At 36.7% G+C, this 216,938-nt stretch overlaps 20 protein-coding genes and 2 long non-coding RNA genes across 28 annotated transcripts; 7 read left to right on the top strand and 15 right to left on the bottom strand.

The window, feature by feature from the left end:
• The first annotated feature begins 1,418 nt into the window (after positions 1–1,418).
• LOC137573390 (uncharacterized) lies at positions 1,419–59,335 on the top strand. Of its 5 annotated transcripts, none has more exons than XR_011031867.1 (4): positions 1,419–1,436; positions 44,169–44,554; positions 53,241–53,328; positions 58,779–59,335. It is a non-coding gene; the product is annotated as an uncharacterized lncRNA (long non-coding RNA). The 5 variants fall into 5 exon arrangements; XR_011031865.1 differs by lacking the exon at positions 1,419–1,436 and adding an exon at positions 43,277–43,394; XR_011031868.1 differs by lacking the exon at positions 1,419–1,436 and adding an exon at positions 43,284–43,394 and having other exon boundaries at positions 44,201–44,554.
• Positions 13,835–16,960, top strand: LOC137573391 (putative uncharacterized protein DDB_G0268364). Its single transcript, XM_068285326.1, has 2 exons — positions 13,835–14,475; positions 14,536–16,960. The coding sequence occupies exons 1-2, from the start codon at positions 14,334–14,336 to the stop codon at positions 16,677–16,679; spliced, it is 2,286 nt and encodes a 761-aa protein (XP_068141427.1). The 5' UTR covers positions 13,835–14,333; the 3' UTR covers positions 16,680–16,960.
• Positions 25,406–27,148, top strand: Rpt6 (26S proteasome regulatory subunit Rpt6). Its single transcript, XM_068285065.1, has 3 exons — positions 25,406–25,567; positions 25,632–25,776; positions 25,839–27,148. Exons 1-3 carry the CDS (start codon positions 25,550–25,552, stop codon positions 26,891–26,893), a joined length of 1,218 nt encoding a protein of 405 aa, XP_068141166.1. The 5' UTR covers positions 25,406–25,549; the 3' UTR covers positions 26,894–27,148.
• On the bottom strand, positions 27,227–28,143 carry anox (anorexia). Its single transcript, XM_068285066.1, has one exon. It carries the CDS (start codon positions 28,113–28,115, stop codon positions 27,324–27,326), a length of 792 nt encoding a protein of 263 aa, XP_068141167.1. The 5' UTR covers positions 28,116–28,143; the 3' UTR covers positions 27,227–27,323.
• On the bottom strand, positions 28,275–28,769 carry SLIRP1 (SRA stem-loop interacting RNA binding protein 1). Its single transcript, XM_068285067.1, has 2 exons — positions 28,638–28,769; positions 28,275–28,570 (listed from the first exon to the last, which is right to left on the bottom strand). Exon 2 carries the CDS (start codon positions 28,544–28,546, stop codon positions 28,280–28,282), a length of 267 nt encoding a protein of 88 aa, XP_068141168.1. The 5' UTR covers positions 28,547–28,570; positions 28,638–28,769; the 3' UTR covers positions 28,275–28,279.
• Dd (CTD nuclear envelope phosphatase 1-like protein dullard) lies at positions 31,285–35,330 on the bottom strand. 2 transcript variants are annotated; one of them, XM_068285314.1, is made up of 4 exons: positions 34,287–35,330; positions 33,137–33,394; positions 32,446–32,628; positions 31,285–32,305 (listed from the first exon to the last, which is right to left on the bottom strand). In XM_068285314.1, exons 1-4 carry the CDS (start codon positions 34,383–34,385, stop codon positions 32,114–32,116), a joined length of 732 nt encoding a protein of 243 aa, XP_068141415.1. In that variant the 5' UTR covers positions 34,386–35,330; the 3' UTR covers positions 31,285–32,113. The 2 variants fall into 2 exon arrangements, with proteins under 2 accessions (XP_068141415.1, XP_068141416.1); XM_068285315.1 differs by having other exon boundaries at positions 33,137–33,385.
• On the top strand, positions 35,477–39,863 carry LOC137573380 (basic proline-rich protein). Of its 2 annotated transcripts, none has more exons than XM_068285311.1 (3): positions 35,477–36,549; positions 36,946–37,570; positions 37,629–39,863. In XM_068285311.1, exons 1-3 carry the CDS (start codon positions 35,983–35,985, stop codon positions 39,392–39,394), a joined length of 2,958 nt encoding a protein of 985 aa, XP_068141412.1. In that variant the 5' UTR covers positions 35,477–35,982; the 3' UTR covers positions 39,395–39,863. The 2 variants fall into 2 exon arrangements, with proteins under 2 accessions (XP_068141412.1, XP_068141413.1); XM_068285312.1 differs by having other exon boundaries at positions 35,479–36,549; positions 36,946–37,564.
• Positions 40,690–42,781, bottom strand: PIG-T (phosphatidylinositol glycan anchor biosynthesis class T). Its single transcript, XM_068285313.1, has 2 exons — positions 42,480–42,781; positions 40,690–42,410 (listed from the first exon to the last, which is right to left on the bottom strand). The coding sequence occupies exons 1-2, from the start codon at positions 42,670–42,672 to the stop codon at positions 40,729–40,731; spliced, it is 1,875 nt and encodes a 624-aa protein (XP_068141414.1). The 5' UTR covers positions 42,673–42,781; the 3' UTR covers positions 40,690–40,728.
• LOC137573343 (uncharacterized) lies at positions 57,406–58,544 on the bottom strand. Its single transcript, XR_011031851.1, has 2 exons — positions 58,289–58,544; positions 57,406–58,230 (listed from the first exon to the last, which is right to left on the bottom strand). It is a non-coding gene; the product is annotated as an uncharacterized lncRNA (long non-coding RNA).
• Positions 59,336–59,601: 266 nt separating the features above from the next.
• Trf2 (TATA box binding protein-related factor 2) lies at positions 59,602–66,224 on the top strand. The gene is given in 8 exon segments (XM_068285325.1): positions 59,602–60,175; positions 60,249–60,397; positions 60,785–61,288; positions 61,362–62,109; positions 62,111–62,693; positions 62,768–63,020; positions 63,089–64,634; positions 64,907–66,224. Coding segments are annotated over 4 exon segments (2,196 nt in total). The 5' UTR covers positions 59,602–60,175; positions 60,249–60,397; positions 60,785–61,288; positions 61,362–61,726; the 3' UTR covers positions 64,066–64,634; positions 64,907–66,224.
• Positions 66,225–71,738: 5,514 nt separating this feature from the next.
• Drak (Death-associated protein kinase related) lies at positions 71,739–126,983 on the bottom strand. Its single transcript, XM_068285108.1, is given in 7 exon segments — positions 71,739–75,104; positions 75,171–75,397; positions 75,399–75,490; positions 75,568–75,743; positions 75,933–76,145; positions 125,999–126,239; positions 126,873–126,983. Coding segments are annotated over 6 exon segments (2,043 nt in total). The 5' UTR covers positions 126,130–126,239; positions 126,873–126,983; the 3' UTR covers positions 71,739–73,900.
• A 1,554-nt stretch (positions 126,984–128,537) lies between these two features.
• Positions 128,538–130,263, bottom strand: betaTub65B (beta-Tubulin at 65B). The gene has a single exon (XM_068285139.1). It carries the CDS (start codon positions 129,992–129,994, stop codon positions 128,624–128,626), a length of 1,371 nt encoding a protein of 456 aa, XP_068141240.1. The 5' UTR covers positions 129,995–130,263; the 3' UTR covers positions 128,538–128,623.
• Positions 130,264–130,591: 328 nt separating this feature from the next.
• On the bottom strand, positions 130,592–131,731 carry LOC137573404 (ATP-dependent RNA helicase WM6-like). The gene has a single exon (XM_068285340.1). The coding sequence runs from the start codon at positions 131,729–131,731 to the stop codon at positions 130,592–130,594; it is 1,140 nt and encodes a 379-aa protein (XP_068141441.1).
• A 688-nt stretch (positions 131,732–132,419) lies between these two features.
• On the bottom strand, positions 132,420–133,619 carry Spase25 (Signal peptidase complex subunit Spase25). Its single transcript, XM_068285178.1, has 2 exons — positions 133,454–133,619; positions 132,420–133,178 (listed from the first exon to the last, which is right to left on the bottom strand). Exons 1-2 carry the CDS (start codon positions 133,490–133,492, stop codon positions 132,648–132,650), a joined length of 570 nt encoding a protein of 189 aa, XP_068141279.1. The 5' UTR covers positions 133,493–133,619; the 3' UTR covers positions 132,420–132,647.
• A 114-nt stretch (positions 133,620–133,733) lies between these two features.
• Positions 133,734–135,324, bottom strand: Uba5 (Ubiquitin-like activating enzyme 5). The gene is made up of 2 exons (XM_068285177.1): positions 134,967–135,324; positions 133,734–134,893 (listed from the first exon to the last, which is right to left on the bottom strand). Exons 1-2 carry the CDS (start codon positions 135,242–135,244, stop codon positions 133,951–133,953), a joined length of 1,221 nt encoding a protein of 406 aa, XP_068141278.1. The 5' UTR covers positions 135,245–135,324; the 3' UTR covers positions 133,734–133,950.
• Positions 135,325–135,463: 139 nt separating this feature from the next.
• Positions 135,464–137,861, top strand: Miga (mitoguardin). The gene is made up of 3 exons (XM_068285271.1): positions 135,464–135,985; positions 136,043–137,269; positions 137,353–137,861. The coding sequence occupies exons 1-3, from the start codon at positions 135,914–135,916 to the stop codon at positions 137,659–137,661; spliced, it is 1,608 nt and encodes a 535-aa protein (XP_068141372.1). The 5' UTR covers positions 135,464–135,913; the 3' UTR covers positions 137,662–137,861.
• Positions 137,862–138,086: 225 nt separating this feature from the next.
• Positions 138,087–139,082, top strand: LOC137573345 (uncharacterized). The gene is made up of 3 exons (XM_068285272.1): positions 138,087–138,193; positions 138,262–138,552; positions 138,617–139,082. Exons 1-3 carry the CDS (start codon positions 138,143–138,145, stop codon positions 138,824–138,826), a joined length of 552 nt encoding a protein of 183 aa, XP_068141373.1. The 5' UTR covers positions 138,087–138,142; the 3' UTR covers positions 138,827–139,082.
• A 1,188-nt stretch (positions 139,083–140,270) lies between these two features.
• Positions 140,271–144,038, bottom strand: LOC137573276 (uncharacterized). Its single transcript, XM_068285168.1, has 4 exons — positions 143,744–144,038; positions 140,981–141,134; positions 140,724–140,912; positions 140,271–140,646 (listed from the first exon to the last, which is right to left on the bottom strand). The coding sequence occupies exons 2-4, from the start codon at positions 141,095–141,097 to the stop codon at positions 140,467–140,469; spliced, it is 486 nt and encodes a 161-aa protein (XP_068141269.1). The 5' UTR covers positions 141,098–141,134; positions 143,744–144,038; the 3' UTR covers positions 140,271–140,466.
• Positions 144,039–148,101: 4,063 nt separating this feature from the next.
• LOC137573277 (hsc70-interacting protein 1-like) lies at positions 148,102–150,449 on the bottom strand. The gene is made up of 3 exons (XM_068285169.1): positions 150,200–150,449; positions 149,996–150,138; positions 148,102–149,708 (listed from the first exon to the last, which is right to left on the bottom strand). The coding sequence occupies exons 1-3, from the start codon at positions 150,376–150,378 to the stop codon at positions 148,732–148,734; spliced, it is 1,299 nt and encodes a 432-aa protein (XP_068141270.1). The 5' UTR covers positions 150,379–150,449; the 3' UTR covers positions 148,102–148,731.
• A 5,012-nt stretch (positions 150,450–155,461) lies between these two features.
• Positions 155,462–155,911, bottom strand: LOC137573403 (uncharacterized). Its single transcript, XM_068285339.1, has one exon. It carries the CDS (start codon positions 155,909–155,911, stop codon positions 155,462–155,464), a length of 450 nt encoding a protein of 149 aa, XP_068141440.1.
• Positions 155,847–202,094, bottom strand: Tlk (Tousled-like kinase). Its single transcript, XM_068285122.1, has 8 exons — positions 201,875–202,094; positions 158,791–160,842; positions 157,995–158,723; positions 157,741–157,919; positions 157,038–157,230; positions 156,740–156,945; positions 156,442–156,661; positions 155,847–156,319 (listed from the first exon to the last, which is right to left on the bottom strand). Exons 2-8 carry the CDS (start codon positions 160,840–160,842, stop codon positions 156,059–156,061), a joined length of 3,840 nt encoding a protein of 1,279 aa, XP_068141223.1. The 5' UTR covers positions 201,875–202,094; the 3' UTR covers positions 155,847–156,058.
• LOC137573402 (serum response factor homolog A-like) lies at positions 199,939–202,225 on the bottom strand. The gene is made up of 2 exons (XM_068285338.1): positions 201,875–202,225; positions 199,939–200,034 (listed from the first exon to the last, which is right to left on the bottom strand). The coding sequence occupies exons 1-2, from the start codon at positions 202,223–202,225 to the stop codon at positions 199,939–199,941; spliced, it is 447 nt and encodes a 148-aa protein (XP_068141439.1).
• Positions 202,226–216,938: the final 14,713 nt, after the last annotated feature.

Below are 216,938 nucleotides of genomic sequence, written 5' to 3'. Positions count from 1 at the left end.
AACCATACTGCCACATCCCTTGCTTCCTTTTCTGCCATCATGCCACGTGTTTGACAAGGCAACGAGCATGCATGCAACCTAATTGAGTTTCGAGTTTTACACTCCTCCCGGGTTTGACCCCGCCTAAAATACGAAGCGAAACTAGGCTGTGGTATGAAAATGCCCTATAGAGTACCTTAAGACATCGATTTTCAAATACCCTACAATCCACTCCACTCCACAACGATATAATAAAATATTCTAAAACTTCTTAATAAGAATAAATCCTTTAAGGTAAGTATGGAATATTTTAACAAACACATTTCCAAGAATCAAATTGAGGATATGCCGCGCTATATAGAGCATGCGTAAAATGAAATATTTTTATAATACGGATAAGCGCGCCTACCCTACACACTCACCTCGACAACCTTAAAAAAAATTAAATGTTTGGTTAATTAAAAAATATACACCCTAAACGGAAGCCATTTAACCTTTCTGACTTTGACTAATCGACAATCATTATACGAAACTGAAAAGTCGAAACTGTGGGCATCATTTCAAAAATTGTAGCCAAAATTTTTCGATATAATACAAAGGTAAATACTCCCACATATTCAGAAAGACGTACACATTAGATATACATACAACATAAGTAAAGAATGTGAGAATATCTAAAGATTCTTAAAAGAATAAATACTAATTAAAATTAAGCTTTAAAAACAAAAAAAAATTTCATAGATTATCAGTTTCAAGACCGTATTAAATTGAACATCTTTTAGAGCTCATTATAACAAGGACAATTTTTAGAATATTCATAAAATTTTCAATACTTTTGTTAGCAAACCGAAGATGAGCTGAGATATTTTTATCTATAACTCCTTTAACAATATTTTCGCAATTGTTGTAAAGTTGCGAATATGTAAATTTTTGATCAGACCAAAGTTGATTATGAATTTTTTTATATTTTTTCAAATACATCGTGTACCACTGTGTTTTGATTGCATTTTTGTTATTTCTTCTTGTCGTTAACATAAGCATAAAATTGGCTCATAAACTGATTTTAAAATAAAAAATTCACATGGTCATAAACAAACATACAAAAAAAAAAAAAAAAAAAAGGAAGAAGCATATTTTCAAGCTTATCAGCAAGAAAAAGAGACCATAAAAAAATATATAGAAATTTGTTGCGGTTTCTTTTAGCGTTTTTCTTTTTCTGTCCTAATTAAAAGCTGCAAATCGACAGCATAAAAATTTATAATGAAAAGCTAAACGGCAACCGAAGGTGGAGTACACGCGATGTGTGAGGGAGGGAAGATGGATTGATCGACTTAAATGGCTGTCATTTGTTGTCATAGTCGGTTTTTGATTGCGTACAGCTCCGTTGTGAGGAGAGAAAGTAGAAAGCAGGCAGCACCACATCATTAAATGGAGTTGTTTTTTTTTTTTTTTTGAAGGTAAAGGAAACTTTTCAAAATCATCAGAACGATGGTGTAGGGCCACCTCTCCTATGTGATCAATGACAAAAACTGTCTAAAAGCAATAAAAAAAATTGTTTGCCATACACCAAATAAATAAGAAGTTAGTCGTCAAGAGAGTAAGAGTGAGGGTGAGAGTGGGAGTGGCTGTGGCTGTGGCAATGGCAGTGAAAGTGGGTTTAGGTGTAGAAATGTCAGTGTATGAATGAATGAATTGAGAAGGCAGGAGGTGGTGACGAGACAAAAGAGAAGCATTGAATGCGAAGCAGAAAGAAAAGAAGAAAAGGCAAGTCAAAAGTCAGCCTGGCGGCAAATCGAAGTGAAAGTTTCTTTCACAAACATGCAAACTGCCATTAAAAGTGGCGAAAAATTACAAATGAAGTGCGACGAGGTACAGTTGGCAACAAAGTTTCATTCGCATCCTCCTGTTAATCAAGTACTGACAATGTTGCCACAGCACAATGACTGAGGGAGCTGTAGCAATTGGTTTAGGTACCAAAAAGGTAGGTATGTTGGATAGAGGGAAGTGGAACCTGTTGCAGTCCCCCGCCAACCCATCGATGACAGTTAACCAGCGGAAAAAAGACCTACAGAATAATTGGCGCCCAACGTGAGCGAATGGCGACAGGAAATTGCGCGACAAGCCCGCAACTTTCTTGCCAAAAATAAACATAACAAGAAGGACAGTGTAACCACTTGTGCGAATATCCAGAAGTTTTTATTCCCTTGCCAGCCATTAGACAGATATGCCATCGAATTCACCCGATCGTTCTTATAGTCGATTTGATCCATTTGATAGCAGTCCGAACATAAAGCCTGCAAGGGTTAAACAGATTGATGATTTCATTGTTATTAACTAAGTGAATATACCCTACATGCAGGGCTCGAAAGAGAGAAGCAGAGACCGACAGATTTTAACAATTAAAATTTTTACGACTTTCACTTGTGAATGACATATTTTTTCAGCCCCCCTGAAGTGACTTCAATTGATTTTGACAGACAGGGATATTAAAGGAAAAATTGCCATAGGAAAAAAATAGAAATTCTGATAATTGAGGGCTTGAAATTGAATTGAATTGTTGCTATCATTTATTAACTTTTTTTGGTTGAATTTTTATACTAAGGACATGGACATAATTTGTAATCTCAATATAACTTTTATTGTATAAAAATATATAGTATAAAATACTAAAATAAATGAAGATGTAAAGCAACCGCCCACTAAATCCAAACAGAAATTTATAGAAGTACATTTCAAGCACACAAGCTTTTCATTCCCCTTTCATTTTTCCATTTTTTTTGACACCTGGCAATGGAAATGCAATTCTCAACAACAACAGCAATAAGAGAAAAAAGAGTGCAAAAAAAAAAGGATCAATTGCAGGCGGCAGCCAAGTGGCGTCCACATGCTCATCTACATCGTTGTCGCCGCCATCATCATCATCATCGCCATCGTAGCTAACATTCTGGCCTCACCTACGGGCGTGTCATAACTTTGTCAAGTGCCACTCAGCACACACATATGTACATACACCCACACATGCACACACTCAGACAGCCATAAAGAAAGGAAGAAAGAAAGAAAGAAAGCAAAAGAAGAGCCACCCCAAAGTGAAATCAAAGCAGCGAAAGGCCAAAGCAAAGAATAAAAAATAAAAAAGCATCACACAAATTCGCGACCAATTCAAAAAAATAAAGAAAGAAAAAACCAAAACCAAAAATAATAAAAAAAAAGCATACTCACTAACACACACACACACACACACTTACACAGAGAGAGTAAAAATAAAAGCAGAAAAATAAAAGGGGTAAAAATACAGCAAACTGAGCAACCAGGGCCATGTCATGTGGAGCAGCTACTACTACACGACAAACAGATGGAGAGGAGGAAAGCACCACATGAGGTGGGGCGGCCCCAGACCCAGACCCAATTTCAGAACCAAAACCAGGCCCAGGCCCAGGCAGCCAGCAGACAAAGGCAGCGAAAAACAATATTGAGGTTGACACATCTCGAAATATAAACATCGAACTTGGAACACACTCAAAAATAGAAATAAACATTTATTTAAACTTTATGGAATATTAATATTTTATTACATTATTGCTATTCTTCCCTTTTTAACACTAAAAAAAACACAATTCGAGTTATGATTAGGGATACAAATGAAACCTTTGAGGTCTTACATTCAATGCTGACGTCAAACACAGGTGAACACAGTTTTTTGTAATTTTTCCTTCAAAACAATTTCAGTTCATTTTTCATTTTCAATAGGCAACAGAACAAACAAAACAATTGAATTTAAATACTGGAAATACTCTTTCGTTTCATTCAATAAATAAATAAATCAAAGGCATTTAATTTCATTTTAAAGGCAAAAGAGGTGTGGCTATGCCATCTTTTAGTGCGTGACACACGCGGCGTATGCGTAATCTGGCAAAGCATAAACTAAACTATATGTATGTATGTATGTATGTATATACAGAAGAGTGGCGTTGGAAAAAGAGCGAGAAAGAAAGTCATCCTAAGGGGCAACTTCACTTTAACGCCTTTGTCAATTTGTTCACTGTTGTCGATGCGAAAAGGCAAAGGCGAACGCTATGGGATAAGGAGAAGGAGCAGTAGGTGGTAGGTAGAGTAGGAAAGTGGAAAGGCAATTGTATTTGGCGGTGCCCTTCATACAAAGTCAACAGCTGGAAGGACATGTGTATCTGTGTGTGTGTGTGTGTGCGTGAGGTGCGTACGTGCCGCGTGCCTCTTGGAGGTCCTTTTCTGATACCCTTTTGGCCGCCTTGTTGATTTTTCTATCAGGTGGCAATTTATTTAACTACATTTGCATTTGAAATGCGCACAAAACAAAAACCAAAAAGAAAGGAAACAACAAAAAAATTGCCAAAACAAAGCTTCTTAAATTACCCAAAAAACTGAGATTGCCTAAGGTGCATTAACTGATGATGAAAAATTCGAAATCACTCAACAGCATTTAACTTAAACGAAAAACCAAACGAGGCCCAAAACATTGCAGCCTTCAGAGAAAAGGATTTCCACTTATTTATTAATTCATTCATGAAAATAGTTGCTTATGTATTTGTATCATTGACTATTACCAATAGATTTGATTTATATACATACATATATATCTGTAAACTTTAAGTATATTCTTCTTCTATTCGTTGCTCACTTTTTTTTTCGTATACAAAACAGCTAATAGATTACATATTTAAAAGCTTGGATTATAATTACAAATATAATTTTTAGCTTACTTACTCTGTAGAGTATGTCGTTTTAGCTCCGATATTTTTTTGTTTTCATATTTTCTATATATATTTGATATCCTATTTTTCTCAAAACGGGCCTGCCAAGAAAATATTTTCCTTTATTCTTACTTAGTTTTTGCCACAATGCCACACAAAGACTGAAATAGCACTCAATTCGATTTTCAGTAAGTACATAGTTAAAACTATTTTGCCCAAAAAAAGATTTTCTAAAGACATACCAAACATATTTTATACATACATACATAAAAATTTTAAAAATTACAATAATAAAACTTTAATTTTGTTTTGTTAAATTCATTTTTATTGACCACAAACTTTTGGGCAAGGATGCCTTACCACATATTGTGGCCAGTAAGAATTAAAACAGAAACCAAATTTGATTTGTTAGTCTTGAATTTTGGAATACACTGAGAATAGTTGAAATGGAAATTGGAAATTTTGCCCTGCTAGATATTTTTGGACAAAGGTTAGTCGACCGAACCTTTGAAAATAATTACATCTTACACTTTGACTATGAAAGGAAACTTTAGGATTTATTCATCACTGACAATTACGAAGGGTTTCTCTTTTGAAAACTATAAAAAATGATTGGTAATGGTTAATTTGTTTTTAAGCTTAATATGTGACGACTAGATCATAAGGCATATAATCCTGATCTTAGTCTAAGAAAACATCCTACAAATTTCTATTTACTTTATTCTATATGTTGAGAGACGACAGTTTAGGCATTCGCAATATGTTTTTCCATTGGTTTTTGAAATATTTATTCACGAAAAGAAAAATACATATGTGAATCTAATCACTCAAGGGAAAGCAAAACCATTGGGAATTTGTTTCATCATCTAATTGTAAGTGGCTGTTGACCGAATCTTTCTTTACTTAGAATTTCGCAACATTTTGTTGTGGTATGTGGTGTCTGTCGGTGTGAATACTTTGCTGGGAGTTTGGATGTGGAGGGGAAGGGGAATAAATTTTACCGAAACTGTATAAAAACCAGCTTGTTAATGCCAATTGCTAACTTTTGCTCACGCACTCCGGCTTCTTCTGCCCATCCAACAGGATGCCTTCAGCGTTGCCTGTTTATTTGACTGAGTGACAGGAGACGAGAAGGAAGAAACGAGATATGAAAAGAAACTCATATGCACGTATGTATCAATGTATTTGTATTTGTGTGTGTGTGTGTTTTCTGTGTGACTTCTTTGACTTCTGACATCTCCCGCCAACCGTTTCACTTCAGTCCTATTACCCTCTACCTCGCAGTCAGCCAACCAGCCAACCATCCAGCCAGCCAGCCAGCACTCTCAGGGGTTCATGACAAATGCCTGGGACATTTCGGCACACTTGTCAGTCAGCTCCAAAAAGCAAAGAAGATGGAACAGAAGAAGAAAAAAAACCAAAAAAAAAGAGTCTCAAAAGCCAATCTCCCCGGCACATGACGAAAAAATGTCGAAAACACGAGCCAAAGAGTTCTCACATTTCTTTTGCCTTCCCCCTTTGTCTCTGTCACTCTCACCCTCTTCTTTTTATATACATATATAAATATATATTTTTTTTGTTTCATTTTTTGCTGTCTTTTCTTTTTTTCAGATTTTAACATTCCGTTTGATTGCCCCGAAAAACCCCTTAAAACCGTTCCCCAAATAGAAGTCATAAGGGTCAATGTCTTGTCCAAGGTCTGAATGGCAGCAAACAAAAAAAGAAAAGAAAATTACTAAAAAATTTATATTCAAAAAAAGTTTTTTTTAATTTGTTTTTGGTTTTTCTGTTGTTGTCATTTTAAAAGGCTTTAATAATTGACAAGAGTATTATTGTGAAAGGTAAGGTTAAAAGCAAAAACCATTCTTTGTTGGTCCATTCATAAGAAACTGTTTAAGTTTTCAACTTAATAAATAAACAATTCTTTAGCCTTTTTTTCATTACTCGGAAATTTCATTATAATCAAATTGATCATTCACCAAATATAAAGTAAACATATCGATTGCCTCATAAGAACTATAAGTTTTATAGCTTTAAGTTCGTTTAGCCTTATAAAGTTAAAATGTAGACAAAACAAACTTATAGATAAATAGTTATTTGAATTAACTTAAAAAGTTTTCATCCAAAAACTAGAAACTTTGGGATTGTTTGATATAAAATCTATATCGATAGTTGGGATTTTTACCCGTATATATGTATGTATGTATATACTAATCAATGCATTTGTTGGTTATCGATTTAAACCTAGTATAATAATCTAGAATTGATGGAAACGGTAATTTCTAGACGTAAAACTATTATTACGATAATTGTCGATAATTGTCTTGCTTTGTCATGAACTTTCTTTAACAATTTTTGAGCAACTCTTATAATATTTTATTATTATTATTATTATTATTTTCTGCTCGTCATTTGGGTCATCATTAGCCTCATTAGAAGTTGGCCTTACAATGCTTACATCGCTGGTGACCCCATCACCCCACTACTTACCCTGCCTGAACCCTCGCATAGCAAATGTCCCTTTTGTCACTCTCTCATTATGTATAAGCCTGCTGCCCTCATGACGCTGCAAGCTGGAGGAGTCATTAGCTAGGAAATATTGATGGCAGCCATTGACATAGTCATATATCACAAATTGCACTCTCAATAGACGATGGGCGGTGGCTGGTGTGCGGTGGATAGTGGGGGCCAGAGACTGGTGATTGGCATTGGGAGGGTCGATTGGTTGGTTGTCGGGCTTAAGGTGGTCAATGGAGCAAAGAGCAAGTTTTAAACATCGCGAAGGACAAGGAAAAGGCTAATTATTCAACGTCAATTGACATAAATAATGCAGAGCATAGCCTGGACAGGATTGTTTATCCTCTTTGCAAGCAGGCAGTGTGACATAATTGCACAAAGATAATAGAACGACAGGTGATAGGCAGGTGTTCCAGTGGGCCAATGGGCAGAAAGTTTTCATATTGGGTTAGGGTTACCAAGTGTAATAATATGTATGTACATACATATGTACATACATACATACACTTACATGTATATCTGTTTATTGGGCGTGGCTTAAATATGTATGCAGCACAAAATGTGTGCGTAATTGATGTCTAAAGGTCCACATCATCGTCAAGGATGCCGAAACAAAATGATGATGATGATGATGATTACGTTGATGATAGTCTTTTGCATATTTCAGTTGAGTTGCAGCTGCATCAAAGTTTTTGGGAAACTAAACTCTGGGGGTTGAGTCCAGGCAAGGACAGCGTCAAGTTGATGGACGCTCGCCCTTCCATTCCTCTGCATCTTTTTTTTTTTTTACCTCATCCTTCACCTCATGGGGAGTTTAAACGTCGACGCACTTAGCGACCGCCTCGGCGAGTTGTTAAAAATTTTATTTTCTAAAGTGCTGGAAAATTGGCGAGCGCCCACTTCAAGAGAGACAGCGACAAAAAGAGAAAGAGAAAGAGAGAGAGAGAGAGAAAGAAAAAGAGATACAGATCCTACCGGGAATTCAGTGCCTAACCACTTTTGGCAAACGTAGCCAAGAAGGAGGCAGTAAAGGCAGATAGAGAGAGAAACTCTTTGCGGCAATCAACTGTGTGGCATGGTCGATGGGTCCTAGCCGGGTCCGGGTTCAGGGGTCTCGGGTCTCGGGTCTGACTCTGGGTCTGGGTCGTGGGATACGGACTCAAGCTGATGCAGACGTCAGAAACAGTTTTGCCTGCGCTTGACTTTCCAAAGCACCAAAAACTTCGGTTTGCCTGATGACGACCGCAACGGGAGGTTTGGGCATATTGATTTGTTTTATAATTGCCAATTGAAAATTGATATAATGTAGAAACTCAACATTTAAATACACTAATTAATCAATTAGGCATTGGGAAATTGTTTTTCTTATACCTAATAAACAAATTAGCTTGTGAATATTTAATAAATAAAATGTTAAGTAAGAATTTTTGATGCAAATTTCCAAAGACGAGTTAAGACTTCTTCTTGGATCAAAGACTTGATTAAGATCAAACTTTTTAAAAATATTCTCAAATAAAACTCAAAGATTAAACTTGATTTAATACGTGTGCCAATTGTAAAAATATCTTTTATACATATACAATTATTTTATAATTTATTTAAGATTTATTTTTTTTGTTGTGTAAAAGCCAGGTAAGCCAGGTAATCGTTTAGGTCGATCTACATTTTAAAGAAACTGTGCCGGAAGGGCAACCCTTATGCATTTCTCTGGTTTTACTAACAGTTTACAACAGTTTTGAGTGCTGGGTACGTTCGTTCATATTCATTTATCATTGATAAGAAACATAATCAAGGAAATGAATGAATGCCTGACTGAGCAAATGAATGAATGAGCGATTCACACACACACACACAGCCAAACCTTTCCATGCCATCGCCATGCCGTCTCGCCCAATCCCTGTGCCACGGCCACTAAGAGAGTGCAGCAGCAGCCGCTACTAAGCACAGTTGACTTGCATTTGTGAGCTTGACTAACGCCATGTGGCAACTGTTTCTAAAGCCCCCGCACATCATTCATCTCCATTTCGTCGTTTTGCGCTTTTTTTAGTATTTTTTCTTTTGCTTTTCGTTTTTTTTTTTTCACTCGCTCTTCTCGCGCTAGTCTTGTGGCTTACACGGTCTTGGTCAGATGGTGATGCAGCTTATAGACCGTGTGTGTAAAGTTTCACCAAAAATTTTCTCAAAAAAAAAATAGAAAAGCACAGTTGATTGATCTGTATCACAGTTTTTCACTTAAGCCTGGATTTTATCGAGTACCTATCGCAAAATCTAAGCAATTCATTCAACGATTGAAAGCAGAGAAAAAAAAAACTACAAAGGACTCAATTTCACCTTGTCGAAGTTTCTACACCCTTGCGAATTCCAACAAATTTTAAGGTATGTAAACATATAAGGGTAGTTAAGTTAAGTAATCTATATCCGTAAGTAGAACGGTTATATCGCATACAAAATTGCTGAGGATAAGACAATATAAATACAATAATCTTATTAATATAAAACTTGTAATTGTAAGAAAATAATAATTTCTGGGCTCATTTACACAGAGAGGAAGAGTTCATGTGATTCGAAATCTTTGCAATTAATCGATAAAACAATAACGGTTCATTTGAATTGAACCCAAATTGACCAAAAACGCCCACGGCAATTAAACCACAAATACTCCGACTCCCACTCACACCCACACACACACAATATATTAATGCATTGCGAAACGTATAAAAGGTGTAACGTGAAGCTCTAAGGTTAAAGGACATTATTTTTACGAAATAGTTAAATTCGGGCCACGGTAAACTGGTTAAAACTCAATTAGTCTAATTAGCCCCAAAATGCAATGAATATGCCAATTTTCAATGGGGCCAGTGCACATGGATACAAAAAGCACATGGATATGGAATGGCAGCCGGAACAGAAACAGAAGCAGAAATTTATGTTCCGTCAGTGGGGACAAGTTTTCATCATCATTTTCACTCAAAATCATAACAAACAACATCAACAACAGCAATAAACATAAAAAGCAGCAAAACACAAAACAAAAAAAAAAAAAAAAAAAAGAGAAAGCCTTAAGAAGAACAAGACGAAGATGAAACAGAAGAAGCAACAAAGCAAAAAACAAAACAACAACAACAACAAAAAAGGACACTCGTAAACTTTGCACCTCACTTGCTAATGTGGCATAGCTTAGAACGAATGTAGAGGCAGGGGCAGGTCGGAGCAAAGGCAAATGCTTTTCAACAGCAGGCGACGTTTTTACAATTTTTCCTACTCACCCACACGCACGCACACACACACGAGCATGGCGAGGGAAAGAGAGAGAGAAAAAGATGCACATACACACTCACACACAATTTGAAAAGGAAACGGAAAGGAATTTTCATACTGTTTGTCTCTCACCCACAATTAAGAAGGTCCGAAGGAGGTCTGCATGTCGAGTGAGAAAAAAAGGACGAAGTAGAAGGGGTAAGTGACAGGGTTGGCTGTAAGGGAATGATGTGCCAATTAATTAAGTTAATTTAGGTAAAGTTTTAAGTAGGGATTTGCAGAAGAAGAAAAAAAAAAATTCTCCAAGTAGAAGAGTAAAGCAAAAAAAAAACCATAAGAACTTTTTACTCTACCTTCTTTCTCTGGCTCTCGCTTTTTCGCTTTGCCCTTTCTTTGATCTCATACTTTGCGAAAGTTATTGTAGCGAAACATAACGAAAGGTTACTTAAGCAGTTCAACCACTGCTTATTACATTTCATTTCATTTAAAAGCAGTTCAGTCTTTCATCTGTAATTTGCTTATCCAGACTTAAATCGCTTTTCCTTTATTCATTTAATTTGTAAGTGCTTTACACAGTTTACTTTTCCCACTTTCCCATTGCATTTCATATAAATTCATTAGAACGAATTAAATTATTTCTAATATCATTATTTCTATATTTTCTAATAAATATATTTAATGTTTAAAGCATTTTTGAAGCATTTTTCTAACCGACTTCAAAAGCTAAGACCTATAAGACTATTTTTCAAAATATCGAAAGAAAATATTTGTAACATTCTTTTCTAAGCTCACATAAATAGGAGCCTAGAGAAATATGAAATTAAAATAAAAGGATTTGGTATAACTTGTCCTTTCGACTTGACTGTGAAACAACATTTCCAAAATATTGTTTGAAATAATTTCGAAACTCAGCCGACTTAAATATAATTATATTCAAGTTCTGTCTCTAAAAAGATATACCTTCGAAATTGACAAATTATTGAACCATAATTTTTTGAATTGATGCCAACTGAAAGTAGTTAAAATTTAAATGTCAATAAAAAGTTTCTCTTCTCCATTGAAATTAAAAGTTTTTGTAAGTCAAAGTCCTGCGAAATGAAGATTGATGGAGTTGCATAAAGTTTATAGTGAATGTTGATAATTCCTTCGCCATGCAACAATGAAACATTTCTAAAAAAAAATACTTATGATATGCAGGTATGTACGTACGTAGATATCACGACACGCACACTACAATCTCTAAAAGGCGTTATGCCTGGAACCAGCATATACCTATGATTTTTGTTTATACAGTGGAGTGCGGGAAGCATCCACTGATGCCAGGAGGTGATTAGACTAGTTGGGTGGCTGAATGAATAGCGGGGTGTGATAGGTGCGGTGCTCTTAGCAATGCATAAATTACGCACTGTAATTGAATTAAAACCAATTTTCGGATGCCCATACAAACACACACACACACAACCTGCAGAGTAGGATCAGGTGCAACTGCTTCTGATTTTACTCGTTCCCTTTGAAACTTTGTCTCACTCACTCGCGTACGCGCCCTCGTTGCTTTTTGTGCATATAGCCAACTTTTGCTAGGGTTTTGGTTTTGTATGGTTGGGACGATAAGAGAGACAGAGAGAGAGAGAGAGAGAGAGGGACAAGCAAACAACATCATCATCATCATCATCAGTGACTGGTCAACCTCTGCAGGAAATGAGCGAAGGTACCACCTATCCACCATATCATCTACTTTCATTTCGTGGTGGTTGGTGGGAAAGTCGGGCGAAACTTTGACAAATTGCTGTGAAAAAAAACTGAAAATCTAGTTTCTGATGGCTGTGTAGCTTAGGGAGTGAGATAGAAATAGACATATACAATATATATATATGTATATATATAAGTATATAAAAATACACATACACATATGTAATTTGCCATGTCATGATTTTTAGGGGAAATGTTGCCTAAGGCCCAACTTGACCTGCAGATCATCGCTTCACCAATGTGGCTAATTATTACATTTTTACCTTGACCACGCCACGGACAAATGGACAGACGCTGGCTGGACTGGTTGGTCCGTTCTGGTCTGGAATGGAATAGAATGGCATGAGATGGGATGAGCAAATAAAGCCACTTGACAGCTGCTGATAAATCAATGTCAGTAGTGAGTACACTAATGGTACGGAGGTGAAATGCAGGGAGATGCGCACATACATATATATGTATGTATGTGTAGGTGGAATATATATACTTACACATATGGATGGGTTTTTGGTAATGAAAGAGTACAAGTGAATAATTGACAAACAGTAATGTTGTTGTATTGAAAAAGCCATCCAAATACACAAAGAAAGTCAGCCTGATGCCCCCTGTAGTCGACATTGGCCACAATGTTTCGCTCACTTTTGGGGCATTGGGGTTATTTCTTGATAATAGGGTCGAGAGTCGACATTGCATCAACACAATGGTTAACAAAAATATCAATTAGAAATAAGTAGATAAGGGTGAAACTTCATTTTCCCAAATGTGAATGATTCATAAAGTTTTTAAACTGACTTATGTATAATTAAGCCACCCATCATTGCGATGATTGTTTTATAAGAAATCACTATAATGGTTCTCTTTTAAACTCCACAGTTGATTTAAATAAGAAGTTTGTATACCCTTGCAGTCCTTGGTAATAATAATTTTACATGTTCAAAATTTGTTTTTTGCAACTCAATTCATCAATATACAAACAAAACAATTTTACTCTCATATATGTAAATTTCATAGCATACTCGATTTTTATGAAAATGTTTCTTCTAGTTCTTCTATTATATAGTGGTCCGATCCTTATGGTTTTCATACTTTATTTTTGCCGGGTAATAAAAACCCGCTATCAGCCCGATAGCTCTTAAGACGGCTGAGTAAAACGCGTACGCACAGACGGACGGACAGACGGACAGACGGACATGGCTATATCAGCTTCTCACGCTGATCAAGAATATTTATACTTTATGGGGTCGGAAACGTCTCCTTCTGTGCGTTACAAACATCTGATCAATTTTATAATACCCTCTGCAAGGGTATAAAAATTTGATATATTTAATGTACAGTAACAATATGTAACGTTAAAGCTGTATATTTGGCTCTAAAAGGAGTCGAAACTGTTAAAAGTGGAATCATACATATATGTACAACCCATCAAGAGAAAACTGATTCGTATATGATCAGAAGTTGTTTTGAAATGTTAGTTTTAGTACTTCTACCTCTACCTCTAAATCTTTGCCAATTTATGAACAATCTAGTCGGCCATTTGTCTCACTTCAAGAACATGAATTCCGATTCATTCTCTACATCTAGATGTGTATCATAATTTTCAACACAACACATACGGATTTTCCTCTATCGACATGTTTTAGTAATCAAAGTCATAGGGATTATTTTGTTTTATTTATTTTTTTTTTGTGCGGGAACGGTTTTACACATATTTATTTTCCACGTAAACTCGTTCTTTGTGTAAAACAATTTTTTGAATAACAATAACAAAGTGATCCGTTTCGGTTGAGGCAGGCAAAAGTTTTTGAAAAAAAAAACCATACAACAAAATTATTTCAGTTTAGGAGTACGACAATTATCAAAATTCTTCGAGTTAAATTGGCAAGCGTTCAATGTAAGCCATAATATATTTAGCGAAATCTTTATCTTTCGAAATAATCAGAACACAAAATCGGAAAGCGAAAAGGGGTCATCCAAGGGTGTTCAAGTCGCGACGCGGCTAGTCGAGCTGACGCCAAATCGAGAAGAGCTGATCCGTAGAAGTCTAAAAACTAACGCAAGTGGACAAGGTGGAGGACGAAGGCGACGGCGCAGAAATTGATCATGAAACCCGAGCAGCTTAATCGTTTAATGCGGGTCAATAAGTGCATGCAGCCCTGGTTTCTGCGCAGCACCAACGAGCTATACGAGAATGCAGTGAGAACCTATTACGCACGCAGCTCTTCGGTGCTGCCCTACAATCCGGGTAAGAAAGTTCTAACACGACACGTTCTGTTCATCTTCTCTAAGTCTGTAAATTTTGTAGACTCCCGCGACACTAAGGGCCGCCAGGAGAATCCAGGACCTGTGCGCATACTTAAGACCGCCGAACGGGAACGATGCGGCCAAATTGGCGGCACCTATCCACGGACCCACAAACAGATGGCCGATCAGGCTTCTGTTGCCAATTCGAGCAATCTGATTGAGACTGTCATGCAGGCCAGTCGCCGTCGTTCCATGTCATTTAGCATGGGCGCTGCCCGCAATTATAATATCTATGGAGATTCGCTGCAAAGTGCCAGCAGCTCAAGTTATTCCAGCGGCATGGGCAGCGTTGCAAACCACCTCAGACCCAAATCAAATGATAATGATGATGGCGACATGACATTGTTTAGTGGTCGCTCAATGAGTTTGCCACCAAGGCCACCGCAATCGGCGCTAAAACTGGGAATGGTCGGTTTTGTTAAACAGAATCCGCCCAGTCGTCTGCATCATATGAATGCATTGGAGAAATCCACAAAAGTGGCCGCAAAAGCAACAGCGGCTGCACGTCGCAACAGCAATAATGTTGCCGAAGCGGAACGTCTTATGGTAATTGATAAGGCATTAAAGCAACGCCTTGCCGTACGTTTTGACCAAGACAATAGGGACGAGAGCGATGCCAATACGGGGGAGCGCCGCTTTCGATTTGGCCTCGGTCTCGACCTCAATACTAAGAAGCAGCATGCCATGGGTGAGATGAGAGACCCGTCGACACGTTTCCAAAAGCTCGGACTGGGTGAGCGTATTAAACGATTCGAGCGCATACAATTTTCCGATGGTCCAGTTACCAATTATGCGTTCAATCGGCATACTGGGGATATTAAGCCATATCATAGTGCACAGTATGCGCAAAGGAGGCAATTGGGCTTTAAGAACGTTCTTTATACAAATCATCGGCAACGAAATAACTGCAATTATTCAACAATAACATCAATGTCCAGAGAGCTAATTATATCGCCGCCGCCGCTGAAGCCGCTGGCGCCGATGACAATACGGCGAACGCAGCATCAGCAGCGAAGCCTCACGGATGGCCAACAAAATAATGAGGAGCCAGAAGGACAGCAAAAACAAAAGAAGGAAAAACGTAAGAAGCAAGAAAACTCTGAGACGGCAACAACATCCAAATCGAAAACGAAAGTGAAGAATATGTCAACTAGTTTCGATGCCTATCAAAATGCAATAGACAAAAATAAGATGAGTCGCATCTGTCATCAATCCTATATACAGGATAAATCGCTAAGACCTTGCCCTCTGCCCGCTCTATTGATGAAACGGGCTAGGAAACAGCAGCAACAGCGGGAGCAACAACAACATCAGCACGAAAATCAGACACCGTCGGCACCTTTGAAATTAGGTAATCAGACGCTTGTGGCAAGTGCCTCACAGGTATCAGCATTCAAGCCTTCCTTTAGGAGTCAACATCAAACGATAAGAGAGCAATCTTTGAAACATTATGAAGAGCAACAAGCGAAACTTATTGCTGAACAACCATTCGGCAAAGCTGGTAGCAACAGCAACGCACATAGACGCAAGTTAGCAACTGCAAGCAAAATGACATTAAAAGGACCACTAATTGTAATGGCCACTGATGCGGCAACTGCTGTTAAACGGACATGTAATCGCCCAGGCATATTATCGACAGCTAGAAAATATTTTCCAACAACAAATACAAATCTGCCTATGGCTGTTACAGCAACACCAACATTAGCAACAGCAATACCAACACCAGCAGCAGGAGCAGCGATAACAGCTTCATGCCCAGGCAATGCCAAGAAAAACCATCATCAACATAGCCGTCATGAGCAACAGCAAATCAATGCAGATTCATCGAAAAAGCATCAAAATCTAAGTACAGCAACAGCAAGTGTAGCGGCAACAGTATCGCCTGCAACCATTTACAAACCTGATTCGGCCAGTCGTATGCTTACCACACCGTATCATCCTCAAAAGCGTGATCCGGTTAAAGGTGCTCATATGGAAGTGCAACAGCAGCACCAGCAGAAACAACATTACCATCACGAATATCATGAGCAACAGCAGCAACGTAAACAGCAGCAGCAGCTATACCAATTGCATCAACAACAGCAACATATTCAAAACCAGCGTCGACAATTTCATTATCAATGCCCCTGGCGACCCAGCTACTAAATCCCAGCCCCCAACCCCCTTCAAAAAAAGAGATGAACAAAATCCCCAGTAATAGGAAAAAAATTCAAGTCGAATCGTAAACTACTTTCAGTGTGTGTGCTTTCCCTCTCCGGCCGGCCGACCCTTGCACAATCCAAGCCCGTGATTAGGACGTAATGTTTTTTATATATATGTATATGTATATATATGAATATTCAGCTTTTTTTACCATCGTACGGTTTCTCCTTGGGCAATACAATTTTGCCTCTGAAAAATAAAATATCACCGGTAAAAAAGACAAATATATGACAACAAGTGCGTTGAAAACTGGGGCACAATGGGTAATTGGGATTGGATGGTGATGGGGTGGTTGGTAATGGGGATGGTAATGGTGCTGGTACTGGTGGTGGTGTTCTACTTGTATTTTGGACATTGGCTAATTTCAATATCCCCAAATGCGGCAGCAGCGGCAACAACATGGCATTAATTTTTCATGCAGATTTAACTGTTACATGACAGCAGCAACAACAACAACAACTACAAATCCTCATTGGGCACAGTGTCCGACAAAAGTCGATACCAACACAATAAAAATTTTTGTTTCTTTATTCAAGAACTCACAATCAGAAGTCAAGAAACACATGACTTACACATGAAAGTCCTTTTGCCATTTTAGTCACTTTTCTTCTCTTTCTCTATATCGAGTTCCTCGTTGTAAGTTACTGTTTCCTCATAGTATAAACTAGTATTATTCAGCTTCAAGCTCAATTCGTATCCAAGAAAAGATATTGTTCAACACTCTCGCGTTTGGTAATTCCTAATGAATTTGGCAAGTAACTCTGATTGATCAATAAGAAAACTGTTTGGCATGTCCAACATTAGAAACACATCTCTAGATCCGGCTTATTTGCGTTTAATAGAGGCTTTTCACCACTATGCAGCTGTTGTTAGTAGCTCGTCAATGTCACAGTGGCAAAAAGATAAGCCTCCGCAGAAAACAAACGCAAAAAAAAAAAAAGCGAAAGAAAGAAAATAGAACCCAAACCGAAATATTCAGTAGTCAAGAAAAGCGGCGACGTATTTTTGGTTGAACTTCTTTCCCTTTTCTTTTCTATTTTCATTTATATTTTCTTTCTTCTTTTTGACTATTTTGTGTTTTTTTTTGTTTTGTTTTGGTTTTTGGTTTTGTTTTCTTGTTGGATTTGATAAATGATGATGCGTGCTACATGACTGGCCATATAAACGGACTTGAGCTGAATGCTTTCTTCTGCCATGTTGGCAGACGCAGACAAATAGGCTCAGGACACAGTTGAATAGCTGACTGACTGACTCACTAACTGACTGACAGACTGACTGAGTGACTGACTGACTGCCTGACTAGACTGATGAATTGGCAGGACAAGAACTACAACAATAGAGCATCAAATGCGGAATGTTAAAAACTTATCAAATTTTTTTCTTTCATTTCGGTTTCTATTTTCATTTCAAAAATTCTAGCCAACCAAAGTGCAAGCAGCAGCACCAGCAAAAGCCTTTAGTGCATGAGACAATATTGACTAAAGTTTCCCCCATTGGCATAAATAAATAAAAATCAAATTAAATTAATTCCAATACGCACACGCACCCACACAAAAAGCCAATAAAATTAAATCAAATGAAATGAAATGAAATGAAATGCGCATAGTACATAAATACATATAGATGTAGGATGCAGGTCCGCGACCAAAAGGACTTGCCAAATAAACAGAATGGACACAGCTCTCAAAAACAATTCACTACCAAACCATATGAAAAATTAATAATGTTAAGCCTTTGTGGAATGCTTAATAACAGTTTCTAAAGTGTGCATTTTTAAAATATTTAAAGAAATAGATCACTCAGTATATATAAAATTTATCACAATCTTAGATATCAGTTTCTGTTGAAAGCAATTAGAAACCAATCAGTTATAGTAAAAAAAAACCTTGACAAAGAAACTTCCTATTTTAAAATCCTTAAAAGCTAAATCCTAAATGTTTGATTGACAGATGCCAGACATCTAACCATATAACCAAGTTCCCCCTTCATGTTTGCTAAGTCCGGCCCAGCATATGAATAAATAGATATAGAAAGGGGGTTAAAACAGAGAGCAGACGGGCGTAAGAGGAAAAGAGAGGAAACTAGTGAAAGGGAGAAGCGAAAGGATTAAATAGAAACCGGAACCAAAACCGCATAAAAGGCATCTCAAAAGCGAGTCGAACAAGTTACGGAGGGTCTTGTCTTTGCCTCTTATTTGGTGCGTTTTTGTGTGTGTATGTGTTTTTTTTTTTTCGTTGGTGTTTTTTTTTTTTTTTTTTTTTTTTTATTTTACAGAGCCGGGAGCAATAAAATAAATCCACCGCAAAGCCGCTGCGGGTAGATTGCCCCAAAAAGCAAAAAGCAGAAAAAAAAAGAAAAACATGTAGATAGAAATACTAAAACTCTGTTTTGTAAAAACTCTACAATTGTGGAGTGAGTCCTTGGCTAATTCAGCATTTTGTATTTTCCTTTCTTTCATTTGTACCATTTTTTTTTTTTTTTTTTGTGCTTCTTTTGCACTAATGTTCCCCACTAACTTTTGCTGCAGTTCAAGCATCCAAAAGGCAAAAGCATTCCAGAACATTGTCGCATCATGTCCAAGTGGCCATTTCCTGTCCGCCCTTCACATGCCACTTCCACCCACACCCGCTCGTCTGTCCCACTGTCTGTCACTTTCTCTCTCAGTGTCTGTCGTTCCTGTGGTCATTTCACTTTTTCATTTCATTTGCCATAAAAAGGAAATTGGTTTCGTTTGGCCACCTCTTCTCTTACCATCCCGCTCCCCCCACACATTTTGCCGTTTGACCATTTCTATGCCCTGTCTAGCTAGCTAGCTTGCTAGGCCATCTCTATAGAATAGGGTGACTTCACCTGAAGTGTAAACGAATTGACAGTGTAATGCCCAAGAAAGAGGCATTCGTATTGTTAGGTTTGCATATTGTTTACTTGGCTTAAGTTGAGTCGAGGATAACAAACAAAATATAAGTATGAAAGTTGGCAAATTCTTACAATAACCCGACTGCCTGCCAGAAAGTATGCTTTAGAAAATATTATTTGATGTAAGGGAATTGTAATACAGTCCCCCATTCACTTTCAACACCCACACCCACACCCTCATCCATTCTATTACATTACATTGCCTTAGCATTATGTGTGACAGGACAAAAATTAGGAACAATAGTACGTACGTGAAATGAACTTGATATAAACGCAAGTGGACAACATAAAGGATAATAAAACTCTAGTTGACAACAATTGGCCCAAAAGGAATGCAATAAATATTAACATAATCAACTAAAACTACCATTTCATCATAAATATATATCGCTCAAAGTTAGTTTCAAATGATCGACATGTTTGGATATGGGAATATATTAGTCAGTGGTAAGTCCATCAAATTTTTAAGGACATAATATACTTATAATAGTGTCAGTTGTCACCAACTCGGCAAGTTTGAAAGATTTTCAAAGAAGAAACGTTTAAGGATCACAAATTTAAGCTCTTTCTTTTAGCCACACAGTTGTCTAACTATACGAAAGGTGAATTTACATGGAAGGATCTAATAAATATTTTCGGTGGGAATCCCAACTCACCACCTGAAACCCTTCATAATAGTTCATAATTATACATACCCTAGCAGGTTCAGGGCATAATTTTTAATAAATCCTGACAGTTTTTTAATGCACAGATGATCTTTAGGTGTTTTTGTGTGACAAAATTTAAAAAATTAACATAATTAATATGTTTTTTCTTTGGGTTTTTTTTTCAGATAATGCAACATGCACACAACATATATGTAAATTGTATGTATAGAATGAAACCCACAAAAGAATATGCACGTAATTTAAATTTCTCAAGTGAAGATAGAAATCTTTTTTAATTTCAAATAAAATACGAGTATTACAATCGATGGAAAAGGAACATTTGTTGCCTTTTTTTGTGCAAAGATAAAACGTCTTTGGTATGAAAAAAAGGTTGTCTAACGTGATGAAAGCGAAAAAAGAAGAAGAAACAAAACTTTAAAGTTATTTTTATCACTAGTTCCGTCAATTTACTTCATTTTGCCAAACAACTCTTAAAAAAAAAACAAGTGCCGAAAATTATTTGAATACAATTTTTCAAACTGCCATCAAGTCGCTCTAACCTAAATGATTCAAGATAATGTTTGATGCTTCTATTATAAAAATTGAATTAAAGAGTATCGAAATGTTGACATAATCGGAAGTTAGCTTAACGCTCTGGTTAGTGCTGAATTTAGGTCAGGGTTGCCAAGAGGCCGCAATGACGATGATGATGATTGCTACGCGCCACTACCAACAGCAACAACAATATAGGCAGACATACACCCACCCATACACATACACATACATAAATATACACATGTGTAGAAACGCACAGTGCAAATTGAAGTAATTCAAAAGCAAACACAAAAAAATGCCACATCAAAATGGGATTACAAAATAAAAATAAAAATATATAACATATATAGAATTGAGTATATAGAAAAAACATGACACGCCACTTAAATGCTTTACTCTATGGATATATGTATACATTTATAATGTGAAAAAAACTTAATGATTAATAACTTTAACTAACCAAAAAAATAGTTTTAATGGCAATTTAATATTGCAAATAAATTTGAATAAATCATCAAAAGAATCGCAATGAGCAACAAAAAAAATTGTCAAATTGAAATTTTTATCAATTAATAATGAGGGCAAAAATGTACATCAAAGCGAGGTGAGTTCTAACATAAACGTAAACTGTATTTAACACGAAAATCCACTTTTAAATTGGCTGTGATTGAATTTAATCGTATTTGAATTTCATTTAAACATCTCCAGGTTAACTTTTGTGATTTGTTATGTCTTCCTTATTTATTGAACTGCCCTCTAAAATCCATCATCTGGATGATAAATAGGAATTTATAGTGCGAATGAAACTACATTTGGCGTTATTTATTATCGTTTAACCTTTCGACCCAATCAAAATGAAGACAATCATTAAAAGCAAGGACAACCCGTATCAGTTAATCTAGTTTTTACTTATATTTTCTTTTTTTTGGTTTTTGTCACCTAGCTTTAATGTAAAAATAAATAAACAATGTAGTATAAATTAGTTTTTGGTGCTCTGTTTAATTTTTACAAAAGCTCTAATTATAAGTACGGCGGTGCCGAGTACTTCTGGCACCCGAGGCAAAGCAAATAATTTTCGGCTTATCCTTTTTTTTCGCTGATAAAGAAACTTGGACTGCACCCGAGGCGACCTCGAGCAAGGAGATTTTTTTAGCATAAGCTTCAATTTCTTGGTTTTAGAAATACACAAAAAAATTATGTGGAATATGTTCTTTGTTCCTTCTACACTAGTAGGGATAGCCGCAGCTTATCTAGTGAATTGCATCTTATTGGACTGCAAATATATTGTCTTAAAATTGAAAAATTTACTGTAAATGCTAGTTTTTTAAACAAAATTATTTTATTTTTATTTTCGATAATTTATTAAATGAGTCTCTTTCCAAAAATAATTGCTATTATTCTTTCAAATACTGGAATAAATTTGAATTTGGAATAATTTTAAACTAGCAAAAAGTAAATCAAGATGTGACGCAAAGCATTACCTGCGTTTGCCCAAAAAAGTATGCTATACTTTTTTAATGTTAACCATAACACGTACACGCAGTTTGTGCCATCCACAGTACAAAAATTCAGATTTATGTTGTAAGAATTATAACACCTATAATGTTTATAATAACAAAAATTGAAAATGTTTATAATTTAAAGTTAGTCAGTTATTATCAGAATTAGTCAAAAATATTTAATTTAAGGGCAGTGGAACAAAAGGGTCAAACATTAACAGCCCAATGTACATACATATGTACATATGTACATACTTGTTATAGACATATTATATGTATATTTGTATATCCCTAAGGTAAGCCCCATATGATATTAGCCAATTTCTCCGAGGTTAACTAAAATCAACTAGTTTAATGTGTCCGGTCCACAACAAACACTTTTGATATGTACATACAGATGTACATACGTATGCATACACATACATTTTAAATACATACATATACATACATATATGTAGGTATATATGTATGAACATTTACAAAAAACGTCTCAGTAGCTCTTACAGTAACTTTTTGTTGTTTTTTTTTAATGCATGTTTGTGCATGCAAAAATCGTTCTGGGCTTTTCATGTTTTTCCTTTGGTTCTTCTTTTCTAAATTCACACAAACATACTCATGGATGTAAATACAAATGTACATCTATGTATGTGTATATGTACATACATATGTATGGCACATACCTTGTAAGTAAAGGCTATATTAAGATATCCGAACAGCAAAGTTAAAACTTTTATGATGTATAACTAAGTCCAGTTATCCCCTCTCGTGTTTACAAACATATATGGACCTTTATTTACATTTGTATCTATGTATTTATGATGTACACATGTAGAATCTGTACAAATGTGACTTTCATTTATGTTCGGTAAGTTCATGTGACGGCACTTCAAGAATCTTAGGTTTTACCAAAAGATAGGGTAACTTAGAGTCGACTAGGTCACTTTGAGTGGCGGGTTTTTAGCATTTCAGCTTGCTGCCAAGTCAACTTGAACAGATTTACTGTCAATGGCCCAAAGCAACATACAGACCAAAACTCATGGTGAGCCGCTATCTCCTCTTTTGCCATCCCTTTACCCTTTCAAGCCATTCCCATTCAGAGAGAGAGAGAAAAAAAAAACCATAGATAGGAAAAAAGAATCATTCAAAGCTTTTTGGCTACTGTCTGTTTGAAGTTTTTTTCTCCCCCTCTTTTTAAGTGGCAACTATGTACTTTGCACCTCTGGTTGTTTCACACGCACCACATTCACACGCACACCCCTCCACACACACACACACACTTATGCACACGCTCACACATACCTGTCTGGATCATGCTATCTCTTTCATAACAAGTGTTACGGCCTTGAGCCTTTTTTTTGCACCTTGCCATTTGTGAGTGGGCATGTATTTCTATGTGAGTGAGAGGGAGAGAACAAGAGAGAAAGACAGAGATAGCGGTATACCGTCACCAACGCCCTACGGACCCAACTCTTGTCTAACCATTTATTACAAAAAACCCGCATTTATGCAATTATTTACAGACATGCAAAATTTCTATAAATTATGGCATAAAATTAAATTTTGCGGCTTTTTAATCAACAGAAAATCAAGAACTTATGATTTATTTAAAGGGGGGATGGGCTATGCAGCGGGCGGTGTAGGGAGTGGACTGTAGAAATAGGCGAGGCTTGTTCTGTTCCTGTGGTTTCGGAAATTGATGCATGTGTGCAGAAGCAGGAGCACGTTCCGGCGGCTGCCACTAAATCCCCCTAGGACAACAGACAAGAGAGAGAGAGAGGGGAAGCACAGGGTGGGTGGTCAGAGGGGATTGAGGTTACGATTAAGGGTGGTTGTGATGGTGCTGGTGATGCCGCATGTTGGCTGAATGAGTATAGGTGCAGGGTTTATTTGAAAAAGCTGCATCGATATGTTATTTGCATGTGTCCAACAGGGTTTAAGGGGTCCCTATGGTGTGGGAGAGAGGGGGTAAGCCACCATCAAATCCCATGGCAACTTTTTGCATCGCGAAACTTTCTCAGGCAAGTTTATGCATGAATAAAGTGAAAATCTACAGGCATACATACATAGTATATGTACATATATATGTACATATATGCAAAGCAGGGCAAACACAGTAAAATAAAAAAGTAAGAAACAAGCAAGTAAACAACAAAACAAAAAGTCATTTCATGTTTTACGCTTTCGCATAATCCACCATAAGAGAAGAGAAGACGAAAAGTTGCATTTTATTTACTACCAAAAACATTGGCAAACACAAGTTCATACATACATACATAAGTACATATGTATGTACATACGTTCATACCCACCTACTACTTATGCATACATAATATGTATGTATGTATGTATATATGTACATACATTAAAATATATGTTTGTACATAAGCCGAAAATTGCAAATTCGCATTAGCCCAGGCACGTCGTAGAGCCAAAAACTCAAGGCCTCTTATTCCTTAAGACGTCTTACGAAGCTCACAAAATTTTAAATTTTAACTACAACCGATTCATTTCCGTTAAGATATACTGCATTACTCACCACATTTGTCGCAGTGGAATAAAACCACATTAGCGAACATATTATTGCCACTAATTGGGTAATTAAATGATCTAGACAAGAGCAAACCCGATTTAAAACGGAACGAAAAGTAATACAGAAATACAAACACGTTTCTTTAATGAAGAAACCGAGCGAAACGTTATGGTAAAAAAGTTTACAGCTCAACCGATCTTGCAACTGACCAAGTAAATTATAGGGTGACCATACAAACAGAGAATAAATTAATTAGCCAACACTTAAATAATAATTTCAAATACAATTGTTTTATTCACAAAAATTGGGTTGTTCAATCAAAATACAAATTGATAAAGTAGTTTCTATTTTTTTTTTTTTTTTTTTCGTGCAAATAGCCAATTATATTTTTTTTATATAATACAATTCAAATTTCCCACGCGGTATCACACAAATCGGATTACAGTGTCATCACTAGCAAAACAACACACACATTCAACGGTGTATCGATATCGATATCAGCGTTGTCGGTACTTGCGAATCTACTTATCTGGCAACACTAGCCAACAACAAACGCCGAGTCATAGCCGTCACACAATATATTTCTTCCCGTGCAAACAACAAAAAAATATCCAACGAACATTTCAGTGACTACAATAGAAGAAGGAAGAGAAATTGTCGAACAAAATGACTGTGGCGAATCGAGTAGGTGTTAATAGATATACCATTAAAATATATTGAAAATTAAAATGAAATACGCAATTTGCAGATGGAGATTGAGTCCGTCTATCAAAAGGGCGAAGGCTTCAGGTCGTACTACATACAAAAGATCGAGGAATTGCAATTGATTGTTGCGGAAAAGAGTCAGAATTTGCGTCGTTTACAGGCCCAGCGAAATGAGCTTAATGCCAAGGGTAAGTCGCGGACATACGACAGAAATGCCGCCATTATTTTCACATTTCGATTTTCTTTGCAGTGCGGATGTTGCGTGAGGAGTTGCAATTGCTGCAAGAGCAGGGCAGCTATGTGGGCGAGGTAGTGAAGCCAATGGACAAAAAGAAGGTTCTAGTGAAAGTGCACCCAGAGGGAAAATTCGTTGTCGATTTGGATAAGAATATTGATATCAATGATGTGGCCCCCAATTGCCGTGTGGCTCTGCGAAATGAGAGCTATACACTGCATAAAATCCTACCGAATAAAGTGGATCCCCTTGTGTCATTGATGATGGTTGAAAAAGTGCCAGATTCGACATACGAAATGGTCGGTGGATTGGATAAACAGATCAAAGAAATCAAGGAGGTGATTGAATTGCCAGTTAAACATCCGGAATTGTTCGATGCTTTGGGTATTGCGCAACCAAAGGGAGTTTTGCTGTATGGTCCACCAGGTACAGGGAAAACACTACTTGCCCGTGCTGTGGCTCATCATACTGAATGCACATTCATTCGCGTTTCGGGCTCCGAACTGGTCCAAAAATTCATTGGCGAGGGATCGCGAATGGTGCGTGAACTCTTTGTGATGGCCAGGGAGCATGCACCATCAATTATTTTCATGGATGAAATCGATTCAATTGGCTCGTCGCGTATCGAATCCGGTTCCGGTGGTGATTCTGAAGTGCAGCGCACAATGTTGGAGCTATTGAATCAATTGGATGGATTCGAAGCAACGAAAAATATCAAAGTCATCATGGCAACCAATCGTATTGACATTCTAGATCCGGCACTGCTTCGTCCTGGACGTATTGATCGTAAAATTGAGTTCCCACCACCAAATGAGGAGGCCCGTCTGGATATTCTTAAGATTCATTCGCGTAAAATGAATTTGACGCGCGGCATTAATTTGCGAAAGATTGCCGAACTTATGCCAGGAGCATCTGGTGCGGAGGTTAAGGGCGTTTGCACTGAGGCGGGCATGTATGCGCTGCGTGAACGTCGTGTTCATGTTACCCAGGAGGATTTCGAAATGGCAGTGGCCAAGGTTATGCAAAAGGATTCGGAGAAGAACATGTCCATTAAGAAATTGTGGAAATAGATTATTAAGCTGAAACATCTATGTAGTTTCCATCTCCTCACTCATCCCACTCCCTTCCCCTCTTCATTTTAATCCTTTGTGTGTGTGCGTAAAAAAAAAAAAAAAATTAATATTTTTTTCCGCCCCGAAATTCTGTTAAAACAAAGTGAGGAAGTATAACTTGAAATCAATGATAATATACCTTTAAAAATGAATAAAACTGGAGTGAATGTATCTGCATAATAATTATGTATGATGTATGTATAATTAGATAAATATTTTGACTATTCAATGACAAGAATATTAAAACGTGGTGTAGTTTAGGTAAAGCCGATTAAAAAACAAAGGAACAAATCATTTTTACATACATATATGGTATTTTTTATATTTGTCCAACATTTATGAAAGAAATTATAACTTATAATTTAGTATGCGTGTGTGGAGGTTGTCCTTAGGAGGTTGCACCAGACGCCTTGCGCAGTTTCTTCTCATCCTTGAGCAGACCACATATCTTCTCATCATCGGCCACATCCATGCAGGTCTGTCCTTCAGCATCACACAGAGCCATGTCCGCATTGAGGGCTAACAAATAACGCACAGCCTCCACATGTCCACAGCTGGCAGCATAATGCAATGGTGTCTGTTGCTCGGCATCTCGCTGATTCACATTGGCGCCACGGACAACCAGATACTCGAGAATATTGACCGCATTACGATCGGTAGCCCAATGGATTAGTGACATTCCATGCTCATCCTGAAGCAACAAATCATCTGGTTTCAATTGCTCTCGCAAACGCTCCAAATTATTTTCCTTCACAAAATCGAACATGGTCTTCTCGTGATCGGGCTTTAATTCCTCCGCAGGCATGGCCTCAATGGAGTGCACCACCCATTGGCCGCCACCATGTCCATGAATCGATGATTGGCGCGCACTTTTTGTTTCATCCAGCCATTTGGGTTCCAATTTCGATAGCTTATTGATATAGGCCCGTCGGGCATCGATGCGTGTCATGTCACCCAGATCATGCCATGCATTCCATTTGCTGCGCGCCTTCACCTGTAGAATTGGCGGCCGTTCATGATTGCATCTTCCCTCGGTGACCTGTTTATAATATGCATAAAACTCCAGCAAATCGTTGGCACTATAAATGTTCGATTTGCGCATCACTTGGGCGGTTGCTATCGAGAATAGATCCTCCTCCTCATCTTCCTCATCTGTTAAATCCAAATCACTGTTAGACATAATCTCTTACAAAATATAAATCAACTGAACCAAAAAAAAAAAAATGTAATAAGTGTAACAAAAAGTGTGAATGGAAAAATTCTTAGAACTAAAATTTGCCGCCTGCTACTCCTCTCTCTCTCTCTCCCGCACCGACTTCTCAAAGTTTTTGGTATGAGAAGTGTCTATGATTTCTGTATATTCAAGTAATTTCCCTCTAGGATGTGCTTCTGTTCGTTCTCAATCTTCTCCAGCGCCGTCAGGCTATTAAAGCTGACAAAGCCGTAACCCTTGGAGCAGCCGGTCTTCTTATCGAATATAACGTTGGCTGATAAGACACGTCCAAATTCTTTAAAATAGCCGCGTAATTCCTGATGACCCACCGTCCAGGGTAAGTTGCCCACAAAGATGCGGTGAACTGATTTACTAACTTTAGCTACTACGGTTGCCATGTGTACGACTGCTGCACGAATCCTCTGGAAATTTATTTTCGAAAAATGATCAATTTAACACAATTCAACAACTGGTCCAATTTCCCCCTACCTGCTGCTCGCCTGCGTTGCGTAAATGCTATCAAGGGGGAAATTCTTATTGTGTTTTGTCAATTTGGAGCTGCGGCAAAATCTAACCTTAAAATGGCTTAGTCACACACACACAGTAACAGCACAAACAACATCATAACGGCACTGTTAAATGCACTTCAAGGTCGTAGTCGACTTGTCATCGTGTTTGTTAACCTCCAAAATATGAAATTGAATTCCAACTAGATTTTTTTAACAAGACAAAATCGTAAAGGGATTCCTTGATAGAGGTAAAGATTTATTTAAATTCATCAGTTAAATTAAATGGCACCCATATCTATTTTAATTTTGAAATACAAAACATGTATACATATGTATTTATGAATTTTAAAATCACTAAACTTGCTTCCGAATAAGTCAACAATATGTAATTGAATATTCAAAATTAAAATTAAAAAATTTAACTTAAGAAATTCGTTTATAGCAATAATGAAAGTAGTAATTTGTTTTGGTTTAACGCGTTACAAACGTCCACTAAGACCTATAGCATGTTCTAGAAGAGTATCATTACATGCATTTAACATGCGTCTAACAGCACACGAACTTCGATTCTAGAAACCATTTAAATTTATTTAAATTAAAACCGCGAAAAACGGTGGTTATCATGGATATCAGGCTTAATGATTAAAAATCTGAATTAGCCGACGTCTGTTTACATTTTTGAATCGGCTTAGTTGTTAAGTTTGTTTCGTAGTTATAAATACTAAATCTAAGAGATTTTAATACGTTTGGTCCTTTTATTCCAATTGGCATAAACCAGATTTCAAATCTGTTTTAAATAATTTCACCACGGCTTTGGTTAGAGTTTTATTTCAATTGGAATGGGAAATCCGTTATGCTGTGGAATTCGAATCCCTGTAGAGAATTCCACACAGTTCCATTAGCTGAAAAAGTAAAGCTAACATCCAAAAGATCGACTTTGTCTCCAAATCTGTGAGACAGGCAAAAAAGTTTTGAATAAACGAGTGTTAAAAAGTTTAATTCAAAGTGGATTTTTATTGATTTTATTTTTATTCGTGTCTGTTGTATTTTGTTGTTTTCGGTTTTATTTTTCAAGGTTTTTCTTTATTCTGATTTTTAATTTTCTTTATGTGTTCCCGTTTTTCTTTTTGAAATTTTTTGTCTTTTTTTTTTTTGTTTTCGTTTTTTTCAATCATTTTTATTCCATTTGACGCTTTGCCGTTTTTAACAAATTTGCTACAAACTACTTAAAATTAACAACATCTTCGCGCACACACGCATTTTGTATTTATTTTTATTTAAAAATAAATAAACAAATTTACAATTTATGACAAAATGAAAATGGTATAACGAAAATATTTGTCTTCTTGGGGTATTATTATTTCTGTTTTTTTTTTTTTTTTTTTTGCATTTAACACACATTTAACTATGGAAGCATTTCATTTTATTCATTCTTTTTTTTCGTTTAGATTTTTCAATTTAAATGTTTTATACTCTGTGATGTTTACACAATTCAATTTTCTAGTTTTATGTGCCATTTGTCTCAATTGTCAGACTAAATTTTTCAAATATTATTTGGCCTGCCATTTGCCTCCAAGTTGTTTTCTTTCATATAACATAAAGTATTGTTTCATATATGGGAAAAAAGCCTGCAATTTGGCTTTTCAATTCTTAATTCAACACACACATTTGCGTAACAGGTTGTTCCTGAAATTCCAAAAACAAAACATATAAAAACCACACCAAGATCATTACAAATCGATTTTGGTGCACAAACCAAATATTTTTTTCAATACTTAATACTTTAGACAAAGTATTTAAAGAGTTTCGCTCTATCGCTTTTTTCTTTTGAGACTATAGAATTTCATTTTAGATTTCAATCCAAAAATTAACCATATTGAACAACCTGTAGTCAATTATTAACTTTTTCGGCAAACTATACAAAACTTTAGCTTTCTTTTGGTTTGAATAATTATATATATATATGTATATATCATAATGTCCAGGAAATGTTGTAATCAACTTAATTAAATCTATCATTATTCTTTATATATGTATATATACATAAATATGTGTTTGTATAAACAATTTGTATTTTTTTAATAATTTTTTTTTTTTTTGTGTTATTTTGAAATGTTGATTTCCAGTACAAGCCAAAAATTATCCACATGAAAATCGTAATTAAATATAAGCAGGGCTGCAAAATGCACTGCTTTATAGTTTTGGAACCCCTCAAAAACGGTTTTGTACTTGTAATTTTTTGACATGTTCTTATGTATGTTGGAACTGCTTAATTTCATATGGGGGGCTCTGCCCAGTAATCGTCAACAGTATGTTTGTTTATATTGAGCGCTATAGCAATTATTGATCGATCTTTGCAGCCCCGATACATTTAGGATGCAATTTAAAGCCAAAAATAACACAAAACGAGTGAAACATACAGCCCCTAGAGAGATATGCGATAGAAATAACCGATATGAAACTGCTGCATCTGGCAAGCAGTGCACATTTACAGATCTGAGTATAGAACAGAACAATATATGTATGTATATGTTTATAAACAAACTGAATGTTGCGCTACTATTGTTGTTCTTCGATCTTAAATTTAAATGTATATATTATTATATATATATATATATATGTGTGTGTGTGTTTGTGTATATATAACTTTTAATATTGTTGCTTTTATTTTAAAATTATCTGTTCATCATTTTGAATTTTCAAATTCACTTGTCTCGCATACTTTATTCCAAGAGTATGACTTTTAAAATTAATTAGCAAGAAAAAAAAAAAGAGAAGGATGCATATAACATATATGTATGTATGCATGTATGTGTATATATATAGCTATATATAAATGTATACAGAAACATACAATTAACTTAAAATTAGTGGTCATAATTATAATAATAGTTTTCTTTTGCCCTTTTCCAACGCTTTCGCACAACAAATTTACAAAGAAAATAAAGTATAAGAACACAAAAAATCATAATAATAATCAAAGAAAAAAAAAATTTCAAATTAAACCAATTATTATAATTGTTTATATGGATAACTACAATTTCTCACTTTTTGTTTTGTTTTGTGTAATACATTTTATAGGAGATGAAGAAAAGAAGCCAGAAACGATTGAGTTAGCCAGCATCTGATCTCATTTTCTCTATATTTTATTTGCTTTTGTTGTGTTTTCCTTTGCATGCTTTTGTTTATTATCTTTAGCTTCTCTTGTCGCCTTCTGATTTCTTTTCTTTCTTTTTTTTTTTTTTTTTTTTGTTGTATAAACATAATAATTAATATAATGAAAAAATTCGTTTATGTGTCACAGCACCACAATTTGTTGTTGTTGTTGTTGTTACTTTTGATAATAGTTGTGTTAATGTGTGAAAGGGTTGACTTCTTCTTAATTGGTATTTCCTAATTAAGGTTTTAGGCTTAGGTGGCTAGCACTAGCTGCCCACTACCCACTACTATCCGCTACTACCACAGGCGATGCAGATGCAAATTACGTGACAACACCGAACGGACATCGTTGGTGAAACGTAATGCATCTAGCATGGGAAGCAGAGATAACAGCGCCGTATCCATTGGATCGGAGAACCAACTCCTAATGGGTATTGCATTGTTTGGAAAACAACGATATGCGCCGGGTGAATTGTCAATTATAAATATCTGCAAGATGAAACACAAAATAGAAGAAAAATAAAATCCAAACATTAAAACATTACACAAAAAGAAATAATCCACAGGCGAATGTGAATCTTGAGACACAAATAAAAACAATACTTTCGTTATATGTACATATATCTTACCCTATTCAGATCACTGCATATGGCAGACAAGTCTTTGGTATACGAGCCATAATCGGGCGTACAATGTTGTCTATAATAACGACGCCTTAATATATTTCGACCATTGTCCAGTTTATCGGCCACAGCAGCTCCATATATCTCCATACTGGCTGTGAATACAACCAGATCGTACCATTGTGATACCTGCAAAAGTAAGATTTAATAAATGGCATAATATTCAACATTTTCTATGAGTTACAGTAGATGCCGGCTATAACGATACTCAAGAAGAATATGGTAGGAAGTGGAATATGCTTGTTATAAACAACTTTTCATTGATTCAATATTTTTTGAGATTTTTCATCCGGCATTACATAAGTTGTGAATTGTGCGCAAATAATCAACATACATAGATAGGCCGAAGTCAATACGAAGTATTTTTGAGAGCGTCATAACGAAATTATTTGTATCACTCTCGCTGCTGTAGCTCTAATTTTTGTCTTCGTTCTTACTGATCGTCACTTTTGTCTATCGTTATAACCAACTAAAGCCTTTCTGAGTGCGTCGTTAAAACCATAATCTACAATTCTATTAATCTATCAATGCTTTCTTTCGGGGATTTTAAAACTAGCTTTACTAGGATAACTACACATATATACACACATACATACATACATATGTACATATGTGGGATCAGGAATATTTAGCTTACCACATCTAAGAAGTAGTCGACATGTGGTCGTTTGTGTACAAAGAAACGCACTGGATTCCTATCGATTGTCACTTTAACGGTAAAATCATGCGGTGTACCGGGTTTAACTGTATTCCTTGGCATTGCATTGTGATGCGAATGTATTAGAGTCTCATCCAGATCAAGAACCAATGTTTTTCGCTGCACTAGACTCAAACGGTGTCGGGAGACGGGCGACAGCGGGAACAATTCATATTTAACCGGCTGATACTGGAAACACTAAAGCAGTTAATATATCAAACAAATTTTTTGTTTTATAGTTTAGATTAATTAGCTGAATGAAATCGAATAAAAAATTATAACTAAGCCCTTAGACAAGTACAACGAAAAGAAATTTAAGTGTGTATGCAAAAAGAAGGCAAAAAAAAAAAAACAGTAAACTAGATAGAGATAAGATAGTTAGATAGATTTGACATGTTTAAGTTGAGTGTTTTGATCGGTAACGGTAAATGATGTTATCATGATCAAAATACTGAAAGAGATGGCAAGTCTGTTTATTAAAATTTTTATCAAGGAGGTTGAAAAAAAAGCGACTGCTTACGAAACGGAAAAGTCATTTGATTAACAAAACAAAATGCCGGACGATATGATCCGTAAAGATCAGAAGATACAAACTGAAGATGCATAGCGAAAATCAATAAAGGAACTGCATGGTCATGATGTTTAGTCAAAAAGGCTAAGAAAATACATGCATAGAAGATGATAAGAGAGACAGGGAAAAGGCGCTAACTGCGCGGCTGGCTAACTTGTAGTAGTCGCCCGTCGTTGTAGTCGTCTGATGAAACAAGCCAATTAGAAATGTCACAAAAAACAACACAAAATACAGGCGGCAACAAAATCAAAAGAATTATTGATAAAGGGTTATTATACATAAGTATGTATGTACATATAGAGAGTGTGCGGTGGGGGGTGGCCGAGGCCAGAAGGTTGAACTGTGTCTTATCAAGCGTTTGCAATATTATTTCATCATGGCAAGAAAGCACAAAATGTTAGAAATAAGGTGTAAGAGTAGTAAGAAGGACTAGAATGTAAATTACTAATTTCTTTTCGTTGTTGTTGTTTTTTTTTTTTTCAATATTTGCATTTTTGTTTGTGTTTGTTTGTTACTTACAGCTCGCACTTGGCGATTGAACATAAAGCAAATACATGTCCAGACTTTTGATAGCAATAACAAAAGCGCCTGAAATTTCATTTGCAGCAGGGAAATCATTTGGTAAGAGAAGCTCGAGTTCGAGATCTTCTTACCAAATAAATTTCGATAAATATTTGCGAGCAAAATTTCAGGCGGCAGCGGCGTCGGCGTTGGTGTTGGCGTTGACGTTCGCGTCGGCGGAGAGTTCCTCTTAAGTTTACTTCTTCTTCTCCTACTACTCCTAGCTCTCTTCGTGCCTTTCAGCCTCCTTTTTTTCCTTTTTGCTAGTTTTTACACACACTTTGTGGGAGCCGGCGGGCTTTTATTTTGTTACTGTTTTTGATTGTTGCTGCTGCTGCCGCTGCTGTTGTTGTTGTTGTTTCTGATAACACGCTGAATGTTGTGTTGTTGTTTACTCTCTCACCAGCGCGCACACACACGACACACACATGCAAAAGGAACCAAAAATCGATAACAACCAGCAACACTTCTTCTGCTACTGCTTCTTCTTCTTCGTGCGTTGTCTTTTTTTAAGGATTTTTCTCTTCCACTTTTTTTTTCTTTTTATTTTTGTTGTCTATACCGTTTTTGTTGTAATTGTACGTTTTGCGCGCTTTTTTGCTGTTGTAGGAGGAAATTTCGCCTTGTCCCTTTTGGTATTTTGTTTTGTTGCTTTCTTTTAGCTGTATTATATTAATAATAATTTATTTTTTTTATAAAGAAATTTAAAAAACGAATTAAAGAAAATTTGAAAAAGTAACCAACTAAACTTTTTGAATATTGCACTTGTTTGAATTCGTTTTATTGTGATTTTCCTATCTCGTCAACCACAAATTCATGGTCAATGAATTATTATATAAATATTATTTTCTCCGTGTGTTTTCCTTTTCTCGTTTTTGTTTAATAAATTCTCACATTTATACACACACACACACATACATACATACTGAAATGCCTCTTTTCGTTTTTGTTTTTTCTTTTTGGTTTCTTTCCTGCTTTTTGCTTTTTTTTTTTTTTTTGGCTAGAAGCCGCATTTCACCACTGACACATTTCACCTCGGTACTTATCGATTGATTTCGATATTTGACTCGTAGTTGGATACGTATAGAAATAGGGGAGTCTGATCAAAATAGGGGGCGCCAGGCAGTAATCGATAACAGCAAACGGTCACATTAATCGTTTCAAGCGCGTCGTCAAAAAAAGTGTCAATGTAAAAGACAAAAAGTTATTTTGCAAAAACGAGAAAATTATGCAGACTTTGCTTAAATCATTTTGCCAATTACACGACTGAAACAGTTTATAGACGAAATGTTTGGTTGAGTTTGAAAATTTACACTTGGCCCCAGTTTTCCCCATATACTTTTCTTGTGTATGTGCATTTGTGTGCGTGTGTGTGTGTGTTTGCAAGTTTGTGTATGTGAAAAAAGCCGCACACTGCAAAAAAAGACAAACTTCAAGAGAGAAAATTAAGTCTTTAATTTAATTTTTTTTTTTGCATACAGAACGGAACGGGAAACGTCAAGGCATAGTTGGAATTCAGCCGCCAGTTTTTCCCCCCGTTCGCTTAGTTAAGTTTCCATAATTTTTTTCGCCCAACCGGTAAATAATAACCGCTAAAATTGTGGAAAAACAGGAGAAAACTCCCAAGCGGAAGAAGAAGACTGCAGCCAGTAAAATGTCTGCAGTTTATTCACCGCAACCACCGCAGCAGCAGCAACCGCCACCCCCCAATCAGCAGCAGCTACCGGGAGGAGGACCTCCAACCAATTCTGTGGTCCAACAGCCGCCGGGTGGAGGCTTGCCACCTGGCGTCTTACCTATGAGCATGCAACAACAACAACAACAAAGAGGTGTTCCCGGCGGCCTTGGTGGACCACCTATGGGCATTGGTGGTCCACCTGGTGGTGTTATCTCAGGCATGGGCACAGGACCTGGCGGCCTACCCTCCATGATGGGTCAACCACCACCAAATGCCCAACGTGTCGGTGGTGGGGGCGGTGGCGGCGGAGGTGGTGGTGGTGGTCCCGGCGGCGGCGGTGTTGGCAATTTACCACCACAAGTTAATTCTGCACAGATACAAAAGATGCTTGACGAGAACTGTGGCCTCATTCAGACCATACAGGACTTTCAGAATATGGGTAAAGCGCAAGAGTGCCTAAGCTATCATGTTGCACTCCATCGGAATCTTGTCTATTTGGCTCAATTGGCCGATCCCGCCATGAATATCTCTCAGATATTGCCGGTAATTATCGCTAGTCCTTAAGATCAAAAGACACATGTAATGTTCATACTACAATATACATACATATATACCTACACGACACGCTCCTTTAAATCATTATCTTACTGCCGTTATTCTTTAATGATTTTAAAATTTTAAAAATTTTTTCCAATCGATTTCATTGAATTTATTGTCTGCCTTCGATTTATGTTGATTTCATAAAGAAATATATAAATTTCAATATTCGAATCAAATCGATACGGTTTATAATTTGCCAAACATTGAGTTTTTATTCTTTTAATACATATTACAATTCTTAAAAAGAACTGAAAGATAAATGCCATATAAAAAAGTTGATCCTCGCTATATCACTTTTCTTTATTTAAATTATTTCTAATTATTATTTTTGTTTTTTAGCCGCCGCACATTCTCCAAACGCAGGCCATGCAGCAAGGTGGCCAACAGACACCACCAACTGGACCACATGGCATGATGGGTGGTCCTCCGCCGCCACAACAACAGCAGCAGCAACAACAACAACAGCAGCAGCAACAACAACAGCCACAGCAACAGCAGCAACCTGGTCCTGGTCCTGGTCCACCGCAACAGCAGCAGCAAGGACAACAGCAGCAACAAGGCGGGCCACCGCCACCACCACAAATGCATGGAGGAGATAGTGGGCCACCAGTACAAATGCCACCCTACGGCCAGCAGCAACAACAACAACAGCCGCCCCAGCATCCTGGCATGCCGCCCAATGCCCAACAGCAATCTCAACAGCAGCAACAACAACAGCAAGCGGCTGCAGCAGCAGCGGCGGCAGCGGCTGCTGCAGCAGCAGCAGCTGGACAACAGCCACCACAAGTTAACCAAACGGTTGTCCCAGGTCAGCAGCCCCAACAGCAGCAACAACAACAACAGCAGCAGCAACAACAACAGCATCCATCAGCAGCATATCGATCCAATGCACAGGGAGGACCCGGTCAGGGAGGACCACAGGGACCTCAGGGATCTGTGAATCCAAGTGCAGCGCCTAGTAAGTGTATGAAAAGGAAACGAACTTCTCCTTTGTTTACTGGTCTTAATCAATCAATTTACAGATCAACAGCGACCGAACAATGGACCTCTGCCGCCTGGACAAAATCAACAGCAGCAGCCTCCGCAGCAACAACAACAACCGCAGCAACAACAGCCACCAAATCAACAGCAGCAGCAGCAACAACAACAACCCCAGCAACAGGGTGGACCCCAACAGCAACAGGGCGTGCCTGGTGGCGTACCACCACCGCAGGCTCAATATCGTGTTAGTTATCAGCAGGCCCAACAACATGGCCATTACCCCGGCTATCCACCTCAAACGCAACCGCAGTATCAGCCACAGGGTGCCTATCCGTATGGTCCACCCACCCAGGGCTATGGGCCACCACCACCGCCCAATTCTGGTCAGCCCAGTGGCTATCATCATGGCGGTCCAGGGGGTCCCGGCTATCAGCCAAATACAGCGGCCGGCCAGCAAGGTCCGCCGCCGCCGGGAGCGTATCCACCGCCACCGGGCAGCCAACAGGGTCCGCCAGGAGTGCCAGGACAGCAGCCGCCGCCACCGCCGCCTGGCCAAATGTATGGTCCACCGCCGCCAACATCTGGAGGTCAGCCAGGAGTGGGTGTAGGTGTCGGAGTGACTGGACCACCGGGACCACCACAGAGTGTTAATCAATATGGTCCACCGCCACAGAATCCACCTGGCGGTCCACCACCTCCACCAATGGGCTATGCCGGATATCCGCCCAATCCCAATCAATATGGCCAATCGGCAGGAAGTGCAGGTGGTGGTGGTGGAGGTCCGCCGGGTAACTATGGACCACCGCCGGGACCACCCACAAGCAATGCTCAATCGCCGTACCAGGCATATCAGCAGCAGCAGCAACAACAACAACAACAGCAACAGCAGCAACAACAAGCCGCCGGAGCTGGCGGAGCACCGCCACCCAGTTCTGTTGGCTATCCTGGCGTACCGCCTACCAGTGTGGCAGGAGGACCACCACCACCGGGTAGCTATAACACCACAGCGGCACCCAGTCAGACTCCTCCACCGCAGCAGCAGCAATCCGGTGGAGCTGGCAATCCGAATGGACCGAATGCTCAGCAATCCACACCGCCACCGCCCACTCAAGGCGGTGTCGCAAATCCATCCGCCAGTGCAGCGGTAGGCGGCGGTGCTGCTGGTGGCACCGGTGTACCACCGACCAATCAGCAACAGCAGCAGGCGCAATATGCCCCGCCACCACCGCAACAGCAGCAGCAGCCTGGACCGGGTGGACCTGTTGTTGTCTCCGGAGTCTCACCGTTGCCAACCCAGGTTCAATCCACATATTCGACGGCTGCGGGTGTTGCTGGCTACGGTCCGCCACCGACCCAGCAACAACAACAACAACAACAACAGCAGCAACAACAACCTGGTGGAGGTCCTCCTCCGGGACAGCAACAACAACCTCCTCCACCTGGAGGCCCAGCCAATCCTCAAGCCAATGCTCAACAACAACAACAGCAGCAACCGCCTCCGAACGGGGCTACGCCTCCAATGCCACCCAATCAATATCAGCCTCAAGCACCACCCGGCAGCGGTGGTCCTGGTCAACCATATGGCGGTCCTCCACCACCGCCACAAGGCTATGGACCTCCACCAGGAAGCGCCTATCCTGGCCATGCTTATCATCAGCCACCACAAGCTGGCTATCCCCAATATCCGCCCACGCAAGGCTATCAGGCTTATCGCCCGGCCGGAGCACAAATGCCACCACCGGGAGCACCCCAAGGACCGCCGCCAACTGGTGCCTATGGTTACTACGGCAATCAACCGCCACAATAGAAACGAGCTGCCAATTGGAGCAAGGATTTAACAAAGAGAGTAAACCAGAGTTAGAGCCCCGAATATTGGGCGTTCACTGGGCATACAACGCAAGAGACAACGAGAAAGAGATAACACGATGGATAGATAGAGAGAGAGGGAGATATGAAGAAAACTATGTAGAATGAGATAGAGACGATATGACCAAGTCATCATCATCATTATTAACTTTGAACAAACGGATAAGTCGAGCAAAAATACTTTTTCCCACAATATTTCCCAATTCTTCTCTTTGACAGTTTCTCGATCTCTATTTCTCGTCGTCACGTCGTAAATTTTTAACCGATCGATTTCTATATAGCGCAGAACCGCAAAGTTAATGAAATGATGGGCAAACTCTTTCTAATAGTAATTCCTTCTAAAACAAAAAACAAAAAATAAAATTGATTTAACAAACGATCAGAAATATAATTATAATCGTGAATAAGCATTTAGTAATTGTAATTGTAATTGATTCGAAAGTAATGCGAAATGCTTCTCTATATGTAATTATGATAATTAATTTTAAATAGCTCAACTAGCTGCGCTATTAACTAACTAATAACTTAACTTGCAAAATATGTTTGTTTAATGTAGCCCCCACTTTTTGGCTCCTCCCTTTTCATTTCACATCCCTTTACAACTTTATTTTTATTTTGAATCAATTCAATTTTTATTTCTATTATTATTATTAAAACTATTTTGGTATACTTTGTTTGTTTCTTTGTGTGTGCATGTGTTTTTTTTTTTTTCATTTTTTTCATGTGTATTTGATGCAGCAAAATTGTAAACTCATTTTTAAATATTTATACAATATATTTAAATTTACTATTTAAAGTAAAACAACAAAAAAATGCATGAATAAACTTTATATTAAAAAAAAACACAAAAAAATTGAAAGAAAATAGAAAATAAATGCATTTTAAATAAATAATAGATTTCCGTCTAATTTGTAATTGGCCTTGAAGTTGTTCCAATAGATTCCCTATAAAGAAAGGGCAGTCCTGGACTGACCAGTTGATCAGTTGACCAGTTTTTGGCTCAAAACTCGAAGAAATGTAGCTAAAAATAATATATTCGAGCCCTGGCGTTTGCCCATCCTCTTCTTTTTGGGTTGTTTGTCACAGAGAGAAATGAAGATCTTTTCGCGTTTTTGGATTGTGCAGAACTTTATGGGAACAGAGTGAGCAAATTTGAAAAAAGAAAGAGAAGCAAAATTATCTTTACCCTAAGAAGCAGCATATCTTTCATAATATATGTAAATAAAATACCAGTAATTTTTAGTTGATAACATTTATTTTTGGAATATCTAATGATCACGATACGCGTTGATCTGTGGGACCAATGTCTGTTTCCGTTCCATCAATGGCTTTATGCTCTTCAGTCTGTTGCTCTTGTTGTTGGGAATTACTTCTCTTCTTTGTTAGCATGAAAACGATTTTCTTCAAGAAATTCTTTGGAGCCGCCGACTGACGCTCTACAATGATCAGTTTGGTGGCCACACTGTGAATTGGACCAAATGCTAGGGCCACTACAGTGCAGGCCAAGCAAATGACATTGTATGGCATACTGAAATCCGGTGTGGGCAACGATACAATTAATGCTTCGGTATGAAGACTCAATACATAGGATGGTCGCGTGGCATTAAACGAATGCTCAAAGAGATGGCCATCGATGGGAATAGCCGTATAGTTGCGAGCAATTGGTAATAGGGTGGTCAATATAGCCGAACCGATATAATGCCCATGATTGGCATCTGGTGGATATTCCAGCCACTTCAATAGCAAATAATCCACTTCAATTGTAATGAGGGCCGCACTATTGGGTGGCAGCTCAAATGCAATCTCCAGATGAGTGGGCAACTCCCGCTGCTTGCCGGGGGCATAGTGCAGCACTTGGAATTGCAAATCCTTCTTGCTGTTGGTGTACTCATGCCTTTGCAAATTTCTCGAACGTATGCGGAGTGTATGCAGATAGGCATGGACATACCAGGGTATTAGCTCCTGCAACAGAATGGGCAACGGCTCATAATGATTGTTGGTCAACTCGGTGGCAATGCGACCACGCTCCTGGCCCTGACCCAACAAATAGCGATGAACATTTAAAGGCGGTGGGATGAGAAATTGATGCTGGCCACCGCCTACACGCTGCTTGCGGTCACCCTTGGGCGTCACCCAAGCGATGTTGAAAAGACGTTCGCCCTGACCTTCGAATTGCTTTTGCATATCATAGACACCGTAGATCACGGTGTGACCGCCACGTGTCGTCTTAATCTCCTTTATTGGCTCTGGTACCAATTGATATCTCTGACCCTGCTCGTTAAGTTGAACATATATCTGACTGCTGCTAGCCAACTCGCAATATCCATTTAGACCCATACCAAATAAACGACGCAATGAAAAATCTCCAGTTGATTGCTCCAACAGCCTTAAATCGTAAACCAAATTCGCCGTCTGTGTTAATTCCAGGACACAATTCTCGGGATGCTCACATAGCGTACGCACAGTAAGGCCCAATGAATGGAATTTAGTATTGTGGACATAGGCAGAATTTAGAAGTGAAGCGAAACCGGAGGCACTACCACATGGTAATAATTTTTTCCAAGGCGTTAAATTCTCTGTACAAACAATCTCCCTAGGCAAACTAGAATAACGTATGAATTTCGACTGTTTCTCTTCGCCACTTCCACTCATGAATTGCGGGCGTAGCAAATATTTGGGTGCTATGCTGTTGGTTTGATCCACAAAGTTCAGCGAAGCGCACAGAACACCGGAAAAGACATTTGCCAATTGTGTCCATTGACGATTAACCTCCTGGTCGGTGAGATTCGGGCCATTGAACCAGGCCCACATTTCGGCACCGCCAGTTGTCTCTACCACAGGATAGCCCCAGGTCTCGTAACGCCACAAGCCCTGGGTAAGGCCAATGTGTAGCTCCTTCACATCGAATTGCTGCAATAGCTCGGCAATCACACGCGGCGTCAGTTGTGTGTGAAATACTACAATGGAGATGGAGGGGGCGAGAAATGTAATCTTATTATTCGATCGAATTGTTGGTCTGCACTTACGACTCTCATTTTCTCCATAATGCCATCGGGTTGTAAACTGGAAATATGTGTTGACATGATCCCCGGCCAAAGGACGTACCACCAGCTCCTCGTGAAATTGTTCATTGCTATCGATGTTTATTTGGGCATGGACAGCACCGACAATTAACAATATGCCTAAAAGGTAGCCAAACGCCATCTCACATCCCTTCATATTCTGCAAAAAACGAATCTTCCCCCTCCTAAATCTAGTAATTGGCCATTGGAAAATAATTGCAAGGAGATAGCGGCAAATAAATAGATGCGGCAGCAGAGTTGATTTGTCATTTAGTAACACTGTTGACCAACACTAACATTGTTCATCTATCGGATGTGCGATTCATTTTATTTAATTAAAAAACCTCTCTTTGCTGACTTTTCAATCAACACCATTAAAAAAAAAAAAAAGAAAAACAACATTCGTATACGGTTTATTTTTATTGCCATTTTTAATTTTGTTGTAAAATATAAAAATTAATTAGAATTGAGGTACAACTCTGCAACGATAATAATTTTGTAACCTTAATTAACACTATGCTTGATTGACATAATGCAAGGCTCAATTGCAGCTCTATAATATCTCCATGAAAGATAAATTCATATAGTCAATAATTGTTTTATTTTCTCAAATTTTTTTATTAGGTCTATAAACGCATGCAACATTATATTACAAATTAAAAATATGCGGTTCATTAGGGTTGTATTCGATAGATTTGTAGCGTTGACCAACACTCCAACATCGATATTGACTTCAAAGTGCCGTTTTTTTTTCAGTGTTGTTTTTGTTTTGAAGGTAAGCGGTTGTGCGGCCGGTTGTCGCTCGTCGGAAGTTCCGCTTTTGTGCTCTCAGAATTTATTTTTGGTCAACAATATATATTTTTTTGTTTTTAACTTCTGGTATATAAATAATAACAATAATAAATTACAAATGATAAAATACATAAACAAACGAAAACGAAATCACCACCCACAACAAAATCTCTACGAAAGAGAAATTGATTATCAAATCATAAATTAACGCAACTCGATGACAAACAGCAACAGAAAGCAAAGAATGAAAAATTTACACAGTTCATACACGCACATTTTTTTTGCCCCCTTCTCTCCCTCTCTCTCTCCTCCCTTGACATCAAATCAAACTTGTCTTTTTTTGCATTAACTTTGCCACTTAGAATTTCGAATAACAAAAAACGCATTGCTCAGAGTCCCCATTCAATTGAGGCAGAGGCAGCAGTAGCAACAACAACAACAACAATGACGACCGAAAAAAAAAAAATTGAAAAAAGAAATTCGCGGAAGACGACACGACGACGAAGGAAAGATTTTTACTCGCTTCGCGGTATACTTCAACTGTTTTTGAACTTTTATTGCGTTGCTCTTCTTGCAGCAAGCAGCAGCAACAGCAGCAGGGGCGAGAGAGAGAGCATGCGCTAGAAGTTCTCAATTTGTGGTTGATGGCTGTTGCCTGTGCGTGTGTAGTGTGCCTGTGCTGTGTAATCATATATGTGTTTCTTGGCAGTGTGTGAGATTAATGAAGAGAGAGAGAGAGAGAGCGGCCAAATTTTGCCGCTTTGTAGCGGCTGTCATTATATATAAATATCATGTGTGAACATAGGTGTGTATGAATGTAACAAAAAAATTTAATATTTTTTTGCTTGCTGTTGCGTTTAGATATAAAACTAAACATTTGCAAATAAAAAAAGGAAGAAGCGAAAAAACAATAACAACCGCAACAACAACAACAAAAGAAAAAACGAAGTGTGTTTCTTAAACAATAATTGTAAAGTAACGGCAAATTCGTCAAAAGAGCGCAGCGAGCAGCAGCCGTTGTCATCGTCATCCAGCCATCAGCAAGCAGCGGAGCCCCAAAAGCTCGTCACCGACATTGAGAGCGAGAAAGAAGCTCCGCTGCCAGCAAAGGGAGCAGGCTTGCCTGCACATCACAATAACCACCACCCTGTCCCCCTCTACATAACTTTGGAGCGTAGTAAAAAAAAAAAAACGCAATTAAACACATTACGACGCGACCTACTAAAGAAAAAACTATATTTAAAAAGGTGATATTTTAATTAACTCTGTAATGTAGTTTAGTTTTTTAAGCAAAAGTTTGTGCTGGGACAAAGACGAGACAGAAGGAAAGTCATCAACAGCCAAAGGAATAACTACTGCCCCCCTTCCCACCCCACAACCGTCACCACCCACCCATTCCAAAAATTCTCATTCTATCCATCTATCTCTTTCTCTCACATTTAGCTAATTACCCGATGAATTTCATAACAAGAAAAAAAAATGAAATAAGTTTTTTAATTCATATTCGTACACACACATATTTTTTGTCTGCCATTTTTCTTTTTCTGTAGCTTTGTGGCTCTTTCATTGAAACGCAAAAAAATAAAGAGCAAGAGAGCACCGTTAACAGTGAGCTGTTAGCCTATAACAGAGTTTCTTGTCAGTACATACAAAAACAAAAAAAGATGAATAAACATATTAACCAAAAAAAAGGAAGTTTACAACAAACAAAAAACAAAAACCAAAGTCTGCTATTCTATTTTTTGGGTTCGAAGTGGGTTTCTACAGTTTCATATCTCCAAATGTATTCTTTCTTTCTCTCTCTCTCTCTCTCTCTCGTATCCTGGGGTTTTCGCTGAAATATTTTTCCCTTCAGCTATTTTTAATCGGTTTTCTCTCTAGCTGCTGTTGTATGTGGTTGTGTGACTGTCGGCTCTATGTGTCGTCAGTTGTCGCATTCCTCAAATAATTTCGCATTCTATAATAATGGAAAATAGCCAAAAAAAAAATGCGCTACACACACAACAAACAAATATCTATCTAGACAAAGAGAGAGCGAACGAGATAGAGAAAGAAAGACAGGGAAGCACATGCACGTGCATAACAGAGATAGCTAGAGTCTAACTCGAACGAAATGCGCTCGTTCGCACACACTCGCTCTAACGGTGCAGAGCCGTAGCCGCCGCCACACAAAGGCAGACCACCTTGTTGACCCAGCTTATTTTCCAACTGGGGGCCCACGGTGCTTGCTCTTGGCGGCTGCTCTGCCGCATTTTTCGAGCTAAACGCTCGGGCCGTGCTGGCGGCAGACTGAACGTTTCCATACATTCAAAATTTCAACGAACTGTTGTCGTCCGCGTCTCGTGGTCGGTCGGTGTCGTCGTCGTACGCCCGAATGGTGTTGGCGCTAGCGTCGCACAGTGGTTTATGTTTTTTCGTTTACCTTACAATATCTTTCTTTTTTTTTTTTCGTATGTATTGACATGTTTGCCAATAGAGTTAGGTCTAATTTTTAACGAAGAAAAAAACAACTTAAATTTTGTAGGGACAAATATCAAACAATGCTTAAATGCACATGAGGATAAACAATGTTTACGATTTAGCTCGTATAAATGTTCTATGTGCATTAAAATAGGCATTGAACATTAAAAACAAAAATTAAAACTTTTCATTATTCATTTTTATTGCTGCCATAGCACAACTTTAACTTAATTTTCCACTCAAATATATATAATTTGCAACCACTGTACACCTGTCTGTCCGTCGTCTTCGTCTGGTTTCCTATCATTTGCATTACAATTCGCCGCAAAAGCGGCGAAATCTGCTCAAGCACACATAGATATATATACACACAAACACATGCATACGAAAGACAGCTCTCAGTTTCTGCTCATGCTCTTATCGCTTGGGGTCTCTCTCTCTCTCTCAATTGTAGCTTTGTAGCCATGTAGCTCAAACAATACTCGCACATTTATTTCCTTGGTTATAAATTTTTGTATTTTTACTTCACTGCAGAAGTTTCTAGCAATTGTTGTTGTCGTTGCTATTACTGTTACCTTTTCTTTCCACCTAAAATTTATCAAAATTAGGTGATGAAAATTCTTGCATATTTTCACAAACAAAGAAGCAGAAATCGAAAATTTTTAATTTTTAAATCTCTCACCCACACGTGCTTGAGACTATTTATGTATGTATGTACATACATACATATGTATGTACATGTTCATAAATACATACATACATACATACATACATACATATGTACATATGTTCATTTGTATTTCCTTATGTAAATGAGCTGTTTGCATATGTACACATGTATGTACATATACATTTTTGCTTTTGTCAATTTTCCAAGTGATGTAATAGATTTTTGTTGTTTGTACAAATTTGTTTTTTTTTTTTTAGGTGCGGCTTCTTCTCAGTAGTTCTCTCTGTGTGTGCTGAGTATATTCTGCTGTCCCCACTTTATTTTTCATACATTCAAACGAGGTCAGGCCCACACACAAACACATTTATATGTACATGATGTACACATACATGTGTACATATGTATGTATGGATGCATGTACATATACATACATATATGTAGATACATACATACATAGAAAGGCAGACAGTGTGTTGCGGTGCACCCTAAATAAAATCGCAGTCGTTAGCTCATTGCCTTCGGTTTTTTTCTCTACCCTAGCCACTACCGGCCCCGTACACACAACCACCCACCCTACCTATCCATTGCCTTGAGACTGCTTAACGTTTGGCTGTTGCTACCTGTCGTCTTCGTTGTCGTTGATCGCTTATGCCAGGTCCTGCATCTGCTACAAGAATATGCTTGTTTTTTTTTTTTTTTTTTGTTCTTTTGCCTACTTCTGTATCTACATACATACATCCATTCTGTATTTACATCAATAACTTGTATGTGTGTGTATGTACATACATAAGTATGTATGTATGTAACTTCCGCCCGCATGTTCACATGTACATATGAATACATACTGTTGTATGTTTGATGATTCTCGTTGTGTGCATGTATGTATGTACAGTTGCGAACTTAATAATAGCACCACTTGCTGAGGTAATGTGTTCAAAGGATTCCTAGACTTATTTTAAGGTTCAAGGAACATGTGAATATGTTTTTGAACGTAGAATATTTCCTACTAATAGATGCCAAAAAAAAATTCTATCAAAATCCAACGTTTTCAAAGATTTTTACAAAAATCCTTGATATACTCAAAAAATACCCGAAACTAAAAATAGCACCACTTTTCAAATATTTACTCAAAATTAAAAAATAACAGAAAAAAACCAAATTCATGAACAAGTTATGATTAGATATTAAAAATAGTATTAAATAATAAACTTAATACTTTGTTGCATTGCCATTATTGGCAATAACCGCTGCACAACGTCTTGGCATTGAGTCAACCAGGTCTTGACAGCGTTTGACCGGAATTTTCCTCCAGGACTCCTGGATTACTTTCCAAAGCGCCTCATTGTTGGTTGGTTTTGCAACAGCAACTGCCTTTTTGATGTCAGACCACAGATTTTCAATGGGGTTTAGGTCTGGTGACTGTGCCGGCCACTCCATTACATTAACAGAATTCGTTGAGAACCACTGCTTGGCTTTCTTACTGGTGTGCTTAGGGTCGTTGTCCTGTTGAAAGACCCATATTAGCGGCATATTGTCCTCAGCGTATGGTAGCATCACCGTCTCCAAGATATTCACATAAACATGCTGATCCATAATCGTTCTCACCCAGTATATTGGACCGACACCATAATAGGAGAAACAGCCCCATACCATGACACTGGATCCGCCATGTTTTACAGTCTTTAGGGTGTATTTGGAGTTGAATTCCGAGTTTGGTGGACGCCGGACGTATGCTCTAGAGCCTTTTCCACCATACATGACAACCTTACTTTCGTCAGTCCACAGTACGTTTCTCCACTTTTGGGAAGGCCAATTTTCATGCTCTTTCGCAAACTTTAGACGTTTAGCAATGTGTCTGGCGTTTAAAAGTGGAACCTTTCTGGGGCTGCAAGCTTTTAGATTGTTCTTCCGAAGGTATTTTCGAACTGTTTGGACACTGGTTGACACATTGATGTCCTTTTTCAAATCAGTTGCAGCCTTAAAAGGATCCTTATTACTCTCTCGGATTAAACGACGGACTTCATGCTGAGTCAGTTTTGGCTTTCGTCCGCGAGTTTCGGGCTTGGGTTTGAACTTTATGGCATTACGGATCATTTTGTTGGAACATCCGACCAAATTTCCAACTTCGCGATAAGATTTTCCCTCCAAAATCAGGGTTTGGATAAGTTTTCGCTTTTCAACAGAACAGTGTTTACCGCGACCCATTATTCTTAAATATTTTGGATTTTTTTTTTTCTAAAAGTGCTTTTAAAATTGACTTTGATCCAGGGTCGATTGAACAAGTGTTTTTTACAATGCTACCCTGGTAAATAATACGGTATTTCGCGAAATACTGCAAGTGGTGCTATTTTTAGTTTCGGGTATTTTTTGAGTATATCAAGTTTTTTTGTAAAAATCTTTGAAAACGTTGGATTTTGACAGAATTTTTTTTCTGCTTCCATTAGTACAAAGTATTTTACGTTCAAAAACGTATTCACATGTTCCTAGAACCTTAAAATAAGCCTAGGGAATCCTTTGAATACATTACCTCAGCAAGTGGTGCTATTTTTAAGTTCGCAGCTGTATGTATGTACATATACATATATGTACATATGTGTCATGTTATCGCTATTTTCTGTGGATTGTATTATTGAGAGTTTTTATATTATTAAGTTTGACAACTATTATATGTACATATGTAAATCAAAAATATATATGTATATATATATATATATATATATATGTATGTATGTATGTATGTACATACATGTCGCTGCAAGTGTATGTATATGTACACACATACACAGATGTGCACATGTATTCAAATGAGGAAGAACTTTTTAAAAACAATTAACGCGAAACCTTTTGCCCTTTGAGAAGTTTGTCGAAAATACGGTAATGTACATTTTATTTTCTTATTATTCGTTTTGTGAATATACATATGTACATACATACATATGTACATCGTAAAAACGTACCTTCAACCAGAATCAAGTGATCATTATTGAGCACTAAAAATGAAAAAAAATATTTTTGTTACAAAATGCAAGTTCTTTTTATTGATGATGATATTATTAAATAAATCAAATATTTAAACTTACTTTAGAACGAGCAGTCATAATGATTACAGGAAGGGAGGGGATATCAGAGGAATTCCTCATGTCTGAATCATTGGGCGAATGTTTCTTTCCATTCTGTTTTATAGATCGCTTTGTTCAAATTGTGGTTACACAAAAGAAGAAAAATAATGTAAATATATACATATACATATGTATGTATATACATACATAGTTGTTGGAGTGCTTAAATTTGAATACTACGATTAAATATCATCTTTAATTTTATCAATTTTTCTTAAGGCTCCAAAGGTGTAAAAGTGTCTGTCTGACCATTATGTAAAGAATTATGTAAGGAATTTGGAACATAATAATATGCAACAAACTGATATACATAGATTGTTGTATGTTGTACATACATACATATATGTATGTATGTATGTATATGTAAAAAAAAATACGTACTACTCATTTGGGGCGTCGACATTTTTATAAAAAAAGTAATTGACATTTGTCTGCGTACATATGTATGTATGTGTACATAATACGTAAATGATTGATGTAACCATTGTGTATGTACTTATGTATTTTTGTACATACATATCTACATACATTTGTCTAAGAGCGCTTCCTTTGTCTTTTAAATTAAGCCCCATTAAAATTAATTAAGATATTGACCCAGTTTGTTAGGGGGAAAAAATGAAACGGGTAAATAGACAAATTGCTTCAAGTGTGCTTTTTGCTTTTTCATTTTTCCATTTTCATTTATGAACATTTTACAACAACGTGTGAATTTTTATGCTTTGCTTCAAAAAAAAAAAAAGTTGGAATTGGACTCAACACTATTTGTTTTTGTTTCGTTTTACTTAACTAGAGCACGTCACCGTTTTAAAGAAGAGCCAAAGCGAGAGAGAGAGAGAGAGAAAGATGCAAATCTAGTGGGGAAAAATGGTTGCAAGCAAAAGAATAGTGAGAGCAATCGATCGATGTTGGCGTTCTGACTAACTTGGCAACAACAAATACTATAGGTGTTTTTGTTGTCGGTGGGTTTGGTTCGAGAGGGGTGGAAATTCAAATGATTGTTTATTAGCCAGCGTTGACGTCGACGTCGCGATGTCGTCGATGCTACTGCTGTTGCTTTACAGCTGTTTAACAGCTGGAACTTGTCCTCTTTCTGACAGAGAGGGAGAGAGAGAGAGAGAACAAGATTGTTGCTTATCGTTAAATACATTTACATATGTATGTGTGTATATGTGTATATTTACTTGTTGTTTGTCAATTACGTTTTTAATTATATTTAAATACTAACTTGTAAACATTTCTATTTGTGTTAACCCTGAAATTGTGGATTCCCTAGGAAAAAATCTCTTCTTCTGTCTCACAATAGAATAAAAAGAAAGACACAAAAACGCAAATTTCATTGATTTCAACTTTTACTTTCTTTGCTGCCATCCATTTCTTTGCCCACACACAATACGCACACACTCAAATATGTAAACAGATTCTTAAAAAAAGTCTTCGCTCAGCGGTATATACATGCACATGTATGTATGATGTACATATACATAAACATATAGATACATATATGTATGTACATAAATAAAAGATGAAATGAAATTTGATTTAATTTTTGGAGTTATAATCGAGTTAGCCCTAACGTACAAATATTTTGTACAAAGACATAATTGCTTGACTTTGTACACACACACGCACACACACATTTGTATTTGCATCTATGGAAACGTCTTTATCTGTATACATACATATGTATATATATACATATATGTATATGTATGTGTATGTGTTTGTGTGTGTGTGTGTGTGTGTACATAACTGTTCTGTATTTTTATGATTTCTGCTTTGATCGGCACTTTCTTTGTTTTCATAAGCTAAAAGAATCTTCCTTATTTTTCGTTTTTGTCTTTTTCTTTGCGTGTGACCTCGTTTTCTTGTTCTACCAACAAATAATGTTGTTGTTTTTTTTTTTTGCATGTCATCCCAAAAGCACATTTAACCTTATTTTTATTTTGTATATTATGGTTTTTCCATGAAATCAGGCGTCAATGCCTGTTGCTGCTTCTGTGACTGAGTTCCTTCAGTCTCATTGGAGCTGACTGGTTTGGCCTGGTTAAATTCCGCACCCTTCTTCCACCCCCTTCTCCCACCAAGGCTGCATTTTCATGGGTGTAGTAACTCCAACTAAGTATATATGTACATATGTACTTATTTGTTTACTTATTGTTAGTTTATTGGTTTAATTGATTATCGCACTAAAGAAATCGAAATGTATACCAGCAAAAAATATAAAAAGAAAATCGCGTGTAGGTAATAAAACTTTACCCTGTGACTAAACTATTCAAGGTAACATACATATGTATGTATGTACATAGTATTTAGTACATACAAATATATTTTACATATCAAATCGGACTGATTCTGACGATAATTCTTAAAATAAATTAAGCTTCAAATTGATGAGTCACTCCATATTTAAAGAAAGAGCAGAAAGACTAAATAAAAATAACTTTACTTTACTGCGAAAGATTAGCATTTAACGAATGTCCTTTTATATATGTACTTTACCTCCATTAACATTGTTATCGAAAAATATAATTAAAGTAATCAAATTCGACATATGTATGTACATATGTATGTACATACATACATCAAGAACATACATACATATGTTTTTGTTAGTTCAATCACCTAAGCAGGGTCAAGGTCTCAGCAGACGCGCCGGTTCATGCGTATATCCTTTTCGTCTGGCTTTTGTCTGTGTCTGTTGTGTTCCATGCTCACAAAAACGTGAGCTGAAACAGAGGAGACGTCGCTCTTTCCCCATCCCCCGGGCAGGGCCCCTTCTCTCTCTTCATTTGAGATGACTTCTTTTCGAGAGGTCTAAGTTTCAGGAGGGGGTTGCGGGGTATTGCCCTATGTGGTTGGCATCCCACAATCGCACACAATTCATTACCATCTTCTTTCTTATTCCATAACGGTTAATCAGCAGCTGCCCGCTTGTGCCGGACTGGACGTACATATACATACATACATATGCGTGAGTAGGACCTCAAGATGTCAACGACTTTTCTTTTTAAGCCAGCGGGCCCAGTCGCCGACGCCGCCGCCAAGTTCATTGACATCTCAAAAAAGGGGCGAGACCTTTTTGGGGGTTGTAACGAACGAATATCGTCACCGTTGTCGTGTCGTCTTATCATCATATTTTTCAACACTGGCCCCCATACTAGCAGCATCCAACATATCAGATTTTTAGTACTGTCTCTTATGAAAAGGTTAGGGAAGTGGGGGAAAGAAAAAAAAATGCTCGTGTGTGTGTGTGCACACGAGTTTGTTGAGGCATTTCCGTTTTGTATCTTTATTGTGCGCCGGTTGGTGGACACCTGGACACAAATAATGATGTTGTTGTTGTTTGATTGTGCTGCTCTGGACCCTTTTTATTTGTTTTTATATGTTCATATGGATGTACATGTTTGTGCAAAAAAGATTATTCATCTCACACGACGCAGCACCATATGGTCAAAGCAAAATGATCGTTTTGATAATCGTAAAGGAAAAAAAACCTGTTAGCTGCTGCTTTATTGACAATATGAAATTTGATATTCCGATCAACCCCTTTATAACCTACTTATGTTACGTACTGCTTACTCACCGATGTATCGCTATCTGTCTCTCTTTTTGATGCAGGATCTCTTGCAATAAAAAAAAAAAAAAACTTTTAATAATCAGTTTCTATTTTGTGCTTATTTGCAGGCTCTCCTTGGTCGAGATTTCCCAATCAAATTAATAATATAATTAATTATATAAAACAAAACAAAAACTAATTAAGGACTATTAAGAGGTAAGTGCATATCCCGTATACAGTATACATATGGATGTACATACATACATACATACATATGTATGTATGTATGTACATTTATCGATTTTGTTTGAGGGTTTTGCTAAGGTATTATTATCATACGGCGGCCATGGTCAAGTGCAGCAATGACACACGATAGTGCATGCAAGCAGCGCAGCAAAAGAACACGTGCCTCTGTCTTTGCGCTTGCTTATGCATTTCAGCGCTCCAAATTCGCTGTCGCTGGTGACGCACCTACTCTTTTACTCACTCACTCTCTTTCTGCCCGTTTCTCATGTTATTTGGTTGGGGTCTCTCTCCACGACCACTCGCCGATCTCTCTCTCTCTTTCTTTAATTGTGTGCGTATTTGTAAGCCGATGCCGGGTCGACTAGCTATGTATGTAGCTTTTTGCCTCTATCCCTCTCTCTCTCTCGCACGCTTTTCTGCATCTATGTATGTATTTAAAACATAAACCTGTATTTCTTGCACTTATCTTTTTTTTGTTTGTAGTTTTGTGCTATTCGGCTTTTATGTGCAATAACAAAACTGCATCGTGACTTTGAAATTGAAATTATTGAGTTTGATGATGACGATGATGAGATCAGAGACCTAAATGAGTCCTTTTTATGATTCACCCCTGACATGAGTCAAATGCATAACTTGCAGATGCTGTCTTTAAATGAAGATGGCATCACAGATGTAAGCTCTCTGACGTTAACAACTTGGAGATGGCATTTTACAGATGTTAACTCTGACGTTAACAACTGTTATCCCCCCAAATATTGAATGGAAATGCGTAGGCAGTATTTGCTACAATAAATCGATATATTTGTTATATATTTTATTAGGCAACAAGCACACAGGTATTTTATATCAACACACGATTTTCAAAATTTTAAAAATTTACCTTTAAAGCCACTTTCAGGCAAATGTTTATTGTGTGATGTGTTTAGGAGAGTATATGTACATACATATGTATGTATGTGCATACATACTTATTAGAAATTGATTGACTTTTCCATCTACCAAAGAAGAAGCAACGGCTCTTGTTGAAAGGGGAGTTGAAAATTTAGCACTGTTCACATTTAACATAACCCCAACGCACCTGTTGATGAGAGCATGTGTGTGAGTGTGCTTCATTTCATTTCCATGCATTCCTATCAGTAAAACTATGACGTCAAATGATGAAATTCCTCGTGAATCATGGGGCTACAGTTACGGGGGATTGAGTTTAATGCATAAGTGTCTCATAGTGATAGGCTCTCTGACCAGCTTATACATATTTCCGACGGATGATAATTAAGAAACTTGCAGTTTTCTACAATTTACATACATATACATACACATACATACTTACATATCTACATACATATCTACACTTACACAAACGAACACATAGGGAATGAGATAGCAATATTGCATTGTTATTTGCTTTTAAATAACGCTATGCAGTTTTTAACATGCATGCACACATACTGTCTTTCTCTCTCTCTCTCTCTCTCTCTTTTTCTGTCCCTTCCCTATTCCAAATATCCCTTGCTGCATAGAACAAAAATGAAAATAACAATAACAAAAAAAAAAATAGGGAGCTGATGATATTGTTCTTCTTTGTGTTTGTTGTAAATGGAACGGAAGTGATACATATACACACACACGCATGCACGCATACTAATATAACATACATATCTAGTTCGTGGTATGTTGAAAACGAAACCGGATCGTCCGCCCTCTTACTCTCCCCGTCTATTCTTAACATCCAAATTTATTTTATTCCTGTCAAAACCAAACACGATAGAATATTGTGTAAGGTTTCTTGTTTCCAACGGGCTAACATTACCACCTTCCTTCTATACATTGACACATACATACATACATACATACATGCATGTACATATACGTAAGTTGTGTGACAACACAACACTCTCTCAGAACCACTTATTCATTGAACAACAAAGAATCAGCGAAACTGCTTTAAAAACTTATATCACACTCTCACTTCTTTGGGCGCTTGACATAAAGGATATACAATCTGTCTGAATAGATCTCTCAAATCTTTCTTAATATCGAGATAACTTTTAATTGAATGCTAAAGACAATGACCTTACGTCCATTTTCAGCACCTCTTCAGGTGTTGTAATGAAAACGACTTTTTTTGCCGTTCAATATAGTGTTGGATAACACTTTAGAGTTCATTGATCAGACGTTTCGATGTTACGATAGAAAAAAGTTTGCGCTAAACACCTGACCGATCGATCGTCAAAAGACCACAAATTTTACAAGGCACACACACTTCTGTGGATTTTGTCATGCCGATTAGTAATATGTATCTGTGTCATACATACATATGTATGTATATAGAGTACATAAATTCATATTTTTGAGTACGTGAACGGCTAGCAAACAATTGTCAATTGGCCTTGAACCTGAATTTTGTAGTTCATTTGCGCTCTCATTTTGTTGTTGTGTGATTTTTGCCTTTTTTAGCTGTTGCGTTATTTGTTATTAATATTAGTATAATGCCTTTTGTTTTTATCATATGTGTGTGTATATATATTTAAATGACTGTGCAAGGTGCACAGGAGAATCTGCTAATACATATATATACAAATAAGTATATGCCGATATATGTTATATGTGTGGGCTTGTTCACACATTTCTGTGCATTGGACTCTCTTTTTCATTCTTTTCGTTCTCTTCGTGTGTTTTTTTTTTTTGGTTTTTGTTTTTTGGGTTAATGAACTGAATTCCCCAATATATTGTATTTTGGCCACAACGAATACAAATACATTTGTATCTAGGGGCCTTAGGGTTCGTTTTTTACGCCTTTGCGTAAAATTTTACAAAATGGCCAACAATTTCAATTTCATTTTTAAGTTTGCATGGAAAATGCGCAGAAAAACAACTTTTGTTGCTACTTTTTGTTGAATACGTTCGATTTTAATAAATGTTTTTGCGTTTTCCTCGATTAAAATTCAAACAATAGGACGTAGTAAATTAAGTACGTTTATGCATTATTTGATCAGTTTATTGCTTCCTATTTACATATGTACATATAGACGTATACGATCGTCAGTCAATATCTACGTCACACAGGTACGCACGCCTTTACCATGTACATACATACATCATTTGTACATCCATATACGGTTTTATAGACGCATGTTGTAGTTGCATATAAATTAGCGTGCAAAATTGTACTAGAAAACAAAAAACAACAAAAACCGTACATAGGTCGGTACACATACATATGTACATACAATATCAGGAAATGTATTGAAAATAGCGTAGATAAATGAAAAGAATTCGCTATAATTTAGAATGCATTCTCGGAGTCACAAGTCAACCTTACGAGATTCTTAAAAAAGATTACTTATGGACTTTAAAAATATGATTTCAAAACAATATATTACAAAATCAAAAGTTATTTTGGGGCTAACTCCCGTCGAGTCGTACTAAGGAGAAGGCGCCAAAAACCGTGGCGGGACTCATATAAACGAAGCATCAATATATACTACATACATATGTACGTACATATATGTACATACATACATACATAGCAAACAAAAATACTAACTAGCAATAAGCTATCTTTTTAAAAATAGAACAAGAAATAAAATGTGAACAAAGAAAATCATTTCAGACTTGTCCAAGAGGTCAAGCGAGCGTCGTGTCCATATCATATAGTAAAGCTACAAATGTATGTACATACATATGTAAATGTACATACTATGTATCTATATATATGCATATATGTAAATATATTTAATTCAACTACGCACAATCTTTGGAAAAGTTTGGACCCGAGAGTTTTACGTTTTAGGTCAGATTCTCCGTCCACCACTGCTTGTCCCACGCCCTCGCCACACATATCACTGTTTCACTTTCACTTGTTCCAACCGCCTGCAAGTGCAGTCCAGTGGTAAACTGCCGCTTATTTTTTTTTCTTTCTTCTGTACTTACATACATAAATGATTCATCATAAATCACATCGAGTACATAACATCCGGTGAGACAACTCGAAGCCCCTCTTATCCAAAAGATAATGCAAATTAAGCAAATAACAAAATAATAAAATGGGAAAATTTAAGTGAGAAACTGTAATAAAAATTAATTGGAATCACAAAGAAAAACAAAAAAATACGGTTTTCAAAATGCAGTGAAAGAGATACACATATGTATGTATGTATGTATGTATATTCAATAAATTTCATAAATTAGGTTATCACTGTACGTCCAAGTATGCAAATATGCATAAATATGTACATACATATGTATGTGTGTCTGTGTCTATGTGTTACTCTTCTAATTTATGGCAATTTGCTAATTTAGAATAACAATTTTTCATTTGCACATTGTGCCGAAAATAGAACAAGCTGCAGCATGCAGATCAGCTGCATCAGAGTTAGGGAGAGCAACAGAGAGAGTGAGAGCAAAAGAGAGAATGCCTGTGCGTATGCTTTGTATGTGTGTATATAAGAGCAAGCGAGGCCGTCGCTGTCGTTGTCGTTGCTGTTTGCCGTGCTGCGCTCTGCTATGTTGTTGCAATTTGTTTTAGAAGCTACCGCTTGCTGCTGCTGCCATCGATGTCGACAACGTTAACGGCGACGTCGACGTTGTGCTCAATTGACAGTGTTCCACTTTTTTCACAATTGTGTCCTTGACCCAAAATGTTGTAATACGTTTGCCGTGTGCGCCGCCAGGCAGGATATACAAAGTTGCCAAATGAGGGTCACCCACAAATAAATAGATACAATTCGTTGCCATCCACAAAAAACAAAAATTATATATCCACACACATCCATACATATTCTTTTCCCATGTTCTATGACAATTCATGGGAGACTAAAGATCGCCTAATGCCTATCGAAATTTAGATGTTGCCGGGAAACTAAAAAGAAACTAAATAAAAAAAAAAGGTAGAAAAAGTTCGTCTAAAGGGCTTTAAATACATACATACATATGTATAATTCCTATGGTTGGTCAATCCTCAGACTGACTCATGTTGTTGTGAGGTTCCTTTTGCCTCTATACAGTCTCAAATAATTTGATATTTTGATTCTTCTAGAACAATCTAGAATTAGTCATAAATTCTTATTCTCAAATTGTTTTGTGTGTCGAGAAAAAAAGAGTCACAAAATCGATTCGGTACGTTGTTTTTTTTTTTGGTCGATCGATGAATGGACGACGACCACGAGGACGGGATGATGCGATAATTGTATGTGGTCGCTGACTGTTTTTCCCATTTCGATGATTGTAATCGATTATTTACCTTAACAGTTGTTGGACTCATTGTAATTAGCCGAATGACTTTGTCACATTGATTGCCATTGAATGGAATGCTGTTAATATTATGGTTAACATAATTTGTTTCTTCAATTAAATTTTTATTTTTCTGTTCGATTCTAATGTTAATCAGCTGTTTTTCTAAACTCTTCGTATTTTTGCAGACTGCTAAAAAGGAACAACAACAACAAACAAACAAACAAAAATTATAACTACAAAAGCTTATTAATTAAGGAGAAAAGAGACGGAAGACTAGACCGCTAAAATAATAATATAAACCAAAATAATTTAAAAAAAAAAAAATCATAATAAAAGAAAAAGAAAAGCAAAAAAAAGAAACACAAGTAAAATAAACAAGAAATTTATAAACAAATAGCAAAAAAAAAAAAAAGCACACAAAATTTAAAGAGCAAAGTATTTGGTTTGATTTTTGTTTATTTTTTTATTTTGTCGCCAAAAAGAAAAAATAACAAAGAATAAAAAAAAAAACAAAAACCAACAACACTTAACAAGAATCACTTTTAGCCTTATATACAACAAGAACAACAACAACAACAACAACAACAAAAGAAGCAAACTCTAGTATTTAGTTTAGAAGAAGAATAAGAATACGCAAGAAATCGCAGAAGAAGAAGAAGACGAAGACGAAGAAGAACTGAAGAATAGAAAGAGAGCAAGCAACAAAAGAGAAGCTAAAAGAAAGCAGCGTCAAGAGCAAAAATCAAGAAATACGAAAGCGAAGCTAAAATATTTAATGTGCAGAAAGTAATAAACAAAAAAAGAATTTAAGAAATAAAAATGGCTGATCTGTAAGTAGGTCCAAAACTACGAGTATATCTATCAACCGACCTACCTATCAATATATATATCTACACACACTCACATACACAAAAAACACATACAGACACACACGCGCAAAAGTAAAGCTTATTACAACAAAAACTACAAAAGCCAACTACTATAAAATTTATAACCGAATCTAAAAGATAAATCAACAATATCCTGCTCCCAGCACCACTACAAAAGCCACAGCAACAGCAACAACAACAACTGACATAGAGGACAACAGCTGCAAGAAACAAACAACGACCAAGAAGAAGGAGGAGGAGGAGAAGAAGGAGGAAGTAGAGGAGAAGGAGGAAGTGGAAGAGAGGGAGATTAAAGAAGTTATTCAAGGAGCAACCACAACACCACCCACCGTTAATGTTCATAGTACCGATATCAAAGAAGTTGTCCCTGTCGTTGAGGAAAATACAATATTCGATCGATCTGCATATATAGCAAGAGGCTACGATAATAAAATTCATGAAAAACCGAATAGGGTCAGCGATTGTAACCGATATAGGTCTCATATCACCGCTAACCATCCCAATACAAAGCAGCATCAGCATCAGGAGGACCAAGTCAAGGCAAAGAAAATTGAAACAAATCCAAAGAGTAAACTAGACGAACAAAAGATCCAAATAGGCAAAGAAGCAGAATCAATAAAAAGGAAATTATTCCAAAAGTATCAAGCAGCCGTGTTAAAGAATAAAGAAAATAGATATATCACACGTTACGAGTAAGTTTTTCTTGTTTTATTTTTCTTATTTTCGTTTTCATTTTAATTTAAATTTTTTATTTATTCATTTTAGATCGATTCCCATATCGCCCAACATCGAACTGCAGAGTCAAAGTCAGCCAAAGTCGTCCGATAATAACGCAGATAATAATAATCAGTCAGTCACTCAAAAGAACCGAATCATCGTCAAGTGCACGAAACCCGAAAATAATTTATTCAAAAGTAAGATCCTTTATTAGTTGTATAACACATTTGGAAGAGTGTTTGAAAACACAAACATAAATGCATGCGTAAAAAATAAAATTCACCTCCTGTCGATTCTAAACTAAGAGAACTGTTGTAGGATTTAATTTTTAATAGTAGTAATTGTAGAAATTGTTTAAGATTCCTTTTATGATGAAAAAAGATGATCCTTTAGTTTCGAGCGATAGATTCTCCAGTAGAATATCATTTATAAGGTTCTCAAATAATACATTTTACCTATAAATACCTGATCCGAAAGTATTGAAGAGAATTGGCTTTTCGGATGCAATTTTTTTAATTGTTACCTAATTTATGTTTTCGTTTTTTTTTTTTATTTTGTTAATTTCTATAAAAAAAACTTTACAGTTCCGCGCATTCCAGACCCCCTTAAAAGAGTTGAGGTATTAAAAAAGGCTCAAAAGATCATAGCCAGAAGACATCAGCTCGAAGAAGAAGAAGAAAAAGAAAAAAAAAAAGAAAAAGAAAAAGAAAACGAAAAAGAAAAAGAAGAAGTAAAAAGACCACAGTTGCCATTAGCCATTATATATCCGCGACCTGAGGCAGTGAAAAGAGCTGCGGAAATTGAGGAAGCAGCTAAAAAAAAAGCAGCAGAAGCAGCAAAACCTGTGAAATTCTATAACGCGATATTTTATCCACCAGGAAGACCACCAACACCACCTCCAAGACCACGAACGCCGCCAAGGAACTTGGCCATTGCGATATCCTTTTCAGCTGAGAAACTTGGTTTTCCTGAAGTGAAGCCAGCAAACGGAGTACCAACGAGCGATCATCAGGATACAAAAAACGATATCCCATTGGCGATATATTACACATCAGAGGAGGAAGTCCGTCAAGCGGCACAACTGCGCGGTAGGTGATAAAGATTGCATTGCCATCATACACACGGATGTATATACTAATGTGATTTCTTATATATATACAGCTGACGTGGAACATCAGACAAAAGTTCAGGAATTGGCAGAAGAGCAATTTAAAGCCCGCCAAGCGGCAAATTCACGTAACGCTACAGGAGTCCCGCCGTTTAATCAGCGTTTTAGTCGTGGTGTTTACTTTAACGATTCTTCTTCTGTGAGTCCTGCGGCATCGGAGAGCAATGATACAGTAGAATTGGATCCTGATTTCGACGATTCTTTAATACCCCCTGAGTTTCAGGACTTTATAAATCGGTATCTTGTGGATGATAACAAACAAGAAGATTCATTAGAGCCGCCATTGGAGCAAAACAACAACGACACAACGGCTAGCAGTAAATCCCAGTCACAGTCCTACCCCCTAACCGGTGGGCTAATGCAAAACGATATGGTTAGCATACCAGCGGCCAATTTAAATGGCGGCCTTAAGGCGGCTTCTTCCAATGCGGGAGCCGGAACCGGCGGCGTCTCATCGTCGGTGTTGGCCAATGCTCCACGTGTCTATCTGACGTCTGCCTCATCATTTATGGCCAATAGACAGTCAATGGCTGTTACTGGCGGCACAGCGGCGGTGGTTGGCAAAGTTCCATTACCAAATATGGTTAGCAATTTTAGCACCACAACAGCATCAGCAACGGGAGTTGCCGCTGCAATTGGGAGCACCACAACGGCCGCCGCCTCTGCCACCGGTACAGCGGTGCGTTATTTCTCGCAATTTAGTAAACCATCCCCCCGTCTCAACAATGAATGGTGGTACCACTGTGCCCATGCCAATAGCCATGCCCGTGAAATTACTCAACGGTGTCCTGGCAAATGGCAATAAACAAATGATATTTTCCAACGCCACTGCCGCCGAGAAGCAAGCAGTAGCTGTAACGGGGACAGGAACGACTGTTCTCAATGGCGGTAATCGATTTATGGTTACCAAAATGGAACATCCAGATACTAATGAGATGCAGCCGCCAACAAGAACAACGCCAACAGCGATAAACAGCACCGGCAACGGAGACGGTGAAGCAGGGACTGTGATCAAAGAAGAACCATTATCATCCGATAAGCAGCCGCAGCAGCTGCAAAGTTCTCCATTAGAGCTAACGGCGGGTGCCAAACCAACCGAAGAAACCGAGGCTGAGCCCGAACTTGACATAGTTATCAATAATGTTGTCTGCTCGTTTAGTGTGCGTTGCCATCTCAAGTTGCGGGAGATTGCCCTCCATGGAGCAAATGTGGAATATCGTCGGGAAAATGGTATGGTTACCATGAAACTGCGTCATCCATATACGACAGCATCCATTTGGTCATCTGGCCGTATAACCTGCACCGGAGCCACATCAGAGATAATGGTAAGAACAAATTGTCTTTCATTTGTTGTTGTTGTTGTGGTTTTCTCATTTTCGGTTTTTCTTTGACAATACAGGCTAGAGTGGCAGCCCGGCGATATGCCCGGTGCCTGGGCAAGCTTGGTTTTCCCACACGTTTTCAGAATTTTCGCATTGTAAATGTTTTGGGTACCTGCAGTATGCCATGGGCCATCAAAATTGTCAATTTCTCGGAAAGGCATCGTGAAAATGCCAGCTATGAGCCTGAATTGCATCCAGGTGTTACATACAAAATGCGTGATCCCAAAGCCACTCTGAAAATCTTCTCAACCGGCAGTATAACAGTTACTGGTAAGCATCTTGAGATGATTAGCAAAAGGATTTCAGTTTAAAATTGTTTTATTTTTGCTTTTTTTTAGCCGCTAGTGTGAATGATGTGGAAGCTGCCATACAGCATATTTACCCGCTGGCCTATGAGTTCCGTAAGCAACGTTCAGCCGAGGAGATGCAACATATGAGGGCAAAGCAAAAGCAATACAACAACAACAGCGCCGATCCCAGTGAAGTGGAAGAGATGATTGCCAGCCAGGCTAAAATGGATGGCAAGAATGATATCTTTGTGAATACAACCGCTGCCCATACAAATGCAGCGACAGGAGCTCCTGCTGGCGGCGATGGCAGCATTTTGGCCACGACATCGGTTAATAACATGCAGCGTTTAAAGCAGTTTGAATCATATCGTCAGATGATGAACCAAACGCAGGACGAACGACGTCATGTACCCTTTACGGGTACAAATAATGCGTCAACAGCAACGTCTGTCGCCGCCTCATCATCGACGGGAGAAAGCATTTGTGCCAATGCCCGACGTCGAGCCACTGAATGTTGGGCAACCAAATTTCAAAATAAACGACCGCGTTACAATGATCCAGGATCACAAGATACGGCAAATGCCGGCAGTTTGGCACGCAAATTTGGCAATACCACTCCAGGAACTGGTGGTGGTGGCGGTGGTGGTGGTGCTGGAGTAGTCGGTGGTGTAAAGCCGCAACAGCAGGCACTTAAAGCGCCGCTGACGGGAACAATAACAAAACTACCATCAACAACGATAGCAGCATCAGCGATGGGAACATTGCGTAGCATAAACAGCAGCACTATCATCAGCACCTCCAATAATAGTAAATCTTCCATTGCCGCCGCCTCCTGCTCTACAATTCCCATGGATGTTCTTCTTAAGCAACAGAATAGCTCTCGAGTACGCAATGTGGTTCAGTTTAATAATAAACAGCATCAACAACAGCAACAACAACAACATTTGGAAAGTTTCTCGCCAAGTGATTTCCATGTCGATGACCTAATCGAAGAAGATGACGAAATGGAAATGATGCACTATTGAAGATAAAACATTGAAATTTCATTTAAATGAATTTTGATTCATCGCGAGTGAAACGAAACGAAAAAAACAACAAAACAAAACAAAGCAAAACAAAAAACAAACCGTTGCCTATGCCAAATGATTTAGGAATTAGACATACACACACACACACACACACACACACACCCAGCAATTAAAAACACACATCAAGCATACACTCAAAGTAGGTGTATCTTTTGTTTTGTTTTGACATTGTGTTATATACTATTTTTGATTTGTGTTCCGTACGGCGAATAAATTCCAGAGAGAAAAGAAAAACGCATTTAACCGAAACCTAAACGAAATGGAGCAACACACTAAAATCAAACTAAGGAGTCGTCATCCTCAACAACCCATCATTGCATCGCAGTGAATGAAAGGGTCTGTAGTCAGTGGTGTGCCAAGTGGTGGAAAAACAACAACAACAACAAAGAAACAAACTAACAAACAAAAACAACAAACAATCCAAATCAAATATCTTCTAACTATTAAAAACTATTAATCACAAACAAACAAACAACAAAACCAAGAGCCAAATATTTACATTTAAGGTAAGAAACTGCCATAATCTTGTCATTATCTTTCAAAGATCAATTCGAAATCACCCAACACAAGTTGTGAATACAACAAGAAACCATTCAAAAATGTTCTTTGAAAATGTAAGATTATGTGGAATAATTGACTGTTGATTGACAATTTGAGCTGGGTCTTGATCAATGATGGAAATACATAAATATATAGATAATATTTTATCATAAATTGAACTAAATATTATTAGATTATACTAATCAAGTCTTTCTTTACTATTTTGTTCTCTTTATAGATTATGTTTAAAACAAAGTGTATGAAAGAAGCGAAACATTTGTACTTTAAGTCAGCACCCAACAAGCAAAGTACCAACTAACTAACAACAGCAAACAGCAGCAGACATGCAACATGCAACATTATGTTTAATTCATGAACCTGTCCGTTGCAACAGACACGCAAAACAAACAACAACAAACAGAGCCAGCGAAAATGTACCATTGGCATTATATAGACTTTATTATTACTAAATACATATAGGCATATACATATACATACAAGATATGAAAATGAAAAGAAAAGGACAAACACAAAACAACATTAAAGCCATCAGTCATTAAAACTCAAAGCCCCACTCGCCTTCACCCTCCTTAACCACTTGCCTTCTGCCCCCAGCATTAGCATCAGCTTCGTTAGAATTATAGCAACTAGATCGATTCCCGCAGCAGCTCCCCTGAGCCCAATAAATGAATGGCTAGACAGAGGGAGATAGATGGTGAGGTTTCTTATCATGCATTCATTATATATAATCACTAAAGTATATAGATTATTATTATTATTAATCTTATTATATTACAATTATCTTTTCGACTTTCTTGAAACCTTTTTTTTTTTTTTTGTTTATTTTTTATATGTATATGTGAGCAAAACCACCGCCTAATGAATACTGTAAGAACAACATATTAAACAATTTGTTATATTACACACACACATTTATACGTATATATATATGTATATACGATATGTATGTTTAAACCAATTAAGTTACAAATTGAATTTTATAATTGAAACAAGGTGCAGCATATGATTATAGCTAATTAGCTGATACATCAAAAGAAGTATGTATAAGTAGTATATGCAAGGTTGGACACTGCTTTGTTTTAGTAAAGTTAAAGCAGTTTGATTAGCTGATAATAATGAAGCAGTGGCCTACAAGCAGTGCCGTGCACTTTAGCTCACAGTAATGCAGTTTGTCTTGTTCTGTCTTATTTTTGATTACACTTGCTTGCTTGCTTTTCATTCATTGAACATAGCTTTACCAAACTGAGCTCGGATCAGTTGGCTATATAAATATTCTCCTCTCATTTTTTTTTTAATGCATCATACACAAGAAAGAAAAAAATAAAAAACAAACAAACTATAGAAGGTCCCGCCCCTGTTTTTTTTTTTTATTATTTTATTATTAATTTAAGTTTGCACTAGAAAAGAAACAAATGTATATTAGCATACATATTTCGAAATATGTATATGTGTATGTGTCTATATATACTATATATATACAGACACCAAATTTCTGGTCACTTGTAAACCAATAATAAAAATATTATGCAACATTATTTAGTTTAACGTTTATGAAAAAAATGTATAAATTTAATTTAATAATATACTTTATACATTGCATATTCACACATACATCCAAACAAACAAACAAACATACATATATATACAACTAACAGAAAAGCGAAAAATATTTAATTTTAAGAAAAAAACATTTTTTTTTTCTGCAAACAAACAAAACAAATATGAGAAATATAAGAAGAAAATTTAATTGTAGTAGAGTTACAAACTTTGTTCCTGTGTTGTTAAAATGCAATTAATTAATAGAAGCAAAAAGTAAATTTAGTTTAAACAACAAAACAAATGCGAAAACAAAAAACAAAAATTCACCGCAAGCAAGAAAAATGAAAAAACAAAAAAAAAAAAAAACAAATCATAAGCAATACAAGAAAAAATAATTTTCATTTAAACTGTCCAACAAAAGCAAAGATGAATAAAATGTAAAAAAGAAAAAGAAAACCGCAAGGAAATACTCGATCAATCGATCATATAGACGATATAGACGAGACATCCTATATCTACACACACACACACACACATACACACTACATTTAGCCATATGGATAAACCGGGCCAAATAAATCTAACAACATTTGGCATGCGGAAATATTATTGCCTGATTTGAAATCAAACTTGAACACACACACACACACATACATATATAATCTCTAAATTGTATAACCAAACTTTATTCTCTATTTTTTGGCCATTTATCATTAATGTAGAACCTTTTTTTATGAATGTTATGTTTTATCACATGTTTTGCATGCTCCATGCTCCATGTCCTGTCTATGTCACAGTCATAAACCACATAAAAATCGTCATCCATCCATATAGAGCCAGCCATCCAATCATCTTCCATTACCCCAGTCTCTGTCTTCCATTCTTAAGGCTCTCTCAACAAATTTCAAACTTCAATAGACCATGGAAAAGGGAAACTGTAGAAAAAGAAAGTAAACTACTAAACAAGACTTGTTGACTTCATTCGAAAAGATTTTTAAATTTTAATTCGCATACACCCAAACGCACACACACACACACACACACACACACACACACACACACACACACACACACACACACTGACATAATCACACCTTTGAGACCTTAAACATATGAGAAATAACTAAAGAGTAAAAACTAAAAACAAAATCTTGCATATGTATTATTTTCTCTCTCTCTCTCTCATATATATATATATATATATACGCATATGTTCATATCGCGATTCTTGAAAATGAAAACATAATCAGCATTTGTTAAATATATTTTTATATTTTATTTTGTTTATTGTATCAACATTTTGTACCCTTGCAAAAAACAAAACAAAACAAAAAAACCAATAATTCTCATTCAGTTTAAAAAATTGTCAAATTTTTCTATCAATTCAAACAAAATTTAAGTCCTTTGAAAAGATTGGATAGTTTTATTAGATGATAACATTATGGATTATCCCTTTTAAGGTGTTTTTTTTTTGGATTTTTAAGCTTGTTAAGTTTCTAAAGTGATTCGTTTTGACAATTTGCAAGGGTTTTTCTTCATTCATTGACCCAAAATCCTTGTCTATCCATCAGTTGAGTTTTTATTTTACTTTTCTTTAGTTGAAATTAACACAACAATCACAAACAAACAAAAATTAGATTTATAAGACAACAAAAAGCAAAGAGTAAAACGTAAAATCGTTTAGTAATATTAGTAATAATAAAGCAAAATGCCTTTAGGGAACAAGAGAAAAATGTGAAACAATTTCAACTATAAAGTGTTTGTTTTTTTTTTTTGTATCGCATTCGTGAAAAAAAGAAAAAAAGAAACTAAATTGAAACAAAAGAAAATATAATTATTTGTTTAATGAACGAAACAAACTGTTGAAAGCTGGATAGAGAGAGAGCAACAGAGAGAAGAAAATCAAAAGAGATGAGCAAATTGAAACAGAAGGCAAAGATAAAGAAAAAAACAAAAAAAAAAAAAAACATACATAATTAGATCTTAAGTTGAAAATACTACATAAATTTGTAAGCCAAAATGCAATTAGCAATCTAAAGAACAACAAATCTACATACATACCCCCACGCCCCTTGCCCATGTCATCTCCCTTGAAATAAAACCAAACTATGACAAAAATAAAAATCTAAATTTAAAAAAACAAAACTTTGCAATGTTGAGATTGAACTTAAAGTGCATGTAAACAAAAAAAAAAAAAAAAAAAAAAAAAAAAAAATTGTCATCTTCACTTTGAACTGCCTTCAAGAAAAACAAAAACAAAAAAGATACTAAAAACGAGCGATAAATGAATTATTAATTAAGAAAACTTTCCTCTCCCAAAGCCCCCCAACAAAAAGCTTAATTCTTAATACATATAAATTATATATGTGTATGTATATAGAATATATATGTAGATATCTGTAACGATCTATTTGGATTGAGTTCATTTGTTTCTCAACAGCAAACAAAACAAATGCAAAATGCCTAAATAAATGTGTATTTGGTTTCAATAAACTTTAAAAACAAACAAACAAACAACAACAAAATTGACAACAACTGAATATTTATACATAAAACACACACATACATACATACATACACACAATGAAATATAGTATATAAATATATTTTTTTTTATTAATTATTAAACGAAAGCAACAAAAAATGATAAAAAAAAAAAACAAAACAAAATCGAGAAAATGAAATGGAAAAAAATAATGAAAGAAAGAAAATCAAATAGCATAATTTTGTTTTTTGTTTTGCCGTAAAGACTGCATTATACCAACAATTAAATATATACATACTCATATATATATATAGATGTATGTATATATATATATGAAAACTATAATAATGATACTAACTAATACACACACAAACAATACATACACACACATGCATATTATTACATACAGATTTATTTATTAGCACTTAAGCCAAGCAATGAAAATTGTTCATTTGTTCCACAAAGGAGATCGACTCCTAGAGGATCACAAGGATCCAACGATTCTCACTAGAAAGAGAGAGAGAGAGAGAGAGAGAGAGAGAGAGAGAGAGAGAGAGAGAGAGAGAGAGAGAGAGAGAGAGAGAGAGAGAGAGAGAGAGGAGAGAAAGAGAGAAGGGAATAGGAAGAAGAGAGCCAGCACCTAAAAGGCCTGCAATAAATACGAAAAGCAAGATGAAATTACCTTACCAAAATGTGCTACCATCGTGGGCCATTGGACAACAAAATATGAAAAATATGAAAACACACAAAAGTTTAAAATTAAAAAACGAAAGCAAACCACAAAATTTGTAACTAAAAATTATTTAAGTACTACTATGTAATGCATTAAGTATAAGAGCCTAATAGTGAATCAATTACAACTAAATGGGTAAATAAAAACAAAATGAAAAAAAAGGAAAAATCTATATATATATACATATATACACACATACATACATACTTATATAAAACATAAAAGAGCAAGATAATGCGTTTAGTTTGTATCATTTTGTTATCTTTCGATTTTTGTTTGTTTTTTTCTTTTGCCAAAAAAAAAAAAAAAAGAGCCGCCTACTCCAAAAACCGACACCTTACTTCAATCCCTTACACCCACTCCTCCTCCTTCCCCCCCAAACACAATTAGTTATAAGTCAACTAAGAACAGCAACAAAAACAACAACTAAAAGTTAGTTAAACATTTGTTCGATCAACAATAAAAAAAACCGAAGCAAATATGAATGAAACGAAGAAAAAACAATGGCAACCTAAAAAGCTAACAACTAAACAAATGTGTCTCAGTTTTTGATTTGCAATACAGCCAACAACACATACTAACAAAAAAAAAAAAAAAAAAAACACATACAAATGTATATGTATTTGAAACAATTAAATCTACATGATATACATTTATATGATACATAATGTGAACTCATTTAACTAATTTGTTGAAACTTAAGCCTCTAGTTTGGATATTTTCAATTGAGGAAATTCAAATTCAACAAACAACAAACATCCAACAACAAACCACAATTTAATTAAAAAAACAAAACAAAACAACAAACTACAACCAAATGAATGAAAGCAAAAATTGTTTGAATAAAAATCAAATTACATAAAGCAAATCACTTAAATTGTTGTTTATCTTTAAATTTTTTTTTTAATTTTTAACTTTTCAGATGTTCTAAGCTTTTTTCTACGACTGCTGACTGAATTCCCATTTTTTTCAGGCAATTTTCTCTAGATTTAAAAAGATTCAATACATCTGGTTTTTTTTTAAGCCCAAAAGCAAAGAGTTTTGAGTTTTGATTTTAAGAGCTAAAAAGCCTAGACAATTCTTATCATCTTAGATGGCTTAAGGATACTAATAATTATAATCCTAGATTTATATTTAGCTGTCACCACTCTCGTCCTGATCCTTCAAACAACTCGCAAGATAATTGTAATTTTTGCTGAAATCTGACCAAAACGCATCCTGCAAATCAGACAACCACAAAAGTATGCTTTACATTTTGAAAAACTTTAGACAATCCACCTACTATATATTTCTGTTGGCTTGGTACTTCAGAAATTTTCCAGTACAAATTTCGTTGTAATTTTTCCTGTAAATCAGACAACCCCAAAAGTATGCTTTACATTTTGAAAAACTTTAGACAATCCACCTACTATACATATATTTCTGTTGGCCTGGTACTTTACAAATTTTTCAGTACAAATTTCGTTGTAATTTTTCATGCAAATCTGACAACCCCAAAAAGTATGCTTTACATTTTAAAAAAATTTAGACATTCCACCTACTATATATTTCTGTTGGCCTGGTACTTCAGAAATTCTCCAGTACAAAATTTCGTTGTAATTTTTCCTGTAAATCAGACAACCCCAAAAGTATGCTTTACATTTTGAAAAACTTTAGACAATCCACCTACTATATATTTCTGTTGGCCTGGTACTTCAGAAATTCTCCAGTACAAAATTTCGTTGTAATTTTTCCTGCAAATCAGACAACCCCAAAAAGTATGCTTTACATTTTGAAAAACTTTAGACATTCCACCTACTATATATTTCTGTTGGCCTGGTCAGTACAAATTTCGTTGTTGAAAGTGCCTTGCCGTTGGACTTTTCAGGATATGTAGTGTCAGTTGAAGCGGGAAATCCTGATTGTCTCTGAAATGACCGAATTTTAAGGACATTTGTGGGTTTTTTGTGACTTTTTGAGATTTTTCTGACCTTGCAAAAATTTGAGTAATATTAGGGAAAATAAAATGAATGAATTCGCCATTGATATTCTGAAAATATAGTTTTCAAATCCCCAAAAATACGATTTATATTGAAATTTTCCAAGTGATTTTTATATAGTTTTATTGAATATATTTTAAATTAGTTATCTAAAAAATAATCACTATATAATATATAATATTTAATAGAACTTTCCTCCTTGTTATGTGTTTTTGCTTTTTTCACTCAAATTTGAAATTTTCTAAGGACAAAAACAAAAAAAAAAAATATTGAAAAAATTCAATTGAAATTACTAACAATAAGTAGTGAAACATAAGTTTTATTCTCTTTTTCCTTTATTATAAACTTATTTAATGTTTGTTTTTATCCATTCATTTTCTTTAACTACTAATTTACAAAAGACGCAAAAAATAATGATTATTATATTAGGTTATTGTTTTTAAAAAAAAAAAAAAACCGAAAAACGAAAAAAAAGAATCAGAGAATAAGAATGGGTTTCAGCCCCAAATGGTGAAAAGAAGAAACGATAAATTAAACATTTCTCTTTAACAATTAACTGGCCAACGTTTTTATAATTCTTCATCTTTATCTTTACCACCTTTCAACTGTATCTATTTCTCCATCTTCATCTTCATCTCCATCTTTTTCCTAATAAATACAATGGATGCCTTAATTAACACTCGCATTAGATGATAAAAAATATTATAATAATAATCTTTATAGGTATTTATTAAGAATGGAAATATATACAAAAACCCGACTGGTTTCAAACTAAATATAAAAAGGAAAAGGGATTACAGCACAAAAAAAAAAAACAAAAAAAAAGAAATCGGGAGGGGAAGGATCTTGGTAGCTAAAGTAAAATAATTATCTCGTTAAATTTGATATATATGTATATATATACATATATTTGTTTATCATATCGTATATGTGGGGGATATATGTATGCGTATATGATTTATCCAACAAACGACGAACACACACATATACACATTTGACATACATAAATAACAATTCAATTTTGTTTTGTAACATTTCTCTCTCTATCTTTTCCTCTTTCTATATATCTTTATACCGACTACTGATGCGATCAACATTCTATATGATTGTTTGATAATACATGTTTTGTTTTCTTTATATAATTAATTTAAGTATTTTTAGCAAGTGAACCCTACACATAACATAAACATACATATATATATATATATATATATTCACCGATTTGGGTGGCCAATTATATAACCAACTTCATTTTGTATTCCATACTATATTGCATACCTACATATATGCATTTCGAAAGAACTTTCTCTTTTTCATTTGTATTTGTATTTCGTTAATTTGTCTTCAGCTTCATTTTTCTCATCTGCTTGTTGATTTTTTATATTCTGTTTGTTTTTTTTTTTTTTTGGTATCTGTATATAATGTATGTATATTGTATATGATTTGTATAATTTATGCTAAGCAGATGCATCCACAATTGACATTTAGATAGATTCGTTGAAACAAACGTCCTTTCTCAATTAGCGTTCTTTTTCTTTTTCTACTTCATTTCTAGTTACATATAACAACACTTGAATGATATGTCAACTTTTTTTTTTTTTTTTTTTTTTTTTTTTTTTTGCTATCTTCTTTCCTTCTTTCTTTTTGTCTTTTCACAAATTTAATCAGCTCTCTTTCATTATGCTCATACTTCACAATTTTCTTTGTTTAGTGTTTTATTTTGCCAATCTAATTGCCGGCCGCCATGCAATGCTCTGCCCAATTGCCAAAAGTCTAACTACAAAATAAAAAGAAAGCAAAAAGACGACAAAAGAAATATATCTTTTACGATTTAGCTAAAAAGTAAACAATTCTCACACAGGATCACAACATAAACAGCAACATTAAGGACGAATCGGACTCTTTGTACATATTTGTCTTTTGTTGGGATGACGACGCTTCCCAAAAATAACATATAGAATCTGATTCGTGATAGAGTTGTAATTCTTTGATCATCTGTGCCCCTTATCAACAATATACATTCAATTTCCGTTTCGTGCTCTCGAATCCTCTTTTCCTTTTTTATCGTCTAAGCATAGGACCAGGGGGTGTGTGGGGGTTAGTAGACTAATTTCTTTAGGTTTCTTTTTTGCCCGTTTTTAATGGATTTTCTTGTTGTTTTTGTTGTTGTTGCAGATCAAACTAGTAATTAAAAATGATTAAACTAAGAAAAAAAAAAAAAAAAAAAAACTAAATTGAAAAACGAAGAAACGCAAATACAACATATATGTATGTATATATGTGTATGTGTGTATAGTAATCCTTGTGTTCTTCTGCTCCCATCGGTTTATGCTATATCGGTTGCTCCTTGGCTGCGTCCTCCACTGTGTTGTCGCCTAGTAGACCAGCTAGGACCGTTTGCCATGTGGGTTACATGCAGCAGAGGAAGCGATGAAAGAAACTTTTGGCATTGCGGCTCGCACGGCTGGCCCTTAGCTAACAGATGATACCCTGATCCAAGCTCAGGTTGTTGGTGGCTGCCACAGCGGCAGCATTCTTCGCAGCAATCACCACATGATGATGGTGATGGTGATGATGATGCATATGATGATGCGGCAGATGTTGATGGTTGGCAGTATTTGTTGAGTTGCTGGCGCTGGCATTGCTGTTGCTGTTGCTGGTTGACGTTGATGCTGATGCTGCTGCTGCTGCTGACGGTAGACGGCTATTCATTAGAAGATTGGCAGTGCTGCTCGCACTGGGGCTGGGGCTTGAGGGTGTTGAACTGCAACTGGAGCTGTTGCTGGAGCAATTTAATTGCTGTTTCTTATGCACAGCCGTCAGCGGTTCAGACGATCGACATGTACTGCTTGACGCCGCTCCGCTGCAGCTTCTACGGATGTTGCTGCTGCCGCTGCTGCTGCTGATGTTTGTGTTGCTGGTGCAATTGCTGTTGCTTGTTAAGCTGGCTGCTACGTTAGCACCAGCCGGTTGATCTTCCAATTGAAACTTCTTGACCAAAGCCTTAACCGATGTGGATGGTGAGTTTGCCTCTCCTGTTGGTGTCTTGCGGATCACTTTCGGTGTTGTTGGAGCATCGGGAAAGAGGGTTAGTGTCGCCACAACTGTGCTGCCGGAGTCATCTAGGCTGGTGCTGGTATTGCCGCCGTTGCTATGGCCCAATTGAATAATGGCCAGCGATGGCTTCCTCACAAATGTGGCCGTGTATGTGTTCTCCTTATCCGAGTCGGACGCCCGTCGCGTTGGTGTCACAATCTGTGTGGGTTTCGGCAAGCAGCTATTGCCCATACCATTGGTAAGCGTGTGTATCACCGTTGTGGTTTCTGTGCTGGGACTGGATATGGGGCTGGCAATCAGCTTGCTCGTGGCAATGGGAATTTTTGAGGTTGAGCTGCTGCTGCTGCTGCCATTGCTGTGTTTATGCTGTTGCGGCTGCTTCTGTTGAGGCTGTGACGGCTGTGGTTCTTGTTCTTGTGGTTTATCTTCTTTCTGTTGCTGCTGCTGTTCATTTGCAAATACATCCTCTTCATCATCGTCGTCATCATCATCATCATCATCATCATCTACATCATCCTCTTCTTCGGCATCACTCTGCGCTTGCAAATAGATTTGTCTATCCAATGAGCACTCATCCTTTAACCAGACATGCTCCAGGCAGCCAGCCACATCCATGCGATCACTTAAACAATTAATAAAACAAATCAATTAGTTAGTCATGGTCAAGTTAGGGCAGTGTTAAACTCACTTTGGCTTAATTCGCAATGCGCGACGTATGAAATCAATGGCCGCCTGTGAAACACCACCAAATAGATTATCCGGAAAAGTCAATGCACATTGCGAGATATTGAGGAAAGTCTCCTGTTTGGTATCACCGCCAAATGGCGAGAATCCTGACAATAATACATAGGTCAATACACCCACAGACCAAATGTCGGTTAGCAGGGACAATGGCTCGTATTGAAGCACCTCGGGGGGCCACATAGTCCGGTGTTCCGGCCATTTCCCTTACATTGATACCCTCGCAGACAACACGCGATATGCCAAAGTCACATAATTTGAGGCCATCTATACATTGGGGGGAGGGAGAGAATATTGCAGTTAAATATCGATCTCCTCTCAAATCATTTGTCAACTCAACTTACCTTCAATACGATCGCCTGTGAGCAATATGTTCTGCGGTTTCAAGTCCAAATGCGCTATGGAACGATCATGTAGAAATTTTAATGCTTTCAATACCTCACGCATACAATGACGGGCCTGGGCCTCAGTCAGGCATTCCTCATTATCCAAAATAGTTTGCAATTCACCTCCAGTTGCCCTTAAAAGAGGAAGAATTTTAGTTAGCATTATCTCTTGCGTTTCTTGATACCAACTACAGTGTAGGACGTTTTGTCACTTTCAGTTAGTTGGCTTACAACTTGGCGAATCCTAACCTACCAACAGGTGGTTCTAGACATGTGGAACACACTGTTAATAGGGTGGACTACAACTACTACATGATACTTACAACTCCAGCAAAAGTGCTGTATCTGAGCGGGTCTCGTGCACAGCATTCAAATTGACAATATTCTCCTCGCCCTCGCATAGCATTAGGACGGCAATTTCATGTTTGATCTCCTTATCGCTGCTCTGTGCGCGTCGGCGTCGTTTTAAGAATTTCGCCGCAAAATGCGAGCCGGTATTCTTGTGTATGGCCCTGCGAACAGCAGCGAATTTGCCTCTGCAAAAAAAAAAAAAAAAAAAAGAAGGAAAAGATTAAATCAAATGACAACATATAGACACACAGCCCACACACATTGCTTTCAAAGTTTTTCATTCATTCGTTCATTCATTCAAGTTGTGGTTGTTGTTGTTGTTGTTGTTGTTGATGATGATAACCACCAAATCCCCCTTGTGTCTTAACTCCTTTAGAAATCAAATGAAAATGACTCACAAACACACATCAAGCTAACAACCAAAAACGCCTTTGACAAAGTACGTGCCATAATGAAGCAATTGCGCTTCCGGCAACAATCAACAACAAGAGAGAGAGAGAGAGAGAGAGAATAATATTGATATTGGTGACAAAGATGGCATACCAAATAGTTAACCATTTGCTGCTCTTGCCTCCTTTTCCTCCTTCTCCTACTATTACTACTACTACTACTACTCCTCCTTTGACAATGACAACGACAACGACGTGGCGCATCACGCCACTACCTAGTAGACAGACAGACAATGACAACGAACCGACCAACCGACCAAACGAAGACGAACGAGAATCGAAATAGTGTTTAATGATTGCAAGAAGAACAAAAGCTTCAAAATCGAATACGAATTGCATATACTCTAAGACAACAATTCTAATCTCTTAAATACTAATTACATTTCATTTAGTTCATTCCCTAAAATATAGTAATTAACTCAAAATACTTTGTACCCAAATGAATCCCCTATAAACCCCATCAGTTAATAGGTTTTTAAACTACAATTTCTGTTAAAACAGTCCTCAGAATGCTGGATGGGTTCTCTCTTCTCTTCTATTCATCATGTGGACCTTCTTTGGAGTGTAGCAAAAGAAGTTGCTGCCGTTGGCATGCTACGGCCTGTCGTCGCCTTTAGAGTGGCAGAGCGGACTGGTTTGGTTTCCTAATTGACCCACCACCCCCCCTTGCGAATCCACCCGACGACATTGCTCCATTCTTTTCTCCTCCTGTCAAGACTGTCGTTCGGTGTCTGTGCCTGGTTTTCGTTCCGGCAGCCGCAACAGTACTTCTTCTTCTTCCACTGTCTACACTGGTATTGACACTGCAGACGGACCAAAGGACGTACTTGTTGTTGTTCAGCTCCTGTCGTCCAGTCTTTCTTCCCCAATGGTGTGTACAGAATCTAGTCAGTTGTTGGTCTGGTCATCGAGTTACTACTACCGCAGCAACAAATTGCCCTGACCAAAGTTGAAATGTTCGGTGTTCAGGGCCAGGTTTAGGTCCAGGAAGTAAATTAGATAATGAAGACTTAACTCTTATGCTAGTTTTCACTAAATACTTAAGATCTATTAAAAATTCATATGAGAACTGTGCAGAAGTTCATGTTTTGCTTGGACTTTTCAATGAATTTTCTAAACAATTAACGAAAACTAAATTGCAATATTTCAACTAAATTGCAGTTAATTGTTTTTTTGTTTGTTTGTTTTGTTTTTAGTCTGTGGTAGTTTGTTTTTTAATTGTGTGTTGTTATTGTTGCATTAACATAAATTTTAATTAAATTACAATTTTTGCACTCAACATCGGCAACATCGCCTAATTGGGCAAGGTCTTTTTCAGATCGTAATAAAGTTATTGGCCTGTCGCTCTCCTCCTCTTCCCTTCCCTCTCCAGACGACTCTTATCGCCCCTTCTCTTTCTCTGAGGCTCTCTCTGTCTCTGTCTCTTTTTGCTACGTTACGTAACCGACTGTTAAAGTGCTATTGGCATGGCACGACTTGAACCTTTTTGTTTACTGTATGTTTTTGTATTATTATTATTTTATTTTTTGGTTTCCAGTTTTTTTTTTTTTTTTGGTTTTTTTTGGTATTTTTTTCTGTTTTGTTCATTTTTGGTTTTGTTTTTTTGGGATGACAACGCACCAAAAACTTGAGAAGAGAAAAAAAGAAGGGCGTGGGCGTGGAATTCTTAGCAAAAACTTACAGCAACGGCAAATAAACTGTCCAACGTTGGATTGGTTACTGAACTTTTAAAGGTTAAGACAACGCACAACCAACCGCAACAACAACAACAACAACATCAACAACACAGCGCATAGGAAAGAGGGTGAATGAAGGGAGGATGGGATTGGTCTTAGGTTCATGGCTGGATCAGTAGTAGCCACTCGTCATTCACAATCAAAATGTTAACCACACCCACAACAACAGCAGCTACGAAAATTTGCCCTTTTTCAGTTTTTTCTTTAATACCCTATAAAAAGGTTGTAAGGTTTGGCTTTTTCATTCGCTCTTTCATGTCTCTGCTTTACTTATTTTTAATGCTCAACTAGTTTTAGCTTTGTTATCATGCTTTTCACACCATTTGTGCTTAATTTTCATGCAATTCTCAACTAGTTTAAGCTTTGTTAGATTCTCTCGTCTGTTTTTATATAATTTAGTTGTAATTCTCAAATTTCAGGATGAAGGATTTCCCGTTTCTAGGGTATTTTACAGTCGTTGCCCTTGCTAAATAGTTTCCTTTTGGTGCTCGTAGCTTTCTGCTTGAAATCAGTACCAAATTCGTGTATTGAGTTTATTGATTTCTTTTAGGCGAAGATTCTAAACTTGGTCAGCTTTGGCAATTTACAATGATCTGTGTGTGTTTTTGTTCGCTCGATCGGCAATCGCATCTACATACTCTGTACAAGGCAATGCCTTTGGCTTTCTGTGATCTTTTGACGCGCACATGGCATATACATACATATATATGTTTTTTTTTTGTTCGTTTGTTCCGATCCGATCATCATCCATTCCATTCGCCCCAAATATGGAGGCGTTTAAATCGCGCTAAAAGCCAAAACCAACGAAAAAAGTGTTTGCACGTGTTCAAGTTACTTCATTTTCGAGCATCACTTTTCATCATCAAAAGTGGAAATATCTACATCTCCTAGTCGATGATATGCCCGAGTTTTCAATAGGAATAGGAAGCTACTCCAACGATTCCCACATTGAGGTAAGGCGCAATAATCGGTAAAGAGTGCAAAAATATTTCAAGTGCCCACTCCTACTTCTCCTCCTCCTCTTCCGTTTGCTTTGTTGTTGCTCCGCGACTCAATTAATAGATCACCAGCACTATCCTCCCCCCCTCTTTCTCTCTCTCTCTCTCATGCCAATTCATTAGATCTCAGATCTTCCAGCATTTATATACACATGTAGATTGCAAATCTTTAGGCTTCATCTTTTGTTTTTTGGAATGTTTATGGTCTTTTAATTGTTTCGTATTCGTTTTTATTTGTTTACTCGTAGTCTCCGTTTTCTCTTTCCGCCCTTTCCTTTCTGCGGGTGTTGTGGGTCAATACTCGGGGGGGATCGATCGTTAGAATTGCCCCAGATCAGGCAAACAATTTGTGTAAACAAACAAACAAACAGACAACCAAGCAAACAACATCAAAGGGGTGCGGGTGTCTATCTAGTAGGAGGATTTTGAAGGCGATTGGCAAATCTCAGCGCCCACCCAGCTGGAACAACAACAACAACAAACCAACAAAATGAAACGAAACAATGTCACACATTTTTATGCAAATCCGTTAACAAGGTGCAAATTGGTTAGGCGGGTGTACCAAAGGTTAGCCAGCTAACCAAATCGGGTAAAATATATTACAACGAAATTAACATTGAAACTATTTGTTTTTTTGTGCTTTATTGTTTTTGTTTACTAATTGTAAGTAATTTGATGTTGCATTTTTGTTTTCAATAAGAGTATGAAGTTCGGGAAAACATGTCTATGTATGCTTTGATCAGTTAACAGAACAAACTTGGTAGTAAAACGTAATCCAGATACATGATGTTGTTAAATTTTGGATGTTACTGAAAGAAACCTCTTTTAGAAAGCAAATTTTCTTTATATGCAGTTTAGAATTTCCATATTGAACATTCGGAAAATGAAAAGTGTCTACAGAATCTTTGGGGATTCCTGTAAATGCACCCGGAAGTTTAAGTTTGGATAAGCTTAGGGGCATTTAAAAGTCCATTGTATCTTTGAAAGGGAATAAGCTTCTAGCAATACTGGATTATACAACCAACCCACAAACATACATACATATGCATGTATGTATAAGTGAGTGTTTATGCGTTATATATGTACATGTCTCTTATCCTACCCGTTTGCACTTTAACATAGGCTGTGGAATTTTTTTTTTTTTTTTATTTTTTCGTTCTTTCTTTGTTGTTACCTTTTGATGGCTGTGCCTAAAGTGCAGTTGAAGTGAGCCAGCGCCTTGTTATATGCTTTTAGCGGACACTGTACAGTGCATTGAACCTAGTGTATGCCCCGATGAAGACGGCGGCGGCGGTGGAGTAGGGAGTCATTATCATCATCATCATCATCCACATTCAAGTCAAGCCAACTAATAGTTTTTGACTGAGTGACTGAATAAGTGAGTGAGTGAGTGCTGGAAAGCCTCCTAAAAGTGACTAACTAGACAAGAGACATGGACATGGACAAAACAGTTCCAAACAGTCATGGGGCCTAATGTGACAATTAAATTTCCCAGGCCCAAGCTCTCAGATCTCAGAAGGAGAGGACAATGCCTAAAGGCACATGCCATGTACATACATACATACATACATACAAACATAGGAGGAGGAGGAACAGAATGGGACAATGCGTCATTTGCTTCTCCTCATCTGCTCTTGTTATGCAAATAGCTTCAAAAGGGAGGCGAGTAGGCAGGGTATGTCAACAAACTACAACTCGAGACAAGGGCAGGGGTAGAGGAAAGAGACCAAGACCAAGACCAAGAGCATGTCAAGTGTTTTGATTTTGTATTATATATACCTACACTTACATATGAGAAGAATCTTGAGAAGTCGGTTAAGGCGACCATCAACAGGGAGAAATCGAAGGACTTTTGGTCAATACTTTATTCAGAAAGGTCATCTCACACAGACAAAAGATCCATGGAGAACGATCACTTAAAATGATCGCTTAATCAGACAGGCAGGTAATCAACTTTCCAATTTCATCAATATACATATAATAATTTCCGTTAAATATGCCAATTGTTAATGCGTCTTATTATGAGTAAAAAAAAAAAGTGTTCAAAAACTTTGACGTTTTTTTGTTTTGCTTATGCTGCTGCCGCCTTTTTTGGTCAGCTTAAAAAACGCTCAAATATCGCGTGGGCGTTTGCGCGCATTTGTTTTTAATTGTGGACAAATTTGGTCAGCAAAAAGTAAAAACAAAAAGAAAAAAAAAAAAAAAAGTAGTGACGAATTTCATTTCATTATATGAACATATAGAGTTTGGATTCTAAGATACCTATTAGTCAAGTTAAGGGAGAGCTCCCAATAATCGAGAAATGTTTTTATCCTAACCATTTCATATTTATGTACATTGAGATCTATGTGTCCATTTTAAAGCCACCTAGTCTAATATGCACAGCATTATACCCTATACGTTGCATAGAGTATTAATGGCTTTAATATATTTAATTACATTGCGTTTGTTTTTTGTGCGAGAATTAATTTCTGTTTGCACACAAATCCATCCATTCCATTCAGAGAAGGAATGTTTTCTTGTCGCTTTCTGTTGTTGGTTGAAATTTTTTAATTAAGCCCGTGTCAAAGCCCTCCCAAAAGGGTAAAGCGACAGGTTCAATATTTGTGCAGCACAAAAAAAAAAAGATGCATAAACGAATATGTAAAGATATATATATAGGTACATATGTATATTCTCGTGTATTCTCCTCTGAACTGACAGCAGAGGTTTTCTTTAGCATTTGACGTTGGGTTTTTGATGTAAACGGGAAAGTGGAGAAGGAGAAGGAGACGGAGACGTAACCCGAGAAGAAAGAAGAGAGATTTTGCCGCCCTCGCTTAAAGTACTTGACATTATTACGGAGAAGAAGCAAAGAAGCTCATGCACATATTTGCATGCAGAATCACTCACATGAAAGATAAAAAAAAAAATATCAGGAAAGAAAAAAAAAACAGAACTCCAGAGAGGCCAAGTCAGAGAGGCGATTGGGAAGCTGGAAGCATGGCATTTGCCTAACCATTGCTTCCTACAGTGGTTCAAATATGTATATAGAAAATAGAGTGTTTCAATCAACAATCAATTTGCTTACATGTAAATGTCAAGTTATTCAGCATGGTTAATGGAAATATTTATGTGCCTATTTTGAAGGGAATTTCATTTAGCTTGGTAGCATACATTTTGCACATACTGTGCAACTCATTTGCAGTTAACCCAATCTACTAACGACCTGCTCAACCGACGCGACACTCACTTGAATTTGTGTCAAAGGCCGTGCGGTACTTGGTTCTTATTCCATTCCCATTCCCTCTTCGTCCTTCATTTGAGCTTTGCGTTTGTGTGAGATTCATTTCCTTTTCATTTTCCTTATCCTGAATGACTTCCTTTCTGTTTCGCATAGACTTAAATATGTATATATTTAAATATATATGTTTTTTTGTATGATTTTGACATATATTTTTTGTGAATGTTTTTGGTTTTTTTCTTTAAGCGGCTTTAATTATGATAAATTGGCTTAGCATTTGGCAGCTGCCTCTGGGGATTTGGCTCAGCTGGAGCTAAAGTTTTCTTTTTGCTGCCGTTGCTGTGGCCTGTTATCCTTGAACTGCCAGTTGGCAGTTGCTGTCTGATTGGCTGGCCATTGATAAGACGCATTCCTTAAGTTCTTTGGAGCCTGAGAGAGCTGCGAGATCGAGCTGAGAGACACATGTGAGACATGTTTTGCGATTGTTGGCAACTGTCGTCGCCAGATTGGATTGCCAGAGCCACAGAGCGAAACAAAACTTTGGCCAACTGCTACCACTACTACTACTACTACTACTGCTATGGATATAATGTTCGGGGTACTCTCGCTGGGCACATAAGACACAAATGAATTTATTGGCAGCTGGAAAAACAACAGCAAATAAAAAAAAGAAATTTGTTATGGCTAAAATCAAAGTCAACCTTGAGACTCTGACTTTAGATAAAAGAATAAAAACATCTACATTCTACATACGAAGGAAGGCGGCAACGCATGTGGCTGAGTAAGAACATATTGTACGTGTCATCAGAGCATAATCAAGGTCTTTTAGCAGCAGCAACAACAACAACAATATCACTACAAACGACAACTCTTTGTGGCCCCATGCCGGAAACAATATGTCGATAATCCGAACTTAAAATACCCTTTGGTGATCAAATTTAAGAGCTACTAAAAGTTATTGATCTTAACTAAATTTCAGTCTGAATTTGTCTGTGGTTTATCAAGAATATATACTTATATAGACCTAATCATATTGCTAGGAATTTATATACATACGAGCATACCATTCATTTAAGGGCAGGCAGCACTCTGGCAAATAAAGTAAACTAAAAAAGGTTTATGGATGTGTTTTACGATTATGCTTGCTGTCAGCTCTTCTGCTGATAAAGCGGATATGCAATGAAATAATGATGATGATGATGAAGAAGAAAACGACAAAGCAGTAGAAGAAGAAAAAACTCTTTTGGGGTAACAGCTGCCACTGCAACTGCAGCAGAGACTGCTTTGCATGCAACTCAGCTCACAGTCAGAGTCTGACTTCTTAGGAAATCAAAAAGGCGAGCAAGACATAACAACAAAAAAACATATACATATGTATGCACATATAACATATGTATATGTATTCACATATTTACCATAAAAGAGTGAGAGGGTGAAGCAGAGAGAGAAGAATGTAAAGAGATTGGTGGAGTGGGTCAGAGGGGGGTCTAGCTTTGCCTTAATTGTATTTCTGCTGGGTCGTCGTGAAATACAAGTGAAGGTCAGTCAGCTCTTCTCCTGCTTGCTCCTCCTTTACTCCTCCTCCACCTTTTCTTGTTTTTCTTCCGCCTTTATCAGCTTGAGGTTTTTGGGTTTTAAGCTACTTATGCTGGGGTGGCTGGTTACATAACTTGAAATTTAACTAATATTCATATCGACAAAAGCGTTCAAAGTTTCTGTTTCTGTGTCAACTGCTTAGGATTTCTAATAGCACTGCTTTGCCGACTGATGATCGTCGAGATCTATCGACTTTTGTGACTCCAATAAAATTCATTTTGTCATCTTATTTGAGTGTGTATGTAGATATATTCTTGGTTTAAGTTGATCGTTTCTTTCTTCGTTTTGTGCAACTTTTTGCATGCAATATTTTTATTTTCAATACCAAAAAAGAGACAACAATATCATTACACCAAATTCCAACTGTGTGTTGGCCTGATCCAAACCGATCCGAACCATTGCAATGCGCTGACTCAGCAGCAGCAGAAGTTGACGCTGTCGACGCAGGTGACGCGCAATCAGCGACGCGATGCAGTAGACGAGCGATGACGACAATAACAACAACAACGCGGAGTAAGGCTCTCTGTTCATCTTTCTCTTTCTCTCTCTGGCATTGTCAGTGAAAAGTGAAATAAGAAGAAGTTAAACAAGAAAAAAAAACACGGATGCTTGCTATCGTTATGTGTGTGTCGTCTGACTGTCTGTCGGTCGGTCTGTCTGTTTCCCTCTGTCTTATAAGAATTCAATGCTTCCCAACTGTTGAATGAATCATCGCAACGAATCTTCAACAACTTTGGGCTAACTGTTAATCTTGCCAACCATTTGGTGGCCTGACAGCATCTTCCAAGAATCAACAGATGAGGTTGCCTGTTTCTTAATACCCATTATCGATTAAGTGGGGCTAAAAAGGGGTATATCAGTGACCCATCCCTTTTCCTTTGAGAAATAGGTGAAAATTTGTCCCTTAATGTATGCAATATATAGTCAAAGAATCAAATGAACTCTTTGAATAGTCCTGAGGGTATAGAAAAGTGGTTCTCGTTGTTAAGTTTTTTATTTCCTTTTTCCATATTGCATACTTTAGGGAGTAAATTTGAGTCATTTCGCATATCTAGATATGCCTTGGGCTCCCTCTATAACGTTTTTCGAACCTTGTTTGAAAAACGAACGAAGGAATTCATAAATTTAGCTACAGGGTATTTCCCGGTCCGTTTCTTTCATTTGACTTTGTGATTTCTTCTTACTTATGTATGATGTAATCGTAGAGGATTTTGATTTGCTTCAAAAATTTGCTGTTGGAGGCCGCCTGCCGCAGTTGCAGTTACTGTCAGTTGGCCTAAAGTCAAAACCAAGGTATGTGCATATGTATGTAACTCCCTCCCCCATTTTTCTCCCTCCATGTCTTGTGTCTATCTCTGTCTATCTTCTTGCTTTTTTAGTTTGCTGTTTCTCTTTTTGTCATCGTTGTAATTCAACGCTTTGAACTTTAACGCTTCGTTGAGTTTCACGCATGCAGATTTCAAACGTATGTGGAGTGTTGTTCTTGCTGTTGCCTCTGATTTTGTTGTTGTTGCCTGTCCCAATTCTGTCAATCAACTCGTTTTTTGTGGGTGCCAAAGCGTTTTGTTTGGATAATGTTAAACCACAAAAGGCCAAAGTCAAAGTATTAATAACAACAACAGCAAAAGCTAAAGCTAAAAACCTAAAGAGTCAACCAGAAGATAGGAAAGGGGGACTAAGACAGGGGTGTGGGAGGGCAGTGGAAGCAAGCGAAAGGGAAATTCCCCCTTCGAAAAATGCATCAAATTGCAGTTGTTTCAAGTGTTTGTTGTATGTATATATCTTATATGTATGAAGTTTATCCAAGTGTCCGAAAACCAAATTGAGTTGAGGTCAAGGGCTAAAGAGGCTTTGCTTTTACAAAGACCCCCAAAAGACCGTAAATGAATCATGAATTCAAAATATAAGTTGGTAATAATAAAAGTAATAAAAAACAAAAACCAGTTATGATCAAAGGCCAATAGCCCAGTCATCAAAGTGAAATGTTATCCCACTCGACTTGAGATCAGTTTGGGGTTAACTGAACCACTTTGATTGTGGCTGACTGGACAAAGAAGTTACAAGTTAGAATCCTTTAAAAGAAGCGAAGATTGCTAGTTATTATATTTTTTTGCACCCAAAATTGTGGAGAATTGACAACTTTGCCTAAGTTCTATTGATTAGGAATTTATTGTCCCTTCTTCGAAATAGATCGATCAGAGAAGTTTAAATTCAATTTGTAGTTGGACAAATTTGAGTTTAACTGAATTTTATTTTCTACCAAATGAAAAATGATTTTCTTTTCGAGTCAATTATGCTAATTTAGACTTTCTGAGTTCCTTTCCACACTCCGCTCTCACACACTCTGGGGTCGGTGTCTCTGGTGGAAAAAAGGTGGAAATGTTTTCACACATGAATGCGAATGCATTTTGTGCTTCTTTGCCCCCTTTGCAGTCGTTTGCAACTGACTGACTGACGATTTGTTGTTGGCCTGTCCCTCCCCAACGGTTTAGTTTGGTTTGGCTTAACTTTGAGATGGTGGAAACAAGTTTCATGGTTGTTGCGGAAAATGTGGGAAATTCATGGAAACAATTTTTCGTTGTTAAAGGTTTTTTAAACGTCGACGGGGCACACACAACGATTGCATTCAAGTTTAGAATGATTGGGGAAGGAGATATGGCATAGCGTAATGAAATGAAATGCAGCGCTCGATTTATAGAGTAAAGAGATTCCGACTTCGTCTCCGACGACTTTGAATTTTACTCGAACTTGGACTCTTACAACTCAAACTGGGAAATTGTTAGGATGAGGAGGAGGATGCCGGTAGACGGGGAGGGGTTTGATATGGTTGTTAATTGCTTAGCCATGGGGCCACAGCAAAGGTTCTCACGTCCGTCGACTTAGTTGAGCCATTAGCGCATCGGGCACTGCACGGTCTGGCTGACTGACTGTCTGACTGACAAACTGAATGGAATGAAATGAGCGAGAGCCCAGAAAGAAAACTGAAACTGGGAAACTGTATTGTATTTTTAAGAATACAACAACATAAACTATCTGTACATTCTTATGTGAGATGGTTGATGCATTAAATTGTTGTTAAAAGGGGAAAACCCTCAATGAAATTGTGCAAAATGTTTTCCATGTAAACCACTTAAAAGGATATAAGGGAATAGGATAGAACTATGGAAAGGTTTATTTCAACTGGATTGGATTTGAAACTAAAAGATGTTGCACATTCATACGTACATATGTATGTATGTATGAATGTATGTAATTTGTGTGTTTCACATCCGACTGTCTCCGGCTGTCATATATCTTGAATCTCCAGCAATATGCAAAGGCAAATGCATTTAAAACAAGATATAATATATACTCATACATACACATATCTTGGTATAGACATATTTCCCCTTTGGGGGTATTTCAAATCTTTTTTTTCGCTAATTAACTCCACACACTCGAAATACACGAACGAACGAATGAACAATTATCGTTTTATCTTTGCACATAAATCAAATGCTTATTTGCCAACTCTCATACACACACACACACACACATACACACAGCCGGGCTGCTGCTACTCGTATAATAATATGATAATAATCATGTTGAAAAATGTTAATGATAATCATTGAAAATGCACTTGGCACTACTGGCCGTCATAATAAAATGGAAATGAAAAGCGAGCAGTAAGTAGTTTTAGCAGCAGCAGCAGCAGAAAATAAATAAAAAATATATATAAATTGTGCTCACATTAGAAAATAAATAATAATAAGCAATAATAATGCAACAAGCATTTTAAGCACGCAACATCAAAGTCAAAGTCTAGTCATAGTATCTAGAGAATAAATAAGAAAGGAAAACAAAAAAAAACCGAAGTCTATATGCCCTTTTCAAAGGCAATTTAAATCAATTCATTAATCGACAACTAGCAAATGGGCAAAAGAGAGAGAGAGAGAAACTAAAGATACATATAGTAATAATAAGGGGGGATCCAAACCGAGAACGAACGAAGAGAACTTGCTGATGGTAGGACAAACAAGTTTGACATTTAGCCAGTTAGACATGCACACACCGGGTCTTGGCCAAGTGAAAGAAAGAGTTGCGCCGCTGCCACATGCTGCCTCATGTGGCATGTGGCATGCGGCATGCATGCATGGTGATGCATGCCAACTAATCTATCCATCCAACAAACTATTCAAACTATTGCAACAAAAGGAAGGAAATGCAAATTTACTTTCAGCATATCGATAAAACTTGCAAAAACAAAAACAAAAACCAAACCTAACAATTAATTCTAATGACATTGATCGTTGAAAGTATGTATATTCTACTATATACAAGTTGAAACCATTCAAGAATGCATTCTTCTTCTTTTCGTTTATGTTTATCCGCTAATGATATTCGCATAGATCTTGTTGGTTCCGGAAAAAAAGGTAAAGTGAATGTATGAATTCCTATTCAGAGTGTAAGATGATAAATGAACAACTAGTCATAGAAATCATTCAAAAAATTTGTGTTTAATGGGTTGTTTTTTTTTTTTTTTTTTTGTTTACCCACAACCTTAACCTCAACATATGCCATTGATCTCTTCCCTCTGGCTGCTGCTGGACATTGAAAGGTTCAGAGATCTCCCTCTCTGTAGAGAGATCTCATAAAATGCCATCCGATACAACGGCCACGCCTGTGTCCATGTGAATATACTTGTTTATAAATAAATGTTTTTAAATTGTTGTGTGTGTGTGTGACTTTAATTGTTAATTAATTATTTTTATTATATGTAGTAACTCAAAAAATGCAAAACGAAAAGGAAGTTAATTCGACTCTCAGTCAGATCAACAGATCTGATTTTCAAATTGTCTTGGATGATCTCTCAATCGTTTTGCTGTCCGTTCTCTTAATAAATGGGTCAAACATGTGCCATCTACCAGGCCAAGATCAGTGTTTTGGAGCAGCTTTTACTTTACAGGTTTCCAGCAGCAGCAGCAGCAGTCAACAGCCAACAGCACGAAGAAATAAAACCAAAAAACAAAAGCAAAGAAAAGAAGAGGTAAAAAATGAGGAAAAATTGGCAAAGTTGCAGTCCATTCGATGACTTGCGCCATAGTTTTTATCTCTCTTTCTCTCGCCATCGCTATCTCTCTCTCTCTCTTTCTTCTTTTTTTTCGTTTTTGCACGCTAACCGGCTAACCCATCAAACTAAACTAGGAGTGGGAGACCACAAGCTACAAGGAGAGGTCCAATGGACAGGGGAGGAATGAGTAGGGGGAGGGGGCGGGCCGCATAAGGCGATAGGAGGATGGTTGTCTGGTCGATAAGTAAAAGTGAAGTTTCATTTTCGCTTGCGAAAACTTTCCTCCAGTTGATACGATGAATAGAGGTGAATGTTTGGGTGGGTGGGAGTTAGTTTTGGGAATCTTTTTCTTCTTGGCTACTTCTTTTCTGCTCAATATCGAGTGGAAAAGCCATTAAAAACCAAAAACAAAAATTTAAAGATAAACAAAGGGAACAGCAAAAATGTTCGATCGAACTATCGATTAATGCATTTTTCCTGCCACGCCATCATCCCGAGAGATAGAGAGAACTCTTTCAAGCGGAGGTGAGGAGGGGTAGGGGACAACGACGACAACTATCAGTCGACGCAATGTTGCATTAATGCACGGCACGTAGAACGACACTATACTCGCTGTTATTGTTGTTGTTGTTGGCCGCCGTCCACACCGAATCACGATCCCTGAAACCAATCAATGGCAACGCCAACGGAAGAACGGGAATGAATGGGGTGGTGGTGGTGGCAGGCAGGCAGATCGGTAGGGTAAGAGGGAGACGACGGGGTAATGCAGTTGGAGACAGGGTGCCCAGCCAGTTGTTGTTGTTGTTGTTGCTGCTGCTGCTGCTGATGGTGGCATGAGGCGTTGCATTTTTATGCTTCTTTTATAAATACATTTTTGTTTGCCGTTGAGCGGCGGCGCACAACACAAATTGAGGCAAAATCATGCGTAAAGCAGCATATGAATGGGTGTGTATCTGTTTGTTATGTATGTGTGTGTGTGTTTGTGTTTGTGTGGGTGGGTGCGTATGTGTGCAGCCAGCAGCACGCGTTGCTATTTCCGTTCTGGACAACCTACCCAAGAGTATATAACAACATCCAGATATATAGGTACATACATATGTATGTAAGTATGTAGAGTAACAACCCACCTAATGCAACATTACATACATACAATGCAGCTGTCCTCCCCCCCCCCCTTTCTTCTTCCTTCCGCACCACAAATGGGTCAAGCGAGTTAAGACCAGGATTTCAAGTATAAGTATAAGAAGACAAAGCAATAAAAAGTATATACCTTGAATATGTACATATGTACAGTTATTTGTATGAATGAATCTCAAAATCTACTCATATTTTTGACAAATTTTTGGCTTTAAATTAATTTCAAATCTTAAAAAGGCAATAAAATGTTAGTTAACTTTATTATTAATCTGTGTTTTATACTAAACTAAGGTGTGAACATATATTGCTTGAAATTAAATACATATCACATCGAAAATGCATATCAATTACATTCACAATACCCATAAATATGTAAAATTTGTATGCACTTTCCCAATTATGAGTTGAAAATAGCGAAAAAAAGCCAGGAAGTCATTTAATATCTTTTTCGATTGAATGACAGGCATTTGATCATGAACATGTGAGACAACACACACACACTCACACACTTATAGAGATGTTGTTGGTGGGGGACCAGGAGAAAATAAATTTCCATATGAATTTTCTAATTGTGCAAAGTCTTTTCTTTTTGTTCTCAGTAAGGTTTTCTTGAATACTGACCAAAACTCTTTATTAGCCCTGCCAATGATTTCAAAGTTCTCTTTTTTGGGTTAATGGCTCCGGGAAGACAGATAGACCCAAAGCAAAACAGATGTCTGTCTGGTTGTAACTACTAATCGGATCGTCTTTTGTCTTTGTCTGATCAGGAGTAGGGAGGAGTATGCCTCTTGCAGATGTACATGGAAATGCTTTCTTTTGTATCTCTTAACATGGAACATCTGGTAGGGAATATAGGTATATATAGTAATCACACTTCATTCACGACCTGCCTGGGGTGTGTGTGTGTGTGTGTGTATGTATTACAGTTTCAATTGCGGACAATGTGTATTCATACGTTGCATTCATTCATTAATCTTGCATATACATAAAACCCACACACACATATAGATGATATTCTTAGTTCTCTTTGGATCTCTCTCTCTCTCTGTATGTCTCTCTTTCTCACTTCATCATTCATGCGTGCGATTTGTGAATGAACATTCATTCATGTGCACCACACACATACACACACACACACACACACACTAGAAAGCTCAAGTATGGAATGCTCTAGGAATAAACATTCCCCGTCGTCTAGGTTACTTTTATTTCCTTTGGCCGCAATTCATGTGCATGAATTTTCACAGTAAAACAAGGAAAATCAAAATCATAAAGTTTTTCATTCTCCTAGCACTTTTAGCCCAATTAGTTGACCTTCTTTTTGTGGGGATGGCAGAACCTAGTCCTCAAAGAGCATACTTTTGATAATTTTCGCTTTTACCAGAAAGTAAAGGATAGAAAGGAATAATCTCAAAAGGACACTGCTTGGAGAGTAACTGAAGGTCGCAAGGAAATTATCCTGCCCAGAGAGGTATTCGTTATATTCGACTGAATAGTCATGAGTAGTTGGGGTCAAAGTTTTAACATTTTCATCAGCGTTAAGTGAAAGTCGTAAGGGCTAAAAAGGATCGCCATATAGGAAATGAACAGAGAGGGAGCGAGTATATACATATGTCTGTGAGAGAAAGAGAGAGAGAGAGAGACAGATGGGAAGACTCCACTTTAGTTGCAATTTTTTCTATTGCTTTTGTTTTGTTGTGTTTTTTTTCTTTTTCCACATACATATTTTCCCAAAAGGAAAAAGTTAGTTAGTTTTGCTTTTGCATAGTTGTTGTTACATATTATCCAAAAGGGAGAAGAGGTAGAGAGAGAGAGAGACAGAGGGGAGGGAGAGAGAAACAGAGGCAGAGACGCAAAGCGCAATTCAAAATAGACAATGGAATGTTGTGGCCCAAAATAGAGTTGGCTAACAGCAGCAACAACAACAAGCCAACACTTTTGCTGTGCAATTGTCTTCTTTTTTTTCTGGCTCTCTCTTTCTCTCTTTTTCACTCAATCTATCTCTATTTTTTCGCGGTTTTGATGCGACTTTCGCAGGCGGCACCAAACAGTGTCCGCATTTTTCTTCGCATCTCTTTCTCTTTTTTTGCAAGAGCCATTCAGTGGATTGAAAGGGGTGGGGACGACGAGGTGCCATATAAATATGGCGTTAGGGACAGGGACAGCGGGTACAGAGAGAAGTCTCTCAAGCTTCCATTGGCAAATAAGAAATGTTGCATAATTTATGAGGAAAAATTGTTATAGTTTATTTATTATTTGTTTCGTTGCTGCTGTTGATTTTCTTTTTGTCTAGGTTTTTATCTTGCGAGAAAACTAAAAACTTGATTTTGAATTTTTCAAATCAAAATCAATTCGTTTCGTTTCGTTTCAGTTTCGGTTTTTGGGTTTTGGTATGTCAGTTGTTGCTGTTCAGTGTCTTTGCTCTTGCATGCCATTCTAATTGTTGTTGTTGCTGTTGCTGCTGCTGCACACAATTTGCATACCCAGTGTGTTTGGATGAAAGGGTATATCCAATTATTGTAGTCCTTCATTCGTCGAACATTTTAATTGCATTTTTTCAAAGTCGAAAGGTCCAAAAGTTAAAGCGAAATTTGTATTTTCATTTTATCCCAAAATCAAAAATTTGAAAATTTTGTGTATTAAACTTTTCACAAGACATGAAAAATGTTCGAGAGTATGTTTTTAATTTACTTGTTCTGAATTAGGAACTTTCCCACCTAGGGAAAACAAATGTGGAAAAATTATATGACAAAATTTTAATTAAATTCAAATTTCAATCGAATTTCAATTTAATAACTAATATATCAGAAATCCAATGATTTGAGGTCCATTTTTTGCGCAATTAGTAAAAAGTTTCCTAAAAATTATTTGGGAATCAGAAAAAGATACAAAAAGCACACACAAAATCTGTTATTTATCCATAATGTTTGTTTTAATAGCTTGAAATTCCGACCGTTTGCAGGGTGTATACAAGTCGGTGGGCTGTTGGGCTTATGAATTCCGCAATTACAACATCGACTAACAGAATTGTGAACTGAAATACAATATGTGACAGATTTTTGCCAAGGCACCGAACAAAAAAAATGCGAAAATTTTTGCTTTTCTAGCCTGTCCTTCAGGTATGTCTGTAAGTATGTGTTTGTGTGTCGTTGCCCGCTCTCTTTAATACACACACACACACACACACACACTCCATCCTCCTCCTCCTTCACCTCCTCGACGACTCTTCTAGCTGAAGCAAAAGCAGCTGCCGTCAGATTAATTATTTTGCATCGTAAATAAATTGTGCATGCGGCAATTTAGTTAACAAATTATATGCTAAGATTTAAAAGAAGCTGGCGCCATCGCCATGGCATAGTCACCAGCACACCACCACCATCACAACCACCACACGATCATGATGTGGATGGGATGTGGTTGACGCGAAAGACGCCAACGCAAAAACCAAAAGCGTTTAATATAGCCTTCGGCTTGGCGTTTCTATTGCCTATTCTTAGGAGAATATCTACATCTATTTGAATCTATTGTCTAATTAGTGTTTACCTAATCCAAATATTACAATTCATATGATAGAAAATATAAAGTGTTTAAAGTCGTAAACTAATTTGACAAAGATTTAACTTTTCATTTCAAAAAGTGTAAGAAATTGTTTCAGAAATAATTTTAATTTGTTTTTCTTTTGGCATTCTTCAAATTCCATTGCGATAATTTGTTGGTTTTTTGGGGTAGAAAACAAAAAAGATTGCATAAAAATTGTTAAACGGTATTTTCTTTCTGTCTGTATTATCTAATGGGCGGCGGTTTAGTTCAACACACACACACACACACACACTCATAAGATGGACGAAGCCGCCGACGACTTACAATGACTACAAATTGCAAAAAAATAACATGAAAACATTTCATGGTTCAATGCCAAAGCAGCAACTACAAAAGCAACAACAACAATACTAACAACAACAGGCCAAACCCAATCGAAAAGGAAACGTTGCGTTGTTGACTACTGACCAACCGAGTTACCAAGTCACCAAGTTTGTAGTCTCTCTGTGTGCCAAGCTCTTGACGATTAGCCATTTGACGGTTGAGCAACTTGTCCGGGATCTCAATATTCTCTCTCTCTCTCTCTGTCATTCTCGCGCTGTGATTGGGGCGGGGGGCTGGCTGGGGAGGGGTACCGTTTTGTTGTCGCCAAGTTGCGGTAATTATTATGTCAGCCCATTGAGACAGACGGGGCACAGAACAGTGCGGCCAGTGACGCCTGCGGCATTTGCAATTAGCCAAACGATTTGCATTAGAAGTGGTTAGGTAGGCTTACAGGAAGAGGAGGAGCAGGCGAATGGAGAGGCGGGCTATATAGTAACAATAGCAAATAACAACAAAAGTGAATTTAATACATTTGCATAATAGATAACAGATAAAATAATGTAACACATATATAAAGTTGGCTAAAAGGAAGACCAGAAATGACAGACAGCAGACAACAATTTTGTCTTGGTTCCTGGTTTATAGTAGTCCAGGAATAGGTATTCAAACAGATGGATAATCGTCATCTTCCAAATCATAATCATTACAACAATCCTAAAGAACAGTTTTATATTAGTTTTATTATAGTTTAGGATAATTCAAATAGCCTCAGTCTTGCAATTGAAAGTACTAGGCAGAAAGTTAAGTTTTACTTATAAGCAGGATCATCAGTTGACAGAGAAGATATACCGGCGAGACCGGCAGACAGGGCTGCCAACTCAATTGAAAGTTGCTTCTTCAGTTAATTTCCTGATATCAAACAGAAAGTTACTTCTACACACAGCTTTTCTACTTTCTTTTTCGAGTTTAGTTTCTTCTACATGCAGTTCTCTCAATCGCTCTCTCTCTCTCTGTCTGTCTCTCGCTTTTTGTCTTCTCCTCATTTTTGTCTCAATCGTTTCCCCCTCGATGAGTGTGTGTAAATTTTTCGCGCTTTTCATTTCTGAAATGCTGCTGTCTTTTCTTTCGTGGTTGATTGCTTGCTTTTACTTGAATGAGAGAGACCCCATAAAAGCGCAAGCAACTTGTCAATTATTTTATAATAAAGAGTATGAAAAAATAAACAAAAAAAGAGGGGCAAACAGATGAGGAGGGCCTGAAAAAATTCGGCCAAGAACGAAAGAAACAGCCGGCACAAGTCAAGTAAAAAGGTTTTTTTTTTCCTGCGTTTCGTTGACAGAAACGACGATTGGGCCATTGCTCAAAAAGACACGAAGATGAAAGAAGAAAAAAAATAACAACAACCAAAAACCCAAAACTAAATAGCTGGTAAGTGAAAAGCGGTTTTGTCGACCGACCAGGTTTTGTGACGACGACGACGAAGCAGCCGTCGCTAATTGGTTAACTGCAATTGGCAGTCAACTTTTCAATGGCTGACCCACAAAAACACAAAAAACGTAGAAACGACGAAAATGTTGGCCAAAAGTGTAAACATTTTGCGCAACCAAAATGTAAAGTGGCAAAAGGTAGGCGGTCGGGCGGTCGGTTAGAAGGAAAGAGAGAAACTGCTGCTGCAGGAGGAGGCGTGCAGCCGACCGTCCAAGTCCAATAGACCACCAACAAAACGTGACCACAAATGGCAGGCAAATTGGCAGCAGCAGACAAAATTCAATTAACACAATTTTCCAGTGCAGCAGAAGCTAATGGAGTTGGTTAGAGCATCGGCTAAGAGCAAGTGAGGCTAAATGCGCTTAGGTATCTGTCTGTGTGTGTGTGTGTGTGTAACTTGGAGAAAAAAAGTGTTTCCACATAAATAAAGCCATTAAAATCATGAAATGCTTTTTTAAATGAGTTAACATCACCAAAGAAGTTACTAACTTTTGTTTTTTATCATAAATTCTAACCTGATAACCTCAAGTTATTAATTATCCTTTCGGTCTCTATGGCTTACCTGTAAATAAACAGAGAGAGAGAGAGAGAGAGAAAAGTTATTAATATGATTATTGTATATTTTTGACATATTTTTAAACATTTCCCCATGTAATTGTTCGTACTCTTCTCCAAAATATTTCAAATCATTTCATCTTTGTTTTTTTTTTTGTCAGTTTCTTATCAACTTTATAAGCAATAGTAGCAACAACAACAACAATAAAGCCCGCATTGCGTGTAATTGTTGTTGTTGCTACTGATATCGTTGTTGTTGATTCTCTGTCCTCAATTTGCGCTAAAATGGCACAAGAAAATAAATTAAAATGCAGCAACAGTCGCTAGTAGCTAGCTCGCTGCCTTTTGGAGGAGTCTCAAAGTCTCAATGTCCCAAGTCGCATGTTTTCTTCTCATATCACACACACACACACACACACACAGAGAGAGAGAGACGCACTCACGCAATTGTAAGCACAAGTGGGCCTAACGCGGGCGCATTTTGAGTGAGTGGGTGGTTTGGGGGGGGTGGTGGTGGAAATAAGTGACGATAACACAAAAACAATAACAGCAACAACAATGCTGTCGGTAATTGTGTTTGTCTCTTATCGGCAATGGGAAAGCAACTACAGCAAATATACATAAATATATGTATATATACGATGCATATATCTTTAGTGAGACAAGTGAGTGAGTCTATATAAGTCTATACGAATTACTATACACTTTAAAGTCAAATAATTAAACATGATCGATAAGATTCAATACTTTTTGAGCAAACATCATTTCAGCATTTTGATTAGTTTAACGAAATAAATTTATCGATATTCAAAAGAGATATCTTTATGAATCTGTTGTATCCATTTTGCCGAATATCAGTTCTTGAATCGATATCTGTATGAATGATCGATATTTATAAAAGATTTCAAACTTTTAAGCAGTTTTGATAGTCTTTACTTTGAATATATGATACCTATTTTGAAAAATAACTACATATTCGATTTGAAAACGACATTTAAAACCACCAATCGAATCATAAACTGATCCATTCATTCAAATTCAATCTTTTAGTTGAATTTATATGAAAGCGAAAGTCACTTGTGTTTACAGAGAAATACTCGAATACAATTTCTTTGCTTACCATTATTTAAGTTGTGTTTTATTCCTACTACTACTGTTCTATTAGGTTTTTGCATCTAGACATTTAATTTGCATTTGCCATCAGCTGAACCAATGAAGCAACAACTACAACTACAACACAACAAAAACAAATGTCCCTCTCGTTATGGCAGCGGCAAAAGTTCAAAGACGTTATGTGTTTTTTTTTTTTTTTAGTTTTTTGCGTTGTTGCTTTTTTCTTCATTTGCTTATAGGTTTGTTCGTTTTGTTTTTTAATTTAAATAAAAAAAAAAAAAAACAGTGCACAGCAAAAGAACAAGGAAAATAAAACCAAAAGTCTAGCGGTACTTTATTGACACAATAAGAAAACTTTACACTTGACAAAAACGAAAGCAAAAAAAACTCTGTAAATTCTAGAATTAATTAAGTTTTATGTTCTATTCATGCTTTGCGGCTGGAAATTAACAAATAAATTGAATATTTCTCTAAATACTTATGACTAACTGTGAGAGAGGCAATAGTGTGAGTCAGAGATTGACTAAACAACAACAATTTTTTCGAGTGTATGGAGGGATGCAAATTGTGGAGCCCCGCACGACTTTGGTGGTAGCAACAGCCGCCCATAAAAATAGAATTAAATGCCACGCCCAGTTGCACGTGGCAAGCAAGCAAGAGAGAGAGAGAGAGAGAGATAGGGAGAAACACATCAAATAGATTGGCCACCCGCAAAATTTCAATTTTTTCAATTCGGCCAAAACGCAGCGTGAGATGGCGGCGTCGGCGGCGATTGCAAAAAACAGAAGAAACAAAAAAAATAAGCTATATGTACATATAGTAAAAACTCGATCCAGACATCAAAAATTATTACACAACTGATCGATCGATCGATCAATCGGTTTTGTTTTGAGTGCAAAAGAGTAAGTAAGCATACAGATGAAGGTGAAAGGGAGGGGGATGCTGCCGCCGCCGCCGTTGAGAGGCGGAAGATGGAAGGCATGGAGGAAACCCTCTTAAGGTCAGAGTCAACAGCTTCCGCAATACAGTGTGGGTGCCCAGGCAGTTGGTTGGATAAATAGTTAGATAGACACAGATAGATATAGTTGGAGATGGAGGTTACACCGACTGCGCCATATAGTGTAGTATGGAGTGGAGGGGAGGTGTAGGTGCAGGCCTGTGTGGTGGCAAAAATATTATTAATGGCACCACTTTAATGCAATTATTGCATAAATATATTGTTAAGACAATAAATATTGGCTGCACATTAATCGTATTGTGTGTTGTGTCGGCAAATTAACAAAGGCCAAAACGCTATAAACCCCCCACCTTCCACCCGCCATCGCAAGTAGCACTAATTATGGAAAAATAACTTAAACAACTGTTTAAGCAAATATCAAATTAGAATTGTCATTTGAATTGCAAACGTTTCTTCTCTCTGAATCAATTTTTCTCTTATACTTACTTATTTAGTTCTACATATTTACTTAACTAGTCATTTTAGAGACGATAGGGTTTTTTTTCATTTAAGTTTTATATTTTATATTGGGGTCACCTTATTCATTAATCCTGCCTCCTTCTATCGTTAGGAGTACTGACTGGAGGGTCAGGTAATGACTGCTTTCAACGCGTGTGAAAATTCAATTTGCCTAGATCCGTTAACCAGTTGTTGTTAAGGAGAAAACTATTTCGACGTGAAAATTTGTTCGTTATTTGCCCATGGCCAAAAAAAAAAAAAAAAAAAAACAAAACAAGGCAAGTTCCGCCTGGAAAAAATACAACAAATTTCAGTCCTAATTTTCATGGAGACCAAATCCGAATGCTCCAAGTGAGAATGAATATACAATAGATTACAAGCATGTAATTCTCAGGCTCTCATTGCTCCTGATCGGTCAGTTAGTTAGTTAGTTAGTTAGTCAGCTTAGTCAGCCGAGGCTGAGTGGTGGGTGAGTTGCTGACTCACTCACTCCACTTCCTCGTTTTTCTAATATTTGTTGCTTTTGCATGCATAAATCAATTGCTAGATTAGCCGACCTCTCCCTCTCTCTCACTCTTTCACTATCTATCTCTCCAACATTATCTCTTCTCTCGCTTCCACTATCTCCCCCCCGCTCCAGTCCTCCTCTCATCTTTGTCTGTTTCTCTCCTGCGGCGGAACTTGTTTTTCGTTGTCTGTGGAATTTTCTAGCCGTGAGTTGTTGGTATTTGCTGTTAATTTGCCAACAGCATAGATCGTGGAATTAGGGGAGAGTGGGGAGCGGTGGGATGGGGCCAACAGGGTTGTTGTTGTGAGCGAGGGGTGGATTACAATTTATTGAGCATTTAAGTTTATGAGCAGCAAAACAGAAAAAAAATAGCAGCCAAGCTAATTGAAGTTTGACGTTGCAACCAAACAACGTTCACCCCCGTCGCCCGCCTGCAATCATCATAGAAGCGATTTTTGTCGCTAGATCGTTCATGTTGTTGTTGTTTTCAGCGGCGCCAATTTTGTTGCCCAGTTTTGGTGGCGGGGGCAACGCAGCAGCAAAACACGGAAAAGGCAAAGTCTCCCTGCCTTGTATGTGGTGGCAGCAGCTCTATCTCCATTTTGGAATCTTTTTTGACGTCGTCGCCGTCGTCGTCGTCGTCGTCTTTGATGGCGTTTGCCGCGTGCGATCATTTTGTGCGGGTGGTGCGGCTTGAAGACGCGCCAAAAATACAAAAACAATAACAAAACCAAACGTTTACGTTTACAAGAATGGAAATTACAATTTCAATTTCATTTCCAACGTTTTTTTTTTTAAATACATTTATTGTTTCACAATTTATTCATTTGATTGCTCGCTTATTAATGTTATTAGTGTATTTGCCCGCCCCTTCTCCTGATGCCAACAACCACCTGTCTCTCTCTATATCTTTCTCTCTTACCACCTTTGGCAGTCAGGCAATCTGGTTTTAATGGCGGTTAATTTGACACTGGGAACACGCCTGAGAGCAGCTTATAAGTCGTCTCCAGCTGTCAAATCAAACTTCAAAACCACTCGACACATTTCACAATTGTGTATAGTCAATATCCCCCCCCTTACCCCATGCGTCTTCCTCCTTCTGTTCTCTCTCTCTCTCTCTCTTTCTCTGCCATTTCCATCATCATTCTGTTTGTTGTTGTCTATCTCTCTTGCTTCTATGATCAATTCAGTATTCATATGACGTCTCATTCTATTTAACATTTGCATGCAAATTATGCTAATTAAAACTAACAAAGACACGTTAATAATCTAATATTCGCATAGGTGTTGAGAGTTGAAATGAATTTTGGTTTGGTTCACTTTGGTTTGGTTTTGGTTTGGTTTGGTTTGGTTTGGTCTTCCATATAACCATATTAGCTGATAGCCAGCTGTGAACAAAACAGAACAAAAACGATCAACCATCATATATATACTTAGTAATCATTACTTTAATCATATAGACAACAGCATCCTGCTAATACTCGACACTTGTATACCCTTGCAATGTTCTTAATCAAAATATGTATCTAAATATTCATCTTTAGTTGATAATTTTTATATTACTACTATTTCTTAAAAATCTATCCATTTTAAGTAAAATTCCAAGTACCTAGAGATATTTAAGGAAAATTGTCTTATGCGAGGAAAGCTTAAGATGTTTTCCGTCTGACTCTTAACCAAAAAGTTCCCAACACACAATAATTCTTTTACACATGTTGACTTTAACTAATATGCAGCAGGAACTAATAAATATATTAAGACTTTGTGAGTGCGACTTTTAGCGGGCATTTTAACACTTTATATACCATGCACCTCTAGGCTGAAATGATATATTAGAGTCGCTACAAGCTGAAGAAAGCATTTTCTACCCAAAAAGTATTCACAATCAACGAGCAAATCTAAGAAAATGTAAGTCTCTCTTCAAAAATGTCAGATGTAGCACCATGGAATTTAGTTTTCTTATATCGAATTGTATATTTTTTTTTATTTGATTCCAATCAAATTTAATACACTCATATATGTTAAAGCTATCTATCGATGTACCAAATTTTATAAAAATCACGTAAAAAATAGAGTAGTTATGGGTATAAACGCCTTTCACTATGTGAACCAAAGAGGCGGAGTTTGCCGTTGGACGTTGGCGGCGCTAGACAAACAAAAAAAATGCTGCTAATTGATTTCAAGTATATGAAATAGTAACTTTAGTTGTTGCATGGTATACCGAAGTCGACTAGACAACTTACTTACTTCATTATACGAATGTATGTATGTGTTTCTTGTTCGTTTTTTGCCTTCTTTTTCTTGGTTTTTTGTAATGTTTGACTTTTGTTTTGCGGGCCAAGCAGAGTGCCAATTTTGATTGCCAAATTAAAACGTACATACGTTCGCTCCATAAGCCATAAAGTGTAATTTTGAGACAGTTGCTGATTGTTGCCAAATAGTTTGTCACGATCATCGCCATCTCCTCCACCGCTCTTCGTGCCAAAATCTCAAATTTCAGAATTCACATACAAAAAAAAAAAAAAAAAAAAAAACAAAAACCCTCAAGTTCAAGGGCATATGTTGGATGGGGTGTTTGGTTGCTTGGTTTGTTTATGGGTTTTATCATTGCATTTCAATTGAAAGTGTTCCATAGTTTATTTTTTGTTTTCTTCTTTTTTAAGCAAACGCGCGTGTTTGGCATAGAAATCTCTCTGTGTAACGGTTACACTAAATTTTTGTTGGTGTTTTTTTATATGTGTGTTTTTTTATATTTATTTTGGCATTGAAAGTTGCTGTTCAATATGAAACTGGGTCTACATAAGACCGTTAGAGACACCTCTTTAATAATTTTTTTTCAGTTTGTGTTTGTGTTTTTTTTTTTTTTGTATTATTGAAACAATAAAAATCTTGAAAAAAAATTCTAAAGATTTTGACTAGTTGGAAAGTTTCACCAATTGAAAAGACAACATGACAGAAGAGAGAGAGAGAGAGTGAGTCAAAGAGTCATCGCTTGGAATCTCTCAGTCAAATTGAAGCTTGTAAGTGTGACATGGCAAGGACAGGTGTAGGCTGATAGGTAGATAGAGGCTTGGGTTTTTGGTCACCGATGCCATTTAATTTTTTTGTTAATCTTTTTTTTTTTATTTTGAATGAGTTAAAGCTTTAAACTCAAGACACGATCTGTAGGCGGCGACTGTCTGGCGATTTCTTTTCTCCACTTCTGTCCAGTTGACTGTGGCTGTGGTTAGTGTCAATGATGACACTCATCATCATCATCATCGTCATGATCATCATAGCTGCTGGCCAAAGATCAGCCTACACACACACACACACACACACTCGCACACACACACACTAATTTAAAGCGTAACCAAATGTAAAATTTAACACTCACAAATGCACAAACAAAAACGCCTAAAAAAGGCGACGAAATCGAAGCGTATCAAAATCGGAAATCCATACACACACACAGTGAGAGAAAATACTTAGCTGAGACTGCATTTTGACCAAGTTTGTTGGAAAAAACGAAAAAAAAAAAAATCAGGCGCCTAAACGACGGCAAGGTCGTTCAAGGTAGTCCACAAAATGTGTTTAACAAGTTAACAAAAAATAAAACCAAAAAAAAAAAAAATGTTTAAAACGAAAACCAACAACAAAATGTTGAGACAACAGCGGCACATGCTGCGTATACGCAATGTGTTTTATGGCCACATTGAGTGTGAACAAAATGAGAGAAACAAAAACAAAAAAAAATAGTAATAATTACTTCAAATAATGCTGGGGGGCAACTACACAAATCACAAATTATGAAATTACATTTGCTTACTTCTATATTTTGCACATAGAATACCATTTGAAAATGACACACAAAAAGAAATCAACAAATGTCTTATTCAGTGTGAGGGGCTCAAATGATGAGCGGATTAACTAATTCAAGCTTTCATTCAATCCATCAATATTGTTCACTTGACAAAATGATAATATAAGTATTTGCATTATTTGGTTACATATTGAGGAAAGGAAATCAAATCATGACCTAGAAAGGAATCTTAAAACTTAAAGCAAGTAATAGCCTGATTATCTAGTTGAATAAGGGTCTTATCTAAACGTAACTAACCTTATCTAAAGTTACCTAAACAGGTCTGTGATAATATGTACCTACGTCTGACACTAAACCGAGACTATTATATATTTGAAAGCTATTACATATGAGAATGCAATATCTTTATTAGTCATAAGAAAATAAGATGATTCTATGCAATTGTATAATACGAAAGCGCTTTTTAACTGAAACAACCCTAAGAAGTGGTAAGAAAAGTTAATTTTTTTGTAGATTAGGAAACGAACTAATAGCTGATTTTGTCATATTTTATTTGTTTGTCTTCTATTAATAATATTTATCTAAAATCTAAAAGAAATAGTTCATATTTTAGCCATTAGGCTGAGACAAATATTTATCCGTCAGTTTCAAAACTCAAATTCAAATACTCTACTTTGCACTGTTCTCAGTATTCCTACCGACCATGTGTATATGTAATGTACATTAAAAATATAATGTCCTTAAGCTATTATGCTATAAATGATTGAATGGAAACTTGTTTTTGAACTTAGATATGATATAAAGTTAACTAGACAAGAGATAACAATATATGTACATTTTGAAGTTGTCTTTATCCTTTCACAGTCGAAATTTGTATTGATTACTGATAGTAATTCGTTTATCATTAGTCGATTGGGAAATCGAATTGCCTGTTTTATTAGGGTTTTTACTCTTAATTTTTTTTGTTGTTAGTTAGTTGGGGGTTTTTTTTTTTTTTTTTTTTTTTTTTTTTTGTATAAACTTTATGGCGTTTCTTTGTGGCCGGCCTTGTGCCATTTGCAGCAAGTACATGTGGATTTATTTTTTGTTAGACATTTGTGTATGGTTCGTTTCATCATCGCAACATTTCTTCCTGCTGGTTTTGGCCTTGCCTTGTCCCATTGTTGGTTTGCTTAATGATTTTTTGCTTGTATCTTTTTCTCTCATTTGCAAAATCTATCTTTTACTTTAGACAACAATTCAATTGTCAGTTTTTTTTTTTTTCTTTTGAGTTCGGTTTGGTTTTTGGTTCATTTTGGTTTCGTTTTTAGGTCAATAGATTTGGAATTCCTTAACAGTTTAATGAACTGTACGATTTGTTGCTAGTTTTAACCTTTCACCAAGTGTGCGGTACGGAAAATTGATTATGTAAGAGAGCAAATAGATCTTGATACCCTGTAGGCATGGTTCATTAATGGATAAAAGAGTTTCAGTTCAGAAAATTAAGTTGTCATGAGTATCTAAAATGTATTGCTGGTGGCATTTTCGTGTGCATAGGGCATCTGGAGAGTCGGTATCGTCGGAACATTACAAATGCTACTTTGATTATCATTAATAATGCAATATTATTATAATAATAAATTTTGGCATGAGATACATTTACAAGAGACAATTGACAGTTAGATAATTGATGGGGATTCGATCGGTTTGAGACATGCGGTGTGGGGTGGTCTCAAAGTTGTGAGTGTGTACGTAAATGAGAGTGAGTAATGGAGCGGAAATCTGAAGTACTTTTGCACACACACATACTTCACCCACACTATTCGGATAAACTACTTGTAAGAATATGTCTGTGTATGTGTGTGTACGTATGACTGTTTATTATTTTTATTTATTTATTTGTTTATTGCATTTTTCCATCTCTCTCTCTCTCTCTCTCCCCTCTCTTCCTCTAGTTCCCTGTGTTGGCTATTTCATTCAGTTAATTTGATTTTTTTCCTCCGTCCGCTGTTTGCGCGTTTTTGCATAATGACTAAGAGACGGCGGGGTGATAAAAAGTAAGCTCCACTCATATACATATAATATACAATATCATGCAATAAAATAAATTTTCAAGTTCATTTACATAAAATTGCAGCTACATCAACATCTCAAGTTGGTTGATTTGTTGCTGGTTGCTGTTCGCTGTTGTATTTGTATTTGTTTTATTGTTATTATTATTAATTTTTATTATAATTATTAGCAATATCAATATCTGTCCTCTCATAGTCCTCCCTCTTTAGTAATGGTCACCATCAATCACAATCTGGCGCCACAAAAAAAAAAAAAAAGAATAATAAATAAAAATATATTTTGTATAATATTCTAATTTATTTAAAGGTTATAATTCCAAAAAAGCTTTTAATCAACCTTTATTAACATTCCTTTTTGATTATGACATTTTAATTTGAATCAAAAGTCTTCTTCTCAGTTTACAGGGTATACAAATATCAGCAATATCCATATATTGGCTGCAATCAGCTGTTCATTCACATAAATTTGGGTCGATTTGTCTATGCACAACATGTCCATTGTCATGCCACAACATTGGGCCCTCCCCTGCCACACTCAACTGAATAGAGGTTAGAAACATCGTAAACGAACCGACCCACCGACTCACCGGATCAACCAAAACACAGCGGGAGTGGTATGCTATATAAATAATGAGGACAGAGGGAATGACAAGAAGCAGAAATAGAAGGAGAAGTTTTTTTGGTTGTGTTGCTTTTGTTTTAAGCTTTACAAAAGAAATTATGTAGGTATATGACCGAGCTTTGACTTTAGACTTTATGGAAATTATTTTGGGACATAAGTGTGTGAGAAAGAGAGAGAGAGAGAGAGAGAGAGAGAGGTAGAGGTAGAGATAGAGATAGAGAGAAAAAGAGGGATAGAATAACAAGGGGAGAACAGCGACAAACTCAGACATGAAGGCGAGACGATCGTGTGCTGGTCTCAGGCATAAACCAAAAAATTCTATGTCAATTAACGGTCTTTTGTTTACAACATTTCATATGTGTGTGTGTGTGTGTGTGTGTGTGTGTGGCAACAACAATAACGAAAACGTCAACTTGTTGACGTCAAAACAAGACACAAAAATTCAAAAACAAAAACCAAAAGAAAAAAATATTGCTTCGAAGAGTTTCATAGCCATTCTTCTCTTCGTGTAGAAACTGAATTCTAAAGGTTGGAGGATTTTTAGTTTCCACTGTCGTGTACTCAATACACCCTGTTGAGGTGGGGTTTACAGGTCTTACAGAAATATAATTGTAACTAAACAAATTCTTAAGTTCTTCTCTGCGTTTTGCTCTACCCTCCCCACCCTACGACGAACCGCTTGCTAATCTCCAGTTATTATTGTTGTTAAGTGTTGAGTGCTAAGGTCAGTCGGTGGTTGTTTCGCTCTATGTGTGTGTGTGTGTATGTGTGTGTTGCCATGCAATTTGTTTACATGCACTAAAGTTAAAGAAGAAGCAAGCAGAAAAGGCAGGAGGCGGCGGTGTTGGAGGGGTAAAGATAAAGACGAACTTTGTTTTGTTGGTTTTGTTTTCTTCATATTTCTTCTTTTTTTTTTCTTTATTGTACAATTCTTGGCTCTGTTGTTATTGTTGTTTGTCGGTTGGTTAATGGCGGTAATGGTTATATGTATATATGTATATGCATATATGCCGGCCTAAAGTTAAGGCATCTGTCAGTGTGCCATGGCAAAAGCAATACAAAGCGATAAAGGAGGTGGAAAAAGACTGAATGAGTGAAGTGGATTTCTTGGAGTGAGTGAGTTAGTGAATACTGGTAGTAATAGTAGGTGTTGGTAGGTAGACTTTGCTATGGAGAGGCTATAGATGAATGTGAATGAAGTAGGGCAAAACGAGGTCATCATCACAGTCAAGATGATAACAGTGCCAAAAATAACAAAACATTTTCATATCATGCATTTCTCCTTTGCCCGTTTTCACTAAAGGATGGCCTTAACTTTGGTCTTTGGACGAGTGTCGAGGCATGATAACTAAAACCTTTTGTTTTTAAAGGATCTCTATCTAATCAATACATATTTATTATATACTTCAAATAATTTGAGTTCTAAGAGAAAGAAAAACTAAAGATCAGCTTTATAGCTACATTAAAGTCGGACAGAAAGTTCATTGCCATAGTGGAAAAACCTTCACTTCAACTCAAGCTCTTCTTTGGGACCGTATTGGATTTCCTTAACGCATTCGCATGTACATACATACATATGTATTTATTGATGTACTGATGTATGTACATATGTATGTATGTACTAATGGCGACCATGACAAAACTTTCTTTCAGCAGCAATCACAATCACAATCACTTGCCACAATTTGATTCTTTTATTGCTTAGAAGAAAAAATAACATCATCAATTTTGTGTTTTTTTTTTCTTTCTTTCTTTCTTTCTTGCCTGATGACTTCTAAATGCTGTAAGCATCTTTTTTATTGCTGCTGCTGCTGTTGTTGTTTATTTATTTTTTTTTTTTTTTCTTGCCGCTGGGTTTGTCGCCCCGGTGAAAGTTAAAAATAAAAATTTCTTCTTTTCAGTTTTCGCTTGCCGCATTTCTGCACTTTTCAAATGCCGCCTCTGTCTGCCTTTGCCGTTTGCCTCTTGAGCTGACTTTCGGTTGGCGGCAACCGCTGCGACGGCGGCTGCTGGCTAAGACGGCGACGACTCTGAGCCTCGACCGGGCCGAGCCGGTCTCTGGTGTATATTGGTTGGTCGTTTGGTTGGATGGTCTCTTGGTTGGTCGGTCTGCAGCTCATCAAAGTTAATGTGACAGTTTTGGATGATGACGATCACGATCACGAATCACGATGACGAGCCGGATGCAAAGGAGCATAAGTAGTTGGCTATATATACATACATACATACACATATACACACCATATGCCGTATGCATTGTAAATATATATGAACAACTTTTCTTCAATTCAAGAGCTTCATTATTTAGTTGTTTTATTAACTAAACATCGTGATAATTGGTGAACAACTGGAGTAATATTCAAAATCTGAACTGTGTAAATTCAAAAGTATCCCAAGAAGTCCCATCTGATGTATTATTCAGTTAGGTTCATGGCGGAAGTTGTGTCTAGTATAACAAATAAATAAACATTAATTTGCCACAATTTTGCAAAAATTTTCTATTGATTTATGTAAGAGTTTGAGTTTTGTTTTGGCTTAATTGTGTCTGGTTGCAGCTTTGTTTCTTGTTTTTTTTTTTTCAGCTATATATTATTTGCATATTTCCCACATGCCGCCCACTTTTGGGTGAATACAGCAAAACTAGCCCGCGAAAGCCAAGCACTGAAAATGTATACACACACTTGTACATATGTACATATATACAAAATATTTGTATGTATGTATGTTTGTATATGTATAAAATACTTGCAAAGGTCGTTTTCAAGCTAAAGCCACCAGCAAAGCTGCCAACCAAGACCAAGACTTAGAGACTTTAAAGCAAAATATACAATTCTCATTCCATCTCGCTTTGTCTCTTCTAGCTGTCTGTGTCTTTCTCAGTCAGTTAAAACCTGAAACTGGCTCAGAGTATTTGCTGAGTTGGCATTAAAAAAAATAACTAAATGTACATACATATGTGTGTATACGTATATAAAATAAACATATAAAACATATAAAGAAATCATTTTGTTACCCTATAACAATTATATGGTCTAAAAGGGTAAATGAAAAGTCAACTAAATATGTATATATTTTGAAGGTTTGATTTTGTTCTTTTTGGGCTGAGTAGTGAGAGTGTATTTGAAAGTCGTTTGAATAGAATTAAAGCATTAAATTTCAATGTTTGTTTTGCTTTCAATGTTTTCCAAGAAGTTTTTAATTTCAAATTTGAATTTGAATTTCTGTGGGTTCTTGATTTATAAATTTCTATATATTTTTTGAGTTTAAGTTCTCTATTTGTACATCAGTGTGTGTGTGTGTGTGTGTGTTGGTCGTCTCTTTATCTCTATCTTTCCACCAGCTATTATAATATACATACATTTGTATGTACATGTGTATGTACATTCTGTGATCTGTTTTGTGACTTTTTGCCTTTTGGAAACTCGTTCGCGTTCATAGTTCGCATTAATTACGTTCTCGAAAACACAAAAACACAAAAAAAAAAAACATTTAATTATTGCCGTCATATGTATGTTTGTATATACATATATATTGTAGAATAGTGCGATTCAATCAACTGAAGCTTTAGATGAGACTTCATTGATAAGCATTTTGCTTGGTCTCTGTGTTATACCCTTTGGCATAGAGCATATCTATTTATGTATGTATAAGCTTTTGCATTGTCTAGTAGTTAGATGAAGTTCAAACTCTTTGCAGACCAATTATTAATAGGCAAAGTCAAGGTTATGTTCAGGATACATATTCAGATTTTGAAAAGTTTTCATCGATTAATTTTACAGTCGAAATTAATTTTTTTTTTTTTTTTGTCAAATTTTAAGACTGTTGACATCATTTTCGGTACGTTTTTCTTTTTTATTTTTATTATTGTTGTTGTTGGCTTTTACAGCCAAAGAGTAGAAGAGATGGAGGGAGGGGAGGAGAAGCAAGCTCTAAAGAAGCTAAGCTTGTCAGTTCAATAAACTTTTCCATCGAAAATCTTGACATTGAACTTTTTGCTTGCTGTGCTTATGTTGTTGTTATTATTGGTTTGTTGAGTAGTATTTTTCCCTCCCCCTGCTTCCTACCGCTCCCTCCGCCCTTTACCATTACAAATTGCCTAAAAAACATCCATCTTGACAGTTATATAGAAGAGGTTCCGGTATTCCGTTCTGCATGACTTGACAATAAGTCATTGGACTGACTCTCTGGACTGGAAATCAATCAGCAATGTTAAGGTTAAAAGAAATTACATTACGAAGTCGAACGATAGATAGATGGGTAAATAGATAGATAGATAGATAGATAGATAGATAGATGGATGGATGGATTGATAATGCCCTAAACTGATCATCATTATCGATTGTCGTATACTTGAATTGTGCAATAGTTGTTTATGTTGTTGGTAGTGTTAGTTAGTGTTCTTTTTTATTATTTTGTTTTCTTTTTGTTATTTCTATTCTATTTTACCGTTTGCTTTCTACCTTATTTACTTATTTATTTGTCTTTCTGTCTGTCAAGTCTGTCGTCTTTAAGTCAGTATTTTCCTATTCATTAACTAACTGGGTTGGCTGGTTGCTTTGCTTGTTGTTGTTGACTCACAATTTGTCTTTCCCAACTTCTAGTTACATACATGCGCCTCGCCCTCTCCACCCATTTCCAACTCCCTCTCTCTTCTAGCCAAGTAATAATCATTCTCCTCTATATACACGTAAAAGTTCAAAGTGCTTTAAAGTGCCTTGACTTCCCACCAATTCAACTCAACTCAACTCAACTCAACCAAGTAACAAACAAACGAAAGAACGAACAAACGAACGAACAAACCGACCAACTGAACTGACTTTCCTTCCTTTCTTCTGGTTCCTTCACTTCTTCCTCTTCTTCTTTTTGATCATCATCATTTTCTCCATTTTCTTCATGTTCTTTAGAACTTGTTCATCATCTTTTCATGCTTCTGATCTTTGAGCTCTCCCAAGGCCCAGCTGCTGTTGACTGACTTTGCATGTTGTTGGTTTTTACAGGTTGTACAATGAAATGAGGCACAAATTATGCAAGGGCCTGGGCTTCGAGCAAGTTTAGTATGCTTTAAACCTGAACGTACATACATACATTTGGAGTTACCCCCCTCCATTAAAAGTTGTTCTTAAAGAAGAGAAGGCCTTTTTTCCCTTAATTTTTTGACTTGTCGTTGTTGTCATTTTGACTTCATTGGACGATAGATCATTATTATAATATTATTCAAACATACTTAGAGAACTCGACTGAATAAAGTTTTTTAAGGTCCACTTATTCATGTCTTTAATTATTAGAAAGTCCGTCTTATCCATCAGAAGTAGTTATATTTACCTGTAAGAATAGAGAACAAAAAAAAATTGTTAATTCAATGTATTGATATAATATTTTTATGCAGAAAACTTAGCCCAATCGAAGGAAATGCTAGGTTAACGTTTAAAATATAACAAAATTGCATATGAATATATAGAATCTTATATATAAGGGAAAGGTTATCCCAATTGACTTCAACTTAAAAGCTGTCCATGTGGTTTATGTTTTAAATTCTATTTTGGTAAGCTATTTATAAATCTCCTGCACAGAAATATAACTTTATGTATATGTACATATTTCTGGAAAATAGATATAGAGTGAGAAAGAGAGAGGTGGGAGGTTATTTCAGTATCTTTTTTTGTGTGTGTTTTGTTCTTGGCTTGGCCATGACTTGAAATCCTTAGCCATATATTCGCTTTAATGTGAGTTCAAGGCACTAAAAAAAAGGCTAGGCAACAGCACAAATTAAAAATCAATAAATTTCAATAATTAAAAACAAATTAACAGCAGCCTTCATTCCCTTTTTTCTTCCCCCTCTCACCTTCTCCATTTGTTAATTAGCTTTTAAAAACATTTTTTTTTGTTTTTGTTGTCGAAAATTAAACAAAAGAAGAGACCTTCTACGCCTATTAACAAAGGATAATGAATAATGATGTGATGAATGTGATGAAATTGTTTTCCAAAATAAGCAATTCCAACGATACATACCTATGTATGTATGTATATGTACATATGTACATGTATCTATCAGGATTTTCTTTCATCATCCTTTATAAATCAGGTACATTCATATGTATATACACATACATACATACATACATGTGTGATAATTATTTGGCTTGGTTTTTGTGTTGGGAGCTTTTTACATTCATTTTGGCTAATGTGTACATTGAACTGATTGCTAAGTTTCTGGTTGTTCTTTATTTGCTTTGTAGATGCGTTTTTCAAAAAAAAAAAAAAAAAAAAAAAGAAGCCAGGTAAATTAAGGTACAGACATACGCATTTTGGTTTGTTTGGCAGGCAGTTCATGAACCCAAAAATAACAACAAAAATATTAAACAAAATGCGCAAATCTTATGAAGCGTGCAAATTATGTAAAGAGTAGTAAGTAAGAAGAAGACGATGTAGAAGAAGAAGATAACCAGCCGAAACGAACGAACGAACGGAGGGAACACAACGAGTCATTTGTCAGTTGAAGGGATTTCACAAGTGATTTACCAAGACAGACTGTGAAACATTTGTTTCTGCTGCTGGGAATGATCATCATCATGCTGATGATGCGGCGCTAATTATTTATATGTAAGGGAGGAGGGAGAGGAAACACTGGTCGCACATCAATAAACCTATATCAGACTAAAAACCACATTCGTTTAAAAGTCATTTTTTTCGTAAAAGCTTGACTATAATTCAAAAACAAAATCAGTTAAAAGTTGGCATTTTATTATCGTCCTGAGTAACCTTAGATAAATGCCAACAATTTAAAAGCAAATCTTAAATTTGAACATAGTTCAAATACAATCATAAATCAGCAAACAACTTCTACGGGTCATACTTAGATTTACCTATGTAAATATGTATAGTCATAAAGTATAATAGAGGGATAAGACAAAACAGATACAGATAGAAAGAGAGAAATAAAGATAGTCAAAGTTGCTTGACTGAATCTCTACCAATCAGCTCTCTCGTTCCCCCTCTCGTTGACCAGTTTGCATACCGAGTTGTTCCAGCTTTTTTTGCTTATACAATATATTTCAAGGCTCTACAAACGACCTTGACAGCAGCACCAGAAACAGCATCATCTTCTGATGATGATGATGATGAAGTTTTTGTTGCCTTTGTTGGGAAGATGATCTCGAGTTGGTTTTGGTTTTCGATCGTTAAGCCGCATTCCAGAGTTTCGCCCATTTGATTTGATTTGCTTTTTCCTGGCATTCCTTCGTATTCTTTTAGTTTCCTTTCGTCTCACCACCTCTCCCTCCCTCTTTATATGCCTCTGACCACCCTCTCTGTCGTTTTTGTGGTTTGTCTTCTATTCCGATTTCCCTTGATTCGCAGAATTTCCAAGAAATGATCAAAGAATTTATGAATTCATCAGCTTTAAACGGAAACTTTTTGCCATTTAACCTTCTACCATACATACACACCAGACACACACATATACATACATATGTATATATGTGTGTATATATATTCATATATCCCGATCCTATTTTCCCTACTGCTCTCCTCTTTTGCCCCATCATCCATACCGGTCCCATTATTAAATGCAATCGTAAATTGCAATCGCACAATTCTAACACATTGGGAAAGATGCAAAAGCTAAACGGAAATGGAAAGGAGGAGAGATGTATATGAAGGGGAGGAGATGTAAAGGGAGGCAAATCGGCGCATTTCTTGAATAACAATTAAAGCAATTACATCAACAATAGAAACAACAGGAACAGTAAGAGCAATTGCAACAAATATAATTCTTGATTAATTTTATGCGACATTTAAGTTAACACAATTCGATTCGATAAACGATCGACACCACAAGGGCTAAAGGGGCGTGTCGGTGGTGGAAGGTTGGTGGAAGAGTGTAGATTGAATGAATTCTTCCACAGTGAGTGGCAAATTTATTTACCCTATCTCATTAAATGTAAATGAATCTTCCAAGATAGGCAACAAAATAAGGGTGGGGGGGGGGACACATTATCCCAAATTATTCTCGAATCGAATGATTGATTTGTAAAAGTTTCAAAAGTTTTCCATTCCGTTTTTGTATAGTTTGCTTTTGTTGCAAGGAATGAACAGAGTACGAAGAGACAGTCGGGGGTCAACATGGGTTAAAGCTGTCAGCGAAACAACTACAAAAACAATGTCACGTTTTGCCAGTTCTCGTCCCCCCCCTCCAAAAAGGGGTGGGGAGGAGAAACACATTTGTGAACGACAAATTAACATAAACATACGAAAATTATAACAAAACAAGTCATAAGAACAAACGAAGAAGAAAAAGAGTTGAGGGAGAGAAGAGCGAGGAAAACACGGACCAAAAGCAATAAGAAGTTTATTTACCTCTGCAGCAAAACAACAGCTACAAGATTCAAGCCGTGGCTTTTACATGTACCAACCAAATATGGGGGCAAAATACCCCCGAAACTACCCATCCCTTCCGCCGCCTTCTTCTCAGACAACTCCTCCGTCCTCCCTCTGGGCACATTTGGCTAGAGTGACCAAGCGATTCACGTTACGCGTTACGAATTTTTAAGCTTTTTTTTCCATTTGGTTTTTTCGGTTTTTTTGTTTTTTTTGGCAATTGTTCATGCAAATCACGTAAAATGTTTTTTCATTGCTTGGGCAAAATGTTGCGCATACGCCGCATGGGCCATGTCCAGGTTGTTGCTGTTTTTGCTGCTACTGCGGCAATTAGACAATTTCATTTGCTGATGCAACGGTAAATTGCGGTAAGGTGGAGTTGCAGAAATTTTCGTCAACATTATTAAGAGACAGATACAAACACAGAGACAGATAGAGAGAGAGAGAGAGAGAAGGAGAAAGAGTTTGTAGAAAAATGTGTGGCAATCTTTTAGTCTCTGAAATAATCTTTTGATTACGAATACTCTAGAAAACGTACCAAATGTGTTTATTTGGTTTTTTTTTATAAAAGTACTTATATGTAGAATGCTGTTGGGTAAACATTACATTGATTTTTCAAAGTTAATCAACTCACTATTTTCTAGTTGGTGGTTCTTTGGTCTTTTTTTGTTCCTTCACTCATGAGCAATTCAAGACTAATAGAAGCAAATTAAATTAGTTTGAGAAAAACATAGAGCCTTAGAGAAGAAAGTTTAAAGAAATGGATATAAAAACTGTTATCGAACGAACAATTAATGAAATGTTGAAAAATGATGCAATTTAATCCAACATTAAGTGATGCAACTAATACCTAAGTATGTACGTACATACACATAATATTTTTCACTTCTCGATATAGTTAATTTGTTTTGTGAATAATTAAGAGCATTTTTGAGACGACTTTCAACCTTGTTGTTTTCGTGTTGTCACATTAGTTTGAAGTGAACTTTGAACATCACTTGAGCTAAGGGCTCAATGATATAATATATTTACATATATATAATTCTCTTATCAGACGTTTTTATATACATATATGACATTGCCATATTTGTATAATTTTTGTTTATAATCAAGCGATTAATCGATCAATCAACCAGATGACATTAAATGAAAATCGCAATACACCCGCCCCGCCTCTTCTTGCTCACACATCGCCGCCCCAAACTCAATTTCAATTTCAAATTTAATGAGCCAAACAGAAAGTTCGATCAATACCAAAATTGGTCAGTTAGTCAGTCAGTGAGACAGTCAGACAGTTGGCTAGGCAAACAGGCGGAAGGCACAAAGGTGACAATGAGGCGGACTCGATCGATTGATCGGCCGGCCGATCGTTCGATTGTCCGACCGTTTCGATCGATCGCAAGCCATATAATTAAATCGAGATACCAAGATCAATAAGCTTAGCTGAGAGTTGGTTTGGCTGTTGGTGGCTGATGACGCATCCAACGCCACTAAACGGCGGCAAAAAAATGTTCGCTTTCAGCTTTTCCCCGTTAAATTAATTACAAATTGGAAATGCGAAATAGGGAAACTGTAAAAACAAAAAATGAAATACTTGTTAGCACAAAACAGAATTCAAACCGAGACACTCACACACACACAGCGAACAAATAATAGTAAACAAAAGCTTTCGCAAATCCCGAATTGACCGCCACAAAGTTGACAAAAACAGAGAGAGAGAAAAAAACAAGCAAATGGCAATGCCAAATTGAATAGCTTTTGCCATTGCCATTCAGAATTTCTATGAGTGTCTGGAAATGTGTGTCTGTGTGTGTGTGTGTTGTAAAGAAAGCACTTGAAAAAGAACCAAGATATAAATATGAAGGTTACTTGCCAAAGTGAAGCCCCAACAAAGAAACAAAACCAAAAACGACTTCAATTTACCCTTAACCCTCAAACTAATGCCAAATAATTGGCAATATGAAAATGACTTTCATATTGTTTCTTTTAGTTTTTAGTTATTAAGTGTGCAGTTTGCTTTTTTTTTTCCAGTGAAATGAAATTAAACGAAATGACCGATTTTGATTATCTAATCTAATTGACTAAGAGGCAATTAGAGTGTCACACATTTACACGCACACACATACATAGACACACACTTATCGAGAAAGTTATCGTCATAATAATGATAATGGCGTAGAGTAAAACTTTTCAACGAAAGAAACGTATTCATGAAATGAATTTGTATTTTGTTTTTGGTGTTAAAGTTACTAACTTGTAATTTATATCTAGAAAGTCGTGAAAGAATTTTGTGTGAGGATGTCATTTGCAAGAATAAACGAGGACGAGGCTTATAACTGGATTTTCCAAATTGTCAGACAAAATTGGGGGGCCCAAACATAATCTAGAGCACGGGTTTCCTTTCTTTAGGTTTGATTAATTTACTTTAGGTACTTCAGGTTAGGTACATGAAAAGTATGGGCATATTGATATGATCCAATTAGATTAACAAGTGAGACAATTTCAAATCAACAAAAAAAAAAAAAAAAAAAAAGAAAAGAACTCAAAAGTCCACGTTACCTGACTCAGAGGCCTCCTTTACCCTTCGAATGCATCTCAACTTATCAGAAATATTATTCAAAGTAAACATAATTTGTTTCAATTGAAATTTTATGAGAAACTGTTTAAATTGGGGTTTAATTTTTTTTTGTGAGCTGTTTTCGTTGTTTTGTTTTAATGATTTACACGGAAGGAAAAGGCCGAAAGCCTCTTGAATCAGTCTAGCCCAACAACAACGACGACAACAACAACAACAACTATAACTACAACAATGCAAAAATCACTTTCAATTTCCCCCAACACGTATCAAATATCCATCCACACACACACACACACACACCACCCGCTTCAGGAGAGCAGCAGCAACAAAAAAAAATATCAAAGAAGTTAAATTCGGCTATGCCGAAGTTTATATACCCTTGCAGTCCTTGACAATAATAATTTCACATGTTCAAAATTTGTTTTCTGCAACTCAATTCATTAATATACAAACAAAACAATTTTACTCTTCATACTATGTACAATTTGTTCTTCTTCTTCCCTCATTCCCTAAGCAAAGCAACGCACGCATACACATACAGTTTATGTAGCGTTGCGTCTGTGTGTGTATGCATGTGCTCTGTTGATTTGATGATGACGTAGTAGGCAGCAAGCAGAGCTGCCGGCAGCGATTGAACCGATTTATATAGACTGTAACTTGTGTTCTATTTATCCGATCAGGGTCAAATTTTGGGATCTGAGATTTTATATCAAATTCTATTATATTGGTAAATTTCATGGGGATACTCCAATTTTTGCAAAAATTTTTGTTCCAGAGCTATATGATATAGTAGTCCGATCCCAAAGATTTTCATACTTTATCTCACCCGGGTAAAAAAAAGCTCCCAAAAAAAATTTCATCCCGATAGCTCTTAAGATGGCTGAGTAAAACGCGTACGCACCGACGGACAGACGGACATGGCTATATCGACTTAGCTTCTCATGCTGATCAAGAATATATATACTTTATGGGGTCGGAAACGTCTCCTTCTGTGCGTTACAAACATCTGACCAATTTTATAATACCCTCTGCAAGGGTATAAAAACTTTGCTTGAAGCTACTGCAAAACAAAAAAAATGTTTTTTTTTTTTTTTCAGATAATTAACGCGTTGACAACGACGACGACAACAGAAAACAATAAATGCAGAAGAGAGATAGCAAACAATGAAAGAGATAGAGGCAGAGAGCAAGAGACAACAATGAAGAAAGTGCAATCAAGTTGTGCATCAAAGTTGATGAAACGGAAGGGTATATTCATTATAAACAAAATCGTTTGTCGCCCTTGCAATGCAAATTCCACAAGGATTTGATCCCATTGTGGATGTCATCAATAATATTGGCGATGGAATAAGGGAAATCTTAAGTTGGTAACTTTCCCTTCCCAAAGATTTTACCTCTCTTCAGAATCTAAACCTAGATTCGTCACTGAAACATATGTAATTCAACAAGTGGCCACAACAACAACATTTCGTGCAGTACCTAAGACTTCTTTGCAGATGGTTCCCTTTAAGTTATAATGTGAAATATATAGGTACTATTTAGGGTCTGATACTTCTCACAATAGTTAAACCATTAAGAAACCGATGTTGTTGTTTAGAGCCCTGATAATTAGGAATGCAACTGTACAGACTAAAGACACAAGCCAATTGCCTTTGCACAATCATCTCTATTTAGGAGACATGGTTTCTGTTTTCCTAAATATCCTTACTGTTGATTATTGTTGCCTTTAAATGATGTTCGCATTACATATGGATTTAACCCTCAAAGACTTAAGAGGTCTATTGATAATCTGAGAAATTAATTAAGGTTAAAATGTTTCATTTGGTTATTGCCAACTTGAATAAATTGCTCAATTGTAAACTATATGAAAATTTGTGAGTCTAAAAGGGTTAAAAATAAACAAAATAGCATTTAATTCAAAAATATCCTGTACTTAATCAATATTTTTATGTGTCTTCGATTAATAATTGGTGAGTTCAAACATTTTAATTAAAAAAATTAGAGTTTACTGCGAATATTCATTAAACTTTCAATAAAATAAGATGTCATAAGGGACATCACAAGGTATAAGCATAGTCGATCAGCTGCAGTTGATAAGTTTTGCGTGCAACATGTTTTTGTTTTGTTTTCGTTGTTGTTGTTTTTCTTATAGAAAAGTAAAATGCAGCAGCAGCATGCGTAGAGATATCACATACAGCCGTTGGCAGCAGCAGCAGCAGCAGCAGCTTATCAACAACAATAACATAACGAACAAAATAATAAAAAAAATTAAGTTTCAACATTTCCTAGTTGTGTTTTGTCTCTTTCTCTCTCTCTCTATCTCTTTGACTTTCTTTTGTTTGGGAAAATTTAATGTAGTTTTGGTTTGTTTTTTGCTTGTGCCTCTGTAATCGCTGTTCTAATCAATAATATGTAACTAAGAAAGGTCAGCAACCTTGACACATCTGGACGATGGTCCACCCCTAAAAACTGGCACTAATACACCTCCTCTCCTCCCCCTCATTCAGCAGCCTGCTTGCCCAGCTCTCCTACCCTCACTGTAAATATTTATTTGTGGCTTTTCGGTTGAACTTTAATTACAAACCCCATCCCCCGAACCCCACCACATTCCGGCTAAGTATTCACCCCACTGTTTGTGCCATGCATCTCCCTCTCCCTCCCTCTTTCTCACTGTTGTGATTAATGCAGCTGTATTTAATGTGAATTTTTATTGTTGTTTTCTGAGACTAAAGGAACACAACAAAATTCCCTTCACGGGTTGGTGGTGGTTTTAGTTGGAGATACCAACTCTTAAACCTACGTATACAATGGTATTAGTGTTGGTTCGAGACCCCTTTTTTGTCCAGAAGTTCCTTTTCACTTGTTTGCAAATGTTGATATTAATTGACAGTGTTTATCTACTGGATTTAAGTATACTGAATTCCTTTTAGGGCTTCAGTTTCTGCTAAACAAATTTAGAATGTTTAGAAACTTTATACAAATGGCAACTTATTTACTCACTCATCGTTTTTAATCAGAAATGAGAGCAAGATATAATTTTTTGGGTAATTATTTTCTTATTCTTTGAAAATCGTTTAAAACGAATTCATTTGATAAAATGTTGGCATGAATATTAAAATAGTCGCAACAAACTGAAGTAATTCAATGAGCGTGTTTTATTTCTATTTCCGTTAGTGATTTTTCTGTGGGTCGGGGGATCAACCTTTAACCTTTAAGGTTTTTGTGTTTTTTGTTTTTCTGTGGACTTGTGGTTTTAGGTGAGTCCAGTCAAGGTCAGGCTATTTAGACTATTAGCCATCATAATGTGTATTGACCTTGAAATTGGTCAGTTTGGCTTTTTTGTGTGTGTGTTTTATGTGTGTTTGTGTGTATGGGCAAAGTTAATGTACCGTTAGTTGAGTTTTATGAGCGGAAACTTAAAGTTCAACTTTAAAACGCAAATATACATATATACTTTTATACATATATTCGCAGATTTTCGTTTTAATTAAGAATTTCATCACTTTCTGACACCAAAAAAGTGAAATCCCTTTTAATTTTGTTGGTTTTTTTTTGGGGGGGTATGAAAGGGTTATAAGGAATTTTATCTTATTTGAGTCCATATGAAATGGCAGCAGCTGCTGCTGTTTTCTTGCTGGTCTAGTTACTCGATTTGTTAAGATAAGATAACACACAATATCGCAAACGCAAAAGCAACCAACGACACACATAAACACACACACACACCCAAGAATATCATGTGAAAACGACGACGACAATGACGACTCCAAAGACGACGACTTGGAGAGTTGAACGTAAGTTTTACACGTAAATGGCTCGTGTCCTCCTCCTCTTCTTCTGTCCATACTGTCCGATTGTCTTTTTTTTTTTTTTTGTTATTTATTTAGGTTTTTGCTTATTTTGCTGTAGTGTCGTTGTTCAAAAATTCTAAAAGCGGATGACGCATATGCAACACCTTCATATAGGCAGAACATTTTAGTAGACTCGTTAACTGAGAATTTTCAACCAAAACCAACAGATAAAACATCTATTAACCACGTGAAATTAAAAATCAAAAAAAGGGGAAAAATGTATCACTTTTCTGTAATTAATATATAAAATTGTTATAGTTCCCATTTTATGTTATATTAGGTCGTGAATATAAATTAGAGTTGTAAAAAAAAAACATCACAGTGGAAAAATGTATAAGAAAAAATGAAATTTAAAATTCTTTTAGCTATCGTTTTTACAGTTTTTGTTTTAGAAGTAATAAGTAATACATCGTAGGATATAACTATCTTTATATAAAGAACAGCGGCTTAAAAGGTTTCATGTTATTCCTTATTAATCCATTAAAATTAAGGTTTTATATTTCAAGTTTTAAAAAATTAATCACAGCTTCGTTGAGCACTCACTTAGCCATATTAAATCCTACATCCAATCAATCGCCCTCCACCCACCTACACTCTCTACATTTACTAATCATTTCCAAAACAAAAATATCGCATAAAATACTCATTTAGCATATTGAAACAGAAAAAAAAAAAACTCAATTAAAATGAACTCATCATCATCGAAAGAAAAAAAAAACTGTATCAATAATATTAAACAATAAATTATAAACTGGCAGAAATGGCGCCGTAGCTAAACAATTTTTTTTTTTTTTGTTGTTATTTTTTCCTGACGTAGGCGTTAACTGCTTTTCAGTTAATTAGTCCGAATGGCATTTCAAAAATTAATTTGCAAAAACAAAACGCGAACCATCAACAAACCAGCCAACCACCAAACAACCAAATGAAGAAGCCTATAAACAAAAAACAAAAAAAAAAAAGGAGGAGCATCAACCCCACCAACAAATGGTTTTAGGTAGACCAACCAATCCCTTTTCTTTTTTAAGACCACATCCACAAATGGGGCAATTAAACAAATGTTATATACAAATAAACAGATGCATAAAAAGAAGTCGACGAGGATGTCGAAATGTGTGTGGCCGCCAGTGCAAAAAATAAACATCAGCAGCAACACACCAAATGTTGCAGGGTCAGCTACATTCTCCTCCCCTCCCCTTCGACACCAAGATCACTCGCACGTGCCTATATATATTTTGGAAGATTAGAGTAGCTCAAAGTAAACGAATAGATAAATGTATCAACATACAATTTGGTCAATTTATGTTATCAGCTCTGTATGTACTTCAATATGACACCCTAAAAACTCAAATAGGACCGATAGTGCGACATCTTGAGATTTGGCCAACTATGTTACGTGATAATAGGACTACTACTGGAAATGCTTAAAAGAGCCGCTCTCCTATTAAAAAGATCACCTAAATCCTGTTCCCTTGGAGATGTTCTGTTTTGCTGACAAAATTGAAATCAAGTTATAGATGCAGATAGAATGTAGCAGAGGAAGAGGAAAACTAATTGTGTCTCTTGTATGCAAAAGTAAAAATGTATAATGGAAATATTTGCTTACAGCAATTAACTTTCATTATTTTGTATACAAAATACATCTTTGAGCCATCCCAATACATACATATGTATGTATGTACGTTAATATTTGCCTACACGTTGGGCTCGTACAAATAAAGAACCCTTGGAGCCTGATGCGAAGATTGCGGTAGGTGGGTGGTGGGTGGCTTTATCATTTATATTTGAATACAAATACAAATGCTTATCCACAAACAAACGAAACGGTAAACCATTTGATAAAAATGAGTTTCGTTTGGAAATTCCAAAGAAATGTTTTGGCTAAAAGAATAATTTTTTTTAATAAACTCAAATAGCAACGAAATATGTTGGTACAGACAAATGTATACATTCCAGTTATTATCAAGTCCTGTTTCTCAGTCTCCCCCACTTTACTCATTAGTGGCCCAAACCAACCTCAATACGTTTTGACGTCACTACAACATTAGAAAATCAACCCTCAAAAACCCTTAAGGGAGTCTGATATCGCCCACGCACACACACACACACACACACACACAGATACATACACAAACAGCTGACTACTATGACGCACATATTTCGTTTTCTTTTTAGCTGCTACTGCAACAAATTTGTGCGTGGGCGAGGCAAATGGCTTCTTTTTTTCCCATTTTTTTCTCTGTTAGAAAACCCTCGAGCCTCGGGCGTGACAATTGCCAGCATCATTTATATTGAGTGTGAGTTTGTGTATACCAATAGATGGAATGGAGCAATGGAAGATATGGAAGAGAGTGAAGCAAAGCTGATTGATTTTATGTAAAATACACATTTATCGTCTGGAAACAAGTCCCAATTCAAAGGTAATTCCAATAAGTAGATGCTACATCGTTTCAAATTCGAATTTCTTGATTAAACTTAAAAGCCTAAAAAAAGTAATTTGCGAAAACTTAATGAAAATGTTTGTAGTTTTTACCATGGCCATAATTTGTTAGAGTATAACATAACCAAGCCGAAATCAAAGTGGGCTAGCTTTTTGGAAAGACCAAAAATAAAAAAAAAGAGAGAAGCAAAAAAAACTTCATTTGTCTCGTTGCCTGTCGATATAAATTTGGGGCAGCGCCATCGTCAGCAAACAAAGTCGCCCCAAAGTCCAATTATATGCATAGCAGCTTTATTTTCATTATTATTTTATTTTTTGTGATAATTTTTTTCCCATTTTTGTGTTATACGTTGGCCAAGATTTAGTTGGTCAGAGCGCGACGGAGCCCATTGATTGACATTTTCAATTGTCAACTGTTTTCCATGTTGCCAATTATTATTTTGCAGTTTCTCTTCTCTCTTTTTCTCTCTCTCTCTCTCTCATTGATGATGATGAAATATAAAGATAATGATGTCGATATGATTGTGCTGATAATGATTTTACTAAAAAATCGTTAACAAATTAATGTTATGTATGATTTATTAATTCAATGTAAGGCATTTATTTTTTTTTTATTGAGGTCGTCGGCATAGGAATGGATAATCTTCATCCATCTTGTCTGTACGCCTTTTTCGGTTGTGACGTCATAACCTTATCCCTTCGAAATGATATGGCCAACAGGAAAATACAAATTTTTAAAATGAGTTGGTTAACTACTTTTCTTTTATTATTGTTAGGCACCTCCACTAAAAATAACGCCGCTTAAAGAAGCATTTTAGGGTAATTTATTTGTTTTTAAGAATAATTCCCAATGAGATTTTTAAAAATGCGCTTTGTTTAAAAAGCTAAATGGTATTAGCTTACTTCTTTTTAACAAATAATTAATAAATTTTGTCTCTGAATGTTTTTACTCGTTTCCGATTTCAAGTCAAATTATTCAGTTTCATGAGTCAGTGGAATAAAAAGTGACTGTTCAGTTTCTTATAAATTCATGAAAATTACTGCTTTTGAAATATTTTTCTATTAATTTGTAAAATGTTGAGAAAAGTTCTAAGTATTAGTGGATAATTTTATTTAAACCCTTAATTAACAAGAATTATTTTTATCAGGCAAATAAAAAATAAAATGTGAAAAAGTCGAAATGAAATTTTGAACTGTCCTTAAATTCAAATGATCGAACAATCGCAATCCTTATGCCACTTATTATGATTGACAATAAACGGCAAAACAAATGTGGCATAAGAAACAAATTATGTAAGAACTTATTCATTTGCTAGAATATTAATAATAAATATATGAAACCTGACTTATGTCAAAAGTGTTTTGAAAACGCGATGACAATTCACTCAGAATTGAGAACAAGTTGAAAAACGGTGCGGAATGGCTTGCAAATAGTCTTAAAATCGATTTGGGAACGGAAACAGTCTTGATTGTTCTCTCTTGTATATCGAGTATTGGAAAACTCCCGAGATTTGTTCTCCTAGACCTACAGTTAAACCAACTGATTGGTTGTGGCATCAGCGGTATATTAGCAGGTCTTTAAATGAAGGCGTCTTCACTGTCATTGAGTTGATATGCACTTACATATATCTAATCCTTATCTGAAAGATTTGGTGGCCGCTTTTTTGGCCAACCAACAAAATTAGGGTTTTTTTTCATTTCAGTAATTACTTTCGATAAGCAGACTCTACTAATACCTCGACAGACGGGCCTTGAAGTCAGTTACTAGGTTGCTCAATAAACAATAAACAAACAATAAAAAGTATGATAAAAATAAGAGAAGACAAGGGAAGATAAGAAAATTAGATTCAATTTTGGTTTCTTCTCCGTTAAGAATTAAAAACCTGCATTTGACTTTAGTTCTAAATTGCGAAGTGAGAAGATTTGGAAAACTTGTGGATTTTATTTTATGGAAATTTAGTAAATTATTCATTGTTGTAAATAGAAAAATAAAAATTAAATTGCGACATATGTATGTATGACGAATTTTTTATGATTTATTGAAATGGTTCGCTTGGATGGCTGCTTACGAAACTCACGAATTGATAAGGAAGAGAGAGTGAGAGGTGGGCAAAATTCAAGTTTGCTTATCACTAAAAGTTTCCTCTATAAAATACCTATTGATGGATTGAAGCCTTCACGAAACACAAGCACGTAGGGGGTTCGGGAAGGGGGGACCTTAAACCTATTACATATACGCAAAAAAAATTATTAGAAAACTACAAAAAAAAAAAAAATACAAAATGGCAGTCAAAGGGCAAAAGAAGAAGGGGTGACTCATACAGCAGAAAGGGGGGAAGGGGTATCGCAGATCGGGGGAATGCAAAATTAGCGGCTGGCCGCTAACAAGGATAAGGAGAGGGTCAGTCAGTCAGCCAGAATATAACAAATAGTAGAAACACGACAGAAAGAGGAACAAGAGAGAATGAATGAGCGCGAGGGAGAGAGAGAAGTCAAAATGGCAACAGCTGCTAAATGTTTTTGCGGGTAACAACGGGATAAGGGACTCTGGATGGTTATGGGGGAGGGGGCCATTATCAACTGAAAGGAAGTTGGTAAAGGACAAGTACAGTGGTGCAAAAACACACACATAAGAATAACATGATTAAACCAACAAAACGAAAAGACCAAAAGGAAACTTTTCATTGGGAATATTAAAAAATTCAGACTTCGTTGTATCTCTTTTGATTTGAGAACTACATAAAAATGAAACCACTGTGGCAGCTGCTATTGCTAAGTGTGTGTGAGAGCTTCTACTTCACACAAACACACGTACAGACAAAGCACACACACACACAAACAAAGAGAGACGGGCACACTTGACAAACAAGTTTTGAGACGCAGAAGTTTTCAGTTTTTTTTATTTTTTCTTCTTGTCTTTTGTTGGTTTTTTTTCGGTTGTTTAGCCGAAAATACAAACTACTATGTGAACGTTGCCATGGACAGGGGGTATAACTGGATAAGGGGAGAGGGGACCGACTTTCTTCAATAACATTTTCCCTTTTTGGTTTTTTTTTTGTTGATGGGGACGAAACTTGTTTCCCTTTTTTTATTTTTGATTTTGTATTTTTGTGCAACAATTGCAATGCAATTCTCCTTCTCTTACCTGGCAAACGGCGTCTGTTCCACATCGTATATATCGTTGATGTCAAATGACACTAATAATCCTTTCAAGCGTTCGGCATCCACATCCAGCAGGCCATCGCCTATGGGAAAGATGCCCTCCTCGGTGAACATGATGTGTATGTGTGTGAGTGTGTGTAGGTGTTTCGATTCGTTTATTTTTTTGTTTTATATACTTCTGATTTTTATATATTTATTTGTTTTGAAATTCTCGAAAAGGCGAACTAAAAATATATATGTGAAAATGCAATATGAAAAAACAACAAAAAAAAAAAAAGATATTTAATTAATAATTCCGTTGCGCGCGCGCTCTTAGATTCTGCGATGCAAATACGGTCACACCAAAGAAATTCCAGCACTACTACTACTCCAACAACAACAACAACTATAGAAGCAACAACGAATGCACAAACTCACTCACATACACACATACACCAAATTATTCCCGCGACTCAGGCTCTCGTGTGTGTGTATGCATGTGTGCTTGTGTGTATACGAAGTCGGAGTCTGTATGTGCTGCTGCTGCTGAATATTGTGAATTTAAATATTTATTTTTTTTTTTTAATTTCTTTCTCTCATTTCAATTCTTCACTTCAATTTTTTTCATCTCAAATTCTCATCAATGGTTTAATATTAAAAACTTTGTGGTACGCACGGCACAACAACAAACACACTGCGTCGCTTTGATGTAATGGTGTTGGTGTTGGGTAGTTACAGCAAACAGAAAAAAAAAACTTTATGTTTAATACAAACACTCGCAGCAGCACGCACGATATTTTTTCAATAAAAATATATTTATAAATCAGCTAATCGCATCCGCTCCACGCGTCCGACTCGTTTACAAATTTTTAATTTACAATAATTTTAAACAATTTTTTTATTTTTCCTTTCGACGTTTCAAAAAGCGAAACTCCGCGAACGACGGCCGTTACTTGCACACACACGTCCGTTCACTTGGAAAACAAAAACAACAATCCGCCCGCGATACGGGCAGTGTTGCCGTATTGGCGTATTTTCTGCCAGATCTGGTATATTTTTAAAAGCGATTGCGGATAAAATTCGGAATTGCGGATAGCGGAAAATCTGGCTTATTTAAGAAATGAAACAGCTAATTTTTCCTAAAAATATTTTAAACAACTTAAAAAACATCATTAAAATTTGGGTTGAGGTAATGAATTACAGAGACTCCGGCGGAAACAAACCGTTTTCTAAACTGAAAATTAATATTAACCATAAGATAAGGTAGTCTCATCAGAACAAAAACTAATATTTTTAAATCAAATACAAATATAAATTTTTAGATCCTGATCGCGCTGACACAACAAATGTTGCTTTGATTACAAAGTTTCTCCAAACTGCCTCAAATTTATAGAAACTGATTTTCTAGGATTTAGCCTTTTTTGGCTTGTTTTATTTTGCCAATTCAGCTTATTTTGCTCGTAGAAAAATGGCAACTCTGCAAACGAGTCGAACTCGAACAAATGAGTCGAACATGCAGCCAGCAATTCGCCTAAGCACGATATTTGCCCCGCCAAAATGAATATGTACAGTGTGGCCACATTTTCAGAGTGGAAGAAAATGCCAAATCTGGTGTCTTGCTAACTCTAAAAAGTATTACCGTATTATTACTTTTGAAAATGTCCACGAATCCAGGGCTGAAAAGAATAACGTAATTTTTGGGGATTTTCGCCAACGACAGCGAACTTTTTAATTTTCGCTTATTTTTTTTTTTTTATTAAGATTGGTTTAATACTTTTCTTGATACCTATTACATTTAAAAATGCATATGAGACGGAAAAACACAAAGAAATGATTTAATGCTCACAATTGAAATTTGCCAAATAAACATGTGCATTTTCTATATATTGGATATATGTATTACTTATCTATTCATATCTCGTATTTCTCACACTAATGTGCGTGTGACGGGGAGACATGGGATGAAGAGGAGTGTACATGTATGTGTGTGTGTGCGTGTGTGTGCTCCACTTGCAACCGCCGCCGGCGCTGCCACATTTGCTGTTGCACATTTTCATGAGCATTTTCATACGCTCGGGGGGATTTGGGTTGGATGTATTTAGATTATTTTTGTCACCACGGCATCTTAGGAATGCGGCGCACTAAAAATAATACGCAAGTGCAAAAACCTTTAAGATTTTAAGCATGATTTTCTATTAATAAATTGGGGCAAAGACAAATATTGCATACCACGACGAACGCAACATTTGCACTAGCCCAGAGCTAAGTGCTGCCGCACCACACCCATGATGATTGGCATCACTCCCCTTTTTTGGTTTACAAAGTAAATGTCTCTTGGCAACATTTCAAGTTTAGCAGATCCGGCTTTTGACCTACGCCAAAACGAAATAAACGAAAATAGATTCAAGAAAATACTATAGCAATTTGAGGAAATGCAGGAAATGGTAGAATCATCTTAATGGGGTATAATATTAGACGTGCTATGTTTGTTCTTCTCTCAAAGATCGAAAAGAAATGGCCTAAGAAAACAATAGTTGGACAAAAACCAAAAATTTTGATAATTTAATTTGTCCAAAAAGAGACAACACCCATGACATGAGTTCCCGTTTAGAGAAGAAAAGACGAGTGTCTAATCAGCGCAGTAGGAACAAGCCGGCTTGCCACCGGCGGCCGCCTCATCCCCACTATCGTTATCATCAACCGGTGCACCATCGTCGCCAACATCGCCACTGCCCCGATAATCATCGATAATCGCCTGCAGCTCCTGCTGGGCATCGATGAACTCCTGCTCTTCCATACCCTCGCCCGTATACCAATGCAAATGGGCCTTGCGACGCAACATGATGGTGCTTCCGTCAAGGAGACGCTGGAACAAAGATTGAATTGCCGTTGTATTGCCAATGAATGTGGCCGCCATCTTTAGGCCACGCGGTGGTATATCACAAATGGCCGTCTTAATGTTGTTCGGTATCCAATCGACGAAATTGTTCATGTTCTTATTTCTCACACCCGTCATCAGTTGATCCACTTCACGTGGCGACATCCTTCCCCGGAAGATGCCGGCGGCCGTCAGCAGTTTGCCCTTGCGCAAATCGATGGCGCACAATAAATTGTTGCTGGAGAAGATTTGCTGCACTAGCTCCGAAACGGTACCCTTGCTGAACTGTTGCTGCTTGCAGGTGACAAGGGGAGCAAAGCCGGGTATCAGGAAATGTAATCGTGGAAATGGCACCATATTCACATAGATTTTCCTCAAGCCAGCATTCAGTTGGCCAGGAAATCGGAGACATGTCGTTATACCGGACATGGTGAGGGCCACAATGTGGTTAATATGCTCATAGCCGGACATTTTAATCTTCAGATTGCGATTACATATCTGAAAGAGGGCCTCATTATCCAAACAGAATGTCAGATGGGAATTATTAACCAGAGCGGGAATGCTCAGCAGAGCATTATATGGCTCAACCACCACCTGCGACATATTTGGAGAGGGTATTGTCACATAGTTACATAGCAAATTATCCGGATATTGCTCGACCAGAGCCTCCATAATCAACGATGTTAAACCAGAACCGGTTCCACCGCCAATCGAATGCAGTAACTGAAAGCCCTGCAATGAGTCAACCGATTCCACTTCACGCCGTGTATTATCTAGGACTTGATCGAGAATTTCAGCGCCATCGGTGTGATAGCCGCGGGCGAAATTATTTCCAGCACTCTCCGAACCGGCCACAAAGTTCTCTGGCCTATACAATTGGCTACTGGCATTCAAACGTTGTATGGTGCTGGCCTCCGTATCGATGATAATGGTCCGGGCATAGAAACGTTTGCTGGCCGTCGCATTGAAGAAGACATTGATCCGTTCCAGCTGCAGGGGACTGTTGCCGCCGAAATGACCCGAGGCGTAATCCACGCCATGCTCATGCGAGATCACATGCCAGAAAGCATCGCCAATGGCATTGCCGGCACCTCCAATTTGTAGGGTCACAATTTCGCGCATTTTTCCTCCTTAAAATTTAAAACGTTTCCTTTGTCTTTTTCTTGGTCTCCCAGTTTCTTCCCTCCGACTGACTAATTTTAAACCTTCATCTTGGAATACCTTTCTCCTCTTCTACTCTCCGTCTGTGTGTTTCACTGTGGTTATATGTACATATGTATGTATATGTGTCTATTAATTAATTAATTTTGCTTGTGTGTGTGTGTCGAAAAGATTAAAAGTGTAATATGTATATTTTTGAATGCCCCTTAATCCTACAGTTCCCAACAGGCTAACCTGATGCAGTAGAACAAGTAAAATTAAAGTTAGTTATTTAAAGCCAGCGGTCCATAACTTGGTTACATATGCTCCAATTGTAATTTTTGTTTTTATAATTTAATGTATTAAATTTAATAGCTCTAGCTCTTGTAATTCCCCATATATAGTGACATAAGGACAAATGAACATGTTTTTAAAGGACTTTGCCACAATATATTTTATAAATTTGTAATCATATTAATTTCTAGTTTAAGTTTAGTTTTAAAAAGTCACTTGGACCTCGTTTAATTACATACTACATATTCCGTAAAAACACATGCAAAATGTGGTAGCAAGAGGTGTCTAACGTCCTTCTATATAGCTGGATAAGTCGATTATTTCGGGCAATTGGGATATACGAAATTTGAAGCGACACTGCACATCATTCAGTAACTTGACATCGTTCTCATTCGAGATAAATGTAATGCCCAGACCCTTGGCTCCAAAACGGCCAGCACGTGCCGCACGATGCAAATAGATAATCGGATCCTTGGGCATTTGATAAATGAAGATAATATTGACACCTTTGATATCAATCCCTTTTCCAAAAGTAATATTCGTCACCAATATTCGCTTATAATAGTCTCTGAATTTGTGAAAATTGTGTAGTAGCTCGTTTCGCTCCAGCTGACCATGTAGAGCAACGGCTGGAAAATTCAGATTAATTAGTTGCTGCACCAGGGTCAGGCATTGCGGCACAGTTTCCACAAATATGACAACCTGATTGAACTCGAGAATTTCAAGCAAATAGAATAGCCTCTTGCTTTTCTCTGACTCCTCGACATGGTCAGAATGCTGCTGCCATCCTTGCAAGCACAATTGAGACGCATGGTCGACAAAGACCTCGAAGTTTTCGTGCATTAATTTCCTGCAAGTATTCTTCATGTTCTTACTCAACTCACTTAAAAACATAACCACTTGTTTCTTGTGCGGTGAATTACGAAAGATCTCCAAAACGGCACGGCGCTTGGTTACTTGCTCGAACATGTCGTCGCATTCGTCCATCATTAAGTGCCTCAGCTGGCTGATATTAACGATGTTCTTGCGAAACAATTCCAAAATGCATATCGGTGTGCCAATGACAATCTGCGGTGATTCAGGGATAAAAGACTCGTCCTTTTCGATGGCCAGTCCTATTGACACACCCGGCATATATTTGGCGAAACGTTCATATTTCTTGGCGATCTGCTTGGCCATGTCGCTGCTGTTACACATAACCAATGACCGACACGAAATTGAATTATCTTCCACTAGGTCAAGCTGCTGCAATGTGGCCAGGACAAAGACAGTAGTCTTCAGGACATCCGAAGTGGTCTGATACAGAACATCCGCACCATGTACGACCTGCGAAAAGCACTCCTGATGTACATCGAATTGATTCTCAGTCAGGACACGCAATATTTCAGGCTTCAATTGAATTTTGGGATATCCCGTATTATTCATGGTGAAATTTCGGGTTAGTAAATGTGATTAAGCAAATTCAAAAGTCATTCAATGATTCAGGGTTGATTCTGTGCGAGAATTGAAATTTATGTATTACAAACTTCAAAATCAACAAGAGAAGTATCGAAGGTATAATTGAAAATGTCAAACTTTAATCGTCGCTAGCGTCAAGATATTTGACAGCCAAAAAATACTGGGCAAGAACTTTCAATTGACACATTTATGACAGATCTAAGAAAGCGGCTAACACTTTTGGTTACTTCCATAGAAATTTTTAAAATAAATAAACCAAAATATGCATAGATTCAATAGCTACATTTAAGATTTAAGGACAATACAACAAATACAAGATTCCAAAGCAAATACTTTGGTGAACAACTGGAAACTTGTCTAAGGAATCTTCCAGAAATATGCATTGAATCCGGCTTTGAATTTTAGCGTTTTCAGAACTAACCTCGAGAAAGTTTTGTTCCAGCTCTATAGCAAGATTAACAAATACATTTTACAATAGCAGTCCACGGTATTGAACAACGAGGATCTGGGCTCGAATCCCAGGATAGTGTATGGATGTAGTTTTCGTCTAAGCCGAAGGCCTTAGTTGCCAGTGCTTGTAAAATATAGTTGATAGGTTGATAGTTTAGAACTATGTATATCCTATACTTATAATAATAATAATAACAATTTACAATAATGTTTCAACGTTTTAGTTTTTTTTTTCTTTTTGTTTTTTTCTAAGAATTAAAATTTAATGAGAGAAACAAATAAAAAAAATGGAAAGGAAATAGGTAATTGAATATTCCGAAAAGAATGCGAAAGTTTTCTTCTTTGCTGCTCTTCTCTTTCTGGCCTTCTCGTTCTCGCTTGTTGTCTTCCTCATTTAGACAGTAAATGTGTCGAGGGATATATCTAGCAGCAGCTACTTGTCCTTCTTTTCCGCTGACAAGGAGTTGTACAAACGATTAACTTCATTGGCCACCAGATGATCCAATATAATACCATTGGTATCAATGAAAGCAGCACAAGATTTGTTACTAGTGACTTCTCGTTGACTTTTGCCATCTTTAACACTGAGCGTCAATTGATATTTGTCATCATATTTCTTCATATCTGAGCTGGCCTCCCAAGTGCGTTCCTTCTCTTTGTGCACGGCGACCGCAAATGTGCCCTTCTCCCGGAATGATGTGTGCAAGGTGAGGACACCCATCAAGGCGAAATAGGCCAGAACACTGATGAGAAGAACGGGACGCGATTGGGGGAATGGATGGGTGAAATCCCAGGCATGGGCCATTATGGCCACGCCCACAGCCAGAGCACATAGGGCGAGACGGGTGTTGACCAAACCAAAATGTTCCTTTAAGTGTGGACGATCACCCAGCAGACAGGTCTTGACGGCATCATCCAAAGCATGTTTAACCGCTGATCCATCCCATTTGTATACCTTGACGAGCTGTTAAATAAAAAGGCCCAGTGAGAGAGAGGGTGAGAACATTTTAGTATGACGTGTATTTGTTTATAAGCTTTTTGCCGGCATTTATTTGGTTTGACTGCATTAGAATGCAACTAAGGAGACACTTTTTTCTTTATGAACATTGAGAATCTTAATTGGGGGCTCAACTTATGAAGCACTTAACCGGCTACAGCTCCGGCTGTGGCTTTGCGACTCCTTGTAAACCAAACAGCTGAGCTGGCTTGTATCTAGTTATAATTCGTTTGACTGCTTACCTCTTCGGCCGCCTGTGTCTTGTCCTCCTTCTTGGTCATTGCAAATAATTGTTTGAGATTTTAATTGTTTCCTTTTATTTTGCTAACAAATTGGATTTTGCCAGGCAAGAATTTTCCTTATTTTCCTATTTTGACAACGCGACAACCTGTGTTGGCAAACGCAAAATTTGTGTTTAAGAATACTTGTTTGGTCACACTGGCCTTCTTGGTGTAATAGGTCGAGCAGTGTTGTACAGTTCGTTTACAAAAACGGTTACTATTTGAAAATAAAATATTTAAATTTGATGCACTTTTTTTATTTTCATGATGTAAAAAACAAATTGTAGACTTTAACATAATATCGAAGACAGGTTACTATCAGATAGTTATCTTTTGGGAATGATTTATCAAACTCTAAAAAAATTCCAAAAAATTTCCAGTCGAAACACTACAGCACAGCCGAAATTAGTCTATCCCCCTACTTTCGGTTTTAGTTGTGTTAATTATTCCGTATCCATTTACATTGATTTCATTTGGGCCATTAAATCGTCCAGACTTGTTTCATCGCCGGTGGTCGTTGTTGTTGTTTCAGATGTCGTTTCCGTTGGCTTACTTGGAGCTTCGTATGCCAAACGCAAACCTTCTCCGATATCCGATACTGTGGGTTTTGGTTCATCTGAATCTTGAGTTGTAGGTGCATCTTCGGCTACCAGTTCAATGCCCCATTCATTGGAGGCATGCAAAGGTTCTTCTGCCACAATTTCTACCTCCTTTTCAACCGGCTTGGGTTTAGCCTGGAACTCCTTTTGTCTCAATATACAATGACGATCATCGCACTGAGGATTGGGTTTCAGTGTCATTTTTGGAAAGAAATCGTTGAGAGCATTGTAGCCCAAATAGTCGGAAACTTCGCCAAAGTTGAGTAAATATTTGAGAGCATTCTGTACGAGAAAGCCGGCCGTAATGCCCATTGTGGTGGGTAGGGAAGCAGCACAAACGCCCTCTCGCTTCAGAGTGCGTTCGTCGATGTTCTCGGCAACAACCAAAGGCGGGGCGCAGGCAAAACAGGCGGTATCGCCGGGTCGGATAAACTGAATGTGTCCAGAGACAGCATTCTCCGATACACCGGACTCGAACCAATTAAGCGAATGCTCATTACAGGCTGCATTGATGGCCATACGCGCTTCGAAATTATCCACACAGCTTAAAATCAAGTCTACAGGAGTACCTGGTTCGGTGCCGCTTTGTGAAATTGTACTTAAAAAGCTATCAAAATTATCCACAGTCGTAATATTATAGTTGTGTGTCTCGATTTTCACATCGGGATTGATGAATGTCAAGGTGCGAGCAGCTGCCTCCACTTTGCTTAGACCTGCCTGGTCGGGTGTGAAGAACAAGCGGTTCATATTGGCCAGTTCCACTTTGTCATAGTCGAAGAGTATTAGTTTACCAATGCCGCAGCTAAACAAAAGGTGGTCACAAAAAAAAATAATAATTAAAATTGGGAAAACTAAAGGAAGATAGTGCGTCTCACCGTGTCAGCATATCCGCTGTTACACTGCCCACACCGCCTACACCCACAACAGCAACTGTCTTTTCTCTTATTCTTTCGTAGTCCTTGACAATGTTCATACGCTGCAATGCCATCAGACGACTATATGGATTGGAGTCCACCACCTCGGCCGACATACGGTCAATACGTTGGCGTGCCTGTTGAGCCTGAGCCTGTTGCTGCCGTGTTTCGGTCTTTTGTGCCTCTAGCTCGGACTTGAGTTCGACTATAAGGGCTTGCAGTTCATCGATGGCGGACATGATTGTTATTGTGTGGTCAGTTAAATAAATATAAACAATTTAAATATTCGTCGTCGTGTCACTTTCGCTTAGTATGGCCAGATAACACAAAAATCGCATTTTGCTGCAAGTGCACTTGTAGTGTTACCAAACGATATGAAATTTCGATATCGATGTTGTGCGTACGGTAGTGTCATATGGGCATAGATTGGGAAACCAGTGTCATATGATCGCAGCGAACAGCTGATGCACTTTTTGCCGCTCTTTCTCTTTTTCACACACTGTCGCCCCATCGAACTATTGTGATGCAATTTTGTTGTCTTTATGGGATCTAAAAAGTGAAAGTTTTCACTGATAATTGCACTTAAATAGCAATTTAACGAGTGCTATTAAATCACCAAAACGGGAATATTTATTTCACCCACACAACCGCAATTATACGCTGCAATCGAAACACGAGAATATTGGACAAAATCGTCAACGAAGAAGGTGTGGTGGGAGGAAGGCGGAGGAAGTGCAGCAACAGGGGCCAATGTGCAGCAGGCTAGAACGCGCGCGTTGCAACTGGGCTGGGCTAGTAAGGTCTAACCTCAAAGCATCCGCACAAAGTTTTCCCATTCCTTAGAGGAGAGTTCCCTACACATACAGTCACACACACATACACAACAAATAAACGTGTTCAACTTGATAATGCATCGCATAATGCCAGCCTCTTGGAGTAACGGCAGCTTGTTACCCTTCCGCGTGTCAACCACCACAAAGGTAAATGTTCTATTGTAAAATCCTGCCAAAAATCTCATTGCTCTTATGATCTGACAGGTTGTTCTTTTCTCCTTGACTGCCGGCGTGGCTCTAATGGGTGTCCTGTCGCGTTACTTACGTCGCCGTAAGCCACCGCGTCCACCACGTCGTGCAAGAAAATATACAGGAAGGCGGACACGCAATAGCATGCGTAGTCCCAATGATTTGATATCAATTGCCGGCTCAAAAGCCTCTGCTCGTTCCGGCAGCCCTGTAGGATCTACGTTAGCCTACTCGGATCGCCTTTCGATGGCATCCGGTTCTATAGGTGCTGGCGTATTGGCGACCAGTGGCCAGAATAATGCAGTTACCGTTGGCGGTACTGTAGTAACTCAGCTGACGGCCCAGCAGCTGGGAGTGATGGGCATGGAGGCTCTCGATACGGTTATCAATTTTTGGGAGGACGCCTTGGCTGCCCATTATTCGCCGGGAGGCGTGCCTGCATCCCTGACCACAGCCGAGGATTCTGAGTTCTGTCGCGAGATACAAAATCTTTTAGAGATGTCCTATACGCTGCAAGAGCAGAGCGAATTGCTCTTCTTAGATCAGCGATCGGTGCTTTTTCGCGAAGAACATTCCATAGACGAGGCCGAGGAGGATGGCCTGGCTGTCGGCGGTGTTGGTGACGATGGTGATGATGATCGCCTATCACGCAAATCGGGCAGTATTCTGAGTCGAGCTGGCTCCGACCCAAATTTCGATTCAGCCGAAAGCTTTGCCTCTGCCCTAGATCAGGTCGCAGATCTGCGCGAATTCGAGGGCTTCATTGAGACTTCGTACGAGGAGTATCCCCTGTTCCAGAGTGCGCTCAAGCATCACGATGAGTACACAGTGCCTTGTCGGACGATGCGTTCGGAGCTGATGCATTGCAGCAGTGACATTGAGTATTTGGCCAAATTACATTGTGTCCGTCTTGCCTTCCAGTTCCTATTCAAGGATCCGGCCGTTGGTCAATGGATCTGCGATTCAGGTCGCCAAATCCTCACCGATTTGCTATGCCTGGGCGATAAGGACACCAAAGAATTCCTTGTAGGCTACGAGGACATGGTGAATTTCTTACAGGATCCCAACAGCTGGCCGTGCATACAAATGGAACTGGAACAACGCAATGTCAAGGCCATGACATTCTACGACATTTGTCTGGATTTTATTATTTTAGATTCCTTCAGAGATTTGGATGCACCGCCGGCCAGTGTCACAGCTGTGGTCCAAAATCGTTGGCTATCCAACGGTTTCAAAGAGACGGTAAGTCAAACTGCCAAAAGAATAGAAGAAATATTAGACAAGAACTGTAATTAACTTTCCTTTCGTTCCCTCTTCTGCCGCAGGCTCTAACCACAGCAGTGTGGTCCGTACTGAAGGCCAAAAGGCGTATGCTGAAGTTTCCCAATGGCTTTATGGCCCATTTCTATGTAATATCGGAACAAATATCACCATTGATGGCCTGGGGTTTCTTTGGACCCAATGAGAATTTACGCGACATTTGTCATTATTTTCGGGAGCAGCTCTTGTCATTCCTGAGCGATATATTTAGCTTTCAGAAGAGTCGCTTCACCACCATCGAGGACTTTTCGCAAGATGTGCTGCAGCATATGCAGACACGGGTAAACAACATCGGTGTGAAGTTTAGTCAATAGTTTTCTCTTTTTTTTACCTTTCTTTTTACTTTCTTTCTCTATTTGTTTGTTTTTTTTTTTTTTATTATTATTATCATTTACTATTTTTGCTTTTGGTTATGTTTATGGTATTTAAACGACAAACAAAAAAGTACTAAACAAGTTAACTAATTTTAAAGACCACAACATTAAATACACACACACACGCACATTCACACCCACACACCGACACCCATTTCTTCCTATGATTAAGCTGCATTTAAGTCGCCAAATAACATTAATATGGATTATAAACACAAAACCAATTGTAAAATAAAAACAACAAACCAGCCTTTAAGCAATAATAACAACAAATGTAAAAACAAATGCCAAACTGCAGCTGCACTTCCATCTCCAATTGCATGAGCCCCCCGACAAAAAAAAAAAAAAAAAAAAAAACGATACCAGATTGAAAACATTTATTACTTGCGATTAGTCCGTAGTGTTGATTCGTTGCGACAAGATGTACAAAGGTTTGGCTTTTGCCACTTGCCTCTTAGCTTTCTTCGGCTTTGTGAGTTTCCATTCAGAAAATCTTTGTAAATTTGCAAACTCTTACCCTGTGTGTGTGTGTGTACGTAGATTGCCTCCTTTGGGGCCTTTCACATGCTCAACAAAATTGTCCACATCAATGTGAATGACATTTTGGCAATGCCTGAGGAGAACGTGAAACTATTTAGCGATTACAGTGATTCACGTTGCGACAATGCCTATATATTGGACGCTGTGGATAATTTACATCTCACCTGGCTGGAATTGTTCTACATGAAGTGGTCGGTGGTGTTGAGCATTTTCTATTCATTTGCCGTCATGCTACTGATTAGGGCCAAGTATTTGAACAATTTCGATATCAATTTCATCACATGCAATACGGTGAGCTGGCCTATTATATGGCCTTTATGAACTTAATTGATCCTTTATTATCATCGTGTCGCAGATGATGCTTGTGGGTGCCTTGCTGACCATGGTCCTATTGATTGCCACTTGCAGGCTTAATGAGCTTACACCCTTCCTTGAGGTCTGGTGCAATGATGTCATTGTCTATAACATGTCCTTTATAGCACTCAACACATCGGTGGCTGTTGTATTCTTTCTAATTCCCTCGTGCCAGTATTACTTAGAATTAGCTGAGAATCAAGCATTCTAATCAGATGATTTAATCAAAGACTATTTATATATGTATAAGTTTGCTTTTCCCATTGTAACTTTATAATAATTGTAATCAATCTAAATTGCCATAAAGATAATCGATCTATCTATATATTCTTAGCTACTATATGTAGTCCTCTCCCTGTGCTCTGCAGTCTGAGTATATTATATGTATATTCCAACTGAAAAACTAAACTTATATTTTACGTTCTAAAAGGAAATTGAATTAAAATTTATCTATTTCCCCTCTCTAATTTGAATCTTGGCTACGATCTTGGTTAAACTTATATATTCAACTCCAACTTGTTTCAAATTTTCATTCTAAATATTTCCAAATTTCATTTCACTCAGTTTTCACAAATTTTGTTTTTGAATTATTGGGGAAAAATCTCTTTTTATAGGTTCTAGTTTTAACTATTTTAAAGTTTATTCCAAAACTTTCTAATAAATTGTTAAAACTTTCAAAGTGGACTAAAAATATTTATAAAAATCTCGTGTTTTCCATTTTCCAGCAGCAAATGAAGTTGATCCTTTGAACTATTTTCACCCTGTTTTCTATAGTTGTCTAGGGTGACCATAGGGGCCGAAGACAATACCGGAACGGATCAATAATTGGAACTCTTTCTCTCTCTGCTTTTTTACTGAGTTGATTGGGACATTGTCCTTAAAACTGGAACATTTCCATGGAATTTTTAAGAAGAATGGTCACCCTAGAGTTGATTTAGGATAGATTAGCCTAGGATTAAAAAAGCAAGCTTACTTGTAAAACAAAGACCTAAAAACTTTTGCAAATATTTTCTTGAATATAAATAGCATCTAGTCTAGAATGAACTAAAATAAAAGTTCTGAAATTTTGTAACGTATGGTCACCCTAAGGTTGTCCCGTGTAGATCTGATTTAGAATAACTTAGGATTTAAAAACTTTGATGAAAGACTTCTAAAATAACTGGAATCAGAACTTCGGGACAAATGGTCACCCACAAAGCTATAGATTTGAAAATATATTCGAAACCATAACGAATCCGAATGAAATTATATCTGTTTCATAAGGTCCCAGGGTCTTTCGCCGTCTCCTTAATTCGAGTTTTAGAATAAACATACATATATAAAAAACCAACGAATTATTCAAATGATATAGTCAAGTTACCATGAATTTCTCAAATTTTTTTTCTAGAAAAAAAAACCATATGACACTCAATTTATTCGAATTACTTTGCACAAATATTTTGATTTACATATAGATATATAAAAAAAATAATAATAATAATAATAATCATTATTGGTATATGAGTAGAAAGTGAGACAAATCGGTAAAAGGTATAAGTAAATATAACTGCACACACAGACATACATACATACACACATACAGAAATGGATATATAAGAAATAAACAAAATTAGAGAAATTTCAAAGAATCGAACGTAAAGACAAATAATCCGCAGTTTCTTCTCTTTCTATGTATGTATCCTATGTATGTATATATGTATGTATGTATATTTAACAATATATGTATGTATGTATGTATATATCTGATTTTGTTACAAAAAAAAAAAAATGCTTCGAGATTGCAGTTTTGGACTTGAACACACTCACACACAAACGCGCATATTTGCTTTGGCTTAGATTTTTCGGGTTAACTTAAATGCCGCGATATGAACGATGTGCCAGGAATGCACTAATGAAGTACAACACGGTATTGACCAGGCCCAAAATGCCAGCAATCATATAGCCATCATGTTTGCGATCGCGCAACTTCAATAGCAAGACCGTGGATGAAGCCAAAAGCAATATGGCCGCAATGCTATGATAGATCAGCTCCTGCAAAGCAAACGAAAACCAAAAATAATGAGATTACCAACTCATATTCAATCTGTTGTTAGACCATTTGAACTTACATAAATGGTTTTGGCTATAATGCCGCCAGTGCTGAGCGATGTCAGACAGGCTAAGAGTAAACAAAATGTCCCTATCATAAATGTGGTGGCCATCAGGAAATGGAACAGATCCTGATGTCCTGTAGAGTAATAACGATAATAGTCGTCATAATTGAAGGCCAAAATGCCAACAATGGCGGCGCCAATCACCTAAACAAATATATCAAATTGATCAAATCAAATATACCTACTATTCGTATAAGTATGTTAGCACTTACCAGCTCAAAGAACTTGAGTATGCCGGGAAAGGTCTTTAGATAGCCCGTGTTGAGGACAATGTACGAGGTGTTCGTAGTGCTGGTCGTGGTACGGGTTATGGTCACTGAATGCGACATTTTTTCAACGGTGGTGCTTTACGGTGGGTTGGTGGATCTACAAAAAAAAGGCAAATCAAACAAAATCAAACCAATGAGAATGGAAGTTCCTTCAAAAAATGGAAATTTAAGGAGTTATTTTAAGTTGGCAGCCTGTCTTTTGAACCCTTTTCTGACAAATTGAAGTTGAAACAAACAAATTGGCTTAAAAAGTTCTCCAAAGAAAAAAAAAACATATTGCTTGGAGCAAGGATAACTCAACCCAGCTTCGTTTGAAATTGAAATTTAAGTCAGCATTCGATTCAACAAGGATGTAACTTTGGTACTGACCACATTCAGAATTTTGGGATTTTTTGTTTTATTAAAATGGTGACAGTTAAAAAATGAAAAATTTGTTTTTTGCCTCTTTTTTTTTATTTTAGTGTAAACAAAATTGGTCAGGGCCAAAGTGATGACTTTTCTGTTGGGATTTCAGTTTCATTACAATCTTCTTCAAGACAATATTCTCAATACTCCAAGATATTTCAAAATCAACTAAAATTTGCTTGCATTTTACCCTTGTCTAAAAAAAATCTACTACACTTAAGACAATAATTGGTATTAACCTTAATATATAATGATGATTAAGGAAAATATTTAAATAATTTAAGAAGTCTATATATTTGGTAGTAATCTTATAAGTTTCACTTTTTGTTTTGTAAATATTTTTAAAAATTCAAGAAGAGTTTTAACGAAATGTAAATGTTTAAATGTTTTTAAATGGTAAGTAACAAAAATTGTCAAAAATTGAGTTCAGAGTTCTTTAACCACGCCCAAAAGTGCCCAAAAATCCCAGCTGTTTACAGTTCGAACGCCCCTGAGCCACACCCTAATGCCATGATGATAATCATTCAATGTATTTTGTATGTATGGCAGATTTTGTTTTTCGTCTAATTTTAAAATAATTTACAATGCCGGCCTCGCCATAAAAAAAAAAAAAAAAAAAAAATAACAAATGTTATTGAAACATTTACCAATGGGTATGAAGAGAGTGTGTGAGAGAGAGAGAGGGTGATAGCATGGATATTGCCAGAGAAATAAATCTGTATTTACTTGTTCTCGACTTTATGTATATACAGATATATATATATATATATATATATATATAATTTTTGTGTGTGTTTTCATACATATGTACAGTGAAAACTTATGGCTGGATGAAATTTTAATTTTAAATTTTATTTTACTCAAATAATTTCTTTTATCAATCGGATATATCTTCTCTGATATTCTGATATATAATAAGTTTTACTTAAATATTTGATATGTCAATAAAGTTTTGTGTTTAAACTTAAATATACTGAAAACCTTTTTGTCAGCTTCTGGAAAATAAATGTGACTAATGTGATTTTAAATAAATTCTCTAAATAAACATAATACTCATACGTCATGTTGCCCCACCAAGAGTGTAATTCTCAGTTTAGGTAACTTAATTTAGATATTCTCACATCAATCAAAACATCATATCTATGAAATTTAATTGAAAAGGGAACACACAAAAGCCAAAAGCCTTGACAGCAATGCCATTCTGGATATGACGCCATCATCCATTGGCAATGCCTCCTCAACCTCCAACCTCCAGGTCTTTTGAGCATTCATCAATTGCTGTTCAACAAGAGATGACGTAATGGATTACAGAACTAGATAGATATGTATGTATATAGCTATGAATAATTAAGGCGATCACGATGATAATGATCATGATAATGATGATCATAGTCAAATGTTGTGTGATCATCATAAGGGATGGCTGACTAGGGGTGGGGCTACTGGCTGGCCTAAAATCAAAACAAAACGCTACGAGTTTTTTATTTTTCAGTCGGCAACAAAATTTATGTACATATGTATGTATGTCTGTGACTATGTCGGCTATTTAAATACCCTATAATCAAACAATAAAGCCGACTATTCAAGTCTATATATATCTTATGGATCAGTTATTTTTAAGATGAGTTAGCCTCAACCATTGAATAAATACATGTCTAAGTAGTTTTAACTAAAACTCATCTCGCCATAGGGTAAAATTCAAAATCTCTCAAATAAACAAATTTTCATATTTGTTTTTGTTTTTCTTTTCATTTTTTATGGAGTAGGCAGCAACAGGCTGTAGCTGTAGCTGTGTGGCTGTGGCTGTGAATTTTGGCATATGATATCATTCTGTTGGTATGTTGTTACTACCAACAGAACCATCAACAAATAGATCTTCATGGTAACTAGGCAATGGAACGGAAGAGGAAATGGGCAAATCTACCTACAGTTTTCATTATGATAAGAACAGAAAAAAAAAAAAATTATGTGTGTGTATTACCATTTCGATATTGAAAGCGAAACATGAAAATGACTTTGAATGATATCATCAACGAAAATAGAGATTTCTGCTTCTTCTTCGACTTCTACGACGTCTTCTTTTGCGTTTTCTTGGCAATATCTTGCAATTAGTTAATTGCAGTAATAAGTGCCACCACGCCCAATTCATACCGCCCTTTGCCCCCATTTGAAAATCATTTAATATATATTTCTATATCTTTTGATTTTCAATATGCCAATGCTCTATATAAGTACATATATGTATATTTAGATATCTGTATATATATATAAAGAGAGAAAAAAAATATGCCAAGTTCTTACTTTATGTGTATATATTCTATATACGCTGACTGGCGGCACACAAAATACAATTTCAAAATTTTTCGTTGGATTTTTGAGTGGACGACGGAGTGGAGTGGCGGGTGGAGAGGGGGAAATACACAAAAAAATAAACAGTCGCGCGCACACACTCACGCACTCACATATATATAAGTATATATATATTGGGGTATGATATTTCCAAATTTTTTCAAAAACTTTTCTTGTTGTTTTTTTGATTGAATTTCTTTATTTTGTGTTTTTTTTTTTTTTTTTTTTGGGGTACGTCTTGGCGCGCGCACGTTGAAAATGAAACTGAAAAAGTTGTTCACTTTTTTGCCAGCAGGCAAACATCGTCGTCGTTCGAAATGAAAACAAAAACAAGTCGGTAAAATATCGAGAATTCATACTGAGCTCGACCATCGAGTTACCCATCATTTTTGTTGGCCAAGTTCTCAAAGTTCATACCAAAAATTCATTTTTTTTTTCTTGTTTTAAACTTTATTCTCCTTAAGATCCCAAGATATCTTATCTGTAGTTATAGATTTATGTGAACAAAAAGGAAAACGAAACGAATTTCACTTTATTGAGTCAGTTGAGTAGATTAATATTTCGTTAAGACTTGTTTAATTAAAGACCGAAATTATGAAATACAATTTAAATTTTTTTTATAACTATTTTTAAGCCAACTAGAAATTTGATTTGAAATATTCTTCTTTTGTTTTTTTAAATACACTTCTTAATTTGGCGAAACTGTAACAAATTTTAATTGTTTTTTGAAAATAATATTTATTTTTAAAGCTTTTAACTTTCATTGGAATGTTAGTCACGCCAATTATCAAGTTATTTTATTTAAGCGAGACAAAAGAACAACAAAGTAATTCAAGTATTTCAATAGACATTATTTTCATGAAGATTAAATTTAGTCAATTCTTGGAGTATTTAAAAAAAAAGAAGTTATGTTTTAACAAGAGACAAATTTAAGTTAAAAAAACAAATACACTTTTTATGATCTTACACTGGCATCCCGTGCGTATACTTGATTATACAATACTTTAACGTTAAATAAGTTATCCGCCTTTAATTAAATGAGAAAATTGTTTAATTATTTCACTGGCTGGATCATATTTTTATATGTTTTGTGAATATAAATCATAATATAAATTTAAAATCTTATTAAATAGAATTACATTTAAAATTTTTTTTTTTAAATAATCATTCCTCACTAAGAGTTTAAAAAACTTTTAAACTTTTTAAATTACAATGCTATTCACTTCGCTAATTAATTAATTTATTCATTACGAATGAAATGAATAAACATTTTTAGTAAATTTCAAAAATTATTATTATAATTTTTTCAGATTTTGGCTTGATTTTTTTTTTAGAACAATATTAAAATATAAATGTACAAAATAAACAAATATAAAATATAAATTTAAAATCTAATTAAATAGAATTACATTTTATTTTTAAGATTTTACGTAGTACTAAATTTTTTTAAAATAATAATTCCTCACTAAGAGTTTAAAAAACTTTTAAATTTTTTAAATTACAATGCTATTCACTTCGCTAATTAATTAATTTATTCATTACCAATGAAATGAATAAACATTTTTAGTAAATTTCAAAAATTATTAAAAAACCGATAGATTTTTTTTCGAATTCGAAAATAAAAAATTCGAAATATAAAATATAAATTTAAGTTTATTGCTATAAAAAAAAAAGAAAAAATTAAAGACAATTTGATATATTTAGATTGACATATTCATATTCATGGACAAATGTTGAAAATATTTTTGCAAGATTTCAAGATTTTTGGCTCAGTAGTTTCAGTTTTCAGTTTGAGGACTTTTATATTTTATGTTTTTCTGGTTCAGTCTAATATACCCCAAAGGTTTTTGTTTTTGTTTTTATTTTACAACTTGAAATAAGAATTTCGAATGCGGCTACAAGCACAACAAGTTGTGGCCCCCAATGGGTCTGTCATGTTGACGTCATGATGTCATCGCGACGCGTCGCCGCTGCGCTCCATTCAATCGTAAATATGAAAACGTGAATACTAGAGAGGTGGAGGGAGGGGATTGGAAATAATGGGCTTGGCCGCCTTCTTCTTCAAATGCAATTTAACCTTAATTTAACGCCTCCAGGACACTATAGTCTACTTGTATCTATGTAAGTATATAACATTAGTTTCAGTTGACTCAGAGAGAGACAGATAGAGAGAGAGAGAGAGAGCGAAAGAGAGTGAGAGTGAGCATGGGATAAGAAAAAGAGAGTGGTGAGCTACTGTGCGTATGAGTAATGCAAGTACATTTCAAGGAAAACACGCTGACTAACCTCCTGAGTGAACAGGAGAGAGAAAGGTAGAGAGAGAGAGAGAGAGGCGCGCGCTATGAGAGTAACCAAAATGGGGGGGCGGGGGTGTGTGGGAGGTAGTTATCAATGTCTTCAGTTATCATAATTTTTGCCAGATTGCAAAAACAATGCAGTTCGCCTTCATCATATACAAATTAAGAATGGATGAGTAATTCAATTTGAGCTATTAATTTGCTATATACACACACACACACACTACATACTTTACTGTATGCAAAACAGATAAGTGTATATAAACAAACATACATAGAAATAATTAATGACAACAGTAAATAATTGAAAGAAAAGGCGTGAAGGCATTTATTTATGCAAATCAAAAGTCCCAATGAACCGACATTTTTTCACATAACTGAGTAAAACAATTCAATAAATACAATAGTCTTAAGAGCAATCACCTTGATGCGTCTATTTTGAGCCCTTTTGTTCCACAGACTTAAAAACGAATCCAATTATAACCCTTAAAGGAGTCCAAGGAGACACAAGCAACTCATCCACAGGAATTCTCAAGTCGTTTGGGAACAGAAAAAGATCGTTATGAAATCTAAATCAAAATCGAATATTTTATGACCGACAAAACGTTTTGCGAATCCAAATCCAGAGTTAATCCAAATATCCAATTATAAGTTTTCAATGTTAGAAAGTTAGAAGATGAAAGAAAATCGATCACAAACGATTTTTTCTAACAATTTTCTAACCGATTTTTAAAATAGAAGTCCCCAAACCAAATTCCAATTGAAAGAATCAATTTCGTCTCAATTTTCGGTGAAATTTGGATTTTAATGCAGATTGAAAAACATTATATAAACCATAACTTGAAAATATGAAAATATGAATTTTTAATATATTTTAAAAATTTACTAAATTAAAACTTTATGAAATTTAGGTTTATTTAAATATTTTCCAATAAATTGTGTGTCCTTGCTTAAAAGTGTATCTTGATTGGTATGACTAATAATGGAATTTAAAATTAAATCAAAAAGCATTTAAACAGAGATATAGATTTTGAAATTCCTAATCCTAGCAAATGTCCAAATTCGAAACTGGGCCTAAATATAATTTGATTCGATCTGTAGTTGGTAATTGTTCAACTTTTGCTTTGGCATTTGCCGAAAACCTTTTTATAATTAAAAAAAAAACAAAATACCTTAAAATTGAGCCAAAAAATTCTTAATTTCAATAGAATTGAAATCTTAGAAACATTTTTTTTTTTACCAACTCCAATTTTTTTGACTTTTTTTTTAATTTTTTGTTGATTTCAACGTTTTAAAAGGACTTAAAGCTACAGAAATAATTTATTTTTCCTCGCCTATTTGAACTCTACACGAAATTTTCATTAAAATTTTTTAAAGAAGAATATCCCCAAAGGTAAAATTTAAAGTAAACTTGCAGTAGGAAAGTTTCAGAATAGAATCACAACATATAAAAGACTCCTTAATGAACTTGATGAGTCTATTTTGAGGCCTTCTATTGAATAGGAAACAAAGGTTATTGCTTGCTCAAGAGAAGAGGCAAAAATTAGTTTTCCAGATGTTCAAAATCTTGAATTTACTAAGAAGCTAATGTTTCCAAAACTGATAATGTCATAAATTTGTGACCACCACTGTCCATATAATATGAATGTCCTACTCCAGATATAACTTTAAATCCAGCTAGTCACTTGGTCTAAACGATATTTCGTGTTATTTTCCTGTTAACAACTTATTGACAAACTCTGGTCTGGAATATTACATAATTTGGCATCAGAAGGGGAATTTCTTTCAAGTGTTATCAAGGCCAAATCGACTGAAAAAGTGAAATGTATTTGCTGGAGGGTCTAGTCAAGAATTCAACGAATTTAATGCAATTCCCAAAAAGAGTTCAAGTCATTTTAGTTGCTAGGTTTTAAGCAAAGAATAACTAAAAATTTTACATAGATTTAATGTAGATTTCAATAATTTTTTTTTTTGATTTAATCAGGAATTAGGCGAACAAGATGTACGCATTACTTTCGATGCTCATTTCGGGATTTTTATTGATCATTGATCATTAAATGATTAAGATGAATGTTTTACATGTGTGTGTGTGTGTGTGTGTGTGTGTGTGTAAGAGTGAGTGTATGTGTGTGTAGGTGCGAGAGGATAATGATAATGATGTTTGCTAAATGCGTTCGCTTATTAGATTATGACTTCAAATCCTATTCAGTACAATTTTGTTTTGTTTTTTGTTTTACAAAAATTATGTTGTGTGTTGTGTGTGTGTGTGTATTGAAAACAATTAAGGCTAAACATTTGCAATTTGTTTTGTTTTGGTTTGTCACCGATCATTAGTTCAACTATATGGATAGATAGTTGTGTGTAAGGAAACATTTTATGTGTTGTTGCTTTTGCTTTTTGTTAAAATTTATGGCGTAAGGAATTTAATATTATTATATTTTTAAAGCTGAAAAGCCAATGAAGGGCAGCAGCCAATCCTTCTTTATATGCTATCCTGCTCTTATTCGTGTCTTCTTAGTGAGTTTCATGTGTGTGTGTGTGTGTCTGTGTATATGTGTATGTGTGTTTCTTTATTGGAATATGATTGTTGTTTATATGGCAGCTGCGGCTGCTTTTCAACTGTTATTGGCCATTGAATTCTGTTTAATCCAGGCCATCATCAACGAAATCGGAATTCGCATCCTTTTTGGACTTGGGTTCGTTGGTATTGCTGGTTGTTTCCTTTGCCGATTCAAAGTCGGCATCGAAATCAGCAGGTGGATCGGCACCACCAGGGAAACCGCCTGGGAAGAAGTTCTTTAGTAAATTAAAGACTTTCGGATTCGATACATATTTGGATATATTGGCTGGATTGGCTAGAATATCCTGCATGGCAGCAGCCACTTCGGGATCCTTCATTTTGGACATCAAATCAGCCATATTGAAACCGCCGGGCATGCCACCAGCAGGGCCACCACCACCTGCACCTGCTCCAGGGAAACCGCCAGGGAAACCACCAGGAAAGCCGCCCGGAAAACCACCAGGAAAACCGCCGGGGAAACCACCTGGACCGGCACCAGCACCTCCAGCTTTAGCATTGGCCGCATTCTGTTTATCCTGTTGACGCCGTGCCTTCCGCTGGGCCCGTTCACGTTCCTTGATCTTCCGTTCGGCCTGTTTACGCTCCTGCTTAATGCGATGCTGTTCAATTTTCTTGGCATTGGGCGTAACTTCGCGCAGCCATTCGTCGGCTTCCTCATCAAAGTCTAATTTACAGGCCTGACGCAAATCTTTGGCCGCCTCCTGGAACTGACCCAAGAGCCGATTGGCACGTCCTCGGAACTTATATGCCGCCGCTGAATCGCAATTCAATTCTAGTGCCTTATCGCAGTCGCGTATGCAAGCATTTGGTTTCTTAAGTTTAAGGAAAGCCTGACCGCGCTTGGCATAGAACAGAGCATTGCCCGGATTAAGCTCAATGGCCTTGGTATATAATTCAATGGCCTCATCGAATTTTTGCTCACTGTAGGCGGCAGCACCCTGTGAACGGAAATCGCCGGCCTTATCGATTTCCTCTTCAGTGGGCTCTTTAGAAGAATCGCCCATAGGTTGAGCAGCATCAGTATCAGCCGTAATGACGCCTACCAAATAAAAAAGGAAAAGTAAAAAAAACACATTTAATTCAAATGTCTTTGGCGTAATAAGCAGCAACAAAATAGATCACAATAAGTCGATATTGAATCAATATTCGTTATTCGAATTGAAAAGTTTCTGGAAAATTGCAAATTTCCAAAAGCTTCTGGAACAAATGACAACACTGACCAAGCGGCAAAAACAACAACATGAGCATGACTCGGCAGAAAAAATATATGTATACATATATAATCCCGATTTTACGCCACTAACTTAATTAAAAACTCATTTATACCTTCCATATCCAATTCCACATCTGATTCGGGCTCCGACACGGAGGCATCCTCATCGCTAGAGTCAGACTCTGCAGTCGCTTGCGGCTCATCGGCAGTTGGCGGAGCCGGCTTTGCTTTGGCATCGCCACCGAATGGACATTTGCTGCAAGATAATATTTAGTAAAGCATGACGCGCCCGCTTGTGTCATAGGTTAAGAACTTACCCCCCGGCAGCAGCATCCGGCATTTTGAATTCTCCCTCAGGCACTTTACCACCAAATTTCTCAATAAAATCCTTAACAAATTCCAATTGCTTCATATTCAAAACCGTGGGATTTGCATTGACAAAGTCAATGAAATTCTTGAGCTTAAGCAAATCTTCATGTTGCATGGGAGCAGCCATAATTTTATATTATATGCTCAATTTTTCTTTCCTTTTTGCCTTTCGAGTATTTTATCTTCACTTTAGACGATGCTATCGATAAATTATAAAATTGCCTCTATCGGTTAATCGACATTTCGGAGCAAAAACCTATCGAAAATCGACATTTCGGAGCTAAAGCTAAGATTTCAGTGTTGAAAAGTGGAAAATTTGGCTAAAGCTAGATTTTGGTGTTGTCAAACGCTATTTTTATTTGGCGCGTTGTTTGACTGCTCTGGCAGCAAAATATTTTTTTTTTTTAATAGTGCGAACAAAAGTTTGGAGTAACCAAAATTTAGCATCTGGCAACACTATCTCAAAATTTGGCAGCTTCTTTTAGACGGAAACAGCTAAATATGTATCCAAAATTATTGGGGATCTAGCAATTGATTCAGATATATTTCCAAACGGAATAGAATATTTATTGTGGATAAGGAGATTTCAGTAAAATCAACCATTTAGAAAAACCATGTCTGTTTTTTTTTAATCATTTTAGTATTTTTTATTCTCAATGCTTTCGTTTTTTTCTTCTTTTTTTTTTCTTTGTTTTCATTTGGAATTAATTTATTCATTAATTTTTTACTTTTTACTTAATGATTTAGTATCTTTGCGTTCATTTCTTCTTTTGTTTTCTTTTTTTACTGCTGCCTTACCAACACGCTCTCAAGCTGGCAAAATGGGCTGCCTCGCCCCTGGCCACACCCCCCATTTGAAAACCCCCCACTCCCTTAAATAGCGAGGGGCAAGCGAGCAATTAGTTTAAGATGTAAGAAGGCGGGCACAGAGGGGCTCTGTTTGAACATTTTCTGCGAAATTCTTTCACTATCTTTTATGTTCACCTTTTTTTCTGTGTTGTTTCTGTTTCTATAAGATTATTTCCATCGTTTTGTTAATAATTTTTTAGCATAACTATTAAATCATTTGTTCATATATATGTATATACATACATACATACATATGTATATGTACTCATATTTATGAAGATTCGGTTTTTTTTTTTATTTATTAATTTAAATTTTTATTGTAGTTTAATATTTTATTTTTTTTTCTGCATTTGTGTTTTTTATTCAATTTGTTTTGTTTTGTTTTGTTATTAATAAAATATTCAACAAATAATTTAAAGGAGAAAGTCCAGGGGTAGAGGGATGGGGGCGGAGGAGGGGGCGAAGGAGGAGCGGTCGTCATCGTTTGATCTGCTTGTTTTAGGTGTATTTATATTTTGATTTGTTTAGCACTATTTAAACACTTAGTAGGTATACTTAATGCTTAATTTTTGTGGCCACTCTTGTTGAAGAAATTTTTGAGTGAAATGATGAGAAAATTGTTGAACATTTTTGGGAGAACAGAAACCAATGAAAACCAAAATCAAAATAAAACTGAAAAATATCAATGATATACAATGCCATTCATCACCATTAGACACAATGCCAAATTTACAAAATGATGTTAGCTTTCAGATTTGAATCACGCCAATTAAGAAACTACCTCATTAAACCACTAAAAAAGGAGCTAAGTTGGGGCCAACGTTGCCATCTGTTCTTTGTTTGTTTTTACAGCTACTATGTATGTAAATTCATTTCATGTTTCATGTACTTCAAAGCGAAAGAGGAGAAGACAAGGAGTATAGATGGCAACACTAGTTGGAGGATACCAGACTGACCAAACCTCAATATGCGATCTCAGTTTTCGTTTCATCAGCATAAAATTTCCTTCACATTCATAACTTGGTTCTTGGTTTGAATCCAGTGAACATTTCTCCAATATATGTAGATTGGATATAGGATATCGTCCTTTTGTTTATATTGGCGCATATATAAAAAAAAAAAAAAAAAACGGCTTCGCATGTTTTCCCCAAAATATAACCGAAATTAAAAATAAAACACAATGAAATAATAATTAATAGGTTGATTTTTTTTTTCTTTCATTTAAATATTGTTTTATAATTTAAAGATGTGCATTTTACATTTTACATGTATTTCTTGTTTTTTTGTTTTCTTTCTTTTTTTAATATAGATTCGCTCCCGCTGATCGCTATAAAATAAAATTCAACACACACGGCTCCTACACATGTGGAAAGTTATATATATATATATATATATATTATATGTATGTTTATATTGTTTTATATGCATAGCTTTCGTAATAGCCTAAAGGTAAAAAAAAGAATTTCATACATATATGGTTTTATATGTATACGTAAATGTAGATTAAATTAATATATTCAGGGATAAAAAAAAAAAAAAAAAAATATTAAACAAAATCTCACTTAAAAACTGTTCTCTCAGGCTAAAATTAAAGGAAAGTACTCTCAAACGTCTCTTCGTAGCATTTGAAGTGTGTGTGTGTGTGTGTGATTTCTATCTCTTTCTCTCATTCATATGACGACAGTTAAAATTAAATTATTATTATTATTATTATATCAAATATTTACAATTTTCCTCAAAAGTTGTTTTACTTGCCACAGGGCCGGGGATGGGGAGCGGGGTTGGGGGCTAGATGGATAATAGTCGGAAGGTTTTTATAACTTTCGTTTCTGTGTTGGTTTTTGTATTTCTCTTCCAAATCATCATTTTGTTTTTGTTTTTCTCTCATATTTACTTATTACTCATACGCCCCTCTGTACGCGTTATGCTAATTTCTATATGTTTTCATTATAGTTCTAGATATTTTCATTTACATACATATATGTATATATATATGTATATATACACATATATGTACAGACAAAAAAAAAACCAAAGGTCTGTGTAACACTTTCAGCATTAAAATGTTGGGTTGGGGTTATGTTTTGTTGTTTTGTTTAAGATTTCATCATGATGGCTTTTTATGTTTTGTTTCTCTTCTTTTTTTCGTTTTTTTTTTTTTTTTGCATTTTTGTTTATAATTTTTTCGTTTTTGCTTGTTCTGGAATTTCATTAAAGCGCCCCTCGGCTAACTAGTACTACTACAACTACACCACCAATGCAACACTCTCCCACCAATATCCGTCTCTTTCTTTCGATCGTCGTCTCTGGGTTTTACATAAATGTACAGATCAGCACATATATATATATATATATATATATATACATATATATGCATTTATATATATATATATATATATATATAACTATTGAAACATTACAAATTTTTGTTGCTTGCTGCTTGTTGCTCGAATTCCACACACATATATATATATATATACATATATAGGTAGATATATATATAAACATACACATACGCATGTACATATGTCTGCATGTTTACACATATATATATATCTATGTACATACATATATATATATATATATATATATATATATATATATAGTTCTATCAATATGCCTTGAATATTAATATTTAATACAATGTGTTATGCATAAAGTTCATTACAATTATAGTTTAAAATTAATAATAATAATAATAAAAAAAAAACATGTATATATATATATATACCGATATATATATATTATTCTTTAATAAAAACTATTACATTAGTTTATTATTATTAATATTATCATGTATGTATATATATCTATATAATTAAAAGTGTAATTCTTTCAAATCTGTGTGTTTTGTGTTATTAATATATATAAATATATATATATATATATATATATTTAGATCGATTTAAGAGTTGGTACAACTTATTGAAACGTTTTCCCTTTGCTCTTCTCACTTATTTTTTGTTTGTTTTTAATGTTGTAAAATATAAAAATTGTTGTTGCTTTTGTTGTTGTTGGGTTGTTTTGTTGTTGTTCTTAATTTAAATTTAACATTTCAACTATTTGTTTTTGTTATGGGCTGTGTGTGTTTGTGTGTGTGATTTTACTTTTCTGTTTCGTTTTGCATTTGTTTTAGTTTTGTTTTATCTCCGTTTTTGTTTTATTTGTTTTGTAAAGGGTGGGGGGCATATAACGGTTTGAAAATATCAAGAAAAGAAAATTTTGATACAAAATAAATGAATTGTTTTTTGGTTTTGGGTCTTGCTTTTTCATCGATTATTCAAAATACAATAACATTTTTGCATGTACAGTTATTTATCATAATAAATAAAGCAAAACCCAGAAAGAAAACCCAATTGCAGACCAAAAACAACAAAAAGAAATTTCTTTTTTTGAAAAGCTGCAGTAGGCAAAATTATATTGCATAAAAATTAATTTGAAAAAAAAAAAAAAAAATTATAATAATAATAATATGGAGAATGAAAACCACAAGCAAAAGTTTAACCTTCTCTTTAGCTACATATGTTTTTTTGTTTTTAGTTTAAGTTTTGTTTGTTTTTTTTTTTTTTTTTTTTTTTTTTTTTTTTTTGAAAAAAAAAGTTTATCTCTTTTTGGGAATCGTTTTTTGTTGTGTTTGTTTTATAATTTTTAAATTTTAGTTGCCTTCCTAAATTCCTAAATTACATTTATTATAATATAATTAATTATTCTGCTGGTTGGTTTCTTCTTGTTTTTTTTTTTTTTTTTTTTAAGTTAACAAAAAAAAATGTTTAAAGCAGCCTTTAAACAACGTTTTCTTCGCATTTTTCAATTTTATATTTTTTTAACTGCGCGCACTTGCTAAGAATTTGTTTTAATATTATTTTTTAAATCAGCTTGCTGCTTGCTATTTTTTTCTTTTCCTTTTTCTTTTTGTTGGTTGGTTGTTGTTTTTTTTTCTTGAATTTTTTTTTTTTTTTTTTTTTGCTTAACGCTTGTTTATCACATTTAATATAATATATATATATATTTATATATAGGTTTTTTCTTTCTTTAATTTAGGGTTTTTTTTGTTTTTAATGTTTTATGCAACTTTTTACTTATTTTATTTAATTTTGCGACGCTTTTTTCGCTGTGGAAATTCTTCTGCTACTTCTTCCTGGTGATGTTGCAGCAACAACCAATACGAAATACCTTAGTAGTGAGTGTTGATGGAAGTCAAGGGTGAGGGGTAAAGGCAACAGCATAGACAGATCTAGTTGTAGTTGTTGTTGCAAACATTTGTTTTTATATATTTATTTAGCCAGCTGGCAGCGAAAGCGACATCGATCGATTGGGGGGAATTCTGTTAACTTGTGAGAAGTTTGAGTTGTGGTTTCTTTTTACAACAATTCTTGTTGCAAAAGCAGCATTTGTTGTTGCTGCTGCAATTGGGCCTGCTGTTGCAATTGTTGTTGCTGCCAACGCTTATATTTGCCTTGATAGGCTCGTGTTGGTGTTGTAGTTGCTCCTGTTGCTGCTGCTCCTCCTCCTCCTTCTGATAATGATGTTGCCGCTAGCGTTACTGTTGTAGGTGTTATAAGAGTTGCCGGCGCTACAGATGCATTAGATGTTATTGTTGTTGTTGTTGTGACCGCCTGCTTATAGTGACCTCCTCCTCCTCCTCCCCCATCCATCACAGTCTCATAGCAATAGGCCGCTGCATCGAGTAGCGTTGTGGCATAATTATTATTGCTGGTATTATTAATTATATAATTATTGCTGCTATTTTGTTGATGTTGCTGCTGCAAATGATGCAAATGCTGATGCTGAATTTGGTCAATGGCAGCCATGCCCAATGGGCTAGCGTTTCCTGGTATTTGTATTGGTATTGGTGTCGATAATGTTGTTGTTAATGTTGGTGTTGGTGTTGTTGTTGCTGTTGTTGTTGCTGCTGCTACGGCGGCGAATTATGAATTGGAATTACGTTTAGTTGGCAGCTAGGATGAGCTGGATTGATTCATATTTCCAAACATGTGGGCTGAGAACGATGTCTGGCCAGCCGAATTGGCTTGCGATGTTGAGGACTGTTGCTGCTGTTGTTGTTGCTGTTGTTGCTGCTGCTGTTGCTGTTGCTGCTGTTGATTAAGCGAACCACGTCCATGCTTTGGTATAGGAGGCTGTATATACTCATGCCTTGCCAAAGCAAAAACATCCATACGATCCTCTTTGCGATAGGCCAAACAGCCGCGTATAAAGCTCTGTAAAGTCAAAAGACATGTATTTAATATAGATATATAGAATTTCTCTATGGTAAACCGAGTAAAATATATGATACATCTTCTCAGTCTTTTTTTACAAAGTTATATGGAAATTTTGTTACCTTGGCCTCATTGGACACAGTTGGCTTATTAGAGAACTGAACTTCGGTGGCCTTTAGTATGGTATTCTCTTCGAGTATGGTTGCTTGCGATTGATTATGACCAAATGGCTTCTTGCCATAAAGACACTGATAGAATATCACGCCAACACTCCATACATCCACTTTGGATGAGATTTTTGGGGGATTTTTACCCACAACAAAGCACTCGGGTGGTAAATACCTAAAGGAAAGAAAAAGAAAGGTTGAGATAAATATTCAACTCCAATAGTCCATAATTGAATTCAATTCAAGTACTTACCAATATGTACCCGCTCCTTGTGATGTTAGATCCATGCCATGATCTGGATTATAGTTCTCATCGTCCATAACTTTGGATAAACCGAAATCGGTTATTTTGATCTCGCCGCAAACATTACCTTCGGTGAGCAAAATGTTTCCTGGCTTAAGATCATAATGGATGACAGGCGGTTTAATCTCATTTAGATACTTTAGTGCAGATACAACCTGAAATGAATTGAGATTAGATAGTGTTTTATCACTCACTCTCTTTGTTTCTCCCTCTCCCAATCGATGTCTCTTTTGAGAGATAAACTTACCTGCATTATTATCGAGCGAGCCTCACGCTCGGGTATAGTCTTATGCTGCTTTAAATAAAAGTCTAAATCATGACCATCGCAATACTCAAGAACAGTGCAAAATGAATTTGCATCGATCTCGAAAACATCATAGAGTTTAACAACACGCGGATGATCCAGAGCCTTGTGGATATTATATTCCCGCAAGGCGTGTCTAAATAAAGTACAAAGAAAAATATGGCAAATTGAGTAAAGAAGAATGCATTTGTATACATATATATTTACTTCTCGAACTTTGAGACAATATCTAACGCAAAACTTTATAAAATGTATCTACAACTATTTTTTGTTGTTAATCAATATGAAATTTATATTGAAACTATCCTAATTATATCCTTTTTTAACCTAAACGAAGAATCAAGACATTGAAAATCATTAACTAGACATTTCTTTTCAAGTTTTAAAGACCTTTCAAAGTTTAATTCAAAATATATATTTAACTGCTTTTGAATTGATGGAATACTTGGAGCAAAAATCATGATTAATAGATATTAAGCTGACCAAAAGTCGTACATATATACTTATATAGAACTGATCTCTGATCTGTAAGTTAATGATTATGTCCTCTAAAATAAATCTGTCTTTTACTGTTTATTCTTTTTCTGTCTTCTCTGTATATTTTTGCTTTTATCTTCTTAATGCTTTCCTCTCCTCCTCTACTCACTTGATATAATTAGCTTTCTTATCCTCCTTCCAATCCTTGTTTAATTGGTGCACCTTACATGCGACATAGCGTTGCTCCTTAAGGTCAAAGGCCTTGTGCACCTCTGAGAAGCCACCCTTGCCCAATAGCATTAACAGCAGATATCGATCATTCAGCACAGGATGATTGTTAAAGCGGGACTGCGAGAGAGAGCGAGTGAGATAGATAGATTTATTGTTTAATCAATTAGAGTGAGAGAAGAATAGAGTACTCACCTGATCTTCATTGAGTATCCGCTTAAGCTCACGTATATGCAGATTCCGTTCCCTTTCCAGCTTCTCCATTTCAAGCTGCAGATCGGCATCTTCCTTTTTCAGTGCATTTTGACGTAGCTTTAAGATCTCATCATATTCATAGTATTCCTGGGCCGTGTATGCACCTGAAACCGGATCTGGCTTGAGGAAAGTGCCCGAATCGGAGCAACTGCCGCTATCATTGCCACCCAGGCCGCCACCGCCGCCGCCGCGATCAGATAGCCGATCACCGACACCGCCGCTGTTGCCCACATTGCCGCCGGAACCACCGCCACCATTGTGTAGCAATTGGGCTTGATTCGCTTGCGTGGAATTTGAGCGGGATAGGCCACGGCCACTGCCGCCGCCACCGCCCCCGCCGCCGGCACCACCAACACCGCCACCACCGCCGCCAAGGCCACCAGCATTGGTGCCACCGAGGCCACTATCTACACTACCGCCACCACCAGCTCCGCCACCGCCCAGACGATCACTGCCCGGGCCGCCCGTCAGCTGGGATGAGTCATTGGAATTGGAATTCTGTTGCTGCTGGTTGTTCTGGTTGCTATTATTGTTCCTCTTGCGTCCGGACTCAGCCGGACGCTTCTTCATCAGCTGTTTCTTCTGACGATCAATTTCCTCACGTTCCGCTGTGATCTCTTCCTGTCGTCGACTTAGCTCCTGAAAGGCATAGCCGTCCGTCCAATTCTCCTGCAAAATACAAATAAATATTATAGAAAAACAAACAAAGTTGGGTTTATGATGTATAGAAACTCACCTGGAATGTGGCGCCCACCCGTTGGGTAACAAATTGGCCTAATCTTAGGCGATTCTGCATACACTTTTGGCGGGCCTCCTTTTTCTCAATGCTGCTCTTCTCTTTCAGCAGCTTTTTGACCACATCAATGCATTTGGCAATGTGCGATTTGTGCTGGTCAATTGTCTTCTGATTGCCCAAGATCTGGCACTTTTGCTCATCGGACAGTCTTGTCATCTCGTCCAGCTTTACTTTGCCAGACTCGTGTTCAGCCTCGCGCTCCTGGAGCTCAAGCAGTGAGACCTCTGTTTGCGTGGATTTGCTGTAGGTGATAATTGAGGTGGGCATTGGGGGTGGTGGTGGCAATGGTTGTACTCCAACGCCAACGCCCACGCCGACACCACCCAATCCCATTGAGCTCAATTGATGTGGATGGGCAGAGACAACGGTTGCTCCAGAGGATGTGACGGCAGGTGGACCCAATTGTTGTTGTTGTTGCTGCTGTTGCTGCTGCTGTTGTTGCTGCTGCTGTTGCTGTTGTTGGTTCTGAGATGTGGGTGGGGGCGGAGGAAGCGAGGTTAAACCCATCACATGACCCAAAGAACAGCCACTGACCACAACATGAGGAGGAACCATTTGATTGGAAGTCTGTTGTTGTTGTTGCTGTTGCTGCTGGCGTTGTTGCTGTTGCTGTTGTTGTTGTTGTTGCTGCTGCTGCTGTTGTTGTTGTTTGGAGGATGCAGCCGCAGCAGCAGCAGCAGCATAATGGAAATCCGCTCCTGGTGGCGGCACTTGACTTGGCGCCTGCGTCTGTGGACTAGCTGGATACATTGAATACGCTTGGCTCGTTTGCACTTGGCTCGTTTGCACCTGCACCTGCTGTTGATTAGAAGGCGCTCCACCAACTCCAACTCCGACTCCGACGCCCACACCGACAACTCCACTGGATGCCACCGATGTGGGTGTTTGCTGTTGGGCGGATGATGGAGATTTACTGCCGGCATGTGGTGGACGTAACGCCGATGGATTACCAACACCGCCGCCACCACCACCCGTTACACCAGGTATCCCCACACCGACTCCAACGCCCACTCCCGACTGTTGTTGCTTATTGAAATAATCGTTGATCTTTTTGTTGTCACTGACAACGCCGCCACCACCACCAGGTAAAAGAAGACGTGCACTTTTACCGCCGCCAGCTCCACTACCAGAACCAGAACTACCGCCTCCACCACCACCGCCGCCGCCGCCACCAGCACTACTTCCACCTCCGCCAGTGCCGCCGCCAACTGATGTGCCACTAAGACGATCCGCAACCGATAAAACACCAGGTAGACCCACTTTACACAGATTCAGACCGAGGGATTTGCCTTTTAAACTGCTATTGTTGACACTGCCGCCGCCCGCTGACCCGCCATCATCCGTCGTATTGTGAGGCAATTTTCGTTTTCGTTTCCGATCAGCCGGCGTTCGTGGCTGTTTCCCACTGCTCTGTATGAACATGTCGTTGCCACCGTTATTGGAGTGCATACCAAAGGGCGGACAGGGTAACCCTCCAGCTGTCGCGACGCCAGCTGCTCCACTTAATATATCATTGACATCCTTTTCGCTGTGCGAGGAGCCAGTGCTCATATTCGAGTCGGGATTACTACTGCCACCAACTGTGGCACCCGTACCGCCACCTACCACCACCTGCAATCCCAGGGATTGCTGATGGTAATGTTGTTGTTGCTGCTGCTGCTGTTGTTGTTGTTGCTGCTGCGGATGCTGGGGCAGGTGTATCTGATGCGGATGATGTTTAGATTGCTGTGGCGGCTGTTGCAAATGTTGCAAATGTTGCTGTGGCAAAATCTGTTGTTGTTGTTGCTGTTGTGTGGGGTTTTGTTGCTGATCTTGCTGTTGCGTTGTGTGATGATTGGCAAAATGCTGTTGCTGCTGCGGGGGTTGTTGTGGTTGCTGTTGCTGTTGCGGGGGAATTGGCAACTGTTGTTGCTGGGATGCCTGATTTGGATGATGATGACTTAAGGTCGCTGTGGTCTGTGGGGCCATCTGCAATTGAGCGCCGGCGGACATCTGTAATAGCAAATAAAATTTAAAAAAAAACCGTTAGTTTATTTCAACAAGCAATAAACAAAATAAGAAATTATGAACTAAATATGCACATACAATTTCATTCCATACATTTTTTTTACCCCCACCATTTTCTTTAATTTTAGAATTTTTCTTTACTCTTTACTTTTTAAAATTATTCTTTCATTTGGGCAATTTCTGATTTGCCATACATTTCCATACATTTTTTTACCCCCACCATTTTCTTTAATTTTTGAATTTTTCTTTGCTCTTTCTTTTGTAAATTTATTCTCTCATTTTGGCAATTTCTCAACACTGTCTTGTTTTTTGTTTTGATCAGCAAGTTCGCGATGGCTGCGCGACTGTTGTTATTCTTAGTGTGACCAGACAAACCGACCAACTTGTCACAGAAATTTTAAACTAGGTGGCAACAATCACCAACGGAATGAGAATGTCCGCATGTGTGTGTGTGTGCAAAATGTGGAGAAGCTTATGGGTGAGTGTGAGTGAGTGAGATGCGTTTACCAATATGATATGCCTCTCGCCAACAACAACAACGAGTGAGAAAAGAAGGAGTAAAAGAGAGCAATTGCAGCCGCCTGCCTCTGCTCTCTGCTTATATGTATATGCTTGAGTGTGTGTGTGTAATGTTTTATCAAAAAGCAAAGCGTAAAGACAATAAGAGAAAGAGGAATAAAAAAATTGGTTGAAATTAAAGTAAAAATGAAAATGGCTACCCCCACTAAAAGCAATGAACAAACGTTCTGGGGTATTCTCGAGACTTTGCTCGCCGCTTTTTTCTCTTTCTTTCTTTTATTTTTAATTCTATAGCACTTGAGCAGCACATAATAAAATAATTTTTTTCCCCTCTTTTTTCTCATTTTCTTTTTGTTCGTTTATATTCCACAAAATGCCGTTCACCTTTTTTAAGCGCCGCATATTTTTTCTGCACACACATACGTGTGTATATATGTACGTGTGAGTGTGTATGATGTGTGTGTATGGGTGAGTGTGTATGTGGGTGTGTGTGTGAATTTTCACATTCTATTACAATTTTATCACATTCATTGCTGATTTTCTGACGATTTTTTAATGCACTTTTTCACTTCAATTATTGTTTTCCTTTATCTGCAATAATTTGTGTTTTAAAAACATATTCCAAAAACAAAAAAAAAAACGACTCGATGGCACGCCGCGAGTTTAGTTTATGTTGTACATTTCATTTGCTTTTTTTTTCCTCTTTTTTTTGGAGTCACTCGCTCGGTCGCTCTCTGGGGCACATACGCGTATTTGTAACGAGCAATAAGAAGCAGAAAGAAAAGAAGGTGAAAAAAGCAGAACAAGAGACAAAAAAAAAAACGGGACGACGAACGTCTCGGAACAGACAGACAGACAGTAAGAGAGAGTCCAGAGCTCAGCTCGAACAAACAAACGAGTGAGTTGAGAGCGAGAGAGAGAACTATTCGCTCATTTGCAAAAACAAAAATTAACGATACTCACTCACACGCACACACTCGCGCTTGCACACACAAGTATGCAGAGACTGAGAGAGAGAGAGAGTAAGCACGCGAGCGAGAGAAAGAGCAATGAAGACCGACCGAAAAGAAAAGTACAATAAAAATTAATCCGATTGACAGCCAGCTAGCCGCCGCTGCTTCTCTGCCTCTGCCAGCCTTTTTGATAAATATTTTCTGCGACTTCCGCGCGCGCGCCCAACCAAAAACAACAGCGAAACTAAACTACACCACAACTACAACAACTACTATTTTGTAGTTGCCTCTGCTGCCCATTGCTACTATTGCTGCTGCGCCGCGTTGCGTCGCATCTGCTGTTGTTGCTATTGCTGCTGCTTCTCTTCTTCCATCACAGAGAGGAGAGCAGAGCAGCGACAACAACCGAGGGCAGCGACAGCAACGCAGCCAACCGGCGTCTTTGTCATTTCCATTTCGCGAGCAGTTTGCCTCGCCAACAACAACAACAACACACACACATATACAGTGGGCGCCATTTGACCAAAATTAAGAAATTAAATGGTGGAATATGAAGAGAAATGGAATTGAACTGAAAGTACACTCTATATACCGTGTAACAAAATATGTCAATTTGTGTTCAATTAATTATTCACTTTGTTTATCCTTTCTTGAACTTGATGAACTTTAAAAGCAAGTTAAAATCCCATATTCCCAGAACGATTCATATTTATAGTACAAACACATACATATGGCAGATTTTTTTGATAAAGAAAAACTCTAGAACTCTATGAAACGTTCTGTAGAAATGTTTGGATTGGAGAGATCAATTTATTTACTTATTTTTTTTTTTTTTCTACCAATTAAATAAACTGGGAGATCCGTTCGAAGTCTATAGTATTTTCTAGTTATAAATGTTATTCTATTTTTAAACAGACTGTAGTCTGTATGTGTAATCTATTCAAAATAAGCAATTTTAATTGTTGATGAATTTTTTTGTCCTACTTTAAATTTGAATTTTGCTTATTTTCATAAACTGAGGAAATTAATTTCCTCTCATCTCCAACAGCTGTCGTTTGTGCTGCTGTCCTAAGAATGAGACTAGGGAGAAAGAAAGAGAAATGTAGCCACAAAAAAAGAAAATAAAAACGACCAATTGTAACGGCCAACAAACAGATAGAAAAATTTGACCAAAGAAAAAAAAATTAGATGATGGTGTGTGGTTGGTGATGATAACAGTTCGCGAATGTGAAAATAAAAGAACGGCCGAACACAGCGACGACTTAATTTTCTTGGTCTTTCTCACGTGTGCATGAATGAGATAAAGCTACGATGACGGCGTCGACGACGAAGATGGCAATGATGATGAGATGTAGGCACGCGAAAAAGTACTTGTTAAGGCGGCAGCGGCTGTGAGGGCGTGGCAGTGACATGCATAACGCAATGCATTTTCCTATTGGCAACAAAATGAGTGCAACTAAGCTAGAGAAAGAGAAATTGTGGTATTGCTGGTGAGAGACTGAGATAAAAGGAGAAACAGAAAAAGACTGAGAGCAAATCTAGTAGCCATGCATTCCAATAATGAAAAGAAAGAAGCAAAGATACCGTTGCTTGCAGCATTTGTTGTGCTTTTTGTCGTTTTTTCTTTCTTTTCGAAATGCTAGTATTTATTTCTCTTCTTTTTTTTTTGATTTTGTACTAATTGTAAGTGGAACCAGTTTTTTGGCAACTTTTTTTCCTTTACTTTTTTTATGACAAAATGTTTCCCTGTCGTTGTTTGCATGTACACACATACATATGTACATGCACACGTCGTAGGTAGGAGGTATGCGAGTGTATTTGTAAACTGGTTGTCGTTGTGTCTCCAAAGACGTCGTTGACTTCAAACCCAACTTGAACGAGCAAAAACCATCGCCGCGACAGCATAAGCATTCGCCTCGCCTCGCCGCAGTCTGGCAACCCTACACAAAACACCGCTGCCGCTGCTGCTGTCGTCGTCGTTGCCGCAGCCGTTGCCAACATTCGCCGCACAGTTTAACAGTTCACGTCGATGAGTCAAGGTCGAGAGACGTCACGCAAATTTTCGTTTTCATTGCCCACAAAAAGCACAGGGGGAGAAAAAAAACTCATGCTATGGCGCTGTTTATTTTTAGCAGCGACCCGAACGAGTGAGAAATGAGCACGAATGTACTCGAACGAACGACCGACCGACCGAACAATCGAGAGAGTGAGAGCACACACCATGAGAGCAAGCTTCAAATGAATGAAAAAGAAGAAAGAACAAGACGACAAAAAAAAGGGGGGGAAACGAACAAAACACTAGTTGGAATTTGAATTTTTATACGACATTTAACACTACATAATATACCTAATAATACATGTCCATACATATGTACATATATGTATAATGCTAATTGGAAAGTTTGATAACCGTAGACAACGAATTGTTTTAAAAATCATATAATAAATCTTATTCACTGTCCTCCACCATAGCGCCCCCTAATTTCGTCTTGGGGGCCAATAATATCGGTGGTTTGGGAAAGCTTTTTCATTACCAAAATCCAAATTGTGATTGTAATTATAAAATTATGCCATAGGGAAAGAAAGGGTATAGAAACGTCGGCACATGTACCAAATTTAACACAACAACCCATTCATATGGTGGAGAGGGGTAAGACTTAAAAAAAAAAAAAAAATTAATAAAAAAGTTGATCTGTGTTATATAAGGCATTTCTGTTATCAATCACACAAATTCCTACAAAGGAATTGACCCCAACAACAACCAAATGTTCTGTTAATGGGTTAACAGATATATTGCCCCAATTTGTTCGCTGCTGCAGCCTCTGTTAATAAACGTTTGCTGGGCGCACAGCAGCGATAGCAACGAACACGTGCAAAAGGTTCCCCATGTAAACAGAGAGTCACAAAGATAGCTAGCCAGCAAAGAGATAGAGAGAGAGAGAGAGAGAGAGAAAAAAAAGGCAACGGCACACTCACGCTCTTGGTTAATTTGCGACCGCTGCCGGTGGCATTGCGTTTGCTGCCATTGCTAGCGCTGCGACTGCGTTTGCGTGCTGCTGCTGACGCAGATGTCGCTGCTGTGGCTAACATGTTGATGTTGATGCTGCTGCTGCTGCTGTTAAGATTTAACGTTGTCGCTGGTTCTGTTGTTGTTGCTACTCCTGATGCTGTTGTTTTGATTTTTTCTGTAGTGTTTTTTACTGTTGCTGCTGCTGCTGATGCTATGGTACTATATTTCTTTTGCTGTTTGTGCATCATTGCTAAGGTAATCGCACAACCGACAAATATGGCAAACGCAAAAGGACATTTTTGTCGCTGCTGCTGATTCAGTCGATAACCGCGCAGCTTACAACTCTGCTCCCACTTAGCTGCTGCTGCTGCTGCTACTTAGCAGCTTATTGTTACGCTAGTGTTTGACACAAACCACATAGAGATAAAAACACTGCGGGCGGGCGAAAGAGAGAGAGAGAGTAAACGAGAGAGCCACACACAACAAACAGCTGACAGATGCCGGCAAAATCAGCTGCCTAGGCCTAGCCAACAGAGTAAGCGTGAGCTAGTGTTGTTAGTGAGCGAGCAGGCGAGAGAGTGAGTAGAGACCGGCGTACTCTATCAACAGAGCTCTCTTTCTCTCTTTTTTTTTGTTTCCTTCCTTTCTCTCTCTTACACACACACACACAGACACATTCACACTTTATGTTTCTCTGTATTATTGTTCGCCTTTTGTTTTGGATTTTCGCTTATTTTGCACACACACATTTTCTGTTTTCTGTTTTTCTTCTCATTTGGTAGGAACAGAAAAAAAATTAAAAAAAAAGACAACAAATTTCAACCGACAACACGACACGTCACGTTACTCGCTCTTTAAGTTCGACACTGTTTTCTGCTAGAGAGCAGCGACAAGGTAAAATTGGCAAAAATCTACACACAACCAACGATGACGATGACGACGGCGACGGCGACGACAACAGCGACCGACGACGACGACGAATCGACTGACGTTACTGCTTCTCTGTCTGACTCTGTTTGTTTATGTGTGTATGTCTGTGGGTCTGCCTGCTGCTGCTGTTAACCGAGTGAACTTAAATTTTTCGTTTCTGTTCTGGTCTCTATTTCTTTTACTACTAGTACAACTACTACTGCTGCTGCTGCTGTCGTTGCTGCTGCCACTGGCGCTGCTTGTTGGCTCTGACTGCTTCTTGTTGTTTCTCGTTCTTGTTGTTGGCAAGGCCGCCCATCAACCCCCCCCATCACACTCACTGCCTCTTTCTTTTTCTATATGACCCCTTGCAAAAAAAAAAAAGGAAAACATTATTGGACCATGGTGTTTGTTTTGTTCGTTATAATTTCTTCGTTTCAATCTTTATAACTCGGTTGCATTAGAAAGCTTTTGCACTTTTCCATCGAACCAGCAGCAGCAACAACAAAACATATTTACGAAAACGACGATGAAGACGACGACCTGTATGTGGGGACTGCTTTATTATTATTTTTTTTTTTTAAATTTTTACTGTTAGCAGGCGCTCAGCGCTTAGTGAAAGCCATTGGAGCCCAACCCAAGAGAAGATTCTCAACTTTTACAAAGTTTTGATTTGGAAGATAGCTTGAGAAGATATTTTCAAACAATTCTACACAGATTCAAAAAGACTGAGAAAAGAGAATGACAAGAATTGCACAAATATTTAACTTTGGACACAACTTTTTCACACACACACACACACATACAATTGTATACACACATACATATACAAGTATGCAAATAAGCAAAATTAATTAAGCTAAAATTAAATGGAATAAAATGAAATTTAAGTTGGCTATATTATGTACATATATCATGACGAATACACACAAATACATATGTATGAGTGTATGCACTGGGTTAGTTACCCTGTACTAAAGTTGCAAGAAATAAGCAGGATCCTTGGGGATCCTGGGCCTCAAATTCTGCAAGTTCGCCCCTGACTGAATACATCGGATACTCTCTTTTAGTTAAGAAAACTTTGATGTTGATTGGATAAATGTTTGCTTTCATGCTTTTCATAAATGTTTTCCTCCTTCTTCTTAGCAGCCACTTGGAAGAATATTGAGAATACATACATACAACATATGTATGTATGTATGTATGTATGTATGTATGTATGTACATATGTCTAGCCTATACAGTCTATTGTAGAAAAATCAACCAGTAAATCTCATCAGAAAATTAATGAACGGGCATGGGGCTAATTTCACTCTATCGCTTAAATATTATATATGTATGTGTGTGTATATATGTATGTACATACATACAGCTGCGAGCAAAAAATAGTAGTGGCTTCACCCATTTTATAAATATCATAGAAAGTTATGTTATCGAGGCAAGACTGAAACTTCTTGGTATGCAAATTTCTTATTAGGTCTGTTATTAATTATATTATAAACAAAAAAAACCACTCCATTTTGATATTTCGAAAATAATGAAGATTTGGTGTCAATAGTTCCAAATTGAGGCGAGCAAAATAATAGTAGCACATATTTCAAAGAGCTCAAGATATCATAGTATAGGGTTTTATTCCAGGGAAATAGTTTTAAAATAAAGACCAAGTTAATATCAACCTATTAATAATTAGTGGTATGTCCATTGTTCCCCAATTCGGCTGCGCAGCGACGCGGCATTGAATCTATCATTTTCTAACACTTTTCTGGTGTTATGGCCTTTCATGTACGCTCTATAGCAGTCTAAGGACCTCTTTTAGTGGTTGGCTGTGCAGCATCTACTCCCTTCTTAACGTCGCACTACAAATTTTCAATCGGGCTCAGATCGGGCGACTGTGCGGGCCACTTCATTAAATCTACTCTAGCATTGTCGATACGAGCTTTTGCCACTTTCCTTGTGAGTTTCTGGTTATTGTCTTGTTGAAATACCCAACAAAGTGATATTTTCTCGTCGTCATGTTGTACCTTTACTTCCTCAATAATTTTAACGTACACATTATGCCTTCTATGCAGCATATAGGACCAACACCGTATTAGGGAAAACAGCCTGACACCAACACACTTCATCTGCCATGTTTAATAGTCTTTGTGGTGTACTGTGGACTGTACTCCGTGTTTTTCTGTCGACGAATATACGGCCTAGATCCCCTCTGTCCAAACATCACAATTTTGGACTCATCTGACCACAGTATGTTGCGCCATTTCTCCACAGGCCATTTTATGTGAAATTTTGAGCATTCAATCCATTCGTTTATGGTCTTCTGTGGGAGAAGCGGATTTTTCCGAGGGCTGCGACCGTTCAAGTTATTTTGAGGTAACTCTCACCGCACTGTCCAAACACTGGCCGGCACTTTAGGCTCTTCCTGGATCTTCACAGCAGATGCAAACGAGCGAAGCCTTGAGCCTCGTACTATTTTTTTTTTCTAATTCGGGCGAGATTTAAAGCTTTCGGCCACGTCTTTCTGATATTTTTTTAAATTTTAATGCATTTGGAACTGCATTTAGGGAGTAATTAAAAATTTGACAGACTTCTATGTAAGTTTTGGCCTTATCCATAAGGTTTCTGATCTGAATAGTCTTCTTAAAAGACATATGCGTACCCCGGCCCATTTAAGTCTGCGAATTGGAATACTTTAATGAATCTTCTACCGCGAACATTTAACACCTCAAATAAAGCAAAAAAACCAACCTTCTAGCAATAGTTTTAGTTTCCTGCAAGGAAAGATCCTTCACTACTATTATTTTGCTCGCTCTAAATTTGGCAATTAAGCTTAAAAATTAAGTAGCAAAAAGTTAAGTCTCCAAGTGAAGTTAAATTGTAATGGATAAGTGTTAGACATTGCTGATAACGATACTTAAAGGTTTTACACAGATCGGAATATTATCTTGCAAGTTATAGTAATAAATATCGGCAAGTGTTTTGCGCTACTATTTTTTTGCTCGCAACTGTATGTACTTTTGCCATTTTCTAGTTGCATTTTGTGTTTTGTTTTTATTTTTTTGCTTTTTTCTCTCAAAGTTTCCCCCACACATTTTGGTATAACTATTTTTCTTTGATTTCTGCAACTTTCACCTGAACTGGCAGGCAACAAACAAACACAAATCAACAAACATGGGACAGGAAAAATATGTTATAAACCAAAAAAAAAAAAAGAAATACATTTGCTCAAATTTTGGATGTCGTTTTTTTGCATACAACTTTAGTGTATGTGTCTATGTATGTATGTATGCGTTCCCGAAACGACTGTCAGCTGACGTAATCGCCAGAGCAACATAAATAAAAGATTCAAAGTATAAAAACAAAAGTTTTGTGAGTTGGGCGCGTGTATTCATTATTATTATTATTTTTTTTTTTTTTTTTTTTGGTCTGTATTCGTCGTCAAGTTGACTCAATCAACAAAGTTTATATACATATGTACATACAGATGAATTGTATATAAATATTTCTATATAAGTGTGCGTATGTACTAACTGTGTGTGTGTGTGTATATAATTGTAAATTATTTAGCCTGTTGTCGCCTCGATTCAAGTAAAGAGACTATAAAGAAAAACCATCAAGCCATCCAGCTGAGACGAGGAACAGAAACTGACTAACTTTGACCATGACCAAGTTTTCTATACAAAGGCCAATACTTCCTTTAGGGATATTCACATCAATTCGCAGCGATTTGAAGAGATGATTGTGCTCCATCTCATTTTTGTATTTTGAATGGAATATTTCATATTTTTCAATGGCTGATAAAAATAAATTTGCAATTTTTAACAAATTTTCTTACAATAACAAAACTTTTTCATCCCACATATGTATGTACATACATATATTGAAATTTTCAATAAATTTTGAATATTTTTTCCAATAAATGTTTGCTATTTGGAATATTACAGTTCAATGTTCCAACTATGTACATATGTACATATGAACATAGATACTTACATAGTAGCTTTGTATGTGTACATAAGTATATAATTTACATAAAAACTATCAACATATATAGATACATATATGTATGTACATATGTAGGTATATATCTGACACTCTTTTACTGTATAAATAAAAATCATCTGACTCATCAGAGGTAACAACGTCAAAAAAAAAACTACATTTTCTACGCGATAAAGTCATTGTTAAATATGGGTTTTTTTCTTTCTCTTACGTACATGAAGATAGTAGTTTCTTAATTCCAAGTAATTTCTTTTAAATAGTACAATGAAGTACAATGTATGTACAATAAGACATACAAACATACATTCATATGTAAAAATGTATGTAGGTATGTACATATGTATGTATGTATGTATCTGTACATATACTGAAAGTTTGTAAAGATAGATAGATAATCACACTGTTAAAAGGTGGTTTAAGCCTTTAGTTAATAAAGAAGATTATGGGCCACGGATCAGATGGAAAAGAAAAAAAACATCAGATTAGTTTAACTTGTTTGGGAATATGCTCCCAAAAGACATTGGAAATTGCTAGAAATAATAAAGCACAATTTATGTACATACATACGTATGTACAATCATACATACATATGTACGTATGTACTTATATGTATGTATGTATATCACATATGTATGTATGTAGTTTTTTAAAGAATTTATAGACAACACAGTTGGGCAGTGTGTGCTGAACATTTGAATAAATTGATCGATTCTAATGGCGTCTCAATAAATTTAAATCGAAAATGTTTTAGTACTAAATAATGGTCGAACAGTCTTACATACTTACATATGTATGTGTACATTGATGTATGTACATACAAAGCAAATAAAATGGTAATGCATAAACTGTAAATCGCGAACCACTGTACTTACTATAGAGGCCTATACCCATATATACATATTTATATGTACATACATACGTACATACATATGTGCATATGTATGCATTATAAATCTTATCAGAAACTGTGCGGTCACGTAGTCAATGAAAGGGGGAAATCAGCGTTAAAGGAGCGGGGCTACGGTTGGAGGAGAACACAGTCTATAAATTAATTATGACGAAAAATAAAACTAATTAAATTGAAACAAAAAAAAAAAAAACATACAAAAACCAAAGAAAGATGCAAAGCAAATGCGACGTTGATAACGAATGCCGAGTAAAACACATATATATGTATGTACATACATACATTCGTACATAAACATACATATGTACATAATACATACAGATGTACATACATACATATATGTACATATGAAAGCAAAATAAAATACGCGAATGTTTAAACAAAACACAATAGCAATAAAAAGAAAATATTTTTTTGCAATTTAAGACAATGCACCGACTTGCTAATACCCTACCCTTATCCAACTCACTTATTTCCATACAGATGTGCAGCAATTTCAAAATTTATCACAATTGTTAAACAAAAATTAATAATATTATACTAGACAAAATTGTTTAGTCGCCTTTGGTCGTAGGGTATACAATTTGACCAAGAGAGGCGGCACCACTTTAAACAAAGAGAAAACATCAAGTAAGCCAGATGCAGAGAGAGAGAGAGAGGAGATAGAGAGCGCGAGAGTCGGGAGAGCAAAATGTCTTCTAATTATGCTGCAGCAACAGCATACACAAGGCACACGACCCACTCAATACAAAAACGCAACGGGCTATGCCGCAGAGGCGTCGTTAAATGCGGGTCTAATGGGGGCGGCGGCGGTGGCGGCGACGGCGTGAACGAGCGATGTGATGTAAAACAAGTTTTGCTCTCTCGTGCTCTCTTTGCCACTATTTGCACTCGCTCCCTCTTTTCCTCTCATACACAAGCTAGCTGCTGCTGCTTGCTTGCTCTCCAACAAAATGCAAAATGCACACACACACACACAGATACACAACACACACGTACGGGAACAAAAAAAAAAAAAATTAAATAAAAAGTAAAACACAAAAAAAAAACACAGAAGAAAAAAAAACAAATTAAAAGGGAACTGACGTTTGACGACGTTTCTTGCTGTTTATGTTATTGTTGTTGTTGTTTTTGCCCGTTGCTATTGCTGCTGCTGTTATTGTTGTTGTTGTTGCTTTTGCCTCTTAGCGCGTTCGCTGGGGCCGCGCGTGTTTTTCGTTTCAGTTATTATTGAGACTAAAAATGCGGCGTGAGATTTGATTGTGAGTAAGCGCAAAAGCGCAAAACGTTTCAATATAATATGAGAGATTGTGTTGTTGTTGTTTTTTGTTTTTTGTTGTTGGAAGCAAGAAGCAGCAGCAGCAGCAACAGCAACAGCAACAACACCAACAACAGCAGGGCAATGTTGGAAGGGGAGGGTGAAGCGAAAAGGCGGGCAAGGCATGGCAAGGGAAGGTAGGTAGGTTGGTTGTAGGGGACAACAACACAACGGCAACGCCAACGCCAACGCCAAAGTCAACGCCAAAGTCAACGCTAGCGTCAACGTCAGCGACGTCGGACGGCAGAAACAACGAACTCAAATAAAATAAAATAAAAAAAATAATAATAAAAGGCAAACAACAAAAGGCAACTAAGAAAGGAAGAAGCAGAAGTGAAAAGAGACAAAGTAAAATACGAAAAACAAAAAATCAACAACAACAACAACAACAACAACATGAACAAAAAAATAACACACAAAAATTAAAGCCTAGCAACTGATAAAAGCAACAAAAACAATCATCACCACAATAAAATTCTATATATTAGTTAGCCATGGGTAAAAAGTAAGCAGCGACGTCGACCATCGACCATTGACGACTTGTAGCTACCCTAACCTTTAACCCCTCTAAACATTTGATTCTCTATTTATTGGAATTAGTTTTCAAATGTCTTCTGGAAACAAAATCATTATAATTATTCGTTTAGCCTACTACTAAATGCCTTTTCTATATACTAATTTGAGTCTACAACCAATCAATTCGCATAGGGTATACACAAGTGAGGATAAGTGAAAAGTCTTTAGTTTAGTTAGTTAGTTTAGTTTAGTTTTATCTTGACTAAGCCGCGTCAAACTTATGTTAGACTAGTAAATGTCCATGTACATGATAAAATGGAAAGTTTATCGATATTGTGATATATGTACCCTGTAAGCCATTTCTCTTCAACTTCGAAATCTATTGAAAAATTGCGTATACGACATGTATTTTCTTGAAAATTACAAAATTAATATCATCTCTTTGTATCTATGTACAGTTGCGAACTTAATAATAGCACCACTTGCTAAGGTAATGTGTTCAAAGGATTCCTAGGCTTATTTTAAGGTTCTAGGAACATGTGAATACGTTTTTGAACGTAAAATACTTTCTACTAATAGAAGCAGAAAAAAAATTCTATCAAAATCCAACGTTTTCAAAGATTTTTACTAAAAACCTTGATATACTCAAAAAATACCCGAAACTAAAAATAGCACCACTTTTCAAATATTTACTCAAAATTAAAAAATAACAGAAAAAAACAAAATTTATTAACAAGTTATGATCAGATATTAAAAATAGTATTAAATAATAAACTTTATACTTTGTTGCATTGCCCTTATTGGCAATAACCGCAGCACATCGTCCTGGTATTGAGTCAACCAGGTCTTGACAGCATTTGACTGTTATTTTTGCCCAGGACTTCTGGATTACTTCCCAAAACTTCTCAATTTTTGTTGGTAATGAAACAGCAACTGCTTTTTTAATATCAGACCAAAGATTTTCAACGAGATTTTGGTCTGGTGACTGTCCCAGCCACTCAATTACATTCAGATAATTCGCTAAGCACCACTTCCTGGCTTTCTTACTGGTGTGCTTTGGGCTGATGTCCTGTTGAAAGGGTCATATTAGCTGTATATTATCCTCAGCGTATAGTGGCAACACCGTCTATAAGAGATTTACATGAACTTGCTGATCCATAATCGATTTGTGGACTGATATGTAACCGACACCATAATAAGACTAACAGCCCCATACCAATGACACTGATTCTAGACTCTAGGGTGAATTTGGAGTTGAATTCCAGGTTCTGTGGACGCCAGACGTATGGTCTATAGCCTTTTCTACGATATTTTACAATTTTATTTTCATCAGTCCATTGTACGTTCCTCCAGTTTTGGACAAGCCAGTTCTCATGATCTTTGACCAACTTAAGGCGATTGGCATTATGTCTAGCGTTCAAAAGTGGAGGCTTTCTTCGACTGGAATCTTTTGAATTGATCTTCCGGAGGTAGTTGGGAACAATTTGGACCCTAGTTTGGGGCTTAAAGTCCTTTTTAAGATCTGTTAGAGCCTTAAAAGAATCCTTATTGCTCTCTCGCATTAAGGGACCGACTTCTTGCTGCTTCAGTCTTGGCTTTCGTCTGCGAGTTGAAGGCTTCTGTTTCAAATAGATCGCTATTCGGATCACTCTGTTGGAAGTACCAACCAGTTTTCCATCTTCAAGACCCGATTTTTTCTCCAAAACCTGGTTTTGGATGACGTTTCGCTTTTTTCCCGGGGCAGTGTTTTCCCCGACCCATTATATCTAAAAGTCTCGGATATTTTGTAGTACTGTTGCTTTTAAAATCGACTTTGAACCAGGGACTGTTAAATATGTGTTTTTTGCTATGCAATTCTGCGAAATTTAACGGTATTTTGCAAAATACTGCAAGTGGTGCTATTTTTAGTTTCGGGTATTTTTTGAGTATATCAAGGTTTTTTGTAAAAATCTTTGAAAACGTTGGATTTTGATAGAATTTTTTTTCTGCTTCTATTAGTAGAAAGTATTTTACGTTCAAAAACGTATTCACATGTTCCTAGAACCTTAAAATAAGCCTAGGGAATCCTTTGAATACATTACCTCAGCAAGTGGTGCTATTTTTAAGTTCGCAGCTGTACTTTTTCCTGCAGTATGTAAGTTTTTTGTTATATGTAGCTGACTTATTGATTATGCAGTGTATTTCTTATAATATGGTAAAGTGTCTCTCTCCAACTGTCTAAGTAAGCTACACTTTTGTCGAAATTGATACAATCGGTTCCCTATAATGACACTATAGCGGTCAATGTCTGCAAGGGTATATAAACTTCGTTTACAGTTTCAGCTAATTTGCATTGATGTTTCTTATTGGCTTTGCTCACTCAGATTAAATTGGACCATTATAAAAAAAGGTGTTTCTTGAAAATTATCTGATTTGAATATTTATGATAGATGCCTCGTTGAGGGTTGGTTATGGGCTTGTGGTACGTATGTATGTATAAAGAAAAAATTCGTCATTTTCAGAATAAATGGATGAATAAGCTCTGTTTTTTGTTCTCTGCATGTGTGAATGTGTGTGTATTTTTTCTTCTTCTTCTTCCTTTTGTGCGAAAAACATTACCGCATCTGTTTGGAAACATTTTTTCGAGAATTAATGCCAACATCACATCACTATTATCGCCACCGCCACCGCCACCGCCGCTGCCTTCCCTTCCTCTCACGGCATTTTTTGCTGTGTATGTGTGTATGTGTGTATGTGTGTGTGTGTGTGTCTGTGTATGTGCCTGCCTCAAGTCAATGGAATTTTTATGAACACACAAGAAATGCAGTCAACAAAAAAAAAAAAAAAAAAAAATGTTTCTTTTTTTTTTTGTTGTATACATATATTATTTTTAGATTTAAGAATGGGGATGATGAATCTACTAATACATTGATACACATATGAATACACCTAGACAAAGTTGCTGCTGCGAAAGGGTGTGTGTGTGTGTGTGTGTGTGTTGGGGGCTGGGGTGTGGGGCATATAAATGAAATGATTAAACTAGAAAAGTTTAAAGTTTTCAATATGAAACAGAGAGCAATTATTTTGTCAAGTGTTGAAAACAAAGTCAACGAAATTTCAACAAAATTATTATAGATTTAGATATGTATGTATTATGTTTAAGTTATTAACCAAAAGAAATGTTGTATGTTGAATAAAATGTAGCAAGATATTTGTATAGATTAGTAAATACCAATGCATCACTTCTATTTTAAATACATTCATACATCATCTTTGTGAATTGTTCATCACATCTGCATGTATTCATCATAAAAATGTGACCAATTGTGATGAACGGTGAGTTGTCATGTGTGTGGACACACATCTCATCTGAAGAAGAAGCTCAGCAGCGCAACTAGACATACATAAGTATTTGTAGCCTTCGATTATATTGCTTTGCTCCAACTCGTTCCGTTATGACTAGGTACGTATGTAGGTATGTATAGAGATGTACATACATACATATGTATGCATGTATTTCTCTACATATGCCAACTTTGTATATTGTTCTCAGGCGTCATCATCGTCACAGTGTAGACGACGACGCCCGCTGTTGTTGTCGTCTTCTCCCACTTCCACTTCCAGTTTCCATCTCTTCTCTCCTCTCCATTCCACCATCGCCCCGTGTCTCCCCTACCACAACCTTAGCCAATCTTCTCTTCTCACACACACTTTTCATGCCTATTTAATTATTGATTTTGATTCTCTTTTTGTTGCCTTTTCCTTTTCGTGTTATTTTTTTTCTGTTTCTATGTATGTGTGTGTGTACATATTGTGTATTTTCTTTTATTATGCGATTTCTCTGTAGTTCACAGTTGCTTTACACCGTTTTCTCGGTTTCTCTCTTTCTCTTCTTTTCTCTGTCAGTCTGACTGACTGTTGCGCGTTTTGTTTTCATTACATTTTCAATTTTATGTAATACACAAAAATCGAATCGGAATTTCTAATTTTTTTGCTTTCGTTTTTTTTTAATTTTTTTTTTTCTTGCTTGCCTTTGAAAATTGTTTAGATAAGATTTAATTAGCGCACATACAAAGAAAAGTGTGTGTGAGAGAGAGAGAAAGAATCAATAGTCAATAAATACGAATAGAAGAACACAACAACCCACAACAAAAGCGCAAAAACAACAAGAAAGCAAAAAAAGACGAAAAAATTCTATTTTCGATTTTCGTAAATAATTTAATTATAAACTTGAGCCAACATGTTTTGTTGCCTTCTCTGCACACCTATTGACCATTCCACCATCACAAGCAAGTAAAGCCTATATTCCCTTGCCCCTCCTCCTCCTCCCCATCCTCCTCCGCCTTTATAATCCTCAACGTGTAATGCAATTTTCATGAAACTTTTCAACTTTTAAGTGTAGTTTTATTCTCTCTCCTTTTCTTTCTTTATATTAAACTCTTTAACTAAATAAATCCCTCATAGTCCCATTCCTCTACCAATAACAACAACAACAACTCTGCCAAAAAAAAAAAAATTCGAAAAATTCCATTGAAATTACGTATGAGCAATTTTTTGTTGTTGTTGTCTACCCTAATCAGAACCTGGTCGGGTCCATCAATATTGATCGGAAGTTAGCACATATGGCTCTCCTGCTTTGATAAGGTGGCCCATATCACACAGAGTTCTTTCAACTGACTTAACATGTTTATATGTATGTTTTGTCTACACTCTTGGTCAATATAATAAGTACATATTATTGTTATTAAAGTTATAAATATTCGTAAATTCCATTAAAATTTTCAATCATGCAATGCGAAGAACACAGAAAACTGCTTGGCCAACAAATGAAGTTCAAAAACTTTTGCTTTAAGTACTTATGTATGTATTTTTTTGACGTTAGGTGTAAGTAGATCGTATTTAATCGAAATACAAGTGTATTAAATCGATGGGTTTAAATTTGCCTAGTTTCTCTCTTTATTTTAAAAGTGCGCAGGGTTTTTTCTTTCTTTTTTGCTCTGTTTGCTTCTTAATAGAAATATATTCGTATATGCCGATCAGGCAGGCATATATATAACAACATTGTTTCGATTTTCATTGAAGAATTTCATATGCGTGGTCGTTTTAGTATATTAGACAATAAACAAATTTGCTAAATTCGATAAACTAATGGAATCCAACTTTGATGAACTTTTACTATAATGAAATTATAATGAATAAATCCGAGTCTTGATGTAGCTAACTTTAGGTTTCTAGGCAATATTTACAAGTTATTAAGCATAACTCTCAAAAAACTTGAAAATTTCTTTAATTCTAATATTTTTCCAGTCTATTGCCTACTTCAAGGGGCAAATTTCGACCAATTTCGACCAATTTCACAGTTTTCGATTCATCAATGATCATTGTTGTATATAGATTTAAATGAGAGATTATTCACTTTGTTTTAGTTTAGTTTTCTCAAACACATTAAATTTTGTTGATTTTTCCCTGCCCAATTGTTGTACGGGGCGTATGCTTGATATGTATGAAAATGTCAAGAGTGTTGAGCGACCCAAAATCATGGCATAAACTGGGCAAACATGTACACACATACACACACACCCCAAACACATAAATGCAGACATATACAGACAAATATATATATATATATATCTGTATATGTATGTACGTTTGTGCGTGGGTGAAATGAATGGAGGCGGCCATTTCGCTACCTCCCACCTTTCTTGCTTGTGTTTTCCCTATTTGATTTCTGCATGTGTTTTCGGTGGTTGGAAAATGCGTACAACATCAGCGAGCCAGCCTTTGAGCCACAGCCAGAGTCAGAGCCAGAACCAAAGCCAAAAACCAGAGCCTGGTCCTCGTTCTGGTTCTGGTACTTGTTGTCCTGGGACTGGGCCTCGTCGCGAGGGCAGCAGACAGACAGCCAGTCAGAGCGGCAGAGCTTGGGACACAAACGATTAGTCCCGGGGTTGATAAAGAGCCAACTCGGCCGAGAGATGCTCTAGCCTCTGACTGGGATGATGCTGCTGCTGCTGCTGTTGCCTCTCGACACGACGAAAATGTTTCGATTCGTTCTCGCTCTCACACGCGAATGGCCCGGCCACCATTTTAGGAGGCAAAACTAAACTAACTAAACAACAGCAGCAACAACGATAGTAGGGAGTTGGGGAGGGGGTGTAGTTCTAGGAAGTATTTCAAACTGCCCTGGAAATACGTGTGTATGTGTGTGTTTGTGTGTGTGTGCCAATTGCATTTCTGTTGCTCTGCACCTGCTGCTGCTGCTGTTGGTGTTGCTGTTGCTATTTCTGCTGCTGAATTTCCCCATTTACCTCCGGCCCCCTACTCTTCATACTTTGGCCTGTGTGTATCAATTTCAAAATGGCTGCTAGTTTTCGGAGCCTGGAACAGAGGCAGCAAGGCATATACCCTACTGCTCCCCTCCCATTTGCTCTGCCACCATTAGCCCATCTCCTCGTCGTCCATAACCATCTTGAATGCTCGCATCTCGCACCACGAACATCGCCACGAACCAGCTCGAATATGTGTGCGTGCTTCGCGCTATTTGGCGGAAGTCACAAACTTATTGGTTAGCAACCCGTGTTACCCGTTACCGGACACACCAAAGCACCAGCAGCAGCAGCACCACCACCACTACCAACACCAACAGCAGCAGCTGCGGCAACAATCGCAACATGGCGGACATGGCCAACACAGAAAAGTATCGACGACAAGGACTAAAACGACGACGACGACGACGAGGACAAGGAGACGAGGCAGGCATACGACACTGACGATGACATTTTCCAGCGTGTATGTATGTGTGTGTGTGTGTGTGTGTGTGTGTGAGTGTTACAACATTTTTCCAGTTACCGAAAATGCAAAGCAACACAAACGAACAATTTTTACTCGCCCTACACCTTTTGTCCTCTTCCTTCTCCTCCTTCTACTCCTTCTCTTCTTACAGACGCCCGCCATGGTTATATATCCTTCTCCTACTCTACTCCTCCTCTTGCTACCTACTACTTGCCAGACAATCGATTTTATTTTTCAGAGAGCCAGAGCCTTCCTAGTGGCAGCTACCAATCAACCTAATAAAAATTATAACACAAATACGTAAAGTAGTTGCCCGCCTTAATGCCCAAAAGAAATTTTAATTGATCAACAAGCAAAATGCCTTAAATCGAAATTAAATTCACTAGAAATTACATTTTTTAGCTAATTATGTATAATACAGTTATGTGGAATTATCTTCAGAGCGTCGTGAGTATTAGATCGCATTTCCCAGCCGCACCGTTTTCAAACGTTTTCGAAATACATTTGTTTCGCCTACTAAGTTCATAAGCTAGCTTACAGGGTTCCTGAGAAAACTCTTTTCGGAAACGAGAACAGCTGGAACGAACTTATCTAGTTATACTCAAAGTTGATCCCAATGTATTATAGATTAATAAAAAAAATGTTAAAAGACGTCTGTTCCATGAATTTTATAAGAAAATTTGCAATTTTTTTTCATTCCACTCCTTCAAAGGCAAACGAATTGACGCGAAATCGATATCTAGAACAGGTCTCAAATTCGTTTCTGACAAAAACATTCGGAATCGGAAACGAGAACAGGCCTGATGAAGTTTTCTTTGGAATTCTTTTAAATTCTTTTGAATTCAACAACAATTTGGATATGAACTTCGATTGATTGTTTTATATTTATAAAGAAATGGATAACGAAATTTCATGCGATGCATTAGGAGAAAGCCACAATAAGTTAAAGTCGATTTAGAAGTGTGTGAAAGAAAACTAAAGATATTTTTCCTTCCACATTTTAACGTAGTCACTTTTTCGACCTTTTGTTCAGTTATGAGTGAGTGAATGGGTGTGCGGGTGTGTGTCTGTGTGTGGTTGATTCTCATGATTCTCAATATACTCACATAAGACAGATACATGGCTTTGGCTATATTCCATAAAAAGTATCTTTAAAATACACATAAAAACAATAAGTGTGTAGGTATCCTTACCTGAAATAAGAGAAAAAAAAGAGAAGAGAAAATGTTGATCAGAAAAAAAGCGCTAGCAAGTGGACATAAAAAACGAAAAAGTAGATGGAAAACAAAATTGATTATGCGAGTGCTTTTTCCCCGCTCCTAATGCATTCCCAATCTTCCCCACATCCACATCCGCATCCCTATCATCATTAGATGGAGCAACAACAACAACAACAACAACAACAACAGCCAAGCAAAGCTCTCTCTGTCATCATTAAAGTGCCAGGACGAAAGTGAATGGCAAAAAGGCATTGGGATGGCAATGAAGAGAGTAAGAGAAAAAGGATGATGGTGAAGGAAATGCTGCCTAGGATGCCTGCTAAATAGGTCGATGCCATGTGAATGTTCTTTGAGTGGATAAATTTCAGTTTCCTTTTTTTTTTTTTTTGTAGTCGTGTTGTATTCGAAAATTATTACACACTAAACACAAGGATTAATTTAACTCAATCAGCCGCACACACACACACAAACACAAACATACATCACCAGTGACGCTGAAAAATATGCTACAATATTTTGTTTGCCCCACCCTTCTTAAATTAACCCGCCTAACTCGAAGGCTAAAACTAAAAGTAAACTCAAAAGGGAGAAAAAAAGTAAAGAAAGAGGGGGAAAAAAATCGAAAAACAGCCAAAGCTTTCTTAACCATCAACTCTGATTTCAACACACACACACAAAAACAAGTCCCCCGACCCCCCCACCTACCACCAAACCTTCTTCATCACAATTCACCACAGAGTGAAAGAGAGCAGGAGCCAGAGGAGTGAGAAGTTATGGGATGTGGGGTAAAAGGGGAGGCGGCCCAAAAAAGGGCGTTAAATTATTTAAAGTTTACACAACAAGAAAAATCAGCAGCAGCAGTAGAAGCAAGAGTAAACCAAGTAAAACAAAGCATGTAATAAGTGCTTAAAAGGTAGCAAAAGAGAAAAAGCAAAAGGAACACGAAAAGCACAGACTGACGGACGGACGCACGGACGGACAGACAGACTGTCGTACTGACGGACACACGCAGGCGTCAGTAGTCGACATCGTCGTTGTCGTTGTCGTCCGTGTCGGTGTCGGTGTGGTGGTGGTTAAACACAACATTCTATATATATTTGGTTCGTTCTTGTTTTGCTTTAAAGCATAAACTCAGAAGAAATTGAAAAAAAATATGAAGAGGAGCAGGAGGAAGTGAAATAAATGCCATGGCATGTAGAGAGGGGAGGGGAGGAGCAACAAACAAACACCAAGAACAAACACATAAACGAAAAGAAAAAAAGAGTTACAATCTGCAGCAAAAGGATTCCACACCAAATGGAGTATGAGCAGCAAATGTAGGTACACACACACACACGCAATATACATATACATATTAGGTGGAAGTGGTGGTGAGGAGGAAGGGATGAGACCCAACCCCATACCACTGGCTGGAGGGGTATTAGGGATGGTTGGCTGGATGAATATGGTGCAACAGCAGCAGCAACGCGCCACCAACTTCATTTTGCCTGTGTGTGTGGGAGTTTGCGTGTGTGTGTGTGTGTGTGTATGTATCTATAACAATTTCTTCTTCTTCTTGTGTGTGTGTGTATGTGTGTGTGTGAGCCTGGAATATGAAAATTATTTCATGCCAAGTCACGCGATTAAAGTACTCACCACCTCCCCCCTCGCCCTCCCACCACCCACTCCACGTTACTCTCCTACAAAAAGCAAAAAAAAAATGGTATGGAAACACAAATTGGAAAAAATAAAAACCCATACAAGGCGACGTCGTCATTGGAATTATGAGAGATTGGAAATGGCAAACAATTTTTTCCTATATTTAAATATTCATGATCTTTAATAGGCCTATAAACTAAAGTTTGAAATAAAAAAAACTACTGAAATCTATGTGAAAGAACTAAAATAGATAAGTCACCAATTTCTAATTTTGTCTTTTACATTTTATTTATATTAAATTATAAATTGAATTCCTTTTGTTTAAAGCGAACGAACACACACAATAAATTATTTAGTACTTAGTAATTCCCTTTAAAAAATTCATTAATTTTGTTTTCTCAGACTTACATTTTTCCAGACATTGCGTTTGTTATATTCCGTTTCTGTCGTTTTTTTTTATGTTCCAAGAAATTTGCATTTCTACATATACAAACACACAAAACACTTGAACAAGAAAAAAAAAACAAAAAAAAAAAAAAAAAAACGAAACGAAACACAAAATTGATTTATTTATAAAAGATTGGCCACGCCCAGACCCAGACAACGATGACGACGCCGCGGACAACAGAAATTAATAGGCAACACTAAATGGGGGGAGGGGAAGGTGAATGTGAGGGGTGCGGGCAAGGGTAAGATCTTTAGCCACACCTCATTTGTCTCTATTACAGAGGAGTGTAATATGCAAAGGATTGCAACCTGTGTCTCAGACTAGTTATTCGACGTATGCGTAATAATATTAAGTATACGCCACGGGGCTCGGGAAATTGAAATCATTTCCAATTAATATAACGTCGAAAAAAATGAAGAGGGAAAAAAAGAAACAGCAAAAAAAAATCAGGCTAAATAGAGAACGAGGGAGAGAGAGATAGATAGAGAGAGAGAGAGACTAGTGAGAGATAGAAAGAGAAGGACTAGAGGTTGGTGGCACAAGGGGCAGCAAGGAAGGGGGGGGGAGAGGAAAGGCGAGTTGTGAGAGTTAAGCCAAAAGTCTGGCCAAGCTTACGTTGTGGAATGTCGCGTGGTTCTCTGTCTGTGTAAGTATGTATGTCTGTGTGTGTGTCTGTCTCTGCGTGCACGCGTCTGTGTGTATATATATACCTTTATATATATATATGTATGTGTGTGTGTGTGTGTGTGTGTATTAACAGACCGACAAAATGTAACACGAGAAAACGAGAAATTGCGCGGATTTTGGCCCAAAACACACACAAAAAAGTGCTCGAACTCCCCAACTCAAAAGTTCCGAATAGACTGAAACACAAATGTCCTTCGCCCCCGCCAGAAAAAGGCGAAAAGTGGCAAACAAACACACTCACACACACACACACAGACATAAAATGCTGGCAGCGACGCAAGCCGCAACAACAGCAGCAGCAGCAGCATCGCAACGCAGCCATCGCATCGCATGGAATCGCATCCCATCGCATCTCATGGCATGGCATCGCATCATCTCTTCTTCAGATTCAACAACAACAAAAATAAAGAAAACCAAAAAGAAGAAGAACAACAAGAAGAAGCAATTGGCAGAAATTGCGGGTGGAAGGGGGGGGATTGTTGTGGGGTGCAAAAGAAAAGAAACGAATAAAGAAGAAGCAGAAGAAAAAAATGAAATGAAATAAAGGAATATAAAATAAAATAACCTGGCAGGACTAAAAGGACTTAAGCTGTCGCTTGGGTTGGTCGCTTCGTTGCCTTTTGCGGTAGCGAAACGGAACAAAACAGAACAGAACGGAACGAAAACGGAACGACGACACGATGTCGAGGACGAGGACGAGGACAAGGACGGGGACAACAACAACAACAACAACGACGACGACAGCTGCAACGTCAACTGCGACGTCGACGCTGCGGTGTTAAAGCTCCTTTTCTTCTTCAACTGCTTATTTTCTCATACGTCCCCCACTCCCCTCTCCACATTTCCTTTTACTTCCTATACTTCTACCCCTCGTCCTTCGTCTCGCCCACCATCTCCATCGCCTTCATAAAGCAAACAACTGATTGAGTTTGTTTAGCCAATGAAGAAAGGGGAGGACAAGAGAAGTAGACAATTTTCGGTGCGGGCGGACAGAGAGAGGGAGAACGAACATAGGAGAGAGAGAGAAAGAACGATGGGCATTGGAAAGGAAAGGACAGAGCAATCAGGGAGGAGAGGGAGAGTAAAGTGATAGTAGATGGTTTTAGGCCATAAGTTATGCCAATCTTATTAGCTTGATAATATGCTCGTCCTTCCGTCCGTTCTTCCATTGCCCGCATTTCGCAGGATCCTGTCTCTGCTGAGAATGTCTTTAATCATTATAACCAATCGATGTGATATATCAAGCCCGCTCTCTGCTCTATGATGATGGTATTAAATGGGAATGAGATGCGAATAGACCAATAAATTAATCCGATACTAGTTCAAAAGGATCGCTTTCTTATTGAACTTAACTCATCCAAAAGTAAATGCAACTGCACCTGGCTCTAGGAGGAGATAAACTAAAGACCCAAAGAAATAGATTTCAATTTCAAATTATCGTGAATTGACTGACTAAGGGATTTTTTTTGGTTAGTTTTGATTTTATAATCACGTCGTATATTGCATGCAGATTGCTACTCTATCTGGGGCAAGACGAAAGGCTGAAAAGCCGAGCTAAAAAGAGATGAAAAGAAACAAGAGAGCGAGAGAGAAATCATGTAGTTGCATTCCCCATGGGAGAATACACACAAACAAACATCCATACATACACGAGATGCGGTGGGTGGATGGTGGTTGGGTGGTGATTGGTGTGATGTGGCAGCAGAAAACGGAGTCTTTGGACAGGTGAGTTTTGAGCTCAGTCCGTGAGAGCCACGCACGCGTCTCTGCAAATGCGAAGCGAATTGCGGATGATGCAGGTGGGCGGATGATGATGTGTGGGTGGTAGTGGGTGGCTGGCTGTGTCGTTATTGCGTAAAAGGATGGTGTCAAACGCATACTCACACACAACCAACCAACCTACCACCCAACCACCCACCCACACACACACAATCACACAGTGTCAAATAATTAATGAGCATGTATTTCTGTGTATTAGTGATACGAACGCCATGTTTGAATTGCGTCAAATTATGTAATCGAGGACGAGACGGCAACAAGGCAGCAACAAAAACTAATTCATTCAAATGTTCCTTATGACAAACGCAAAATTTAAAGAATCTTTGCTCTCCGTCTCCGCATTCACTGCCCATTAAATCCTTTATTCCCTTTCTACATCGTGTTATTGATGTTTAAATTGAAAAAAAAAAAGAATTATAACACTCAAAGTCTAGAGTATTAATGTAAAGAAAAGCATCCAACAGGGCGTATGATTTCTTCTATTGAAATTACGAATACTTTCTGATGATTAGGATAAAAAAAAACTGAAAAAATATTCCAAATGCTTTATCTACTTAATTTTCTTTGGCACTAAAAACAAAAATAAGAAGAAAAAAATCAACGAAAATGTCTTCCGAGAGGGCTCTAGAGATAAATGCCCCAAAATGGTAAATCAATAATCTTTATAAAGAGCCACACACACCGGAACACAGAAACAGATGCACACCCACACTCATACATACACACACACACACACACACACGTACACATTGATGCTTAAATATTCAAGTAGTTTACTTGTTAGAGAAATAATAAAGGAGAAAAAGTTTTGGCCAAATGATGAGGAGAGCAAAGACGAAAGAAGAGAAGAGGAGGAGAAAAGGCAGTCGGTCGTAGCTTTTGACTCCCTTAGAATGCCAATACAAATGTCAAGTTAAGAAAGAAATGGCTGACAAGCATACACATAACAAACACACACCCACACATAGATATGTATATATGTACATATATAGCGAGAAAAATGGCTGCCAAACATTTTCCCTATTTATGCATGACACGTAAGGGAGGAGAGAAGAGGAGAAGGATATGAAGGGAGATATGGAATGGATGGAGGTAGAAAGCGAAACGAAACAAAATGAAAGCCCAGTGCTCTTTGCTTTTGAAAATTGAGTAGAATATCGTTGCTCTGTTTTTGTTGTTGTCATAGTGTGTTGTGCCACGCCCACACACACACACACACAAACGCATGCACACACACACATACATACAATATGTATATGTATATCTTTCTAGCCAAAGTTTCCACAACCCCGCCAACCGACCAACCATAATACTCTACACTCTACTCTCTCCCGTTTTGCTGTCTAAATGGCAATCGTAAAATTATTTGTTGTCCTGACTTGCTTCACCAGTATACACATAAATAAATCAAGCATATCTGTTTATTAACAAAATTTGTTAGTTTCACTTGCTCTCCTACATTCTAGTTAACTGGTTTTTCTTTTTTCTTTTCAAGCCGTTTAAAAGATGACGTTCAACTAAATGAAAATCTTTTTTTATTGAAGTTATAGCAATACATCTTATCTTTTTTAGTGTATATTACTATCGGCTACAAATTCCTTACCAACATTAAAGTCTTTTAGGACGACAACCGAAAAAACACACACACACACATCCAACAGGAAAAACATAAAAGCAGCTTGGGCAAGGGTGGAGAAAAAATGCTTCTTCATATTCTTTGCTTAGTATGATTATACAAGACTATATATTTATGTATGTAGCAATAAATTTTAGCAAATGACATCGACAAAAAAAAGAAGCCACAACATAAAATTGTCACACATATTTAAATCATTCATTCAGAGTCAAACACTGAGAAAAAACAACGACAAAAACGCGCCTAAAGCCAAGATGATTCAATGAAAACACTCAAAATTCTACAACATTCACCAATATCTTTAATATATAGTTCGATATTTAGATGTCGTTTTTTGATTTTGAATTTATTCATTTCCAAACATGGAATATGTCAAAATGAATACATTCGAGTAATTGAACATATGCAATGAATGGACTAAGATATACGAATGACTTGGTTTATAATCAATAAGTTAAAAAATTGATAGTTTTGAAGGTAATGTAGTTAATAGAGTTTATTACTCAATTCTTATTAGTCGGTTAAAAATGAATAAAAATGGCATTAGATTGTCTAAATGACTTTTTCCTACTTTCGTATTGGTTCTTTCGTCAAAAGTAAAATTCATTCGAATGTATTCAAAGAAAAATCATTTAAATAAACTTATTTAATTGCCCTACACTTTCTCTTTTCATATTCATCACTTCTCTGGCGAACATAGAGAATAAATGAGTCTATAGTTGTTGTGTTTTTCCATTACCATTCATTCTCAAAGATCTATCTGAGTTGAGTATGCAGAATATTTGTATTCCCTTAAAATGTCCTTTCCCAATGTCCTTTCGAAGTCTAGTAACCGAAATTCTACCAATTAGATCTTGTTTTCTAGTAATTAAAGCTTCTTATCCCTATATGTTTAGTGACAGGATATTTATCAGTGTCCTTGTTGCTCTATCGCTAGGGAATAGAATACATAGCTTTACGATTACAAAAATTGATGCAACTAGCTCAAAAATACTTTCATTTTATTTTTTGTTGTTGCTCACAATTTAATCTAAAGAATTTACGTTTCGTTTTTCTAGCAAATTGGAAATTAATAGTTAAACTTACTTATAAAATTTCATTCAAGTGAATTATGACACGTTAGCTAAATACGGAAATCTGAACAACAAAAATAAAAATTCAAATACAACTACAACAACGACGACGACGACGACAACAAAACGACAATCACCGAGTTAATGTGCTGATATTTTCATTTCATTTTAGGTTTTTGTTGTTGTAGAGTAACTATTAAGAGCTAGCAACAAATCCAATAACAAAATTATAGCGGATTATGTACATGAAATGTTTATATGTGAATGGGTTATATATCGCATATATATTTATATATACAAGTACCTATGTACATATATACTTATACCTCTATATACAATATGTTTCTCCCTAACACCATCCCACCCACCCATATCATGGCCCACAATCGTTTCCTCCCCCCTTCCTGAACGACCTCCCTCCTCCTGCACACATCATTAAAACCATTTGAACGAACACATTGTGTTTATTTATCGTTGCTTGCATAGTGTATAGTGAGTGTTACTCTCTCTCTTCTCTCGCCTGTCAATTGAATATATTTTCCATTTTTTGAAAACTCTATTTGCTCTTCAATACGTTTTTAATACCCTCACATAAAATAGGGTATATTAGGTTGAGATTTTCAATCATTTCATTCCATTCATACTTCTTAACTTGGTGTGTTTAAAGGGTATTTAAAAAGTCGACATCATGGCTTTATATATCTTTCATTTTCTCCATATCTATGTATGTATAGCTAAATGAATAGAGTACGGGATGGAGCGGCTTAGAGGGGACTTGGCATGAAAAACTTTTCACAATTTCTGGCTAATATTGAACAATAGTCAAAGTGCGACCAGCAACTACTACAATTACAGATAAGTTCAATCCGTAATCGGGGCCTTACGTTTCTACTCTACAAATATACGTATTTATGTATATTTATAAATAAATATCGTGTGACTGAATGTTATTCATTTGTTTTCCTTTTTCCTTTTTTTTTTGCTTAAAGTTCAAGTTGTAATGGCCACTTGAAGAACTTCTATATACATTAGCACTCTTGAGACGAAACCCAAAGTTCTATATTTAAATCAATAAATGTATGTACACAACTGATTGTTGATAGGGGAAAAGTATTCTTTGATGTCTGTAATAAAATTAAAAACTTGTTCTACTGAAATAGTATCTGATTATCTTCAACTAGACCTCAAGATCGACATTTGCAAGTCAAAAGTGACGAATCTTGTTGGCATCTTCGTTTAGGATCTGCAATTGCTTTCCCATCACCCCTTATAATCTGACAATTTTCATACTTTATCCGCTCTATAAGCTATAAGTAGCTCAAATATCAAGTTCCATCCCTGACATGGCTATATCGACTCTGCTTCTCAAGCTGATCAAGAATATATACATATATACTTTATGGGGTTGCAAACGTCTCCTTCTGTGCATTACAAACATCTGACCAATTTTATAAGACCCTTAGCAAGGGTATAAAAATAACCAAATATGAAAGCAATTGAATCATCAAAAGGATCGATCTAATATGTATTTCGAATGTTTATCAAGTTCATTTCACTTACTCGTTTTAACCCAATGGCTTAAGAACTACTACTGACCCAATACGATCAAAGGAAACTTACCTAGAAAGAGATAGAGAATAAAGAATAATAAATATTTTATTAGTTTTTAGTTTAGTTTAATTGTTGCGCATTCAGTTTTAACGTATTATGCATATTTGTGTGTGTGTGTGTAATAAAAATTCGCAATTTTTCGCATCATAAATAATTTGCACACAAATTGTGCATAGAGAAAACTTTTAGGATAGAAATTGTAAATTGAATTGCCTTATGAATAAATAGGCCGGGCGGGCGGGCGCGTTAAGTGGTTTTGGGTTTTGGGTTGATGATTGGGTGGTACTACGTACATACAAAATAAAACAATAACAATTTCTTTCAATATGTAAATTGCTTTGTTTATGGCCATCTATATATGCATATGTACATACTATATAATACATTTTTACATACATGTATGTACATATGTATGTATGCCCCTTTTTGATTGCATAAATACAAAAAATTCAATTGAAAGTCGTTCAAGTGCAAAATGCAAACAAATAAAAGCAAAAGTAAAAGGAACAAAGACCAAACCAGAAAAGAAAAAATAAGTACATACATACATACATACATACATACATAGATAGAGAAGCAGAATGAGACAAAAATTGAACACTATTAAAAAACATTGCGAAAATTGTGATTGCATTTTGTGCACTATGCAGAAGCAGCAAACGGAATTAGGTTTAATAATGAACAACAAATCCTATTCAAGCCAAAAGATTTGCAATCTCCTCAGCAATTTCAAACCAGTTTAACAATTGTCAACTCGATTTGAGTTATCTCTCAGCTCAACATACATATGTATACATATAACCCGTATAATGTGCACCCTGCTTGGAATTTAAGTTTTGGTCATATTCGTACATAAGAAATACAAAACACTCTATTATACATACATACATACATATATTCTATGAATGACACTATTTGTGATTTTTTAAAAAATATCATCATTTGAATATTTATAGTTAAGGCGAGAAATGAAATCACCACATTAGAAAATAGATGTTTTTCTAGAAGTTTATCGAAAATATTTAGTTATATTGATGACCCATTGCCCTTCGAATTGACTGAGTTTTGCATTTTTGGTAATAAGATGTTGTGAATTTACAGTAATGGACGTACATATGTGGGACAGGAGTGTCCGGGGAAACTGGAAACCACCTCTGGAATGTCAATATTTAAACAATTTTTAATATTTTTTCACTCTTTGAATCCTCAGACTAACAAACTAACTGACTTTATAGAAAATACTAAAATTCCTAAGCCAAAAATCTTAAGTTTTTGATAGGACATTTAAGACATATGGTCTTAAAATAACTAACTATACGATAACGACGTTAAACTAGTATTTCGGATTTTATCTAAAGACAATGCAGAGAATTTTATTGTCGGATTTATGCTAAAAAGCTTTTCATTTTATTTATAAATGGGTCATAACAATATCAGCTTTTACTAATAAGTATAGTATAGTACACACATTGCACACACACACACACACACTCACATATACACAGGGGCATAGACATAGAGAAATCTATGTATAATAGATGTGTAGATAGAATTTGAAATTCGTTTTTGCTATACTCCGCTGTTGCCGCTGCCGCCGCCGCTTCCTCCTCCTCTTTACCGTCCCTTTCCCTGTCTCGATTGTATTCGTGATATATAAAAATAGAATTTGCCTTTATATACATACATATATATGTATGTATGTATATGGGTATGTATTTATATATAGTGCTTACAACAATAATAACAATAGGAACAAACTGATAAGCCACAGCGACAAACCCACCCACATCGGTCGTCGCTTCTCCCTCCCTAACCCTAACAAAGACCATAACAACCACAAGACTGATATATGTATATATATATGGCATTTGAATACCAATTAAAATATACGTATTTAACTTTACCTTTGAACTATCTGCCAATTACAATAAGTAGTCGTATAAATAAACATCATCTTATCTATTTTTTTTTTTTATTGCAAAATCGGATTATTTTATATGGTTCTTGGATCTTGTGTACTTTGAGTGGAAGAAGATTTAACTTGTGAGTGAAAAGCATTGAGTGGAGTATTAAGATCATCAAGGACAATAGAGCAGAGTCCATCTGTTTCTCTGTTTGGTGGATATTTTTCTGGTTTCGTTTTGGTCTTGCATCTACAAAAAACCAATATACAAAGATGTACATATATACAGTGGTGGTCAGCGTGTAAGCCCCTTTTTTTTTTTTTTTTTTAAATTTGATTTTCTCGGCTCCTAAGAAACTTAATGAAGAAATTTTTTCAGTTATTTGTTGGTTATTGTATTTAGAATCTGACACGTAATTATTGTCATTCCAGCTTTCGACGTTTTTTTTACAGGTGCGTTTGAAAAAAAGCTCCCCCAAAATGTTTGACAATAGTTTAGCCCGGTCATTTCAAAATCTTTAATATTATAGTTAGACATGTGTATTCTTTGAAAAAGTTGTAGATCTAGGTAATCTAAGATAAACTGCATACCAAAAATTTTCATTTTAGCCCCAGTATTTATTTTGGGGTCTATCGAAATTTCGGGATTTTGTATGTAATTCTTGAGGTCTCTTTGTTTGGCGACGTTTTACGATACCAATTTAAACTTAAGTATTATTTTCTTATTCTAAGTATGAAAGTGAATTGAATTTCCCGTCAAATGATACATGTTTCATAAAAATCCGACAAAAATTAGATTGATTTCATCGCCCATACTTAAAAAAAAGACTAGAACTAGCAAAATTTCCCACACATCCTCCGTCTCTTTCTTTGCACGCATGTATGGGAAATTTTGCTTACCTGGTTTTTTTTAAGTATGGGTGATGAAATCAATCTAATTTTTGTCGGATTTTTATGAAACATGTATCATTTGACGGGAAATTCAATTCACTTTCATACTTAGAATAAGAAAATAATACTTAAGTTTAAATTGGTATCGTAAAACGTCGCCAAACAAAGAGACCTCAAGAATTACATACAAAATCCCGAAATTTCGATAGACCCCAAAATAAATACTGGGGCTAAAATGAAAATTTTTGGTATGCAGTTTATCTTAGATTACCTAGATCTACAACTTTTTCAAAGAATACACATGTCTAACTATAATATTAAAGATTTTGAAATGACCGGGCTAAACTATTGTCAAACATTTTGGGGGAGCTTTTTTTTCAAACGCACCTGTAAAAAAACGTCGAAAGCTGGAATGACAATAATTACGTGTCAGATTCTAAATACAATAACCAACAAATAACTGAAAAAATTTCTTCATTAAGTTTCTTAGGAGCCGAAAAAATCAAATTTAAAATCAAAAAAAAAAAAGGGCTTACACGCTGACCACCACTGTATATGTATGTATATGGATGTATATATGTATGTATATGTATACATACATGCCCTTTATTTACATAATATACTCTCGTCGCCCATACTGAACTGAACTGAACTCAACTCAACTGAACTGAACTTCTCTGTGCTGTGTGCAGGTCGCATAAGTAAAAAGTTTTTTTTTTGTAGCTTTTTTAAAGGAAAATGCGCGACCCAGCAACAGCAACAACAAAAAGAACTCAGGGCATAAGCAGTTAAATCTTAAAAGAAGGAAGACATGAAGATATATACGCACAAACACACAGAGGGAGAATGGAGATGTGATACGAGAATGAATCCCAACATTCCATCCACCCGACAAATTTATTAAATTGAATAGTATTTTAAATTAAGTTTAAGTTTAAGAAATTTAAATAAAATATATTACAATTCAAGATAGAAAATGGAAGACACAAGGAGACTTTTGCTTAAACTAGTTGGGAATCATAATTATAATTTCTGTAATTGATTCGGCGTGACTTGACTTGTGGTTTATTCTAATAAAGTTTAACTTGGCTTTTTGGTTTATTTGTAATAAAATTTTGGTTACTATCCCCCTCTCTCTGTCTCTTCCTTTGAACTATTTATTATCTTAAATCCTTTTTTTGTGATAAATTTAATTGAAATCGTTATCTCAAATCAAAAGTTTACAATCATTGCCTTATCAAAATCATAATGGACAAATTTGTGTGGTGGATAAAGACTGTGAGTGTATATTGGAAGCTTATTCTGTTGTTGCTGTTGTTTCTTTTAATGCTGTTGACGACCGTCCACAAGCAGCAGCAGCTGCTCTTTCTCCTTTGCTGCTCCTTCCTCCTGTCCTGACTGCCTGCCTGCCTGCCTGTTTCCCTCCCTTTCCCTTGTAAGGTCCCTCTTGGCATACTGTCTCTCTGTGTTTCTCTCTATCTCACTCTTACTCTCTCTGTGAGTGTTGCTGTTGATTGCCTGGCCAGAGCTCTGCGGAGCTCCTCTCCTTGTCGTGTTCGTATATTGCAGCCGTGAAAGGTGCCGAATGGGAAAAAGCAATAACTACACACAACCAACATACAAACACACACACACACTCGCATACAAACAGTTACCAAAAAGTGCAGCTGCCACAGCACACGCATGTGCGTCAGTCAGAGCTCCTCTATCCGCTATCCTCTATCCTCGAGCCGCCTCCACTATACTACCATCATTTCCACCTCTCGCCGCCTTCATCCATCTGTCCCTCCACGAATTTCCATACTTTTCACAGAGAACTCACTCGAACTCTCCATGGGAAAAAAACAAGTAAAGTCAGCTATGAAAAAGTACTGAGTTGTCGGCACAGTCACAGAATTTCATAATATGCAGGAATATATATATATATGTATATACATACATAATACATATGCATATACATACATCGGGTATACACATTTTTATGGCACATTCTTCTTTGTCATAGACACACAAAATTTGCTGTATTCAAAATTGATGTCAAACGATTTTATGCATCTTGGTCATCTGAAGATAAGAAACCAGCAAAAATTTTTCCTTTTTTAAAGGCAAAAGATGTTCGAAACAAAAAAAAAAATTATAACTTGCAATCAGATTTGGAATTTTAAACTTTAGATTTGTAAGCAGCTCATACAAATGTAATTGTTTAATGAAACTAACTAAATTTCAAATTTTTTTATCAATCGAAATTGAACGATATTTGAGCACAGCATTTTTCGCATTTTGTTTTCAATTTGGAGTTAAATTTGAATATATGCGATTACGAAACATTTGAATTTCGCCTTATGTATTATTAATAAGTTCATAATTACTAATAGGAATATTTCTTGTAATTGAATGCCAGCTATAAATTCCATTCACTGTGATTAATATTGTTCTCAACATATTAGAGAAGACAAAAAGTTTTTTGAATCCGAGTAATCCAAGCGCGAAAAAGCCCTAAGGAATCGGAAAAGAATACAGTATTGATTGTGTTTATTATTCCGATAGATAACATTAGTGAGGGTCATTAGTGAGGGATCCCTGATGGAAAGTCCTGGATTCTGTGCAACCATCGAAATGCCACTGATTCGAATAATTTCTTACTTTATTTGGCTGTTGTTAGCCAAAGTGTCGGAGTCTTCGATATTTAAAATATGTAATCTTTTATAGAGAAACTTGCTTTTTGAAAATTTTCTCAACTTACTGGGTTAATAATACGTAAATAAATTGTGTGTCGTCGTCAATTTGAACCATATCTTTGGTAATAGGGTTTGCCTGATGATATGGTAACATTGAACTCTCTGTTTGCTGAATCAGATACATTTGGAATCTACGTATTTACATATTTGTAGGTATGTATGTAGACATGTATGTACGTTTGTGTAGGTAAATGTATTACGCATTTGGTTTGCAAGTTATTTGTCCAGTTTGTACTTTGTTGCTGTTGTTGTTTCTGTATTTTTCTTTTTTTTTTGTAGTTGTTGGGCATACGTAAATAGAGAACTCAACTGAACTGAACTGAACTGACGCAATATAATTGCAGAGATGTTTGTGGAATGAGTTGTAAGATGGGGGCTGGATGGAGGAGGAGGAGGGGGCAAAGGAATCAACATGAAGAAGATGATGATGAGAATGAGGAGGCTGGCGGCTGCTGTTGGCAAAGTCAGTAAGAGGGACCGAGACACATATAGCAAGACGGAGTGAGAGAGAAGAGAGAAAGAGGGACAAAGGAAGGGTACTGTGTGTTGTGGGTTGAATATGGGGCTTGGATAAGTAGGTAGATAGGTAGGGTAGATGGACTCCTCTTTCCATTTTTCGCTCTCGCTCTGTCTCTCTCTCTCTCTATCTTTCCCTTTATCCCTCTTCGTCTCTTTCTCCTTTATTCTTTTCTACCTATTCTGAAATGACGCACTGTTGAAAAAAGAAGCTGTGTGACGGCGTAAAGAGGAATGGTTGGTGCAAGGAGAGAAGGCGAATTCTCTATGATGTACACGAGGAGGAGTAAGGGGGGGAAGAAGACTAAAGGATGAGGACGAGAAGAAGCAGCAGCAGCAGCAGGCGAAGGAAATGGGTAGATGCCTTTTTGTAGGCGCGCGCTAACTGCCGCAGAGGCGGCGCAAATTGTGTTCATACATATATAGATGTATATATATATATATATGTATGTATATATACCACCTATACATACATACATACATATCTATGTATATGTATGTGTATATAGAAGGGTTTTTTTACCATTTCTTCTTCTTTTCTTTTCACTTGAAAAAAACAGAAACACCAACAACAAGCACAAAGACGATGATAAAAAAAAATGGTGTATATAACAGGCTTATGTATATATATGTATGTACATATATATTTATTCTATACTCTGCATTGTGTCACTACTACATACAAGTATGTATATGTATGCATGTAGTATCCACCACTCTTCTCTGCCACTCTCCCCCCCTACACACACACACCGCTCAAACACTAAACACAGCAAGAAGAAAAAAATACAACAAAAAAAGTATATATAGTATACCTATACATATATACTTATAAAAAAAGAGAGAGCCGCACGAGATTATTGTGTAGAAGTAAAATAAAAATCTATATGTAATTTTATATACTTGCACACATACACACCTTAAAATATATATATACATATGTATATATATGTGTGTGTGTATGTGCATAACTTAGACGAGGTCAGAACCAAAACACGAAATATTTGTCAAAGTCTAAAAGAAGACCTAAAAGCCAACCGCCAAACAAAAAGCAGCAACAGCCACGGCAAGTGAACCCACTAATCTTTTCTGTTATCAAGGCTATTCTCAATCAAAATCAGCCAAAAAAAAACAACAAACAATAACCGAAACATTGCAACAATATCTTTGCTTAGAGCATTTCAGAACTGAACCAAACCTAACCATATTAAATCCTATAGAATCGAGACCTGAGACCAATGGAACTGATACAGACCAATCCTAACGCATCTGTAATCAGTATTTACCCTAGTAGTTTGATAATTTAATCATACATTTAGTCTGAACTTTAACCTAACCTAATCATAATCCTAATTCAACAAATTAACCTGACCCAGAAACCTGATTTTAGGAAATTCTATTCCATATCTAAAGAGCTTAAGAGCAATTACCTTACTGGGTTCAAGCTAAATCTTATTCTCTCTTAAAACTCGAATAAAAATATAGATCACCAAAAGTGAAACGCCGAATTGAAGACGTGTCTCCAATAATCTGAAGACGAGGAACTTGATGATAAAATCTTAATTCTAAACACGTCTTTAATTGAGAGGATCAATGAGTAACAATACATCCAATTATTGAAGGAATAATTCTTATCCCTGCCTGTGTACAATACATGATAAATTCCTGATAAAATGCCCTTCATTTTTCATAGTGCCCAAAAGCGACATTTTCGACGATTAAGTCGAACTCCAGGAATAATAACCTTTAACTTTAACCTTTACTCTTTAACTCAATTTAGACTATGATGAAACAGAGGAGTCAAACTAGAAATGGTTGCGGGACTATTTTAAAGAACCGACTCAACACAAGAACAAGAGATTATTAAATTTGAAATTCAGATGGTTTATTATTTAAAATGTTCTTTACACAAAAAGTTATTACTGGACTATATTACCAATAAGACGTTATTAGAATTTAAGTATATACATAGATAAGTCATACCCTGCATTTCAAAAGATCTTAATCTAAGCAAGTTTAAACACTTATTTAAATAGTATATTATTGTTGAGAATTTCCAACTTCCAAAAATACAAAAAATTAAAACATTTTCGTGCTTTAGGTGTAAAATGTTTAAAAATTATTATTAGCCATATAATTTAAGTACGGCACGTAGTCACGTATATTATCTTTAGTCCTAACCAAAGCGTACCTAAAGCTTGTATGTAAACCTTATCCTAATACATATACGTCAAATCGCTAAAATGTTTCTTAAACTGTATTTTTCTTACAAATCGGAAAACGTTTCATATTGATAATTGATTTTGGAATTGAAAATATGCAGCCACACTTTTTAAGCTTTACCATCATTGCAGCTCTTGACAAGTAATTTAAGATAAATTTATCATGAAATCTCATTTCGATGGTATATATACCCTGTTGCTATTTTGGCACTGATAGGGTATTCACACCTCCTACCCTACATATGTACTTATAAATCTATTATTCACGTTATTGGGCCATAAGGCGACAAATAGCAGCGGCGTAGGGCATAAGGTTCGTGTAAGGTCGTTGTAAGGTTAAATGACATTTTGTTGAACTGTGTAATTAAACCGTTTTTACTTATAATATGTTGGTTTTATATAGAGTAATGTGGGTATGTTGTATTTTGTCACCAAGTAGTGTTAATTCTCTTCCTGACGACTTGGGACAAGTTATTACTGTTTGCTCTAATCACAGTATGTATGTAGTATGTACGTACATAACTCAATTGAGGTCGAAACTAAATAATATAAACTTTTGCAAATCGACAACAATGTCGTCGACGTCATGGAACTATGGAAATTAACAAGAGTCAAAACGGAAATGTGTGTATACATACATATGTATGTACATATATCTAGATACGGTAGCATGTGTGAGGTAAGTATATACAAAATATATAGATAGATAGACAGATAGATAGATGGATAGATATATAATATGTATGCATGTATGTACATATATACTGTATATCGGAGTATTTATGCAACTGTATCGGTGTCTCTATTGCCTTAGGTAGGCTAGATAGCTAGCTAGTAGCTGGGCTGGTTAGCTCTGGCTGGCTCTATGTGTTTTTTTTTTTCGCCTCTCTGTTTCTGTTTCTGTCTCTCTGTTCGCCCCGTTTGTCTGACGGTCTGTCTGACCGACTGTCTGTCTGTCTGTGTGTTGGTTGCTGTTGCTTCTGTCTTTTGTATATTTTTATAAGCGTGCATTGAAGATAATTGAATGAACAATATTGTTTATTTCTATACACATTGGTCTGGTTCTTCTCTTTTCTTTTGTTCGCTGTTCGCTTTTTTCTCTATCTCCCTCTCTCTTTCTCATAAACTACTTGTGTAGTATAGAAGAAAGCACAAAAAAAAGCCAAACAAAAAAAATAAAAAACTCAAATGAACTGAAACTTAACCAAAACCAACAAACAGCAAAAGGTGAGTTTGAGAAGACCAAGTGAGTGTGTGTGTGTGTGTGTGTGTTGTGTGGGATAAGGTGAGAAGGCTATGGGCCAGGAGCAGCAAAGTGCCAAGCAGAAGGGAGGAGGAGGAGGAGGAGGAGGAGGAGATGGGGATGGGGATGGGCAACCAAAACGTAAACGACAACAACCCTCAAGTAAAAACCAGCAATACACAGCCAACAACAAAAAAAAAGGGCAAATAAAATGGAATTAGATTACACACACACACACACATATATATACACACAGATACAGGGAGAAAGACTCTGAGAGAGAAAAAGTTAACCTCTCACTGTGTGTGTCTCGACATGTTAATTACGCATTAAATATCTAGAAAAACCAAACCAAAAAAAAAAATCTACAATTCAAGCAAGTATTTTCTCTACTTCTACTACTACTAGTGGTATTTCTCATTCCCTTCATTCGTTTCATGTTTAGGGGTTAGTTTCGCTTCTCTCTTCTTGCACATGCTATCCTCCTTTACAAATGGATGGAAACTGATGGAAATATATATGTATGTATGTATGTATTATATGTATATATTTTTTTGCTACGCCAAAAACCGTCTCACGTGGCACTGCGCGGTCCAATGTCGTCATCGTCAACGTCATTATCATCATCAACATCATTATTGTTATTGTCATCTGTTTTTATATGAACATTCTTTCGGATTTTGACATTTAGCCAGTTGGTTTCCGTTTAGTTTGTTTGCTTCTTTTTTTCGCTCATTGATTGAAATGACATTGAGCTAATCAAGCAAGAAAGAGAAGATACAAAACCAAACGTAACTAAAAGGTTATACAATAATAAAACAGATTGGTATTATTAAATTGAGAAAATGCAGCCACACTTTTTCCATAACGTAACAGATTTTGTCCTTGTGTCATAGTATCTCACTTAAACTTTCAACTGAACATAAATAGTAATTTCGACGTGAAATTTTTATCTTTTCTCCACATTGATGATCGTTTTAAAAGGTAAAGGACAATAGAAAATGGTATTATCCAAGTAAGAATGTGCAGCCACACTCATATCAACTTTGAGTAGACAAACAGATGTACATATGCATATGTTGCGATCAAGGTGCTTACCGATTTGCAAACATTCTTGGCCAATTTGTGATTGGTCAGTGAGACGAACGTTAGCGTTTGTGACTCAACATTATCGGGGCAGGTGATACTTTTTTCATTTGTAACCCACCCTCCGCCATTCCTTCGCTTAAATAAGCGAAAATTCATATCATATGTATATGCACATAATGATCATCTACCACTACCACCATCAAAACCACTTTCTACCCCTTCTTTCTGTACCGTGTAAAATGTTTCAATAATCACATATGTATGTATGTATGTATGTATAGTATAGGATGACGCATTATTTTGGCACAACACAATAAATGTGATATGGATATACATTTGTAAGTACACACACAGAGAGAGAGAGAGAGACAGACACTCATACTCATCGATAGTACCCCTTGCTTTTCATCTTTTTTCCCTCTGATCTGCTCCCTATAGCAAACCTCCTTGCTTACACATAATCATCATCATCATCATCATCATCCCCATACTATATAAGGCCTGACGAAGCGAGGCAACGACAACGACGATGGCGATGTATTTTGACATTGACATTGAAATGTGCATTTTTCTCTATATATCCGAATGCAATTGTAAATACATACTCTATATACAACAACCAAGTGTCGGTATATAAAGATAATCATCTAATCATAGACAAAACAACATTTGCATTATGTCAGAAGATTAGAATTACAGTTGTATTAGGAGCTTAAAATTTGGGGTTAATTAGTTGGTTATTGGATAGGGGGCGGGGCATGTTTCTTTTTTCTGGTTATACGCTTGAATAACCAAACAAATTCTGTTTAAAAAATAATACAAACATTTGTATCCATAAGTTGTAACAACATGTGCAAGTGCATTGAAATTGAAATTATATAGAACATTCAGTTTTAGTTGGAAAAATTAATGAAAGTTTCAATAAGGTCTACATAGAATTTTGTGTTTGTTTGCCTGTTGGCCGCAAGAACGTTCACAACCATTGATATCTACTGTACTATATATACCTATCTATCTATATACATATGTATATATGTATAAAGTTGTATGTACTTGACAACATGCAAAAATGTGTTTCGATATGGTAATTTTATCCAAACGAGAGAATTGAATTAAATTTAATAAAAGAAAAAGATACAAAACAAAACCAAAAAAAAAAAAAAAAAAAAAACAACAATAATAATTGTGGCAGCTGCTCTACTTACACGCCTACATACATACATAAGTACATAAGTTTAAGTAGAGTGAGAAAGAGAGAAATATGTATATTGTAAGTACATATATGTTTATACAGAAAGACGGACAAATGTATTAGAGTAAGTGAGACAGCAAATGAATGATTGAGTGAGATTGAAAGAGCAAGAAGTAGAAATGTTTTTTTTTTTTTTTTTTTTTTGTATTTTAAATAAATGAAAACTTACATAAAAATCTTTATAAAATAAATAATAAATATCATCATCGAGATTGTTGTTGTTGTTGTTGCTGTTGTTGCTATTATTATTGTTGTTGTAGTTGTTATTATTATTATATTGCAGTTGATATTGTTGATGTTGTTGCAATGCTGGTATGAAGCTATTGCTGCTGCTGTTGTTGTTGTTGTTGTAACTGCTGAAATATTGTTGCTGTTGTTGTTGTTGCAGTTGATGGTGTTGTTGTTGTTGATTATGTTGATAATGTTGTTGTTGTTGTTGCTGCTGCTGATGCTGCTGCTGTTGTTGTTGTAATTGTAATTGTTGTTGATAGCTTTGAGCTTGCAATTGCCAATTTTGCATTGCACACATATGTTTATATATAAACATACATATAATATGTATTGTAATTTATCAATTTTTTATTTTTTATTTCTTTAATTCTAACACCAAGTAGGAAACCCAAAAAAAAAAAAACACAAAATATTAACAAAAAATCAGACACAACAACAATAAAGTGAAGCCAAACAAGCTATATTAGCTGCCAGCTAGTATGTAGTTAAACACTTTTTGCAGGCACTGTGTACATATGTAGGTGTGTGTGGCTTCTCCTTTATTTTCTTCTTCTTTTTGGTTATTTTGTTTTCCTTCGATTATTATATTATTTAATTATTTATTTTATTTTGCTTTTGTTATTTTTGTTTAACTTGAAATGAGCTCAAGGTAAAACGACCGAATAACTGCGACGACAGCGACGACAACGACATCGACGACGACGACAGCGACAGCGACGACGACGGCATAAGCTGCGCTGCCTTAGTCAACTGCTAAAAACTTTAAAAGTTGATGTTAATTTAACCTTTTCAACTTTCTTTCACATTTCAATACATTTATTCGAAACTAAAATTGCAAGAATGTAGACCAAAAAACAAACAAACAATACAAGAATATTCTTTAGGCACAAGAAGAAAAAAAAAAAAAAAAAAACAATAAATAATTACTTTTCACTCAAAGCCGAAAATATTTCTACAGATATAATTTTGCAATTTTTTTAATTCCTTTTTTTTCGGTTTTTTTATTTTATTTTATTATTATTTTGTTGTACTGCGTTGACGCGTTTGTTGTTGAGGCCAGAGCGATTGATATTGTGTGTTGTTTGTGTGCTTAATTTTTTTTCTTTCTTTCTTTTTTTTTTTTTTTTTTTGTTTGTATTTTGACGATGATTCTCAAATGTCGATGACGATGATGACGACGACGACGACGACGACGACAACGGCAACGACGAGGAACAACGGAACGGTACAGAGGCAACGTCGACAGCAACAAACATGCACTCACAAACAAGCAGGCAATGTTCACACACTCGCACACAAATACATACATTCACTGACTGACTTATTCACTCACTCACTCACTAACTCACTCGAATGGTGGTAAGGGCGAGAGCAAGTGGTATGATAAGGGATAGGGGGGTAATCATCAGCAGGGGTAGGCTACTCTACAGAAACTCAATGCACTCACACAAAGATATCTACACACACACGCACACATACATTTACCCCTATATTGCAATTATACATACAAACATATCTTTCGACTCGAATCAAGTCGACAAAAACAAAAAAATTTATATGTACATAGGGCGCTAAAATTGCATAAGAGAATCTATATCTACTTACAGATACAATTTCATTTGGATATGTGACAAAGTATTATTGTTTATAGTGGATGCCCTTGTGGAGAGAATCTAAGTGATTTCTTTATTTACCCAAATATAATGTATGTAAATATCTACTACAAAGTCGACTATATCCCACAGTCACAGATTTGAATCATTGTAACCATGGAGGTGGGATCTAGAAATTGAAAGGGAGTTTCGATACTTTTCGAATTGAAAATTTAATTGTAATTTTCCCAGTTGGCTATGTTCACCTTTAAATGGTTCATTTTTTATTCACTTATTCCTTTTTTTGGTCGACTAACTAATAATATTGAAAACCAGAGGGCCGCGCCGAAGTCTGTATACCCTTGCAATTTTTATGTTGTTACTCTAAAAAATCGAACTCTCGCCAAAGAACGACCTTCAATCATTGACTGGAGCGATCCGGGGCATGAGTATTCTATTTTATCGCCTGTTTATATCACAGCTATGTATATTATATAGTTATCTGATACTGATCAAATTCGGAACAGTCATTAATGGGTATATTAAACTAACAAACTTTTATGACAATCGCGTCAAAAGTAAAGAAGTTATTGATAAAAGTCGCTGTTTCTGGCCGATATACATACAGATGTATATGATATATACATCCGATCTTGATAAACTTTGGTATACAAAACTAACATCTATTAATTTTCATGACAATAGCTCAGAAAATAATGTAGTTATTGAGAAAAGTCACTGTTTGTGACATTGCAGTTTGTATGGGAGCTTTATGATATATTGATCCGATCCGGTTGAATCCAAGATATACAACATCTGTAGTAGATGGATATACATATGTAGAAAACATGCAAAATTTCAGCTCTGTAGTTATTGATCCAGACGTCTTCGTCGTGCTGATCAAGAATTTATATGCACTACATGATCGGACAGACATAGTTTCTTTTATGTGTTTTGACCAAAATTTATATACACTTTGAAAGGGTTTCTCTTCCACAAGAATGTTTATTAATGTTAATTAAGTGCCCTTCTACACGTTTTTTAGATTATTTCTTTGTAATTCTAGTAGTTTCCAATATAAAAGAAACAACAACAATTCGCTTTCTAAATTTAACATTTCCGGTCTGGAAAATTTTTCAAATTCTTGAATTTCACCAACAATATAAAATATTTAGTTTTATATTTATTTTGCTTTTTTTTTTTTTTTTAAGATCAGGGTAAACATACATTTTGGTATCTTCAGGATAGATTCTGAATCATACTAAGCATAAAGAAGAATAAAAGAAGAAGAAACGAAAGATACAAGAAAACACAAGTGGAAGAATTTATCATTTGAAATGTTCTCAATGTTTTTTGGTTGACTCATTTCAAGAAGACAAAACAAAAGAAACAAAAAATTTAAAAACAAAAATGTTTCATCATTGATTGATTATTTCAAAAGTGGGGTAAAAAATTTTAAATCGACTGACAGTCACTCTATAAATCTAAGAGGAGAGAAGTGTATAAAATTATTTAATTTAACTTATGATTGTTACTTATAAGCATAAATAATAAAACTTGCCCTCAACACCACACTCCCCCTCTCACTCTCTCTCTCTCTCTCATTTTCTCTCTCTCACTTACACTCTGCGAGATAAAAAGATAATTGTAGAGACTAAAAGAGAGTGAGTAAAAGAGGAGGGGAAAGTTAAATTTAATGTCAAATGATGCATATACGATGGAAATATGTGGCCAAGCAAAGTTGAACGTAAAAAAAGAGCCAACGCGATAATAATATATGTATGTACATATATATACATATATATTTCCATACGTATGTATATATACATATAAATACTATATCAAGTATATGGAGACATACAAAAGTATGTGTAGGTATGTGTAATGAAATGGTAAAGTGTAGGCATGAAAACACAGCAACAACAATTATGTATTTGTATCTGTATAAACAGCAGGCAGACAAACCGACCGACAGACGGACAGAAAGAGACGGACTCTTGTTTTGTAGCCTTATGTGTTGCTGCAGTAGTAGTCCGCGTCGCGACATCAACATTTTTGTATCTCAAAAGCAACAACAAAACAACAAGAGCAACAAAAATATTACTTGGTCTTGCTGGCCTCCCCTTGCTTCCTCACCCCCTCCCCACCTCCCATGCCAAGCAATCACCCTCGACTTCTCAACTCTATATACATAATGTATCCGCAAGTATGTATCTGTATCTACAACTATATCTGTATGAGGAAAAAAGTCAGTTGATTTGGTCTTTTTCTAGTTTTTGTTTTCGCCCCCTTCTCTACTCCTCTTTTCTCCATCTCTCTATTTATGTTAATTATTAATGACTAACTTAAATGAAGAAAAATCAAGAAACTTCATGGAAAAAGAAAAATAGAACCCCCCGCCAACCCCACACCTTCAAGATTTTCATCATCATCAAGTTGAAGTATAATTTCTCAATCATTTTAAGTTGAGGTTGAGTGCAAAATGTTTGTATGTATAATACCGAGAGAGACAAAGAGAGATAGACAGAGAGAGAGAGAGAGAAACGTTAAACCAAATCAAAAAAGCAAAAGGCCAGACTCAGAGACCGAGACCGTGTCCGAGTCCGAATCCAAGAGAGACCAAGGGCCAGGCCAGGCCAGGCCAAGCCAAACCAGACCAAAGAGCATTGAAAATTCACAAATCGAATGCGCCTTCCCCCTTACTACTTCTCTTTTAGTCCACCCATTGTACCTTGTTTGCCAGCTATGCATTAGTAAATGTATTGTTTTTGGTGTTGTTTAAAGTCATAACGACGATTTTGAAATACTCTTTCCAATCTGTATGTTCTAAAGAACTTGTGAATTGTCAACACTCTAGAAGTTGCTTGTGAATTCTAAAGCAAATCATGTCGTCGCACCGACTTTGCTATACCCTGTGATCCAAACAGAGGCAATCTCACTCGTTTACACCTTAACGGTGGCTCAGTGGAGACCTCTACTAAGAAAACTAACTTGATCATTGTGCATAAATACTCTACACTCCTCCCATCATTGGTAGTAGGATATCTACTTCGAACTCCGACAAAGGTTTCCTTTTCTCCCTAGTGGATTTATGTATATCTATTGGAAGTATTAGAAAAAATGTAAATAACTCCTAACTGCCATGTTACTAGGGTATTCCAGTCTATAATCGATTTGAAACTGATTCTACAACAATGTACATACACTTGCCAGAAAAACTATCCGTACATGCAAGTATTATATAGAAAATTCAAGTTTACATCGGATAATAACAGCGATAAAGTTATAATTTACATTCATATGTATTTGTATGTATGTATGTATGTATATTTCATTGGATAGATTGAGGCTCAAACGAGGAAAAAAAACTCAAAACGTAGACAAAGATGAGCAACATGCAAGTAGATTAGTTAATATAGAGACAAAGTCTATCTAGATCTATCTAGATAGATATCTATCTAGCATAGTCTTTTAGACAGTCAGCTACTTTGCTCAATGATAATTGCCCAGTGGTATCAATTGCTTTGTGTATGTATCTTAAAGATACATTTCCACCCAAAAACGAGAGGGAGAAGAGGCAGATAGATAGATAGATAGAAAGACAATGGGGAGGGAAGTGGAGCGGAAGGAATTGGGAATTGGATTGGTGGGGGAAGACGTGGGGGGACGATGGAGAACATAGAGATACTCAAAAGCGATCTCTCGCCGCGTTGCTAAACACCCAAACACCGTTATCTCTAGTGCTGGGTGCTACTTGCCTGCTGCTGGGGCTGAGTTACCGCATTTTATGCAAGAAACAAACAAAATACGTGATTTGTGAGCGCACATCGCGACTCGTATGTAGTTCGTAGATACAGATACATATATGTATATATGTAGATATACATAAGTATGTACATACATAGATACAAATACATTTACATTCGCCATATACGAGATAATTTAATGTGTGTGTGTGTGTGTGTGAGTGTGTGTGTGGGTTTCTTTCTATCTTTTCTGTTTTGTGTGGTAAATGCGAAATCAAAGCACAAAGTATAATACACGATAGACAAAGAAGAAACGAACAGAAACAGAAAAAAAAAACAATAAAATTTGCACAGAGCCACCGGACTAACTGACAGACGGATAGACCAACGGACGGATAGACGTACGGGCGGACAAGTCAACCGACCCACCAAAAGAGGCGTCAAAGCTAAAAAGCAAAGCTTGTAAAAATTCATGAGCTCACACACACACACACACAGACAGACTTACACATATACACATCCAGTTGGACTTTTTTTCACTTTGTTTTCTTCTTCTTCATGCTTTTACTGCTTTTCTATGAGTACATTATTATATGGCCTTTAGGAGAAGAGGGGTTGGTGGTGGTGGTGGTGGTGATGGTGATGGAGGCGAGGGGGCTTTACGGGGTTGTGGGTTATGTGGGGGAGCAGACGATTTGGTGAGAAAAACACAGCCATGGAAAGTTAAACAAAAAAGAGGTGAAATGAAAATCAGAAATAACAGCAGCAGCAGCAGCAGCAGCAAAAGAAGGCTAAGAAGAAACCGACTGGCCTGGAATAATAGTTATGAGAGGTCTACAAAAATGCATCTGCCTCTAGATACAGGGACATCTTTTATAATGAACCCCTCAAACAAAAAATACTAAACAAAAACTATAATTTCCATAAACAATAAAATATCCTTTGAGGGGTTGGGCGGACTAATAAGATTAAAGTACATATAACCGATCAATTGAGAGCATTTATTGACCATTTATCGATTAATTATCCAAAATGAAAGGAATTTAAGGGAAGGCACAGACAAAAGATCTGGTTGTTTCTTCGTTTATAATCTTATCAATAGTTGTCAACATTTCAAATTATGCATATTTTCTTTATACTATCAATGTTATTCAGAATGCACCCTGTATATGTACATATTAACACATTTATTTGCATTTTTCAACAGTTTTCGTAATGCTTTTTACGACTGTCTCCTCTCTGTAATGAGACAATAATTAGTCGCAGCTTAGTTATGAATAGACCCTAAAAGAGATAATGCTATTTCATTTTTCAGCCACTTTCACTTAGCCTACATAAACACGAAATAATATGATATATGAAAGTACATATCTGAACAGATCGGCATAGTTTTGATGCTCATCAACGGTTGCATTTAATATTTCCAACTTTCTATATTTCCACAGGACTCATAAGCTGCGATTACATAAAGGATCTTTCGTAAACAAACATCTTATCAAAAAAAAAGTTCCAAGCTTTGTAAGAACGATAAAATATTTTGCTTTTAAAACCTAAATTCTTGCTCTTTAAGAGAACTAAACTTATCATAGAAACTGACGAAATGTTGTTCTAATATCCAGTTAGTTCGAGCCTTTGGTTCTATTGCAAAAATTAAAAAAAAAAAAATCAGCAAGAAGACAAAAAAAAAAAAAAAAAAACTGGAAACAAAAAAAAATATATAGCAAACGAACAGAAATTTGGCCCACATTTTGTTCTTTCCAGTTTACTTACTCAACGCCCTGAGACACCCGTTCCCCGTTAGCTCTAGTTTGGAGCTCTCTCACTCTTTGCTCTCTCTCTTTTTCTCTCTCTGTCTCTCTCTCTCTTTGTCTATGTCTCTGTAAGTGTCGTCGCTGCCTCCCCCTCTATTTGATGGTGTGGCAATATTTTTTTTTCTTCTTTTTTTATTGCCTATTGCTTTTTATTATTTTGTTGTTGTTGTTATTTTGTTTTTAGATTTTTGCACACTTACACAAAAAAAACACACACACACACTGAGAAAAAAACAACACAAAAACCAAATGCTCTCTTTTTTTGTCTCGCACGCTTTTGGCGTGCTTGGCTCTCTTATTCTCTGTTGCTCTCTCTTTCTCTATCTCTCTGGCACTGTTATTACACTTTTTGGTTATTATTTGATTTTCTTTTTTTTTTCGAAAATTGTTTAAACAAAATTGCAATTTAGACACGCACCCACACACTTGTTCTTTATCTCTCTTTTGCTCGGTTGTTTTATGTATATTTTTGTCGTCTCTCCGTTTATTCTCGTTCTTTCTTTCTATTCGCCGTGTCTCGCGTATTCAACACGATAGTAGAGATGATGGCACAAAAGGAAGAGAAAACACACACAAAAACAAAAAAATGTTGCCAGTGTGGGGTTGTTGTTGTTGTTGTTATTATTATTTCGTTACCGTTTTGATTTTGAATGTTACTGCGTTATTGCGACTGAAACTGAAACTGAATTGATGCTGTTGCTGACTGACTGAAAATGCAAAGAGTAGCAGTGGCAGTGGCAGTGGCAGCGGCAGCGGCAGCAATAGCAGCAGCAACAGCAGCAGCAGAAACAGCAAAAAGGAGGCAGTGGCGGCGGCGACGGCGGAGCAGCAGCAGGAGGAGCAGGAGGCAACGAGGCGACGTTAGCGACGCGCAGTCAAAGAAAACGTTAGCAGCAAAAGGGGAGAAGGGTAGAAGAACATTGGAGCAACAGCGGGCATTGGGCAGCGTCAAATACGAGGGTGGTGGCGGGCGGCGGTGACGGGTGGCCGGGCCGATGGCGATGATGGGGTTTGGTCGTCGTCTCTTTTGCCTAGCCGCATTTTCAATTTAAACGCACACGCACACACACGAATGCACGCAGCAGCAGCAGCAGAAACAGCAGCCGAATAGCAACGCGCGCGCTGCCAACTTAGCTAAAAACTTCCAAATGCGTAGAGACGATACAACGAGGAGACGTTGACGTTAACGTTGCCGTCGCAGTCGCAAAATTTTTTGTTGTTTGTGTTGTACCTTTTTTTTCTGTGTTTTTTTTTTCTCCTTTTCCTCTTCTTCTCAGTACGTTTTGTTAGTAGTAGAGAAGTCCAAGCCAAAAAGCCCCCATCGTTATAGCCATCAATCCAGCCAAGCACGAGCAAACGACGCATCGTCAGCTTCGGTGTCGTCGTCGTCGTCGTCGACATCGTCATCGTCGCTGTCGTCTCCGTCAACGTCGTCGCGGCAGTTAGCGGCCTCATCGTGGTTTAGCACTTGTGTACCACCTTTTTGCTGCACACTTTGCCCAACCCAACCCAAGCCAACCAACAACTCTCTACCGGCCTCCACCCAAAGCAGCACCACTCTAACAACTCATCCCACCCATTCTTCTTTACCCACGACCCATTTCATCCCCATCCCCATCCTCCATATCCAACCCCAACCCATATCCTCACAAACTCCCAATTCAAGCTATTCCACTGAACCATCATGTACACACATACATACATATACATACATACATACATACACATACATATCCATATAGAACAGACAAATGTATAAAAGGTGCCACAACACAATTTCGCATATTCGTTTGCAATAAGATTCCCAAAATCTCATAATAAAAAGTATGATCCTCATTTCTTAAATAATCTCATACATACGTATGTCATTATTTAAATCTAGTGAAAACAAATCTATTTCCTTTTTAAAACTTTAAATTAAAAAAAAGTTCTTATATCTTAAAACTTGCTAATTTCTTAGTAAGAAAAGAAAGTACACTTTCTTTACCCTTTAAATATAAATCCTTAAGATACACATACATTCAAGAAATCTTGACCATCAAGTAAATGGCCTTAAACTCCTTGTAATCATATTCTAACCCAAAAAAAGGGCGTGGGCCCCTGGCCTAAAGGACCTACATAGAGCTTACTTAAAAAACGTATGTTTATTTATTATCTTTAATCTGATTTTCATATATGTATGTACATATGTCCTTGTTCATTCATTCTATAGGTACTATAAACAATATTCTCAACTTTTGTTGCTTTAACCCCCTTCACTTTAATATGACGACACGCATTATTAGGCCAGAAAAACTGGATAAAATAACTTTCAAGTCGATAACATTATTTAGTGTTGGGCAATCGATTTGACAAATTTCTTGGAAAGCAAAAGTATGTATGTACATATGTCCATGGCACAACTCAATTTCCAATAAATTGATGACAAAAGCTTAGGTGGTGATAATAAAAGTGTTAAGTTTGGTCATACACACAAGCAAGTTTAGGAACTTTTATTGCTATCTTATATGTACATATCTTTTTCTATGCAACAAACATTCAGGAAAACTAGCATTTAGCGCATAAACCGAAACAAGCTTCAACAGGCCAAAAAGAAATGGCAAAACAAGAGAGTGACAGAGATAAAGATATCCAGCGAGCGAGAGGGAGCAAGATTGAGAGAGACAGAGAGAGAGAGAGAGAACACAAGAGCGAGCATAGAGACGGCACACGGAGGACAAGGAGGACCTGGTCGTCCTTTTTGTTAGCCTGCGCCACTGTTGGCTTTTGTTTTAGCCAACTGCCTCCAACTGCGGCAGGCTGCTGCTGCTGCTGCTTGTCGATGATGAGGTGTAGTTGTTGGTCGACAACGACAACGACAACGACGATGACGATAGCGACGACGTTGCCGCGTCGTTTTGTTGTTTCGTGCTAGCTGGCTGGGTTGGGCTGGGCTGCCCTGTCCTGGCCTGGCTCACTGGCTGAATGGCTGGCTGGCTGTCTGATTCTGGCTTGCTGCTTCGTGTGTGCGCGGGAGCAGCGCATAATATTCCACATGCCACTGCCACTGGCACCACACACACACACTCACACACACACACACACTCAAGCAAGCTACCTCGCGGTAGTCCCGCAGTAGCTTGCTTGAGCCACACCGCCAATAGCTAAATATATAAATATATGAAGTAAATTAAATAATGGTTGGAAATAAAATGAATATAAAAAACACACACACACCCGAACACACACTCAACATACAACACACTGAAGAAGATGTAGCAGCAACAAGCGAAGCGCACTTTAAGTGTAGCAAAATGGACTGCAAAACTGTGTACTGTACTCAACGCTAAATACATACATATATAACATATACTACATATACATACATATGAGTGTATGTATGTAGATGCAACAATATGTACAGAGTGACAAGGCACAGGCCATGCCCGAATACCGTCATTTCTTGGCCAATTGGGGTGGTCCAACCCAAATAGACCAACCAAGACACTCTTTCTCTTTCTCTCTCTTTTAACCTCTTGTAACTCCTCACCCTTTGTCTTTTTTTTTTGTTGTTGCCTTTACTAATTATGATGTGCATTATGTTTATGCGGAAGTGAAACCTTTTATAATTGGCTTAAACCAAAAAAAAAAAACAGAACCACAATGAAATGCTTGACTCAAACATATGTAGATCTAGTCCTTGTTATCATATTTCACATGTGTTGTTCCACTGATTATTATTATGAACGAACTATTTTCTGCAATTCTACGAGAATTGGCAAAGAAAACGAATGTATATATGTACATACATATGTATCTATGAATGTGTATCGAAAAGGGTTAAATATACATACATACGTACACACATTTATAGCATTAAAGTGTAAAAGAGATGAAAGATTAGGGAATTATTGGACTAAATTGAGTGAGTGTGAGTGAGTCCAAGAGTAACCAGTTTTGCGATATACAACAACAACAGCAACAATAATAATAACAACAACAACTGCAACTGCAAGAGCAACAGCAATCGTCAAATACACAAAATCCACTTTGCAAATCATCAGCAATGGATCGGGTCTGGGGTACGGGTCGGGGCCATTTCGGTGTCCCACCATCCACATCCATATCCAACAACAACAACAACAGAATGCTTGCAACATGCAACTTGAGAGCCAGCTGCTGAAGCTGAACCCCATGCCCACCCTACCCTACCCTTCCATCTCCACCAACTCAACACACACACACACACACACACACACACACGCACACGACCAACGAACCGAACAACCATTCACATTCCAGTTGCACAAAATGCATAATCCTTCAACATTGGAAAAATCGACTGGAAAAATAGCTGTAAGCCAAAATACATATATACACACATACATATATGTTTGCATACACATACATATAAACATGTACATATGAATGTGAGTATATGTAAGCCCCAAAAAGCGCTTCAAGTGCCGATTTTCCTTTCCGTACACACAAAGAAGAGGAAAAATTTAAAAAAAAAAATGATATGGAGAAGGAAAATAAACTCCACAACACACACACACACACACACACACAATTGTTGAAGTTCTTCTTACAGCACCACCAACCACACCAACATCATATCATCAAACACAACTTGCAACAAGTTTGAAGTCGCATGCTAAAAATAAAACCCAGACAGACCAGAGCCGAGCAGCGAAAGAGAAAGACCCACAAAAGAGAGAAAGAGAGAAGCGAAAAAAATTTAATACGACAGTGATTACGCGATTTTCCATAATAAATGTTGTGGCAAAGGCGACCTTCCGGTTATAGCTGCTGCCGACTGCGACGACGACGACGACGACGCCGACAACAACGACGAGCACTTGTTCGGGCCATGCCGATGAAGTTCTTTTTTTTTTTGTTGTACAGCGACCTTCCTCGCTCTCAATTTGTCTCGCTCTCTCTCGCTTGCTCACTAGTAGCGTGCGCTTTAGCAACGTAGCGGAAAATGTCGGGTAAACACAGTGCAACCGGTTTTTTTTTTTTCCTTTTCAATTGCCAACATATTTACGGGAGAGAGAGAGGGAACGAGTAAGCAATACACGACGAAGTGTGTGCGCGCACAGTGAAACCAAATCCATGTTAATTTGGGGCTAACTTTTTGAATTAACCAATATTTAAAGATGAATTTAATTAGACATATTCGAAAGATATGTACATATTTTTCTTCTATTCTATTTTTTAAAAGTTACAGAAATGAAGTCTCTACAACAACAAAGTGAAGATAGTACTTTTGCTCCACGGTGCATTTGCTGCAAGAGAGCTAGCTTTGCGTGCATTCCCCCCTCTTTAGACCATTGCTACATGTTTGTCGTTGCGTCGTCATAGTCGTCGTTTTACTAGGCTAATCATGTGTTCTGGTTTCAAATTTGTGTGTGTCTGTGTGGAGAGACGACGACGACGTCGACTTGGCGCTGTGTGTTGGTGTTACTGTTGCGCTGCTGCTGCTGCTGGTTGAGCATTCATTCAACGCTTTGCTTCACATTTTAGGGGGGCGCGCGCACTTTGAGAGCTTTGCAAATTTTGTTGCTCCTGTTATTGTTGGTGTTGTTGTTATATAGGAAATATTTCACACGCTGCTTTTGGCTTTGGGATCGGCTGGCTGGCTAGCATAGGCACTTGACTGTTGTTGTAGTGTTGAGTGGCAGCGGCAGCGGCAGCGGATGGTTTAGCTGCCGCCGCTGTCGTTGCGGGTTCGTTGCCGCCAATCGTTTGTTATCATATTTAGTTGCTGCTGGCTAGCTGTCGTTGTCGGTCGGTTGGCCGGCCGGTTGGCTCGGTTGTCTGGGGGTCTCTTTACTTTTGCTCATCGTCTCTCGGAGGCGATTGTAATCGGGTTTAGTTCATTTTCATTTAAATAGAATTAAATATGGTAAATGATGAAATCAAGGGAAAGACAGACTGACTAACTGACTGACAGACAGACAGCCGAATTGGGTGGACTGACAAACATTTATACTACACACACACACACACACAGATGATGATATTGTTGTATTCGTGTGGTGAGGTTTTGTTTTTGTGGTGAAGGTGAGTGCGACGACCGACAACGACGACGACGACAAGTTCCCAGACTAAGCAGAGACTTGGACAGACCGGCGACTAGACCAGTCAGGCGTCGGCATTTTTCTTATTTTTTTTTCCACTGCTCTGCTGTAATCTATATAATAAATAAAATATTTAAAAAAAAAAAGGCATAAAAAAAAAAAAAATGAAAATGACTGTTGTCGCTGTGTCCTCCCTCATGACCAATACCCTTAAGTTGATATTATTATATGTTTAAGTAACAAAATCTCATCGAAATCGAGATTCGATATTCGAGGGAAAGACCAGGCGCACAGCACAACTAGCAACAACAAACACCATCAACAGTACAAGCAGCAGCAGCAGCAAGAGAGATGGAACCAAACGAAACGGTGTGAGCGAGAGAGTGCGAGAAAAATCGATAAACCTGAAACGGCAGCAAGAGCCAACACCAACAACCACTGCACCACATTAAATGTAACCGTAACTGTCGGTTACCGGCGGCGGCGTCGTCATCAGTGTTTTGTGTGGGTACCTGACGCGCGCGTGTAACCGCCAATTTAACAGGCGCACATGCAATGTAGATAAATGAAAGAGAATGGCAAAAGTAGCAGCAGTGGAGGCGGCGAAATCAACAGAGAGCCAGAACCCAGCGAGAGAGTGAATGTGTATGTGTGTGTCAGGTTTCAGGGTTGTCAAAGGCTGTTTAAGGTTTGTTGTAAGAGTTGGGATGGAAGAGAGATGAAAGAGATTTGTTTCACAAAGTCGTAATTACATACATATATTTGAATGTCTGTACAATCAATCACGACGACTATTTTTAGGCATAACACTTAAATGCATAAATTTTCACAAAGTTCTTTTTTTAACCAACTCTGGCAAGAGCAAACTTATTGGCGTCTTGTCAATTAGCCGTTTAGCAGTCGTTAATTCTTTGCCCAAAATCATACTAAAAGATAAAAAAGTTTAAAGGTTTCTTGATTTCAACATTTAAGTTGAGAGTTTTGTCGAGTTAATTTTTGTGTGGTTTTTAACATGGTCGACAACCCTAACAGCCTCTCTCTTTGTTTTTCTTGGCTCTTACTCTGTCTTCCTCTCGCTACACTGTTACAATTAAATTGTATGTCAAGTGTTGTTCATGAATAAACTAAAACTAACTCTTAATATTTTTGCGAAATCTTTAATTGGAATGGCGTGCGACAGCTTATGGGGATGGTTGGCTGTCTTATCTAGACAAATCCAATTAGGTGTATCGGGCGCCAATACTAAATATTTACCTACAGTCGATTTATGAGCGAAACTGTTTAAATTTTGTTGTATGGCGCGTATGCCAAGTGCTGGGTGTTGAGGAAATATTGGCAGTAAACTTTCAGCTACAATCTAAAAGGCGGAGAGAGAGCGTAAAAGTAAATATGCCAGTGAGGAGAGAAAAAAAAGCGAGCAGAGAGAGAGAGAGAGAGAGAGCGATACATTCATATACATATGCAGACACATTTTGCGACATTAAAACACAGCGCGAATAAATATAAAAAAAAATACTGAAAAAAAACCACAACATTTTCTAATAGAATAAGGAAACAGAAATCAGAAAATATACATACATACATACATGCATATGTGTGTGTTTATACGAATTTGTATGTATGAACGAACAGACATCAAAATATTCATTTCAATTTTGCATACTAAAATATAAATCATATGGTCTAGTGAATTTATACAGTAAGAGAGTACAGTGATATATCATTGTAAACGAATTTCAAAAGCGATAACAACACGTGCATTAATTTAAATTTCGATATTTTGTTTTT

This window comes from Drosophila tropicalis, unplaced genomic scaffold (genome assembly GCF_018151085.1).
Source record: "Drosophila tropicalis isolate 14030-0801.00 unplaced genomic scaffold, ASM1815108v1 contig_4, whole genome shotgun sequence".
Classification (NCBI taxonomy): Eukaryota; Metazoa; Arthropoda; class Insecta; order Diptera; family Drosophilidae; genus Drosophila; species Drosophila tropicalis.
The sequence above is the reverse complement of the archived record's forward strand: the minus strand, read 5'-3'. Positions and strand labels throughout refer to the sequence as shown.

What these genes read in the sequence shown, in the direction of transcription:
- LOC137573391 (XM_068285326.1), top strand. Translation starts at nt 14,334, where the DNA reads ATGAAACCCGAGCAGCTTAATCGTTTAATGCGGGTCAATAAGTGCATG. An exon ending in GGTGCTGCCCTACAATCCGG is followed by an intron (nt 14,476 to 14,535) that starts GTAAGAAAGTTC and finishes TAAATTTTGTAG; the next exon opens with ACTCCCGCGACACTAAGGGC.
- Rpt6 (XM_068285065.1), top strand. An exon ending in AAATGAGCTTAATGCCAAGG is followed by an intron (nt 25,777 to 25,838) that starts GTAAGTCGCGGA and finishes TTTTCTTTGCAG; the next exon opens with TGCGGATGTTGCGTGAGGAG.
- anox (XM_068285066.1), bottom strand. Translation starts at nt 28,115, where the DNA reads ATGTCTAACAGTGATTTGGATTTAACAGATGAGGAAGATGAGGAGGAG.
- SLIRP1 (XM_068285067.1), bottom strand. Translation starts at nt 28,546, where the DNA reads ATGGCAACCGTAGTAGCTAAAGTTAGTAAATCAGTTCACCGCATCTTT.
- Dd (XM_068285314.1), bottom strand. Translation starts at nt 34,385, where the DNA reads ATGATTTCCCTGCTGCAAATGAAATTTCAGGCGCTTTTGTTATTGCTA. An exon ending in TCAATCGCCAAGTGCGAGCT is followed by an intron (nt 33,395 to 34,286) that starts GTAAGTAACAAA and finishes TAACTGCTTTAG; the next exon opens with TGTTTCCAGTATCAGCCGGT. An exon ending in TCGACTACTTCTTAGATGTG is followed by an intron (nt 32,629 to 33,136) that starts GTAAGCTAAATA and finishes TTACTTTTGCAG; the next exon opens with GTATCACAATGGTACGATCT.
- LOC137573380 (XM_068285311.1), top strand. Translation starts at nt 35,983, where the DNA reads ATGTCTGCAGTTTATTCACCGCAACCACCGCAGCAGCAGCAACCGCCA. An exon ending in ATATCTCTCAGATATTGCCG is followed by an intron (nt 36,550 to 36,945) that starts GTAATTATCGCT and finishes TTTGTTTTTTAG; the next exon opens with CCGCCGCACATTCTCCAAAC. An exon ending in AAGTGCAGCGCCTAGTAAGT is followed by an intron (nt 37,571 to 37,628) that starts GTATGAAAAGGA and finishes ATCAATTTACAG; the next exon opens with ATCAACAGCGACCGAACAAT.
- PIG-T (XM_068285313.1), bottom strand. Translation starts at nt 42,672, where the DNA reads ATGAAGGGATGTGAGATGGCGTTTGGCTACCTTTTAGGCATATTGTTA. An exon ending in TTATGGAGAAAATGAGAGTC is followed by an intron (nt 42,411 to 42,479) that starts GTAAGTGCAGAC and finishes TCTCCATTGTAG; the next exon opens with TATTTCACACACAACTGACG.
- betaTub65B (XM_068285139.1), bottom strand. Translation starts at nt 129,994, where the DNA reads ATGCGCGAAATTGTGACCCTACAAATTGGAGGTGCCGGCAATGCCATT.
- LOC137573404 (XM_068285340.1), bottom strand. Translation starts at nt 131,731, where the DNA reads ATGAATAATACGGGATATCCCAAAATTCAATTGAAGCCTGAAATATTG.
- Spase25 (XM_068285178.1), bottom strand. Translation starts at nt 133,492, where the DNA reads ATGACCAAGAAGGAGGACAAGACACAGGCGGCCGAAGAG. An exon ending in AGACACAGGCGGCCGAAGAG is followed by an intron (nt 133,179 to 133,453) that starts GTAAGCAGTCAA and finishes TTTATTTAACAG; the next exon opens with CTCGTCAAGGTATACAAATG.
- Uba5 (XM_068285177.1), bottom strand. Translation starts at nt 135,244, where the DNA reads ATGTCCGCCATCGATGAACTGCAAGCCCTTATAGTCGAACTCAAGTCC. An exon ending in ACAGCGGATATGCTGACACG is followed by an intron (nt 134,894 to 134,966) that starts GTGAGACGCACT and finishes CCTTTTGTTTAG; the next exon opens with CTGCGGCATTGGTAAACTAA.
- Miga (XM_068285271.1), top strand. Translation starts at nt 135,914, where the DNA reads ATGCATCGCATAATGCCAGCCTCTTGGAGTAACGGCAGCTTGTTACCC. An exon ending in GCGTGTCAACCACCACAAAG is followed by an intron (nt 135,986 to 136,042) that starts GTAAATGTTCTA and finishes ATGATCTGACAG; the next exon opens with GTTGTTCTTTTCTCCTTGAC. An exon ending in CCAACGGTTTCAAAGAGACG is followed by an intron (nt 137,270 to 137,352) that starts GTAAGTCAAACT and finishes CTTCTGCCGCAG; the next exon opens with GCTCTAACCACAGCAGTGTG.
- LOC137573345 (XM_068285272.1), top strand. Translation starts at nt 138,143, where the DNA reads ATGTACAAAGGTTTGGCTTTTGCCACTTGCCTCTTAGCTTTCTTCGGC. An exon ending in TCTTAGCTTTCTTCGGCTTT is followed by an intron (nt 138,194 to 138,261) that starts GTGAGTTTCCAT and finishes GTGTGTACGTAG; the next exon opens with ATTGCCTCCTTTGGGGCCTT. An exon ending in ATTTCATCACATGCAATACG is followed by an intron (nt 138,553 to 138,616) that starts GTGAGCTGGCCT and finishes ATCGTGTCGCAG; the next exon opens with ATGATGCTTGTGGGTGCCTT.
- LOC137573276 (XM_068285168.1), bottom strand. Translation starts at nt 141,097, where the DNA reads ATGTCGCATTCAGTGACCATAACCCGTACCACGACCAGCACTACGAAC. An exon ending in TACTCAAGTTCTTTGAGCTG is followed by an intron (nt 140,913 to 140,980) that starts GTAAGTGCTAAC and finishes ATATTTGTTTAG; the next exon opens with GTGATTGGCGCCGCCATTGT. An exon ending in TTATAGCCAAAACCATTTAT is followed by an intron (nt 140,647 to 140,723) that starts GTAAGTTCAAAT and finishes TTTGCTTTGCAG; the next exon opens with GAGCTGATCTATCATAGCAT.
- LOC137573277 (XM_068285169.1), bottom strand. Translation starts at nt 150,378, where the DNA reads ATGGCTGCTCCCATGCAACATGAAGATTTGCTTAAGCTCAAGAATTTC. An exon ending in CCGGATGCTGCTGCCGGGGG is followed by an intron (nt 150,139 to 150,199) that starts GTAAGTTCTTAA and finishes ATTATCTTGCAG; the next exon opens with CAAATGTCCATTCGGTGGCG. An exon ending in TGTGGAATTGGATATGGAAG is followed by an intron (nt 149,709 to 149,995) that starts GTATAAATGAGT and finishes TTTATTTGGTAG; the next exon opens with GCGTCATTACGGCTGATACT.
- LOC137573403 (XM_068285339.1), bottom strand. Translation starts at nt 155,911, where the DNA reads ATGGCTGCCATTGACCAAATTCAGCATCAGCATTTGCATCATTTGCAG.
- Tlk (XM_068285122.1), bottom strand. Translation starts at nt 160,842, where the DNA reads ATGTCCGCCGGCGCTCAATTGCAGATGGCCCCACAGACCACAGCGACC. An exon ending in AAGAAAGCTAATTATATCAA is followed by an intron (nt 157,231 to 157,740) that starts GTGAGTAGAGGA and finishes TACTTTATTTAG; the next exon opens with ACACGCCTTGCGGGAATATA. An exon ending in CTCGCTCGATAATAATGCAG is followed by an intron (nt 156,946 to 157,037) that starts GTAAGTTTATCT and finishes AATTCATTTCAG; the next exon opens with GTTGTATCTGCACTAAAGTA.
- LOC137573402 (XM_068285338.1), bottom strand. Translation starts at nt 202,225, where the DNA reads ATGCAAAATTGGCAATTGCAAGCTCAAAGCTATCAACAACAATTACAA. An exon ending in TATTTTATAAAGATTTTTAT is followed by an intron (nt 200,035 to 201,874) that starts GTAAGTTTTCAT and finishes AAAATCCGAAAG; the next exon opens with AATGTTCATATAAAAACAGA.